This window comes from Vombatus ursinus, unplaced genomic scaffold (genome assembly GCF_900497805.2).
Source record: "Vombatus ursinus unplaced genomic scaffold, bare-nosed wombat genome assembly UNPS02009205.1, whole genome shotgun sequence".
NCBI classification, from domain to species: Eukaryota; Metazoa; Chordata; class Mammalia; order Diprotodontia; family Vombatidae; genus Vombatus; species Vombatus ursinus.
In genome coordinates this window covers 33,672,053-33,960,410 of record NW_020948983.1, presented here as the reverse complement: position 1 = coordinate 33,960,410, position 288,358 = coordinate 33,672,053, and the positions used below count along the sequence as shown (strand labels likewise).

Here is a 288,358-nt window from a genome sequence, read left to right as displayed (position 1 = left end):
GAACTTCACTGTGGCATCAAAGAAAGAACCCTGGGTTTGGCATCTGGACACCAGGTTAAAATTCGGCCTCAGACCCTTAGTCACTGTGAGAACATTAGAAAAATTATTTAACATCTCAGAACCTCAGTTTGCTCATTTGTAAAATAGGGGTTGTAGTACTTGAATTACCAACTTTACAGGTTTGTTGTAAGGGAAAGCACTTCAATAATCTTCAAGTTAACAAATCTAGCTTCTTATTACTAGGCTGTGAGTTATTCAGTAAGACAAATGTTTAAAAACATTTTTTAGGGAGCATGCATTTAGGTAATATCTTAGAAGTCAGCTAGTGATCCTGGGTATTTACTGAGGACAATAATCCTAGTCTATGCAGTATTTACTTTTATCAGCTTTGAATTTTTCAGCATTAAAGCTATTACTTCCTACATCCTGCTTTTTTTCTTTTTGTTGAAGACCCATGGGTATTAGAGGTTTTGTGCCTGTGAATTTATTTCGTACCTATTAGGTACCCAGTAGTAGGGTAAGCTGTATAAAGGAAACACTTAAGTTATGTGATGGGGCTTCTGCTCTCAAGGCATTTATTCCTGTATAGAGATGTAATATATGTATGTATATATATGTATGTATGCATATGCTATTTATATTTTAAGTTTGCAAAGTGCTCTAAAATATTAGCTTATTTTATCCTGCCACACTTAGTACAAGGCCTGACATATAGTAGGTTCCTAAGTATCAATAATTGACTGACTTACTCATAATCACTCTTGAGGTAGGTGCTGTTAATCCCCCCATTTAAGAGATGAGGAGACTCAGGCAGGGAGAGGTTAAGTAACTTGCCAAGGATTGAGTAAGTGTGTGTGAAGCATGATTTGGGTGAGTATGACCTGGTAGGTGTCAGACAATCAGAGAGCTGTATGTTTATCTAGTTTCAGAGATCAGAGTCATGTTCTTTAGCATTGCATATTATGACTTTGGTTGTATCATTTCACACATGTATCCCTGGTCTCAATTTCTCCATTTGTTAGCTATATGCATATGAATTGTTATTAATATGTTGATGTTTATCACATTATGTATATGAATTATTTCATCTTAATACTTTGTTGAAATTGGTTAATAGGGATCTCCCAGAGGCTTATCAGAGCATGAATACAGTGATGAGAAGTGATGAACTCCTTGAAGAGTGTGGGTGTTTCCTCTTTTTCTAGGTCCCGTTAGACTTTGGGGTGGCGTTTGTCTAATCTCAACAAACACTATAACTGGAACCATCCTCTGCCGTTACTTTCATATGAAAGGCAGGGGGTAAATACAGGCAGGTGCTGTTTGGTAATTTTTCATTTATTTATTTTGACTAGAGCCCTAATTATTAGTTTAAAAAAAAAAACTTTTGAAGAAGCTTTTACAATGGTAGTAGACACATGAGTGAGAACCTAAATGAACACAATGAAAGTGGTCACTCCCTTAAATTCCATTTCATTTTAGATTAGGTTAGGCATTTTTTTAAAAATTATTTTTATTTTCACTTCCAAATTCTCTCACTCCCACCACTACCCATTGAGAAGGCAAGAAGTGTAATACCCATTATACATATGAAGTCATACAAAATGTATTTCCACAGTAGCTGTATTGCAGGGGGGGGAAATAAAAACAAAATATGCTTTAAGTTATGTTCAGAGTTCATCAGCTTGCTCTCTTTCTCTCAATCTGGAGGTGGATGGCATTTGTCATCATGAGTCCTTTGAAATTGTCGTGAATCATTGTATTGATCAGAGTGGCTAAGTCTTTCATAGTTGATTTTTGTTATAATATTGCTGTTGTGTCCCATGTTCTGCTTACTTTGCACCAGTTCATATAAGTCTGACCAGGTTTTTCTGAAACCATCCCCTTCATTTCTTGTAGCACAAGAGTATTCTGCCACATTCGTATATCAGAGCTTATTCAGCCATTCCCTAGTTAATGGGCATCCCCTTAGTTTCCAGTTCTCTGCCACCACAAAAGAAGCTGCAATAAACATTTTTGTACATAGAGGTTCTTTTCCTTTTTCTTTGATCTCTTTGAGTTACAGATCTAGTAGCCATATTGCTTGGTCAAAGTTTTATAGCCCTTTGGGGGCATAGTTCTGAATCATTCTCCAAAATGTTTGAATCAGTTCACAACTCCACCAACAGTGCATTTGTGTCCCTGTTTTTCTATATCTCCTACAGCATTTGTCATTTTCCTTTTCTGTCATATTAGCCAACCTGAAAGGTGTGAGATAATACCTCCTCAGAGTTTTTTTTAATTTGTACTTCTCTAATTATTAGTGATTAAGAGCATTTTTCATATGTCTTGATAGCTTTGATTTCTTCTGAAAACTGCCTGTTTAGGTTACGCATTTATTAGATGCCTCCTATCTACCAGGCACTTTGCAACATGCTTTATGATTATTATTTCATTTCATTTGATCCGATCAACAACTCTGAGAGATAGGTACTGTTGTTGTCCCTATTCTACAGTTGAGGAAACTGAGACTATCAGAGGTTCAGTAAATTACTCAGGGTTACATAGCTAGAAACTATCTGAGACCAGATTTAAATTTAGGTCTTCCTGACTATAGGCCCAGTGCTCTATCTGGTATTCCATCTAGCCACCAATTTCAAAGAAAATTGTTTCTGGATGAACATGGTGGCACATATTTGTCATCTCTGCTACTAGGGAGTTTGGGGCTTGTGGATTGCTTGAACTTGTAATTTCTGAACTGTAAGGAGGGCTGAAGCAGATCAGGTGTTTGTATTCAGTCCAGCACCAATACAGTAAGGCCATGGGAGTGGAGGAGGAGGACTAGAGGAGGGAGGAGAGAACAACGATGCCTGAGGAAGGGCAAACTTGTCCAGGTTGGAAACACAACAGTGTCTTTCAGTAGTAGGATTGGGTTTGTAAGTAGCTACTAGAAGGAAAGGAAAAAACAAAGGGAAAGAGGAAAAATGTTTCAGGAAGAGACAAAAGACAGAAATGTCAGTGGTAATTTTTATTGTCTCCAAATTATTCTTTAGAAAAATTACCTTCAATTCAGTAAAACTCAAAACATTATTGCTTTTTAAATCTATATGGATTTTGGTTGCTTATAGTATTAATAAAAACCAAGTCATTATCATCAGAGGTAGAAAGAATTTATTTCCTTTTAAATTAGTGGGTTTTTTCCTCCAAGTTACAAAGTGCTTCAAATTACAAAAGATCTTATGGGATATTTTATTTAAGCAAATTATTCCACTACAGTTCTGAAATTCTGTGATTCTTCTCATTGTAGCTTATCTTAGATAAATCATTTCAAAACTGAATACATAGATACTCAGTTTTCTGTCAGGGTGTAATGCTAGAACTTTGTAGAAGAATTAGATCAGCCAGACCGTGCTGAAAGCGGTAGACCTTTTTGTACAAGATATTTATGATTAACTCCAAAAGAGAATGCATGTGGTGTGACTGGAGAAACTCAAAGAAATGGGAGACAGGGACAGGAAGGGAAGCACCCTACCCATCCTCTCACTGGGGAACTATCACCTCTAAAGCAGGAGTGGGAAAGGGAAGGGAAGGGGTATAACCGAGGATGTAGCGAGTGAGCCTCGGGCGCAGTGTTTTTCGGGTCATGACAAGAAAAGCAACTCCTTGATGGTCTTGCGAGAGGCTCCTCATGGGACTTGGTATATGATTACACAGTGTGCACACTGGAACTCCTGGGTTCCTGCTTCAAAGTAGCTCCAGGATTTCCAGAGTCAGAGCATTTCCAAGACTGGGGCTATTCAGGGGTTTTATGGAGATAGGGCAGGGCAAGTTCTGCTTAAGCAAGCCTCATTTTGATAATTGTATTTCAATATAATTGGTTTTCTTTGTAATCCTGTGCATTTTATTTTATGCATTTAAAAACATGATTCTGAGAAGGGACTTACAGTCTTCATTTGATTGCCAGTGGGGATTCATCACACGCTCATGCACGCGCACACGCACACGCACACACACACACACACACACACACACAATGCTTAAAAGCCTCTGAGCCTCTGATCTAAGTCAGGCATTATTTTCCTTATAGTAACCCATAATTTTGAATGTTTCTGTCAGAGACCAAGTAGCAATGTCTTAAACATAAGAAAATAACTCATTTAACACTGCCAGAAAGAATCTTACCTGTTAGTTGAATCTACAAAACAGATGAAAAGAAGATATTCCATAAAGGCAGAGGCACTTGGGAAGCCCATAATGATGAAACAAGCAAATTTTTCCTTCCTTTGTTCAATTCTAAGTTTGTTGTGCCTTAAAGTTAGCCTCTGTTGTTATGCCCAGAGAAGCATTTCTTTCTTTTATTAAATACAAAAGCTGGCAGTGCCAGCAATTTGATTCACGCTTAATGTGGGAAGAAGATACCTGTTTGTACTTTAACAAGTAGAACCTGTTTTTAATATATAACTTGCCAGCTCCTGACTGGGTGTTCTTTTTAAGTGTAATTACACCCTCAAGAATACACCTCTCTGAGCCTTAAATACTTTTCCCTCTTGGCTTCTCGTTTTGTTGGGCTGCAGCCACACTATTTAGTAATTGAGCCTTTTAGTAGGATTGGGGGGTAGGTGGCAGCAGGTGAGAGTCACCCCTAAAGATGCGGAGACCTGTTGCACCAAATGATTAAACAATTGGGAGTTAGGTTAGTGAACTGAAGTGATAGCCTTCTTGATGGACAGCTGTGAATATTTCAGGAGAATTTTTCCCTCACTTTATGACTTCAGTACTTAACTTTGCAAAGTTCTGTGTGGGAGCCCATTTCATGTCAACCATAGTAAAACTGTATGTGAGGAGCTTAAGCCGAATACCTGAGATTTTGTTCATGAATTTGAGAGGTGATATTTATTTAACCCACTGCTGCCATAGATAATTCATTCGTTGCTCTCTTTCATTTCTTTGTAGATGGTGGCCCACGGGAAACATTAATGCATTTTGCAGTGAGACTGGGACTGCTGAGGTTAACTTGGTTTCTGTTACAGAAGCCAGGTGGAAGAGGAGCTCTCAGCATACACAACAATGAGGGAGAGACTCCCGCAAGCCTGGCTTTAGAACGGGGCTATCAGAAGCTTCATCGACTTTTGACAGAGTAAGCTTTTTTCTCCTTGTTCTCTTCATCTCAGCCATCACCTCATATCTTCACACTATCATTCATATTAACACACTGGTTGGTATTCTTCCTGTCCTTTATAATTTGCCACTAATTGAGATCAAAACCTGTGTATTCTGCTGGATCATCGCAAACTTGTCCTTTCTGTCTTATATGTAAGAATATTAAGGCTTGTGGGAAATCTAGGGTTTTTTTTCCACTCTAATTCTCTTCCTTTCTCCCTGTTTTCTTTACTCTGCACTCCTGTTTTATTAGTTGGGGGTGGGGCATGCCTGTTGCCTAGCTTTTTGTTCTCTCATTCGTTACTGAAAATGTATAGTGAGTTAGGGATTTTTGGTAACATTAGGCAATTTGTAGAGATTCTAAGATTTGAAACTTGCGTTTGTTTCTTCAAGATGTTGTTTCTTTAAATTAGAAGCCAATCAATACTTTAATACTATAATTATGTATGGAAAATGTATATTAACCACAAGGGATTGCTTTGAATTGTAACTTACATGGTTAAAATAGAGAGCAGAGGTCTCTCCTATGAATACAGTAAAAGTCAACAGAGTTGTCCTGGAAACTTGCGGTAAGTAATGCCTTCTGTGTCCATGTTTGTCTTCTGTTTTTCTCCAGTCTTCTTTTTTTAAGAGTGCTTTTTTGGTTATTTTAATAGTTAATAGATTTAGGAAAAAATTTAACAAATTGAACTTGTTGAACAAGAATAAACTCGTATTTCAATGGAGTACTAGTAAAGGCAGAAATTACAGGCACAATTTCCTAAATAATAATATATTTGTTTGGTCCTGCCGCAGTAATCTGGTGGTGATTTTTTCTTTACAGAGAGCCAACTAAAACCAAGTATACTCATTCTTCAATAGGTGTTCCTTGACAAAACAGTTCCTTATTCTTTAGGTTAGTGTGTCCCAGTTCTTAGGCCTTGTCCTCCCCTTGAGTATGACTTTGTTGGTGTTTTATTTGGGAGTGGGAGGAGGGAACAGAAGAGGAAAGGTACAGAGAGTTTTCATACTCTCTGTGCTCGTGCCAATAACTTGTAACTACTTCGTAAGTTTTCTAGTTGAACCACCAAGAGTAGTTGATATAGAAAAATGTCAGTGATTGGTGTTGCATGGATGGTGGGAGGTTGCTATGTTAGTCTTGTGAATGTATGTGTGTATGGATACCTGGGCTCTGTTGACACATCGTTCTAGTTCAGTGATATGCCAATGGCCATACAATTCCCATCTGGCTAATACTGAGAGTACTTATTTAGGGTAATTGAAATTGGCTTGCTGTCTATGCTAGGGGAAAAAAAGCAGAGTGCTAGAAGTTTAAACAATTAGCATTGTGGGAGAAAGGGGTATGCATTTCAAATGGAATTCCTTTGGATTTGGTTGTGTAGTTCAGGACATGTACTAGATAATACCAATACCACCAAAGACTGGCTGGCAGAGTTAGTATTGTGCTCTAATCCAAATAAGGAAATAAAGTTATTACAACAGCTCCTTTTTGTGCTTGAAAGATATGTCACAAGACTGATATTGCAACACTGCTTTAAGGAAATGAGAGGTTGTATGATAGCTTTTCTTTAAAAGTGTCATTGCATTGGATTCTCTACTCCTATATTTATGTATTTGGCAGGGGATGGGAATGGGTGCCAGAGGGTATAAAAGATCTAGTGTTATTCCCTGCCAAACACAGAGACTTCTCAGGAACTCTGCTCCTTCTCAAGCCTGCTCCCACGAGTCCTGCCCTTGGCTTTAGAGCTTTCATTCTTAACTTCATCGGATTGTAAACTCCGGCTCAAATCACTGATCAGCCGTGGGTTCGGAGTATGCTATGCCTGATCCTCCTTCTTCACTTCCACCACCATTTGCTCCTTTTTTTCTGGCACCTCGTTCTTTTCCCTGCTTAGCCCATATGTTTACTAGGTTGTTCTTCACAAGGGAAAAAAATAGTATTCAGAAATGTCAAAAATAAGGTTGGAATTAATGGAAAATGCATTACCACCCCCACTCCCCCAGCCCCCCAAAAAAACAGAAAGAAGGAGGGAACACTGCTCAGTGCAGATTGGTCATACTATAACTTTTTAAGCTATTTGTAACTGAGGTTTGTTATGTTTAACTTCAATCCTGTGATAGTAATAGGCCTCCACATCGCCCCTTCCCCTCGCCTTTATGCTTTGTTATACTGCTTTTCTTTTGTTCTCTGATGAGAGTGACATCTTTACAATCAGAGCACCCCCATGCCAATTTGAGATTCATCCCCCTAAAAGCTGTAAAGAGAGCTAATTTGCCTATTTTATCATTTTAGACTCCCTCTTAACCAATTAGGATACTTCATGATTACTAGTAAGTGTCTGAGGTCACATTTGAACTCAGGCCGTCCTGAATCCAGTTGAATGGTGTAATGAATAGAGTGCTGAACCTGGAGTCAACTGTGTGATGCTGAGCAAGTCGCTTAACCCTGTTTGCCTCAGTTTCTTCATCTGTAAAATGAGCTGAAGAAGGAAATGGCAGACCACTCCAGTATCTTTGCCAAGAAAACCCAAAATGGGGTCACGAAGAGTCAGATGCAACTCAACAACAACAACAACTTCCTGACTCCAGGCCCAGAATTCTATCCACCTGCCTACCTGTCCCTCAGATTATTAAGAACTCTCTCATTTTAATTGGGGTGGATAATATTGAGTCTTTGCTTTAAATTTCTTTTTATCTTTTTAAATTTTTATTTATACCTTTTGTTTTACATTATCATTTCTAAATATATACTTCCTTTCTACCCCCACTTTCTACCTCCCACTCCTGGCATATTGGGTAGATCATCTACTTTAACTCTCTAGCAGTACCTACTGACTTCGATTTCATCTGCTGCTTTGAAGGGTGATTTTATTTTAGCTTCCTCTATAGCAGGAAACGTAAAAAGCAGGGTCTGTTTGTTCTTTAACCTTTTTGTGTCCTAGATCCCTTTGGCAACCCATTGAAATATATGGATTCCTTCTTGTAATAATATTTTACATGAATAAAATAAAATACATTAGGATTGCAAGGGAAACCAATTATATTGAAATATACTTATCAGAAGTTTTTTTAAGTTCACAGAGCCCAGGGTAAGAATCTTTGATATCAAAATTTAAAGATAAAGAGAAGTTGGAAGAACTAGAGTTGGCCTCAGGATCACACAAGATTTACAACTAGAAGAATCTTAGAAATTGTCTGTCCAACACTCTCATTTTACAAATGAGGAAACTGAGATTCAGATGAAGTCACCTTGAGTAATTATTCTGATTTCTGCAAGGCAAAGAGACTGGAATGGTTTATCATTTCCTTTTCTAGTTTATTTTACAGATGAGGAAACTGAGGCAAACAGGGTCAAGTCTAGTGCCTTTTCCTGATGATTAGTATTTCAAAGGGAAAGAATAAAGTGATATTTTCATTTTCTCTTCCAAAGTATAACTAAGGTAGAATCATAGGATATTAAAACTGGAAAGGCTCTTTGAAATCATCAGATCTAATCTCCTAATTTTATAGATAGTTAAGTAACTCACCCAAAGCACAAAGCTAATCAGTGGCAGAATCTTCTGATTCCCAGTCTAGACTTCTTTTCGAAGAGCTGCAGAGTTTACCAAAGATTCTGAATTTAACACAGTGTCTTACACGTAGTAAGTAGACTGTTGATAAATATTTGTTTAATTTAACTGAGCTTAGAAAGCTTTCTTCCTTCAAGTCTATCTGATTCCTTTTCCCTTCCCTTCCTTATCAATTTCTTTGTAGTTGGTTTGCCTCTGTCTCCCCACTGCTTTCTGTTGGACTCCTCCTTTCCCTCACCTCTTTTTTTAATTTACCGTAATATAAAATTGAAGTATTTTTAAATAATCATTACTGTAACTAAAGTTTTATGTTGTCCTGAGTTTTAAATAAAATGTCAGCTTTTCTTATGTTTTCATCAGCCATACCCTACACCCTTAAAAAAACATACTAAATTAAGTTTAAATTCATTTTTATGTAAATTTTCTTTTTTAATATGAACTTAAAAAGATCAACAAACTAGAATATTTAGAATGCAAAGAATAAAAAAGTAGAATGAATACATATGGAAACTCAACTCTCTCAATTTCCAGTGTTTGTTTTCTTTAGCTTCTCTTAGCCTTAGTTCATTCAGAGCTTTACCACTCTAGTTTTACGGGCTTGTGTCACATGCATATATTTATGCCTTGTTACTCCCCTTCTTTTTTTTTCCTCTGTATCTTTTAAAAGGCTTAGTTGGTGAGTTTACTTTACATCTGTATGGGCTTCTTCAGAAAAATCTTGAAGCTTTTAAAAAATTGTTTCTTTTTCTGCCTTCAGAATTCTTACAAGCTTTTCATCTGTCCTGAGCAGACTTCCCCTATTGATATTTAGTCCATCCAATACTAATGTAATCTTCCTTGAAACCTTTTGAAATCTGCTCTGCCAAAATTTAAGGTACGTGTCAGACTGTCTTATTTCACAAGAACTTTTGCCATGTATGGTCTCTTCCTGATGTTTCTTCTCCAGCAACCAGTTCCTCTCTGATAGTGAGAAATATCCAAAATAGAATTTGCCTTTGTTGACCCCTCCATTTTTGAAGAATAAAATCATCATTAAGGTAGGTCAGAAAGTTATTAACTGTTCTACCTTGGGCAAAGAGAAAGAGAGAGATTGCCTGCAGACATTTGAATAATTGATATTCCCCATCACTACCATATCATGCCTTTGTATGGATTGGTTGCGATCTTCAAACTTCATATCTGTTTCTTCTTTCTGTCAAGGTTTCTCATCTATCAAACAGGGATAAGAATACTGGAATTACATACCTGATAGGTTTACTATAGGGCATATGTTATAAACTTGAATGCTCCTTATAAATGAGTTGCTATAGTTATCATTATTGCTATAAGGGATCTTGAGATGTTATGTGGTCCATTAATTTGTCTTCAGCTGGTTGTCTAATGTGACAAGAACACAGTTGCAGAATTATATAATTTAGAGTGGAAGGGTTCAGGTGAAACCCAGGGGGCTTAAGTGACTCTCCAAGGTGTAAGAGAGAGAAAGTGGAGTTAGTGCCTAGGTCTTTTGTTTCCTGGGGCAATGAATGTTCTTCTCAGTCCCCATCCCTTCCTCCCACCCCTCATATTTTCAGCTCTTCTCTATACTTCATTCCATGCTGGGAATATTCTCTTAGATGGCAAGTGACTTTATCCTCTTCCCTGGAATACAGGATGTGATTAAGTGTTTAGATTTCAAAGGGATTCTCTGCAGGCAAAGTAAATAGATGGAGTTCAGATGTGAAGCAAAGTCAAGTAGGTATTAACTATGTCAATAAACTGAAAAAGCAAGCCTTCCTTTATATTAGCTGTTATATAAGCACATTCAATAGGAGCTGTCTTTTATGTATGTGTATTGAATATTTTAAAGGAGTGCTAGTTGATGATATATGATTTTTGGATAACTTCCTTGGCCTTGGAGGAGATCCCCATGATAAAGGAAGGGTAGAAAACTTGTAGCCAACAGAAATCTTGAGTTCCTTGGCCATTTGAGTAGAAGTCTATGAGAGCTTTATTGTACTTGCTCTTGCCAAAAGTTCATTTTATGATTCTTGGATTGCCTTCCCATTAATATTAAAGTAGTATTTCAGAGGCACTGGTTTCTCTTCCTTATCCCTTTTGTATTTCTTCTTTTGGAAACACTATCAGGTTATGATAGAGGAATTTTTCCTTTTTCAAGTACATTGTTTCTAGTGAGAATGGACAACATATAAATTAACCTTTAAAATTTTTCTTTTCATGGGATCTTGTGCATAAGTATGCATTTAAATTTGGCTGACACCTATTAAGCACTTGATGAAAATCATTGTTTAGATACTAGGAGTAGATGAAAAATATAATAGTTCCTGCCTGTAAGTGTTCTACAGCCCAGTAGACAAGGGGTACTGACATGTATAAAACGACTGATTGAAGGTAGAATGTGATGTAGACAAAGGGGAAGATGCTCAAAAAGAATTCTTAAGAAATTAAGTGAGGGGGCAGCTAGGTGGCGCAGTGGATAGATATCCAGCCTTGGAGTCAGGAGGACATGGGTTCAAATGTGGCCTCAGACACTTGACACTTACTGGCTGTGTGACCCTGGGCAAGTCATTTAACTCCTATTGCCTCACCTCCCCCCCCCCCAAAGAAAAGAAAAAGAAAAAAAAGAAAACTCGGTGAAGAAAAATTCACTTTTAGGTAGCACTTGAACTGTTCTTCTAGGCCATTAAAAGGATTTTAACAAGTGAGAAATGGAAGGACTACTTTTGCAAGTGCCCTCTTTTTTCTCTCTTCCTCCCTCTTCTCTCCTCTTCTCTTCCCCCCTCTTCTCTCCTCTTCTCTTCCCCTACCCTCAGTGTTTGAAAAGTTAGTCTAAAAGGAACTTATTCCAGTTTCTCTAAGGCCTTGATATCTAGGACAACACATTTTCATTGGATTTTTTTTCCAGTGTCATTACACCTTCCTACTCTTTACATCTCTGGTTTTGTAAAGCTCTAGATAATTAAAAATAAATTTTAGGATGCATTTTGGCATCCTCTTTTGGTGAAGGCAACTGCCTTGGGAAGTGAAGTACAATTTTCTGACATATAGCATTGTTTATGTATCAGTGATACAGGCTGTGTGTATTATGGTGTTTATAATTTGTGACCATAAAGTGTTACTCACTCTGCACTTGCCATCATACATCAGAAGTTATTATTTTAAGAGCTTTAACTCTTTAGTGTTGCCACAGCAGTTATTCAGTATTTCTCTACTCTATGGCACACATAGCACATCTGACCTCCTCACAAATCACATTTTATAAGCAAAGGGATAGAGAGATGCCTAGGGCATAATAGGTTGAGCGGAAAAGAAAGAGGCTTTAGGGTATGGTGTTGTAGAAGACTATATTTTGGTTATGTTTTAAACTTATATAATTAGGTTAAAACTTCCTTTTATCTGCAGCCCCATCCCAGGAAAATTTATCCTTTCTATGGAAATACCCTCCTAGAGTTCCTGTGGAATTTGATGTAAGAGAGACCTTCCTTATAATGAAGTCTTCAGTATTAACGCTGTTAACCCCTTGACAATTCTGAGGAATTTGTATGACTATTGTATTCATAGCCTGTGGTCTTTACCTCCAAGCCATGTGTAGATCAGTTCATTTATTGCACAAGTGAAACAAAAGGAGAGTAAATATTCTTTCACTAAATGTTCTGGCTAGAATGACCTTGTTCCTTGCCTGTGCCTCCTAAACCCTCTGGATTTCTTCTAGAGTCAGATTAAGATCAATGCTTTTAATGATATTAAAAAAGACTTAGTTTAGCACCACCACTCCACAAAACATATGCATGTATACATAGATATGTATGTGAAGTGTTGATTTCTGACATTGTGATATTGTGTATTGCAGTGTCTGACAATAATTGGGATATCTGTGTAATGAAATATATACACATGTGTGTCTATCTAGAGGTACACATATATGTTTATGTATGTATATGTGTATATGTGTATGCATTTCTGCCCCTGCTATACCCCCATCCTTCCTATTTCAAATAGAATATCTTTGAGGGTAGGGACAGGGCTGTTTCACTTTTTGTCTTTGTATCTCCCTAGCATTTAGTGTAACACGTGGCACATTGTCACTACTTAATAGATGCTTGGTTGATTGATTTATTGGGCTATTATTGGGGTCATTATAGTACTTCCATCAAATGAGTGGAAATCTTTCAAGCCCATGAACATTCTAGCTATCACTTAGATATCAGGTTTGCTTCAAAGAGTTGTGACATGACATGTCACAACTGTTATGTTGTTTTCTATGGCAACAGTATGTGATATTGGAAATACAGGATTTTCCTTCAGTGCAGATTCAGGACAAAGTGAATGTGAGATCAAAGCCTAGGAATGGATAGGTGTACATGATAGAATAAGGCAATGACAACAAAGAACCTTCTTTCTCTTTTAAATGTGTTGTTGTTGTTGTTGGGTTGTTTCAGTCGTGTCTGACTGTGACTCCATTTAGGGGTTTTCTTGGTAAAGATACTGGACTGGTTTGCCATCTCCTTCTGCAGCACAGTTTTTTCAAACGAGGATCTGAGAGGCAAACAGGATTAAGTGACTTGCCTAGGATCACACAGCTACTAAGTGTTTGAGGCTGGATTTGAACTCATGAAAGTGAATCTTCCGGATTCCAAGCCCAGTGCTCTATCCACTGTGTCACCAACTGCCTCTCCCTCTTCAATACATAAGTAACTCATGTATTTAATTTAAATTTATAACTAATTAGCAGTAAAAAGTACCCTTTGTTACTGTAGCTAGGTTTGGTAGTCCATGTAGTGTTGTACTTAGAGTCAAAAGGACCTGAATTTGAACCTTGCCCTTAGACACTAGCTGGAAGTCATTTAACCTGTGCCTTTTCTCATTCATAAAATGGGAATGATAATAGGACCCACGTCTCTGGGTTGCTGGGAAGATAATGAGATAATATGTTTAAAGCATTTTGCAAACCTTAAAGCACTATAGACATGTTGTAGAAATCATTATTATCATTAACCTTTTCTATTACTTTAGTGGGAGAATCTTTTTAAAGGAATATATGGTGTAGTTCAGAGGTGTCCAGCACATGGCTGGCAGGCTGCATGTGGCCCACAATACTCTCAAGTGCAGTCTGAACCAGAATGAAATGTAATTGAGAAATACTTAACATAAATAAAAATACACTAAAACATAGATAATGTCACATTTTAAAACTAAGTCAATATGTGAACCACAGTGTACCTTTTGCATGGTGTAGTAACCCCTGTGTTTCTATTTGATTTTGACCACTGGTGTAGCCCATATTGTTGCCGAGACCAGGTTCAAGGCTCTTCTCTGATGCATACTGGCTGTGTTACCCTGATAAAGTCACTTAATCTCTTTATTACCTACAGGCAACTCTTTAGGACACTAGATTGTAGAGAACATACCAGCCTACATTGGTAGAGGAAGTTTACTTACTAGGGGCTTCTCAGTATTTATAAAATTACAATTCTAGCTGGTTTCTGCCTTCATTGGCATCACTACCAATATAAGAAACAAAAATGTTTTAATCAAAATTATTAGGATAGAAATTACAATTCAAAATCAAGGAGAAATGAGAAATGATAGTGTGAAATTAAGGAGAGGTTAGGCTTACTATTTCAAAGAGTTAATACTTTAGAGGTTATTTGTTTAACTGAGTCTACTGTATAAAAATATTGAATTTGTGTTACTATGGTGAAGTTTATCTTAAACAAATCATTTATTCCATAGTGTCACTTGCTGGAAATTAGAAAGAATTGGAAGGGGGAAGCTTTGCGGAATGTGTTGGTGATGTATCTCTTACGTATGCCTTATAATCTCAATTTTATTTCAGGCAAGAGGAAGACTAAAGAAATAATGCAGTAGAATTTAGCATTATTTAATGATTTCCTTTCTCACTTTACCACCCAGCTACCAAATTTACATTTCCAGATTAATTTCATCCCCAGAGTTATGATATTGAATCTAGTGAGAAGACTCTACCCAGTAGAGGGGCTAAACTCAATCAGACCTTCCTTTTTATCTCAGAACTCTTTCTGCCCTTGGGCACATGACTGTTCCGCTCTTAAGGCCCTCATTGAGTACATGGCTCTGACATTCAAGTCTTGGTGCTTCCTAAAAGTCAGAATCACCAGCATCCTGCCACCAAGCAGTGTACTTTTTGCTTATATTTTTTTGGGGATGTATTTTTACTTACTTGTAAAAAAAAACCCCAAATCAGAAAACCCTAAACTTTTTTTGTCAATATTTTAACTTAATTTTCATTTCTTTTTACTTATAACTACTTGCCCTTCCCACCCCCCCAGTCTAATGCCCTGTTGCTAAGTAAAGAGTAGCTCTTCCAGAAGAAATGTCACATTGAGGAGAGCAGAAAACAGTGCATATATCAATGCCGAAAAGCCTAATGAATTGAAGTTTATGCAAATGTGTCTGTGATTACTTGGAACTGGCAATATATTACCTACAAATAGCCAGGTAACTGAAGGGTAAATGTGTAGTTGCTGGATTGTTTCCTTTATTTAGAGATTAGACAATCCTCTCTACCTGGTGGCACTCTTTCCCCTTCATCTTCAACAGATTTATGTCTCTCTCTCTCTTTTTTTTTTAAGCCTTCATTGAAGTATGGCCTGTTGGTGCAGTTGTAGTTTCTTTGAAAATGTTGCAAAATTCATGAAATAAGGAACTGGTTACAGTAGATCCTTGTTAGAAATAGAATTGGGGCAAGGTGTTTACTCCTGAGGACCATGCTCCTTTTCTCTCGCTTTAATGCAGCAGCCTGATGCAGGATGGGTGTACGGTATTCTTGGTGCTTTGGAAGCCATATGTGAGTATTTTGTCCTTCATATATTCATTAACTCTCCATCATTGTTCTCTAGCTATTAATTTTACTCTTTCCTTCATCTGTGTAAGAAAGAGATTGAACTTCCTCTCTGTCATCTAGTGTTGGGAAGGGTAGAAAAAGGTTGTTTGGTTCGTTTTTTTCCTCTCTACTGTTGGTTTGACAGGCACCCCCACTGATGTGGGAACTTCAAAAAATACTGAAAATTTAGGATTAGAAGTAAGGCCTTCTGCATATAGTAAGAAAATCCATTTGGTTGTTCTGAATCTTCAGTGTTGTTGCTTTAAAAGTAGGATATATTTCTGGCTTTAGACATTTGACAATTACTAGCTGTGTGACCCTGGACAAGTCACTTCGCCCTGATTGCCTCACTAAAAAGCAAAAAAAAAAAGTAGGATGTATTTTGGCAATTAATTTGAATTTATTTCCTATGACTTAATAACAGTATCATAGAGATAATGTGTGACTGAAAATTTCTGTGCTACATTGTACATCAGTATTCATACAGAAGAGAGAGAATGATAATTGAATGGCCAAAATCTATGTAGTGCTGTAAGGTGTCCAAAACTCTTGCTTCTTAGCAACCCTGTGAAGAAAGTAGTACAAGTGATGTTATTTCCTATTTTAAAGCAGGCTTACAAAGTTTAATTACAAAAGTTAAGTGACTTGACAGTGGTTCCACATTTAAGAAGAACCTGAACTAGGATGTGAATCCAGGACTCATGACTCCCAAGTTTAGCACTTGTGTAGTGTATAGCACACTGAGCTCTGGACCTGAGAGCCAAGAGACCTGGATTCATATCCTAGCTCTGGTAGTTACTAGCTGTGTGACCAGTGACAGGGCACTAAACCTTTCTGAGCCTCAGTTTTCTTATCTTTAGCATGAGGATAATAGCATTTGCCTTACCTTTCTTATTAAATTAGTGAGAAGAAAAGGTTTTTGTAGGCCTCAAAAAGATTATATAAATGTGACTTGCCATTTCATATGCTGAGAAATACTTATTTTTGTACTTTGCACAGTTGTCATAGAATCTTACTCTTTGTAAGCATCAAGCTTATGATTTTGACCTTTATACAAGGTATATTCTTTACACTGAATTTTAGCTAATGACACAGTTCACTAACTCATCCAGATGCCTTCGAGGTTCTTTGTGAATTACTAGATTTCATAACTAAATTATTGTTATTATTATTTTTGTTTGGAAGGACTAAGAAGCTCTTGTTTCTAGTCCCAGTATTTACTTTGTGACCTTAGGTAAATCACTCAATTTTCCTGAGTCTTACTTTCCTTATCCACAAAATGAAGAATAATAATTCCTGCTTTACCTACCACCCTTGTTGTTGTGAGGATTAAATAAGAAAGTGTGGGGGAAAGTGCTTTGTATATTACAACATGCTTAACAAAATGTAAAATGGTTTTTTACTGTATGTTGTTATTTGTCCCAAGGATTTCATTTTGTGTACTTGGGTCTCAGACTGTCTTTCCTAATATTTTTTTTTTACATAAAGATAGATTAAAGGCATATGTTATAAACCAGTCTCCTGTGAATCCGATTTCATAATTGTTTCTGAGTGTAGCTCAAGTTACTTATTTCATTTAAAAATGTTGCAGAGTCAAAATCTTCAACAAAGATCCTCACTGAGCAGATAGATTCAGAGGCAGCTAGGTGGCACTCTGCATAAAGTGCTGGGCTTGGAGTCAGGAACACATGAGTTTAGATTTGGATTCAGATACTTAATTAGCTACGTGACCCTGAGCAAATTACTTAACCCTTCTCAGCCTCAGTTTCCTTAGCTGTAAAATGGGAATAATAATAACTACTTTTCAGGGTTATTGTGAGGATCAAATGAAGTGTTATTTATAAAGCTCTTAGCACATTGCCTGATACATTGTAGATGCTGTATAAATGCGTATTCCCTTCCCCATTTCCTTACCTGATCTAATTTGAGCTTCTCAGATTATGGAACCGTGGAGCTAGAATGTATCTTAGAATTCAACTCTCAATTTTTAACACAAAAAACTACTGAGTATCAACATGTTAAGTTACTTGCCCTGAGTTATACAGCTAACTAATATCAACATAAGGACTAGAACTCAGGTCTCACTGTCCAGTGCTGCTTCAACCATACCACGCTGGCTGCTTATGTAACCTTTGGCAAGCTATTTTGCCTTTGTGACTCTGTTTTCCTGTTTCTAAAGTGGGAGAATTAGACCAGTTGCTTTTTAAAATCCCTTCCAGCTGCCAAATCCTAAAAATCCTGTGATTTCAAAGCCATACCTTATATATCTTTGAGCCAGTTACTGTTGTCAACACCATTCCTTCTAACCCCTGGTTTGCCTGATTTCTTAGAAAGAAGAATAGATGAGAACTTCATCCTCCATAGCAGCACACACACACATCCCTAGCTTAATTTAGGTCCTTGAGTACAAGTAGCTCCCTATGTACCTTCCCCAAGTGTGCTTATCACCTCTGTGTTAGGAAATGAATACTTTATTTCATCACAGATCCTCCAGAAATGTGGTTGGTCATGGTATTGATTCTGAAGTCTTTCAGAGTTGTTCTTTACATGTTGCAGTTCTTGTAACAATTGTTCTCCTGGTTTTGCTTACTTAAAACTTCATTAGTTAGTACTACTCAGGATTCCCTGAAATTGCCTCTCTCATTTCATGTTGTGTCATTTTAGATGGTAGTAATATTCCATTTCTTTCCTATATTACAATTTGTCTAGCTATTCCCCAGTTACTAAGAGGTGATCTAAAACACCTCTTTAGATTCTGGTATTTTTCTTTGTTCTTCTTTCCCCTTTAATCCTTCCTTCAGAATCATAAAGTCTGTGTAGCTTGTATTAACCTTGCTCTTTAACTCTGTCTCATTCCCTATCCCCACTTATTTTCTTGTTGAATTTGATGTGTTTCTATACCAAACTCTGTGTGTGTTTGTATTTGATCCTTCTTAGTCTGTGATACATCACTGATGCAGCTCCCTGCCCCAGAGTTTTCACCATGTTTGTATGCTCTTTTCAGGCACCCCTGTTATGAAAAATAGCGAGTTCCATCCTCTTCTTCCTCTTCCCTACATCAGTGTCTTCCTCCTTTTACACTTTCTTCTTTTTCCCCTCTTTAGAGCCTCAGAGCAAAACCAGTCCACCTCTGGGACCTCTGGTTTTCTTATTTAATTACCTCAGTACCCTATGAAGACAAAAAGATTTTGAAAGAATACTAATTTCTTCACCCTCTTTGAGACTATTAGCACTAAATCATTACATAGCTCCTTCTGGTTACTCAGATAAATTTGCTTTTCTAGGTTCTTTTGGCTCCTGAGCCTGTATTTCAAAATTCCTATTCATCTCTGGTCTTTTCATCAGAAATGTTTGAAAGTCTGCCATTCCATTAAAGGACTATTTCTTCTGTTCCTCATTCCTCCTCCCTCCTCCCTGTCCCCTTAGGATTATATTCAGTTTTGCAAGGTAGTTTATTATTTTGTCTTTTGAAATTCAAAGGTGTTCTCTCACTGAAAGTTGCAACTGTGCTGCTGACTTTAGTTCCTTGGAATTAGAATTGCTTTTATCTGTGTGCTTGAAGGTGTTTTTTCCTCTTAGGAACTGATTAGTGGAGTCTTTCTATTTTTACTTTATCCTTTGCTTCTCATAATCCTTGGCAGAGTTCATTTATTATTTCTTGAATCTTATGATTTCTAGGCTTTTATACCATGGATGTCAGGGAGTCCAAGTTATCTTAAACTACTTCTCTTTGACCTGTTTTCTAATTCAGTTATTTTTGGTATCACATGTTTTACCTTTTCTTCTATGTTTTCAGTCTTTTGATTTTATTATATTTCTTGCTATCTCATGGAGTCATTGATTTCTGTTTGGTCTATTCATGTTTTTAGGGAGGCCATTTTTTAGGTAAAGTTTATCACTTTGTCTTCTGAGCTACTTATTCTCCTTCCTTTTCTTTTCTCCAGAGATTACATTTTATTTTTTATCTACTGCTTCATTTCTTCCATTTATTCATGTAGTCCTTGTGGAAAATCTGTTTTTGTTTGTTTGTTTTTTCCCTTTGAGTCTGCTTTCAGCTGTTTTGAAGCTGCTTGTTTCTACTTTTGTGAGAAATCTCTAGATATATTAAAAAAATTTTTTTCCATACTGAATGATATTTTTTCTTTGCTCTGTTTTTTTTAATTTGATTTTCTGCCTTTAGTACCCAGACTTGGGTTTTGTGCCAAGGCTCCAGCTCTGCTGCACTTTGGGATGTGGTGGCTGGCCTTGTCTTGGGACACTTGGGTTCCTGAGCTGACCTCTTCCTTCTCAGACCCTCCTCCCCAACCTTGACCTTTGAGATTCTGAGTGTTGTATCTTCAAGGCTCTTCCTGGTATCTCAAGAGAGAGTGTTTGGGACTCCCAAACTCTTGGGCCTGGGAGATGCTGGTCTGAGGTCTCCTACACTGTGCTGGTCAGCACTGCAGCTTTCTTAGGGGAGCCCTCTGCTCTTTTTGCATATGTTCAAGGAGCCTTAAAGGCTAATTGAGTCCTGTTTCTGTGACAGTGTTTGCTTTGTTGAAGGTTACACTTTTCCCATTGCCTTGAAGATTCTGCCTGGCTTCCCCCCCTCCCCCGCCCCAATTCTAAGGGGATGTAAGTCACTGTATTTTTTTCATTAGATTTTTTGAGCATAGTTTGGTGTAAACTTCTTTTTTTGAGGGGGGCGAAGGGGAGTAGGTATGTGGGAGCTGTCCAGTCTTTCTAATTCAGATAGACATCTTGGCAAGATTCTCCCTCTTCTCCCCATCTCAAAATCTCAAAGTTTTGGGAAATGGAAAGCAGCTCCTTCCTTCCCCTCTCCCATCTCTCTCATTTACATGTGTATTTGTATGTATGAAACTCCTGATTTACATGCTTAAAGTGAAAGATATTTTCATTGAACAGTATTGCATCGGAAAAATTGCTAAATGTTGCTTATTTATACTGGGATAGCAACTTGGTACTACAAAGAAGTATCAGGAAAGCATCTGTCATTTTTCCATATGGCATTTAATATTTTTTCAATTACAATATAACCTTGTCTCACCATAACTTAACCAATTTAAGATCATTTCTTAAATTGAACAATGTGATGCTTGAAGAGTAGGCAACTGTAGTTTCTTTTCTCGTCATTCAAATTCATTCCATGAATTACAGTAATTACTTTCCAAAATGATATCTTTATTGTGATTTGATTTTCCCCATTATGATAGCCAGTGAGTAAAACCGTTATGACCTTGCTATCTATAAATAGAACAACTTATCTTATTCATATTTTCCCTTTTAGCCAACTGATTTTAACTCAAGAAATTGAACTGTAGTTTATGATTTGTGTTGGTCTCCACAATTCTGGTTAGTAGTGAGAGTATCATGAAATTGTTCCAGTACTTTCCCTTTATTATCATGTCTAAATGTAGTTGTGGGGTGGAGTTTTGGGGGGGCAGGGGAAATATAAATTTATTTTCAGGCATTTAGGGCCAAATTGTTGGGATTTTTAGTTCAATGAAAAAGTCAAAGAAAATGGCTAGAGGAAATTTTATGTCTGTTTCCCTTTGAATCAGTATCCCATTATTATCCTTAGGACACTTCTTACCTTTGTGTTGCATTATTCTAAACTATTTAAAAAAATTTTTTTTTAATCAGGTTCAACAAACTGAGATTTTAGTCAAGTATGGGTCAAGTTTTACTTTTAACAGAGCTTCACTGTCCGCTTTATGAGCTCTAACTCTATAAGACATCATCATAGGGAGTTACTAAACCAATAAAATATAGTCCCTGCTTTGACCTTGGAGTCATAGGGTTTAGAACTAGAAGAGGGGACCTTAGAGACCATCTAATCCAGTATCCTCATTTTTTTTATTAAATAGTATTTTATTTTTTTCAATTACATATAAAGATAGTTTTCAGCATTCATTTTTGTGAGATTTTGAGTTCCAAATTTTTTCTCCCTGTTTCCCATCTCCTCTCCCCAAGATGGCACCAATCTGATATAGGTTATACATGTGCAATCATGTTAAACATATTTCTACATTAGTCATGTTGTGAAAGAAAAAAAAACCAAAAGGGTAAAACAAAAAAAAAGTGAAAATAGTATGCTTTGATCTGCATTCAGACTCCATAGTTCTTTCTCTGGATGTGGATAGCATTTTCCATCATAAGTCTTTTGGAATTGTCTTAGATCATTGTATTGCTGAGAAGAGCTAAGTCTGTCATGGTTGTAGTATCCTCATTTTCTAGATGAAGAAATTGTGACTCACCAAGATTGTGGTATGTCCTAAGTCATAGAGTTAGTAAGCTTCAGGCCTGGGACTTGAAATCCCAGGCCTTCTTTCAAATACACTCTTCTCCACTCCATCCCACTGAGATTAAACGTTCTGTAATCATAAACATATAGCCAAGGAACAGTCACTTATAAATTTATACCTGTGCAACTGTAGCTATCAGCTATGCAGATTTTCATTTATAAATATAAGTTATAAGTCATCAAGTATTTAAGATAAATAAAACAGCATGCAATGGTGATTAATGCCAGGTTGAAAGGTTGGTGGTCTAGAAATGAACAAAGCATACCTCTCTTGGAATCCTTGTGATCTGCATAGTGGTTTACTTTGCTAGTGTTCATTATAGGTGGATACAATACAGACTTCAACTGGGCCACCAGTGTTGCACAGCAAAATTTTTATTCTTCTTTGACTATCTTCCTTGATGAATTCTTTTATCCTACTTGTTTCAGACCTCTGTTGTCCTCGAGCCCCAGATAATTGTTTCACATCCCTTGCCTAGGCCTGTGCCCTTGATTCTATCCCTTCTCATTTCCTTTGCCAGCTTGCCTAATTTGTTATTACTTGTCTTTCTTTCATCTTCTCTACTTCCCTATCTACTGAGCTCTACCCTGCTGTCTACAAACATGCTTAGGTCTACCCCATCCTTAACACACACACACACACACACACACACACACACACACACACACTTTCACTTGATATGACTATCTGCTTCTGTCATCCTTTTTCTTCCCTTTCACTGCTAAATTCCCAGGGGAAAAAAAGTTGTTTATACTTTATTCACTACATCACCACTGTTGACCTTATCACTTGAGGGAAGCTGCTTGCTTTAATATACTTTTTCTAAAGAGTGCTTTCTTTCCTGCTGAGTCTGTAGAGGAATGTTGACAAGTCCAGTGGCATTTTCTGGGTTCTCATCCCTCTGGCCACTCTGTAGCTTTTAATATAATTGACCACTTCCTGGACAAGCTCTTTTCGTAGCTTCTGTCACACTCCTCTTTGCTCTTTCTTTTTTTTCCCATTTTTTTGGATAATTAATTTATTTATTTTTAGTTTTCAGCAGTCTTTTCCAAAAGGTTTTGAATTTTAAATCCTTCTTCGATGGCAGTGTGCAATCTGATATAGGCTGTACTTATACATTCATATTAAGCATATCTTTCTATAAGTCATGATGTAAAGAACAATTAGAACTAATAGGAGGAACCACAAGAATGAAGCAATAAAAAAAAAACAACAAAGGAAAAGGAGAGCAAATAGTGTGCTTCCATCTACATTCAGACTCCATATTTCTTTCTCTGGATGTGGGTAACATTTTCCATCATGAGTCTTTTGGAGATAGATTAGATTTTTGCATTGCTGTGAAGAGCCAAGTGTATCAAAGTCAGTCATCACACAAGGTGGCTGTTACTGTGTACAATGTTCTCTTGGTTCAGCTCATTTCACTTTGTATCAGTTCATGTAAGGCTTTCCAGGTTTTTTGAAGTCTGCCTAGGACAGACTTATAGCACAATAGTATTCCATTACATTCATATACCAACAACTTGTGGAACCATTCCCCAATTGATGGACAGCCCCTCAATTTCCAACTCTTTGACACCACAAATATTTTTGTACATGTGGGTCCTTTTCCCATTTTTATGATCTCTTTGGGATACAGACCTAGAAGTGGTATTGCTGGGTCAAAGGGTATGCACAGTTTTATAGCCCTTTGGGCATAGTTCCAAATTGCTCCCCAAAATGGTTGGATCATTTCACAACTCCACCAGCAGTGCATTAGTGTTCCAATTTTCCCACATCTTCTCCAACATTTGTCATTGTCATGTTTTGCCACGTTAGCCAATCTGATAGGTGTGATGTGGTATCTCAGAGTCGTTTTTGATTTGCATTTCTCTAAACAATAATGATATGGAACATTTTTTCATATGACTATAGATAGCTTTAGTTTCTTCCTCTGAAAACTGCCTGTTCATATCCTTTGACCATTTTGGGGGATGCTCTTTCTTTTGCTACCTATATAACTGCTCTTTCTCCTCTGTATTGGATTTGATTTGATTTTTTACATGTATATTCTTGGAATTCTCATGTTTGCATATATTTAAGTATCATCTCCATGAGATTGTTCCCATACATATCTAACCCCTGTCTCCCAAAATCAAGTTAATCATCATCAGCTGGCTGCTGAATGTTATCTCAGCAGTTTACTGTATAAGTTGTTCAGTTTTTACTTTGTGACCTTTAGTGAAGGGGGTAGAGGCTAAGCAGAGAGATGGGGGAACTCTCTCTCATACTCAAATTATTGCCACTTAAAATAGTTTTTCTACCTCTAGTATTTCTAGTCTGCTTCATTATATTAATCAATATTCAGTTGTATTTTGGTGAGTTGGGGTAACTTATAATCATGTGCCCTAAGGAAGAAATATATCCTCAGGCCTGGACTAGTATGAATTTTGTATGCTGATAAAACAAGAACTTGGTATAAAAAGAAATACAAAGGTACAAGACCAAAAAACCCAATAATTGTGGATTGTGTGCTAAATAAATATTTCTTAAAATTAGAGTATTTCAGAAATCTTAATGCAGTTTTAAGTTGTTAAGACTTTTTATTAAGTTTAAGGTTTAATAGCTATAAAACCACACTAAGACTTTTGGGGCACCCTGTGGGGAAGTGAGATAAGGAAATAAGCATGTATATAGCACCTAGTATTTTCCAGGCACTGTACTAAGCATTTTAATAAGTATTATCTAATTTGATCTTCACCGCAACCCAGGGACGTAGGTGCTGTTATTGTCCCCATTTTACAGTTGAGGAAACTGAGGCAGAGGTTAAGTGACTTGCTCAGGGTCACACAACTAGTATGTGTCTGAGGCCGAATTTGAACTCTGTTCTGTCTGACTCTTGGCCTACTGCTCTATGCACTGTGGTGCCCCCTTAGCTGCCTTTAATATACAGGCATGTCTGGACATGTGAATGCCTTATTTCTTTTATATAGTCTTCACTACTGTCTTCAGTTGGTAGCTTGAGTTCTGATATCCTTGTTCTGTAAAATCAGTAGGCGGCAGGGAGGTGGGCAGAGAAACGGTTTTGTCCTTCATGGCCTGTGAGGTCATCTGATAATTGCTAGGTGCTTCTCTGGACATTATTCTGTTGACTAATTCAGGCTGGGAGTAGACTTTGGAACTTTTCATCAAAGGATGTTTGTTTTAGATTATTTCTCTTGGAGCATTACATTCCTTCGATTTGTAGAGGAATGTTGGGCAGCCCTCTTCCCCTTCCCCTAAGCCTTCCTGTTCTATACTGTCATTAAGTGACAGTAACCCCTTAATGCTTTGGGCTGCCTATATCAAAGCTTGTGCCTCGCTGAAACTTTCTTTAAGTTATAAGCCAAGAAGGATCAGTTCTTTGTTCTTTTGTTGCATGAAACCTGTGCTTAAACTATCAAAAGTGTCTGGGAGCTTATTTCATGGGATCCTAAGAATGCTTTAAACAAACAAACAATGGGACCTTATAGAAGAGATGTTTAATAGCTCTAAAGGGCCAGAATAGGATGTCAGGCTTTTACAACTCAGGAAAATTCTTTAAATTATAGTCTAGTTATAACTATCTAAAATGCCCCTGAGGGCCTCAGTAAGACTAAGAAAACTGCTGAAATATATATGTGTATACAAATTATTTATTCAATATATGTAAAAATATATATGTGTGTGAAATTGTCTATGTTGACTAAATAATCATTGCAGTTAGTAATGACTTTTTCTTAGTGCCTATTTGATTGGCCCCCTTTTGGAGCCAAGGCTGAAAAATGAAAAAGGCCACTGAAATCCATCCTGCCCTTGTTCCTAATACCCTTTTGCTTAAACATTATTTAATTAAGTGAAATTACACCCAGATTCATTGTTGGCTCCATAAACCCTTGGTTAAGGGTGTGATTATAAGTATTAGCCTCCTGTTTTGCCATGGTGTGTAATTTGTGTCTTTCTTGTAAGTAGTCTTAATTCAGCTGCAGTTCAGTTTACATGCATGTTAGGAAAGGGCTAGGGACTGGGCCTGTGATTTCATTTGTGTAGGGAACTACCAGGTGAAAAAACTGCCAGTGTAGCTCAGCTTCTTCTCTGTAATTTAGAGACTTGAAGAGTTACCTTGGACACTGAAGGGTTAAGAGGCCTGTCTGGTTTCAAAAAGCCAATATGTGATAGTCAGAGACAGGATTTGAACCCAGGTGTTTTAGCTTCAAGGTTAATTCTTTATCCAAGACATTGAGCTCTCTGTGTGCATATTTAAAGAACTCACATTTGCGTAGTGATTTAAATGCTGTTATGACTTAACAGAACTATAAGGCCAAGGACTGATTATCTTTAAACACATGAAGATTTTTTTTTAAATAAGAGTCCTGCTGAGTAGTTGTTTCTGTATTTGTAAATGGGTTTAAAGTAAAACAGGAGTGAATCTGAATAGATATAGAAACAACTCCTTTCTTCTTGGAATGATAGAACATAATAAGTAACATTTTGTTTTGAGAGGCAGTATAGTGCACTGACTTAGGGCACCAGACTTAAAGCCAGGAAGATCTGGGTATGAATTCCCCCCCTCAGACACTTAATTACCTTTGCCTTGCTTACTGGACATTTCACCCTTCTGCCCTTAGTATTCTCCTCTGTAAAATCAGGGAGGCTGACTCTGACCTCTAAGGATCCTTCAGGTTTAAAATCTAGGATTCTGTGATCCATTACAGTGCTTTCCTCATACCTCTCAGTCATTCCACAGGTACTGATTAAGCTTTGACTATCCCTGCTGTCAAGCAGTTTACATTCTTTTGGGAAAGACAATGCATACAGGTAGAGGCACATGCAGAATGAATACAAAATCAGCGTAAGGTACAAAAATGGATCAGTGAGGGAGGGCATCAACAGTTGGAAGATCAAGAAGGCATCATGTAGAAAGTGGTATTTAAATTTCTCTGTGAACTACTACTACCCTGAGAAGCAAGGAGAGCAGGTGTATTCTGATTATTATCTTCTTTTGCTATATAAGGAAATTGAGGCTTAGAGGTGGTTACTTCCTGTAAGTGTCAGAGTCAGGATTTCATAGGCTCACTGACTTAGAGCTGCAAGGGCCCCAAGAGGCATGCTTGTCCAAACCCTTAATTTTGAATATGAGGAAATAGAAACCCCCCCCCCAGAAAAAAAGGTTAAATGATTTTTCCAAGGTCCTTAAATAAGTGACAGAGCTAGGATTTGAACTCAGGCCCTTAGAGTTCAAATCTAGTATATATTCCATCACACTACTCTGCCTTTCAAATGTGGCTTAGCTGCCAAGAAATATTTTAGAGTTAATTGTTTCTGGAGATGTTCAGAAAAAGAATGAGCAGTGCTCCCTGTCCTAGATGTTCTTAGGTAATTGTTCAGTTGTTCCAGGCATGTCTGACGCTTCGTGACCACCCCATTTGGGGTTTTCTTGGCAGATATACTGGAGTGGTTTGCCATTTCCTTCTCCAGCTTATTTGACGGATGAGGAAACTGAAACAAACAGGGTTAAGTGATTTGCGCAGGGTCACACAGCTAGTGTCTGAGGCAGAATTTTAACTCGGGTCTTCCTGACTTTAGGCCTAGCTCTTTATCCCCAGTACCACCTAGCTGCCTTTCTAAGGCAGTTTCCAGCCTTGTCTCCTCTCTTCTCCCCCTGCTTCTTTCCTAAGACTAGCCTTTCTTATGTGCTCAGGGAATGCAAAGAATTGTTAATATTTGTTTAAGCAAAGAACAGTATAATTATTTTTGGTTTATCTATACTGCTGTCCCCATTCGTAGGTTCAGATAACAAGAGAATTTAACGTTCTAGGCAAAAGCCTTCATCAGCTTAGTCTGTTTTCCTTTAAGTTAACTCCCTTGTGTGTCTTCGTGATTGAGAGCAGGGACATCAGTGAGCCAAAGCAACAGAAATCTAAAAATTATTTATATTTGACTTGTGATTTTTTGGTAAACTTACATATAAATATTGGAATTTAAGATATTGTGAGAACATCATAGTTTAAAGCCAGACCACAAAACCTTCAATCATGAGGAACTGGAAAATTGTCCACATTCCCCATCTTGCCCCTCTGCTCAATACCCACCTCTTCCACAGTCCATATAGTCATTTATTTATTTCAGAAATATGTATGTGTCCACTACAGGCCAGTTTCTGTAAGATACCATATGGTAGGGAGTGGGAGGTCCTGGTACTTCTCTAAAAGAGGAATACAATAAGTATTCAAGTAACTAGATTAGTACCTGGCAGTATACAGTATGAATGTCCTCAGGAAGGTATGGTCAAAATACCAAGAGAGGTCAGAGAAAGGTGAGAGCGCTGCAGTTTGTTGTAGGGTGAGGAATGATCATAGATGCCTTTGTGCCATGTGAGCTGGGTCTTGAAAGAGGAGTCGAATTTTTGTAGAGGTGTTCTGTTTGGGGAGGGGGAAAGTGATGGGCATTCCAAACAAAGAGAATGCTATAAATAAAAGCAGAAAATACAAGGCATATTTGAGGAATGACCAGTGTGGAAAAGTTATAGTTAATCAAGCTGGAAAGGTAGTTTGGGGTCAGAACATATATTTCCTTAAATCCCATCTTAAAGAGTTGGACTTTATTCTGTAGAGAGTGGTTTTCATTCATTCGTTCATTTCATTCACTCCAGGCTAGGGAGTGCCAGCATCTCAAGTTGTGATTGTGGAAAGGTTCATACTATACCAGACCCATTTTAGAATCAATTAGAAGGGGAAAAGACTGGAGCTGGGAGATCATTTAGGAAGTTTTTACAATAGCGCAGACCAATTAGCAACTGAATGGAGTTGATACCAGTGGTAATGAAAAGGAGGAAATGGATGCAAGAATGTTTGTAGATATGAAATTACAAGACTCTATTGGTTGTAGAGGGCAGCTAAGTAGTATAGTGGATAGAGTGCTAGGCCTGCAGTCAGAAAGTGTCATCTTCCTGAGTTCAAATCTGGTCTCAGACACTTATTAGCTGTGTGACCCTGGACAAGTCACTTCACCCTGTTTGCCTCAGTTCCTCATCTGTAAAATGAGTTGGAGGAGGAAATGGCACACCACTCCAGTATCTTAGCCAAGAAAACCCCAAATGAGATCACAAAGAATTGGACATGACTGAAACAACTGGACAACAATTGGATGTAGAGGGGAAAGGGGAATCACAGATGTTTTCAAAGCTTCAAGCTTGGGCAACAGAGAAAATGTAGTGACATAAATAAAGAGAAACCAGACTGAGGAGCTGCCTTGGATTGGAGGAGATAGGAAGGCGAGAGAAGATGACTGCATTGTTAGTTTTTTAAAATTTTCATGCTCTATTTGGGCACTTAGATTTTTAAATAATCAGCAGACAGCTACAAACAGGTTACAAAACCTTGGGGGAGTGTTAGGGATGAAGCTAATCATCATCTGCATAAAACGTGGGGTGCATATATCATCAGTGTTTTTCAGTATATTGATCAGTTTTGCTGATCCCTGTACCATCCCCCTTTTTTTTTCTTTAAAAAATATCTTTGCTTTGTGAGATGGCTCTCTGGGAGAAGGATGCAGGGGGATATGTAGATGATATAGGGATAAAAGATCAATAAATTTATTTTTAAAACATTAAAAATAATCTTCACAGTAATAATAATTGTAGCAGTGGGGTAGATTAAATCATCAATTGAGAGTATGTAGAGGGCTGAGGTCGTAAGATTAGGATCTATAGTGAAAGGACCCTGTCCCCCTAGGGATCTGGGTAAGTGAGAAACAGAAATCATTCTGGTTTGAGGGCTGAATTAGTATGAACAAGCAGTGATCTCAAAGGTTGGAGTGAAGTGAGGAACCAGTACTAGAAAACTAATCAAAACAAAAAGCCTAAAATGCAGGTTAACACTTTAAACCTAACAAACTAATTGAGTAATTTATAACGATTAGTATGCCTATAACTTTCCTTATTTTTTTCATAGTTTTGTACCTCAAGTTTTTCTCACTCTACTGCATGTTCCAGGCACTGTGCTAAGTACTGGGGTTACAGAATAAAGCAAAAAACAGTCGTTTCTCTCAAGGAGCTCCTGGTCTAATGCAGGAGACAACATGCAAACAACTGGTACATACAAGAGATATACAGGATAAATTGGATATAATCTCAGAGGGAAGACACTGAGATTAAAGAGGAACTAGAAAGGTATCTTGCAGAAGGTTGGACTTTGGCTGAGGCTTAAAGGAAGAAAAGAGAGCCAGGAGGTGCAGATAAGGAGGGAGAGAGTTCCAGACATAAGGAACAGCCATTGAAAATGCTCCAAGTTGGGAGGTGTATCTTATGTAAGGAACAGCAAGGAGACCAGTGTCACTGGGTTTTAAAGTGTGTGAATGGGGTTAGGGTATAGGAAGGGGCTAGGTTATGAAGGGCTTTGAAAGCCAGATGATTTTTAAAATTTGATCCTGGAGGTAATGGGGAGCCATTTTAGTAGAGAAGTGACATGGTCCAACCTGTGCTTTAGGGTGATTAATTTAAAATCAGGAGGATATTCTGGAATATGGAGGAACTTGAAGCAGGGGAGTCAACCAACAGGCTATCAACCAATAGTCTAGGCATAAAGTTGGGAGGGCCTGTACCAAGGTGGTCAAGTTGTCAGAGAAGAGAAGTTAGAAAAGAAAAAGCCACAGGACTCAGCAACTTATTGCATATGGTAGGGGGAAGGAGTAGTGATAGAAGAGTGGGGAGTTGGAAGATGACACATAGGTTGAGAACCTGGATGACTGAAGGGGTGGTTTCCCCTCATTGGAATGTACTGTGAGCTTCTTGTTTTCAGAGACTGTTGTATTTTCATCTGTAAATTCCTAGTACCTAACTCGGTGAGTGGCACTCAATAAATGTTTGTTCATTGATTACGTGATTCTTAACTTTTGGAAAAGCAGAGTATTAACCCCAGAGAGAACTAGGAAGGAAGGATCTTTCTCTTTTGATGTCTTGTTATATACCGCCATATCTTTGCTATGTCACAAAGATGATTCTGTGTTGTATTCATTAATAACTACATTATCTTGGAATATTTTAAAATATCATTGAAAGCACTTTGAGTTGCTTGGAAATGGTTTCTATGTTGGGTGGTCATGTTGACAAGAACAGAATAGTCAATAGTATTTCTCTGTTTGGTTGACATTGAGAATTTCTGCAGGGGGAGGGAAGAAGGGGAGGAGGAGGAATTGGAGGGTGCTTCCTACTCCTCAAATATCCCCTACATGCACTGGGGCCCCTGCCTCTGCTGTCATTTGAAATCAGCCTAAGGTATCAAATAATACACAGAAGAGTCGTTCTTATAAGCCATGTTTCTATGGGTAACCAAACTAAAAGTCACCTCCTTGTACTTCCTCATTACTCATTAGTTAGCAGAATATTAATCATTTTGAGAACTCAGAGCTGCTTCTGATCTTCCCTGGCAATGGTTCTTGATCTCCTCTCTCCCTCTGCCCCCCAGTTAACCTGTTTGTGGCTCTTACTACAGTGGGTGATGGGTGGGGATGGATGTATATGTTTGCATGTAAGTAAAGCTTGTTAAATCAAGTCCCTACGGAACTGCTTCTGCAAAAGGTAATCAGTTAGATCAGTAATTTAAGCCGAGATCCAGAGATATAGCTCTAAGTCTACTGCTTGTCAGCTATTATTTATGTATTAACCTGAGATTGTTTGCTTTCAGGGAGAATGCTGGAGAACCTGACTCGTGGAGCAGTTTGTCCTATGAAATACCTTATGGGGATTGCTCTGTGAGACATCACCGAGAGTTGGACATTTATACATTGACATCTGAATCAGATGAGGAATCCCTACACCCCAGAGACAGTCGGACAGGACATATTTTTAAACTCAGGAACATCCAGCAGCAGCTTATGGTGAGGACAAACAATTCATACCTCAAGCCTTTGATTCCTTGGTAAAATTAACTTTGATTAGATTTAGGGCATTCAGTCAACAAGCATTTATTAAGCACTTACTATGTGCTAGTCACTGTATTAAGTAATAGCAATACAAAAAAAAAAAAGGCAAAAACATTCGCTACTCTCAAGGAATTTTTATTCTACCTGGGAGATAGTGTGTAAATAACAAGGTTTATACAAGAGATATGATAATAGCTAGCATTTGTAGAATGCTTTAAGGTTTGCACAGCACTTTACATATGTTCTTTCATTACAGTCTTCTGAGATTGGTACTATTATTATCCGCCTATCTTATAGATGAGGAATTGAGACTGAGAGAGATTTAGTGATTTGCCCAGGGTCATAGAACTAGTAAACTGTGTGAGGCAGGATTTGTACCTAGTAGATGGAAAGCTGTCTGAGAAAGAAAGGAACTAGGAGGGGGAATTTGAGCTGAGTCTTGAAGGAAGCCAGGAAAACTAAGAGATGGAAGTGAGGGGGGCAAAGTATCCCAGGTATTCAGAACAGCCAGTGCAAAGGCAAGTGCAGTAACAGAGATAGAGTGATAAAGACAGTAGGAAGGGGCCAAGTTGAATAGAGTTTTAAATGCCAAATATAGGAACTTTAAATTGGATCCTGAAGTTTTTTGAAACTAGAAACATTGGCAAGTAATCAGTGCTTGCAAATGACTCTTATGTTTATTTATGTATGATAAGTTTCTGGACCTTGTTGTTATATTCCAGATATAATAATGTTTTGGTTCTGATTGGCCTTTGCCAAGCAACTCAAGCAGTGACTAGATATATAGCATTTAGTCATAGCAGAGCTCAGAGCTATATAAAGGAAATATATTGGTATATTGGTTTGACTTTGAAAGACAAAATATACAATTTATTTTCTGAGATAGTTGGTAATTTTTTTAAAAAAGTTACACTAGAACATTTTGAATTTTTTTATGTTATGGCTATATTAAGTTGTGTTTGTAAATCTGATAAATAACTTAAAAGCAACTGCTTTTTATCATAAATGTGTCTTCTCAATGAAAATTGCTGTTAGGAAGCCAAGTAATACATACTCACTAGTTATAGTTTTCATAAATGATCTGAAAAGCTAAGTTTAGGTTCTTTTTTCCATCCAGGTTTTATTCATCATTAATTAGATTTGATTTTGGAAAGCAGCTTTGCGATTATTTAATTTAGGTTCATTCAGGGCCATTGAAATACCAGAGGCTTCCTCTGGAACAGGCATCATTGTTCAGTCCATTAGGCCTGGTGACTTCATTCCATGAACGTGTGGTGTCTCCGCCTCTTCCCTTTCGGAGACAGGCTTATCCCAGAACAAGATTCACTTTTGTTTTTGCCTGTATGTGCTCCCTGGAAATCAGACACCTTTTTTTTAGGTCTCTTTCCGTAAGGCAATTGACAATCCAGTTGAAGCTGTGCTCTTGAAAGTGGCAAGGGGGTCTCTACTGTGGATAAGGCAGGCAAAGTGAGGGGTGAGTCAGGACAGCCACCATCCGTATGCTTTTTGGTTAACGTAGAAAAGCTCAGCACTCTTGAGTCAGTTCAATCACCTGCTTTTTTTCCAGACATTTGATAGATTTTTGTTGCCCTAAAGCCAACTGAACCATTATGTACTTTTGGTTTTTTGACCTAATGAGCAATGAACTGCTACCACTTGTGGGACTTTGACTCTCATGGTAGAACCTAAGACTGATTCATGTCCTATCCTTTTGAAGGGAAGGGAAGCTGGAAGGTCACAATGCTCAGGTTCCCAAAGAAGACCACTTTATCATTAAGACTCTAATATTCAGAACAAGTTTTATGATTATGTATTGGCTAACTTTTATTAAAAGCCCTGAAACCCCAATTTTACCAGTAGGGAAGCTGAAGCAGTTAGATGCGTATGAGCTTGTAGAGTAGACCAGATATTGAGCCATGAGCAGAAGTATCTGATTTCTAGTTCAATCCACTGTGATACATTCATACTACTTTCATTTGAGAATGGGTGAGGCTCAAGAGTTAAAGAGAAAAAATACAAGTTTCTATACCTGAAATTTACCATATTAGCTAACAGAAAGATACTTTCCCCCCACCAAAAAGGTGAAAGAGATTTGGCAACTACTGCCAAGGCTAAAATTATTAGCCTATAGTTAAAGCTGTTTGATGAGCAGGACTTTTTTTTTAAAGACTTCATAGCCTTTAAGAAAGACTCAGGTCAACCCACTCCTGCTAGAAGATGGATAGGGTGGAGTTTATTTGTAGGATTAAAGGGTGGTATAATACTTCTGTAAATATTTGGGGCATCTGGAAATTTGGCTGCACCTTAGAACTAGGGGAAATTTGGCAAACTGTCATGAATTTGTTTATGTTTGGAATGGATAAAGGAAGTTGGAAGTGTTGTGTATCCCTTGGAGAGGAGGCCTAAAGAGCATTTTGCCCGAGTCGTTCATCTAAACCAGCATTCAGATACACATTTGTCCAACACTTTGGAGTTAAAATTTAATCCTACTCTTTAGAATAAGCTCATATTTGATTCCTGGAAACAGTAGTCTTGAGTATCATGAGCAACTTTCAAGCTCCTGGTGACTATGCAGTATGAGAGAGAAAAGTAAGAGTAAGTATAAATTAAAACAGTTTTAGATGGACTTCAGTCACCTTACAAAGTAGGTGGTTCTGTTAGATGTGACTGTTGCTTGCATTCCCTTATAACACATGTAGTTATGAAGTTTATGTTACTGACATTTTCTTTTGCCTTTGCAGAAAATGAACCTCAGACAGACAAAGGACCGTATCCCCTTAATGATAACATCACAGGACCCTCCACCTGCTCAGAGTGACCTGGATGTGGATGGCCAGCAGCATTCTTCTCCACTTGGACTTGGAGGCATGGACAACCCTGACCACAAAGGGGACTCAGTTAGTTTGGATGAAAAATCAGATGATCTATCAAACCTGATGAGCAAAGGGAAGACAGATTGTTCCTGTAAGAGAAAAGATAAAGCCCTGGAGAGAAAAGAGGAAGAGGTGGAGCCAGCACCATTTGTAGTCTCTGAGATTGTATCAGAGAAGGACAGATGCTTACAGAGTACACCTGCTAGAGTGAATAACACAGAAGACCTTCCATCCTGTGGAAATACAAATGAGGAAACTGGAATGACATCTCCTGGAACTGTTTTGGACCATGAACATATGAACAGTGGAGATGGTGCCACAGGGGAAGTACATATCAGTGAGCAGAGCCAAGACCAAAATGTCCCTGGGGCTGACGGAGTCACCAATTCAGAAACAGAGTGTGCAACTCCAGAAGCAACAGAAGAAGTGAAATGTGATCTCAAAAGCCCCGAGGCCACTCTCCAGAAGAGTGTGTGTGAAATGCAGGAAAGTAAAACTGATAAACTTAATGAGAACTCCAGTGTCAGCAGAGCTGGAACCCTGGATGTAGAAAGAAACAGTGACCTTGTGAAGGAGCCCAGTGTTCCAAATGGCATTGACTCTCCAAGTTCCTTAGACAGCAATGAACATCTTCAGCCTTCATCTACAGTTGGTAAAGGAGAAATCATTACTAAAGAAACTGTGCCAGGAACTGAAACTTCAAGCAGAAGTAGCAAAGAGAACTCAGATCTTGTAGCAGAGAACCAGGGGGTTGGGGATCAACACTCCCTGATCATTTCATCTTCAGTAAGAGATGCCACTGGTCAAGAAGAGGTGTTGGAAGAGTTAGAAATGGATTCTTCTTTAACCAGCATGTGTAAGACAGGCTCACCTTCTGATTCAACTTTGATCAGTCCAGAAAAAGAGCCAGTTTTGAACCAGACATCAAAAGGCAGCTCAGCTCAAGACCAAGATCAGGAAATTGAATCAACCATCTGCTGCACAACGGAAGAGGACAAATTTAGTTTTGATTTTGTACGTAAACAGAATTCAGTGACTCCTTGTGGAGACACGGAAGCAGAGAGCAAGGATGGCAAACCTATCCATTCTAAGGATGTGAAGGGGAATTCACCAAATACACCTGCTGAGGTTCAGATGAAAGAGTCATGTTTGAGTGAGGGAGTCCCTGATCCTGAAGGAGATAACCAGGGACCTGAAGTTCTCCATTCTATAGCAATTTTAAATAAAGATAACCTAGCACAGGATTTAAAACTGGATACTTCTTCACCACCCAGGCATAAATCAGTTTCACCTCCTCATCCAGCCTTGATCAAAGCAAAAGAAAGTTTTATCCTGGATCAGGCAATGGCATCTGAAAATAATTTCGCTCAGCCAGACAGGCCCTCAGTTGAATCAGTAACCGAAGATGATGCGATTTCTTTTGTTCCCTCCCAGCAAGAAAAGGGAACAGCAACTCCTGAAAAAAAGGCAGAAGAATATTGCTGTGGCCCAGCACTAGAGCTCTTTGTGCCCAACAAACTGCCGACAGAAGACAGCTCGGTGAGCCTGCCATCTTTTCTTCCTGCTCCTGATTCTCAGCTAAGTATGGGAAATTCCAGTTCTGCAGAAGGGGACAGTGGGGTTGAAGGTCTTAATGACAAGACAGTGGATATGTTAGAATCAGATTCTTCTGCACCCAGTGAAAGGACAACTGCTTTGCCTGCCAATTCAGTTTTGTCGAGGACAGACAAAGAGCCAGTGGGGCCAGAAAGTACTGTAGTTCAGGAACAAGATGAAGAAAATGAAGCAGCTGCTTGTTCTATAACTAAAGACGATCCACTTTGTTCAATTTCCTTGCCTGAAGAGGAGACGCCACCTCCTGGAGAAGAAACATCAGAGCTTGGTGATCAACCTGTCTTAGCCTCATGTGCTGAGGGCAGAATACTGAAACACAATAATAATTCAGTGGGCACACCCTTTGCCATTCTCAATGCAGAACCTGAACAAAACAAGGAAGTGGCTGCAAAAGTTTCACTGCGAGCTGAGCAAAGCACAGCTGTACAGTGCCAGGTGCCATTAGAAGCTGGTTTGTCTGCAGACAGGCAGTGGACATTTGGCTCTGGAGAGTGTGGCTTGCCATTGCTGGCAGCGACAAACAAAACCAAAGCTTACCCCGAACAAGATGGATCAGAGGCTTGTGACAGGGAAAAGTCAGTGGCTGCAAAACCTGAAGTAAAAGAGACTCAGTCTAAAAGGGACTCCTCCTCTTGTGAAGAGAGTGGAAATGTAACTGTGGATTCCAGAGAGGAGGCTACCCAGGATCCTTCTGTGTTGGGGACAAAGGAGATACCTAGTGGCCACCAGGATGTTCTGGTGCAGAAAAACATGGCAGACCAAGAGAATGATATAATCTTGGGCCTACCAGGAGCCCCACCAGAAGGTGAGATCCTGGAGAAGGAAACTGTAATCACAGAAGTGCTGCCTGCTAGTAAGGAGAAAGGGGAGGCAGATGAAACTGTCCCCATACTAAGACATCTGAAGGAAGCAGAGGTAGACAGTGTAGTACCACGGGTGTTACTGCAGCCCATTGCTGAAGAGCTGCTGCCCTGTGAGAACGACGTCACTGGGGACATGGTGCCCTTGGCAGGTGAGGGCGACAACACCCCTTGTGTGGACAAAACCAAGGAAACCTTGCCTGATGGGGATGGGACTGAACAAAAGACAAGCTCCCGAGATGTTCCCTCTCAAAGTCTGCCTATTCAGGCCAATACTTCAAATTTGCTGGAGAGAGAAAACCTGATAGAGGAAACTGCCAACCATTTGGTGGATACTATTCTTGAAAAAGTGAGAGCTACAGGTGGGGTGACCAGGGGAGAAAGCAGTAGCCCTCCACAGTGTGATGCTCCTAAGCCAAACCCTGTTACTGAGGAGCTAGAGAAAAGTGCTGCTGTAGAAGGACCCTGGATGACTCCAGAAGATGGACCTGCTAAAGGAGAATCAGTTGTAAACTCAGAAGTGTGGACAACCAAAGGAGAAGAACGGGAAAAGGCACCTGGACACTCCCAAGAATCTGAACCTGTGGCAGGTAAGCAAGCTGAAATGAGCAATCTTTTCCAAATGTGTCTCAGGTGTGGCAGTGAAGTGTCATTTTTTTTTTTTGGCTCTTTATGTAAAATTAATTCTTTAGGATTTCATAACATCCATGCAGTCATATTTGTTATGTAAGAGATTTTGTTTTAGCCTAATTCTTAGCTGAATTGCTTTAAACTTTGAATGGTTTAGCTGCCATCACCTGTCAGTTCTTATGCCTGGTACGCACATAAGCTCTGCAGTTTTCTAAACCTGGAGAAAAGTATCTGGGTGACAGATCAATTAAGCCCAAATTGGGGCTTCTACAGAAGTTTATTCACATGATTTAACTACCCTTGCCAAAGTAAATATTAGGCTGGACTTGTGTTTGGAGTATTTCATGTGAGGCTGAAAGGAGAGTGTTGGGAACAGTGTCCTTAGATATCTGAAGCTGACTTGTTCCTTTCCCTCATTCTTTGTCAGTTCAGGTTCAGAGAAAATAGCCAGGGTCATGGAGAAGCTTTCTTTATAGTAGTAAACCACAGCTGTTAAGTGTCCTTCCAGACTAGCAGTCCAGCTTCCTCAATGGTGGTATTAGGTCATTGTAAGAGAGCAAAGAGTGAAAAACAGCAACAAAACTCCCTCCTCTTCCTGCCTGTGAAGAAAACCTTCAGTCACATTGTCTATTGACTTAATGCAAGAGCCCTGGAATTCAGAGCCTTATACAGTGTACAGGGCTGGGGGCTGGGCAGAGGGGGTTCCCCACACAGGATTTCCGCTAAGCCTCCTCCTCTAAGTATGCTGTCATAGGGCAAACCTTGTGTCCACTTATCTCGGTGAAGCAGCTGCAGTAAGGAGATTGCTCACACGGCGACCTCTTCAATCAATGGGTAACCATGTCCAGAAACAGTAAATAGAAACCACCGTTCAGTGGAAGGGGGCCATTCCAGCGTAACCTCATGTTTTTGCGAGTTGGGACGAAAGTGGAAGCAGAGGACAGTTTTACCTCTTGAAATCGTAAGGCCAGTTTAATCCAGACTTTGCCTGATCACCTGTTGCTGGGGCACAGAAGGGAAGAGCTACCTTTGTGCTGGTTAGACGTTATTTATTTTTGTTCATAAGGATTAGGTAAGAAGTGTTTTGCTATTCCCCTAGGGATATTGAAAATGGCACATACAAAAATGGGGTGGGTAGAGGTAGACCAGTAGAAGAAAGAACCAATGTCATGTCAGGCATTAGCTATGTTCACTACCGTAGTAATACTTTACAGTTACTTTCCCTCAAGGGAAGGTTTTCTCCTTTCTGGTTTTCAGTTTTGTAACTGAATATGTATGTTCTAGACATTTTGGAGGTTTCAGGTTTTGAAAGTTTTGGGGAGGGTTTCAGATATTTAGAGATGAAAAGTTGTTGGCTGTTACTTCAGGACTTCTAATATGAATCAGAAGCTGTCTTTTAAAAAAAATAGAGGAGTCTATTTTGGGGGCTTTGGCCGGTTGACATTTCACCACAACAGGAGGGGCTGTAAGCTGGTGCCTGAGTGTTCATTTCTTTCGAATGCTGCTTCTTGGGACACATGGGTTGAAATTACTGCTTTTTCCACCTCAGTGGCTGAGATTTAAAATGAAGAGTGGGTGAGCTACATTGGTTTTTCACATGTTGCATTATATGTAGAAAACAGAGAGAGAAAATCTGGGAGGTTTAGGCAAGAATTAAGGATGAGCAGGAAATTCAAAGTTATGTTATTAACAACCCAGAATTAGAGGGAATAGCCCAAGCAGCTGTTTTAAAAGAAAGCTTTAAGTAGCAAAAGTAGATAAATAAGTATGTGAGGGTAGAGACTTGCTCTGCCAATAGGAAAGGTATATCCTTAGTTCTGTTCCAGCCTTAGCTGTACAAAGAAATACCCAGTAATGAGGGAATTGCCACTTCCTTCTTGAAATAGGGAACTGTTAACCGACCACATGTTAATTCTGAAGTCAGGCAGCGAAATGTGATCTAACAGTGAAGGGGGTTGTTAGACATTCATTAAAAGGTCATAGTTAGTTGTCCTGAGCAGATTAAAGTATGGCAAAGTTAAAAGGTTCATGTTCCCTTTAACTGTTGTGTGTATTATTTGTGTTGTCATGCTGTTCTTTAGGAGACCAAATAGAAACTTACTCAAATGGGGAAAAACAAGAAGGAAAAAACCCACAAAATTTCCAGCTTTAGAAAAGAGGTGTAAACATTTGCCTAGGTTTTGCTTTGGGAAATTGGGTGGTTTATTGCTGACCCAGATCTGTCTTACAGTATACTGTCTCAGTATACACTCAGTATACACTCACTATCAGTTTATAGTCACGATTGGTGGCTACTTGCCAAGATACATATATGTTTTTAGTTGACAGGTGTAGCCAAGTGAAATTGTACTGAATTAAACCAAAAAGGTCCCTCCCCCCTTAAAAAAAAAAAGAAAGAAAAAACACACACAAAATCCTATATACAACAAACCACCCATGATTTCATAAGGCAGTATCAGGGTTGAACATTTTCAAAGGTTACTTTTGATCGAGATACCTGTCCAAGGACTGTATATGTTTTCATTTTATTTGATCTGTGACATTTAAACTCCAAGAGACTTAGCTTCTCTAGATGAAGGGTAAAGTATATGTTCATTATCTAATACTTACTAAGCTGTATGAAATTTTCATCATACACATATGTATTTATGAGCATATAATGTGTCTATTATATGCTTATCTGTATATACACTAACATCATTTGCCTTCATTTCAGTGTAGCACTTTTATAAATTGCTACAGTGGATTGACAGAATGAAATCTTAAAAATTTTCAGCTAAAAATAATCTCCATATCCTTTGTATAAAGAGTCCTGTCTCCCTCCAGGATAATGAGTTCAGTAAGGCTTTTATGCTAAATTAACAAACAAGAGTTTTCCCGTATAAAATCATAGGCCTCTAACATGTCGTCTCTTCTAATAGTCATCTGTTCATGTTTGGAATATCAAGTTCAGTTCTGTCCATTTACAGTTCCCTGTTAGAAAGTAACAGAATCTTAAATTTTTCTAGGGTATCATTTGATCACTTCCTTCCTGTATTTTTCTGACCTAAATTGTGATAAGTGGTAATAGTAACCACCACTATTTGTGAACTACAACAGTGTGCACTGTTGAACATGGTCTCTGGTCTCAAATGATACTGCTGGGCTTTTCTTCCCTTCAGTAAATACAGTATTCCTGTAACTTTGTGACTGTTACCTTGAAGACAGCTAAGCAGTTCTTCAGAGGTCAATAGAAAATAGTTAAATGGGTATATCTTAAGAAGAAGCCAGGCTATATGTGCCTCTCAGACCTCCTTTACTAAGTAGTGAAATTATAATTGTGTCTGTTTTGTACAATCTTTTGGCTTTGCGAAATTAGGATGTGAAACAGTCATTTGCTAAGGCGTGTCTTATATATTTCATATATGTAAATAGACAGCAGCAATGAATTAATCTGTGTATATGGTAAGTTACAAAGCCATCACAGAGTAGTAAAGACTCAACCTATCCCAGATAGTTCATCCAGAGAGCACTATGGTGAGCCTTTGCTCTCTCTTGTGTAAATGTCTGTTGCCTTTCCAAATGGTGGTAGGCATGGTTACCTCACTTAAGGAATTTATCTATTTGTATCCCTAGCACCTAGCATAGTGCTTGGCAGATAGCATGGGGCTTAGTAAATACTTATTGATTGAATGATTGATTGATCTGTTTTCTCAAACCAAATGAGAGGGGCCTTATTTTTCATGAAAAGTCAACAGTAAAAGATGGAAGTTTGACAATTATTCAGCGAATATTTTAGTGCTTGCTATATGCCCAACGCTTTATTGGACACTGCCCATATGTCTATACCTTCAGCTAGTGCTGTCTCCGTACCTTTATTAACTTTTCTCCATGAGCAGGCTGCATTCTCATGGTTTGTTTTGGTCAGGAACAGCTCCACTACTGTTTGGAAAATGAGCAGCCTAGTAGTGTCAGAAACAAAACCAGCTGCTGAAAGAATGCTTTTCTATTTAAATAAAAGTAAAAACAAATCGAACAAAAGCAGCAGCCTGTTGTGTGAACAGAAAGGAAAGGAATCACAATTTCAAATGCACTTTATAAACCCCTTATGTCTCTTCAGAAATGCCAGACATGAAAGCAGAAGACGAAGTGGATTTTCTGGATAATTCCAGGGAGGACTCAGTTTCTGAAGAAATGGATGTAGCTAAGCACAAGACAAAGCACAGGATAAAGACTCAGATGGTAAGTGGCATTGATAAAGCTCAATGGGAACAGAATATTAGTTTGACTGATTATTAGCCTGGTCTGCTGATTCTGATTCATATCCTTGTTAGCTCTGTTTTTCCTGTGGACAGTATTTTCTTTTTTGGACTTCTCTTATTCCATTATTAATATGGACACAGTGATAGAGTTAAGCTTTTATGACCCATATTCTCCACAATAAGACATCTTCAGAGATTTTGTAGGGAAGAACTTTTTCTCTGTGCTACTTAAATTTTTTTTATTTATTTTTTATTTTTTTAGTGAGGCAATCGGGATTAAGTGACTTGCCCAAGGTCACACAGCTCGAACGTGTCAAGTGTTCGGTCTGAGGCCGAATTTGAACTCAGGACCTCCTGACTTCAGGGCCGGTGCTCTTTCCACGGCACCACCTAGCTGCCTCTGCTATTTACATTTCTCCAAATATGTCATAGTTCTAGGTTTGATGAAATGAGAGGTATTAGAAATTAGCCTGGTCAGGAAGGCACAAAATCTTATTGGATTAACTCAGTTTAAGTTCTTACTTCCCTGTGCCTATGTAGAAACCTTTTACAACAGCAAAAATGATATTTAAAGTTTGAAAAATAATGGTAAGCCTGAAATAAAGAAGGGACCATTTTTAGTGATAACAATTTAGGCTTTGTAGATGGTGGTGATATGTTTGCTTTTCAATTCATTGATGCTTTTCTTACTCTAAAGCCGTGGGATTTGGGGAAAAACTTTTGTAAAGCTAAGGAAATTTTGAGCTGGGAGAATAAGTTGTGTGCTTGAAGGCTGAGGCACTTCTGTTCAGACAGAAATCATTAGGAAGGTTGAAATCTTGAAACTAAGATAAATAGTGCTGCCCTAAAAGCATCATCATTTTTAGCTAGAGGTGCCACTCAATTAAGTGTTTCTCTTGTAGGAGTCTGAGTGTATTTTATTCCTCGAGTTACCACAATAAGCTAACAGGGGAACTATACTTTCCTAGTCTATCTCAGGTATATATACCCTGGCAGACAAGCTTCATTATAGTATTGTGGCGTAAAGGTGCTGACTCTCCTAACCTACCCCTTATTGTAAATAATACTCATGACTAATCCATGGGTGTCTACTTGTACAGAGGGAATTATTCCAGACAAAAGAGGCTTTTGGCCTAGAAAAGAAAGGATACACCCTGTGCATATGTTCATGTGTGCCTATATACACACATCTATGTGTGTTTGTGTGTGTGTTTTTGGCAGCATCTCAGTGTAGGAGTTGGGGGAAAACTCTAACATTCTTGAATTCTGTGCCTCTCTTATACATCCTACCCAAACTCTTTAGGAGGTGAATGAAGGGGGCTAAATTCAGCCTGACATTTTGCCCTGGGCTCCTTGATTTCTGACAAAAACAACCATCTAATTGTTTCTTGGCTCACTTTAAAGAAACAAAAAGTAAAAAGAAAGAAAATCACCCCAGTTTTTTGCTTCAAGTTTTCTGTGTTGATAGAGGCAACTTTCTCTTAGTGGTGGAACATTATGTATCATTTTTACAGAAGAAAGAATGGGATGTGGGAGGTCACATGACTCTCTCAGGGTCAAGCACAGATGAGATGAGAACTTAGGAGGTTGACTGGCTGCCCAGTGATCACACAAGCTGATCACTCTCTCTTTGAATTTTCATCCAGGCCCCTAAGGCTGTTGTCTAGATGCTGAGCTTTGTACCATACATTAGGATATACTCATGGCATCTGCTTTGTGTCTGTCTGCATATTATGTTGATTGAGACAGCAAATGTTAGTGAGACTTGAAGAAGGAAGATTCTAAATAGTTGAGGCTTTCTGCATTCACCAGCCTGCTGCAGTAAGATAAAATCTGACAGTCTTCTTTTCTTCCCTATTGCTCTGCCAAACCACAACCAACTTATCCTGGTTGCTGTGCACTGAAAGGATACTGTGCTGTTTATGTGCATGTAGCCTTAACATATTTTTTCCCCCAAAGCAGATTTTTTTAAACTCTTCATACTGCCATATTTTCAGGAAATTAGCAGAGTAAAATATATAGGTGCCTATTTTGGATATAGGCTATAGGAGAATGAAACTGCATGTATAGAGAATGTGAGTGGGGAGTGGTCATAGATGTGTATATTTTTAAGTATGTGTAGAAGTTTGGAAGAGAAAAGTAACAGTTATGCTGTTAACTAGCTATGTGACTTTGTTCTGGTTAACTTCTCTAGAGTCAACTTATCCATAAAATGAAGGAACTGATTAGATTTCCTAAAAGTAGAAGTGATCTTTTAGTTATTCTTCTGCTCTTACAGTGTAAAGAGAGTCAGCTGAACTTGTGGGTGGAGTGGCATTGGTTTAATATAACATAATCCACTCTTTTTGACACATGCCTTCTCCATGTGTCGGCCTTAGGAATAAGAGGCCACTCACTACTTCACTGAATCACCGTGTCCAAATGTGATGCACAGAAAGAAGCTGAAATTTTTGGACTTTCCTACTGACTTGAGAAGCCATGATGGTGGCTAATGTACACCAGCTAGCTGAGGAATGAAAAGGAAGGGCTTCCCACTTCATTTGGTTTCTTCAAGGCAGTCTCCCTGTTGTGTGTCCTTTGGGGAGACAAGTGTAGGTATCAAAGAAATCTACTTGTTTATTGTTGAAATGGACTTTCTAGGATTTAAAATGAGCTAAATTTATAGTAGATGTTGAAAGTAATTTTTATCTGTTTTCTTAAATTGTTTAGTGCTTAAAACTGGAGATTAGCCCTTTTGAGGCCATTAATGCTATAAATTAAGGTTCAAGAAAAAATTACAAAGGTAATGCCAAAGTTAATGTTTGCATATGTCCTTAGGGAGACCGTGTGGAATTGTTAAATCATCTAGGTTTCCAACTAGAGGATCTTGAGCTAAATTTCTTTGCTTGAGGTAAATTTTACAAATTTTGAGAGAAAAATATATATTAAAATAATAACAAATAAATAAACTGTCACATTATTGTTGAAACTTCGGTCAGTTTTGCCATGATGCTACTATTATTTGCTGTTACTCGGTGATTGATAATGTTGTTGGTAGTAAATGTACTTAAATCATCATTTCTTCCTCTTACCTCAGTCAGGTTTTGATTTGGAGGTTATTTATCTTTCTTGCTGCTTGTTCTGTATTTTCTTCAACCAGTAACGTACAACTAGTTCTGTCACCTCAGTTAAGATCCTACCTCATCATTTTTTTTTGTTTTTACTGCATATTATTGTTGGATCTACTGTGTGTATTATATACGTGCCTAAAACCTAACAACGACACAGTTGCTACTCTTGGAGCTAGTGTTCTAGGAAAAAAAAAGACATATAACCAACCACACATGGTCCTTTTGGAGACAAATGTAGGTGGTTTTATTTGAACAGTGCTTCAGTATTATTAGAATCATACTATTTAGGGCTGGGAGAGACTTTTGAGATTACCTTGTCCCTTCGTTTTACAGATATGAAAACTTGAATACAGAAAGGCAGTGATTTGCCCAAGGTCACACAGCTAATTAAATGGCAGCTAAGATAAAAATCCAAGTTTCAGGATTCATAGCCCACTGCTCTTTCTACTACCAGGGGTCATAACCTGAGATCTGTGAATTTAAAAGATACACACACACACACACACACACACACACACACACACATTTGCTAATTGTATTTCAGTATAATTGTTTTCCTTAGTAATCTATTGAAACTTACTTTATATGTAAAAGAAATTATTCTGAGAAGGGGCACCATAGGTTTCATCAGGGTGCCTAAAAAGTCTTTGTCGGGGGGCAGCTAGGTGGCGTAGTGGATAGAGCACTGGCCCTGGAGTCAGGAGGACCTGAGTTCAAATCTGGCCTCAGACCAAACACTTGACACTTATTAACTGTGTGACCCTGGGCAAGTCATTTAACCCCAGTTGCCTGAAATAAAAAAAAAGAGTCTTTGTCACAAAAAAACATGAAGAACCTCAGTATTAGACTGGATACCATGTTTACCTAATTTCAAGGATAACAGAGGAAAGAAATATAATTCTTTGTAATTATTTAGGCCAAATGAAAGTTTACTTTAAAGTAATGTTCTTAAAGTCTTTAGAGTATGCTAAGCTATAATTCAGTTTTGCTAAGTTGACATCTTTTCAGAGGACCTAGTTTTCCAAAGCTGCCCTTTGTTTCCTAAGGAATGATAATAGGGAGCAATTAGAAGACAGATGTTGAGTTTAAAATTGGGAGATGCCATCAAAGATATTAATCCAGAAAATAAAATCTTTTGGAATTTATTCTTACTTTGATCCATTTTACTTGTTGAAATAGCAAAGAGCCCTTTTGTTATATACTTTATTAGAAATAGTGCTCTAGAATCATCTAATGCAAGCCAACATTGCTTTGCTTCGTTTATGGAGATTAAAGGTTTTTTTAAAATTGATTTTTAAAAATTAAAGGTCAGCTTGATAGAGTTTCATTTGCTTGAGTCATCACTAGTAACATTTTGCACATGCTCTGTAAATAAGCTTATTGGTTACATAGAACAGATATTTGGATGAACTTTGTCACATTAACCACAGTACTAACAACCAATCACAAAGGAACAAATATGTTAAAGCAAAACTATAAAAATCTATATGTTGAGTATTAGGTTACTGGGAAAGTCTTCTTTATTTTTCAAAAACCCATTAGGAAACCATCTTTAATCAGATACATGCCTGATTTTGAAATTCCATAGCTAAACAGCAAAGTAACTGGGTTACCTTAATTCACTTTATAATCTTATTAATATATGGTTCTTAAGGGCTATCGTAAGTGTAATGTAGGCCTTGGAATATTTCTTATTAATACCCTCATCCATATGTCTTTCCCTTCAGGCTTGTAAGTTAAACTGACTTCCAAGATCTTGTTTATGTTCTTTTTATGAGGGTGAGACTATATGAAGTGGATAGTGGAGTTTATTGCATATCTACTCCTGACTCCCTGAAAGATTTCGTGTCACAGATATCCATTTAGAAAAGGAAATGTTGGGTTTTTATTGTATTTTTAATATGTCCCTCCCAACATTCGTTTGGCCGTCCAGAGAAGGAGGCCTCTAACCAAGCCAGTCTTTAGGTTTCAACTTTGTACTAGGGGCAATCACAAAGAAACTTATTTTTTGTTTGTTTGTTTGTTTGTTTTTAATTAACGCTTACTTTCCTGCACCTCAAGTCCTCCAGGAAGTAAGAGAGCTCCCAGGGAATTATGTAATGGCTTCTGCTGTTATTTTTGTTGTTGTCAGTTTCTTTTGGACCTTGCCTAGAATGTCACTGATAAAGGAAATTCCTCCTACCAATGCAGATTGGCACTTGCTCTTCACTTAAAGCCTGAGGGAGCCTTCTGGAGAGCTGAGACACCCAGTTTATACCAGATACCGGGCTTAAAACTTGTGTCTTCCTGACTCCAGCTCCAGCTCTTTCTCACCATACCACACTGCTGCTGTTCTTAAATTCCTAGAATATAAGGATCCAGGAAAGAAGTTTCTCCAAGAACACCAGATAAATAGAACTACCATTTGGAAAACCACAACACCAGTATGAGGAAATCAGATTACAGAATATGTCCATGCGTATTTTTAGTTTTTATTATTTGAAGCCTACATTTCTAAGTGTGATGGAAAGAAATTGAGGAGTGTTAGCATGTTTAACACTAGCTAGAAAAGTTAGAAGAATTGTTAAGAATAACACTTTCTTTTAAAGGATGATACTTTCATTTTTTCTCAAGTATTTGCCAACAAGTTATTTTGCTATATGTTCTTGATCTTTGCACTTATTTTTCGTTTTTTTTTATAGATAAGTACTTTCTTCTTTTATAGGACTACAGAAATATACTTAGAATCATAAACCTCCAGGTGCATATCCATCCAAAGTTTCTTTTTCCTGGGGCTAAGAACCAAATCCTATGTTTGTGTGATATCCATCTTTTTGTACATTTTCTTCCATTCTTTTCCTCTTTTTTTTCATTGTTATCTCAGTATACATAGTGAAATTCTTGCTTGTGGAATTCTAAACTAGAAAAGATCAAAATTTAATGCTGTAGATTAGCCTAATGGCTAATGAATAGATGAATAGATGGTTCATGGTTAAAATTTGAAGAAAACTGATAAATTAATATACTGAGCCAGGTTTCTCTCTCAAATACCCCACCCCACCCCCCTATCCACCTCCCTCTTGCTCTCTCCTCTCTCATTTCTTGCTCTCACTGTTGCTGTGTACTGTACTAAAATGGGATGCATTAAGTGGATATTAAGACATCTGGATTGTTTATTAAAAAAAAGGGAAAGATCTGCAGTTGGGAATATTGATGCTGAGAATACTGGTCCTCCTTATCTCTTCATTTTCCATGAACTCCTCTGTCCCCTTACCCCTGGAAAAAAAAGAAAGCAAACCAGTTAAGATTTGTTCATTGTTTTTCTTCGTTTTTCTTAGACCATTGAACTCAAGTGGTCTTAAAGATAAATGTTACATTTTTTGGTTGTGTATAGAAATACCTACATTCCAAAACAAATGTGTATTCCATAGCCTGGGATTCCATTGCTCCTGAGATGCCAGTACCAGATAGTACTATAGAAAAATAACACCTACCAAGTATGAGATTGTTCAGAGATGTTGTAGTTACTTCTCTGTAGCCTACCCACATGCTTCTCGAATGCATGACTATTGTTTTTTGCTTTTGGAAAGAGGAAGCTTCTTCATGGAAGAGAAGCTAAAGAAAAATACTCCTTCCATTTCCAGGAAAGGTCTAGGCCCTCGGGCCTATAGGCCTTTGATTGTCAGTGACACATTTCTTGCAAGGCCTTTTGATAAGTCTCCCAGGAAGATCCTCCTTGATGTCTTGCTGGTAGACTACGACATCAGAGACCATGGGCCACACTTTATTTGGAGAACTATGCACAGTTTTGCCCATTTTTTTATAGTGTTAAAACTGACCAGATTTCAGGAAGCAGAGAAGGAAAAGGCAGTGAGTAGAAAACATGGGTTCCTAGAATAATAAATTTAGAATTGGAAGTCATCTCAGAAGCCCAACTCTAACCCCTTACTTTATTGATGGGAAAAAACAGAACAGACATAGAAGTTACGTGACTTGCCCAGGATCACATAGCTTGTAAGCATTTGAAGCTAGGTTTTCCTGTCTCTAAGTATGGTGCTTTTTCTACTTTGTCTAGATGTTCCTTACTTCTTCTGTCTGCTGATCCTTTCCATAACTGGTAATTTTCACTTGACCATTCATGAATTTATTGATTCATTCTTTCGCTTACTCAGCATTTATTAAGTGCCTACTATGTGCCCAATACTTTGCTAGATACTGTGAATACAAATACAGAAATGAAATTGCTCCTGCCCTCTCTGCTTACATTTAATAAATTAATATAGTGTTTTCACTGATAGTTATATCATTCTCATAGAGGCATCATCATCAAGCAAATGCAAGATGTATTTGAAATAATTATACAGTGATTGAGGGGAGCATTAAAAACTTAAGGTATCACAAAAAGACTCTTGAAAAGAGATTGCACCTGAGCTGATCCTTAAGAAAGGAGATACTGGTTCTAGAGATAAAGGGGATTATATGAAGAAGGAAGGGAACAAGCATTTATTAAGCACCTACAATGACCCAGGCACTGTGCTAAGTGCTTTACAAATATTATTTCATCTAATACTCACAACAATTCTGTGATGTAGGTGCTATTGTTAAGGAAACTGAGGCAGACAAAGGTTATGACTTTCCCAGGGTCACACAGCTTATATAAGTTGTAAGGCTGGACTTGAACTCAGGTTTTCCTAACTCTTAAGCCCCAAACTCTTGTTTTGTGCCACCTAGATGAAGGTGAGAGGGATCCCATTCCAGACAAGAGGCAGAGAGGTGAAACATCATGTATGGCCTATTTATTGACTTTTCAGCAGGTATTATTGAATTTTAGTTATATGACCCCAAACGTAATCTTTCCCCAGAACCTCATATAATGTATAGTTTTACATCTCTCCATTGCAATACAATATCATCTATCATGCTTAGTAATTTGTGGTGTTTCATCACCTGCCAGACCCTACTCTGCCAAGTACAGAGACCGTATCTTATCTAAGTTTGACACTTTCCTCACCCCACGGTGCACAGTTGTTGTTTAAAAAATGTTTTCGGATAATTTAGTATGTCCTTTTCATGTGGGTGTGGGAAGTAGTAGGAAAGTAGGAAGGGATAAAAATATTTGTAAGACACAGTTCCCTTCACTCGAGTAACTTACTGTAATACTTGTACATGAATAACTAGAAGATAAAGCAACACATGAGGGAATTCACAAGATTATAAAGTGAGTTGGTGGAAGGAGCCCGCTTTCTCATAGTTCTTTCAAATATGGCACTTCGAAGAATCCACATATATTGAATATGTATCCCCTGGGGAGCCATGTGACTGGTAGATTCAGTGACCTTCCTGGGTACCTTTAAACCCTGTATATAAGATTACCAAGTCAGTAACTAGTTCAGAGAGCTTAACATTCAGAATGGCTCAGGTGCCGAGACATTTTGGTGACGTCTGAGATCAGAAAAGTAGAGTGCGTCTTAAAGCTGGCTTTGAAGCCTAAGTAGCCCCAGTAAAGGTGTGGTATTTAGGATTATAGATTCAGAGCTGAAAGGGAACCTTAGCGCTATCTAGGCCTACTCATTTGAGGACACTGAGGTTCAGAGAAACTGAGGCACTTGCCTAGGATCACACAGGTCCTCGGTACAGATTTGAACGTCGGGCCCTTAAGAAGGTAAATCCAATACTTTTCCACTGCACCATTGCTGCTCCTAAATCTTCCTATGTTACTGAGCAGAAGGGAAAGGTAATATTATCAAGAGAAATGATGATGGAAGCATTTGAGAGTGAATGAAATATGCTGCTTTATTGAAATCTGGAATTAAGGATAAAAAAGAGCAGTACCTCCATTTCAATATTTCCATTCCTGTGGTATGAATTGGTCCAAAATATGTTTGGCTTTTTATCCAGCATCATTCAAACTCTCTTCATGGAAGTATGGAGTTCAAAACAAAATAAAGCTTGCATGCCAGATTCCCCCACAGAAATGTCTTTTTTTCCATCCTTTGTTTCTCTATCCTTCTAAAACAGTACTTCTTTTCCTTCTTAGCCTCTTTTTATTCAGAGATATGTAAACACTTTGTCTCTATTCCAGGAGCTAAGTTCCAAAGTTCTTTGAGTGCTTATACATAAAAAGAATCCATATGACTGTCTAAGTATTTTGCAGAGTGCTGCATAAGGAATGCTTGCAATGGTAATTTTTAGTGATGATGGTGTCTTGATTTAAGTCAGAACATTTCCTTAGGAGCGTGTACTTCATAAATTCCTACAATTTTCCAGATATGAAATTTTCAGGAAAAAAAAAAGCAGGTTAGGAAGGGCTTCTCCAGAATAATCATGGCATTGAACCAGTATGCATATATCTGGAGTGATCTTCTGGAATGGTCACCAGGATTGGTCTTTTTGGAAGTTTAATCCCTCTCAGAGCCTGTTGACCAGAGATTGGGGGAGGGGAGAATCATCATGCCTGCAGGTTGAGTTGGTTCAAAAGCATACAAGATTTGACTACAAAATAATGATTCAGGTTTTCTTTCTCAATTCTATTTAACAAGCATTTACCAAGTGTTCTCTATGTGTAAGATTCTGTTTTGAGCAATGATGACAGCATTACAGTCAGTATGTAGTCTCCAGAGGTGCTGTTAGATATGATAATACTCGTTTGGTTGGAAAACCATAAAATTTAATAGATCACAGTGCCCTTAGAGACAATTTAATCTAATAAGCTTTTCTTCATATCATAAAAGTAAGAATGATAATACTTAGCAGCACCTTTCAGGTTTGCAAAGTATTTTAAATGTTCTCTCTTGATTCTAACAACCTTAGAGGAAGTAGGTGCATTTTATCATCCCCATTTTACAAATGAGGAAACTGAGGTTAAAGTTAAGTGATTTACCCAGGGCACACAAGGTAGTAAGTGACCTAGGCAGGATTTGAACTCAGATGTTCTTGCATCCCAAGTCCCATATTGACACAGTGCCTCCTAGCTGCCTGAGTGAGGTTCACAGAGGTGGCAAATCAGGAACTAGAGTTTTGGTCTGGATTCTGGACTATTGGTCCAGTATTCTTTCCATTACACAATAGTTCCTTTATTAATTGCTTTTCTGTGCTTGTATTTTGGCATTGAAAAGATGGGATATAGTAGAGAAAGAGAACAATACAGTGGAAAGAGCACTGATTCTGGGGCTCACATTGCTGTCCTCATATCCCAAGTCTTACACTCCTGTGTGACTGAGAATCTTCCTGAGCCTTGGCTTCTTCATATTTTACGCAGAAGTTTCTTGACTTCTGAAGTTCTTTCTCTCTCTAGATCAGTGAGTCTGTGAATTTTATTTAAAGTTTAAAAACAACACTAGTTTAGCAGGGTGCTTCCCCTTAGCAGTTTGCCATATGGTTACAACTGTTTTTGCTGAAAGCAATTACTCTTTTAGTTAAATTTGCATAGGTTGGAGAAGCTAAGGTTCTCTCAGCAGGCCAAAAACTCTTTCATGACTTCTTTTCTTCCTCGTATGGGCTTGCTCCATATTTCCCTGCATGCAATTTCATAAAAATTGTCACCTCCTGAGGTCTTTGGTTGTAACTGGGCATGGAGTGGAGTGTGCATGAGTCATTCAGGATCCTTAGACTCCTCTGAGGCTGTTTTTCTGGCAGCATTACAATGGAAGACTGATTCTTAAAGAGGAATAGTCACCAGCTGCTACACCCAGCTAGGATCTGGCTCCCCATTTGACACCTCTGCTTCAAAAGCAGAAAACCATATGAGCCTCTTAAAAATAAACATGTCACCAAAAAAGAAAAAAAAAGGCAAATAAATAAATAATAAACACGTAATTTATTATTTCTGTTATCTGTGGAACTAACAGTTTTGACATTTCACAGAAAACATTTTTCATTGGTTATCTTTCTGACAAGTCTTAATTTTTAATAAACAATCATCAGAAATAATAAGTCAAATGATCCCTTATTGTTCTTAGAGATATGAATTAATCACAGCCGTTTTCTACCTCAGGCCCTGTTGACTCCTTCTGTTTTCCACCTTGTGTACACCTAGGGACCATAACTAATTATGTTATCTTTTGTGCATGCAAGGAATAAAATAAATATTATTGTTAACATAAGTAAAAATGCATTTATACCCCTTACAAGGAGTTCTCTTCACCAAGGAAATCACAGGTCCAACTCCTGCCCAGACCACTTAATAGCCTCATCTCTACCCACGCCATCCTGTACAACCAACAAACAAAACAAAAAAATAAACAAAAACAAACCAAAAAAAAAACCCAAAACAAAACAAAACTGTATACAGCTGCATCTTAATTAACAAATCCAGGAAAGAAGCTCCTTTTTACCAGGTTGATATGGTTAGAAGCAAAGGGGTGGGGAAAATTAGATTCTCTTCAGTTCTGGGACTATTTAATTTAGTTTAACAAAAATGTATTCATTGGGGACATTAGAGGAAGAGGTCTTAGTGCTATACCAGATTTGGGTCTCCCAAGGGTGGCCAGGATTCTGGGCCCATTGAAGAAAGGGCTGAACCCCCAGGGCTTACCCAAACCAGTAAACTTAAGAGTAGAGAAGACATCTGTGCTGTCTGCTACCAAACAGAACATAATAGCTAACATTGATACAGTGCTTTAAGGTTTACAAAGCGCTTTACATGTGTCACCTCATTTGATCATCACAGTAACACTGTGAAATAGGTGCTGCTATTACCTGCATTTTACAAATGAGAAAACTGAGACAGATACGTTAACTGACTTGCCCAGGGTCACATAATAAGTGTCTGAGGCAGGATAGTATTGAACTCAGAATATCTTAAAAGAAATAAATCTGCTTGTTAGCTGAGTGGGCTGGGGAGTTGTAGTCCATCTGTCCTTGTAGGAAACCATGGAGAACTCTGAGTACCTGTACCATATATGAGGTAAAGGTACTACACGGAGTGTGAGGGAAGAAGGAAATCACGTACTGGAATGAATTCTTCTGCTTCCTGTAGTATTTCTTGCTGTGTTAAGAAAGTTTGGAAATAAAGAGCACCATTGGAATACTTTTCATTAATAAAGATGCCACTGTGGTGTGTTTTAGCACCAAGTTATCAGTGACTTTTTAATTATCCATAGCATGACTTCTCTCTAATTGACTTGGCTTAGATAGTCGAGCATCGCCTATATTTACTTGTCGATGTCAAAATGGAGCTTTCTGTTTTGTTGTATGATTTGTTTTTGCTACATTGGATAGTCAGGTCCTCAATTCTTCATTCCTGCCCCAGAAAAGAAATATCATTACTTCATTTTGAAGCACTTCTTGGACCAGCCAGTATCATATGTAGCATGATGGGTCATGGTTCCTTTCTGGGAGGGGTTTGATATTCTTAATAGGAAGATTTAAAGGAAGAAAATAGAAATTGTGCCCCTCCTGTCCCATTAGTACTGAAACTTGGTGCAAGGTCTGCTTCTCGTCAAGCTCAGTGAATTGTTTTTCTTCTGTCTGGACTGTTCTTGCCTCCTTAAGTCAGGATACAAATACTGGTGTATTTGACGCTGAACTGTAATGCAGTTGGTGTCACAGACAAAGCAATTAGAATATCTGAAAGCTGTTAGAAGAAATACTATTTTTCAGATAGGCATATATTATCATATAGTCAATATCAAAATCAGGTTTTTTTTTTTTAACTTTTCAAGTCAAAGCTCTGGCCCAGTAGACTCTTAGAAATCCCTGCCCCCATCCTACTTTTGGAGGACTCTGAGGCTCTTATAAAGCATTAGAGATGCTTATCACAGTTAATGCAGATGGCTGACATCTGTTGCTTCAAGTCATGGTTACTGTATGTTGTTGTCTCTTTTCCTGCTACCCACTTTTTTGATTTGGCTTCAGATTATGAGTAGCTGTGCTTTTAGCTGTCCCTAGAGATGGGAGGAGAGGGGGAAGGGACCAACCCAAACCATTATTCTTGAGACTTTAATGACCAGCAATTTGGATCTTTGGGTTTTTTTTCAAACAATTGTTTTGTATTAGATTAAGATTTTCCTATTGTCTGTTCCCTAGTATGTCACCCTGAGGTATTTTTTATAAAACGAAGTAATTCTGTACTTTTAAGTCAATAGTTTTATCTTAGCTAGTCCTTCCTTCCGTTTTACTATGTGGGCTGTCCCCACTGGGTTTCCAGTTACTAGTCATATTATACCTAGAAGGGCAGAACCTAAAGGTGGCCAGCTTGAAGCACTGTTGTGTAAGCTGCCTGGATGCTGGCTCTTTCATGCTGGCAGAAGGAAGCCTGGAGGAGGAAGAAGGAAGGAACAGCAAAAGAAGGGCCTAGGAACAATGGCTTTAATGTTGGAGAGGGGTATAAGAGGATCGCCAAGCCTTAAATGTGGTATATTTTTTTTCTACTGCCTATAACTGACAGGACAGCAAAGGCATGAAATGACAACAGCTGTGAAACTACCCAAGTTGATGGACTTGCCCAGCAGTTGTTCCCATAAGACATGGATATTTATTTATATTCTCAGCTTAGATCTGAAAAGGAAGATAAAGCAAAAGATGGGGGAAGGGTGTTGAGACATAAAAAGGAGGGAATGCTAATCCATTTTTTTTTCTTTTTTGAAAAGGAAATATGAAGCATTCTTCATATTACCCACCAGTTTGGTCTAAGTAAGGGTAAGACCAGTCCAAATAAATAGATGATATGAATGCACAGTATTTTAAAAGACTTGTCAAGATCAGAGATTTCAAGCTGGAAGAGGCCTTGTATTCCAATTAGTTCAGCCCCAGTGCTTAGCACAGCTCCTGGCATAGTATATGCTTAATAAATGCTTTTTTGACTTCACTTATCACAGATAAAAAAACCAAGGCACGGAGAGTTTAAGTGACTTGCCTAAGGTGTTTTATTCTATTCATATATAATCAGGAGGGAAGTTGTGCTCACAGCTCTTTCCAAGCAGGAGCATTGCATTAATGAATACATAGTTTGTATGATATAGAGGAAGAGTGCTTGATTTGGAAGGTCAGCGGCAGACCTGGATTCAAATTCCAGATCTGTTGCTTACTTGGGTGACTGTAGGTAAGTTCATTAACAGCTTTGGGACTTACTTTCTTCTTCTCTAAAATGAGGGGGTTGTTTGGACAAGATGACCTCTAAGAAGCGTTTTAGCTCTAATCATATGCTATCATTATAATCTGTTTACTTGTCCTGCAAACCATATATCCTCTTTAGTCAAACTGTTTCTTATTAGATGGTATCTCATTTTGAATTATCACCGTTGTTGAATTATTGAAATAAGAATTAAGTTTTACTACATACATACATAGACAGAGATATATCCATATGTACACAGGGATATATGTAAGGAAATACCATTACAACATGATTTTTCTCATTATTTTTTTTTTTTACTAAATATGCAGCCATAACTTTCAGGGATGAAGGCATAACTGAAGTTAAGCCTGCATATTTAGCAGCAGGTAAGTATAATAGATACAGAGTAGGTGGAAGGTATTCTCAGAAGGGAAGGCATGAGCAGGTAGAGGGATGGGGAAGGGAATCCCTGAGAAGATGGGTTTTGAACTGAGTCTTAAAGTGAAGCCAGTAGGTGGAAGTGAGGAAGGGGAGCATTCCAAGCATGGGAGACAGCCAGGGCAAAGTCATGGAATCAAAAGATGGAGTGTCCAACCAACCCCCTTGTTTTAGAGAAGAAAATAAGTCCCAAATCTGTTAATGGACTTGCCTAAGGTCACTCAAGTAAACTCTCTGTGCCTTGGTTTCCTTATCTGTGAAATTTTTTATATCTCTTTTGCTGCTTATCACTGTGCATGGCACATACTTAGTATGTATTTACTGACTGCTCTCTTGCCTTTCCAACTGGGCACCAGCCCCAGCAGTAGCCCTGGAACTTGTTTTCATAACAAAGTCTCTGAAAGTTCAAGTATGGTCTTTCAACATGAAGTTAAAAAAATAACTTTTTTGGGTAGATTAATATAGCTTTATTCCTATAAAAATAATTAGCAGATCAGAGGCCAAAGTACCTTTCTTCCATATGGTTTTCTCACCTTGCAGAAAATCTTCACTTTTTATATTAATCTCCTTTAACTTATCAACAGCATTCAAAATCTTAGCTGTGAATTGAGATCAATAATACTACAGATTATGACTATTATTTTATCAGCTAATATCTATTATAGCACTACATGAATTTGTTATTTGGGGGTTAGGTTACTCAGAAGCCTAAATTTTTCTTTTGTAGACATAGTACCAGGCCATAATTTTTCAGGCAAAAAAAAAATAGCATTGCAAATTGCATCATTAATCATATGAGATTGAAAGTAGTATGTAGTATCTTAGGAAATATCAGTTTCTTCATTCATAAGTTCTTAAGTTACTGATGTTTCATGTGTTGAATAATATCCTGGTTGATGTTTGATAAGGAGGAAAAGATGATAAAAATATATGCAGATTCTAATTATACTTCCTTTAAGGGAGCCATACAATTATCTAACACTAGGATAATTTTCCAAATTTCATGTCAGTCTGTAGTTTTGAAATCATCTTTCTTTGAATATATAAAAAAATGAAAAAACGTATAAGAAAAACTTTTTTTGTCCTTACATTAGTTTGTTCTCTGTAAGCAAAAACACGTATGCTTCCTTTGAAAGCAGGAGGACAATGATACTTTTCAGACGTTGTTATATTTAATGGGAATTTGCCACCTTTATATGTAAAAATAGTCAGCCTATCCTTATTCTGTTTAAATCTCAGGAGACTTCATTTACTGGCACCTAAGTTAGAAATTGGCAAGTGTCCCCCAAAATGAACTAGTTTCATGACAGTTGTGAAACTCTTCAGAGGATGTCATGTCTAAGAAATTACTCAGAAAAAATAAAAATAAATTCATCACTCTCATGATTTTCTATTTTTTAACATACTGCAATCTCTTAATATATTCTCTCATTTGAAACTCCAAAAGTACACATGGCTATGATAATTGTACTTTCTTCACTTAAAAAAAAATTCTTTCCAGTAAACATTGTTTCACAGATAGGATTACCCTCAGATCTTTTCATTGAGAGTCACTCAATCAGAATGTGATAGAGGAATTCTTAATTTAAGCAGGTATGTTACAGAGTGTTTTGTTCACAGCTTGAAATGACAGTTTTCCTTTCAGAGTCCTCATACCACACTGTATATGTGAATCTATATCATCCTGAACTATTCCAAACATTTTCCTGTGTTTATCTTTTCAGCTTGTATGTAGATAACCTTTTGTCTCTTAAACTGAATATTATTTTTTTCTTATTCTTTTCCTTTGAGAATTGTAATCTGCATCATTAGATCGCTATGATGCACCTGGACCTTTTGCCCTGTTGCCATTTTTGTAAGGCTGCATGATGTTGTACTGTGTTATTTATCTTCTGGTTTATCTCAGTAGGGTATATAGTGAATGCCCTCCAGACTGCTGAACTCTACTGGTTGAGACACTTTTTGAGTGGTGGGTGTATTAGCAGGGTTTTATACTATTTATTAAGGTTCACTTCTGGCTGTTCTGTCACACACACACACACACACACGCACACACACGCACACACACGCATGCACTCACACCCAAAGCACAAAATGACCATTGCTGTCCAGGTCTACAACTTTGCATGTATGGCTGTTTCCTTCCCTTCACCTCCTATAACCCCATCATGATAGCAATACACAGTAATTTCAAGAACCTGTATTGACACACAAGTGATTGACTATACCCCCAACAACAGAGCCGTTTGTTTCTTCTCCTTCTTTGTTGATTGATTATTCTTTTGTTCTATCAGAATGCCAGCTATTTGTTACTCTGTCATTGCTGCCAGTCTGTTTTTTATTCTATTTTCTCATCTCCACATTTCTTATTTCTCATCTCTTGTTTGCTGTTACTTCTTCCTCCCTTAAAAAAACAAACAAAAAACTAGTCTTTTCCTAGAAATCACCTTGGTTTTTTTTTTCTTTCTCTTCCTAGATCCAAATAATCATATTACCATACATCAGTGGGTCATTGATTTAGAGTTTTAAGGGTCCTCAGAGGTCATCTAGTCCAGGCTATCTCCTTTACAGGTGAGGAGACTGAGGCTTAGAGAAGTTAAATGGCAATAGCAGAATCAGTATCTGAACCTTTGTTCCCTGAATCCAAGTAGAGTACATTACTGTACTGTACTGTACTGTACTGCTGCCATGAGGCAAAGGGAATGTTGGTTTCTTTGGTTTTTCTTGGTTAGGTTCCTTTGTGAAAGAATCTTCAGGAGCTACTGCTTTGCCACTGAACACTTTGGGTTGTTTTGGTTTTCTTTTGTTTTCTGGCTATTTCTGTACCTCTGCCTGTTCTGGTATAAAATGAGGAGATTGGGTACAGTAAATGGAATGTCTGGTCTGGAGTCAGGAAGTTTGATCTTCCTGAGTTAAAATCTGGCCTCAGACACTTAGTAGCTATGTGACCCAGGGCACTTAACCCTGTTTTCCTCAGTTTCCCCATCTGTAAAATGAACTGGAGAAGGAAATAGCAAACCACTTCATATCTTTGGTGAGAAAAACCCAAATGGGGTTGCAAAGAGTTAGACATGATTGAAATGACTGAACAACAACAAAGTCTCTTTCAGAGACTTTATATTACTCTATGACCTTTCTTAGAATATAGAAAAATTGCTTAGTATTGGGATAGAAAATGGGTTAGAACTGAGATTATTTTTTGAAAAATAGGAGTCTGAAATTGTAAGTTTATAGGCATAGTACAAAATTACTTACATGCAAGGGGAAAAAAAGAGATTCCATGAAATGTGGTTGTTTCTTCCTTCTAGAAAGCTCTCTAGCACCCGATAGTGTTTCATTTGTTAGTGCAACATTCTTCTAAGGGAGGCTGAAGATAGGGATTCTGATGTTTTAAAGATAGGGAAGTTAAAGTGCAGAAATAATGATTTATTCCTGATAACACATATAGTCTGGATCAGAACCCACATCTCAAGGCTCCCCTCCCAGCATTCTCTACTCATGATTGTGCTACTTAAAAGTTCCCATGGGCTATCTGATAATGCTAGAAGTGATGTCCTTCACATACCATACTGAGAGATAGTACCATGTGTGGTTTTTTAAATAAATAAATTTATCTTTGGTGAAATTGTTAAAATTCTCCCATGCAGAGTATTCTTTAATAATTAACCATTCTTGTGTTATCAAGTGGCACTCAGAATGTTTTTTCATAGTTTTTAGCTTTGCAGTGAGAAGAATGATTTCTTTGGCAAAAAATATACAGTCTGCATACTCACAAAGCCCTTTAGGACAACAACTTGTCGGTAAATATAAGCAAAGAGAATAGTCATTTAAAATAAGCATGTTGTCATGTCTCTGCAAATACATAATCTGTGTAAGTTCAAATTTCTGTTAAGCCAAAAATAAGATTTATAGTGGGAACAGGATTTCCTACCCTAGCTCAAACAACTGATGAAAATTGGTGCCTGTTAAATGGTAAGACTTTGTATTGCCTATCATACATTGAACAGACCCCCTGTATTTGAAACTTTGTAAGGTAGGAAGCATAACTATTATTAACCCCACCCCAATTTATAAATAAGTAAACTGAGATTCGGACAAGTTGGCTTATCCAAGGCCACCTAGATATCAACAAAACTGAGACTTGAACCCAGATCTTTTGTTTCTAAATTCAGTGCCCTTTCTAACATACCATCTTGCCTCTCTTATTATTATACTAACCCCTCCTTTGGCATTTCATCATGTACTGCTTTGTGCTTTTTTCTAAGGCTTAACATTTTGCTATCCTGAATCATTCTTGGTGTTGGCTCTTGGAGCCATCTTGATGTTCTGTCTTTGAGCTTTGCTCTATGACAATTTGCCCTTTGGGCTTGCTGCAACCCTTTCAACATTGCCCAAGAAATAGCTCTACATTTAAAATTAAATACAAAAGAATTCTGTAATTAGTTAATTATAGTTCTCCATCTTCTGAGGATAACTATCCGCTTTGAGGAAACAGAAATTATCTTTTGCCAATCTTTAACCATAAAGTTCAACCTCATATAACGTGGTGGCTTGTTGCTTAGCATAAAACCCCTATCTATTTTACCCAAATTAAAATCAAAGATATCCCTAGTTAAACTGGATGTGTGACCATTTATTCTGGTTATAACTCATTTCAGTACTTCAAGAATCTGTAATTTAATATGTGTATACTCATTTCACAGGAGCAGATCTTTTCCTCTTTAGAATTTACATAATTTAGCATTCTAGGTCCAAGCTGGTAAAAAGATCAGTCTTTGAAATTATTGAAGGTGGTCCTCAGACAATAAATATATTCTCTCACTTGGGACATGCTGAAAGTCTTTCCATCTTGTGTAGGGCCTGCTGTAGCTTTTCATACAGAACCTTTAAGATCCTAGGGCCATCTCTATACTCAGATGAGAACACTTTAATAGAGATCTGGTTGTAATACTAAAGGTGATCAGTTAAATGGTATGTAGCTCCTTCAGTTTTTAGTATTTTACAATTTGATATTTTTTGACAGACATCATGTACTTTGAAGATTATTTTTACAGGGGCCAAACCCTTTACCTATTGAACTTTTTAAATAAAATTTTTAACATAACAGAACAATTCCTTCATGTTTCAATTTAAGGTAAATTGAAGAGAACTATATATACAGCCTCCTAGAAGGAATTGAGAATTTTCTTACCTATTTTAGCTGATTCCAGTTACCAAAAGACATAGGTGCATAAAGTATTTTTTGGATGAGTAGAATAAACTAGGCAATATCTTCAGTTACAGTACAATATAATAAACAATAAATGCTTACTATGTGCCAGGCTATGCTAAGTGCTGGGGATACAAATAAGAAAAAGAAAAATCAGTTCCCTTCCTTAGTGAACAATGAATCATAAATTTGACCTGGCAGTGAGGCCTGAGGGTTGGTATCTTTCTGCAGAGGCTGTTTTGCAATTGTGTTGTCTTTTGAGATGCGAGTTTTATTTGGGCAAAACATGTTTTAACATTATTTAGTAGACATGCCTAGCCAGGGTGGGTGTAGGGATATGGGTGTGTGTGTTGGGAGGGTGTGGGGAAAGGGGGAATATGAATTGTATTTTCATAGGGTGGATAAAGAGAACCTTCCATAGGAAGCTGAATCATATTTTGGCTTGCCCTCTCTGAATGACTCTTTTTTTAGTGCTATTCTTTTCACTTGGGTAGTTGGTGAAGAATAAAAAAAGGGTAAGTTGAGTAATTTCCTAATTGAATAAATTGTGTCATTCCATATGGGATTCAGAGTTCACCAAAGGTTATTTTCGCAAAAGCATTTTTCTCATTTAGTTAGGATCTCTATCCTTCTGGCTTTGACGTTTTCTTTAGTGACTCAAGCTTTCCATAGGGTTGAATTAAGCCCCACTTGGTGATTATTTTTCTTATTTTAATAGATTAGTGAGACATTAGAGAAGCATCTAGGCAGCACAGTGGATACAGTGCTGGGCCTGGAGTCAGGAAGACCTAAATTCAAACCCAGCCTCAGAGCTAGCATGTTTGGAGAAAGTTTTATGGAGGAGGTAGGGCTTGATGTGAGCATTAATGGGTGTGTAGGTTTTTGGATGTGTGGAATGGAGAGAGGGTAATATCAAAACATGAAGGTAGGAAGAAAGAAATCATACCATTTTAGCTCTACAAGGATCCTTCAATGCCACTTGGCCAACAACTTTATTTTATAAATGAAGAAACTGAGGCCTAGGGTAAAGAGTGACTTGCAAGATGTCAGAGAGCTAGATAAGAGGCAGGATAGAAATGAGAATCCAAAATGAGCATCTGAGCATCACTTTTTGTTGAGATAATGAAGAGATCAGCTTGATTAGCAGAGCAGGAGTATACCAGGGGCTAATATTGAATAAGGAAGGTGATTCTAGATTATGGAGGACTTTTTACTTATGTGATTACTCATTTGTATCCCCCAGAAGGATATATGATTCTTTAGGGAGGAGACTGTTTTAAATTTCTCTCTGAGCACCTCCAGCACTTGGCACAGAACTTTGCATGTGCTTAACAAACCCTCCATCTGGAGTCCTGTCCTTCTGTACCTTTGTTGTTGGGTCATTTTTCATCATGTCCAACTCTTTTGTGACCCCATTTGGGGTTTTCTGGGCAAAGATACCGGAGTTATTTGTCATTTACTTCTCCAGTTCATTTTACACAGGAGAAAACTGAAGCAGATAAGGTTAAATGACTTGCCTAAGGCCACACAGCTAGTAATTTTCTGAGGCCAGATTTGAACTCACAAAGATGAGTCTTACTGACTGTAGGCCAGACACGCCATCCACTGTGCCACCTAGCTACCCTTTCTGTACCTTCATGTATCAAAATCTTAATTTATACGAGATTTAGTTCAAGTGTTACTTTTTCCATGGAGCTTTTTTCCATAATACTCAGTCAGAAATGTTCTCTTCTTACTCTAAATTTCCACGTCACTATTTTTGTATCACTTGAATGCCACTCATTACATACTATCAATTTTATAAGATAGTTATTTGAATACATATCACATGTTCCTCACCAAATTATATAATCTCCTTGAGGCAGACATCTCATACATCTTTTGCATTCATATATTGTCCAGTCCGTTGTCAAGTACATAACAGATGTTCCATATAAATATTTGTGAATTGATTTGGCTAATATTCTCCTAGCTGATACAAACTTGTCCTGACCACCCTGCCACTTGAGGCAACAAACTGCACTAGTAAAATATGTACATAGAAATGTATTTTCTTTTGTTCTGTACTTATTGTTTTTATTTTATTAAATAAGACTTGTTTTCACTTTTATAGAGATGGTATGGAAAAGGGAGCGCCTTACTTCCTTGGTTACTATTCCTCTTTATCCATTTCCTTGTCAAAACATTGTTTGTCCACCCCATTTACTTTAGTTATTTATTAAATCTTTGTCCATGGTGCCAACCACTTCATATAAACTCCTTGTTGCTTCAGTCCAGTTGAGACCCATCTCAGGAGGTATTAAGGAAAAATAATTCTAAAAATAAAAAACACAATTCCTGTATACTACTTGCTCTAAATTTATATTGTTTTCTGATTAGTAAAGTCATAACAAGACCTAGCTTTTAAAACTATTTTTTGCATTCTGTAATACTCTTTTGTGATTTTCTCCATCTGTTATTACCTCAGCTGTGGATGTAAACTTTCACAAAATCACAGAATCTCAGAGTTGGAAGAGTCCTCAAAGGTGATTTAGCCTTTGTTTGAAGACCTCTAATGTAAAGAATTACCTCCTGAGAAAGGCCATTTCTCCCTTGGATAACCATAATAAGCCTTCTGCTTGGTTTTCCAGCCTCAGGTCTCTCCCACTTCAGCTGTCAGATTGAGCTTCCCAAAGCACAGGTCTGCCCATGTCATTCCTCAGTTCAGTAAACTTCAGTGGCTCCTTCTTACTTCCCGGGAGCTCCTTGCCTCATATTTTACAGGAAAAAAAAAAATGAAGCCCATTTGTCCGGAGCTCCCTTTTCTTCCTTCCCCCTCATCTTATATAGCTCAGATGACTTCTGCTACTACTCCTCTTTCACCCTTGTCTCACTTGAAAAGTTGGCTCTACTCCTTGCCACGGCAAACGCCTCTTGGAATGGCTGTTGAAGCCATTCCATTCCATCCCAGCTCCTCTAGCAGAATGTCCCCTCTCTTTCCCTACTCTATAACTTGTTTTCATTCTCTCCCTACTGCCCACAAACATGCCTGTGTCTTCCTCATCCTCAAAAAGTCCTCACTTAATCCTGTTGTTGTCTCGATCTCTTTTGCTCGTTATGGCTAAACTCCTTGAGAAAACAATCTACAAAAGATGCCTCCTTTTACTATCTTCTTAATTCTCTCCAGTCTGGCTTCTGACATCATCATTCCATCAAAACTGCTGTCTCCAAAGCTCCCAGTGATCTCTTAATTGCCAAATCCAATGGCCTTTTCTCAGTCCTCGTTCTTCTTGACCTCTCTGCAGATTTGGACCCTGTATATCACCCTCTTCTCCTTGATACTTTCTTCTCTTTGTTTTCAGGATAGCACTCTCTTGCTTCTCAAAGTTCTCTTTCTCAGTCTCCTTTGCTGGATCTTCATGTCTTGTCTGCTAACTATGGTGTCCTTTTCTTCTTCCTTTGTACTACTTGGTGATCTAATCAATTCTCATGGATTTAATTATCGTCTCTATGCTAATGTTTCTCAAATCTACTTATCCATCTGCATCCTCTCTGCTAGCTCTACTCTCATATCTCCAACTGCCTATCAGACATCTTGACCTGGATGTTTTAATAGAAATGTGTATAGAATGATTTTACATACATACATACATACATACATACATACATATTTGTTTCTAATGGTAGCCATCTCTAGGGCAGGGAGGAGGAGGGGAAAGAAAAAAAGGAAAAAAATTTACATGATAACTGGTATGTTTTAAAAGAGCAGCAAGTTGTACATAATAGATTTGTAGTTTCATGTGCATTCATCTTTTTAAAGTTATATTTTCTTATGGAAATGTTTGTTTTATTTCATAAATTAAATAGAAAATAGAGAATTTTTAAATTCCACATATCCAAAACCAAACTCATTATCTTTCCCCAGAAACTCCCTCCTGCCTTCCAAACTTCCCTGTCACTGTTAAGAGAACCAGCATCCTTTCAGTCACCATCCTTTCAGTTGGCAACATAGGTGTCATCTTCAACTCCCTAGTATCTCATTCCCTATATCCAAAATGTTGTCAGGGCCTATGGCTTTCACCTTTGTAATACATTTAGAATACAACCTTTATCTTCTGATACTGCCCCCACCGTCTTGCAGACTTTCACATCTTTATGATTCTATTAGACTCCCCCCTTTCTATTCCATGCACAAGACACTCCCATCTCCTCACTGAAGGCACACTCTCCCTCCTCATTTGCCTCCTCACTTCCCTGGCTTTCTTTAGTTCCTAGCTAAAATCCACTTCCCAATCTTCCTCAGTTCTAGTGCCTCCCTCTGTGGATTATTTCCAGTTTAGTCTGGATATATATTGTTTGTACATAACTGATTGCATATTTCCTTTCCCACTAGCCTTTGAGTTCCTTAAGAGCAGTGACTTCTTTTTGCCTTAGTTTTGTTTGTTTGTTTTGTTTGGTATCCTCAGGACTTAAACAGTGTCTGGCACTTATACTGTGTTCCTTAATGAATACTTGTTGACTGACTGTTGACTAATTATTTAAAAGTCACTGTGTGAGAATTTTCCAAATCTTATGCTTGCCTAATGACATTGATGTTTTTGTACAGTGTTAAAACAAACAAAAGAAAGAGAATAGAAAGCAAGAGAGAGAATATCTATGTGTATGTATGTGTATGCATGTATGTATATAAAGAGGGCATCAGAAAGCTATCATAGCTGCTTTCAAGTACTCAAAGGCTACTTGAAGGCCTGTTATGTGGAAAAGAGATTACTTTTTTGTTTGGCTACAGAGAACAGAACCAGGAATAATGAGTGAAAGTTGTGAAGGGAAAAACTTAGAAACAATTTGATCTGTCCCCAAAGTGTAATGGGGTGGCTCTAAGGGGTTGTAGTTTCCCCTTTATAAGAGGTCCTCACGAATAAGCCGGATAACTCCTTGTAAGGTATATCATAAGTGGGTGTTCCTTAAGGGTATGATTTGGAGTAGTTGGTTGCTGAGGTCCCTTTTAATGCTAAAAAAAAAAAAGACGGTACTGTGATTCTCTAAATGTTATATCCTAAAATTAAGTTCAAAAATTTAATTGCATAAAGGCATAATTGGGGAAATGTGGCTTTTTAGGCAAAATAAGATCTGGGAGACATGGGTTGATTTTTTTATTTGTTTCTGTTGTTGAAACATAAGCTCAATACAAATCCATGATATTTCCCGAATACCCCACTCAAGGACAACCCCCCCCCAAATAAAAAACAACCACCTCTGAAATCACTTGCTCTTAGCTTTATTTTTGAGTGTGGATCCATTCTCAGGATGATGTTTTTAAATGGATAAAATATATCGGATTGTAAGTAAATTATTTGTATTGAAATGGTTATAATCTTTTTTTATTTTAAAAAGACCTCACTAAGAACTACTACTTCAGAATCTGGTTTATTTTATTCCCAAAAGTTATATAACTATAGATGAGTCATAGAATCATAGAAACTCAGATTTGGAAAAGACCTTAGAGTCCAACCCAAACTCAAACAAGAGTTCACTCTATAACATCCCTGACAAGTTGTCAGTCCTACTAATTGAAAATCTTCCAATGGAAAGGGAACTCACCATCCACCAACCTCTGTAATTCTGTGAATCAGAATAAATTTTCATCAAGTCTATCAGATGCTGGGACAGCTAGGTGGAGCAGTAGATAGAGTCAGCCCTGGAATCAGGAGGACCTGAACTCAAATCTCGCCTCAGATACTTAATAGGTTTGTGACCCTGGGCACGTCCTTTAACCTCAATTGCCTCTCCTAAAAAGCAAAAGAAAACAAAATAAAAACGTTTATCAGATTTTTCTCTCATAGCTTGGTGCATTGAATCACAAACTCATTGCTAGAATCTAAGTCAGAAAGAACTGAGTTTGGATCCTCTTTCCAGCACTTAATAGTGTGATCATGGGCAAGTAATTTACCCATCCTGAGCCCCAGTTTCCTCATTTATAAAGTGAAGATAAAAATATCTACAGGTACTTACTTGACAGGATTGAGAATCACTGTTTTTCTATTAATAAAGGTTACTGAGGGGGGGATGATAGACTACATAAATCCCTATCCCTTCCATTTTCAAAGGAACTTTGTAGTGATTATGTTCTTGGGTAGATAGAGATAGTTGCATATGAAAATACTGAACATTTCTCAGAGTTGGAGTTTTCAAGACATGTCTTAATCTTTCCCCCACCTTTATTTGTGTATAGGAGGTTCTAAGATTGAAGGTCTCCTTCCCCTTGAAACTTTTTTTTTTTGGTAAGATAAGATTGTCATGGAGTTCTAAAATATTCTAAATGAAAGGGCTTAGAAATCATTCAGACCAGCCCCCTCTTTTTGCGGAGGAGTACTCTCAGACCCAGAGGAGTTAAGTAGACTTGTCCAAGGTCACATCTAACAGTGGACCTGCTGTTAGAATAGAGGTCTCATTTCCCAACCCCCTGCTTTTGTTCTACTCTATATTCTATAAGTTCACTTTCAGCAGTTAAAGAATAAAGTGATTATTTTTATTTTGTAAGCCCTCCAAGCAGCTTTCATCACATGCTCTCTGTTTTTGTATTTACTTTTTGCAACCCAGGAATAAAATGCAACAGCAGTGGATTGTCTCTAGACACTTACTTCTTGTGGGTTTCCATTTCACTCTTTGGCATAAACACTAGGTGGCGACCTATTTCAGGTTCTGTGATTGTGACCAAGGTACCTTGGATACAGATTTCATGTATGAGCCCAAATGGGCTAGGCCCATCAGAGGTGACCTAGATGAGATTCAAAACAAGTTAAACAAGGCATTGTATCTTTTAAATGAGCAATTAGATGAAAATTTGTTTTTGTAAGGTTTTACCCAAGCCACTTGAAGCTGGTACTGTATTTTCTGTATCTTAATCTGTAGCAAACCAGATGTGCTTAAGCATTTTCACAACTAATTTTCCATCATTCTTTAACTATATTTGGTGATGCCAGTTGAAACTGAGAACAAGGTTAACTATTTCCAGCCAGTAATCATACCCAGGAATGGAGATGAGTAGAAAGGGATGGGAGGAGGGAGAGAGAGATTGTATAAAATAAATGTAGTGTAGAGTCTGGATAATTAAGATTAAATGAGGACAGTCTCCCCCTCCCACCCCCTCCAAAAAAACTCTGAAATCTCTTACTCTTACTTTGGTTTTAGATGTGAAATGATTGGTTGGGATTTTCAAAATCTTAACCAAATAACTACTTAGCAGTTCCAGATGTTTTCAGTAAAGTTCTGGAATTGTCACATCAGCAGCAAATGGATAGAACTGCTAAATTCTATCCTCTGGGATCATATACAGAGAAGAAATCAAATCAGACTTTCCTACTAGCTTGGCAGTGGGATACAATCAAAAGAGATCTGGACCTATATAATCTGCCTGTGTTTGAATCATGGCTGGCATCTCTGATTCCTTAGCTAGTAGCATGCTGCGTGGCTCTGCCACTTAACTATAGCTAGGTGATCTTTAGCAAATCACTTAACTTCTCTGAGACTCTTCATCTCTAAAATAGAAATAGTATTTGTATTACTTACATTATATGGATGTTGTGGTACTCATAAGAATGAATATACACAAAGTACTTTACATAAATGAAGATATATAAAACACATAAATGTGAGCTGTAGGTATATTATAACCAAGGAGGACAGTGTATACAGCATGATCCTCCCTTCCCTGATCCTCCATGTCATGCACACATGCGTATTTAAAGAATATAGAAAAGCAGATTTCTTAGCCTATAGTACAGCTCGTAGACCATCAGGTATGTCAAGCTGACAGTTTTTGAGCATTTTAACTGCCTACTTTAAAAAAATACTCAAAACTGCTAACTCCCAATTAATATGTGAGTTTCTTGAGGGCAGGGATCATATGATTTTTAAAAATTATGTATCCCTATGATCTGTAGTGCAGTGCAGTAAATGTTGAATAAGTACTTGTTGAATTGAATTACACCTTTGGTTAAATTTTGGGCAGCAAAGTCAGTGGTCAGAGAATTGGGAGTGGGAAGAAATTTTTGGTGATTATAGCATCTCCTGATCCCAGGACACATGCCTGGTAACATAGAAAGACAGAAACATTTGATTCTAATTAAAGACAAGGGGAGGGGCATTAAAGAAGAGGGTGGAGTCAGCTTTGCATGATTTGTACAAGGGGAATGGGAGAGCTTGAAATAATAGTCTAATTATAATTCTATTCAAGACAATGATTTCTTCAAATTCTCTTTAAGGGAAACTTTATCTACTGATAGACCTCCCTGCTTCCCCCCGCCCCCCCCCCCCCAAAATCCCTTCCCTATGTACTGAGGTCCAAGTGACAGATCTTAAAGTTAGGAGTGGAAGGGACTTTAAACTTATCCAACCCCCTCATTTTACAGATGAGGAAACTGCGGTTCCAATATGGAAAGTGGCTTGCCCAAGCTCACACAGGTAGTGAGTGGCAGAGGTGGAATTTGAACCCAGCTCATCTGACTCCAAGTCCAGTTCTCTATCCACCATACCACATTGCTTTGTCCTGGCCTCTTCCTAAACTTACTGTCCCTGTTCCCACTATTTGGTTATAAAAATCTAATTTTCATTTCCATTTCATTTTCTCACAGCTTCTACCTGCTGCCACCCATATTTCTGTCATTTTGAGAAGCCGTCTATTTAATTGGGCTTTGGGTGGTGACTGTTTATTTTGATAGTAGAGAATGAAGATAAAGACAGTCATATGTTTTCAGCATCAGAAATTTAGACATGAGAATTGTTTCTTGTTTTCTTTTGTAAGTCTAAAATCAGCCTTATTTCTGAAATCTTGAATTTATGTTATGTCTTGGTCACAGAGAAAAGACACTTGCAGCCCTTCTAACTAAAAGGGAAAAAAAAAAGTTGTTTTTTCCCCTTTTTTCTGAGCTTTGTTCTCCTCAATCATCCTCCCCCACACTCTGATTCCATTCCCAGATCCATTTTAAGTTGTGAGCGAAGGGGATTCTGGAATCATTTTATCCCTAAGAAGGTTGGATTGGGTGGGGGCTAGTGGAGTCTGGAACAGTGTGGAAACAGGAAAACCATGTGGCAGAGAGCATCAGGGCTGAGCTCATGTGAATGAAAGCATTGATTGGAGTGAAAGGCTTGTCCAGCTGCAAGACCCCTCTTATTCATCATACACAATCAGTATATACATCCCAACTTCACTGCTTCTCAGTTTCTGTTCTTTAAAGACATTTTGTTCCTCACAAAACCTATCCGTGTTGCTTTGAAAACTTAATCAGGTAGCAGTATGTCATGTTATGCATTTAGTAGACCCCCCGCACCGAAACACCTGGCTGACATTTTTCTCATATTAAATCATACATTTTCATTCCTGGAGTGGGTGACTCTTGCACTACTTGCAGTTATATTTTTCTTTGCTTAGTGTGTTGGACGAGTGCTGCATAATAGCTTATAAGTATATGAAATACGGATCCCCCTCATCATCCTATTTCAAAAGAGTCAAAGCAGGCACATCCCATCTTCTGACTTCAGACAGAGCTGTATGCAAAGGATATTGCCTGAGGAGGAGGAAGCCGCTTGGAGAAGGAAACCTTGTTTTTCTTCTCTGTCTAAAGATGAATCATGTTCCCACAACTGCAATTAAGTTCTCAAACCTCCAACATTGCCAGTGCAGAGCTGAAAAGGGCAAGTAGTGACGTCCTCTGGAGAAGGGAGTGGGAGGAGAGCAAGAGGAGAAGGAGTGGTCTTCTTTTTTTCTTTTTCCTTTTAGACTGTGCTGTCATTAGAAATTTTAAACTTAAATCAAAACCAATCCCTACAGCCTGGTGAGCAAGCAAGAGACAGACTTGAAAAGCATTACTAGAAGAAGAGTCTCCTGGTTTCTTTCTTATTTTAGTTCAAAAGTGAATGATCTTCGTTTTAAAAGACCACAACTGGATTTAATGAAAAAAATCATTTCAAAACTTTTTTTTTCATTTTGTATTGGACATTTTAGGATTTTTTTAAACATTATTGGCAGCTGTGTTACATTTTTATTGCTTGCATTGGGCTTTTTCTCTCTTCCTTTTTTAGTGTTAGACATTATGTGTCGCTTTTTTAGCTTTTATTTTTTAAGTAGATTGATTACTTGTAATGGAAACTGTGGGCACTTTTTTCTCAAGCAAGATTTTTCTCAACTTGTATCCTTACAAGGTGTTTATATGTTTACTAAGAAGTAAAAACAGACCTACCTTGTTATTTGTTTCAGGTAGAAAGTTAACAGCCAGCTAGTGCTGTTTGATTTTTTTTTCTCTATTTATTTTGTTTGTTGTGTAAGGAAGGCTTTTTTATTTTTTGTTTGTTTTGGGGCTTGGAGTTTTGATTTATTCTTTTTCCTGCTGAGCTGGAGTTTTTTTGGGGGCAAATATTCCCCCCATCATTTTTGTGAGAAATCTGAAGCTTACCCCCATAGAGGTGGTGCCTGTACTCCTGGAATTAATGGTGGAGTATATTGCTTGCATTTTGCCTTGTCTTTCCTCCATTTGGAAAAAATGTATGAACGACATAAGAGGCGCTACAGCTTATGTGACATCTCCAAGGTGGACAGGACAGTGGATGTGGTTCTATTGAAGGTAAGGCATATGTTATGCTCAAAGCATTTGAGCATTTGCTCATAGCAAATGATCCCTCTATAATTTATTTCCCTTCCTTTTTACCTTCTTTCTGTGGAATATCTAAGATACTCAGTAGAGGTGATGGATTTCCAAGGCCATGTGTAGAGGTGTGATTAGGATGAGCTATCTGATCAGAAATAATGGTGAACTACTTTTTTTTAATTGATTTAAAGTCAATTTTTCCATATAGGCTATTCATTTACTTCGAGTTTCCTACCCCAATAGGAAGATTTCCATTTTCAACATGATGTAGTATTTAAAGTGTGTTTCTTCCCCCTCCCCCAACTTTATTTTTTTCCTAAAGCAGTTCTCTGCTAGGTGAAAAAAAAAAGGATATTCTCTTTTTCAGACTGTCTTCAGGCTTTCCTATTTGGAGGGGTGTTAGTAAAAACAGCCTTTCTGCTTAGTTTGGTAGGCTTTCAGGTCAAGCTTCAGACTCATCAATAGCTTTGTTTGTTTGCTCTGTGTGTGTTGTGCTTGGTGTTTCAGAGTTTGGGTAGGGATGAGCTTCAGGATGGCTAATTGTTCAGGGAGGCATCCATGAATCTAAAATTAGTAAGGACTCCACTAATCGGTAAGATGGCAGCCTGGGAATGCTGCTCTGCCAAAAGAACTGTGTTTGAAAGTTAAACAGTTTCTTGGCAAAACAGCAGGAAGACCTTGGAAACCATCCAAGTGACTTCACAAAATCCAGAAGCTACTTTGATACCTTAACATAGACATTGATTGAATTATCTGGACAGGAAGGTAGTAAGACTTTTAGTTCAATTTGTTGCTCAGTGTAATTGCCCTGCTTTGGATGTTTGTTTGCTTATTTATTGAAGAAAACAAAGATGAAGGGAGACTTGAAATAAAGGCCTAAGCATGGAGAGTCAAGAGTTAGTGAAACATCCAATTCATTAGAGAGGAGGGATAGAATTATATGTGGATAGGAGAATGGTTGTGATGCAGGGTACAGTAATATAATTTATTTTCCCATACTTAGCCAAATTATTTTTTTTTACTTACCAAACCTCTGCTGAGATCAGCCTGTGTCTTGCCAGTTGTACTCATTCCCAGAGCCTTATTCACTTTAGTTTCTGCGAAATGTGATTTCCTCTCTGAAACCTCGGCTAATACTTTTGCATCTGCCTGAGTAATGCTTTTGATGGAACCTCATTTTTAGTACTTTACTTACTTTGCTCAATTATTTTCTTTTTAGATGTGAAGCCAAAGTGCCTCAGTCTAGACATACACCAAGGAACACTGCATGTGAAATAATGTTTAAAAAAAAAAAAAACAGTGCCAGCTCATTCTGGCCAAGCACAAAAGAGTCTTAAGAGAAGAATTTATGATCTATGTCCTGGCTTAAAATTAGTCACATAAAAACTAAAATTTATTCAGTAAAGGGCACTTCCCTTCTCTGGAAGCAATGTTACTAATTGTAATTGAGCAGAATTGTAACTGTGATGAAGTGTATACTTCCCCAGTTACGTAGAGTTTTCAAATGTCCTTGGAATAGATTGGTTATAAATATGTTGCTTTCAGAGACAGAGCTCTTGATTGTCCCTTTCCTTCTATCATTTGCTTTTGGGTATCATTTGCAGTAATTTTGGTGGCAAAACTTCCAGCATAATTTCTTTAATATTCTTATAAATTCTTTTGTTTCTGGTAGTAATCTAATGAAGTCGAATTTAGATCTTCATCCATTTAACTCTTTTCCTCACCTCTGTCCCCCAATTATCCTTCACATCCTCCATAGTTTCAGTATCCTGTATTTAAAAAAAAAAAAGCAAAACTTATACAGGCATATATGCAGACTGCCTAAATCCTTAAGGAAAAATCCCTGCTCCCACTTCTAGTTGACACTTTATTCTGTTAAATGTCACCCTTGTAATAATAGTTTTGTGTTACAGCATCATTCTAAAATATTTTTAACACAATACATGCAGATTCACAAGCATCAGGTGACAAACAGAAGGTTTCATCTAGCTTGTGACTGGTATGTATGTTAGTGAGTGATGTATAAGAAACGAGAAGTTGAATGGGGATTTAGCCATAATATTTAGTTTGTTTTCAGACTGTCACTTTTGTCACATCATACCCCTACTACTTTCCTAATAATACCATAAAGGAATCAGGATCGAAATCTTCCTAAACCTGTACTTCAAAACCTTAACTGGGATACTTTAAACCATGCCATTTCTTGTCTTATACTTCCTTTGCTTGTCACACCTACTTGTTTACAGGTGATTTGGTCAAATTCTTTTTGTCCAGTGATTCCACTCATAGAGTTCGGCCTTCTCCAAAGTGATGAAATCTGGAATCATAGTCCTCTTTCTCTTGTCAAGATGTTTCCTTTCTGTTCTTTATGAAGATTTTCCAAATTGGTCAGAGCAAAGTTGACGATTTTACTTGAACATCCAACCTTCTTCTTCTGATCCTAAAATATGTACTTCTGTCATTCTTCTTTGGCCTTACTTTTGCCAAAATGAAACTTTTGCTGCATGAAACAGATTAAATTCTATTTGGGGAGAGGAATCATAACACATATAAAAAAAATGGAGAAAAGGCAAATTTAGGAGGAAGAACAGAGGCAGGGAGGAGATCATTAAATGCTTTGATGGAGGAGGTGGCACCTGAGCAGAGCCTTTTGAAGGAAAATGACAATTCTAAGAAATGGAGATGAGAACTGAGATTCATTCAGATCATGGGAAATGGTGCTAATGAATGGAGGGGAGGGAAATAGAGTATTGAGTTAGAAGAATGGTTGCTAGTAGTTAAATTTCTTTTGAAAAGGCGAATATTATGAAATAAGAGGAAAAAGAAAGGTAGAGACCAGATTGTGGAGGCCCTTGGATATGAGGCTGAAGAGTTTTTATGTTTTCCTATAGGCAGTGGGGAACAAGTGGAAGTGTTTGTGAGATCTGTGTTTTAGAAATATCAGTTTGTAGGTATTTAAGGATCGATTGAGAAGAGGGAAACTTGAAATCACGAGGATCATTGAGAGGTTGTTACAGTAGCCAAGGCAAGAAGTGATGTGTGGATGGAGAAAAAAAAAGTTAGATATATTGTGAAAATAGATTCAACCAGACTTAGCAACTGATTAGATAACAGGAAATAGGGAAAAGGCACAGATGACTTGAAAGTTATGAACTACAGTGACTGGGAAAATAGTGATTGATGCAACAGAAATAAGGATATTTGTTGAGTGACAAGTGTAGGAGGGACTAAAATGAACCCCATTTTGACCATTTTGAATTTGACATGCCTGCTGAACATCTAAGAGGAGGAATCCATCAGGCAGTTGATAATATAGTTCAGCAGGGAGATTGGGTTAGATATGTAGATTTGGGAGCATCTTTATAGGTATGTGTGAACTTTTGGAATCTCATGAGGTTTCCACGAAAGTACAGGTAGAGAGAAAAGAGATGAAAGCTCAATGTAGAGACTGAGAGAACATCCACACTAAGGAGGTAAGAGAGAGATGATGATCTTGCAAAGAAGACGTAAGAAGATACAGCCTCTGTTTTTTATCCCCAGTGAGTAGGAAGTGAGGACTTCTGCTAAGAGAAAAGCAAATGGAAGGGGCATTAAGGTCTTGAGGGAAAAAGATGCAACTTTGATAGCCATCAAAGGGAATTGAATAGAGTCAATCAAGGACTAAAGGTATTGCTGTGCAGTAGGAGGAGCCCATTTGAGCCTAGCTAATATGAATTTGTAGTGAACTGAGTTGGCATAGTGGCATGGCTTCAGCAATTTATAATGTGGGCAAAGAAGGTGGAAAGTGGAAACAATTCAGAGTAGGTTGAGGATTGGCCGCAAAGGCATAGTTCAGAGATTAGCAACCTGAAGCATCTGCACCAGGGATAGGATATCAGCTGATTTTAGTGGACAGATGAGCTAGTTTTACTACCATTCTCCTTTCCCTCCCTTCTCTCAAACCATTGAAGAACTAACTTTGAAAGCAGACTTTCAGTGGTTATTCCCTTTTACCCTTGTCTTGGGTAAGCAAAGGTCGGCTCCTGATAGAGACATCCTTGGTTTAAAAGTTTGTGGCCAGAAGACAATCACTCCCTCCCCCCATTCCTCCCTTTCAAAAAATTCAAAAGAAAAATGTTAGGCTCTTTGAACCACTTTAGTTTAATGTTGTAAACATCTTTACTTCCAGGACCTTGCCTGTATGAATAATTATGCAAAATATTTAGGAAAGGACCACATATATATGGTCACTTAGTTGAAAAGCCTTTTCTTGATATTAATGATGATCTATTTATCTGTTATATGTATTGTAGATAGTAATTTGGATTACTTGTCAGGATTGAAGCTGTTTGGTTTAGGTTGGATGAAAACTTTACAAAAGAGAAGAATCTATCCATCCATTGTGTCAGTTTGGGTGGACCACACTTCCTTTATTGATAATTCTAATGATGTTTTCCTAAGAAAGGGCATGTTTCTTTATAGCTACTATTATATACCCTTTTAAGGTTTTCAAAATATTGTACATATGACATCTCATTTGACACAGTGACCCTGTGTGGTAGATTATATTTTTACCCCTATTTTGCAGATGAGAAAACTGAGACTCAAAGAGGTTAAGTGACCTGTCATATAACTAGTGTCTGAGGTGGTATTAAGACTCAGGTCTTCCTGGCTTTTATGTCCAACAGTTTATTCCTGTGCAAAGCTGCCATGCCCTGCTTAAAAAGAAAGCATACTTTCCCTCCAAGGTATATTTTGTCACTGCTTGAAAGCTGTTCAAGTAAGTACATAAGGCACCCAAGCATATTGCCACTTATTGGCTCTGTTAAGATCAGATTCACCTAAAAGCCTTTGACTCAAGTATTGGCACTCTTGTCTGAATGAAAAGCTCTTTTGCCCTTCCTTTATTCAGCACTGTGACTCTTGTCTGGATCACCTGAGGCAATCACAGAGGAAATAAAGATGGCATACAGTTGGAAAGACTGGGTGTAACCATGAACATTATTATTAGGATGTTCAGATATAAACAGTAGCTAAAGCTGTCTAAGTGCCAGAAGTGAAATGCAACTCCCTGCCCATATGCATGCAAACAATTCTGTTTTTTAAAATGATAGGAACATGATATTGGTGAGGAATAGATAGTTGTTAGGTTCCCTGAAGTTTGATAGCTGGGCTTAAAGTATATACATATAATTCTGACATAATCATGGGGATTTGGAACCTGAAAGAGCCCTGGTTCCGTATTTTATATACTAACTTTCCATTAGTCTTTTATAATAACAACAAGAACAATGCGCGTTTACATTGGCCCTATAAGATTTGCAAAACATTCAGTTCACATTAGGACTGTGAAGAAGGGAGTACAAGTCTTATTACTCCCATTTTAGAGATAAAATCAGATCCTCTGGAGTTGGAAGGAACTCAGAGGTTATCTAGTCCAACCCACATGTGAACAAGAATCCCTTTTATAACATACCTGACATGCAGTCATCCAGTCTTTGCTTGAAGACCTCCAGGCAGCAGGAACCCAGTACTTTAACCTCATTTCTCCTATTTCTACCTGGGGAAAGGGAAAAAAAATTAATTCTGCTTCCGCTTGATAACCCTTCACATAGTTGAAGACTTTCTCATCAACTTGTCTTATCTCTGCAGAAACATCCTCAGTTCCTTCAATTGATACACACTTAGAATGTTCCAAAGGCACCTCATCATGAGACAGTGGAGAGAGCGCCAGGCCTGGAGTCAGGAAGACTCATCTTCCTGAGTTCAAATTTGGCCTCAGACACTTACTAGCTGTGTGACCTTGGGCAAGTCGCTTCACCCTATTTGCCTCAGTTTTCTCAGTTGTAAAATGGGGGTTATAACAGCACCAATCTTAAGAGATGCTAAGGCATGGTGCCTGGTATATAGTAGGCACTATATACGTAATGCTTATTCCTTTCTCTTCCTCTTTTTGTTGCCATCCTCTAGATGTTATCTAGTTTATCAATGTGTTTCTTAAAATGTGGTGACTAACTAGAACACAGTGCTCTCGATGTGATCTGACCCAGACAGAGTACAGTAGGACTCTGAGCTCTTTAGTTTACATATTATTCTTCTTGTAATGCAGCCTGACTCCACATTAGCTTTTTTAGCTGCTGTATTAATTACGTAATCGACTCTTATTGGGCTTCTATCAAAATCTTAAAAAAGATGAATTGTCATCTAGCCAAACTTATTCTGTCTTGTATTTGTGCAATTTGAACCCAGTGTAAGGCTTTACATTTACTTCACCATCTTCAGTTTGGCACAGTGTTGGATACTGACTTTGTCATCCACTAATCAGATTTGGCCAGAATCTACAAATCTGGAAAGGGATGTGAGAGCTAGAAAGTGGAAAGTCTTAAATGCCAGACTGAGATGTTTGTATCTTATTCCAAAGCAGGAATTCTTAACCAAGAACTAATGAATCTTTTTTTGATGCTATTTTGGTAACTGAATTACATCATGGTTATTTTCCTTTGTAATTCTATGTATTTTATTATGCATTTAAAAATTATTCTGGAAATGAATACATAGGCTTTGTCAGACTACTAAAGGAGTCCATAAAACAAAGAAAGATTAAGCATACTTGCCCTTTAGAATTAAGGTTTTAGACAAATACTAATTGCACATGCTTGGGCCGTGCCAATATAATGAAAACTGGAAATCTTGCCTCAATTAATTTTCAGATGGAGTATCCTGCCAATCTGGCTACCAAGGGACTTTGTTTTAGATCTGGACAAAATAACAAAATTCACCTATAAGAACAATATCAAACATCTCAAGGGGAATAATGAAAACAAAGAGGAATGAGGGCTGTCTAGTAGTATCAGACCTCAGAACTATAATATAAAGCAATACTAATCAAAAAATATGGTACTAGTTAAAAAAATAGAAAAGTTAATCAATTGAACACATTAGGTGAACTAGACCCAGAATCCATGGGACATAGTAGAATAGTGTTCTAAAACCTAAGGACACTTATTATTCAGATAAGGACTACCTATGTGACAAAAACTTCTGGGAAAACTGAATTAGCAATCTGGCAGAAATCAGGTTTAAACCTGTAACACCTCTTTTCATGTACTACAGTAAACTCCAAAAGAATAATTGACCTAAATATAAAAAGTCATTAAAAAATTTTGAAGACAAAGGAGAGATAACTTTCACAGGTAGAGATAAGGGAAAATTTAGGGAATGATATAGTGAGACCTGTGCTTTAGGTATATTATCAGCCAAACTAATGGCACTTGTGATTAGAATCTTTATTCTTAAAGTTTTAGTTGTTAACAATAATAGGGCCAGCACAATTTCTTAATCCATTCACAGATCTGTAGAATCCTTCATTAAAACTACAACCAATCTGGGTAACTAGGTAGTGAAGTACATACAGTACCGGCCCTGGATTCAGGAGGACCTGAGTTCAAATACGGCCTCAGACACATAACACTTACTAGCTGTGTGACCCTGGGCAAGTCACTTAATCCCATTGCCTAACCGAAAAAGCTAACAAACAAACAAACAAAAAAAAAAACCCAAAACCAAAAAACCCTACCAACAATCTCCTGGTAGGATAAGTTAGAAGAAGAGGAAGTGTAAAATTGTCATTTTGCAACCTGTGTTGATCCATTATAGGAGTAGATCACCATTTGGATCATAGGATTATAGATTTAGAGCTGGAAGGGACCTTCTAGAGCATCTAATCCAGCACCGTCCAGGAAAAAGAGAAGTTGAGTACTTACCCAGCAACATGCAGCTACTAATTGTGCAAGTTAGGATTCGAACTTAGATCCTCCTGACTCCAGGTCTATTCACTATGCTGTGTTGATTCTCTAGATGAAAGGGGACATATTAATACTGGGACAGGCCATAGTTGGAGTCTGTTAGTGTGCTTCCTGGACTTTAAAACTGTTTTGGTGGCTGAAATAAAATAATGCAGAATATGTGAAGTAGCTCTGGTAAAAGTTAAATGTACAACTTAAATGCACAAACAGCACTGAGTGAGTGAGGAGAATCTGAGATATATCAAGTAAACACCAGAGATAGGATGTTCTTGAGAAAACCTGAGGTTGGGGCAAATTTATCTACCACATCAGCAGTTCTGAAATAGGGCAGAGCAGGATCAGAGTGTTCACTGTGCGCGAGTTGCATCTCTTAAACAGCTTAGTTTACTTATCAGCATGAACAATGTCTGGTTATTCTTCACATTTAAATATGATGCCCTTGATTTTGCCATCCATACATGCAGGATGTGGCTGAAAATGCTGATGCATGCCTCGACATTCTTTCCATCCAGAGTACACACAGACTCTGTCCTCTGGTCAGGGAGGCTTGGCTACCATTTTCACTCTGATTCTTGGCAGTCTTTAGTCATATACCAAAGAGTCTCCTGCTTTCCTTCTTAACACCTGAGAGTTACTGACTAGAATGAGAAATTATGTTTTAGTCAACTGAAATTTTATGATCTACTTAGATTCTTTAAAGAAAATCCATGCTTAATATAAGAGAAACTATTAGTAACAGTACTGGCCCTGTGTGTCATCATCTGCTCTTTTATACTTTACCATGTAGTTGGTGAGATTAAGCAGGGGAGCATTCATTAAACCAGTTCTGTGGATCAGTCACTGTGTAAAATACAAGGTGTATGAGACAGCTCTTGTCCTCAAGGAGCTTTTACTCTACTGAGTAGATGTAACATGTTCATAGATAAGGAGGTAAATGTACCCACCATGATTTTGTGGGGTAGGTCTCTAATAGCTAACGTTCTGTATGTGCCAGGCACTGTGCTAAGCCCTTTACGATTTTTATCTTATTGGATCCTCACGACCACCCTGGGAGGTAGGATGCTATTATTATCCCCATTTTACAGATGAAGAAACTGAGGCAAACAGAGGTTAAGTGACTTTCCCACAGCCATACAGTATGCTAGTAAGTATTTGAGGCAAGATTTGAGCTCATGTCTTCCTGATTCCAAGTCCAGTATTGTAACCATTGATCCCCACCTAGTTGCCTTTAATTACTGGGAGAATCAGAAAAAGCCTCTCACAGAAGATGGCACTTGAACTGAGGAAGATAAGAGTCCTGAGAGAATGAGGAAGGAAAGCATTGAGACTTGGGGGATGGCCTGTTCAACACCATGGCAGCAAGAAATGGAATATTGTCTACAAGAAACTGCAAATACACCTCTTTGACTAGAGCATTTAGTGTTTGAGGGGGAGTAGTGTGTAATCAGTCTACAACAGACCTGCACAACTTGGCAGTAGTTTCCCCCATTCTAGGGGGGTAAAATAGGTAGAATGGGAAGTCTGGTGTGTGTGTTAGTCAATTATCTTGCAGCGAAGTAGCCTCAGTTTCTACTCTGCTAAGACAGTGTTAAAGTTTGGCCCATCAGGGACACAGGTCCAGCTCAATTACACAGGCATCTATGAAGTGTCTACTGTGTGTTAGAAGTGGTGTCGCACATGCTGGCAGTCTGTCCCTAGGCTAGTCACTTCACTTTTCAGTTCTCTACTCAGATCTTAAAGATTGTAAGTTGCAGATAAAGTGCTGGTCTTCATTGGTGAAGAAGTTTGCCTGTCTCACAGTTCCCCCTATCAGTGAAATCACAGGTCAGGTCCCCTTCACTGCCACTATGTTCCAGGTACCAGGGATACAAAGTCAAAACCATTCTCCACCCTTAAGAAGCTCGTATTCTTCTCAGAGTGTGTAGCATGTATATACACAATAATGTGATAAGGGAGAGATCATGAATAACTAAGTATGTAAAGAATTGTTTCCCGTAGTCAGTGGCATGCTAACCAAGCCTTGATTGAAGCTAAGCATCCTTACCAGCAAAGGTTAGGAAACAGTGCCTTCTCCAGCCTACACAAAGGTCTGGAAGTAAAAGATTGAATGCCTAGTTCAAGAAATACTAAGGGTGGAATGTGGAGTGCCTGAAGTAAGTGAAATAAACCAGTAAAGTTAGGCCTTAGCCAGATTGTACAAGGGATTTTATGCCAAGTTCAGGAGCTTTTTATTTTATCCCAAACCTAATAAGCAATTGAAGGTGTTTGAGCAGGAGTGTGATATGGTCACAATAATGCTTCAGAAGGTTGACTTTGGCAGTTGAGGGGAGAATGAAATAGAGAGGGGAAAGACTGGAAACCAGGAGTCTAATTAGGTTATTGCAATATTCTAGGCAGGAGATGTTGAAGGCCTGAACCAAGATGGTGGTCATGAGTGCAGGGATCAATGGGTTGTGTTGTGGAAGTAGAATCAACCAGACTTGGTGATTGATTAGACACAGGAAATGAATGGGAGAGGAAAAGTGAAGAATTACTTAGAGGTTATGAGCCTAGGTGACCAGAATGATACTGCTAAATTTCAACAGAAGAAGAAATATAGAGAAGGGACAAGTTAGAAGGGACAGTGAGATCTTTTTAAGAGATACTGAATTTGAGATACCCATGCAATGTCTAACTGAAGATGTCCAAATAGGCAGCTTGTGATGTGAGATTGAAACTCAGGAGAGAGATTAGGTCTAAACAGATAGATTTGAAAGTCATCTGTATAAAGATAATAATCTTGACCCTTGGGGACTGGTGAGATCACCAACAGGAAGAGAGAAAAGTAGGTGAGGATGGAGCCTTGTGCGACACTCATGCTTAGGGGTTCTGGCCATGGGTGCCGATGATTGAGCCAGGTCCTGAGGAACGGGTCAGACAGAAAGGAGGAGCAGCGGCAAGAAGTATCCCTTTCTTAGGCACGCAGGAAGGCTGGAATGATGACACTTAGTATCTAGAGCATCTTGTTTCCACAAGTTCCATATTTCCAGGAGGCCTAAAGGAGAAATTGGAAAAAAAACAAAGCAGTGGTGTACATGCTTGTGATGGGGATTGGGAGAAAGCTGAGGAGCTATTAGCTTGGTGAGTGGAAAGGGCAGCGTGGGGTAGTGAAGACAATTCTAGATTTGGAGTAAGAGGATCTGAGCTTGAGTCCTCTTTACTGCCTATGTGATCTTAGGTCTTTTACTGATGGAGTAGATTAGCCCTAAGGTCCATTCTAGTTCTAATTTGGTATTTCTTATGGGTGTTATCTGGGACTGGTACATATTAATTTCTTCCTTACGTATTTGCCCCAAGCTATCCATGTCCATGCATAGAGGACCTGTTTATGATATTGGAGGCCTTCCTTGGATTCCTTTAATATTTCAGGGATACCCGTGTCAGCGCAGAGGCTGTCCATCTGTTATTATTATTTCTTCATGACTAACACACCTCCTTTTTCAGTCATGTATATCCTTTCATAAGAGTTCAAGCTACTCACATAATAGACTTTCTTCAGGAAACTAAATCAACGGTTAACTAGATTCATCTTGCATCTGCTGTATCCCTGCTTCTCCCACCTAAATCTTTCTAGCTATTTTTTTTTTGGTTGGGGGGAGTAACATGAAGAGCCATCTTTGTGTGTGAATAACTAAAGGACTTTACAAGACTCTTAAGGGAAGGGACACTTGTGGGAGTGAGAGACTAGCCTCCACAGTTGCTTAGAAGTATGAACATAAAGCTTTTCTTCATGTGAAACTACCATGGGGGACACAGCTGTGTATCCTCTTGTGCCGGATACTATCAGAATTTACAACAGATAAATAAACAATGCAACCATTCAACAAATAAACACAAGTGTTTATTTTTAACAAGTATAAAGAAAAATGATCACAATTAAATTAACTTGCTGAACTAAGTTGTTCTTGGCTACATGTTTTTTTGTTTTTGCTATTTTTTTTTTCCCTGCCACTACCTTGGATTGCCTCAGAACTGTACTATAATTAATAAAGTGCCAACAACAAAAATCCAGGCAATGGTTTTTGTGTCAGAGGGCCTGGGACAGATGTGGGGAACTTGTGGCTTTGAGGCCACATGTGGCCCTTTAGGTCTTCAAGTGTAGTCCTTTGACTTCACAGGTTGGATAAAGTTAAAGGGCCACATTTGAAGACCTAGAGGGCCACATGTGACCTCGAAGCCACAAATTCCCCATCCCTGCCCAGGGACCTTATCCAAATATAATGTGTCTTGAAGTGTTGAGGGGGATTTAAAAGAACCAAACTATAAGGAACATTACTTAAAGTGATATCTTTAACCTGGCACCTATAATAGAATGGTCTAGCCACCTGTCAGTTACCAGTTGTATGACTTTGAGCAAGTTAGTGAACTTTTTGATTCTGTATATAAAACAGGTTAGAGTCAATGATCAGCAAGATTCTTTCTAGCTTGTGCATTTTAGGATTATAATTTTCAGGGGGAAGGGGTTAGGGAGAAGAATAGAGACTATGCCATTTTTTTAAACCTTTGTATTAGTAGTATACACAGTGCCTTTCCCTTAGTGGGAAATAAAGTTTTGTTGAATTGAAGTGAATTGTCTATGAAGTACAGCTATTTGAAAAGGTTGTGATCTGCCCTGGTGAGGGGAATCCCTAAATCAATTCAGTCCCAGCTCCATTGAAGTCTTTGATATACAAACAATTCCTAGGAAATAAAAAAGGCAATTATTGATCAGAACTTTGATTTTACTCATAAGGCAAGTAAAGGAAATGGTTACAAACCTCTTAAATAGTGGATCCTTCTCAGGATCTACAAAAGATGTCATTGCCCTTTTGCTTTTCTTTTCACTTTTTGCATAAGGAGCTGAAAGTAAGTCCTTTTAGGTAGATTATTTAGGATTTCTGTTTCCCTTTTAGGAAAAAATAATTGGAGAACCTAGGAATGAGGCTTATTAGGAAGCTACATTATGTTTCAGATATATTGATGCCCAGCCTTAAAGGAAAGTCCCCAAAGAAAATGTCTGGAACGATTGAAGCTGATGCTCTCTAGGCCCAATCGTGAAGCCATCTTCCTGCTGCTTAAGAACAGTAGAAGCTCCTATTTCCTACAGCCCCTTCTGAATCTGTAGATTCAAAGGTTTATTTTCTTAGGATTTAGGGTAACTCCCTTTTCCATTAAATCCAGTCCACAAGGTGGACCATATGCAACTCACTGTGCTAGCTGCTAGGGATAAAGGGAGGGGGGGAGGCAGTTCCAGCACTCAAGTTTGTAAAATTCTACTTGGGGGGTACAGCATATAAACAGACAGGGGTATACATGAGTATGGGGGGGGGGGAGTAGAGAGCATTTTACAATGAGAGGTATCACCACCATGTACTCTCTGAGGCAGAAGGGAAAAGGGAAGAAAGTAAGGTTAAAGACCTGGGAGTATAAATAGTGATGCTTAGCCATTCCCAAAAAGAGAAGGCTATTTTAAATGTGGAAGTCAGTGACCCCTAAGTTTCTTCTGGTTCTCCTCACAGATCCCTCTGAGTCATGGGAAAGAGTGGAAGGATGAGTTCTTTGCATTTGACAGAGGGAAATGAAAGCTGCTCACCACTAATGGTTCCCATGTGACCTAGAATGCTACTAAGCAGCCCTCCTCGTGTGTCATGGACTGCCTTGCACATTTTTTTCCTTTGTTTTGCCGTGCCATATTAAATTACCCTGGTGTTTTATAGTTAAAGTCCTTGGGATATAGAAAATGTCCCCTAGAAACATGGTTCATCACTGCTTTCTAGAACACTGCTACTTTTTGTGAGAATTCTCTCTCAACAATGTTTATCCAGTACCTCCTGTCACCACAGTACTGTTCTAGAAGCTGCTAGGGTTGATAGGACAACAAAAAACTATTGGTGGTCAGTGGAGGAGAGAGTGGTTGCCATTCTTTCCATGTGTATGCTGTAGATGGTGGTGCTACAGATGTAGCCTTAAGAGAAGTGTATTTTGACTTTCATGCCAGAAACTCTGGTACTTCAAATACAGATTTCTCCCCTACCTGATGTTTTAGTGCATGAGCTCATGCTTCCAAATTGCCTTATGCCTCATCAGAATTTTGAAAAGAAAAAAAAGGTCAAAACACAATGAATTATGTTTATCTGTGTTTACATAAAATATACACTATATAGTGCTTTTATGAAGAAAAGCAAGGTGAAATCAAATAATAAAATGTTGAGTATTTTTCCTCTAATGGTAGTACCATCTGTTATGAAGAGCTTTATAGTTGACATAGTTCTTTCCTCACCAGTGTTCTATGACATAGGTAGACTTGATTCTGAAAACCTGGAGTCATGCCTCAAAAAGAATTGGTGCTCAGGTCTCTCCATTTTGCATCCTCACACTGGGTAGAGTATGGGTCTTGGAATCAGGAAGACCTGAGTTCAAATTCTACCTCAGATACTTACTAGCTCTCTGACCCTAGAAAGTCGCTTACACTCTTTCAGCCTCAGTTTCCTCAACAGTAAAATGGGGATACTTATACCACCTTCTTATCTCCACAGGGTTATTATGAGGTTCAAATGGGAAAACATGTAAAGTGCTTTACAAACCTTAAAATGCTTTATCAATACCAGCTATTATTAGCTATTGTTCAAGTTGAAACCTACTGGGTTAGCAAGGAAGCCTCTTTAATATTTCAGTTCAGGGTGGGGAAGTCCTTTGTCCATCTTCCACCATCTCCACTCCCAGATATAGATTGGTTTCATCTGACCTTCATATCAGCAGTTTTGAGGTGCTCCCATCTTATTCAGAGTGCAGCCTCTGAAGATTCAAGGCAGCATAACTGCAGCTGTGTTCCATAAAACGATGGGAGCTGGAGTTTTGGGAGTAGATTTCAGTTCTTCTCCCTGAAATACTAAATGTGAAATTTTTATTTTGGCCTAGGCCTGTGATTTCATTGGTATAGGAAACTCCTGGTGAGAAAAAAACCTCTGTATCAATGTGGATCTGTAGCTCTTCGGCAGTTAACAGGCTTTTTTCTTTGTTTGTTTCACCCAAGGGTCAATTAGCCAGTATGTGTCAGAGGTGGCCCAATTTAATGTAAATATGAAATTATTTATCAACAGTACTTTCATGGTACATGTTTTTATTATGAAAATAGGCTTAATTTCCATGATTTTTTTTTATCCCAGGAGGTATTCCATATCCCTGAATGCTCTACTAGGGATGGGGAACCTGTAGCCTTGAGGCCACATGTGGCCCTCTATGTCCTCAAGTATGGCCTTATGACTGAATCCAAACTTCATAGAACAAATCCCCGAGAGCCACATGGGGCCGCAAGGCTGCGGGTTCCCCACCTCTACGTCTCAACCAACATGTGTGGCTTACATTTATGAATTTCAAGACTAACCCCAAAACATTCCATGATCAAGAGAATTTAGAAAATATTAGCCTAAAAATTAGAATAGTCTTATCTAAGAACCATTCTTAGCCACTAATTTTAAAAGACATTAGATACTAATGACATTTTGAAATCCTTTGTACTAGTAAATAGCAAAATGTAAAGTTTCATGTCAAAAAACAAAAAAAAGCTGCTTGTTCCTACTGTGATTGAGCCAGATGAAATTACATGAAGTATATATGTGCATGATGCTACTGACCTAACTAGATAAATTAGGAGAAATTTGAAACACTGGGTTTCCCCACAACCGCAGTCTTAAAACCCCCTTCTTCTTCTTCTTCTTCTTCTTCTTCTTCTTCTTCTTCTTCAAATTTGAGTCATTCTGAAAAAAAAAAAAAGATATGACTCGAGTCTTGATATAGACCAGATTTCCAAATCTGAACACTTGATTACTTTGTATGGATACCAGAGATCCAGAGTGACACCTCTAAGTAATTGGGGGCTTTTTCTCCCCTCAGAACGGGACACGATCTCTTCTTCTTTTCTAGTGTGTGGTATAGATGATTGAAGACTCTACTTTAGAACTCCCACCAAAAATCATGTATTGTTTAAAATCCTGTTGAGTAATTTGCATTCCAGCAGATGTTCCCAAATATTCTCCTGTGATTTCCTTCCCATTTCCTACCAAATTATATGCTTCGTTAGAACAATGGTTATGTGTTTCTTACCCTTGTATTTCCTCTACCTCCTTTGGTAAATGTACTTAACATAGTAGTAGGCTTTCAATAAATGTTTGGATGGATGGATAAATGGATGGTGAATGAATTTTAAGTACTGGTTGTATGCTGGCATAATTCCAATTCCTAGACTACATCTTGGGAAGAAAAGTATTAGCTTTCTTAAAAGTAGCCTTCTTTTGTAGATGACACATTCAGTGACTTAAAAAAAAAAACCAACCCAAAATTGTGTTGAAGTTTCACTCCTGGTTATTGTAAGTCTTTTAAAAAATTAATGTTGCTGGGAATAAATATTATTTATTTTCTTCTTATTACACTTGCACCATTAATATTGCTAAGTTTACTGGTATACAAGTGTACGTTTAAGAAAATTTGATACTCAAGAACTTTAAATTATAATTAAAGAATGACTATTAAAAGGATTATCCGCTTTACAAAATTGTTTGTATAAAAGCTGTTACAGCATGTGCAGAGAAGTTCCTCAGTGCACCTAAAACATGAACTAATTTTCTAAAAATTAATTTGCTATTAATTCATCCATCAGATATCTTGAGTCCTCTACTTCATCAAAGACATTGTGCTAGCTGCTATTTTCAGGAATGCATTATTACATTGAAATAAGGTAATTCAGTATCATCTAGGCAGTTTATTAAGCAGTGCATGCCAGTTGCGTACCAAACCAGGCCCAAGGCTTTTAGAAGCCAAGGATCCAGAACTTTGTTTTTTTTTTTTTTACCCAGTTAATATACAGTATTGAGGTAATGAAAAACAGGATGAAAGGGTTAAGACACATGGTTTCTTATTGGAGGATGAAATTGGGAGACAATAAGGTGAAGATGAGGGTTGGCTGGAGGGGATTGAGAGACAGTTAGGAAGCACTGAGGAGACAAGGAAAAGGGGGTTGTTTCGTAATATTCTTTAAATTGAGTGACTCTTGGTGGGGGTGGGGGGTGGGAGCAGTAATCTTGTGACTTCTCCAAACTCAAGTGACTTTGAGATTTAACTTCATAATATATGAGAGATAATTGCTGGGCCTAAAGTCAAGAAAATCTGAGTTCAAATTTGACCTCAAACATTTACTAGCTGTGTGACCCTAGGCAAATCACTTAACCTCTGTTTGCCTCAGTTTCCTCAACTGCAAAATGGAGATGATAATAGTAGCACCTACCTCTCAGGGTTATTGTGAGAATCAAATGAGATAATATTTATCTTAAGTCTCCATTTAAAGTATGTTATCTCTTCTGAGAAAGAAGTTTACTCTCTAATATGGGCATATTTCATAATAAATATATGTATAAATATATATTCCAATATAATTGGTTTCCTTTGGAATTTTAGATATTTTTTATGCTTTTAAAGACATTATTTTGAAAGAGGGTCCACAGATCTTACCAGACTTTCAGCAAGGTCTGTGACACAAAGAAGATTAATAACTCCTATAATAAAAAATGGTGATGATAGCTAGCATTTATATAGCACCTACTATGTGCCAGGCACTGTATTAAACACTTTTCAAATAATATCTCACTTGAGCCTCACAATAACCCTGAGAGGTAAGTGCTGTTATCTTAATTTTGCAGTTGAGGAAACTCTGCACAACCAAAAGTGATTTGCCCGGGGTCACACAGCTACTGTTTGAGGCCAGACTTGAACTCAGGTCTTCTTGATTCCAGGCACCATACTCTATCTGCTTTGCCAACTAGATGAAGTCATAAATTTTTTTGAAAAACTTATTAAAGGCAGGATGGTGGAGAAGAGTGTTAGTTTTGTAGATTCCTTGTTGCACTTCATCAGCAAGTTCTATTTAGGGACAAACCAGTTGTAGGCTCATGATGTGGTGGAAGGAGTACTAGCTTTGACATTAGTCCTTGGGTTGGAATCCCATCTTGGTCCAGCGCTCAGTGTGTCTCTCAGATTGCATGCAGGTGTACATCCATGTTGTCCTTGTGTAATCTTTGTTGGCAGATGAACTCATCCCACAAGAACCAGCACAAGTTTTGGCTCCCAACTTGACCATTTCTGCTTTGGGTTAAGAAAGAAATTCTCCTGTGATAAATAGTACTCTATGGTATACAAAAAACCAAATTTTATAGCGCTGTTTGATTATCTAAAAGCTGAAGAAAAGAATGTTTGGGGTAACTTCCACATACATGTGTTTTATGTGTGTCTGTGTGCCCTCAATTTTGCTGAGGCCTATTTTCTTGTCTACATCCCCAGGACTAGTTTATTATTTTGAAGCAATTACATTTACAGCATGCAGTAAGTAAAAGGAACATTGGTGAACTCTGTACCAATGCCTTCATTTTGTTACTGATGGGATGACTATAGTGTGCAAACCTTTTTCTGGTGGTATTATGTGCACTTGAGATTTTGGCAGACTATTGTGAACAGTCTAATTATATGCTTTGAATCAGCATTTTCCCATTGTTATTCAGCCCTGGGTTGGCAACAGTGCCATCCCCAAGGCCTCTGAATATCTTGTTCTCTCTTAGCATGTGCAGTTCAGTTCCACAGACAGGTATAACACGGGTAGTACAAAATTATTCTTTCCATTAATTAGCACAGTAGTTACTTAGGAATAGCCCAGAAGCGTTTTGAGTTCCCTTCCAACTCATAAGCTCTCTAATTATAAAAAATAAATATGTTAAGTGAGTTTATTCCTTCTGAAAATCTTATTTAGAGCTTATAACTTTTAATACAGATTAGAAGTATTGATTTTTTTCTGTCGTTCAGTAACCATGCTTTTGTCTTTTAGGAGCAAGGGTTTGAGCTACAGCAAAGATAGCGCAGTATGATAACAAAATGTTGGGGATTTTGTTTGGGAGCAGATGAGTAAGTGGGTTGCTGGGAGGTTTTTGTTTTATTTTGTTTTATGTTTTAGCAATGATCTTTGAGTTAGGACATTAAATTGGGGTTTAACTGTTGTAGTCTGTGGTTTGGTTCATTCCTGCATTGACCCTCTTTCTATGTCAGTTTCATCCTGTTGCTCGTGCACACTTGGTTTTTACTGAGGCTCAGTATTCATATTTGCCTTCCTTGAATACAGGCTCATCGGTTTTATACATTACATCATTTTAATGAAGTTCTTTTTCTTGAGATCATTTCACTCAGGGTTGTAGCAAAAGGAAAGTTGTTATAGGTCAAGAGTCAAATTTTAAGCAGCAACTTAGTTATCTCCTTCACTCTCTGGGACTTAATTTCTCTCCTTCTCTTCCTTCAGATAAACCGGGAAAGCTGGTGTACAATAGAGCCATGCCCAGATCCATCACTGTTGGCTTCCAAACAGAACCCAGGTAAGCAGTACCTATACATTTGATGAATTTTATTTGAATAGCTGGTCAAAGAAATAGATAACTTGATAACCAAATCTCTCTCTAAATGCAAAATATTTTATTTTGAATCTTAGTCTCCTTCTACATATCCCTACCACAAAAACGAGTGGACCTATGTAATTTGGGGGTGTTGTGTTTGCACTCATCTTTACCACTTGAGGAATTGAGGATGAGCACACATAATTACTCAGCTTGACTTGTACAGTAATATACTTCACGCATGTCTTTTATGAGTCATTAAGAGGCTATTGAAGCCCACTGTGTAATACAAATCCATAGTGTGCATAGTTTTAGTGAGGTAGGAAGGAAGGGGTTATGCAGAAAGAAAGGTAAATCCATGTAATCATTAAAAACCATGCTGACTCTATCCAACCTTGAGCTTTTTCCTGATAATTTGAAATACTGGCAACTGACCAGTGACTTAAAACAGTATATTTTAATATAAGATACAAGATGTTAGTGTACTAAGCATATGACTTATGGTTAGGAAAGCCAGCTTCTAATCTCGACTCAACCACTGACTCATTCTTTGACGTAGATCGTATCCCTCAAACTCAGTGCCCTCTATCTATGAGATGTTACTATCCTACCTCATTAGGGCGGTGTGAGGATGAAATCATGAAGGGTCACAAAATAGTGTTCTCATTATAAATGCCACATGAACTGTGATAGATTATGTTCTGGACTGAACTTAGCCCTTCTTCAGGACTCTTAAATTATTATAAGCTTCATTCATTTCTCCTGTTATGCATGATGTGTTTTAAAAATGACTGACTTCATCCTTGCCATATTCTAGGACTCTTTCTTTATTAGTGGTTTAGCCAGAGAAACTCTATTAGCAGGGCCATACTTAAGGACAAGCAAGTCAAATGATTACTTGAAATACTGCACCTCTAGAGACTTTGTAAATGTCTTCAACTTGGCAATGTTGCTATCCCAAAGGTACTTAAAAAACAAGATATGGGCAGCTAGGTGATGCTGTGGATAGAGTTCTGGTCCTAGAGTCAGGAAGACCTGAGTTCAAATCCAGCCTCAGATACATACTAGCTATGCAACCCTGATCAAATCACTTAATTTCTGTTTGCTTCAGTTTCCTCAACTATACAGTTAATGTAATAACAGCCACTACCTTGTGGGGTTGTTGTGAGGATCAAATGAGATAATATTGTAAAACACTTAGCACAAGTGCCTGGCGCATAGTAGATGCTATATAAATGCTCTTTACCTTCCCTTCCCTTCTGGGTCCCCAACCTTGAAGTTGTCTCCTCTAATCTCAAAACAGCAAGATCTGCCCTAGTACAAAGGATAAAGCACATTCCTCTCATATATTCATTTCTTAAGCAAATATTGATTAATCAGTTACTATATAAAAGACATAATTCTAGTTCTTGAGAGAGCATGCAAAAATAAATAAGACATAACACTAAAACTAGGTTTCGTGAATTATCTTAACATATGTTTAATTCGTGTATTTAAGGAAGCTGATCATCCTTCATAGGACCAAATCTTGATTATTTCATAGATTTGTCTTCCAGTTTAGCAAAATTTTAAGTGTGAATTTTTTTTTCTGGATTTCATTGTCCAGCCTTAGGCACTCTCCATTATAAATCACCATTATTTGCTTGAGTTCTATAGGTTAAAGTTTGCATCCTTCTTCAAGGACAAACACTCAGGTAGAGAATGGGTTGTTGTGACTTTTAGCTATCTGTCATCTATTATTTATACCTTCCCTTCCCTAAAACTCAAATAGAAGTGATTCCTGCTGACTGCATATTGACTTAGCACACATAATGTATTTTTATTTATTTGGCTAAACATTTCCCAATTAAATTTTAATCAAGTTCAGGCCTCATTTGGGAGTTTTGTGGGCAAAAAGTTTAACACATTTGCTCTACCGAATCTGAAAAAGACACACTTTATCATTGGTATCAAATAACTAAATGCACAGTAAATGTAAGATGTCATTATAGTTACACAGTGGTCATGCAATGGGAATTACCATTTCTGTTGTCACTATCAAGATACTATCTATGTGATCATGAAATCAATCAAAATTTCAGAGTTGAAAGGTATCTCAGTGGTGATCTTGTCAAACCAGCCCACTCCTGAGAAACAGTCATTTCTATATTTCCTTGACAAGTGGTCTTACAGAATTTGCTTAAGAATCTTTATTCCACCTTTGGACCTTTCTGATTATTAGGAAATTTTTCCCTATGTCAAACCTAAATTTGTTCTCTGACAACTTCCACCCATTGTCATTAGTTCTGCGCTTTGTGGCCACGCAGAGTAAATCTCATCTCTTTTTGCCTTTTCTCTTGATAACTCTTAGCTACTTGCAGATAGCTGTCATGACTGATCAAGAAGCAAACTTCTCTTGAGACTAAATACCCCTCATTCTCCAGTAAATCCTTATGGATGAAATAAAGGACCTTTCCTATCCTGGCTGTCTTCTTTTGGACACTATCTTTGTCAGTGTCCTTCCTAAAATGAGCCACCCAGAACTGAATACCATATATTCCAGGAGGGGCCTAACCTGCCCACAGTAAAGCAGGACAACTGCCTCCCTACCTGAAGATAGCACCACATTCCTTTTTAAATACAGCTTTCTCTGCTGCCGTGTCTCAGTGGTGACACTAGATGTGTATTGGACCACAATAACTGGAAAATTTCCAGGTTCTATGTATCAAACATGAAAGAGTGCTCATTTAAAAGAAGGGAAGATTAGTTAACTTTTCATTTTTGGAAACTTTTATCATGTGATTTTAGGGTGTGGGTGGATTTTCCTTTTGCCTTTTTCCCACCCTTTTGGTTTAGTTTGTTGCTATTGTGCTATCCCACTCATTGTGCCCCTTTTGACCCATACTTGGCTTCATGGTCCATTTCAGTGCCTACTTGGATGTATTTTCTGGGGGAGGAACTTCTGCCAGCCTTGAATCTGGAGCTTCCTTGTGAATTTTCCATTGGAACGTCACTAAGCTGGTTTCTGTTTCAGTCTGGAATTTGAACGTGGTTTGTTAGGCAGCCAACGGGATTGCAAATAGCAAGGCAGAGTTGCTGTTACAGCTTTTTCTTTTTCTTGGCCTTTCTAACCCCTCCCTACTCCTCATTTTTCCTCCACTTAAGACTGGAGGTTCAGATTTTCCAAGTGGGGAAAAAGAATGGAAAGACCACACCCACTATAATACACCCAGTACACAGTCTGGATTCTGTGAGGCATGAATGATCTGTTGAATATAATGTTTCCAGTCAGTCTTCTGCCAACAGAAGGCAAAGCTGCTCCTTTTGGGGTATCTGTCACATGCAGAAATAGCTTGCAGTCAGATGGGAACTTGGGGTTCAATTTTTTACTGAGATTTTAGCTTGAATTTGGAATATTCTCTTTTAAAATTCATTCTTCTCTTCCAATTTGCCTCTGTTCATACTTCCTTTAGCTCTTCGCAAACTCTCAGGATTTTCCAGACATCAACAGGCTTATAGCAAGCAGGTGGTTTGGGGAGGGGGAAGAGGAAGGGTAGGGCAGGGCACAGATTCTAGGCCCAAGACAGTATGCTAAAGCCCAGGGTTGATATGTAACCACTTAACTAAATTAATTTTCTGTTCCCCTCCCTGTGACATGTCATAGAAGGGGGAAAGAAAATTAATATCCCTTCTAAGGCCTTCCTCTTTAGCTGTATAGTTTTGTGTGTATCACACCCCTCTTCTAGACTGTAAGGTCCATGAAAGCAGAGACCATATCATTTTAATTCAGAAGACATTTGTTAAGCACTTCCTTTGTGCAAAGCACTGTGCTAGGTGCTTGGGATACAAGACAAAAACAGAAGTCTTTGCCTTCATGGAAACCTACATTCTGCTGGAAGGAGTACAACACATACACACAATAAAATAAATTCAAGTTATAAAAAGAGTGAGATCTTTATGGAGGAAACCATATTTTACTTAAATCTGTACCTTACCTAGCTCAGTACACTACACACAGCGAGGCTTAGTAAAAGTTTGTTGAATTGAAGTGCAAGAGGAGCTTATTTCATTATCTGGTCCTAATTCCAACACCATGTCAGCATCCCTTCAGTAACACTCTTGACAGATCAAGTTTTTGCTTGAACATCAGAAATTGTTGATCAATAAGCATTTGTAAACTACCAGTATGTGCCAGGCACTTATGTCCCCGTACTGGGTATACAAATACAAAATGAGAAAACTCTTACGTTCTGGGACCTTCCAGGAAGTGAGAGATGTAAAAGCATGAACCTACAGAGGAAGATCATGAAATGTTTTATACAAGGAATAGTTATCAGGAGCATAGATTTCATAGAGAATAATATGTAATAAGCATGAGGAAGCAGGCTAGAGCCAGATTGTGAAGGGCTTTAAAATGGCAAAGAGGACAGGTAATACATTATCCCAAGGCAGTTGGGAGCCACTGAATCTTCTTGAGCAAAGAATTGATGGCTCTGCAAGGGGTGTATTGCAATGAAGAAAGATTAAATGTGTTGTGGAGAGACCAATTAAGAGACTAATGTAGTAGTCTAGGTGAAGCAACTCATTCTATTGTTGAACAGCTCTTTCTGTTTTGGATGATAGTTCTGTCATCTGGAGCACCTCAAAATAAGATTACTCCCTCTTCTGCAATCTAGTATATGACATATTCCCAGACCCCTTGCTAACCTGGTCACTCACTTCTAGATAGTGACTCTATATTTTGCCATTTCCCCTATTTTAAAAATTGACTACTAGATCTCAGTATAATATTACAGATCTGGTCTGACTAGTGTGCAGAACACCACAGATCTATTACCTCTCTTTATTCAGTTACCATATGCCTATTAATTTAGCATTGTTGGTGTAACACCAACATTCAAACCAATCAGTATCATTCTAAATATTTTTTAACCAGCTGTCATATTAGCTTACTCTATATTTTGTCACCCAGATTGGATAGAAATGTTTCATGTAATTTTTTCTAGGCTACTGATTTAAAAACAAAGAAACAAACAATAACATGTTTAATAGTACAGAGACTACAACAGGAATCTGTGACCAGCTCCATACTTCAAGTTGACAACAATCCATTAACTCTCTTTTTGTACAATTATGCAGCCAACTCTGAAAACATTTAACCTTACTATCATTCAACCCACATTTCTCTGTCTTGTCCATAGAGTGTGAAATAGGTTGCTAAAATTCAGTTACATGTCTGTGACATTCCTTTTTCTGCCAGTCTAATAATTACCCAAAATCAAAAGCCAATAGACCATTTATCAAAATCCTTTGACCAGTCATAATGCTTGACAACCATTTTCAAGGGACAAGTAGATTTTTCCATATTTGCTTATTATTCCTTTGGCATAAGTATTATTTCTGTGTACCATAGGAAAAAATGAAATATTTGCTATGTTTTTGTTAGCTAACAAAGACTAGTAATCACATTTTAAAATTAAAATTTACTTTTAAGATTCTTCTTTATTCTTCCTTTTTAATATTTCATTTATTCAGAAAATCCTAACAAGGGACCGGTTTATAATTGTCTTTGTAAATCTTAAAGTGCTATATAAGTGTGAATTACCATTACAAATTAGTTCATAACTAATTGCTAAATTCTGTAATAATGCCGTTTTTATCCTTGGTTGCAAGGAGATTACTCTGTTCCAGAGGAGGAAGGCACTGATGTGTAGGCAGTTTTTCAAAAGTTGAACAGGTATTCTAAGTCATATCTGTCCGTTTTGCATATAAACAAAAAGTTTTCTGCAGCCTCTTAAATGTCCTAGAGTGACTCTAGTGGTGTAAACAGGTGTAAATTAACACCAACAGCTGTAATTCCTGTCCAGATGGCTAGAATTGAGATTATAAAATGGAAAGCTTCAACTCTGCCTCATATTTCCTTTATAGCCTTCTGAATGTCTTAACATGTGCAGGCAGACTACTGGAATGCAGTCTTATTTTTACCATTCAAAAAAAAAACCGTGTTGAATAAATTATCCATAATATTTATTTATTTTGCAGAATGTGAGAACTTCTTGGAAGTTGGAATGGGTGGCAAGTGTGCCTCATCCCAGGGTGTACTTAAAAGACAATCTGGCAGTGATTCTGACCTCTTCCCCTCACCCAGTGATGAAATGGATGACAGCATTATCTTTACAAAGGTATATTTGGGTTCCTTCCCTTCGTGACGATTGCTCACGTTTTGGTAACTATGGCTCAGTGCTGCCGGCTGTAACTAGTCTTCTTTTGCCTCTTTCTCCAAACTTGAATGTAAGAACTCCCCTTAAAAGGAAAAAAACTAAAGCTCAAATAGCTTACCAAATGGCATTGCTCCCTTCTGTTGTGCATAAAATCATGGCTACTCACTTTCAGGTTTTGAAACATGCATTGAACCTTAAGCAGATGGAAGTTCCTTTTGCTTAAATCATGTCAGATGACAATGAGTTCTTTCCAGTGGGTAAGAAGAGACCACAGCCTAGACTAAATGATGTCATGTACTATAAATTGGTCCTAGTGTCATTTCTGATGAATGTGGTTGGACCCAGAGCTCCCTCCTGGCCTTAGTGATATCATCCCTCTTCACCCAGCTTGCTTAATGGGAACCTTCAGAATCACTGCTGGGGAACTTTGCCTGTCTGCTATCGCAGAGGCAGAAGATAGTGCTATCCCTGCAGAGGCCATGTGCAGTATTAACAGGAATCATGAAACCAGTGTTTACATGTAATTTGAGGCTTCAGCTAATGAAAGGGGTGGTTTGCTTGCGTTGCCTGAATCTAGCTGAAAAGAGTTCTATGTTGTTTCATTGGGAGAGAACTTATGCGAAGGCTTTCCCACACTGAGCATAGCAACCCTAGCCATGGGAAGAAAAAGGCAATAGTTTTTGGTTTTGTGCCAAGATTGTGTGTCTCTGTGTCTGCGTCTGTGTGTGTGTGTGTGTGTGTGTGTGTGTGTGTGTGTGTGTCTGTGTGTGTAAAAGAAGAAAATAAAATTGACTCCTCTGTGTATAATATATATGAAATAATGCCTCCCTCTTTTATGATGCCTAATGTAACTGCTTGGTAAGGGCTATTAAGTTAATCCTTATTCTAGGCAATGTGTCAAGATGACTGTGGAGTAAGGAAGGCTTTAACAAGTTCCGTAGGTCCTGCTCCAGAATTTATTTGGACCTTTGGGGAATTTACTCTCCCTTTCAATCTATTCTGCTCCTGGTTTTGTTCAGCTTCCACATTTACAGCCTCTTTCCTCTATCCCACTCCCCACTTTGTTCCTTTGATTCAGCCCAATATTTCCAAAGAGTTCTGGAGAAGATTTAAAGTGGAAACTTCAGGATTACTATTAATATTTTCTGGAATGACTTGTCCCAAGGATAGACTTTCGTCTTATGAAACAAAAATCTTTATGTCAGAAAATTTTTCCTCCCTTGATTTTGAGGAGAGGAAAACTAACAAAATCCAAATGCTTGGTGTTTTTCTAATATACCTTTAAGTTTCTAAATACTGGGACTTTGAAAGGTCTGTAATAATTCCCATAAGAGGTCTCATTCCTAAGGGGAATGCCTTTCTGAGTGATATATACATCTTTGAAATGATACTGATTTAAAAAAAAGAAGGAAAGAAATGATACTGATTTTGATTGTTTTTTATTGTTTTTTTATGAATTTGTAGCTACCCTCATCCTGTATCCAATTCATGGCACCAAAATCTCATAACTCATTTAATAGTGCTTTCTTTATAGCAACCTGGTGAAATAGGTAAAACAAGTGTTACTTTATACTCAGAAACTGAAGCTTAAAGTGACTTGCTTATGGTCATGTAGCGAACAAGTGATGTAGTTGAGACTTGTACTGTAGTCCTCTGACTTTAACATCAGTACCCTTTCCACTACAGAAGTCTGCTTTTTAAAATTGTCTCTTTGTTCCTGCATAGTCCCAAATCTCTGCAGATTGACAGTAAAGTCTGGTTGTTGGGTTGTATATTTGGTCTGGATGAAGATACATGTGAGATTTTCATTAACCTTTGTGTCAGCTGCCAAAGTTATATGATGTTTGCTGGTATTGGCAAGCTTATTGAGATCAATGGTGCAGTTTTAAAAATGTGAAAATAAGTGAACTTTCTACATAGGTTGAATCAAATGATACAGGAAAAATTTAAAACTTTGTGGAACTTCTTCGCCTTTTTGGCATTATATTCCAAATGATCTGAAGAAATACAAAATGAGCCATCCCTTTGTATTTTTCCACAAGTCATCCCAAAATTGGATAGGCTGAGAATCATAAAGGAAGCATTCTCATGATAGGTCTTTATCTAGCATTCAGATTTTAAGTTTACATAGGAATGGAAGTGTCCTCTGCTTCTGGCTTCTGGTTTGTCTTTAGTCTTCATAACTCTTGTTTTAACCTGAATGATTTGTAAAAGCACTGTACTAGTACACACATTACCAGCTACTTTTTTCAGAGGCCTCTTCAGAGATGAAATCATTTTAAATTTGTTTAAACAAGGAGCACTAAGATTCTGGCAGGACTTATTCCCATGATCCAGTCATCTTCCTTCTTGCCTGAAGAACAGTCTCTAGACTAGGCATTGCAACATCCTCTTCTGTGACTATGAAAGGCACATTAGGTCACTTCCTACAGACATTTGTATGAGTCTGACCCTAAAGGTTGGGGTGAGGGTGTTATTTGTTTAGTTTTTTGTTTTTGTTTTACAATAATCTCTAATGTATGCCAGGTTTTTTCACTTTAGCCATTTATTCTCATTCAGCCTGACTGGCAAACACAAATCTTTAGCATTAAAGTCTTTTTCTTTTTTACTTAGGTTAGCAAGATAGTTAACTTTTCACAGAATTATTCCATCATATATTTAAAGCTTGAAAAGGGTATTCAGAAATCATCTAGTCCAAAATCCTTCATTTTATGGATGAGGTTTTGAGAGTTAAGTGATGTGCCCAAAATCATGCAGATTATAGCAGAGCTAGGACCCAGGTCCACTCTCTCCAAATCCAGTATTCTTCATTGTGGTGTTGGAAGTTCTTTAGAGAATACCTAGTCTAAACCATATTGGAAAAAAGACTTAATAGAATCTGCTCTGTGGTCACACCGAAAGCAGAGGCTGGATAACAAGTAGAAACATGTCTTTTGCTTGAAGACCCATAGAGAGAACAAGGGTATTATATTCTGAAACAGCTCATTCTGCTTTTTGATAGCTCTAATTAAATGTTTTTCCTTGCTTCAAGCTTCTTTTTGTTTCTTTGCATCTTCTACTCCTACCCTTTAGGGCCAAAGAGAATAACTCTAATCCCTAAGGCCCTTTACTGTTCTAGATTGACTTCCTTTTGATGCTTGCCAGTTTATCAGTGCCCTTAATAAAATGTCATGCCTTGAAGTTATTCTCCCAGTAGTCTGGGTATGCTATGTTAGGGGCAGTTAGGTGGGGCACAGTGGATAGAATACCAGGCCCGAAGTCAGGAAGACCTGAAGGTTCAGATCTACATTCAGATACTTATTAACTGTGTGATCCTGGGCAAGTCACTTACTCTGTTTGCCTCAGTTTTCTCATCTTTAAAACAAGGGTAACAATAGTACTTCTCAGGGTGATTGTGAGGATCAAATGAGATAATAATTATAAAATTCTTAGCACAGTGCCTGGCACATAGCAAATGCTATATAAATGTTTATTATTATTATTATCATCATTATCTTTATCTTTATTGTCATTATTATTATTATTACCACAAGGCTAATATATGACAGGACTGTCATATCCTTATTTTGTGACCCAGAGCTTCTCTTAATGTAGCCTGAAATGACATCGACTTTTTCGATAGCCATATTATTATTTAACTCACAGCCCACTAAAATCCCTAGGTATTTTTTCAAATGAACTGCTGTATAGGCTTGACTCTCTCTACTTATGAAGCTGACTGTTTGGAACCCAAGTATAAAACTCTACATTTATCACTACTAAGTTTAAATCTTCTAGATTTTGCACAACATTCTAACTTGTCAGGATTTTTTTATATGCTAATGCTATATCCAGTGTGGCTAATCATTCTTCCTAGCTTTATGCATCTGCAAGTTCATTAAACATATTATGGATGAATTTTTCCAAAGCATTGATTAAAACTGATTAAAACAAAGTTAGACACACTATTAAAAATTCCTACAAAGTTGATATGTAACTATTAATGACTACCCTTGGATCTAACCATTTTCTAGTTCTAAATCTGCCTAACTGTATGTCATCGATTCATATCTAGCTATCTTGTCCACATTAATAGCTTGGAGATCTTTGTCAGAGTCTAAAACTTAAGTATATTAGGGTCAACATGTCTTTGTTTATGGTAGAAAGAACATTGGATTTCAGGTCTGAAAGTTCAAGTCAAATTCCAGATCCATCCCTTACAACTTGGGAGCCTTGGCAAGTCTTTTAACCTCTTAGGTCTTCATCTATTAGATGAAAGTATTGGGCTCTAGATGACTTTACAAGGTCCCTTCCAATTCTGAATCTCTGTTCCTATATCAATAGCATTTCCATGATCTAATGTTTGCTTAGATTTATGGAAGAATTCTAGAATTTATCATGATTACCAGGCTCCCAGGCCTACAATTTACACATTCCACAGTCTTTCCCTTTTTTGAAAGTCAGGATATTTGTCTTTCTCTATTCCTCTGACAACTCTTCATTCTACCTGACCTTTTGAAGCTCACTGATAGTAATTCAGCAATTATATCCACCAGTTCTTTCTAGATATCTGGGTTTGATTACGTGAACTCTTAAAGGAAGTGAAGGTCTTTCTTACTATCACTCTAATTATCTTTCATATTTACTCCATATTAACCATTTTTATATATCCTATGCAGTCCAAAGGTCATGGTTCTTGACAGAGAAAACAAGAGTTGAATAGTTGTACACTCCTATTACATTTTCATTATTCCTTCTACCCTTAGCAGTAGTTCTTTTCTTTCTTGAATCTCTCTCTTCCTCTCCCTCTTCCTTCTCTCTTTTCCTCACAGGATCATCTTGTTCTTAGTTTTAGTACTTTTAACACTGTTCTCTTAGGACGAGGCCTACATTTGTATTCATTCTTTTACTTGTCTTTTTTTCCCATTTTCTATATAGCCACACCATTAGACAATACTACTTTTCCTCTTCTTTGAACTTGTTTCTCTTTGCTTCTTTTAAATATCATGCTTGAGCTTAAATATCATGCTTGACCAATGCCTTCATGTCTGATGACATCTGCCGAATTTCAGGCCATGGAATCCTACTGATCTTTTTGAAAGTCAGTTTTCTGGGGGGCAGCTAGATGTTGCAGTGGATAGAGGCCCTGGAGTCAGGAGGACCTGAGTTCAAATCCGGCCTCAGACACGTAACACACACTAGCTGTGTAACCATGGGCAAGTCACTTAAACCCATTGCCTAGCTAAAAAAAAAAATCATTTTTCTAAAAATCTCACATCGAGGTATCCCTGCCTTTTCTTTCCATCACAATTTACAACATTGAATGGACATCTCACCCCAAGGATCTCATTCTTTTTACCCCACCAACTAGTTCTTCCTTATTGATGAAAATTGAATAGCAGATCCTTTTATTGGTTCTGCCATCTTTTGATGGGTGATATTATCAAAAAATGAACAGGCAGTTTTAGATTTTGAAAATCTTACTGGAATTTCACTAATTTGTACTTTGTGATATTTTTACTTTTTTTAAGGATTAATGATATCCCAAAGTCTAACATTTTAATTTTATTGGTAATGGTTTGTAAGTAACATACCTAATTTTTATAAATGGATAAAAATTAAAAATGAGACCTCATAGCAGAAGCTATTGATAGAATTTCCATTCCCTTCCATGTAGGCCTTTACCAAGTCATTCTTTTTTAAAATTTTTTATTAATTTAATTTGATTTATCAGCAATCACTTCCATAAGCTTTTGAGTTTTTAATTTTTCTCCCCCTCCCTCCCAAAGATGGCACACATTCTGATGTAGGCTATACATATACATTCCTATTAAACATATTTTCACATTAGTCATGTTGTAAGGGAAGAATGAGAATCAATAGGAAGAACCACAAGAAAGAGGAAACAAAACAAAACAGAAGAAAAAAATAGCAAATAATATGCTTCAATCTGCGTTCAAATTCCATAGTTCTTTCTTTGGATGTGGGTAGCATTTTCCATCATGAGACTTTTGGAAATGTATTAGATCTTTGCATTTCTGAGAAGGGCATAAGTCTGTCTGAGTTAGTTATCGCACAACGTGGCTGTTACTGTGTACAACATTCTCCTGGTTTTTCCTCACTTCACTCTGCATCAGTCCATACAGTCTTTCCAGGTTTTTCTGAAGTCCACCTGCTCATCATTTCTTATAGCACAATAGTATTTCATTACATTCATATACCACAACTTGTTCAGCCATTCCCCAATTGATGGGCATCCCCTCAGTTTCTAATTCTTTGCCACCACAAAAAAGAGTTGCTATAAATATTTTTGTACATGTGGTCCTTTTCCCATTTTTATGATCTCTTTGGGATAAAGACCTAGAAGTGGTATTACTGGGTCAAAGGGTATGCATATTTTTATAGCCCTTTCAGCATAGTTATGAATTACTCTCCAAAATGGTTGGATCATTTCACAATTCCACCATCAGTGCATTAGTGTTCCAATTTTCACACATATTCTTCTACATTTATCATTTACCTGTTTTGTCATGTGGGCCAATCTGATAGGTGTGATGTGGTACCTCAGAGTTGTTTTGATTTGCATTTCTCTTAATCAATATTGAGTCAGTACAGTTTTTCATATGACTATAGATGGCTTTAATTTTTTCATCTGAGAACTACCTGTTCGTATCCTTTGACCATTTATCGGTTGGGGAATGACTTACCAAGTCATTCTTAAAGGAAAAGAGGGACTCTATGAGTCAGTGGTTAAGGAAGCAATGTATTCTCGTCTTGGAGGACCAGCCACTGTGAATGAACTGAAATGGGAAATGGAGTATTGTGAGGAAAGAAGAGAAAGAAGGCCAGTTTGGCTAGATCTTGGAGTGTGGGAGGGGGAATACTGTCCAGTGAAACTGGAAAGAGAAGTTGGGGCTAGGTTTCTCCTAGAGCCAATCGGAAACTACTGGAGTTGGTTGAATAGTGGAGACCTATGGTCAGATTCGTGCTTAAGGAAAATCATTTCCATAGCAGTGTATAAGATCTCCTGAAGCAGGGAGACCCATTAAGAGGCTGCTGCAATAGTCCAGTTGAGAAGGTGTCTGAGTGGAGAGAAGGAGTCAGATGAAAGAGATGTTAATGAAGGTAGAGACAGCAAGGTTTGGCAGCTGATTAGATATGTGGGGTGAGGGAAAGTGTGAAATTAACCATAAAAAAATTATCTGGTTATTATTTTTATTTCTGGCTAACTTTGTGACGTTGTTGTAGGATTATTGGAGGATTAAAGCTCTTTTAGTTTCTTAACAACAACAACAATAATAACAATATTCTATACTCACAGAGCAGTTTAAGGTTAGTGAAACATCATTCACATATTTCATTTGTATGACACCCATATCAGGTTGATGTTATATTTGTATGTACATAGAATTTTAGATTCATGTATGTATAAATATGTACATACATTTACAGGTATTATACATGTATGTTACACATGTGTATCTACCCATATATGTGTATGCATATGTACACACCTGTATGTCCCCATTTATAGTTACGGAAACTGAGGCTCAGAGAGGTTAAGTGATTGAAGAAGAAAGTTATTGCGTAAATACAAGGCATTGTCATTATGTTGGATTAATTTTGATACTGCTAGGGAGATGGTAGGGAGCAGAAGAACAGCACCTCTAAGGTCAGCTGTTGAGAGATTTTGAATTTGAAGGTGAATTTGATGATGTTTGGTATCAGGAACCAGAGTAAACTAGTAAGAGATATTTTTGGATACCTTGTTATTAAAACTGGTAATGGAAGAATATCCACCCAATCCATCTTAAAATATGAACTCGAGCCCAAGTATGGGAAGAAGATTGTGTGTGTGTTTGTATTTCACATCATAACTAGAATCAGACTGAAAGTGACCCTTAGTAACTGTCAGCTATTTATTGCCACCTACTCAATTATCATTCCATCTTATCTTCTTCCCTTTCCTTGTTTAAGAGTTGTCAGTTACTATTTTCATGAAACTGATTGAGAGGTTCAGTTTGAAGAAATCTGGGAAATGTACTTTTTTTAGTTTGTCACACTTGCTGAGAGGGAGAAACTTTCATCTGAGTTAGTGAAACTGCCTTTTTCTAGAAGGTTTTTATTTTTATTTTATTTTTATCATATTACTTTTTTATATTATTTTATATTATATATTTTTATTATGTATATTTATATATTTTATATATTATATATATTTACTATATTTATTTTATTTTTTAGAATATCAATTTTCAAAAGAGAATCTACCTAGCATTACATTTGTTCACAATCTGAATCATAGATTTAGTGCTGAAGGGAGGGAACTCAGAGGTTATCTAGTACTATTGACTAAAGTGAGATTAGATTGTCATTTATATCAAATTGTTCTGAAGATGGACAGAAGTGCCAGCTGGCATTCTCCCTGTTTACTTAATTTGCAAGAAGAAACTAGTATACTCTGGGCAGTGTCCATATTTATAATTGCCTTTGTGGTCACAATATTAGCATTTATCTTCATTATCTTCTTGAATTCACCCACCCATCAAATTACGGGTTCTGGTATCTTTCAGCTGGCTCAGCATGTCAGATCATAGCCCTCAAAATGTGTAATTCCTATTTGTCACTAGGTGGCCTGCCAGTGGAAGTTCAGTGCTACTTTCTCAAAAGATCCATTAACTTGCCTAGTGGCTCTGGGTAATGGTTTTACTTAATAAAGCACCTTAGGGAAGAGAGGAAAAGGAGTAGTTATTCCTATTTCCCTTTAGGACAAGGACCATTTCTTTCTTTAACATAAACTGCAGGTGCTATCGTAAACGGTTTTGCATTTTTTTATAATAACCATTGGGAACATAACCACAAAATGAATCTCTTTGGGGTTATTAACATTGGTGCATTTTCTATAGACAAGGACCTTCTTAATTTCTAGTTAAAGCTTATGAAGAAAATTAGAACTAAATTATAGCATACATCAAGAGTATATGTACAGTGTAGACTCCATAGGGTTTTATTTGATTTTAGTTGGCTTTAAGATGCTGAAAGATGTTTAACTAAAGTTTTATTGATGGTTGGAGGGGATTTTTCCCCTTGTGTAGGATCGGGAGAAGCAAAAACAATTGTAATCTCTTGTTTTTAGCATTTATTATCACCTATGAAAACTGCTGTGTTTCAGGGGTTCATAAACAGTGTGGAAGATCACTTATAATCTAGTAAGAGAGATTAAAAAAATGAATAGGAAATTGGATTGAGGGTGTGGAATCTGATTCTTATTAAACCAAAGATTGTTAACTGTTTGGAAGACTGTAATGAAGTGCTGATGCCTCCAGCCCATTTTTGAATGAAGCCCTTCTCAAAAATATTCAGTGATTCTCTGTTCTTTACAGAATCAATTCTAAATTTATTAAGAAAGCATTCAAGGGCCTCCATGCTTTGGCTTCAGTTCACCCTTCCAGCCTTACTGGCTATCACTCTCCTTCATGCATTCATCATTTCAAACAAACTGGATTTCCACCCCAAATATATGTTTTTATTTTTCCAGTCTTCAGACCTTTGACGGCATCCTTGCAGTGCACCCCCTGACCAATCTCTATCAAAACTCTCAGTGTTCTTCTTAACCCAGCTCAAATGCTGCTTCTTTTATGAAGTCTTTTCTGATCTTTTGTAGTCAAAAGTAACCTCTACCTCCACAATGTTCCCATGGCATAATGCATGTATACTGCTCCTGTTCTGCTTTATGTGTATGCTTGACTCCTCTCTCCAACTAGATTTTAAGCTCCTTAAGGAAACTGTAGCATCCTATTGGTCTTTTTGGCATTCTATAGTTTTATTGAATGAGTCAAAGAATTTGTGATGTAGAGTTGAGTTATCTAGGTCACTCGAAGACCATGAATGCCTTTGGAAAAACTGCTGGAGTTTTATATTGAGCTTTTTTTTTTTTTTTTTTTGGAGAGCCATCCAGTGGGTGGTCTAAGTGTTTTTGCCCCAAGTTGTTTGCTAGATTCTGCTGTGCTTTTAATTGTTAACACTTTCTGTTCCACTACAGCCTGAAGAGGAGCAATCAGTCTGTGATATCACTGGGTCCAGCTCTTCCACAGATGACACAGCCTCCCTGGACCGGCACTCTTCCCATGGCAGTGACATCTCCCTTCCCCAAATTCGGAACCTGAACAGGACCAAGGATCGGCAGAGCCTCGATGGGTTCTATAGCCACACGGTAGGAGTTGAAGGACAGGAAAGTGAGAGTGAACCTGCTGGCTCAGGTGAAATGGAAGAAGAAGAGATGGATAGCATCACCGAAGTGCCCCCAAACTGCTCTGTCCTGAGAAACTCTATGCGTTCTCTGTCCCCTTTCCGGAGACACAGCTGGGGACCAGGGAAAAATGCCGCCAGTGATGCCGAGATGAATCACCGAAGGTGAGATAACGGCGTTTCTCTCTTTCTTCACATTGTCTACTGGTTTAGAACATTTTTGACTTGGGCATCTGGTTGATAATATGTTTTAACCTTCTCGACGTGTTTCTTCCAAGAACTTTAAATAGGTGTTAAAATATATTACAAGAAAAAAAATTGCATAGACTTGGAATTTTCAAAAAACACACACAAAAACCCATACTTCCAGCTTCAACACAGACTTTTCAGAGTGTCTGATGGAAATTATGACCATCTGTTTGTTATATAAAATTTTTGTAAAGGCTAATTTGTCAGTGTTCATGCCAGTCATGCCCCAAGTAAGTGCATTTGGTTTTAGCTGATTAGTATTTATCAGTAAGATATAAGATAACCAGAGAGACTTCCATAAATTGGGTCCTACCTACTGCTTTCAGGTATGGAGTAGATTATGAGAAGTCAGATTTGACTCATACCATCTTGCCAAATGATTTTTGATAGTTTTTTTTTTATTTTAATAGTTCTGGTGGACTGTGATACATGTTGAATTTCCATGTCCTCTATATCCCCACTTACTAGTGGGAGTGGATGTCACAACTCACAGTGTTTATAGTAGTTAAAGTAAATCATGCCCCTGATGCTTTGCCTGTGTGATAAAAAGCAATTCGCCTCTCTTGAGGCTCAGTTTCTTCTTTTATAAAATTTGCAGGTTTGACTAGATGGTCTTTCAGATCCATTCCCACTCCTCAGTGTGTGATCCTTTGCTTCTTTGATACCTTGGAATTGCCTGGTCATATATATACTGGTGTGTACCAGCTGTAAAGGAGTTTTCATTTCCTGAATCACTGAATTGTTTAAACTCAAGATTCTTGTTACCGTATCTCCAAGAACTTTTGGGTTAACATGTCTAATCTATTCATATAACATCAGTGGCTTACATTTATTATGGTACTTGGTTGTTTTCAGGTTCTTCCCATGTAACATTTTCATTTGATCCCTTTCCACATTCATATGAGAGAGGTACAAGAGGGCTTTCACACAGAATTTTAGAGTTGGAATGGACTTCTAATGTCCATCTAGTCCAACCCGTTATTATCCCCATCCTATAAATAAAGATACTGACACCCCAACAAGTGAAGTGACTGTCCAAACCACACAACTGTAGTCAGTAGAGAAAGCAGGACCCTTGGGTTAGGACCCTCTTTTCTTCTCTGCCATGTGAAACTGCCATTTTTAATATTTTACATTTGGCAGGCCTTGAAAGTTTCATGTGATAAGTAATGTTTATGTTCATTTGAGATCAATCCTAAATTTTGCACAAAAAAATTCCCAAATGTTATCTACTGAAAATTGTTTATGCTAGAATTGTGTGTTATCATACACACATACATATAAATACTGATAAAGAACCTCTTTTTCAAGTCTCAAGTTCTTTGATTTTATGCTTCTAACATAAGAAATTACCTATCAATGTCAGTGTTTTTTCTCTTCTCAAAGGTCGTTCTATGGGAGGACAGTTTTCTTTTATGATAGTAACTTAAGCAGACTAGGGATTTCACCTCCCACATTAGTTGCTTGTCCTGGTATTTTAATAAGAATGAATTATCTATGAACTTAGAAAAACTTTTCTGAACTTACTATTCAGATACATATCTGAATCCTTCTTGAAGTATTTGTTATTTTAGCCAGCATCAGCTCTTGGAGATTGTGTGTTTTGTGAATTGTATGAAGTGCTATCTCCTTTAATTTTTCCTCAAAATGCCCTAGTCTCTCTTAAGCTTTGGAGAACTCCATTGTTGCATTATTCTAGGACTTGAAGAATGCCATGCTCATCCTAGTCAGAACTTTTATCATAATCATTCCCTCTCCTTCCTCCTCCACGTCCCTCCTTTGAAGACTGAAAATTTTGTCTTATTGAGGACAGGGGGCAGGTGTTTCACACATGGAAGCCCTTCAGTTCTCTTGACCATTTTATTTGCGCTTATCTAAAGTTTTTATGTCACCCTTACATTTCAGCAGCATGAAATAATTTTAGTGTTATAGTTCTAGGTTATTTTATTATATAAATTATTTTTCCATGTTTAGACATGATTAATGGTCATTTTTATATTTTACTCTGTTCAGTTCTGATGAGAGCTAAATATTTACAGAAAATAATTCATTTAGTCTTTCTTTAAATGCACTGTATCAACACTATGTTCCTCAACAACCAAATGAGTCTCAGATTCCTGAATATTAATGCCCTTAACTAGCTTTTGGTAATGCATAGTTCTGTAGGAATTTCTTATAACTACATTGTGTATGTGTGTTTACACACACATACATACATATATAAATATATATTTGTACTCATACGTGTGTATATATAATCACATCTATTTGATAAACAACAAATAAAAGTAGATTTACAAGTAACTGAGGATGAGTCCATAACTCATTTATTGAGAGAGGTTTTTTAAAGGTACTGAATCTGTTAAAGGATTTCTAAGAACAATATATTCTCAAAACAAGGGAGCTATGGCTAATCCTAAACAAAGGAGATTTTTTAAGACTTCTGCATCACTTGATCTGGTAGAAGCTGAATGCCTGAATTTGTGACAAGAAGAATACTTCTAAATGATTGAATAATGTGTTCATTTTTAAAAACAGCCTCCAACAGAGGAATTAGGTCCTAACTATCAGTAGATGAGCTTGGTTGCCTGATTGGTACAAATTTATATGCGCATGCTATAGTCTGAATTTTTAAGCCTTTTTCAAAATTGGAAAGTTCAGTTGAGCGCTTTTTTTTTTCATTCTTACCATTCACCCTTAGATTTTAACATGCCTCATTGATTATTATCTATTTAATATTTTGGAGTTTTGGAGTGTATTTGTCTTTCACAGGCACATCCTGAGGAGAGAGTGAAATAGTTCTCAAAAAAAAGAAGTTAGGCCTTTTGGGTTTGGATGTCTTTCCCAATCCTCATTCTTTTCCTTTGAGATTTCATACACTATTTCTCTGTTGGAATTGTTCCCCTTCCTAGTTTGTGTTTTGTATGTGTATGTTTCATGCATTTGTATTCATTTTGTCTCACTTTATTCTCTGACTTCTGTACGTGATTCATTTTCAGTTCAATGCGAGTTCTTGGGGATGTTGTCAGGAGGCCTCCCATTCATAGGAGAAGGTACAGAGTCCACTAACTTAACTAACTAACCATTTTGCATTTGACTTTGTACTAACAACAGCATCTCATTCTGCTTGATCCAGGTTTAGAGGAAATCCATTTAAAAGTCAAATTGTCTCTTACAAGAACGGAGAACCTTTCCTTTATTGCTACCGATGGTCATTCAATGTGAAAGAGCTTTTTAAATATAAAAAGAAAGTCTTTTTCATTCTAATTTTGTCTCCCCTCAATGAAAAGCTTATCTCTTACTATGAGTTATTAGTATAGAAAATAACTTTATTAGGGTCCTTGCTTCCCTTATAGAACCCAAAGACCATACGAAGCTTGAAGATTGTAGTTAAATTAGTACCTACCTAGTGAGAATAGGCAACCTTGTATTCCTGTAGCTAATTTTACATATAATTCCCTCCCGGAAATCACCAGGCCTAACACTGATCAGTTTTTATTTCACTGTGGTTTTTCATGTCCATTTTTCTTCCCTTGTTCTTTCCTTTTCACCTGCCTTCTTCACCGAACCCCAAAGCCCAGCAAAAAGAAAACAAAATAAAAAGACTATCAGGGTTTTAGGGTGTTTTTTTTCAGCCTTCTCACATTTCCAGCTTTAGGAATAGAGGAGTAGGTTTTGGTTTGCTTTGCTTTGGGTTTTGTTGTTGGGCTTTGCAGAATTAAAAGGGAGATATAACAACATTTCCTCTACAATTTTTAATTCATGGAATCTTCCACTAGTGTTTGGTAAACATTAAGCTCCTTAAAAGGGGTGGTTATATTGATCTTAGTGTATAAGCTTGTTTGCCAACATTTTTAAGGAGATGTTCTGAAACTCAGCTGAAGTCATCTTTAGAGACTGACACTCATGTTTTCCCATGCTTTTCAAATGAAAGTTTCTTTTAATTCCAGGTTTTATATATGAAGTTTGTTTCCAAATGTACAGCTTAAGTTTTCCTAGTAGTCTATCCTTGGGTTATAATAATTTCTCTTGTAGTTTTATCTTAGCTAGTCAATACACACCTTCTTCTTTGACCTTTTTTTCCCATGGGACATTTGTTTTTTGTTTATTTTTTGAGAGACCTACTGCTATTTCAAATACTTTTGGTCCTATCTGACTCATAAGTCAGGGAACCTCTCTATAAAGAGTCATTCATTAAGAGTGAATTAAGAACTTGGCTATAGCATAGGAGACTGGTCCCTGAATATAGTCTGTTTGCAAATATGGCAACTCCAGCTATCATATGTAGACATGAAAGGGAGGAAGAATTTGATATATAGCAAAAAGACAGATGAAATATTTGTATGTAAGTTCAGCTTGTAACATGTGACATGTCAGCACATTAATTATATACTTTTTGAGGTTTAAAATAGCCAAAGTTTCCTAAAGGTTTTCCATATATCTCAAGCTTTTGAAGTCATTGAGTATTGTTATCGTTAAATGAGGTATACCTGAAAAGAATACGCCAATTCCAGCAATAACATGTTTTGATGATGAAAATTCACTTTGTGATGTCAGAGATTGAGTTATTATGTACATAGAGGAAATATTAGATCCTCCTCATTCTTAAAACTTAGCCTACATCTAGGTTTTTTTTTAATTCTTTTTTAATAGAATTGAGGCCTTTGTAGTCCCAAGCTTTTAATCTGATTTAAAATATATTTTATTTCAGTTTAGTTATTTCACAGAGTTGTGAGGGAAATGATTACTCTCTTCTTCCTCTCAATATTGTCTTCTTCTGCCTCTACCCCTTTCCTGTCTTCAATATTACTCCCCAAGACAAATTCACTATCATTCATTTTTCGTCAGAAGCTTTGGTCAGTAGCTCCTAGCATATTCCAACTTTCTCACCTACCTTTGTAAAATTCAGGTGAGAAATCTGGGCTGAATATGTTGTATTCATGTCCCTTCTCTCTTTAAATGAATTTTAAGATCAATTACTTGGGAGCTATCCATATCCATCTACCTTCCAAAACAGGAATGTCACTCAAAGGACCTTTGAAACCTCAGGCACCAACAGTTTTTGTTTTTTTGAAAATAACAGCTTCCTGAATTATTCCTAGAAACTTCAAGGTTAAAAAAATTGTTGAGATTTGTTCTTTAAAAAAAAAAAAAACTTGACAGGTAGACTGAATTAACTTGCCTTCTCACTGAATACTTATTTGTTGAGTTGACCATTGATTCTTGTTACTATGTTTGCTTTGAATTCTGATCACCATGTTTCTGTCCCTGCTCTTTGGGTTAGGATGGGAACTTACTAATTTATCAAATTCTCTTTTACGTTTGTGAAAGAAAGAATATTTTTAGCGGAAGGTTGCATGGAGGATGTAGAAGCACACTTGAGCTTTAGCAGACATATTTGAAACACAGGGTTCCTTTTTTTTTCCTTTTTATGAAAAGGTCATAATATAATTTTTAAAAGTCTTGTAAATATTATATGAAATTTTTATGTCAAGTTAGTCTGATGAGAATGAGTGGTGGCGTGGTCAGTTATTACTCAGCAATAAAAATTCTATCCTAACTTTATTAAACCCTATAAAACAGGATGACTGCCTCGTGAGATGCAGCATACCAAGTGCTAATCTTATTTTGTGTCATTGGGCTGCTTCTTAGCCTTAAGTGATGGCCATAGAATTGAAATCTCTCCCCCATAGTTCAGGTTCATATACTTCTTTGTAGGAGCTTACACAATTGTTGCCAACGCTTTTCTCTTTGGGCGATCAGTAAAGAAATTAAGTCCCAAAGTCTGTCAGTCTATCTAATTTCTAAATCTTTAAAATAATGTAACTTTCCCAGACTTTTTTGAGAATTAATTGTTAGGCTGTCTCTAATTATCCTCCCTTCTTTTGCAATATAATAATGTCTGTACACCGTTGGTCTTTCCCCACTTCTCTTTTTCTGCCTTTGATGTCCCTAGTATGAGCTGGTGTCCCTCTGGCGTACAATACTCTGCTACCCTGAGTGCTGACTTTAATTGTAGAAGGTATGGTATCATTACATGTCCAGCAGCCAAATGGAGGCACTGTAAAATGTGGCAAAGTCTTGGCTTTTGGCTTGGAGTTCTGCAATGGCTGGAATGTGTATAAGTAAGCCTGCTTTTTCTATGAACACTTGCATTCCTTTGGGGGTATGTTCCTCTCTTCCTGGCATTGCTGACCTCATTGTAGGTATGAGGCTCTGGAGTTGAAAATTAGTCAAATGCAATCTGTGTGTCCTTAGTGGCTTTAGAATTGGTGTTACCTAAGAAAAATGTATCGGTGTGGCCGTGGTAGAATGCTTTTTTTTTTCTTTGTTCTAACACCAAGATCCTTAGGAGTTTGAAAGATTAACAGTGAGAAGGAGCCAAGAAGGGAAATGAAATGTGGTTCTGTTTTGTTCCCAAATTCATTTATTTTTTATGGGCGTTTAATTTCATATAGTCTTACCTCTAGTCCACTGACCTATTTTTCTCCTTCATAAGTAGCCAACTGTTTGTCAAAATAACATCAGAATTAAGCTTTCTGGTGACCACAGATTCCTAAGCTTTTAAAATTTCCATCCAGTGAAGAATCAGTATCTCCACTTTTATCCTCAGCCTATTTACATTTCTCAGAATATTAGTAAGAATGCCATTGGTGATGATTACATTGGTATTTAGGAAAATTAATTGGTTCATGTTCTAGATAGTGTAGACTACGTAACAAGATAAATGATTTGTTTTAAAACACTTTTCAGCTAGTAAACTTTTACTTACATGCGTATACATACACATATGGTTTAAGTATAGTGATTCCTGATTAGTAGTATTCCTGGGCAAAATCAAACCTAGATCCAGTGAGTTCTAATCTAGAACTTTTTGGTCAGTTACCTGTCTACAAAATCAGACACAGTGATTTATCTTAATGAGGTTTCCATTGTATTTTTTTGTGAATTTCTTTTATTGTTCTGACTTAGTCCACAGGAAAAAAAAAATTACTTTTCTCCCCATTCTCAAGAAGTTTGAAATAAGCTAATTATGAGATGTTTTCTAGATACAAAAAATATCCTGGACTCCCCAAAATAAAATATTTGGCTCCTGACTCCTATTCAGAATATCAAAACTCCTAAGTATATCTTTCTTCTCCTTTGCCAATGGTAAAATGTAAAAGTAAAGCCCCAATGTGATAACTTTCTACCAAAGGTGATTAGCAGCTTTTGCTTTCAAGGTGGTATGTGTCTGTCTGCAACTAACAGTTCCCAGGAAGCCTACAGCATTGTTATTGGCTGGCCAGATCTGTGTGGTTTTTTTTTTTTAATTCCTCAGCGATACTATCTTTGTTTGGGAAGGAAATACAAAAATGTATTTATTATGTTCAAGTGCTTGTCAACTAAACTGTAAATCATCTATATGATTTCTGGCATATCTCTGATTTTTTAAATTTGTTTTTTGGTGTGTATGCCCTTTATTGATACAGATTGTAACCCCTCAATAATGAATTGTGTCTGAAAAATTAGTAGGTTATTTCTAGATTATGAGTAATACACTTAGAACACAAAGCCACATTGCCATGTTTGGCTACTGAGGGTTACAGACACCAGGTGTCCACATTTTTGGTAACTTACCTATGAACAGGGCAGTAGATCCAAACAAAGCGTATGCATTGAACCATATAAAACTTCTTTTACAATGACTACTTTATGAACCAAAAGATAAATTCTATTGGCCGAACAAAAAATTAGTGAATTGGGCTTCCTTCATTCAACCATACCTTTTTAAGTGCTTTATTTATGGCTTTGGATGGATTAGACAAGGAATAAAACAAATTAGGAGACTTGAGTGCAGAGAGGTATCCTGCACCCTATCCAATGCTTTGGAGGGGTACCCTCTGGAGTCTAGTTTTGTGCTTAACATACCAACAAACATCAAAAGAATGATAAGGTAATTGGTAGTGTCCACCAATGGCACATGCATTTTGGGTGTCTTCTTTTTTAAGGTTCAGAGATTAACTTTTGTGACCTCATTTAGTTTCAGTTTAGAAGGCCTATCTGGAGGAGCTGGGGATAGCAGTAAGCCATCCTCAGCTTTGGATGCAAACTCTGCAAGCTCAAAAGAGCTGAGGCGAAGCCCCTTCAGTGGCGAGGAACGTGGTGGCTCTTTGGTGTCACTCACAGAAGAGGACTTGGAGTCAGACCAGAGAGAGCACAGCATGTTTGACCATAAGGTAAGACTGTTTCTAGCTCTGCGAAGATAATTTAGGAATATGTGTTTTATTACTCCAAAGCTAACTCGATAGTGGGGACCAAAATGGGAAGGAGACTTGCTACCTAAGGATAAGAGTTTTTTCTGTTCTACTTGATAGAACCCAGTACATTAAAACTTGCTGATTATGGTGACTCTAGGCTGTAATTTACATATAGTTGAGTAGCCTGTCAGGGTCTCCTTTAATTAGGAAAGTGGCTATGATTTTAAGGCTATCTCTCCTTGCTCTGGGAGGCCTTCCCTCACCACCAGATATGGTAGTAATTCTTCACACCTCAGAGGCTCATTTCTTTTGCCTTAAAGTGCTTTAGAAACCGTTATTAGTTTTTCATCATCCTGTAATTACTTTCCCTCCAAGTAGGAGGTAAAAAATACAGGTACTATAACATTAAGTTATTTGTTCAAGGCCTCTCTTTATATTTCCCTCTCCTGACTTTACTTTTTCACTGGCTGACCTCTGGGCCAAAAATCTCTCCATCCTCCTCTCCATCTCCTGGCTTCCCTGGCCTCCTTCAAGTCTAGGCTATAATCTCACCCTCTGCAAGAAGCCTTTCCTTTTTCCCCTGAATGCTGGTGCCTTCCCTTTGAGATTACCTCTAATTCATCTTCTGTGTGTCTTATTTGTACATAGCTTCTTGCATACCCGTTATATAGTAAATGCTTAATAAATGTTTGTTGACTTGTTTCTGACTTGGGAGCTTTAAGTTCATGTTCTTTTTTTAAATAACGTTTTATTTTTTTCCTCAATTACACGCAAAGACAGTTTTTGACATTGATTTTTTTTTAAAAGTCTACACTCTTGATCTTCTTGGCTTGTGGTTACGTCACTATACTCTCCACAGCTTAAAAAGCTACAGTTTTTGTTTTAGTGTAAGAATTATGGGGACTGTCTGTGCCACTCACCCTACCAATAAAACATTATTAATTTAAATAAGAGACTCGGTTACAAGCATTTATTTGTACCTACTAGCTGCCAGGTGGCAAAGATACAGAGACAAAAAGGACATAGTCCTTTCTCTCAAGGAATTTATATCAGATGAAGCAGCATAAAAAGTACAAAAGTATATACAAAAGTATACACACAGTACAGAAGTATATACAAATAAATAGGAAAGGCACTAGCGGGGATTGAGAAAGACTTTTTCTAATCTTGAAGGAAGTGAAGGATTTTACAAGGTGGAGATGAGGAGAAAGTTTATCCCACTCACAGGGAATAGCAAGTATAAAGGGACGGAGATAGAGGTTGTAGTGTCATCTATAAGGAACAAGAAGGAGGGTAGTTTGGCTTGAATATAGAGTGTAAGATTAAGTGACTTGAGGAGGGTCACATAGCTATTGAGTATCTGAGGTCAGATTTGAACTTAGGGAAATAAGTCTTCTGGTCTCCAGGCCTGGCACTCTATCTGCTGTACCACCTAGCTGCCTCTAAATAAAATTTTGACTAGTGAGAAGAGGACAGATGCAGGAGATACTCTGGAGGTTGATGTGGCAAGATTTGGCAGGTGACTACATATATGGAGGTGGGGTAAGGGAGAGTGAAGAATCAAGGAAAATGGTAAGGTTGCCTTGGCAATAGGAAGGAAATTGAAAATAGTGTCATCAACAGAAATAAGGAAATTTGGAAGAGGTCTGGGTTGGAGGTGGGGAGCAGGATGGGGTGTAATGATTTCTGTTTTAGTAATGCTGAATTTATGATTTGGCAACTGATTGGATATGTGGGATGAGGGAAAGTGAGGCATCCAGAATAATGCCAAGATTATGAAGTTGAGAAACTTGAAGGATATTGGTGCCTTCAGCAGAAATAGGGGAAACTGAAAGAGGGTAAAGATAATGAGTTCAATTTTAGACATGTTGAGTTTGAAATATTCAATAGGTTGTAGGTAATATGAGACTGGAGCTCAGGAGAATTATCTGCATAGAGATGATAATTAAACCCATGGGAACTGATAAGGTCACCAAGAGAGTATAGGGGGAGAAAAGTAGATTCAGGACAGAGCTTTTGTTAAGAAGTGATTAGTTATGTAGGAGAAGAACTGGAGAGAGTAGTGTCATGAAACACCAGAGAAGAGAGAAGAGAAGGGGCTAACACTGCCAAATGCTATAGAGAAGTCAAGATGATTGAGGACTGAGGAAATACAATCAGATTCAGTATTATAGATTATTAGAAAATTTGCAGAGAAAAGTTTTAGTTGAGTAGTAAAATCAGAAACAAGAGAGGCTATTATAATTACCTATTCTTTCTCTTCGTGCCTGAATTTTTGTGCACGGCACTTTTGATTCATTTTATTTTTTTTAAGCGTTTTAAAGGCCCAGGATCAAAGGTTTCATATAATTCTTTGGTCCTGCATTTACATTTTGTAAATGTAGCCTTCAGAATAAGAACATGCAGTTATGTGCAGAGCCTTAGAGAAATTAGTGTATCTACTGAAAATCAATCTGTAGATTTAAAATAATTTTAAGATTCTGCCTATTCTTTTACATTCCATAGTCTTAATTTTTTTTGAAAGCTGTATTTGTAAAGCTAGGTTCTGAGTATATTCAGTTGAAACAGTTTATTGTATTTACTTGACCTAGTGATAATAAGAAACAGAAAAATGAAGGGAAAAAATAATTGGGTTAGGAAATTAGAAAATTTTAATTTCCTAACTATTACTTACAATCCCTTTTCTAAAATGGATATTTCTATGAAGTTGATGAGTGACTATCTCTTTTCAATAAGGACTGTATTAGCCCTGGATATCTATTATACTTAAAGTATAATCCTTTTTAACATGGGCTCCTAGTTTTAAAAAAATTGAAGTTACATTGAATTATTGATCTTGGCTTGCATGGCCCTCTCTACTATCTATTGGCAAATGGGGCAGCCTTTTCTTATCTAACTATCAAAGGATGCTTATGCCACTTACACCCTCTCCTTGTGCATTTGATTGAGTCACTTCTAAGAAAAGTTCAGTATTGATTACACCTTTGTTTCACTTTCATTAAAATCACCTCTCAGATAAACTATAGTTTAAATTTGTCCTAGATTTCATAACATAAATAGGGTGAGTTATATTCTGTGAGAAATGAAAGGAATGGATTTCTGTTATTTCTGTCGAGTGGAGTAGATTGCTAATGGGAGGAAGTTGCACGGAGACAGATTTCGGCCCAGTATGACTAAGAACTTTACCTTAATTAGAAACATCCAACAATAGAATGGACTATCTTAAAAAGCAGTGAGTTCTGCATTACCAGAATATAAGCAGGGGCTGAATGACTGTTTGTTAGTGGTGTCATACTACAGAATCTTACATTATGTCTGAGAATTTGGACTGGACAACTTCAGAGGTACTTTCCAATACTAACGTTCATTGATTCTGCCAAAGAGTTAGAAACTCATCAAAATCAGTTAACTTTATTTCATGATAGCACAGACTAATTTTCAGATAGAATTAAGAGGTTCAGATTTTATTTTCCGATTCAGCTTTCTTTATGAAAATAGCAAAGCCATTCTAAACTTCCATGTGCCTCACTTTTAATTTCTATGAAATGAAGATGTTCTTTGCTTTTAACCTATTCCAAATAAATGCTGTTTCAAGAACATGACTGTAAGGTTTTTCTAAGTCTCAGATAAAATCCTTCTTTATACAAGAAGTCTTTCCTCCTTAATTTTAATACCTTCCTTCTGAGATTATCTCCAGTTTATCTGTTATATATCTTACTTGTACATAGGTGTCTGTTTGTTATCTCCCCCCACCACCTCTACCACCCATCCCATTTGATTTATTAGTTCCTTGAGGACAAGGACTGTGCTTGCCCCTTTTTTTGTGCCCCCAGCACCTAGCATCGTCCCTGACACATACTAAGTGCTTAATAAATGCTTGTTTAATTTTACTTTTTTAGCCTAGCAGAGTATATAAATAAATATATTTTTAATATGTCATAGTTATTACATCTGAGTTAAAATGGGTACAGTGTTTTCCTTGGCCATTCATTATTCATTGACTCCTACTCTACGGTTTACTGCTTCAAGCCCCTGTGTTAGGTATTGGAAAGGAAGAGAGTAAAGGAGAAATAAGATTTTTCCTAAGGGAACCTCTCTCTAAGAAATGATAAATAACTCTTCATGCAATTTATAGGCTAGTAGAGGGTAAAGCAAATAAAGGAGAGAGAAAAGAAAGTTGACATTTCTAAATATGCCATTTTTATTTTTACATTTGCATAAATAAAAATTTACTATTAAGAATTATTTCCTTCCAAACATTTTCATTTTCCATTTGTAGTATATTCTGACTGTATTAATTTTGAGTAGCCCTGTTTGAACCCTAAATTGTCATGGGAAGTAACAGCATTGGTACTCAGAACATACTCTTGTGCTCTGCTTCACAGCCACGCCAGAGATCCAAGCAACAGGGATTTAATTATTGTACATCGGCCATTTCTTCTCCGTTGACAAAGTCCATCTCATTAATGACAATTAGCCATCCTGGACTGGACAGTAAGTATACAGTTTTTCAACCACTTTTTTTTCTTTAAAAGTATAATGGCGTCACCTTCTGAAACCTTGTTGTTTTTCTCTTTTCTCTGCCTGATACTCCATCTTTAATAGAACTGACCTTTGTAAGTGTCACTGCTGTATAGATATACGCCTACCTCGTTCCTACCCAAACCTGAGAATTTCCCTTGCCTCTAGTTCTAATGTAGCCAGTGCTGGTGATAAAGCTTAAGTTAGTGTTTTCTCAGTTAAGATATCTCCATACTGTTGTATTTGATGGTGGTTATTATAAAAATAATTCCGTGTGTAGATCTATAAAGTTTCAGGATTTAAGTAGCAATGAAATTCTATTAAGATCACCTGCAAGACAACCTGAGCTTTGAGGAGCTCCTCTGAGTTTTTATCCCACTTTCTTGAAGAGAGGAGGCATGGAATGGCAGATTGAGAACTGTCAAGCTCCACCTATGACAAATACTGGTTCTGTGACTTGAGGCACGTCATTTAAGTTCTTGGTGCTCTGGGCGTCTCTTCCAGATTCTAAGTAGCAGAAAAGTTCTGGCCTGCATTGGTAGCAGGTACTTGTTCATCCAAGAGTTCTTCATACCAGTGAAATTAAAGTTCCAATCCCTATGCCCTGTCCCATTTCAAGACCATTTACAATGAAAAATCTTTTTGTGCATATATAATACTTGGAGTAAAACTAGTATACTCCAGCATTCCTTCAGTGAGGGCAAAGCAGTCATGGCCCCTACATTTTAGTAATTCACAGATAGAGGATCCAAAGGGGGAATTTTAAAAATGTAGAATGCAAAATGGTGTACACTTATTCCATGGTAGGTAGAGAGAGTGCCAGGTAAATGAAATTTTCAGGTTTCTGAGGGGATTTGTCAAGTGGAGCCAAAAGGAGTAGTGCCAAGTAGTAGTAAGTAGTACCAAGACTGGTGAGGGATTAAAAGGTCTTCACTTTTCTGTGACAGAACTAGTCTCCTTGTGTTAGCTGAGCTGCTTTGTGCTTATTTCAGTTCTTGTCTTACCCCCTTCGTAGACAGTAAATTCTTTGAGAGCAAGACCTATGTCATATCTGTCCCCTGAAACATTTTTAGCACAGTGCCTTTCCTGTGACAGGCACTCAGTAAGTACCTGAAAATTGATTTGGAAAAGAATGAGTCAGTTGCAGAGCTATTGCCTCTTTCCACAGTACATTTCATAGCGAGCTTGCGTTTTGTTCATTTTCAAACAGATAACAGCTCAGACATTAATCTTGCCCTTTTGATCTACTGTTTCTGTTGGCAAATCCAAGAAACCAAAAAAATGTCCACTCAAAAATATAGACATAATGTCACAAGTTATATTAGAAGGACTATTTCTTGGGGGGTCTTTATTTTGGCATTTACCATAGCTAATGTTACAAATGAATAATTTTATAGCCACTTTGGTGGATTTGAATAGCTAGAGCTTAACAAGGAGAGAGAACCTTATTGTCAGAACTCTATAAGTTAGATTTTTTTAGCACTTTGCTGTCACTATGACTAACAAGCATGTGTTCTTAATGGATAGGGCCTCTTAGCAACAGAAACAGCACTGGGACATATCCAGTAAGGAGAAGATCTTTTATCCTATATTATGTGACACTCTCTTCCTTCATAGCTGAAACGCTTCATTATTTTTCTTCCAAAAAAAGCAAAACAATTTTTTGGCCAGGTCTTCAGTTGCTAACCAAACACTATAAATAACACAGTTAACTCCCAGAAAACGTACTCACTCAGTGCCACAATTCCTGGCAACATATAGCTTTTCTTCCTGTTGCTGGGAAATTTTTTGCTCAGCCTCACTGGGGGAATTGAAAGAGTAGCAGACTGCCATTGATAGCTGAGCTTCGAGTAAGATTTTAATCGTTTTATCAAAAGTTGTTTCCCACCATGTGGCCCACGCTACTCACTTTTACCCAGGCTTGAATGATTAGTTCATAAATGTCTTGACTAGCCTTTTTCTTATCACTACTCCTATACTGGCTACTATAATTAAACAATAGGTCATCCCTTCCTGTATTCTTCCTCTGTCCCTCAACTCCTAACCTCTCCAGCTCCCATCCCCTCCCCACCTTTAGCACACATACATATGCACATTTAGTTACTTGTTAGCTTGTTTTCCTGACTGATCACAATGTTTTGTGCTTTGATCTGAAAAAATGATAAGCCCTCGTGGAGACAGTTAGAATTCTGACTTTAAGTAGAACAACAAAACTCAAGTTAAAGGGTAATGTGCCTTAGGCATCAGAATAGAAGACCAAACAGTTTTTTGTTTGTTTTTTAATTTCACACTGGGTCATGAAGTTCACATTTCCAAAACACTTAAACACTCTGTACCTCCATGTCTTGGCATATGATAATATTGTTGGTGGGTGTTGGTGACATAATTTTGTTGTTCAGTTGTGTCCGATTCTTAGTGACTCCATTTGGAGGTTTTCTTGGCAAAGATACTGGAGTGGTTTGCTATTTCCTCCTTCAGCTCATTTTACAGAGGAGGAAATTGAGACAAACAGGGGTAAGTAATTTACCTAGGGTCACACAGCTAGTAAGCGTCTGAGGCTGTATTTGAACTTTGATCTTCCTGATTCCAGGCCTGGCACTCTATTCACTGTGCCACCTAACTGCCTGTGACATAATTAAAATATGTAAATTGCCTTTGAAGCCTAAGGGCAAATTGTGTTCTTGAGAAGATTAAGTATTAATGATACTTCAGATGTTATGATGGATGGGTTATTGCAAGTAAATTCAATATGAAGGATTTGGGCTTGTGATTCCCAGTGAAAAATAATTTTCTTAATTGCTGCACTGCTTATATGATTCATTTTTCTCTGACCACACGTTAAACAATTATAAAGAAATGAGAATGTTGGCCAGAGGCTTTTTACCAATGACTGTGTCTCATTATGAGCACTATTGTTTAGGAACAGAATTCTTTCTAAAATTACTCTTATAACGGTGACTTCGGATTTGTTGTCCTTACCATGTCTGCTTCCTTCTGAAGAAAATGGCGGACACACACCCTCCTCTTTGAGAACTGTTAACACTTGAGCCCTTCTGAAAATTAGTGTGTCTCAGCTGAGCTATTGTCTGGAACATCTAGTTAGGGAGTCAGCCAAATTGGAAAGCACAGACTCGTAGCATTATTTCAAGCCCGGGATCTCTTTCAAAAAGCTCTTGATGTAGAGGAAAATACTGTGCAAATGGGGTGACTAAAATATTTCTATACAATTTGCCTTGAAAAAAAATCAGGCTGATCTCAGGGGAACCATAAAAGGTGGATAAAGAGTGATGGTCCATAATCAGATCTTTAATCGGCTGTTCTGTGCAGAGCAGGATGATTACATTTTGTTTATCTAAAGACAAATTTCCTAGGAAATCATACTAGAAGGAAAGCTGCCTAAATTGTGTGGGATAATGTCCTGGAGAACTTCCACCTAGAAACTGCCTCAGGAAATGTGTTCAGCGGTTCTTTTTCTTTCATCAGACAGTGCTTTTGTCTCTCAACATTCAAAGAAATTCCTGAATAGGAAGATGCCAAATGAGATAGTATATGTAAAAATGCTTTGCAATCCTTAATACACTATATAAATGTTAGCTATTATCATTATTAGGTTTCACCTTGGGCATGTGAAGGGTAATAAAATAACAGCTCACACTTATATAGTACTTTAAGATTTGGAAAGGTGCAAGTACTATTATCCCCATTTTTCAGATAAAGAAACTGAGACTGAGAAGTTAGTCAGCAAGGATTTATTAAGCACTTACGATGTGCCAGACATTGTACCAAGCCCTGGGAATGCAAATACAAACAAAAAGACAGTCTGGAACTTAGAAATGGGAGGTGGTAGTGGAGGGGATAGGTGTAAGAAGAAAGCTGGAAGGCTGGCAGGAGTGGAGGGGACGGAGAATACTGGGACATGGGGTCTTCCAGCATGTTTCTAGAGCATGATAAAGGAGTCCATAGTGAGGGTAGCCTAGTGAGAAACAATGAGATGAGTGGCCTGGGCACCATCTTTATATTGGATTTCCAAGGGAACCATTCAGTCAGAGGGAGGGGCCACAGAGGTCTGAGTTCTAGGGCTGAAGTGATCTCCTAAGATGAAGAGGTTTCTGGGGCACTATGGAGATGTCCATAGTGAGTACAGCTTAGTGAAAAATGAAGTTCAATGACTTGGTTGACCAAGATAGCAGACTCATAGCTGTCAGAGTTAAGAATTTAACTGTGTTCTCTTCTGACTCCAAGTCTAGCAGTCCTGTTTATCACTGCTTCACGCCCTCCATCTGGGTTCTTTCAGGTGATGCCAGTGACAGACAGTAAAACTCCCATTGTTTGTCCTTGAGCACAGCTATGCCTTCCTAAGCAATAGATATGCTGGTAATTTTTTGTATGGTCCTGGCAGTGTTGTGAGCCCTTGCTTTGAGTCAAATCAGCCTGGGTTTAAATCCTGTTTCTGATCCTTACAACCTGTGTGACCTTGGGAAAGTTATGTAAGCTCCCTGGGTCTCAGTTTTCTTATCTGTAAAAGGGTGAATTCTGAATTCTCTTCCAGCTCTCGATCTATGATCTTATACAGACTCATGATTAGCATTAAAAAGAGAACATTGTTGACCATAGGGACAGCAAAATAAATTTTAAAAATTTAAAATAAAATAATTTTTTTTTCATTTTTAAAAATGAAAAAAAAAAGAAGAGGCAGCAAAGCAGTGGATTAAGTGCTGACCTCAGGTTCAAATCTTGCCTCAGACTACCCTGAATCAGTTACTTCACCTCTTACCCTCAGTTTCTTTATCCATCAAATGGAAAAAAAATAACAGCAGCTATATCATAGGGTTGTTGTGAGGATCTAATGAGAGAACAAAGAACTTGTCAAACCTTAAAGCATCCCACAGGTTGTCCTAAAAGTCTCAAGAATTTGGGTACACCAGTGTGAAGGTTAGCTGTCATTATAAGCATCATCAAGTGAGATAATATGTAAGGCACTTGAGAGGTCTCTGTAAGTGCTAGTGATTATTAATACTACTACTACAACTACTACTACTACTACTACTACTACTACTGTTACTACAGATCTTTCCAATTTGTTTCCTAACCAGATTTATTTTCTCTCTCTCATAATTTTGCTTTTCTGATAATCTTTGGTTTATCCTTGTATGAGGCACAGTTTTCAAACAGGGCTTGCGTTGAGGGGTTGTTTACATATAGTTGATTGTAGGTGGGAGCTTGTAAAGTTCCTCATGTGTGTTTTGATGGATGGGTACATTAGTTGGTAACTATAGTGTGTACCACAGATATCAAGCTGTGAAAACTAGCTGATTCAGTTAAATCTGTCTCAAAAATGGAACCATCTTCTTTACATAGAATATATGCCAGCCACTTATATACACAAACACAATAAAAATAAGAGCCTTTAGGTCAAGAAATCAGAGTGAGCCCTTTTAAAAAGACACCAAACCTTATGAGAAATTTAATGTCATTTTTTTTCTGTTTTTATATTAATAAATGCATATATATTCAATGATCAGATTATTTCATTTTAGCCTAGTTACATGAAGAATTGGAAGATGTAAGCATTGATAACTGGGTAGAAGCAATGAAAACCAGAAGTGTTCACTCTTGAAAACTTTTTAAGGCGAGATTTTATATATATGTGTGTATATGTACATATGTGTACATGCACATATAAGCATACCTGCATATAGACAATACATGCATATGTTTTATGTGTGTGTGCACGTGTTTATGTATATACACACATGTGTGTATGTATGCATATGTAAATTATATATTTATGCATAACTACATACATTTGTGTTATACGTTTGGAATGGAATGGAAAACATGCAAAATGCATATAGACTTTATAAACAGTTTCTGAAGGAAAGAGGTAAGTCCAATTTAGAGAGTGCCATGTAGCAAACCTCTTTCAAATTAACACTATTTAAAATACTTTTTAACTTCTCCATGTGCCTACAAATGAACACACTAGTCTTAACTGCTTAGTGTTCCATGAAATGAGATTTTCCTTTTTAATTCTAATATAACCTATGTGTGATTTGCATTTTCAGCCACATTTTCTAGCTTTGCTTGGCCCCAAAGAACCTTAAAATCTTTCTGCCTTGAGACTTTACTTCTTCCTCACTCTCCTACAAATGCTTAGTAGATAACAGAGCACCCTGCTGGGCAGAATTTTAAGTGAAAGAATGGAGAAATGTCCCCATGTGTAATGAAACCTGGAATTCAGAGTTTCTTAACCTTTTAATGTCATGAGCTAACAATTGATTTGTTTTGACAGTCTAGTGAAACCTATAGCCTCCATCTCAGAATAATATTTTAACTGCATAGAAGACATAGGATTACAAAGGAAACCAATTATTTTTAAATATAACTATTAAAATATTAAAAAAAAAACCAAGTTCATAGACCCCCTCCCCAGGTTATGAACCACTGTGTAACTATTTAAAAAAACTCAGACAATATGAGTCCATCCCTTCATAATGTTGCCTAGGAGAGGGTTGACCTTGGATTTCAGGAAAAAAAGAACATCCATACACATGCGCACACACACTTTGTCCTCCATTGCCATTTTTTAAATTACCTGGATTTCAGACTTCATACACTTTTATTTTTGGATGTGCATTTTAGTTTTCTTTGCATGTTTTTACGCATGCTCTAATATCTTCTGTTAACCCACTCCTCAGAGGCCCAGGAGCAGATACAGCCAGCAAGGAGGATTTCCTTCTCCGTCAGCATCTCTCCACTTCTCCTTAAGTCTAAAACTGTCTTTTCTCTTGGCTCTTCTTCCAGTGATGAAGAGGAGAAGTTGCATAGTAAGTAAGCAACTTGAATGTGCAGCAGGGACTGGCCGTCTTTGTCAATGCTGTAGATGTTGTATTACTTAGCAAATAGTAGGAGCTGTCTTAGCCCTTACCCTGTCCTTTGCATGTAGTCTGGGAAGTTTACCTAAGCCACCTGTTTTCATGCTTTATTTTGTAAATTAGATGAAACAGTTAGAGTCCTGGTGCTCATCCCATAGCTCATTGATTTCATGGAATTTCATGGCATTTCCAGGTTCTGGGAAATAAGATCCTCCCTAAACCCCAGATACTTCCAGAGATATTGAGGAATAAGTAAATTTTAAATGTCCTTTGGTTTTTATTTCTAATCCTAAGTACTAACCCACAAAAGTGTTCTTTTTTTTATTCAGCCATATAAAATGATAAAATGTTCACCTTCCCTTATCATGTTTTTTTTTTCCATAGTGAGAATATAGGCTTTTTTCCCTTCCCATCATGAGACTATTTCAAGAAAAGTACCTTAGCTCTGGGATCGAACCATTGAATTGTTAGGTGTACATTTTTATTTTTCTCCTGCTGCTTTTTCCCTTTTCTCTCTCAAAACTTTGGTTTGGTTTTGTTTTTCTTTGTAGTCCTGTGGGTAAGCTGTAGCTTACAGATAGGTAAATAGGTACCTGATAGTCCCTAGTTGATAGATTTTACAGGGCCTCAGATTGTTAGCAAACTTTGTGAATTGGGAGGAATTCACTTTACCCGTATGAGTCTCATTATAAATTGTTAAAGAGAGGTGTAAATGGAAAAATTCTGTTTGTAATATACCAAGATTACTTTTCTTTGGGAGAACCCATTAATAACTTGAAGTAATTTAATAAAAGACTTTCAGTTTGAGTCAAGTGATTTGTTTGCTCTTCACCCTAAATTTCAACATTATTTAAATATCATCCAGACTTATCCAAATTTCTCTATCGACAGAACTTTCTTGTAAGATAATTTGTTTCTCTTTCTCTGGTAATCACTGACTTAGTCTTTCTCCTAGTTAGGGAGTTTAGTCGTTGAGAGTTCAGAATTTGAAAAAAGTGGTAGTGGAGGTGTATATGTGGAAGAGGCTGGTAACAGTGGTTATTCCATAAGTCTTCTCTACTAAACATTGCAGCTTATTATAGTAGAAACAACACTAGACTTTGGGCCATTAGAGACCCTATTTGGAATCCTAGCTTTCACACTTAATAATAATTGTGTAATTTTGGGCAAATCAGTTACATTCCCTGTAAGTCTCAGTTTCCTAATCTGTAAAATTGTGATAATAACATTGATAGTGCTTTCCTCACAAAGTTGTTGTGAGGCTTAATGAGAAAATATATGTAAAGCCCTTTGTAAAACTAGAAGTGATATATACCTGCTATTACTATTTTGTTCTACCTCTCTTTAGATCCTGTTTGGAATCCTAGCTTTCACACTTAATAACTATACAACTTTAGGCAAATCCTTTCCCACTACCACCAAAAAAAGTCTCATGAACAGGCAGTTGTGACAATCTAGTTAACATTTATTTTCAAGATCTTTTGAAACCAAGATTTCCCCAGAGTAGTTACATTTTTGTGGCACACAGCTATGTTATTATCAAAAATAGAAAAAAGATCCACCAGCATATTAAGTGCTACTTAATGCCTCCAAAATAAAATTATTAACCAATCCACAGTGCTGCTTACTTAGCTTATCTGGTAACATGATGGTAGAACTGGAAAGGATCTTAGATGTAATGTAGTCTGCCCTTCCTCAACTCCCCCCCCCTCATTTTATAGGTGAGAAAACTGAGGCCCAGAGAGGTGACAGTGAAGCCAGGGGTGGGGCAGAGTGAGGAGTCCGGGAGTAGGATTTAGGTCTTCCTTCAACCATTGTACTTCCAGCAATAGCACATTGCTACTCATAACATTTTGTATCATTAAAATAGGAAGGTCCTCAATGGAGGAAGGCAGAGTGTGTGCACAAAAACCTCTTGGGTGTCTAGAAATGGTTTAAAAGTTCTTTGTACAGGGTCTTCCCATTCCTACATTTTGGTTTTTTTTTTATATCCGGTTCCTAGAGCACGTTAGACACTAGAATTAGGACTAGCAAAATTCTAGTGGTGTTTTTCCCTAAGTAATCTTTGAAAAGTAGTTGCATTCACAATGAGGTAAGATTCAGTTGGCACAATGTTACTCGACATCTAATTGAGAGGTGTATCCCCCTGTTATTGCAGCAAGTAGGCTGAGCATATTATCTCCACTAAAAGTGTGTTATATACCAAAAATATCGATACAACCCTACATTAAAACACTGAAATGATACTTTGCACGGTGTGATTATGTTCCTTTATGCCATATCATCCCTAAAAATGTAATAAAAGGAATAATGCTTGTATGTATTTTAATTGCTCTGATTTCTGTGTGTTTCTATTTGACTTAGTTTAGGAGGTTCCATTGCTGTGCTTTGATTTCTAGCCTGATTCATTTATAGAGAAGGGAAAAATAATTTGTTCACTCATCATAAGGTGGAAGGAATACTGTTTTATAGATGAGAAAACTGAGGCTCAGTGGTTGTGATTTCCCCATGGTCATGTGTCTTAATTGATGGCAGAGCAAGGCTAAAAACCACCAGGTCATCTGGCTTATATAGTCCAATCTTTTTTCCAGTCCATATTTTCTAAAATTCTAGGTACTTGACAGGCTCAGGAGATAAATTATTTCCAACATAAGGGAGGCAAAATTAACAGAGCAGAAGCAAATGAATATTACTAGAAAATGTTTTTTAACTACTGCTTTGATTAAGTTGCAGTATTGGCAAGTGGCCCTCTAAGAAACTCAATATCAATAAAAACAGAGAAGTAAGTCCTTCCTGTTACAGAAAATAAAAGGTACAGTTTTCATGTCTTCTGAAGATATTTTAACATCTATATTATAAAGTTATCACAACATTTCTTGATAAAGTATTTTTTCCGATGCCATTCATTTGTCGTAGGTGACAGTGCACAGCAATCACTCTTCATCATTGCCATCAGCTTGAATTCTTTTGGTTAATTTGGTTAATTCCTTCCCCTTACACATTTAGAACAGATATGGAGTTTCAACATACTAATTCCTAGTACCACCTTGGCTCTGTCTTTGTCATATTAACTGTAAGAAATCTTGTATTCTAACTTCTTCCCTGTGTCTTTTTCAGATTCACGACCCTTCCACAATACCAGCACTAATTTGACCGAAAGGTATTATATATTTCTTTTTGTTACCCCCTTTCCTGAAATGAGTTTGCAGAAACTTTGATGTTATTAGGTTAGTTTGGGGCACACAGTGAAGAATTGGCAGCTCAGAGCAGTTGTCTGTCTAATCAGGCCACATGTATTATTAGATGATAATTCACAGTAGTAGAAGTTAGTTAATTTCATCAACATTTCCCCCTTAAATCTTTTTTTATTTAAAAAAAATTTATTCTGAGGCATTTAAACCTATGAGTGTCTTCAAAATTTGATTTTTTTGTTTTTATGAGGTTCTGTGGAAATATTCATGCAGAGAATTTTCTGACAGGTTTTTGTTCTATAATTATTGTAGGTAAATACATTGGTCCTACCACTTTGTAATGTTTATATTTCTCAGTTCCAATAGCTGTGCTTCCATACACTGGAAAATATGACACATCACTGCATACTATTAAGTAGACAGAAAATGTTCTTTCTGCTTGCTTTTTAATCCTTATTTTCAGATTACTGAGATTAATAGTTTTGACTGCAACAAAATTAAGAATATTTTCATAACTTCAACTGTTTTACCAAAATCTCCTTTTCACAGAGGATTCATAATGGCTCACTGCTAATACACAAAAATCTTTGTGCTCCTATTTGATCTTCTTTGAAATCTTTGTTTTTCTTCTGAGTCTTGGGACATCTTGGGGCAAGGTCTTATACTTTTTTCCCCTTCAAAATAGAATAGTTGCTACTTTGGATTGTTTTTTTCCATATTCTCTACTGGGGGATAACCAAGGTGAATTTCTCTGGGATGTAAAAAAGTCCATTTATTGGTAGACATGGATCTGATGTGATGATATCGAAGATAAAGAACTGCCTTTTAATTCCTTATTTCCCTTTTCAAACCTGTATCATAATGTTGTCTCACTCTGACGGAAAAAAATCTTACATGATCACATATAATTTCAGTCAGCAGCTCCACCCATTGTAAAGAAAGCAATGGTACAAATTTCAATCCCTGCCCTCAGGAAGCTTACTATATATAATCTGTCATTGGTTCAACCTTTATCATCAAGGCTTAATACATTCCTATAGATTTTGGATTTAGTCCTGGCTGATAGTTAACTGAAATTAACTCCTTGTCGCACAGCCAGTAGAGGAAGCTAGGATTGTCAGTATTTTATATATAACCATACTTGTGGATAAACTATAAAAATCCAATAAAAACTGTCATTTACTTGTCTGAGAGATAATATTTAGAATTAGTACCTAATTAGTATTAGCTCAAAGAAGAATCCAGGATACTTAATATAGACTCATTATATTTTTATATAACAAATTATATGTATTTTATATAAAGTTATATATAATATTTTATATAACAAGATATACAAGTTATATATAATAATATATATTTTTATATAAGTTATAATAGACTTTTTTTTTTGACTCTGGACCTATGATTGCTACATTGAAAAGAAAACAAAATCAAACCAAAAAAACCCGTACCACATAAATGCAATAGTTATTACATTATACTATAGTAGTACTAAAATATTAATTGCTCATAAGAGAATAGGAATTCATTCCTCGGGAGGGCACTGTAGCCTGTATTCTATCCTAATTTTTAAACATTTTGTGCAAATATCCCTAACTCCTGTCTCCTATCTGATTGTTTCTTTTTCTTTTTTAATATAAGATTATGAATCATTTGACCTGTGGTTAAAATAATAAGTGACAAAATAGGATCATGTAGAAAAAAAATTGGGATGCTTAGATCACATATTATTTCCCTTTTTAAAATGGACTTTTTTTTTCTTTTAGTGTAACTGAACAGGCCTTTAGCTTTGTTCCACAAAGCCCTTCCAAGAAAGATTTTGAAGAGAAAAGTGGAACAAAAGTCAGTCGCACTTTCAGCTACATCAAGAATAAAATGTCCAGCAGTAAGAAGAGCAAAGTAAGTGCATATGGTACTCACTTGTCCTTGGGATGTTCTGCATAGTCCTCCTTAGGCATGTGACCTGGTCACTTAAATCAGACATCAGAACATTACAGTTATAATATACAAATTAAATCAGATTATGTAATATAAGGATATGGATAGGAAAAAATTCAAAGATATTATCTGAAAGTTCTTTTTCTAAAATGGATAACAGGATAGGCTTGTATATGAGTTGAATCAGAAGGATTGTGATGAGATCAGTGACACCAGTTTAAAATAATGCTTGATGTTCTCTTGCTGTTTTTAAGCATTGTAGTGTATTTAATGTTTCAGTTGTGCATTTGCATCTATGAAATGTGATCTCTCAGGAATTCACAAGGACTTTGAAAACTGGCTTGTTCAATGTGGTTTATTTTACTTTTACTCTTGGCTCCCAATGAAACAGTGCCAATGCCAGTAATTTAGTGTTTTAAAAATATTGAAAGCCAAAAATAAAGAGTAATTTAATTTACTTGAAATTTTCCCTGCTATTCAACAGATAAAAGCCAGTGCTTACTATTGAAATTTCTGCTTCATTTCTTTCACTTTGCTTTATTCCAAATTCTCCAAAAAATCCATTTTGGAAATTTATTTGCAAAAGTCCTTAAATCAGCTCAATTATTGATCTGAGATTGCCTAGGGAGAGAAGTGACCTCCAAAACAAATGGGCCTCCCATTCACCTGAAAATCTAGCCAAAAGGCAAGGACTAACTTAAGGACCCATGCGTTAAATCTGTGCTGAATGGTTCATGCTCTTGAACAGGTAGATTTGTGGAGATGTAGCAACCAAATCTGCCCTATTTTTAGTATTTATTAAGAAAAGTTGGGGCAGCTAGGTGGCACAGTGGATAGAGCACCAGCCCTGAAGTCAGGAGGACCTGAGTTCAAATCCACCTCAGACCAAACACTTGACACTTACTAGCTGTGTGACCCTGGGCAAGTCACTTAACCCCAATTGCCTAAGCAAAGAAAGAAAAAGAAAAGAAAAGATACAATACTCCAAGAATAGCATATCTTTTGCTCATAAGCAAAAGAAAATGATTGAAATTTCATCCTCATTCCTCTTCTCTGACCACATGAGTGATAACAATAATGGTGGTGATGGTGATGATAGCTAACATTTATATAGTGCTTACCATGTGCCTGGCACTGTGCTAAGCACTTTATAATTATTATCTCAATTGATCCTCACAGACATCCTGGGAGGTAAGTGCTGTGACGCTCATTTTTTCAGATGAGGAAACTGAGGCAAACAGGTTAAGTAAATTGCCCAGGGTCATACAGCTAGAAGTGACTAAGTCTTCCAGACTCCAGGCCCAGCACTTTATCTGTTACACCACCTAGAAAAGCAGAAAACCAGTGAAACAGTGTGTGTGTGTGTGTGTGTGTGTGTGTGTGTGTGTGTGCGCGCGCGCGCGCGCAAAGGACCTCAATAATCAGAATTATCAGATATTATCTACATACTTAGCTATAATTTGCAGTTACCTAAAGAAGGGAATAGATCTTCATGGTAGTAGAGCTGAGAACAAGGCCTGTTGTTCAGCCCAATAGCCAAATGACCTGAATATATAACTGGAAAGTGCCCTTCAAAGGCGTCTGGATCTGAAGAGAGATTGGTCACTTTCCAGTCAGTTAATAATCACCTATTGAGTGCCTTCTCATCACTGTGCCCTTCTCCGTGAAGTTGGTAAAAAAAAAGTCATAAAATGTGTGAAACAGTAGCAAATAGTACAAGGCAGATTCCGGAGCTAAGGAAGACTTGATAAATTCCCTCACTCTAATGACTCCCTTGTTTTATAAGTGAGCAAACAGTTCTAGAGAGCTGAAGGGACTAGCCTGGCCCTCTACAGCTAAGTCAGTAGCAGAACTGAGGCTAGAACCCAGTTCTCTTTGTACTTTAGCCTAGTTTCCGTTTAAGATAAAATCTCATTGCTGCTAAGCATTGTTTTATCTCCATAAAAGCATTGTTAGGTGATTGAAAATAGGGGGTGGAGTGGTGGGGAGGACGAAGAATTACGCTAGAACAAAGTCTGTATCGTCTTTGTCAGAAACCATTTGAGTAAATAAGACATTGGTTGACCTGTTGCCTTGCTGGAAGTTACAACACTATTGTGCAATTGACTTAAGTTCCTCTTAGAGATGTGTACGTCTTCACTGTGTGGTCATCAGAGAGGCCAGGCTGCCTCAAGCAGTGGAAAGTCTTAAACACAATCATAAAGGAAATACCTAGCTCAGGGTTACCTGCCCTTTCAGAATATTATCAGGCTTCTATATAGTCTCCTGTACACCAAGTAAATTTAGGAATTTGCAAGACAGTGTTTCGTAATTACTTATTGACCAGCTCAGAGGTTGCACGAGGTATGCTGCCTGCCAAGGGAACTCACTGTTGCCTCTCTCCCCCTCCAAACAAGTTGATAGTGGGAAGAATATGATGAGTAGATATAGGGCTTTCTAAGTACTGTACTTTTATAAGTGTCTGGGTGCTATGCATCTTGGTCAGAGGTCACCCATTCAGGAGTTATTTCTCTAAATGAAAATAGGTTTCTCCAGCAGCAGTGACTTTATTTCCAGCATTATAAAAAAAGCAGCATGCCTTTTTCCCAGTCCAAGCAAGGGAATAGAAAATCATTATCTGAATATCCCACTTCTGAGCCTGCCACTAATATTCTGAAATGTAAGGAAGGTCACTTCATTCAAATCACTTTTTAAATGGGCTTATGTAGTCATCCTTTTCTTTAGTCTGTTTGACATTTCTTTCATCATCTGTAAAATAAGTTCAAAAAAATAACATGTATTAACAGCCTTTTGTGATGAGTGATAATATTAAAAGTCATCTTAAAATGCTTTATCAACATAAATAGTATTCATTAAGATTGCTTTAAAAGATCTTTAGAGGTTGTTTGGGGATTTCTACTTAGAAGAGTCTTATTTGGTTTTCTTTTGTTAAAAAATGTTAATATGTAAACACGTATTAATTACTCTAACTTGATTTGCTGAATCAGTGAATCCTTAATATTTCCTTGGTAATGAAAATTGACAAAGTCATTAGAAAAAGCACAAGATTTCAAAGAGGCAGATAATACTTTAAACAGGAAGTATAGCAGGAAGAAGACCCGATTACAGCTTCTGTCTTTGGTGATCTTTGAGAAAGAATTCTACATACAATTTCCTCCAGACTACTTTTACTTGACTCAAAGTACTGAAAAGCCTATAACATTTGTTGTTGGTTTTTAATATCTGTAGAAATCTCAGTTTTCCCCTTCCACTGATGATAAAGAGATGAAAATTATAAGAAGACATTTTTAGTTGAGGTTAAACAAGATACCTGGAGTAGAGAACTCTCAGTGAAACACTTGGTAATTTTAAGACAAGTCATTCATTTCTTCTAACACATGCTTTCCTAAAGAGGCATGAATGCAATTAAGGCTGGTGTCTACCAGGTTGTCACTCTGATGGATGAGTATTTGAAAAATGATGCAGTAAAATCAGACTGTCAACATAGAAACAGCCTTAGACATCATTCAGTCCTACCTCTTTATCTTACAGGGGAAGAAATTGAGTCTGAGAGATCTAAAATGACTTTCACAAGATCACCCAGTGAATTACTGTAGGATCTAGGGCTAGAATCAGATCTGGCTGCTAGTCCAGTGCTGTACCCAGTATAATACACTGCCTCTTGCTAAACTAGTGTTTAAATGTAGTAACAAATTCACTCATTCATTCTCTCATTTATAATATTCACCATATGACAGAATTGCTCATCACAACCAAATGGAAGAGGTTTTAAGTTTTCCTGATTCATAATCATGATCATTTTTGTTTTTTAAAAAGAAAAAAAAAATACCTTCCTCCACTGTCATCTTAGTGGGGTTATGTTCATATCTTTTCAAATACTGTTAACAGTTTCCTAGGGAAGAGATTTTTTTTAATTTCAAAATATAGAAGTTTGGCAGATGAAAAAGTTAAGTAACCATATGAAAAGTCAGATTTAGAAAAAAAAATAGATTACTCCTTTCCCAAAGCCAGATGATTCACTAAGAGTGTTCCTAAGGGAATCACTGGTTTTATAAAATGAAGCATTTGGTTCAAAGAGATTCTTTAAAGTGATCATCAGTTTTAAAACCCAGACCCAGTTGTCTTTCCAAACTTGAGAGATGTTGGGGAGAATTAGTTTTGTTTCAGTTCCCATATCATTTTTAAACGTTGTTACTAGCAGCATCCAAATAGTTAAGATTGTCTTCAAGGAAACAGGCTGTTATCAACCCTCCCTCTGTCTCTTTCTCAACCAGTCTCTGGCTTCCTCTTACACTTTCTCTAATGGCAGCCTGAAGCCGATCTGCTCCGTCCTGTAGGCATGAGCTCCTCCTTCTCAGGGAGCAGATTTCCTGTTCTTAGGGGAGAATTATGTCGGTAAAGTGGGGTCGGTTTCATGAAGTCCCTCTCATAACAGTGAGATTTATAGGACCAAAACATGGGGAGGTAAGAGCCTGACTTTTTTTTAACACAAAAATCTAATAAGCACATAAAGGGAAGACATGGAGCTTGGATTTTCTGATTCTTGGAAGAAAACTTACCTTTTGGGGGAGTATTGGGAAGAGTAGAGGCTGAAGAAACTAGTTTTTAAAGTTTGAACGGTACTGCGTCATTGCAAGAATATGAACAGCTAGTTGCCATGGCAAATGTTTTATAACTTTTAATTGTATATATCCTGTAGCTCTTGAGAACAGTGTATGTGGGGATGCTTTTTTTGTTTCAACATTTGCATGTGGAGAAACACTAAAACATACAATTGTGGGAAAAGAGGAAAATTCTATAAAGTGACACCATTTTTAAAGTTGTCTATTTTTATTACATTTATATGTATGGTGGAAATTACTTTTTTTTTCCTCCTCAGAGCAGTTTCCTGTTTTGTAACTGAGGCAATTTATCTTTTTTTTTAATTCACATTGCATTTTTATTTGTAGTTTTGTTCCATGGTGTCACTGTGCTCTCTGAATTTCCATTAAATGTACCCTAATAATCAACAAAAAAAAATTATCTAAACTATGTATTTCAGTCTTTCTCCAGTTTACTATTGTTTAAATGTATTGTTTTTAACATCCACTTTTAGCAAATACCCACTGCAACACCTAGGCTTACATATACAAAAATCCCCATACTAAAGAAAAGAGTCTCCCAACAATTCCAGTAGTTAAAAGAAAGTTTGGAGTTAAGAGAAAGACTATATATGTCTTTGGAGTTCTATTGTGGCATATGGCACCATATAGATGATCTTTAAGTTCATATTAATTCCCATATAACTGCCAATATAGCTTATCTAAGTCTCTCAAATTTATTTGTGAAATGTGATGTATTGGTAAACCATTGGTTCATCTAGATGAGTGTTCTGTCTCTGACAATAACATCAAGGAAAATTTAGTCTCGAGAGTACAGATGACCTTCGTGGTGTCAACCTCAAAAGGTTATGGTTCTATACCATAAATTACTGTTGTCCTATAATAACCTGTTAAAAGTTTATCTTCTATTAATTTCTCTTTTTTAATACCCATCAGATATTTCCTCCTAATTTTGGTGGTGTGTATTATCATGAAAACTTCTTTAGTCACATAGTGCCCCCAGTATTTAGAGGCACCATTCTCTCTTATGAGTCATTTAATTGCCTTTCTCCTGACCTTTCCCAGGAAAATTCTTAAGGTGGAAAGAACAGAACACCATTCAAAATACGCTAGGTGTAGATTTGTTTTGTGGTTTTTTTGTTTGTTTGTTTTGCTAGGCAATGGGGTTAAATGACTTCCCCAGGGTCACACAGATAGTTAAGTGTCAAGTGTCTGAGGTCAGATTTGAACTCAGGTCCTCCTGATCCCAGGGCCAGTGCTCTATCCACTGCGCCATCTAGCTGCCCTGTTTTGTGTTTTAAGCAAAGGGAGAGAATATTGTTTTGTTATTAATAACTTTCCTGATGATGTGTCTGGCATTTTGTTCTATCTGTTATCAGTAAAGTCAGATCTGAGGAGAAAAAAAAGGAGGAGGGAAGGACTTAGGGGGTTCCAAGTGAAAATTTTTTAAAGGGCAGTCATATGCCACAATTAAATCTAAAAGACTGCAATGTAGACCTTAGTAGTATTCACATAAACATAGTGATAGTTTTTCTTACAATGAAAATGTCCTTACTAGTATAACTTTAATAAAAGCCATTTCTCAATGAGAATTTGGGCCTAGCATCTAGTGAATTTCTTCGAAGTATATTGCATTAGTGCCAAAACAGGCATATGCATAAAACAGATCCTTGTTATGTTGTTATTGTAGATTTATATTGAAAGGAATTGTCTTTATTTTGAACCTTAGTGGAACTCAAAGAATTTTGCAAGTCTTAACTTTTCCAAGTCTCATCCACATAGCACCTTATGAAGGTTCAGATGCAACAACTCCATACACATCTCCTATTTACTAGATGCAACCTGGGCCAAGCATTGCCTGCTTTGCCAAAGAATTCATTGACTTTGGCCACTAAGGGATCAAGAATGGGGACCATCTCAAGTACAGTCAGGCAGCAAATTTGTGGAATGGCCTAAAATCTCCTAAGACTCAAGAAGTAAATTTAGTCTCCTTGTCCTCCATTTCTTCCTACCATTACAGTTGAATGCTAAGGACAAGAAAGTCTCCCTTCCCTACTGGGACCTATTTTCCAAAAGAAGGGACCAACTCCCAGGTGAAAGGAAAATTAAAAAGGAAAATTTGGCCTATGTAAAATCACTAGGTAGGTAATATCACCTTTGGATGTCCTCTTTGTTGTTGCTCAATCGCATCAGACTCTTTGTGACCCCATGAGGGATTTTCTTGGCAAAGATACTAGAGTGGTTTACTTTTTTCCTCCTCCAGGTCATTTAACAGATGAGGAAGCTGAGACAAATAGGGTTAAATTAAATGATTTGACCAGGGTCATACAGCTAGTAAGTATCTGAGGCCAGATTTGAAAAACCTGCCACCTAGCTACCCTTGTTAAGGCATCCTCTTAACCCTTTTGAGTGACATTTCATATTATTTTCTTCTCTTATTCCTCAGATACACAGGGCTTTTCTGCTGCCTCTAACTGCCTAAAACTCCTATTCTCACACTCGACTTGGGCATGCCCCCCTTCAATTCTGCCTCATGCTCCAAGCTTACCTCTTCATATCCTCCCAAAATGAAGGCTCCTGTTTCTGTACTATAGGCTGCTCCCAACAATAGATAAGTCCAATTACATTCACTCATTTTAACATGTGACAGCTTCCTCTAAGCTGTCCTTGAGATATTTATACTTTATTTAAAAACTAGTCTTACTCCCATTGACTCTTGCTGGTTGGTAGGGAGTGACTGGGATAGCAGAGAGGCAGAGGATGCAGGTCATACCAGGCTGATACTTGATATGTTCTTGGTATTGCCTTTCCTATCCTTCCCTCTTTTCACTAGATACTGCCCTAGTATCAGTCTCCGTTCTGCATTTTTATTCATATGAAGGTTAGGTTATGATTTGTAAGGCAGCCCTAACCCCAGGTCTTTTCTGGCCTAAGGGCCCTAAGGAGGGGGAGGAATCAGCTATGACATTTCCCTGGGTGAGCAGCAACTGACTAGAACTTTTGCCCCTTGAGAACTGCAACTAAGAGTTCTTGTGCCCAGGACCAGTAAGGAGGAAATGGACGAATCTTCTGGTGTAGGCATGCTGATATAGGAGGTGCCTTATTCTTCAGAATGTCTGACTGATGGCACAGCTAGGGGTCCTTGAGCCTGTGAGGAGACATAGGATGGAGGGAGTCAGCAGACATTGATAGGGGTGGGTTGGAAGGAAGGAAAGGGAAGAACCTTATGGTAGCCATCTGTTCTGTACAAGAGACATGGGGGAAAAAAAAGAGAGATGGGATGTTTGTGCTGGCCTGCTGTGTTGTTTCCTTCCAGGGAAAGCCCTTCCCTAGTTACAGCTCTGCTTGGTAGAATCAGTTAATCAACAAATGTTTATTAAGCACCTACTATATGCCAGGCATGTGGGAAACTGAGGCAAACAGGGTTAAGTGACTTGCCTAGAGTTATACAGCTAATAAATGTCTGAGGCCACATTTGAACTCTCAGAGACGAGTCTTCTGACTCCAGGTGTGACAGTATCCACCGCGCCACCTAGCTACCCTTTACCTCTCCACAAAACACCTTCCAGACTTCTAAGGCGTAAGTTAGTGAGAATGCCACCTAATGTACAACTAACGGCTCTTTCCTTTGACAGGAGAAGGAGAAGGACAAAGACAAGATTAAGGAGAAAGATAAAGATTCCAAAGAGAAGGAGAAGGACAAGAAGACGTTGAACGGACATACGTTTGCTTCCATCCCTATTGTGGGGCCAATCAGTTGCAGCCAGTGTATGAAAGCTTTCACCAACAAAGATGCTTACACATGTGCAAGTAAGCAGTTTTCTTCTCTTTCTGAAATGACCTTGCATGAGGGAGATCCCCTGGGGAGGAAGGCTTCTTGGAGGTGTCCTGTTTTGGTTTCTTATCTATTCAGAAATTATGTAAGTGAAGATTTAGCCCTTTATACTTTATTTTCTTAGATGCAGCTATGTATTCTAATTGTTCCTTTGATAACTTTAAAAGAAAGACTACACATTTCTACTAATTTATCGTCAGCAAATGGTAACAGCCAGCTAGTTTGTTAATTCTAATAATACCTTAAGCATGTGTGCACCATATTGTCTTCCTGTTGTGTATTAAAACCTGCCTTTAAGCTAAGATTGACTGCTGAGTGATTCCAGGTATTTAGATGATACACTAAGATATTAAGTCTTCCTTACTTCTCCTGAAAAAAAAATTTTATCAGAGGAAAGAAGAGACTTTGCTGGCTAACTGGGGCAAAGACAACATAGATTTCATTTTAGAGCTCATATTCCAGTAGGACTTACAACTAAAAAATGTCTGTTATTTACTTTTTGCTATCTTTGATATCACCAGCTAATACCAGACTTGAAAACCAAGCTGGTTGTCTGAGGTAAGCAATGGATGTAGATATTCATTCTTCGGTAAAGAGATGCTACAATATGAGATTGATAATATAACTACAGCATCTATGCAGAGCTGAAGGTTTCTGGAACATATGATCTTTGGAAACTTAGGTTTAGTTATTTCTCTTTATGTGCCTTTTTTTGGCCTTATAGGAAAACAGATAAGTTGGTCTCAAGTTTTGTTATTTTTACTAAGGGCTAAAATTGTAGCTGTCTATGAGAGTGGGATTTGGGTGGCTGCAAACAGATTAAATTTACCTTAAAATTTAGCCACAGTGGGGGCTCAAGCAGTTGAAGTGAAAGTCCATTAAAAGATGCATATTGAAGTGCCATCTACTGGTGCTGGGAACTGTAAGAGATACAAAGAAGCATTATCCAGGCACAGTTGGTCCCTGTGGACTTTACCCAGTGGCCTGAAACTGGTTTTCAGTTTGTGGTCCATTGGCGATTTTGGTGGATGGGATCTTAATTCATTGGCACAAGCGTAAGATACCGTGATAGCTAAATTAAAAGTTCCAGTTAGGATTGGAATAAAATAGAAAGCAAGAGGTCATTTTTTTCTAAACGATATTAGCACTAGAAGCTCAACAGTCAACTTGAAAGTAGCATTGAGAAGAGTTAATACACTGATGCTGCTCTTGATGTGACTACTGTTAGCATGTTTAGAAGAAGGAATGGGGGTGAATTCTACCAAGTTTCATTTTTGCATTATGATGTGAGCTCTCTATAGATCCAGGGAGGGAGGTTGTAGCAAGCCTCTTTCAAGATACATTAGGCTTGATTTCTCCTTATCTCCCTCCTCTTTGCACTTATTCTTCTCAGCTCCCTTTATGCTATAACACATAGTTTAAGAGAGAGTTAAATGTTATAACAAATTAGGACCGTGGAAGGAGGCCATCTTTGACTCAGGATAAAAAGCAGTCCACATTCAGAAGAACCATTTTATTTATTGATAGAGGTAACTGATTTGCTTTATTATGATTTCAAAGTTCTTGGTTCAGAGCTCTTAAAAAGTTGATATGGTATCATGGAAAGACGTTTACATTTGAAATGAGAAAGCCTTAGTTAAAATTCTGGTCTGAACACTTACTCAGACTTGTAGAGGGTTATAGCTGAAAGAGACCTTGAGGATCATCTAGTGACCTTGGGGAAGTCACTTCTCTTGCCTTATTTTATTGGATAATAATACTTGTAATACCCACCTCACTGGATTGTTGTTATCATCAAATGAAGTCATGTATGTAAAGCTCTTGTTTTCAGGCAGAATTCCTAGTTATTAATTTAAAGATGACAGGCATTACTTTGGATGTATGTCATTTCTTAGTAAAAATATATGGATTTTGCTTTACCCCCTGAATACCAGACATTGATCTAGATTAGATTACCTCAAAATATTTATATGGTACCTCAGTATGACATACTAAGTAAATTTCTGCTAAATGATCAATGATATATGATAAATGGTGAACTTCTTGGATAGCCATTATTTAGCCCTTTCATTTTTCTACCTTCTTTCCCAGGCTTCAGGATATTTCACTGTTTCTAAAAAAAGTTAGACTTCTGTGGGGCTTTTCCAGCCCATCTCCTGGATAAATACAGTGTAATTAAATAGTAACAATGAATGGTTAGGGTCTAGGGGATGTACTGTAATGTCTTTCTCTGGTTTCCATGTTTGTTTTTCATTGGCATATTGTCTTGTTAAAAAAAAAAAACCCAACATAAATAAAAAGTCCATGCTGTTCAGTCCCAAAAGGGAGTACAACTTGAGCTCTGTGCCCAAAGAGGCTTCAGTTTTCTCATCTGCAAAATGAGTAGATTAGACCTAAATGACTGTTGAGGTCCATTCCAGCTCTTAGAACTATGATCTTTTGGCTGGGTTGATCACTTGCTGTTTGTAGCAAGGAATAGCAGAGTTCCCAGAAGAGAATCCATAGTAACCCATGCAGATTTTCATGGTACCCAAGGATGCCAGAGCACCTTCTTGGGAACCAAGGGTGCAGGTTGTATAATGCTTATCATAATAAGAATTAATAGTACACATTTGTATAATACTAATTAGTTTTCAGTTTATTTTACTTACGGAAACCCTATCAGGTAGTGTCATGATTATAATACCTTGAGTTCATGCCATGTAAAGATTATTTAAGGAACTGGGGATATTCATCCTGTAGAAGACCAGACCTCGGAGGGACATGATAACCTTCTTCAAATATATGGAAAGCTGTCACCTGGAAGATGTGTTAGATTTCTTCTACTTGATACCAAAGGACAGACTTTAGAGCTGGATGAAAGTCATAAAGAGACAGATTTAGGTCTTATGTGAGTTAAAACTTCCTGCTGACCATATGAGCTGTCCCAGAATATCTGCCTCAGGCACTAGTCTCTTCCCTTTCTTTAGAGGTATTCAGGCAAAAGTGGATGAGTACTGGTTGGGCATGTAGTAGAAGAAATTCTTTTTCAGGAATAAGTAAGATTATATGGTTCTTGAGGGCCTTCCAACTCTGAAATCCATCCTCATTTTATAGACTCAAGCTCAGAGGTTTAGTGACAGAGCAAGGATAAATGGCTAGTAAGTAGCAGAACCAGAACTTAAAACAAGGTCTTCTGACGCCAATACTCTTTCCTCTATGTTTGACTTCCTCTCCTCGGTTTCTTAAGGATTACTTCTAGCTTTGAGTCCTACAATCCTATGGCAGGGAAAAACTAGGCAAATTGTGTTTTAAGGCTTTAGGGGTTTTTTTTGTTTGTTTGTTTTGGGGGGAGGTTTTGGAGGCAGAGTTAAGTGACTTGCCCAGGATCACACAGCTAGTCTATGGCTGAATTTGAACTTTGGTCCTCCTGACTCCAGGACCAGTGCTCCATCCACTGCACCTCCTACCTGCCCCTAAGACTTTAGTCTTAAGAACGTGATTTTCCAATGCCCTGTTTCTTTTGTGACAACTTTAATGACATAAGGCTATTGATTAACTGTGGTTATGCAGCTTTCATAATAAGTGATCTAAGTACCAGCCCTGGAGTCTGGAGGACCAGAGTTCAAATCCAGTCATAGACTAGCTGTGTGATCCTGGGCAAGTCACTTAACCCCGATTGCCTCAAAAAAAAAAAAAGTGACCCAAGAGAATTCTAAGATTCAATAAATCAAAAATAATGCTTTATTACCAGCCTTATCTGTTTATTTTAGGTTAGTATATGCATCCTCTCCCAGTTGTTCTCTGGCTTATAGTTATAGTAACAGTTTAATAAAGATTTAAAAACATAGTTCATCTCATTTACCCTGGTTAACCAGAGAAAGGAAATAAAGTACAGGATGTTGAAATTGAAACTAAAAGGCATCAGACAAGTTAAAAGGTGACAGTTTAATAGGCCCTGTGAATCTCTATGTTAATTTACCTGTAGTTTAGAAAATAAAATTTAGTTATCCATTGGAGTGCAGTCCTTCCCGTATCACTCAAAGTCACAAGACTCCCTAGAGACAGTGGTGAGAGTAGCTGAAGGGTCTTTGAATGACCATGTGATGTGCTTCTTGTAAAAATGAAAGGAGAAAAGAAGGGGGGTAGGGGATCAAAACATGAGAAGAAAGGAAGAATAAACAGTAGTCTTCCCAAAGGGACAGAAGTAATTGGCCTGATTCTCCTAGCTTTCTGAAGAACTGAGCCAGCAGTAAGTTTGTTTGTATGGAGCACTGTCTGTGTTATCCTGGCAGGAAGTGGAAAATGTGAGTAATTGTGGATCACTCACTCTGTCGTACCTCCCCTCATTCCCTTCACTGTGCTCAAAATCTTCCTGAGATTCTCAAGAAACTGACTCTTCTTTCAATTGCCCATTTACCTCCTGGGGAAATGATTTGTTGTGGGTTAAAAAAAAAATAGTTTCTCTTTTGAATTAGCATAGCCCCATTTTGTGAATTTCTAGGGCCTAATGCTAAATTCATGCATTCAACTCATTTGCCTGATCCTGATGACAGTAATATAATGCTGCATATAGCATCTCTCTTCCCAAAGAATTCAGCTACTTTAATTGAGTATAAATTCTTAGAAGAGCAATAGATGTTTGTTTGTTTGTTTTTAATGAAAAATAATTTCTTGTTCCCTTTTGATCTTCATAGGGCCAAAGCGAGACCACAATCTTAGCTTGTGTGGGAATGGTTGTAATCACAGAAACTAGAAATAAATAGGAACCAAGTACAACCAGAATACATTATTAAAAGGATGGCTAATGAATATCTTTAAAGGAAAGCGTTTATCAAAGAAAGTAGACGTGGCTTTTCAAGAACAGCTTAAAAAAGACTTTACTTTGAGAATGGGGTTGCTTTACCAGTAGATCAAGTATTGCTTTAAGTATAGTTTACCTAAATTTTAGCTACACATTAGACAATTGTGTGACATAGTGGAAAGAATCCAGGGCTTAGGGTCAACTAACCTGGATTTGAATCCCAGGTCTGCCACTGTGTAACCTTGGGCAAGTCACTTAACCTCTTAGCCTCAGTTTATTCATCTGTAAAATGAAGGTGTTGGAATAGAAACCATTCAGTGTCAACTTGAAAGGAAGTTGAAATGCCCCAAGGATCTGTGCTTAGCTCTGTGCAGTGTCACATTTTATCATTGATTTGGAGGGAGACAAAGAGGGTATGCTTATCAGTTTTATGGCTAACACTGGATGACAGAATCAGAATCATGCCAATAGAATGGCGGATTAACTCGAAAAAGAAAATTTGTAGGTATCAATATGGTCTTATACATAAGTCTAAAAAAATATTCTCATAAGTAAAAGATGAGAGAAACATAGTTAAAAAAAACAACAACAGTTTATCTGAAAAAGATTTTGGAGTTTTGGTTTACTGCAAGTCAGTATGAGTCAATAGTATAATAAATGGCAGCCAGGAAAACTAATGCTTCCTGAGATTGCGGTGGGCGACTCATAGCTTATAGGAAGAAAAGGGTGAAAGTTCTACTGTGCTCTTCCCTGGTCAAGCCACATTTGGGGTATTGTATTCTATTATGTGCATCATATTTTAGGAATGGCATTAATAAGCTGAGATTTCCAGAGGAAGACAACCAGAAGGCCATGTCATATAAGGATTAGTTGAAGGGACTAGGGGTATTAAGCCCAAACAGGAGAAGATTTAGGAAGGCACATGATAGCCATCTTTAGCTATTTCAAGAACCTTGAACTATGAAGAGAAATTAGACTTACTTTGTTTGGTCTCAGGGCAAAGAATTAGACTTGATACAGGAGAGAACTTCCTAACACTTAGTGCTATCCAGACATGGAATGGGCAGCTGTGGAAGAGGCTCGATCCTTCCCCTCTCTTTGAAGTTATTAAATAAAGGCTAAAGAATCACCTTCCAGATATATCACTAAGGAGGGTCTTGTTTGGGTGTGGATTTGACTAAGTGGTCAACAAGGACCTTCCACCACTGAAACTGTGATTATGTGAATCAGCAGGAGAGACTGATGTTATTTTTGGCATCATTAAGAGAAGGAACATCATCCAGGACTTGGGGCTTTCTGTTATCTTATCTAATCAGGTCACACCTGGAATGTCGTGTTCAGTTTTGGGTGCCACATTTTAAGAAAAATGTTGATGAACTGGAGAGTATCCAGAGGAGGACAACCAGAAAAGTGAAAGACCTCAAGTCATTACCAGGGAAGAGCTGGTTGAAGGAAATAAGGGTGTTGACCTGGAAAAGAGGAAAGGCATGAAATGTCAGGGTAACTGTACTCAAATGTCTGAAGGGCAGTCATGTTTTTAAAAACCTAAGGTTAGGTCTAGGAACAGTGGAACAAAATTGCAAAGAGGTAAATTTTGTCTTGTCTTAAGGAAATCAGGACCATCCTAAAGTAGAATGGGTTGCCTTAAGAGGTAGCAGAATTCCTCCTTGCTGAAAGTCTCCAAGTAAATTCCGGATAACCAAATGTTACATATATTGTATAGTATTCTTTTTAAGCTGTGAGTTAAATGTAGATGGCCTCTAACTTTAATACTTTAATTCAGTAAGTATTTATTAATACCTACTATTTGTACCATGCTGTGTGCTAAGGACAGACATAAATGAAACAGTCCTGACTCATAAGGAGCATGTGTATGTATACATATGCATACATAAATTTACACCCATACATGCACATATATATGTGTGTGTGTGTATATATACATTATATATATATATATATATATATATATATATGTCTATCTGTCCATACACATACATACATATACAGGTGTGTGTGGGGGGGATACAGGGAGAGAGGGAGGAAGGAAGAGGGAAGTACAAAATATATGTGAAGTAAATAAAAAGCAGTTTGGTCAGGGAAAGAAAAAGCACTCACAACTAGGGACACCAATATAGAATTCATGTGAAAAGTGGCAATCAAACTGTGTCTTGAAAGAAAGTAATGATTCTTAAATGTGAGACAGAGTATTCATGTTGGAGGAGGAGAGGTTATGGGGAAGAAAGAAGGATAGCTTATATAAAAGCTTTGAGAAGAGACATAGAATATTTTTTTCCAGGGAACAGCATAGAAGTTGGTTGGCTTGAATATAAAATGCATGGGGGCGGGGGGGTTCATCTTGTGAAATCAGTCTAGAAAGATAGAAAGCCAGATTATGAAGAGCCTTAAATGCCAAACCAAAGAGTTTGTTTCTTATCCTAGTGGCCACAGGGCATCACTGAAGAGTCTTAAGGAAAGGGTTTACATTTTCACACCTGTGCTTTAGAAATGTCAAGTTAGCATGTTCCATGCAGGAGAGCCAATTAAGATGCTATCACAATAGCACAGACGAAAACTGATGAAGAACTGAACTGGTGTAGTGACTATGTTAATGGAGAGAAGAGGGCAGAGGTGAAGGGATGGTGTGGATGTAAAATTGAACAGACTTGACAGTTATGGTCAGATGGTGAGGTTCTTGGGTGAGAGAGAGAAGTCACGGATGTCCAGAAGGATGGTGGTGTCCTCCAGAGAAATAGGGAAACCAGGAAGAGGAGTGGGTTCTTTGAACATAGTTGAGTTTGAGATGCCTGTAGGACATCAAGGTGGTTATGTCCAGCACATATTCAGTGTTGCAAGACTAGACCTTAGGAAAGAATTGAGGGCTAGATAAGTAGAACTGTGAGTCATCTTTATAAAAATAATTAAACCCATGAAAGCTGATAGAGTACTGTGAAAGAGAGGGTATATAGTGAAAGAAGAGAAGAGCCCTGGGCTACACAACCATACAAAGGGGAACACGATTCTTTAAACTAAGGAATTAGAATCCACTGCTTGTGAAGTTATCTATGAAGAACAAAGGAAGCAAAAATATAATGCATGTCAGAAAAGCTGATCCATAACATTTTAATTTGGCAAAAGACCTAGAGAACAGACTTGAAGGAAGAAGCTTTGCTTGAGTCAAGACTAATCTTGCTTTAAAATTTGGTGACCAAGGAAAAATTGTCCATTTCTTTAATTCTACACTGCTTAAAACTTACCTTGAGTCACATTGGCTGTTCTTTCTCACTGCCCTGAAGTATTCTACATTTGGAAAACATGTTGTGGGCTACAGACCAGTGGATCAGCTGCATTCTTTCCCGGTAGTTCCTGTGTTGTTTGCTTTAGCAGAAATAAAATGATCCTCTGGTTACACCTGATTTATTATATGTTGTGTGAACAGCTTCTGAATTCTTTTGTGATCCATTGGTTCTCTAGATTAAAAATTAACTTGCTAAAATCCAGAAAATAGAGGGGCTTGTATTTGGTTGGGTTTTGCTTTTTTTTTTTCTGGTAAAGGAAAGCAGCTCCCTGGATAGAGAATTCCTGGAATTGAGAATGTATTACTTATGCATCAGAACAAGATACATTTAACTGATTCCAAAGAGAGGAAGCTTGTTATTTAGGTAATTGGAACCTAGGAGAAGAGCTCTTCAAATTTCTGACCAAAGCAGTAAAGTAAATTTTATTAAATGAGATCTGCTTGAATTCTCTTTTAATATTTATTTCCATGTGCATCTCAGAAAAATGCTTAGGCACTTCAGCTGAAATGATTTGCACTCACTACCAGGAACTTCTTTCATATCTCTGCATCTGCACTATATCAAACCAAACTTGGGCAATCTTGCTCACTTCCCATAATATTAAAACAATGAATTGCAGGAAGCCTTTTAGAAAATATATTTCTGTTGGCTTTATACTATTTATCCTGGATTGGATTCATTTTGTTTATTTGTGTTTCCTTGGGCATGACAGGAAAGAGAGGGGAAGTTGTATATTTCCATCCTTGCATTGTCCTCCAGAAGCAGCGGAAACAAAAAACTGTATTAAAAGTAGACTCTAATGCCCAAATTGGTTAACAGCACTAACAGTGGCAAGACTTCACCATACCCATTGTAGAGGACTGTGATCTAAACTGACTCAGTCAGATATTGACCCCTGAAGGATGGGAAAACACTTCTCACCTCAGGGTTCTGACTGAATGTGTGACTCATGAGAACCCCCTTAGTTCTGATTTCACTGTATAATTTCTGTGCATCTTAACCTAAGTCTTGTATTATCTCTACAGAGTTGATTATTTCCTAATAAGATCTAAGTTGGTTTTAGCTGTTTTTTTTTTCTGGAGAACAATAGCAACACTTGATCTGTAATATTCACTAAAGCTTTTTATGACAGGAAGATTAAAAATATGTTGTCAAAAATACTGTATGTTCTCCCTTATATTTCTTCATGGAGGAATGGAAGGAAGAGGAATGGATTGCTGGGCGGTGGGGGGGGCGGTTCTATTTCCATAAACCACTGTTTTGAGACACTACTTGAGAAGGCCTTTGGAAGACAAACGCATGTTGCTTACTTCTATTAGGAAATCTGAAATAGTTGGCCAGTCAACTTTCCTTTGATCTTTTTTGAAAACTCAACTATGGTTGTGGCAAGGGACATGAAAATGGTTTAGACTTGTCTGTAATTATTTTGTTCTTGCCTGTTGTCTTTTTTTTCCCCCACAATAGAGTATGGGATTTCAACCACATGACCCCGATGTCAATGAAGTTGATATTTTTACATCACCCACATAGAGCACTAAAACTGCCCATCAGAGTTGGGCACAGGACAACTTGGGAACAAGTTGAGTGCTTTTCAAGTGGGTGCTTGAGTGTCTTTGAGCAGACTCCATTTCCACTATTTATTTAAATGAGACTTGTGATCACAGTATAGCAACAGGCCAGTGAATTTCTTTAAATGGGAGCTCCATGAGAGAGTCTTAGTTTAGTTAGAAAAGCAATTTAATGGGAATATTTCAGTTTGTTTAAAATATCTTCTTAACATCCTTGCTTTTTGTGCTCAATCAGTTGGTGTCACAGTTCAGATTCATCAGGCTACTTTATACCCCTAACTGAGGATTTTGAATGTTGCTGAAACTGTCTGTTAAAGTGATAATTTTCCACCTCACAAAGCAGCTTTGCCAGATGGATTGCAGCGGAGCATTGGAAATAGCCCTGAAAGAAAGTACATGCAGTTCCCAGCCTAGAAACTGGTTGTATTCTAAATATCCATTTGTAAATTGGTTGTTTGAAACTTGGAACCTATTTTCCCACAGAAACAATGCTAAATAGTGATTAAATTCCCAGGCTAGCCCATAAAAGTCTACAAAGTTCATAGTGTAGTTGAAATATTATACACTTGTGGTGTGAAATAATAGAGAATGATACAAATTGCAAACATCAGTAATTAAAGAAAATAATAAGACAAAATTTATTGCTTGTTTACTTATATATTAGAATTTGAAGAAGAGATTTACTTAAAAGTTCTAAGATGCTTTTAAAAGGGGAGACTTCTACTGTAGATCATTTGAAGAATTTTAGAAGTTGATGGCACTCATTCTTTATGTCATATTTCCCTTCAAGCTCATAATTTTTCCCTAAATTATTGTAAGTGTAATTTTCCCGGAGTTATTAATACTAATCTTACAGTTGCCAGCTGCGATTAAGATTATTCTGTGAAATTAACAGTAATTAATATATCTGAGATAACTGAGAGAGGGTTGGAAAGAGAAGTGGAAAAGGCATTAATGGGATATGTCCTAGAGAGGGCTTATCTGAGGTGAAAAGAACTGAGCTATAGAAGACAGAAAAGGGGATAAGGAGCATCACTGCATAAGGCCCATTGGAAGAAAGAAATTGTTATAGAACAAAAATATTGCATCATACAATTCCCCACATCAGCCCTCTGGGTGGTATTGATCCCTGTGTGTTACAGGGCTAAGAAGACCCAAAGAGTAGGGAGAAAAGGGAGGCTGAGAGAATTTTGGAGAGTGGAAGAGGTAGTGTGCAACCAACCATCAAATGAGAAATCAACTTTTAAAGCACTTAGCAAAGTTCCTCACATGGAGTAGGCACCGTATAAATGCTTTTTCCTTTCCCTTCCCAGGCATTTGTGCAAACAAGATATTCACATGATGGTTGTTCATAACTTAGGAAATGAGTGTATCTATTCCATCTTTTACCTAGAAAGTGGTCAGAGAATTGTATTGGAGTACAGTATGTTAATAAACAGAGTCCACTGTGGAGCTCCTGGGTGCCAATCAGCATATTAGGTCTCTGAAGGAGAATACAGCAAAAACAAAGTTATCCATACCCATCTGAGGTTTTGCTTTTGACCCACTAAAGAAGACCACAGACTAAAAGGTTTGGGGTCTTTTGGCTTAGGTTTGCCTGCAGAGGTGGAAGTTCAAACCACCACGATGCATGTCTTGTTCCTGTCTCTGGGTTGTTCCCCACCCCGCCTTGATGTAGAAATCATTACTTTGTCTCTTCAGTATACTCACAAAATAAATAAATAAAGGAAGAAACATTTCCTATGGAAATCCTCGTTAATATGTGTATCCCCTTCGACTGAGAGGTAGTCAGAAAACTCTTAAGTTCAGCCTACTTTCCGTTAACTGTGGTTATTAACTATTTTCAGTGCTCTTTAAATTATTAAACTATATATACAAGTTACCTCACTGATTAGTCAATGCTTTATATCCTAACATCTTGAATCTACTGAGGAAGGACTTCTGAAAGATTTCTTACTGAAGTCCCAGAATTAGTATTTAGTTGGTCAAACGGGCTTAATTTGAGTTTGGGTCACCAGGTAACAGCTTCAATCCTTTACCTTGATGGATTTTTTTTTTTTTTGGTTTGATGTGGCCACTTTACTATGACCCTTTGTAACCCTTTAGCAACAGCAAACTTCAAGTAAGATACTTGTGATAATACATTAGTTGCTTCTGGGGGAGGGGGAGGTGGAGAAGCTGTTTGGAGAGGTTTTAGTAGCCTGCAGGCTTGATAGAACAATGTGATATGTTAACCAAGAGGCCTAATGGGATCTTAGGCTGCATTAAGATAGTATTCCAGTAATAGTTCACTGTACTTTGCTCTGGTGAGACCATATCTGGAGTGTCTTGTTCAGTTCTGCCTTTTAGGAAGGATGTCAGTAAGCTGGAGAGTGTTCAGAGAAGGTAACCAGAATGTTGAAGGCCCTCAAGGTCAAGTCATCTTAGGATCAGTTAAAAGAACTGGAGATGTGTAACCTAGAGAAGATAAAACTGGAGAGGGACACGATAAGCATTTTCAAGGGTTGTTTCATGGAAGAGGAATTAGATGAGTTCCACATGACTCCAAAGGGCAAAACTAAAAGCAATGTGTAGCAATTGCCAAGATAACAAATTTGAATTACATCTAAGGAGAAATTTCCAAACAACATTATTCAAAAGTGAAACTTGGGGAGAAAGGTGAGCTCCCTCCCAATTTAGGTCTTCAAAGACCAGATAACTGTGCCCCATCTATAAAATGAAGTTTGACTAGATGACCTCTTACGTACCTTCTAGTTCTATTATGATCCTCTATTTTGAAAAGGATTCTTGCTCAGATTCTGGGTGGTCTATGAGGTAGTGATTCTGCGTCTGAGGAGACCCTGACAGACTTAGAAGAAGCAAGATGCCCTCCAAAAAGCATCTTCTCCCCCCAGCCTATCTGATATGACCCTACCTAATAAAGAATAGTATTGAAAAGTATGGGGATTTATGATGGGTTTTGTCTGACTACTGATAGATTGGTATTCTCAGCCCAAAGTTCCCTAAGTCATTGTGCTTAATGGCTACTGAGTCTACCACATTCCTTGAAGAACACAACCCAAAAAGAAACAGGGGACACTAATCCATACAGCAGTATCCCTGTGGGCTGCATATTGATTTAGTTTTAAAATGTAATATCTGTGTTTGATTGTATTTTTTTATGTTGTTAACTATATCCCAATTACATTTTAATCTAGTTTGGGCTGCACTTGAGAGTGGTATAGGCCACATGCTTGACGGCTCTGCTTTAGAGTACCAGTTTATTGTAGTGTTTATCCAGATAACATAAAAGGAAGTTAAAAACTCATTTTAAATACTCATTGTTTATCTCAGTTCAGTGAAATTGCTTGAGAATTTTACTCTCTGACATAATAGATTGTCTTAGTGTAAACCCAGCAAAAAAAAGACTTGTAAGTAGAGTCATAGAATTGTAAAGTTGAAAGGGACCTCTGAGAAAATCTAATCAAATCTCTTATTTTATAGATGAGAAAACTGAAGTCTAGAGAGGGTGATTTGCCTACCATCACATAATGACTGGAAGAACCAAGTCTAAAGTTCAGTTTGCCACACCTGTAATCCCATATCTGTATACTACATTAAGCTGGTTTTACAAATATATTTGCAAAAGTAACATCAGGGACAGGAAGAGGTCAGATTCTGGGGCTGAAATCTGGCAAGCATACTTTTTCTTTCTCCATCTCATGTGTCCCCACCCCCAAGAAGAAAATAGCTTGCTGAGGTCATTTAACATCTTGAGCATAATTGGTGAATAAACTTGCTCCTCTGAGATCAGTTGGAAACCATTGCTTAATGATCAGTGTCTGTTATTGATTTCCTGAATATGTTTCTCTTTTGTGAGAGATACTTAGGAAGTGTGTCCCCAGGGATGAAGCTTTATCTGTGTCTGCTGTGTCTGCCTGTTCTTCTGCCCTTTTTTTCATAATGCTGTTGATGACATCACAGCAAGAGCAACAGCTGATGATTCCTCCAAGGAACAGAAATGAAATCTTCATGTGTAAACAGAGACTAAGAAATAAAACGAAAAATCAAAATTGTTCCCTTGTAAATGGCAGTCTACTCTTTGCTAACTAAGAAGCTCTCACTTTTCTGAGTTACTTTCTTAAAGTGTGTGATGAATTGAGGGCTCCTCTTTGGGTGTTTGCCTGGAAGCCAAGTCATAAGGATACCTGAAGATAGATTGTAAGGCCTTTGCCACAGTAATGCAAATTATAGGTATTTTATTTTGTTTCCTTCTTTGTCTGCATCTTCTTTGTTTGGGACTCTCCATTTGATTCTCTAGACATCTGAGTTGAGCACAGAATCTTTGGCCTTTAGAATTGGGCACTTCTTCAACTTCTTGTCTGTAATGCTGCAGACTTGTAATCTTTGTTGATTGGGAGTTCCTTCTGCTCTGGTTTCTCACAGTTTTGTGACATGATATGACTAATCCCTGGAAGAGACAGTGTATCCAAAGGATACAATCTGCAACTACAGTTTGAGGATTGCTGAAAGCATAGGACTCTAAAGTGTGGGAGATTTCATTTAGGAATATATATGTGAGCAGCTTTGTGATAGAAAGCATTGATCTGTGAACCTGTGAGCTTTTTATTATTATTATTATTCTTTGTGACCTTGGATCCTGTTTTCCTTTCAGATTGCGGTGCTTTTGTCCACAAAGGCTGTAGAGAAAGTCTGGCTTCTTGTGCAAAGGTCAAAATGAAGGTAAGACATTTTTGACTCAAAGATAGGACTCAATTCAGTCATATCACAAAAACAGTTACGAAAGAAGGCTATTTGTTTTTTCTTTGGGGAGAGGAGGCAGGATGTGAGAAGGCATCACTTGTTTTTAAATTACTGCCCAAAAAGGTAAATCAGTTCTTTAACTTGATTGTCTGATTTAAACAGAATTGTTTTAGCTTTTGAAAAAGAAAAGAAAAAAAACATGCTCTAAAAATCTTTAAATTTTAGACATATGTATCTTTGTGTTTAATATTCTTCCTGAGAGGGTCAAATAGATTTGTTTTGTTTTTCGTTTATATACTCAGCTTCTCTGCTGTTGGTACTCTTCATATGCTGTCCACTGTCAGGAAAGATCCAGTAGAAATCAGGTGCTTTGGACTTCTGAGAGTGGCTTAGGATCCCTCTAATTTGTAATGGGATCTCCTCCTTAGAGAACAAATTGCTTAGGTCATGTTAAGAAGAGAAAGAAAATACTGTATATCTGGTGGTGCCTCAAACTACTACTAGCACTGTGCATGGCCTATAAATAAATGCATGAACAAGGCCAACAGAGGAGCTGAGGCATAGGGACTGGACCTGGAGTTTCATTGACATAGGGAACTCCAAGATGAGAAAACTCCCTCTACCAATGCAGGTCATTACCTTCTCTGCAATTTATAGTCTTAGAGACTTGCCTAGATCATTAGGAGGTTAAAGATATTCCTGGTTCCATCACCAGCTCTTGGTCCACTGTGTTATACTGCTTCTCACAAGGTAACATATGCTTATTTTATTTGGTGCAGGGTGGTATATTTTGGTGGTGTTTGTGAGTTAATGTTTCTTGTAGTTCTGTTCATATTATATTTACTTATATAATTATCTCCTTGTAAGAAAGCACTGTATAGTTACCTATACCCTTCTTTTCCCCATCCCCCAGAAGCAGCAGCAACACTATGTGGTGATTCATACCTAAGGCATTTAATCAGTGCTTGACCTGTCTATGTTACAGTTACTGTTAAATTTTCCTAGGAAATGATCACATAGATAGAAGACACCTAAAAAAGGCTCATAGAATCATAAATGTAGAGTCAGAAGGAACCTTAGAGGTCATCTACTTCAATCCTCTCATTTTACAGATAAGGAAACTGAGTCCTAGAGAGGTTAAGTAACTTACCCAATTCCATTTCCTTCTCTGCCTCGTTTTACAGATGAGGAAACTGAGGCAAACAGAGTTAAATGGCTTGTCCAGGGGCACACAGCTAGTAAGTGTCTGAGGCTGGATTTGAACTCCCGTCTTCCTGACTCCAGGCCTGGTGTTCTATCCACTGAACCCCCTACCTACCATACTGATACTCAGGGATAAAAAGGCATGCTCTCTTTAGTTGTGAGCACACTTTTGCCCAGGGATGGTGACAGTTGTGTTGTTTTCATCAGTGTCTGCTTATGTTCTTTTTGTTGTATTGGACTGCTGAAAATGTTCATTGTGAATTCCAAAAAAATAGGATTCCTGAGGATTAATCTACTTGGTTGATAGTCATCGTGAAATTTGCCACTCCACAAAGCCCAGACAGATAGTTTTCTCTCCTTTCTCTTTTAATCAAACTGAATTCTGTTATTTCTTCTTCTAGCAACACAAAGGAAGCCTTCAGGCCCATGACACTTCCTCGCTTCCTACAGTCATTATGAGGAATAAACGTAAGTAACTAGCCTGCCCCTCCCCTACTTCATGTTTCTTTGTCTTTTTCGTGAACTATTCCTGGGTTATTACTTTGTATTTATAACATTCATTTATTATAGTGATCAAGTTTTGGGGTTTTTGTTTTTGCATTCCTACTATGTGTGCCACATCTTACACTTAAAACCCTTCGATCCTTGTTGCTACCCCTGTGCTGGGGATTTCCAGAACGATGTCATCATTAGCTAGGCTGCCTTTGTGTATCCTGTGAGAGTTGTTTCTCCCCCCCACCTCCACTGGATGGATACCCCTTGCCATGAATTTTTACCTCTGACCTAGTTTTAATAGCGCAGGAACCCACAGAGCATGCCTAGTTATTGAAGCTATTTCAGGAATTATTACAAGGCATAAAGCAATTCATTAGACATTTTATGCATTTCTCAGAATACCTTTAAACTTTTGAATGTTAGCGAGACTTCGAAAATTTTCAGTTATGTTCATCAGAATCCAGGACAAACTTTAACCTCCAGCAATAACCCGTGCAGTTTGATTGAACTATTAGAGAAATACACTGCCTAGTACTTGATATCTTATAGCAAAGGATATTTTCCTATTTTGAGAGAGAATTTTCTTCTGGTTGGTCTGTTGTTATTCAGTCATGTCTGACTCTTCATGCCCCCATTTTGGGTTTTCTTGGTAGAAATGCTGAGTAGTTTGCCATTTCCTTCTCCAGCTCATTTTACAGATGAGAAAACTGAGGTAAACAGGGTTAAATGACTTGCCGTGACACACAGCTAGTAAATGTCTGAGGCCAGATTGGAACTCACAAAGATGAGTCTTTCTGACCCCAGGCAGGGTAACTCTATCCACTACGCCACCTAGCTGCCCTTGCATATACCAGATAGTATATGAATGTTTATTTCCTTTCATTTCTCCAGTCTTTTCATTACATTTACTCAATATCATTTTCTTCCCTTTGTCTTTAAATGTTATCACTAGAAATTAAGAAAATAATTACATTCTGGAATCTCACATAGATAGTAAATATGTGATAGTTCACTTAAACCCCTGGGGGGAAAAAACCCCAAATTTACATATATGGACATATATTATCATATGTGTTATATATTAACATAACCAGGCTTGAAAACTATACCCCCATTTTGTGCAAGGATTCCCATTTGATCAGTTGGAATTCCTACAGTATTAATTTTTTAAAATTCTTATGTAAATGCTTGATTAAAACAACTCCAGGTAACTTAGTTAACAACCTTATAATTTTCATAAGTGATAGCCAAGTAATTTTAGGTGAAACTTCCTCTTAAATATATACAAAATGTGGAAGTTTATAATTTTCTTAAATTATAGTGCTTTAGAACAGTATATGGTCAGCAGGGCTGATTGAATGACCTAACAGCTTCCTAACCCATTAATTTTTTTTTTTGAACAGTACAGTTCTTAATCTAACAACATCTAGATTATAAGAGGAATTGCTTTTCTAACAACATGGCTAATGTATTATGTAATAGAAAATTTAGAAATATAACAATATCCTGAAGTTTAGGGCTTAAACGGTATTATGTATTTAAAACTTGAAACAAATCAATTCAGGTGAATGTGCTTCCAAATTACCTTGCATAGAAAATTATTCATCTCATCACCATTGCCATTGAATGTTGATCACATCTAAAAACCCATATAAAGTTATGAAGTGTGAGGCAATTACATCTAACTAAAGAGATAATAAAAACAGTTAACATTCATGTAACATTTGCCCTGTGTCAAGTACTTTACAATCATGTGATACAACAAACCTGGAAGGTGAGTTCTGTTATTATCCCCTTACCAAACAGTAAACTGAGGTAAACACAGCTTTCTTGGGGCCATAGCAAATAAATTCCTTAATGTCAAATAACAAATATCTTTTCATGTTAGGTTATAATTTACCATAATGTTGATAAGGAGAGAACTCTCAGACCCTGTTCTTATTTCCTTCAGGACAGATTTTGACTTAAATCAAATCAAATCTGGATTTATAATCGTGAATGGTAACATTTTAATTTTTCAGGCCCAATACTCAGAGCACTTCAGAAGAAAAAGAAGATTATTATCCACAAATTAATATATTTCCCTTTTTTTAAAGACATGTGGAGATAATTTCCAGCTCCAAATAACCTTTTCCTTTTCTTCATTAAAAGACTAGGATCCCTGCCCCTACTTTTGAGACTTATCAGATAAAGAGCACTCTAGCTCCCCATTCCTATCCTCCTGGTAATTTCAAGCTGACTAGGAAATACATGTAAAGTTTAACAAACAATTTAAATTCTCACCTGTTATTATCAGGTTAGCTTAAAATATGCTGGGCTAAAATATCTTAAGACTATAAATTGTACTGCTGCTTTATGGCCCAGGTAAAGAGACCTGAGGAATTTGATTTAATCCTAGCAGGGTGTGACCCGTTTCCCTAGGCAGAAATCTTAAGAGCTTTCACAGAGTTACATAAATAATAATTAAATAATTGAATAGTACAAGGAAACATGTAATATTTTGTTTAACAATTACAAATCACAATAACCAATACCTTTACCATATCCATATTTAAGTAGTGTTAGATTTAATAAGGCCTTCCTATAGATTTATCCAGAAAGGTGATTGGACATGATTAACCAGATGATTATCTAACCTTACTCTTAGACTATAATGGTTACAGACTGATTTCTAAAAACCTTTTTCTTTTCAATTTGTAATTCTTAATTGAAGTCAAATCATTGCACTTTAACCATTTAAGCATGAGGTTAGATCCTAAAATCTTAAAATACTGACCTCCTAACTCAGTTACTAAGCTGCTACTTGTTTCTTATTTGTTTTTTACATCAGTCTTTTAACAATTAAATCCATAACCCAAAAGAACTAAAGAAGAATTCACATTTCTAACAATCTTTCTAATACAGTAAATTACCAAATAAGTGTTAGGCATTATCTTTATGTACACATTACAGATTACATAACTGGAGTAACTTGGCTTCAGACCACACAGCTAACAAGTTTCCTGATGTATGTAATGATAAATTAGAAATTTCACTTAAAATGAGACCAGAATAAATTCAATTAATTACACGTGGATCCATTTTCCAAATGTTATCATACAGAATCTCAATTTGTAATTTCAATTAGTATTATATTTTACATGAGGGTTATTTATTCCAAGCATTCTATGTTGTGGGATTCACTTATTTCCAGCTAATCTACTACCAAAGATTTTAAAGTGACAATATGTAACTAGAGGGGCTTGAAACATGTGGTATCCTCCATTTTGATTCCTCCTAACCCTCTATAACTTTGTCCATAGACTTTCAAATCAAGCTACAAAGTTTTTATTCTCAATCTTTCTACTTAAAACAAAGTCAAAGTTCCTCACACCCTCTAAACATGCTTAAGCCATATAAAGCTGGCACAAAGGCACCCAGAGCAACTATCCAGGGACAGGAGAGGTTTGCTGCTGCCCACCAGCTGTGAGCATAGTATGTCCCCCATTGGTCCCCAAACCTTACCTATATTTCCATTTTTTTTTCTCAAGCGTTTATTTCTTTCTAAATCTTTGAAACCCATAACTCAGACTACCCCCACTTTCCTTTACATTTTAACCATAAACCAGACTACACATACTATTATTAAACCAAGGTCTTACTAAAGCGCTACTTTCCCAAGCTATAGACTTGATTGCAACCCAGGGGATTCTCTTCATTAATCTGCATATCACAAAATTCAGGTGTTCACTAGGAAATCAAAGAGCTTCAAATCTCTCATTCTCCCAGAAGAAGATAGAAAGATGCATTGTTCGTAGTCCCACTATGGGAAGAAGTTTGTGGGACAAATCCTTTTTTAAAAAAATCCATTAAGATGTTTATAGTGATTACAAAAATTTTTTAGGAGACATGCAGTGGCTTATGTTCCTGTTGAAACACAAGAGTAGGGTTCTGGCTACTCTGAAACTCCATTAACAGATTACAAAAGGCTTGACTGCTTTTAACACAGTTTTCCAAATTAACAATCATACTCACCCTCCTTTTTGTCCTGCTTCTCTTCACCTTTTAGAATCTGGAGAGTTAACACTTAATAATTTACAAATCGAGAGAGCTCTATTTCTCTCACACCCATCACCAGTATTACTTATAAAAAACAGCTTTTACAATGTTAATATGCATTTTGGGGGGGGGGCTAGGCAATGGGGTTAAGTGACTTGCCCAAGGTCACATAGCTAGTAAGTTTTATGTGTCTGAGGCCGGATTTGAACTCAGGTCCTTCTGAATCCAGGGCCGGTGCTCTATCCACTGTGCCATCTAGCTGTCCCTAATATGCATTTTAAACAAACCACTGAAATCCCATTTACAGACTTCAGCTTTGGGATCTAATTAAACCCGAATTCATGTTTAACTTTTGAGTAGCAAAATACTTTCTTAGCTTTTCCTCATCAGGCCTTGCTATCTTCAGGCAGCTTGGTGGATCTTTATCACTATAAAGCTACTGCTGGAGCTTCATACAAAGAAAAAAACTTGATGTTTTTACTCGGAGAAATCCCTTCTCTGATTCCACCCCCTAAACTAACTCCTGGGAGAGTCTTGCCCTGCATTTTCAGTTCCTTTACTTAACAAGCTAATCTTAGAAAACCTTACACAAACAGAACAGAGCCTTAGTGACTGAGAAAGAGAAGTTGAGATTAAAACTACCTTCTTTCCTTGCTTTAATATCTCACTTAAGTTTGCTCACTTTACCTGACAGCAAGAATCCTTTTGACACACCTCTCCCTGAAAACTAAGAATAGGACTTCTCTCAAAGTCCTCTTGGGCAATCTTAATAAAAATACCTAGTTTCTTCCTTTACTTAAAGAGTTCCTTTCACACACACAGAGTTCAATTTATATGTAACCCCAAAAACTTGAAAGCAATGATTGCAGCCTCAGAAATGCTCTGAGTATTGGCCTGCTGGATCTCCGTTTTTGAAACCCTAGTCCTGCAAGAAATTTGGAATAGATTGCTGATACTTTGGGGGCTTACCAAGCAATTGGTTTTGTAAGCTGAATATTCATAATACCCCGAATTTCCCAGGTGGCCCTTTACTGTATACATAGGTTTTCTCTCTCTCTCGTCCCCATATAGCTTACTTCAGAGGATCTCTTTCAAGTAGACACATCTACGTGACAATTGCCTCCCTGTGAAAGTGAAAATTAGAAAAAACTGCAGCACACACACTAAAAACAGACAGAGATGCATATATGCTTACCCAGATAAAATTTTACTTAGTGGTAAGGAGGAGTCAGTAATGCTAAATCTTCCTTGTATCTTTTGAGTCCTTTTCCATCCTTGCTGCCACCACCCTAAACCAGGCCCTCATTTAATGCCTGGATTACTGATCCACCATCCTAACCATCCTCCATTACTCCATCTACTTCTCTAATCCATACAGACTCAATTTGATGCATCTATGATCTCATTGATGTGGGCTCAGTCCTTAGTAGCATAAAAAGCAGCCCATCTGTGCTTTCTCATTCTGTGTGGTTTTTGTCCATGTCCTTCCATAAATCCTCTATAAAGAATCTATCTTGCTGGAGGCCAAAGTAATCCTCTTTATCATGTTACTCCTTTGCTTAAATATCTTCAGTGACCTTATGTACTAATATACCAAGTATAGATTCTTCCCTCTGGCTTTTAAGGTCTTCTATAATCAAAATCCTCATAAGAAATATTAACAAAGTGTGTACTGAGTCTCCAAGTTCTGTGCTAGGCTATGGGGAAACAAAGATGAAATATGATATAGACACAACACTCAAGGAATGTACAGTCTAATGGTGGGATGAGGCATATGTACAAATAACTATGCTACACAGCAGAATGTGTTAAGTGAAGAAGAGAGGCTATAGAAACATTTCTAGCTGAAGGAGGAAGAGGAAACATGGAAGGATTCATAAATAAGTTGGAATCTGAACTGGGCCTTGAAGGAAAAGAGAACTGTCAACAAATGGAAGTGAGGGGGAAGAATAGAGTATTGGAGAATGGGAAATGATTTGTGATACGGTTTGTCAGTAGTGTAAAGTCTGTGAAGGGTGTAGCATAGGTAGGCTTGAGACTAATTGTTGTCTTGTACACCATATTGAGGAGGCTGTATTATGTTTTATTTCTTAAATGCTAGAGTGCCACTGAAGATTTTTGATGAGGGTAATCCTTTATTAGGAAGATTACTCAGGCAGCATTATAAAGGATAGATTGGAAAGGGAAAAAAACCGGGAGGCAAGATACCAGTTAGGGGGCTATTACAATAGCCCAGCTGAGAGGTGGTGTTGGGGTGGTTACAGTGGGAGTGGAAAGGAGAAAAGGTAGATATAAGAGACAAGGTGGAGACAGAATCAACAGTATTTTGCAGCTAATTGTATGTGACAGGTAAGGAAGAAATATAGTCAGATGACTCCCACATTTCAAGACTAGATGGCTTGGGAAAATATGTGCCTGGCATATAATAATTGTTTAATAAATGCTTATTGATTAATCTGTAAAGTGATGGGGTTGAACTTGGTAGCACTCAGGTTCATTCCAGCTTCAAGAATACATGAATTTATGGAATATTTGAAAAATGTTTAATACTTATTACTGTTGACTTGGGAACAATTTAATGATCTCTATACAGCTAGGCAGGCTTCAATGTTTGGTATGGGACATGATCATTCATTCAACAAATGTTTTAAAATACCTTTACTGTGCGCAAGACATTGGTAGACATTGAATTGTTCTGGTCAACAACTGAAAGACTTAGCTACTCTGATCCGTACAGTGATCCGTGACAATTCCAAAGGACTCATGATGAAAAAATACTATCCACCTTAAGAGAACTGATTAACTCTAAGAGCAAACTGAAGTATATTTCTTTCCGTTCTTTATTTTTTCTTGCTTTTTTTGCAACATGGCTAATATGGAAATGTTTTGCATGACTTCATCTGTATAATTGGTATCATATTGCTTGCCTTCTCAGTGGGGAGGGGAGGAGCTGGATGTAGGGAGAGAATTTGGAACTTAAAATTTAAAAATTAATGTTTAGAAAAGAAATTTCTGGTCGGTTTAGTACAGAGGTTATATGATGCTTCTAAGACAGTGTTCCATTCTCCTTTCAGCTTCACAACCCAAAGAACGCCCACGTTCTGCAATTCTTGTGCCTGATGAGACCTCTGTGGCCCCATTGTTCTCTAGCAGGCGGTCGCAGCAGTGTGCCTCACTTTCCAAAAGTGTCTCTATACAGAATATTGCTGGGTAAGTTCAGAATCCTGGATGGAACATTTGGCACTGGAACATATAATCACTAATAGCCTAGTGGATACATTCTGTTTTTACCATGAATTTTGTGATCAAAATTGTGTGTGTTTGCTATGCTTACTGAGTGGTGGTAGTGGGGAAAATGAAAAAATATGCCAGGTTATTGATGCTATTTAATTGCTCAGGGGTTGGTTTTGTTTATAGTTTGTGTTTTTTTTTTCAAGTATACTAGAATAGAGCCACTTCCTTTGATGAACTTGAGTTATAAAAAGATAGAGTGGGTAAAATATGGGCAACTGGGCCCAATAAAAAACTGAGAGCTTTTTATTCTGTGGTCTGATAATATTTTGAAATGTCATATTTATATTTGATCTAAAAATAATTTACTTTTATAACTAGCAGTTTTTTTCAGAGCAGTGTCCATACAAAGATCAGTTTCATTTTGTAAATGAATATTGGGGAGGGGGGAGAAGAGGCATGATTCCAAGTTAGTAACAACCAAATCTTTAAAACTTATCTGTAGCCAAATTTCCCACTTTGCTTGGCTCTTTACAAAGTGTTACACTCACTCCTCTACAGAGGTAGCTTTGCCTCCACTGACATTTCAGGCCTTGGCTGCATAGTAATTAGCAAATGGTTGATTATGATGGTGGTTGTTGTGATGTGTAGGGCTTGCCTGTCTGCACACCAAGAAAATAAGCCATTTCACATTCAGGGCTCAAACATCCATCGCAGGGTAATGACTTTGGCTAACTTAGGCTTGAATCATCTCCTTGACTTAAACATTAAAAGTCTCTTTTTAAGTCTCCACTTTCCTTATCATCCATGTACCCATGCTTTGTAGTCTTCTCAGCTTTTTCTAAGAGAGAGGGAGAAGCAACCAGCTGGTCTTTATGATCTCAGCTTTGGAGTAGCATCATAAGGCCTTCTTTTCAAAGTTCTAATCTTAAAGTTTTATTTGTTTTGTTGGGCAATTATTTTTAAATGTCTTCAGATACAGTCTTTCCAAATGACCATTCTTGGTTTGAGTTAGAAATAATACAAAGCAATTACAGCAAATGTTTCAGAATATCTAATTGTCAGGAAGTAGGAAGTGAAGATGAAATAGGTTCACAGTGATTTCCAGGCAGAGAGATTATTTCTGATATGGTTTAGGGAAAGATATTATTTCATATTACTGTGGGGAAAATACTCTTGAGCTTCTTAAAAGCTGTGGGTGGAGCATCATTGAAAGACTCATTTCTGTCTTGCCACTTTTTTTCATTTTGGTTTGTAGCTGGTGTTGCAGGTTGCTGTGAATTTCACTTGTGAATTGTTATCTTCAGTAATACATAGTGGGGTTTTTTGACCAGTTGAAATGGCTTTAGGTTAATTTTTCAAGTACTCACTTTTGAAAGCAAGTTATCGTTTTTTCCAGGAGTATTTGACATTATGTGCTTCCTTTTATCCTCAGAGTTGGCAATGATGAGAGCATGGCAAACACCTGGAAATTCCTGTCCCATTCAACAGACTCTTTAAATAAAATCAGCAAGGTCAATGAGTCCACAGAGTCACTCACTGATGAGGGTAAGAAGATATGGTTTACATTCCTTCATCTGCAGAGACATAGTAGTGTGTTCCATTAGCTACTCTGCAAAAGCAGGGAGTTAAGGAAAGTGTCTGTGAGGAGGAAACCTGCCTTCTCATCATTCTGAGGAGTCCTGTGAAGCCATGTCCATAAAATGTTAAGCTGTTTCTATTACATTGGTGATCAGAAGCTTCATAGTTATTGGATAGTTTTCCATCATACCTAAGTTATTAATTAAGCCTTTGGATACTACAAAATACAAATTTTTTCTTCCCTTGGATACTTGTAGCTATTTGGGAACAACTACCAGGGACATATGAAGTACCTGGGACTCTTTCTTTTATTCTTTGTAATTTTATAAAGTTAAAAATAAGTGGAGTGAAATTATGGATTAATAACTGTTCACTTATATGATGCTGCCTCCCTTGAATCAAGTTCTGATTACACCATGACTATAATTATACCAAGAAATGCATTAATACTTGTTTTAGTCCTAGGAAATTTATTACAAAATTCTCCCTTTCCTAATTAATCCTATCCCTGTATTATATCATGCTGACAATGAAGAAAACCCAAAGTGTTAGGGGCTTGAGAAAAGAAGTCCTAACGTTGAGGGGTAATAGGCGTAGACTTCTTAAGCATTCCTAGCCTATGAATTCTGGTCATTGAATTCTCCTGTTTTGGGGTTAGGAACTGATATGAATGAAGGACAACTCATGGGAGATTTTGAAATGGATTCCAAACAGCTGGAGGCAGAATCCTGGAGCCGGATAGTAGATAGCAAGTTTTTGAAACAACAAAAGAAGGATATAGTCAAGCGGCAAGAGGTGATTTATGGTGAGACCCTTCATTATGCTATGCAACTGTTATTTTATTTGAGAGACCTTTGTGATGTTTCTGCAATTTCACTGCACATTGTTGTTCTCTTGCAAGAGAGTGAGGGAAAGAACTGCTTTGAGAGTAGAATTTCTATTCTTCAACTGCTTTAGGTAACACCGAACCTAGAGAAACACAGTAGTCCGCAATGAGAGATGCAAGAACAGCCAAGATGACTAGGGTTGCTTAACACTAAGAACCAGCAATAGAGAGAACATCCAGTGACTTCTAGTTCAGTACAGGCTTGTAATCCAATGCCACTGTCAGGCATTAAAAAAGCCTCAAAAAAAAGGGGAGACTAGAGCACACAGGTGAGGAAGATAGGGGGTCCGTATGGCTGAAGTTGAAAAGATTGAATTGGAATTCAAAATGTAGTCAGAAAAACTGTTCTCTTCCTTTTACCTCTACCTTACCAAAAAAAAAAAAAGACATTACCAGCACTTAGCATAGTATGCCTGGCACATAGCAGGCAATGTGTTTGTTGATTGACTAATAGATTGATTTCCCCTACCTAGAGTTGATGCAGACAGAATTGCATCACATCCGCACTTTGAAGATCATGAGTGATGTGTATAGCCGAGGAATGATGACAGACCTACTCTTTGAGCAGCAGATGGTGGAAAAGCTGTTCCCGTGTTTGGATGAACTCCTCAGTATCCATAGCCAGTTCTTTCAGAAAATTCTGGAAAGAAAGAAGGAATCCCTGGTGGAAAAAAGTGAAAAGAATTTTCTCATCAAAAGGATAGGAGATGTCCTTGTGAATCAGGTGAGTAGTGGGAAATATATAAGGTTCCTCTTCAGGGCCCATACCTTCGGTAGACTAGTCATGTGGACTAGTAAAGAAAAGTAGAAATTGGGGGAAAATTAAGTGGTGTTCTGACTCCCCATTTTGCCTCACCACAAAAAATTTTATTTGCTTATAACCTTACTCATATGACTATAAGGCTAAATGAGAAAATGTCTACAAAAGTGCCTCACAAGGCATATGGTATTGCTGGTTACATTTTTAAAATGTAATGTGGATTGAGCACCATTCTTCCTCATATGTAATATGCATGAAAAACATTTGATGCTTTCAAGTTATTTGCCACCAGGATGTATTCAGTGGCTTGCTTCAGATGTGTACTTCTCCACAAGCAAATATTTGTACAGCTTAAGTAAGAACATGCTCATAGCCTAACACAGAAGCCTAGAACTTAGCGAGCTGTATTCCTTGTTCTTCATGTTATATGCTCATGACTTTTTATCATGGAAAAAGGCTAATTTAGTAGATGTCTGACCAGGAATCAAGGGTTCTTACTTTTACTCCTGTGCCTGTGCTTTCAATCCTATTATCACCTCCCTCTTCCAGGATCTTTTTCCTCCTTAGCTGTCATCTCTCTTTCTTGTATCATATAGTAGACACTTCTTGAGTACCAATTGTATACAGAGAGTTGTGCTCTCCTCTCTTCAGTTTCTGCCTCTTTACTGGTTCCTTCCTGTCTGCCTAGTCACAGGTTTCTTCGTATTGCGAAAAAACTTGAATTTGACCCGCCCCACGCCCTCGGTTTCTTCCTCTCTTTTGCAGTCATATCCCTTCAAGAAAGAGTTTATACCTAACTGCCTTTTTTCTTGCTTACACCGTCATTCTCTGACTTCCAACCCAGCAAATCCACTGGAGCCTCACTTTGTGTGTGTGTGTGTGTGTGTGTGTGTGTGTACATGTATATATATATATATGGGGGGGGTAAGGCTATAGAGTTAAGTGACGTGGCCAGAGTCACCCGGCTAGTACATGTGAAGTGTCTGAGGCTGGATTTGAACTCAGGTCCTCCTGAATACAGGGCCAGTGCTCAATCCACTGCACCATCTAGCTGCCCCTGGAGCCTCACTTTTAAAGGTCATTAACAGACTACTGATCACCAAACCCAGTGATAGCTTCTCATTCATTGCTCTCTGTTGGCCCCTCCATCTTGAAACTGTTAACCCTCTTTGCTTCACTTTTCTCGTCTATAAAATGAGTAGAAGGAAATGCAAACCACTCCAGTATATTTGCCAAGAGCACCCCAAATTGGGGTCACGAAGAGATGGTCATGACTGAACCACCATTATATAGTCACATGCCTGCGTCAGATTGAAATTGCACTCATCCTTCCAAGCATCCTTTGTTTTTCTTCACAGCGCTGTTGCGGTTTCCTTCTTGCCTCTGTTCTTCCTCTGTCACTGCTGACTGACTCTTCATCCTTCCCTCTTAACTGTCAGGATGTTCCCCATGATTCAGTCTTTCACTCTTCTTCTTAACGTGCCCTCTCTCTATGAGTTTTCACTTACCCTGATAACTTTGGCTCTTACACCTCTGTAAGGAAGCCCACATTTACACCTTTAGCACCCTAATCTTTCTCCTTAACCTTCAGTTCTGCTTTTCTCATTGTCAAACATTTCCAATTGATAGAAAGTAATTGTTTCAAAGGCAACATAACTGAAAAAGCTGAGCTCATTTCCATGTAAGAAACTGATTGTCTTTGGCTCTTCTGTTTTCCTAAGCCTCCCATAGCCACGTAGTCCCTCTTCTCCAGCTACTTGTCTGCCCAATCTGTCCTGCACGCATACCTTATGCTTTCCAATTTGTGCTTTTACTTATTTTATCGCCCTGGAGTACTCTTAATTCCTTTCCTTAGGTGACTTTGAGTAAAATGATTAAATTCTTTTTGCCTCTGTTTACCCATATATAAAATGGAGATTGTAAAATATAAGTTTGTTATAAGAATCCGTTATATAACATCTCTACAGTGTTCTGAACACTGTGGAGACATGACTGATATAAGTGACATAATAACTTATGTTAACTTTTGTTATTAATAGTTCATGTTCACAGCAATTTACAAATTTAAAGATTTATCAGTTGCTTTCCTTATGACAGCCTTTGTGAAGTGGGTAGACAGTGCAATACATTATCCTCATTTTACAGATAAGAAAACTAAAGTTCAGAGAAGGGAGATAATTTGCCTATGGTTTCACATCCATTAAGTGTTAGATCCAAATCCGTATCTCCTGCCTCCAAGATGCTAGCCCAGCAAATGCTTCTGTCTTCAAATGGAGCATCTGATTCTGTCCAAATTCAGAACAACATTTGGGACAGTCATTGAAAGTGTTGGCTTCAACGTTTGAGAGTCCCTTGGACAACAAGGAGATCAGATTAGTTAATCTTTAAAGAAATTAATTCAGACTATTCACTGGAAGATCAAATCCTGAAGCTGAAGCTTAATATTTTGGCCACATAATGAGAAAATGGGACTCCTTGAAAAAGACTGTGATATTTGGAAAGACTGAAGGAAAAAGCAAAAGGGGAAAGCAGAGGATGAGATGGATAGTGTCTTGAAAACAATAAACATGAACTTGGACAGACTTTAAGAGAGAGCAGAGGATAGAAGGACCTGGCATGCTATGGTCCCTAGGCTCATGAAGAGTTGGACATAGCTGAATGACTGAACAACAACAAAATCTCCACCACTTAATAAAAAGCTAGAAATTTTAAAAATAAAAAAGTGTTAGCTTCAGATAGGCAGGATAAACAAACCTTTTGTCAGTGGGAATTACTTCTTTTGGCTTTTTGCCTACACTTCTGTCTATCCTTTTGCCTTTTGTGTCTACACTTGATGGTTAAATGCTTAATCTGAGTGCCTCCAGAATTCCACCTAGTGAATGTCATAGTTTTCCAAATCACTTAAGTGTTTACTGCTAATATATGTTGACTTTTCATGGCTGTTGATAATTTATCATATTTGAGCAGAAATAACTAGCTTTTTCTCAGATAGCCATATCTAGAAGCAAGGGGAAGGTTTTTACCTAAAAACTACAGTTTCTATTTATGGGTTGGAGGCATTGTCTCTGTTCTGGTATCTGTTATTGATACATCTCTTGTGTACTACGATGCCTCACTCATGTTCCTTCTCTCCTCTTTGTAGTTTTCAGGTGAGAATGCAGAGCGCCTAAAGAAAACATATGGCAAATTTTGTGGTCAGCACAACCAGTCTGTGAACTATTTCAAAGACCTTCACACTAAGGATAAGCGCTTTCAGGCCTTTGTAAAGGTGTGTACTTTCCCTCCTTTCACATGGGTATGAATGCATAAAATCCAGTGGATCAAAAATATGCAAGAGGATCCGGATCATCTTTGATCTTTGTCTTAACTGTAGCTTTTTTTCCTTTTTCAGAAGAAGATGAGCAGTGCAGTTGTTAGGAGGTTGGGTATCCCAGAATGCATTTTACTTGTAACCCAGCGCATTACCAAATATCCAGTTTTGTTACAAAGAATATTACAGTGTACCAAAGGTAACTTTCTCCTTTGTCTTTTATTCTTGTGGATTATATTCATTGTGTATAGCATGCCCAGTAAGAGCCGTGAGCCACTGAAATAGTGACTTAACTCTCTGGTTGATTAGAAGTGAAGCTGATGTCTTATCTTTTACTTGAGTCCATATTCTCTAGATAATTTAATGCTAGGTATGCTTGAAGAGTTTTCCTAGAATGTAAAGGTGGGTGGTAGAAAGAAAAAGGACCAGATGTTTATACACTTCTATCTGATTCAGAGTTTCTTTGGTAGCTGAAGAACTTCTGTCTATCTACATGATTGACTTGTGGAGTCTGTTCTATCATTGATCTCCATTAGTTTTTCCAACAGAGTTAAAGGGTTCATATCCTAAGCTTAAAGGTGCTGTCGTGTTCTTTATCACTGATTACATGCTTACAGTTATTTACTCTCAGTTACAAAAATAAAGGCCCTGTTCTACCTTCAAGGAGGTTATAATTCTAAGATTTGGTAAAAGATAAGTTTAAGATATGGACATGAAACCTGGCCTTTTTCACCACCTAAAGTTATTTGTTGTGTGTTGTCCGTTTTAGAATTCGCTATATTTTCAGTGTAATATAAAGTTTTTAATTATTTTGTGACTCACTGAGGCATAAGAACAGAGCCTTGGATTGTCTCAGGTGAAATAATTATCATTATCACTCTATGTTAACACAAATGTGAAAAGAGAAAATAGTATCAGAGTGTGGATAGTGGATTAAGAAGGTAGGATTCTCTCCCTTTTTAACTTATTCTAAAGGAAAGAAATAAAATCAGTCTCCTCCTTTTTTCTCTTTCTAAGAAAATGACTTAGAACAGGAAGATCTGGCCCAGTCTCTGAGCCTGGTGAAAGATGTGATTGGAGCAGTGGACAGCAAAGTTGCAAATTATGAAAAGAAAGTCCGTCTCAATGAGATTTACACCAAGACAGACAGCAAGTCGATTATGAGGATGAAGAGTGGACAGATGTTTGCCAAGGAAGATTTGAAACGAAAAAAGCTTGTTCGAGATGGGAGTCTCTTCCTGAGGAGTGCAGCAGGGAGACTGAAAGGTAAGACATCCAAAAGGCTTATATGTTGGACTAATCTCTGCTGTGTTCAGAGGAGAGGGGAGTCCCAAAGAGACCTGTGTGGTCTTTTCTTCTTTTCTTTGATATAACTTATATCTAGAATATTGATGCATTCAGAGAAAAACGAAACAGATTTAGTTCACTTGTAGTAACCTTATGCTGTTTTGCTCCTCCAAAAGTCTTTGGCTTTCTTAGCTATAGGAAGTCATGATGTTATGAGAAGACTACTTTTTTCCTTAGTGTTGTGTGTGTGTGTGTGTGTGTATGACTATATTAGTAGACTAAATAATATATGTGTATATGTCATAATTTTATATGTGTAATTTTAATATAGTCTTTGAAATATATGCCTCTTGCCTCAGAGAGCCCTCATAGGTAACAGTCAGTATATCCCATTTTTTAGCCAAAGTGGCAGGTGTAGTGGGAGAATAGTTAAGGCAAATTAAACACAATTTTTACATATTTTTTAAAAAATAAAACAAATATAAAATGGTTGACTGAAGCTCTGAATCCATTGGCCTCAAGTATAAGTAAGGATTTTTGAAACTCCTTACCTGCATTTCTCCAGTGGACATAGCGGTGAGAAATAACTAAATAATAATATTAACTCACATTTGAAGAGCACTTTTAAGTTCCAAAGTGTTTTACTCACATCATATTTTTGACTGGAAGTTGCAGTTTCTAGAGTCAGAGTCAAGAAGACTTGGGTTCAATTCCTGCCTCTTACATTTATTAGTCATGTGTGATCCCTGGGCAGTGACTTACTATCTCTGAGCCTTCAGTTTTCTCACCTATAAAATGGGGATGATAACCACTGTAGTACCTACCTTGAATCACTGTTGTGAGATAACGTCTGTAAAGTGTTTTGCATTTTAAAGTGCTTTGTAAATGTCAAATGTTGCCATTGCTGTTGTTATTAGCAGTTTTAAAGGAAATGTATTTCTTTGTGGGGAAGTGTGCACACAGAGTGTGTCATCAAGCTAGTAATAGATTCTGCGACAGTATTTTGATTCATTAGGACACTCTGCTGACAGCATCTTAGAAAAAAAACCCCAGTCTGACAAGTCTAGAATTAGGAAATAATTGTGTTTTAGAGCTGGAAGGGACTGTCTCCTCTAACTCTTCATTTTAATTGTCCCACTGAAGCTTAGAGAGGTTAAGAGATTTGCGAAGGTCACCCAGTCAGTTGTTCATAGAGTCAAAACTAGAACCAGGGTTTCCCAAATCCTGGTTCTCTGTCCTTTCTAGTACATTACAGAGTAGCTTTGTGTACTTCAGGACAATCTAGGAGGCATTTGCTATCCTATAAATACCCACCCTATTATTAAAATCCCAGAGTTTCCTAGAGTTGCCATTTGAAGCTAAGACTTTATTCTCCTTCATTTAAAACAAAGTATTTTTTCTTTGCTAAAGAGGAAAAAAAAAAGTGACAATGGAGTCCAGCTGCTGGAGTTCCAGTTATGTCCAGGCCAATAGCAAGATGACGACAGGTTTTCAGGTCTGAAAACTTCCAGTGGAGAGGGCCATGTGTAGTCATTCTCCTCCCCAAGCCAACTTAATGCCAAGAACAGCCAGTACTATGTACTCTAGAATAAAGGGTGGGTTTGTTTTTCTCTAGTCCGTTGACACTAATGATACAAACCTCAGGACACAGTGGAGTTGAGGCCTGTATTTCAGATTTTTTGGCATCTAGGTTTTTTAAAACAAAACCAGAAAAAGACCAATATGTCATAACTAATGTTATACGTGGAAAATTACTGTGGTCTGGGCTGAAAAATTAGATCTCTCTAGGAGTTTAAGAACCAGAGGTCCTAACTCCTCTTTTTTCACTACTTTCATTTGAATTTCGGAAAGTAAAAAGAGATTTCAGACATTTAGGAGGATAGTGACATGGGATCCCATGGGACCCTTGGGAAAGGGTCATTATATGTCTTGAGAGGTTGTGGTATATATTGACCTAAGTTCCATTCCAAAAGAAGCAGTTCTGTACTTTTACCAGCAGTAGTGGTCTGTAGTGAGCCAACCCACTAGGCCACATTAGATAGCAAATCTCTAAAAGTTTTGGCCCTGCCACTAAATGAACTTTTGAAAATGGTTTTGTGGAATGACTCTGGAAACCTACTGCACTCAAAAAGTACAGTCCCAGTTAGAGAGATTGAAATGTGCCTTTTTTTTTTTTAAGTAAGGAGAAGTGAATTCTCTGCTCACAACGTGCGGAGGTTTAAGTTACTTGATGTTGGAGTGGAGGCAAGAGACATAGTGGATGGTAATTCTTGTTGCAATCTTGTTAAATTTGAGGGAATCTTGGAAGGAGCTTTGTTCATTCTTGTTAACTGCACATTGAGGGGTGAAAGAGCTGGACTTGGGTATTCACATGCCTCACCATTGGGCAGCATTCCCTTTCTCTGCCCCATGCCTTTCCCCAGCTGCCAAAGTCTAGACCTTGGTAAGAAAATATCTTTGACCAGCATTATAAACAACATAGATACTTAGTAGATTATCACTGATATTTCAAATTCGTTGAATGCCATCATAATCCTTTTTAGAATTCTCTTGCCAGTGTCTTTTTCTAGAGTTGCTCTAGTACTGGAGCCTTTCCAACCAAGGAAATCTTTTAAATATGTCCCAAGGAAGCAAGTATGGAACCTACATCCTAAAGAAATTTAGATCTAGAATGCTCAGTCATATTAGTGATCTCAGGTGATCATTAATAGCCCTGGAATATGTTGCTAAATGAACCTTCCTAGACATATATGAACTACCATGCTCAGCTCTTAAATGGCTATTTTCTTTTTCTCTTCTCTTCACCTGCACTTTAGAGGTTCAGGCAGTTCTACTCACTGACATTCTGGTTTTCCTTCAAGAAAAAGACCAGAAGTATGTCTTTGCATCACTGGTAAGCTACAAATACTTTCTTGAACCTATGTGCTTTTTCTAATGTGCTGTTTCAACCTCATTAGGTATTGACTGTTCACACTATATTGCTTTCCACCCTTTCAAATTGATTTGTCCCGGACATATTTTTTGTATCTTTTCATTTAGCTTTTTAAACACTCACCAAATTTTCTAGTGAAAAATGTATCTAAAACTATTCTTTTACAAGTCCTTGACTTTAGTGTTATGCCTTGGGCACTTGGGAATTTCATCTTGGGAGATGGAGGGGGCCCTATCATTGAAATATTTGTTCCATGCCTGTCCACACAAACCATTTATGAAATTGCTGACCAAAGTCAACAGAATGTTCGTTGTGTCTTCCTGGGAGGATTTTTCGTATAAAAAATTACTAAAAATTTTCTAATCTGATATTATTTCATCATTGATAATATTTTCTTCTGCTTGATCAAATTATAATATATGTGTGGGTAAGAGACTTTTCCCTTGAAGATGCTAATTTTTTTGTGAAACCAAATAAATATACTAAGGATAGCAATAAGGTCTCACTTTAGATCATAGCTATACCTGAAAGTCATACTTTGAATGCCTTTTCTTACCCCTTTTTTTGCTCCCCTTTTCAAGGACCAGAAATCAACGGTGATCTCATTAAAGAAGTTGATTGTACGAGAAGTAGCCCATGAAGAGAAGGGCTTATTCCTAATCAGTATGGGAATGAAGGATCCAGAGATGGTTGAAGTCCATGCCAACTCTAAGGAGGAACGAAACAGTTGGATTCAAATCATTCAAGATACTATCAATGCCCTGTAAGTTAGAGATCAGATAGTATCATTCCTGTCCCTCATAATGCTTCTTTGTGATCTTTTATGATGAGCTCGGCAGTAACCAGGGTAACTGATACCATATGCTTATGATCATGTTGTTGTTTTAAAAGGAACAGAGATGAAGATGAAGGAATCCCCAGTGAAAATGAGGAAGAAAAGAAATTGTTGGATGCGAAAGCCCGAGAATTAAAAGGTAAAGCTATTTAGAGAGGTCAAGACCACCATTTGTCCTGTGTGGCTTCTGAAGGCATGAGATGCCTGAAGTTATCAATTGTTCAGTCACTGGCCTGTAATGTCCCAGCCAGCAGTTAAATGTGAGGAGATGTGTATTTAGTTAGTAAACAGGGAGATCAGGATGGAGACCACATGATATTTAAACATTAAGAAAGGCTTTTGAAGAACTATGCCAGCAATGGGCTGGTATTCTCTGTCTGACAGGGTCACTACATTGCTTGTTGTTGATAGAGAGGTGATGGAAAAGGGAACTGGATTAGAGATACCCAAATAGGATCTAAGAAAGGGAAGCAAAAAATTCAGAAAACACCACCGTCCACGTAGTGCCAGTAGTAGGATTTGGTGCCATGGTCAGTGTCTTGGTTTTTAGGTCATGGAGAGCTTAGCCAAGATTGGTGGCTCACAGGAGACCCAGAATGAGCCAGCTTTTGGGGGAGTAAGAGTCCTGTTAAAATCACTTGTATTTTACTGCCAGTTCTAGGGTTATTCATTGGTACTCAGTGTCCTGAGTAACTTTGAAAGATGCTTAAGATGGAAATTGGGTACAGAGTCAAAAGATCCAAGCACTATTTATGACAATCCCCACGTAGACATGTTTTAGACAAAACCATCCTATTTTAATCAGAAAATAAGAGATGTAAAAAACCAATAAATATATAAATAGTAAAGTCCTATGCAATGTATCTGTTTTTGTCTAAGGCCATATCAAAGACTTATGCTTATGTAAGAAAAATTGGGAGGTCTTACGTTACCTGCCTGGATGGACTTCCCACCTTGACAAGTTCATGTAACTGAAGATGACCTGGTTGCTCAAGAATAGGTTAAGGTTCCTGACTAGTCCAGTCCTTTTTCATAAAGTACCACCAGGTGGCACTCACACCTCAAATAAACTTCAGTTTTCAAAATATGGGTTTTACTCAGAATTGGTCTCTTTGTCCATTCTTCAGAGCAACTCCAACAGAAAGATCAGCAGATCTTAACTCTGTTGGAGGAAAAGGAGATGATTTTCCGAGATATGACAGACTGCAGTACGCCTTTATCAGAAGACAGTTCACCAACTCATGGCTCCAGGGTACTGTTCAGGTCCAACACTGAAGAGGTTCCCAAAGGAGGGCCCATCATGAAAAGTGCAATAAATGAGGGTAGGTAACTGACACTCTTTCTCTCTCCCTCCCTTCTTTCTCTCTGGCATTGACTTACATGGCTTATGTTATGTTCTGTACTCCATCACAAATTCCTTAGGTTATATATAAATTAAGCCAGAGATCAGTCTCTAAGTATTTTTTAGGTACGTACTCTGCGCCAGATACCATATGTATCAACAGATAGATATGTATACAAATACATAAATATGTGTATGTATACATATATGTATATATGCATGTATATATGTATTTGCAAAATAGAAAGTGATTTTGGTAGGGAGAATGCTAGCAGACTTTATATAGAGCAAGAGCTCTTAACTTTGTGTCATGGAACCCCTTGTTAGTCTGGTAAAGTCTAATACTTATCTGGTTTATTACTTAAATTCATAATTGAAGGAAATGCTAAGTTTCAGTTAGAAGTTATTAAAAATGAAGATGTTATTCTTTCTCATCCAAGTTCATCTACCCCTGAAATCTCTCCACCAATCTATCTGTAGACCCCAGGTTTAGAATCATGATGCAGAGGTAGCATTTGAACTGAGTCTGAAAGGAAACAAGCAATTCTAAGAGGTAGAATTGCAAAGGGAGTGCATTTAGTTGTGGAGGATGGAAAAGGTGTGGAGATAGGAATAACATGTTCATCAGATTGTCCAAGTGTGAGCCGAAGAATAGTCTGCTTATCCCCCTCTTTTAGACCCTTCTTTATGCCCCTTGTCTCCAATAGTTACCATGGTTTTACTTTCTTCTCTACTAGTGATGAAATTTATCATGTCCTTTTTCATTTTTTAGTGGAGATGCTACAAGGCCTGGTGAGTGGCAGCCTTGGGGGCACACTTGGACAGTCCGTCAGCAGCACCTTGGAGCAAGAAGGAGGAATAGTTGGCCCAGTTTCTTTACCTCGGAGAGCAGAAACCTTTGGAGGGTTTGACAGCCACCAGATGAATGCCTCAAAAGGTAGGTGTGTTTGAATTTGTGTTCCTATACAGGCAGTCCCCCACCTGGTACACACCTAATTCATACCAGTTGGAATGGGCCCTATTCTGCATCCATAGCTCCCTTCCCATGACTGGACCCCCTATTATTAGTGACAGGGGAACAAAAGTCTTGATGCTTGTAAAGAATATCCTACACTACCCAGAACACAGAAGTAGAAAAAGGTGAAAAGCAGTTACTGATGTAGTACTGTCTTCTAGGCAGAATGGGTGACCTTTCCACCACAAAGTGCCTTGTATAGTCTTTCATTTTTCTTTACTACAAGAAGTGGAAATTCTGTCAATTAAAGATATTTATTTGGGTGAACAAATTTCTGAGTAGGAGGGATGGGGTGGTCATTTACTCGCATATTAGCATAAATTAGTTTGATCTAGCTGTTTTCTTTCTAGTTCCTACTTAGTTAACACTGAAGGAGTAGAAGTTACGATTAGGGGAAGAAGGAAGGTAGAAAGTTTTGAGCAATAGACTGCTTTGTGGGGCAGACCTGGGGAGGTGGGGAAATTCCCCAGTGGGAGCCTTAAGGCAGCATTTGAACATTGGGAGCCTGAGGAGAGAGGGACATTTAAGAGATGGGAGAGGGTATATAGAAAGGGAGATGGAAGGGTGCCAAAAACAAACTTCGCCTATTTCAAAATTTTGCCTAGGGCCAGTCCTGTACCCAAGAAAGGGGGAGGAAACACTTCTCCTCCTAACGCACTGTCATGGCCCTCTGCTCCCAGGACCCAGAATTCAGGCTAGTACTATATTAGCACTATAGTTTAGCTACATTATGGGTTAAGTAGGATTTTGTGTGCAAGCCTGGGAAACCGACCACAATCTTCAACATTGTTTCTGTTGGAAAATGTGTTCTGAGTTCTAAACAGCTGAATTACATATGAAAATTTTGGAACACGACCTGCTCATAAGTTGGGGACTGCCCGTGTGTATGTACATGTGTATGCTGGAGAGAGCCATAGAGTATACATGTGTGTCTGTGCATATGGACTTATCCCCATATGTGTCCTTTGGAGTAAGTGGGTTTTCATTTCTGTGTGGTGTCTTCCCCTCACACTTTTTGTCTTGGTCTTAAGGATAAATTAAAATCTGCAGCATCTGAATTTTATGCAGATTAGATGACAGAGATTAGTATATGAAACCTGTTCCCTTACTTTGTCCTGACCCATTTCTCTCTTTCTCTCTCTCTCTCTCCTCTCTCTCCTTTCTCTTTTTCTCTCTCCCTTCTTCTCTCTCCCTCTCTCTCCCCTGCCTTCTACCTCTTCCACCTCCCTGCTTCTCTTCAACTTGCAGCAATCACATTACTGTCTTGACCTCAAAAAGATACATGCTTTCCAATTCACCTCATCCCTATCATCTATGGCTTTGGGAGAAAGATGTGTTTACTCAGAGTAGATAATGACAGAGCCATTGATTGGGTTTTAGGAATACTGCAAAGATGCATGTGGTGGAAGTGTTTGCCAACTCCTGGATATTGTTGGGACTCCTCTCTCCTGAGAGGCTTCCTTTTTTTTTGTTCCTATGAGCAAAAATATATAGGCAACATCATTGATTTGATTCAAGCCATAAACCTATCAAAGAGGAAGTAGTCTGCCTACCTACATCAGTACTTCACATCTCGTCATTTGCAAAGTATGCTAAAGCCAACATGATTTTTGATACCTTGAGGGGTATGTACCTTTGGGGGAATTGTACCTTCTCATATTTCTAAATAAAATGGCACGCTTATTAGTGAAGGAGATGCCTCATTTTAAAATATTAAGTTAAAGAATAACAGAGGGGACAGTAAGGCTCAGACTCCAGCCTGATGAGAGAACCATGAATATTTGGGAATTATATTTACATCTAAGAAGGTTTCTTAAGTTTAAAAAAACTATTTTCTTTCCCTTGCCCTCTCTCCACCCCTAACTGTAATTAGTACCTCTTGTCAGGGTCCTACCTGACAGGATAAAAGGATTTACCAGGATAAAAGGGATTTTCCTGGAAGTCTCCTGCCTAGAAGAGGCTAGAGGGGAAGAGCTAATATTTTTATATATTTCCCAATTTCATTCTTTCTTCCAGTTTATTGGCTTCAGGAAGAATAAGGTTAAAACTGACCACCTTTCATTAAACGATTTACCTTATGTGTTACCAATAAAGTTCTATTATGATATGTTCTGCATCCTATCGTGGATTGGCAAGTTCATTTCCCTTGTCAGTAATTTTACTTTATTTATTAAGGTGGTGGTGAAAAGGAAGATGGAGATGATGGCCAAGATCTTCGGAGGACAGAATCAGACAGTGGTCTAAAAAAGGTATTCCGCTGTAATGAAACTATATTTCTTCCTTGACTTTTGCCCCTTGAAATGATGGGTTTTGAAAAGGTTATTTTACCATAATAGTAATCCTTTTTTAAGAGTAAAATGCATTTAGAATATAAGCATTTTGACTACTCCCAACTTTTAAATAATTTTATTGGTCACCTCATTTTTCTGTTTTGGCACAAATGATAGCCATGCCAAGCCCTATGTTTTTTCTCGGGAACCTGTGTATCAAGAAGAGGCACATTTAAAATCTTCTGTGGCAGCCCTCACTTCTCAGTATTGCAGATCAGTTTCAGTTCGACCTCAATGTGATACCAGATTTTCTTCTAAATAGAAAGTATTTTCCACATACAGAGACAACAGTAATTTTCTCTTTGCCAAAAGTAAAATAGAAAGTTGTCGTCTGATTAGCCTTAAAATGTGGTGATTATGATTTTTTTAACTTTTCTCTTCATTGAAAAAGTACATTTTGTTCTGTTTCCTTATATTTTTATAGGGTGGAAATGCTAATGTGGTATTTGTGTTGAAAAGAAACAGTGAGGTAAGGATGTTCTGATTTTTTTTTTTAGGATACATTTTTTTTGTTTGTTACGTAAAAAAAAATCATTTGTTTTCTTTACCATGTATAAATACACATTATCGGCTATAATTCTTAAATTTGTAGCATGTAAGTTGTCTTTCTATAAATTAATTTTACTTTACCTTTTTTGTACCAACCCCTTCTCTGTCTTCAGCCTAGAATCCCAGCAATACCCCATTGGCATCTAGCGTGAAGCCAAACTGAAAAACAGTAGCTCTGTTCTAGAGAGGCCAGTTATTTATTATTAGATCTTTTTAAGTAACAGTGATATCAAGTTTACTTAATGTTTTTTTCCTCAGACCAAAGGCTAGATCACAAACCTGCTATTTATGAAAATCTGAGATGCTGAGAGTTTGAATCAAATTAAACTTTTTATCCTACCAAAAAAAAAAAAACAAGTTTAGGTTTTGTGTGTATGTTGAAAGGGGGGAAGGGGAAAGTAAGGAAGAGTTATTTTAGTGCTCCTTTTTCATTAATCATATATTTTAAAATATGAAGCAGCCCCATTTTCTCTCAGGTAAGATTTCTCATTTGGATACTATTCCTTTTCATCGTGGTTAATCACAGTCTCTTAAGATCCAAGCTCTCTCCATCCTTCAGGGCAATGGAAGTCCTTGCAGGTGTTTTTACTCTACAGACTTGATTTTTCCATATAAATATTTGACTCTTCGAGAGAAGCAGAATAATATTAAGAGATGTATTTTATAGGATTTAGAGCTGGGGAGGGGTGCAGAGGAGAACTTTGGAGAGCACCCAGTTCAGCTTCTTCATTTGTACAGATGAAGGAACTAAAGCGTAGAGATTATTTGACTTACCCAAAGTCACAACAAATTAAATGGCAGAGCTGGAATTCCAATTCAGATCTGCTCTCTATAAATCCAGTGCTCTTCTCAGTACATCTCATGAATATGCTTGTTTTTAAGGAGTATCCTGTGTGTTTCAAGTTCGTATGTCATACTTGAATACTTGATGAGTTTTTTTATTTTGTGAACCCCATTTTTTAAAAATGGACTTTTCCTCAGTAAGTAATGCTGTAGGTGATTGCTTAACTCTACAAAGATATAAAAACTATGGTGGCCTGAAGGAGGAACCCTCATAAATATTTTAGTTCAAAATGAAATGAACCTTGGAGTTACATAGGTCACTTATACTCACTACCTGAGGGACTGACCGCTAGAGACAGAACTTCTCTTCAGCCTGCCTTCTTACCCTCGTTTGATACAACTGAGATAAGACACAGAAATACAGGATATGTTTACTGGGCAATTAAGGAGCAAGCTATATACAGGAAGTTCTACTGTAACAGGGCATTCCCAGGAAGTATCTCTCTATGCAAAATGGTGCAGTAAAAACCATAGAGTTTATAGGGAACAATTCTCAAAAACTTTGTGAGTGCCACATTTAAAAAAAAAAGATAAGAATCTAATAAAAACAGCACAGTTTGATACATGTTAACCAGTAAAAAAAAATAATACATAAATACTACAATAAATAATGACCAAGCTGCTGCCTGGCCCACCCTTTGAGCTACACAAGCAAATTTGGCAGGCAGCAACAACTTGGGACCATGGAAGGGTGAGGGGATGTCAGCCAGTCTGTCTTCACTCACAGGTCTTACTACACAAGAAGATATACAATAAATATAGTCCTTTACCTTGAAAAGGACCTGAAATTTGCTTTTAGAAGTGGTGTCAGAAAAGATGTAACTTGTGACTTATTGTGATGGTTCTGAAGGAAGAAGTTGAGCAGTGCAACCTCAGAATCATGTTATGCTCAAAATGTGCCCTAATATATCAATTGTGTTAAAATAAATTCACATTTTTTGAAATACACATGATAGTAGAACTGACTATTATAAAATGATTTGAACTAGGAGAAATTAGTCACCCACAAGTAACTGTTGTAAAGTCAAATAAAAGATGGAAAGTATGTTCCAGAACTGAGGAGATTTCACGAATACAGAGGCACTGTACGGTGTTTTAAAGACATGGTTTTCTCATTAAATAACCACAGTATTACAGTGAATTCTGAGATCTGGGAAACTCTTAAAGTCAGTGTTTCTGATTTTTGTTTGTCTTCCCTGCAGCAAGTTATCCAGAGTATTGTTCATCTACATGAACTTCTTAGTGCTCTGCAGGTAGGTACCTTACTTACAGTTCATCCCATCTATTATTAATTGCTTTGCAGTTTTGTTTTAGGGTTGAGTTTTTTGCTTGCTTACAACTTACTCAGTTTAGGAGCTTTTTGAGACAGGTGAAGTAGTGTTAATTACCTGGAAAATGGTGCTGAAGACCAAGCATCATCAAATGGCAAAAAAGAGTGGAAGAAAATAAATCAACTATAATGAAAAATATACCCTCACTGGGAAGCTATGGACACTCTGGGGTGACATTCGTAAAAGTCTATGTGATAGAAACCTACGTTTAATGATGGAAATTAGATATTAATTTCAGCCTGGAAATTACCTGATGTTATCTTTAAATTGATATATGCTATATGTATGCCTTGTGTCTATTTTTACACATTAACATTGTGGGGGGGGGGTTCCTCTAAAATAGGCACTATTAAATGCTGCCTCTAAGAGTGTAAACACAGATGGAAAAAAACAAAAAACAAAAAACTAGGGTTTCCATTCACTCTGGTCTTCTGTTACTACTAATTCCTACCCCCAAATAATGTCTGTGACCTGAACCAGTTCATGACAGATTTAACAAGATAACAGAATAATTTCATTCTTCTTCATTTTCGTGAAGGTGCTAGTGAATCATCTTCATTAGGGCACAAGTTTGTTCTTTAGCATGGTTTGGTGCTCCCTATGAATTCCCTGTCCCAGCAAGGCATACATACACCCATACAATTATTGCCAAAGGTGATGGCATGGAAAGAAAATTCACAGTGCCAACTTAATACCAATTTGGGAATTTATAATATATAGTCTTAACAGGCAGCCACTGAAAGGGATGGATGTAATGGGTAGGTGGGCAACAAAAAACTGAAGACCAGATAAACCATGACATCGAATCAGGATAATTTCATTTTTCTCCCTCTCCCTTCAGGGTGTGGTGTTACAGCAGGATAGCTACATTGAGGACCAAAAGTTGATGCTCAGTGAGAGGGCAATAACCCGGGGCTCCTCCAGACCGAGCTCTCTGATTGAGCAAGAAAAGCAGAGGAGCCTAGAAAAGCAGCGACAGGATTTGGCCAATCTGCAGAAGCAACAGGCTCAGCACCTGGAGGAGAAACGCAGGCGGGAGAAAGAATGGGAGGCCCGAGAGAAAGAACTGATGGAACGGGAAATGCGGCTGACCCAGTGGGAGGAGAAAGTCCAGAGGGGGCAGCTGGATCTGGACAAGGATCGAGAAGAGCTCCAACAGAAGAAAGCAGCATATCAGTCTGACCTGGAGCGACTCCGAGCTGCCCAGAAGCAGCTCGAGAGGGAACAAGAGCGAGTGAAGAGAGAGACGGAGAGATTAACCCAAAGGCAGGCAGAGCATGATGCTGATCAGGTGATCCAGAATTCCCCTTAGCTGCTGAAAGCACCAGAACTAACTAAGTCTTCCTTTTCTCTTCTTGGATAGGCGCTATATGAAATCTACAGTCTTGATTTTGAAAAGCATTTGCAATTCACAGAAAGAAATCAATTAAAATGAAGAGTTTCTTTCCTTTTTTTTTTAAAATCATGACATCATAGACCATTTTTGTTGTTGTAAGGAATGATTGGGAATCTAATAAGTTTTACTTCTGCATAAAGAAGGGTTTCCATTTTGTTTTATGCCTCCTTACCAGACATCAGCTCAGTCTAAAGTAGCAGCAACATTTCTGCCAAAACTGAGGTTATAGCAAACTTGTTTCCAGAGACCAGTTGATAAAACACCCTTCCTTCTTCTCACTGGAGAGGGGCAGGATTATGGATGGCAAATGTCACATAAACTGTTGCGTGGTCACTCTATTAGTTGGTTTTTATTAGAAGAGGGGAGTTGGGGGAGAGGATTTATTGGAAAGGGACCATAAAAATAAAAACCATCAACAAAACTTTCATTTAAGTATGGCAAGTTTTTTTAAAAAATTAGTTCATATTATTTCTGGATCTCATCATGTTCCAGGAACTCTACTAAGTAAAAGAACTACAGAGGAAATAAGACATGCTCCTTATCCTTTGTGTAGCATATCACCCAGTGGGGAAGAGAAGATACACAGAAACACATAAATTACAGTTGTATCATGAGTATGAATGATATAAAATTGTTAAAGTGACTGGGTGACCCAGAAATAGGCTAAGGTTTGTTTTAGGAAGGAGGAGTGAGCAGGAATATGCATATTGATGTGGGAAGGTAGAATAGGAAAAAAACTACATTTCCTTGATTCTCACCCATGCTTTGCTACTAACTGGCCATTAACAAACCAGTTCGATCCTCTTTTCTGTCTTTGTTGTGTTGGTAGAAAGGTTTCTAATTATTTAAAAACTTTGGTCTCCACCAAAGGTTTGTTCTTCTGAAATTGTCCCTAAATTGTCCTAGAACCTTCTCTTTGTGGTCCATGTAGGGACTGAGGAGAGCACATTCATTTGCAGGTTTTACAGGTATGTTAGATCCAATTTCATGTGGCCATTTGGTTTGACTAATGGTTCTGGCCTCCAAATACATTAGAAAACACAAACCAGTAAATGGCTCTTTAAAAAAAAAGCCATTGTGGCTAAGTATAGGGGTTTCCCAAATGTTTTGGGGTCATGGAACCTTTCCACATTGTTTTCTTTGTTATGTTTTGCAACTCTACCTTAACCCTAATTCCATGATTAATATTATATCAAGGAGAATTCTAGTGGCAACAGAGAAGGTACAAATTAAATGTATTTTATGTATTTGCATTCTTTTTGCCACCATCAGTTAAAACAAACCCAAAAAACCCCTAGCGTTACCCTTAATACTAAGAAAACTATAGGCAGGAGATTAAATTCTAGACCATACCCTGGGCACTCTTGACTGATGCTACTACCCAGGCAATGAGCCTTCCTGTTCTTTTTATTTATCTACAGCCTTGTCTGTAAATTGGTTTTCAGATTGACAACCTACCACCTTTCACCATGAAATTAAATTGTTTTACTTGCCTGGGCACAAGTTAGTGCCTTGCCTAAACAAGTAAGCCAGACTGTTTGTTCAACTAGCCTTAAATGTACATCATTGTTATGGATAATAACAATGGACTTCTAACCTTTTCACAAAGATTAATGGAGGAGCGGATAGATGGGAGTGGATAAATGTGGCTTATATTAGCTCTGTTTTGTGATTTTCTTTTAATCATGTGGCTAACAAGCACTTCATAGGTAGTGATGCAGGTGACTTAGATCAGCCCCTTCCCCCAAAGGAGGATCACACAGTTTAAGCCACATTCACTGATGAAGGTCCCTCAACTCCAAAGGAATTCTATACCAACCCCTATGTTTGGGTTTATCTGACCTTGTAATGGGAAAAATCAAAGGCAGTGATGATGTCTTCACCCTAGCGTGGGACATCCAACTCCCTTTACCAGTTTCAGTGTAAAACTCTACCAGCTCCCTTACATTTGTGGTCCACCTGGAACCAGGCAGTAACCTGAGCCAAGCTGTTTGACTAGGCATTAGCAATGCATATGTCTGGCCTTATTTCCCAAAAGCAGTCCAGAGTGGGGATTTGGGGATTATGCTTATCCTTTTTGTATGAGAAAGTATTTCACTAAAAAGCAGTGTGGCATATAATGGATGGAAAACTGACCTTGTAGTCAGGAAGCCCTGGGTTCAAGTCCTGACTATGAAATGTACTATCTCTGTGTTCCTGAGTAAATCACATAACCTCCAAGTGCTCCACAAAACTCTTTAAGTTGCAAAACTGTGTAAATAAAAATAATTGCTAACGTTATATAGTACTTATTAATATGTGCCAAGCAGTTGGATCCTCATGACAACCCTAGGAGGTAGAGGCTATTATTATCCCCATTTTACAGATGAGTTATCTGAGGCCAGATTTGAACTCAGGTTTTCCTGACTCTGGGCCTGGTGTCTTATCCATTGTGCCACCAGCTGCTTCATTGGTAGATGGAGTTGTGTTACTGGGAGTTTCTTTTATGCATGAACCCACTATTAATATACTATCAATAAAACTCCGTTTTTAGGTCAACTTAATGTGAGGCTTTGTCAATTTTTCTTGAAGTCCCTGTACCAAGATTATCTTAGACAGATGTTAGTTTAAAAATATTATTATTTCACTAATGTGAAAATATGTTTAATAGGAATGTATATGTATAGCCTATATAAGATTGCACCCATCTTGGGGAGGGAGGGGGAGAAAAATTTAAAACTCAAAAGTTTATGGAAATGATTGTTGATAAATCAAATAAATTAATAAAAATAATTATTATTTTGCCGTGTGCAGGTTTCACATCAACACAGTAAATTGATGCGGATCCCAGCCTTCTTCCACAACCCTGAAGAGCCTTCCCAGCTAACAGCATCTTCCATATCACAGTCAGGGTCTTTGGACTCAGAACTTTCTATATCCCCCAAGAGAAACAGCATCTCCCGGACACACAAAGACAAAGGTCCGTTCCACTTACTCAGTTCCACCAGCCAGGCAAGTAAAGTATCAGAGGGGCAGAGCCAAGTCCCGGTCTCCACCTCTGCCTCCACACGCCTCTTCGGTTTAGCAAAGCCAAAGGAAAAGAAGGAGAAGAAGAAGAAGAGCAAGGGAGGCCATTCTCAGCCAGGTGGTAAGTCCAAAAAAACCCAAAACTCCCTGAGTCTTTTTGATAGTAGAAATCTCTCCTTGACTTTTCTTTTTTGATTGGTTGAATCAGAGGAAGGGAGCAGAGGAGACACAGTTTGCTTTCTATTGTTATACTGTCCTCCAAGTCCATAACCTGGTCTCCTAAACTCAGAGGTCATTGGAGATCTCAGCTGGGTGTTTAAATTCTGCAAGAGTTTCTGAGCATCTGCTGTGTGTGCCCCAAAGTGTAGGAGATCCAAAAGCAGAGTGCACTGTATTTACCCTCAGGGGCCTTAGAGTCTAGTTGGAGAGATAAGAATTACATATATACATACATACGTACGTACAGCAATTCAACGGACAATATAATAAAGTTCCAAAATGTATGGTACATATAGTAAATACTGGTGGGGGAGAGGGGTCAAAAAGAAGGACAGTTCTGCTCCAGAGGTCCTAAAAAGAGGAATTCTCTTCTCCTTTGTTGGGGGAAGACAGCTGAGGAGAGAAGGGAATGCCTGGATAATTTTTATTCTTCATACTTTGTGTGTTGCTAATGTCTTTTGGTTTTCATATATGTATATGTATACACACACACACACACACACACATACACATACACACACACATATGCATCCACCACACACACACCCTAGTTTTCAAAAAAATTAAGAAGTAGTAAGTGGTAAAGGATATTTGTGAGAAACTGCATTAGACCAGAGAAAAGTCCCCAGTAAGACTTTTTCCAGGAACTATATTTATTAAGTAGGAAAGGGGTGATAGGTAATACAAGTGTGTACTTCTTATTTTTTTAAAAAATACAAAATTAACTATATGTTCAGATACTTGTATTAATAAGACATTTTAGTGTAGTGATGAATAGAAACAAATTTTCATATTGTTTTCTCCTTTTCCCTTTCAATTAATTTTCCTTTTCTTCTGGGTGCCCTTTTTCCAGATGGCCATTCACCTGAAGCACCAGCAGAAGGTGAAGAGATCTTCTGCTGATGGTTGAATTTTTTGTTCTACCAAGATAGAAACTATTGGAATCTGACCCCATCATCACCAGCTCTGCCTTCTCCACTGCTGGCACGTGGGCTTTACACCATGGGAACTTTCCTTCTCTTTGTTGTTAAGAAACACATGACAGTGCTCTCCTGGATCCTGGATTTGATGGAAATAATTAAATTGAGTATTGGGGCAGGGAGGGGATCCAGTCTGCTTTGGCCGTGACTTGTGAATACCAAGGACTTAAGGATGGAGGGGATGGGTGGTACTCCCGCTCAGGATGTAAACACCTGTCACCAGCGGGAGTGTGTGTAGGAGGGTTTTACCAGGTGACAAAACCCTTCCTTGGATGTTAAAAGTATGAAAACATACATGCCTCTAAATTTGTTTTATCTGGGGATGACAGCTGAAAAACAGCATGCCATTCAGTCCTTGCAGTGTGACCTGTATGTATGTACACATGTATGGATTTCATGTGTATGTACATATATCTGTAAGTTGTGCATAGCATGTAGAGAGAAGTTGGGTTAGCTTAGCTCAGCCCAAAAGGAAGATACCTGATGATTATCAGGTAGCATGTAGATATTAAATATCTCACCCTTTGGTTGCCCTTTCTCCCCATTTCTTGCACCCTTCCTTCCTGTTTTGCCTTTATTTCTTCATTTTAGGAGGGAAGTCTGACTATGGTATGAAAAGAGAGGGAAAGAAAGCCTTATATTTGTAATTGGGTGTATTGTGCAGCATCTGGATATTGATGGTTTGTTGGGATCCCCAAAGGATGTTATTCACCTCTATCCTTATATTCCAGAGAGGCTTAGAAAAATGAAAACTCATCAGTTGGCTTTCCAAAATGTTTGTCTGCACAGATGGCATGTAGAGTTATCACCTACCAAGGGAACACATCCCGTGTCAGCTTTAATTTTCTGAGCAAGAAGACATTTGTTTGTTTGTCACTGATTATTCAAATCTGGTTGACATCTCCTGGAACTATTCCTGCGAACCTTCCATGTGAAGTAATTAATGTTTCCGATCCTAATAAGTATAACTGGACTGGATGACAGTCCTTTGCTCTAAAAGAGTATAATGAGTGTCTTGGCAGCATTCAAAATCAGCAGCCACTCCCTTGCTCTCTAAGCCTGACTTTTCCAGTGAAGTGTATTAGCATCAAAGATAGGCACCACCTGTACTTTGGTCCAGCTGTGTATATTCATCTCCCAGCCCCATGCCACGAGTATCAGCTGGCTACCAGAGGGCTCCGGCTCAGGGAGTGAGGACAGGCACATTGGCGTTTGTGAGCCCATGTATTGGCATTTCATGAATAAAGATAAGAAAGGGGCTGACAGAAAAAGAAGAAAAAAAACAGTTTCCGAATTCGGTGTTTCACAGAATTCTTCAGGAGACCTTAGCAGATTTTGAATTCTTGAGAATAAAAAAGAAAGAAGGAAAAGAAAGTAGAGGACAACTGAATGGCTATTGTCTCCTTACTGTTTTGGAGCAAGTAATCATATCTGCTGCTTTTTTTTATTCCCCCCACTATGTTTTGATTTGTGATTGCTTGAAGCTTTCCCGCTAACTGTTCTGTGGAGAACAGTTCATTGGCTGTTTTTTTTTCTTTTTTTTTTCCCCTTCAAATCAACCACAACAGTAGCCTTTGAAGGCTCCACATACAGTATGTGGTCCCCCCAGTATAGGCGGACTGCAAAATATTCTGTTCTTCAAGTGAGGTCCTTGACACCCATTTCCCCTCAGGAGCATGGGGGCTTTGAAAATACTTTTTTTTTCTTTTTCTTTTTTAAACAAAACTATTACTTGGTGCTTGTTAATGAATTGCAAGCTGGCCTTGCAGATTGGAGATATTTATCTTTCTGTTTTTTTGAAAGAAGTCTGGTTTAAAAAAATTTTAGTTTAGTTTTATTTATTTTATTTTTTTTAAGGATATACATATTATCCCAATGGTTAGAACTCTGTCTCACTAATGCAAAAAGTGAGATGATACCACTTCTCACTCCTCAGTGTGCTACTTAAAATGAGTAAATCTTTCACCTGGGGCTGCCTTTAAGGCCGAGTAACTCTGAAGATGAAAATGAAGAGGGAAAAGGAAAGAATCATACTCCTTTCTTTCTCCCTTCCCATCTCTCCCTTCTTCATTTCTTGACAGAGAAAAGGGACTATCTTGTTTCTTGGGTTAACAGTTCAAGAAACTTGCCACCTCTTAGCTCTATTTATTCCCTTTGACTTCTTGTGCTTTCCTACCTTTCTGACACAGGGATGTAAAATCAAATCTGTTCTGTGAATCTTCAGCAAGAATTCGCCAAAACAAAAATACAGAAAGCAGAGTACTTCATTCCCCATGCACCCTTAGATTAAAGAGTATTTGTTGAGGAGAGACTTTGAGCCCCTACAAAGTGGAAACAAAGTAACCCTTATCAAATCCACTATTACAGAACTTTTTTTTTTCATGCTAGCTAAATGGGTCCAGCCGCTTACTTAGCATCCCATGCCTTACAGTGTCTTGATCTCCCATAAATAGGATAGCATGGTCTTAGAAGGACAGAAGAGTGGAAAAAACTCAGTTCTCAGCTGGGCGGCTTCAGCCCCAATGTAAATACAACTACAATATGTGCAATATTGAAATGAAATTGACATTTCTATAGCTCCTCTGTATCAAAGTGTGTATAGTAGTAAGCTGTCCGTACGCCTCTTCCCCCCCCCCCACCATACTCCTCAAGGCAGATCTGGGTTTAAAACAGAAAAAGTGTTAGTACTGATCAAATTTCTCTTCTCAAATGGGCTGTTCTAAACAGAAACACATTTAAATAATTATACATTGCTGCACAATTGGATTTAGTTTGATTTGAAAGTCCCCATCAAGTTGTAATATTTTGTTTATTTCTTTCATTTAGGAAATGGGGACTTTTTTTTTTTTCCTTAAAACCACTGATTTGGTTCTTATTAGATAGGTTCAGAACCAGGACACAGGTAGGCAGTCTCCCTGCACTTTACCCAGAGCTACCCAGCTTCACGCATGATTACAATTGCTGTGTTAAGGGAAGTCCACTTTTCCAGAGGGTCCACTTCTGTGTGCCTTGGTCAGCTCTTAGCCCCTTTGAAATGGAACTCTCAGTGGTTTCACTCTAAGCTTAGGGAATTAACTTGCTGCTTATGCTCTTTACTTGGTGTGAAATTCACCTTGAGATCTGATCCTGGTTCTAAAAAATGGAGAGAAGTTGGACTGACCCCATCTGGCTTTCTGTACTGTGACAAGGTTTAGTTTTTATGGTGACTGGGTTTTTGGGTTCTACAGTTTTCCTTGCCCCTGGTATAGGATGATATACTTCCCTGCCAGGACAAAGCAAAGATGCCGAAGGGGGATTGGTTAGCAGATTATCAGAGTATTTGGGGTAGAGACCTTACAGATAATAGTGCCTAGTTTTCCAGAATCAAGTGGATTTCATGGAATCAGGTTTCACCTTCAGTTAAACATTAAATTATCATCTCGGTAATTTTTATCACAGTTTATACTGCCATATGCACTTTAAAATCTCTTGTCAGTAGCTTGATTATGAGACAATCAAATTTGTATAAATCCTTTTTCTTTGAAATTGAGGTTAGAAACTGCCAAAGCCAGAAATGCTGCAGACAATTCAACATTTGCCAACACTTTTACCCCTCTCTGCCCCCTAGGTGAGCTTGTGGGGACAGAATCATTCTCAAAAAACCATTCACTGTTTGAGTCCAAAGGAAAGAAGAGGTAAACTATATACCTTTTGTCTTCCATGTCTCGGGGTAATACCACTGACAAGTTATCCCTTTGATAACTGTCCTTCCTCCACCCACCCACCCCCCGGCCCCCAATCCATGATCCTTTTCAGGAGTTCAGTGTAGTATTAAAGAGAGGTATAAAGGCCTGGTATTTCTTATTTGTTATTGAAATTAAATCAGTGCCCCATCAAACGAGTTAAGACTAATGATCTGGGAACACTTTCTTTGCTCCTGGTATTATTGCCTATGTACAAGTACTTTGTATCTGTCTCCTTTTAGATTATAGCCCCTCTGATTCTTACTCTTGCCTCCCAAGGATATGTAGTGTGTGTTAGAGCAGAAACTATCAAACAAGTGAATAAAGAGAAAGGCAGTCAGATTGAGAACAGGGCACTTAGGCCCCCAAAAAACTGTCTTGAATCCCCCAAACACTTTGCTTTTCTTAGTAGAGGAAGGCGGTAAGTCCAGACCTAGCCATAATACTGCAGAGCACATGGTGGAAAGATGACAGGAGGGGACCAAATGGTTGGAGAAAGGAGAAACTCTAAGAATTGTTTTATTCTCTAGTGAGCTTCAGTAATGTTTCTGTATTCCTATGTAGCAAGAAGCCACCTTCTCAAAAAGAGATTTTCACCAAGGCAAAATTCCATACACTGTGCCAGTGTGAAACAGTTTGCAGTCTGTATGGTCCTGACCTCCTAAATCTTAGGAGTCCTTGAAATCTGGAAACACAGAAATAATCATTCAAATTAGACTATTTTGACATAAAGGAAGATGTTGGGTGATAGTAAGTGAGGGAGGTATGAGGTTTCCTTAATTAGCAGGGCCATTTTGGTATCTGTTGTAGAATTTGATAAAATACACCATTTCTCAATGAGTTATTTCAAAGGCTGCACATTTGCTCTGATTCCTGTTTGTACATGGAAAGGATAATAAGGTGTTTGTTTCAGGGTTTTTGTTTTTGTTTTTGTTTTGTAATGTGGCATAACATTCCTAGTTAACCAGAGCTCTGGAATCTGCCACCTGCTGACCAGATTTATAAAATTTAAAAAAAAAATAACTTAATATGCTGCCTTTAAATTTAAAAAAACAAAACAAAACAAAACACTTTTCCAAGTGCTGATCTTATTTCACTTGCTAGAACAGGCCATGATTCTTTTTTTTCCCATCAAAGTAGCTAAGTTTAAGGACAGGCAAACTGAACTGGCTGATAACCTCTCTAGCTGTAGAAAAATTAGAAGCCTTCTATAGAAAAGTGAATACTGAAAACCATCCCATAAAATGCATTTTCCATTATCTTCCACTTGTGGCTGTCTAGAGAGAGGCCCAACACCTACATCGATTTATACCTTAAACATGCGTAAAATTCTTCCATTCCTAGCTCTTGGGCCCAATTTTAATCTTCTTTTTGTTATAGGTAGGCGCTATGTGGTAATAGGTGGGTGCACCATACCAAGATGCTATGTGGTAATGACTTCCACTATTCTCTGCCTTTTTTTAAACTATGTAATGGTGGTTATAAAGCACTGACAAAGGGATATGTCCAGTTCAGTTTGTCTGTGGTTAAAGTTTAGCCTTGTGGTTTCCTGTTTTCTCTTACTGATATGGAGTGCACTAGCATACACCACAGAATGTTCAAGAGAGTAGCTGTAATACACCTCATACCTCTGCTTTCAGTTTATTTTTTGTAATGCTTGTATAAGCATTTACCTTGCTAGATTCTATTAAAAAAAGGGGGGGGGTTAAAGCCCACTCGCTGTATGTTAATTTGTAATTATTGTAAAGTAAAAGTGGTAAAAAATGTAAAGTTTTTGGGTTTTTTTTTCCAGTGTGTCTTCTGGGAGTTTGCCTCAGCACACTGACTTTGTAACAAGCTTTTATTTATCTTCCTTTCTAGTTATCAGCTTAAAAACTCTTGTAAAGTTCCCTCTCCCCCACCTCAAAAATAAATAAATAAAAATTTTCTTTTGAGTCTACTTGTTGCTGGTGAATCTTGCTTATTGGGGAGAGGGGAATAGGTGTGGGAAGGGAAAGGAGGAGGTCTCTTGCAGTTCAAAAACCTAGAATTTCCTAAGGGATGGCAAGTCCCCACAAACCCTGCTCCATACTCCCCTCTCCCCCAACAGGGCTTCTTAACAACCTATTTTGTGTCATTGGACTCCTCTTACTGTATAGTGAAACCTTCTTGAAATGGTATTTTTAAATGCCTAAAATGAAATACTTAGGATTACAAAGGAAATCAGTGATATTACCATTTGTTTTGAAGTTCACAGATCTTAGGTTAAGAACCCCTGTGCTAGGATGAGAGAGAGGCAGTCCAGATCTGATCTCATGGCCTCTCTCCTCAGCCTGTCATGATGGAGGACCTTCACTAGTATGCCTCCATTCAGTAAAATGTGGACCACCTCTAGAACTGAAAAAAAGAGAGCCACAAGTAGGGTTCTGGCCACTGAGCACAGGCTTACAAAGGGGATTGTCTCCAGATCTCTGAAGCCAGAAATGCACATCCTGGCTGCAGGGTCCACAGTACTACAGTTAGGCTCACACTTCACAGACGCTCCGAAGAGTTTTTTGGTTATCTTTTTTAAACCTTTGGCCAATTTTTTTTATCAGACCTAAAGTTTTTATTTTTGAGAAGATGGGCTTTTGTCACATTTCAAGAATGAGAACTGACAGGTAGATAGTCAGAGTGCTCCACCAGTAACTGAGTAATCTCCAGCAAACTCCCTGTGACAAACTTAGGGGAATTCAAGGATGGACAAGAGGTCCAAAGAAGGAACAAGGGTGGATGGTATATGGCCTTTGGTATTGTTAGAGGGAGCTCCTGAATCAAGATCACAAATATGTTTTAATGTCTGAATAAAATACTATGCATTTGAATACAAAGTAATAACACAATTTTAAAAGTCTTGAAGTCAGTCCTTTTTAAAAACTCCTAGCCTCGGTAAGATTTTGTTTTCCTATCAGCATTATTCAAAATTATTTTTTTAGGGGGAAAGAAAATCTTGTTTTCTTGTGGCTCCACAGAGTCCTGAATATCTGCTGAAAAGCCTGCTGAGGTAGAAAACATAGCATCGTTTCTCTTGCCCACATGACACCGGGTTCTCATTCTAATCTGCTAGTTTTCTCGTTCCCAGTGTTTAGATATAGCATTCACGTGCAGATACCTAGAATCATATTTCAGAGCTAGAAGAGACCTTAAAAATAATCTCCAACCCCATCATTGAGCAGACAGACTCCAAGCCCCAGAAAGGTTAATGAGTGAAATGACTTGCCTATGGTCACATGATTAAATGGCAGCACTGGGAACATAGCTCTACTCTCCAGACTCCTGATTCAGCTCCTTTTCAAAATAATGTCTTTAAATAATTGAAGGAAATTCTAAATTTCAGTTAGAAGTTGATGAAATAAAGTTGTAATTTTGTTTTCCTATCCAAGTTCACAGATACTCCCTGAAATCTATCTCCAAGGGGTCTGTGGATCCCATGTTAAGAACCCCTGCTTTAGAGGAAAAGGCTCTAACATCTGGGGAGACCAGGCTTCCTGGAAACCAGTGATTTAACTACTGTAGCCACCTGCAAAAGCATGTCTGTATAATCCCTCACATTTAGGAACAAGAGGATTCTACTGGGGCAATTGTCATATACATTAGGGAATAAGAAAATGGCCTTGGGAAGAAGGAGCATGGCACCATTCACAGGCAACCTGGCTAATCCCTTTTGCTCCTATACCCTCTGCCCTAGTTTGGTCTCGCACTGCCTGGCTCCATTCTCCAATCTTCAGCTGCTGCTGCTGCTGCTGCTGCTTTGTGTCTAAGTTACAGGCTTTGGCCTCTTTCTCTGAGGCCCAAGTTCTGGCCTCTCTGCCCCTTTCATATATTAATTCCTTGCTCAACAGAGCTATAAATAGAAACTGGCTAGAATTTGGGCTGTTGCTCCTCCTCCTGGCGCCTGGTGAGGCATCTTTCCAAGGAAACATCTGAATTTGTCCTAGGTTAGGGACCTGAGAGAGCCCCTTGGGAGAATCAGCTGAAGGTCTATGTGTCTCATCATCCTAAGATTGTTCTTCCTGATGTATTAGTTTGATTCCAGGTCTGCCTTTTAACTTCTTTTGCATTTCCTCTCCCCTCTCCCCAACTTTTCCTAGGGCAGTTGCTTATCTCCCCAGCTAAGCTTTTTAAAATATTTCTGTAGACTTGGGATGCCTGGATAATATTAGTTCTTTGGTATCCTGTGTTGCTCTATTAATTGAGATTGGCGCCTAGGCTCCAAGTCTGGAGACAGGGTCCGCTATACTTCTTTCTAAATGATAATCTCCACTAGGCCTGAAATAGTGTCAGATACCTTAGGCAGCATGGGGCCTCACAAAAAAATCCTGTAATGGTTCCCATTTTGCACAGAAGGTCTTGGGAAGAGTGAAATAAGAGTCAGTAACTTTTCCATAAAAGACAACAGAGGCTACAGATGCCATGGGATTGGGCTTCCCCAGAGGGAACCAAGGTATGCAAAATGGAACTCATTCTCTTTCTGCTGAAACCCGCCCCTTTTCCTAACTTGCCTGTTTCTGTCCGGCACCATCACCCTTCCAATCATCCAGGTTGGCCGACCTTAGAGCTAACATCTACTCTTCACTCTCTCTCGTGCCGTACTTCCAGTCAGTTGGCAAGCCTTGTCTATTCTACCTTCACAACATCTCCTAGCCACCACCCTAGTACACAGTGCACTTGTATCCATCACCTTTCACCTCAACTATTACTGCAATAACCTCCTAACTGAACTCCTTATCTGTACCGTCTTCCTCTCCTCTCCAATTCATTCTCCATAGAGCTGCCAAATTGAGATTCCTACAATACTGGTAGGATTCCCGTTGCATAGGTAGGTTAATCCCATTCTCAGGAAGCTTCTGTCACTCTCTGTTGCCCCTGAGATGAAATACAGGCTCCTAGGTTTGTCATTTAAAAGGATCTCACAATCTGGCTCTAGCCTACCTTTCTGGCCTAATGTCACCTTATCCTTTGTTCCAGCTAAACTGGACTACTTATTCTTGCTCACACATGGCATTCAGTCTCCTCCCTCCACACCTTTGCATAGGCTGACCCCCATGTTCTTTTTCCTCACTGTTGGCCTTTTGGACTCCCTGGCTCCCTTCACGGCTCAAAGTTTAAGTTTCACCTTCTACATTAGGCCTTTTTAGATGCCTCTAATCTTTAGTGTTCCAACTCCCCCAAACAAAAACTATCTTGTGTATATTTTGCCTTGATGCCTGTATACAAGCTTCTTCCCAGTAGAATACAAACTCCTGGAAAGCAAGGATTGTTTCACTTTTATTACCCACAGTCCCTAGTATTTAATAAGTGCTCGTTTACTTTTCATCTTCTCCATTCAAATGTAAGCTGGGATTGTTCTGTTTTGAGCTGTGTCAGCATCTAGCACCTTGCCTGAAACATCAATGCCTAATAAATGCTTACCAATTAATAGCTTCTTGAATTGAATGGAAAAGATAACCAAGCATAACCAATGGGACCCACTCCAGCCAGGTGAAATGACTTTGTCACTTCAAACTTCGAATCTCTTGTGTACATCTTTTTTTCATTAAATTTTTTTTAATGAACCAAAATCTACTTTCTCTCCCACCTCCCCTACCCCTACCATTGAAAAAAAACAGCAAGCAACAATAACAGTCCTTGTAATACATATACATAGTCAAAACAAATTCCTGCATTGGCCATGTCCAAAAAAATGTGTTCCAATATGTACTGTCATTCCATCTCTCAATCAAAGTGGCTAGCATGATTCATCATGGGTCCTTTAGAATAGTGATTGGTCATTGCATTAATTAGAGTTCTAAAGTCTTTCAGACTTGTTTGTCTTGAGTTAATGTCTAAACCATTCTAGTTCTGCTCACTTCACTCTGCATCAATTCACAGGAATCTCCTCAGTATTTTCTGAAACCATCCCCTATACATCTCCAGAAGATGGCCGCCTGCCTAGTTCAAGTCTTCATCACCTTTCCTGAACTATTGCAAACAGCCTTCCAGTTGATTTCCCTGCCTCAAGTCTTTCCATTTTAATCCAGCCTTCACACAGCTGCCAAAGGTACTAACCTAAAACAAGTCAGATCATGTCATCCACTATTAGATAAACTCCCTGTTGCCTCTAGAATCAAATAAAAAGTCTTTTGGTATTTAAAGATCTTCACAACTGGTCCTTTACTACCTTTACAATCTTCTTACACTTCAGTATAATAAGCAGTAAGTAAAGTTTTTTGTCTTTTTTTACACTTCCTACACTTTGGTACAGTGATGCTGGTAAAATTCCAGGCGTGCTTGCTATTGCTGGAACAGGACACTTCATCTCCTGTCTCTTTGCCTGGCACTAGTTGTCCGCTATTCTTAGAATACTTTTCCTCCTAACCTCTGCTCCCTGAAATCTCTGATTTCTTACATGACTGAAATGATGCCTTCCATTTTAAGGTTATCTTCCCTTCCACTCTGTATGTATTGTGAATGTACCTTTTCATTCACTTTTGTCTCCCCATTTAGTATGTAAGCTCCTTGGGGGAGGGTACTGTTGTTTTATTTCTGAGTTTCTTTGAATCCCCAGAGCTTTACATGGTACCTGGCACTTAGTAAGCCCTTAGTAAATGATTACTGATTGACTTTTACATCTGGTTATGCCTAAATCTCACTTAGGAATTCTTAGGGTGCTAGGATAACCTCCCTAAGCCTCCCCCTTCTGGATGCTGACATACCTTTCCCCCCATCACTAGTGGGACAGAAAGTCCTGAGCATTAAGGATGGTCCCTCCCATCAATGATACTTTCCATCCCAGCTGTGTACCTGGAAGCCGCTACTTCTCAGGGCCAGGCCTCAGAAATAAGTATCTTCCCTGCTGAAATGACCAGAACCCCCTTGGGGGAAACTGGTGCCAATTGGGAGAGGAGTGAGATTAGCAGAAAGAGTGAAGTGCTCCTAAGCATTTCCTTCTCCGATTGACTATCCCTGTATTGACTCTAGCAAGAGTGACTCATTGTCCCATTTGGCCCCTCTGGATAGTTGTCTGTCTTTTACTATTTCTTACTATCCTTGCTCTTTTTAATTTCTCTTTCTTTATGGCTTCCCTTGAAACTCTCCCAGCCTGATGTATAAGATATAAAGGAATGCAAAACATTTATCTGTAGCCAAAATAGATTTGATTTTGAAAGGCTGCTTTTCACCCAACCCTTCTTGAGTCAGATTCCCTATCTTTTAGTTCCAGATGTCAGAACCCAAGCCTGTAGCAGATATCTCCTTTTATACTCTGCCTTCCAACCCCGTAAGTTTTCAGGTTTGCACTGAGCTTACAACTGACTCCCTTACCCATGAACTCCAGCTGCTTCTCTTGTCAATGGATCTCAAGGATTCAGGCCTGTCCTTGCTGACAGAATGATAAGGTCCCTTCTCTATTCTGGTTTTCTGGACATCAGGCTTTCTTGCATGTATTACTATTTTTGACATTCAGTTGTGTCCAATTCTTCGTGACTTCATTTGGGATTTTCTTGGCAAAGATATTGGAGTGGTTGGTCATTTCCTTCTCCAACTTACTTTACAGATGAGGAAACTGGTAAACAGGGTTAAGTGACTTACCCAGGATCACACAGCTAGTAAGTGTCTGATGCCAGATTTGAACTCAGGAATTGAGTCTTCCCAACTCCAGGGCCAGCACTCTATCCACTCCGACACCTAGCTGCCATGTATTACTGTGTCATCTACAAATTAGGGGTGTTCCCTTCGATGCATTTCCGCAATTATTCTGCCCATAGGAGCAGAAATGAGACTGTATTTGGATTGTTTGTCAACATTGAAAAAAACAACGAAAGTTGCCAAAGTCTATAATTTGAGAAAAACAGAAATTTTTAAGGGACAGATAGCAATAACAACGTCCCATTGCCTTGGGAAAGTTTGCCTAGAGTGGCCTGATAGTGTGGGAATTTTCAAACTGGTCTCCAAAGGCAGTAGTCAATTGCAGTGACTTCAAGCAAAGGCGTACAGGATAGAGCCAGGGTGGCTTTCCCCCAAGATACTCAATTGAGAGGACTATGATTTTAGACCGTGTTGACAGCCCTTGTAACCCTTCTGGACAGTAAAAACAACAGAGCAGAGTACGTTTTTAACAAGAGTAAATAGCTAAAACAGAAAGCTAAGAGTTCTTGGCCCAAGCGTGAGTCTTCCTTCCTTGTTCCATTTCCTCCTTCCAACTGAGGGCCTTCTTCTTACCATTTGCCCCAGTCACAACAATTCCTAGTGATGGCTCTGATCACAGGGCTGATTGATCATTTCCTAGATTATTTAGAGCCTTTGGCTTGCTTTTTTCCCATTTGATTTACTAACTTTTTTGCTTTCCTACTCTATAGTCACACTTTCACCAGAGAGAGGAATAAAGAAAAAGAATTGGAAAATATATTCAATTCAGTGGATAGAGCAACTTGTTAAGTAACTAAGAAAAATTTGATGAGGGATTTAGTTTCTAGACTTTGCCTTTATTAGGAGGAGAAATTGTATTACTCCATTATGTTTTTCTAATAAACCTATATTGGAAGGTAGTTCTAGTAAACTTATTCCTTAGGGAGGTAATTGGAGACGAGTATTATCTCATCTACCTGAGTAAAGAGGAGGAGAATGGAATAAACTCCTAACTAGAGAAATCTATGACGTGTTTATTGGTACTCAATGTGGTTCAGTCATCTAAAGTCGGCCAATGATCTGAGAGGGAACCAAGGGAGTTCCAGGAAGAGGGATTTGTTGAAAAGTCCACCAGGGGCCTCTCATTTTGATGCCCCAAAGAGGTTATTCTGGTGTGAACTGCAAATGAGCATGGTGTAAAGATAGGCTAAGGAAGAGGTGCAGCAGTGGAGAAGAAAGACAGGAGGCCCATGTGTGGGAAGCATTACGTATACAATATTTTTCACTTTTTTTAATGTATTGATTGGTTTTGCTGATTTCTTTTCTTATTCCTCCTTTTCTTTAAAAAAATGATCTTTGTTGTATGGGATGGCAGAGGGAAAGGGCTGAAGAGGAAAATTAGGCTGTGTTAAAAGGCATCAATTTTTTTTTTCAAGAAAATGGGCCTAAGTTACTACTTTAGAGGAGTAGGTGGGGAAGTCAACTTCCCCGCCAAGGGTAGAACCAGACATGCAACAGTTGACTAGCATCACTTCAAACAAACCCATGCATCAAGAGCTACAAGATGTCAAAATAAGACAGTTTACAGGGAACAGAGTCATCACTCTAGGAAGATAGAAGGAAACTATCATTTATTGTATATCTATTTTTAACATTCATTTAATTTTTTTTTTCAGTTCTAAATTCCCTCCCTCCCTCCTACCTGACCCTCCCCCATCCATTGAGAAAGCAAGCAATATGACATCAATTATACACGTAAAATCATGCGAAACATTAGAAGGAAACTATGCCAAAATTCGTGCAAGAAGGCCCAAAGCCCTGGAGTACAGATTAGGAAGGATCTTTGTAGTTCAAGACAAGTACAGGGCTTTGAGGAGACCATAATCAGTGAGACTCGTTGGTTAAAAGAGGCAGCTCTAAATGTTTTGTAAGCCTGAAACCCAGAGGAAAACTTGGGTTGGAAGGGGAAGCCCTTGTTGGGGAGCACAGGATTGGGGACTGTTGCCAGCTCCCATGTCTGGAACCAAAGGCTAGATCAGGGGTGGGGAACCTACGGCCTCAAGGCCACATGTAGCTTTGAGGCCACAGGTTCCCCACTCCTGATCTAGATTATTGGGGCATTTTCCTACCATGATTTAGGAGTTAGCTAAAAGGCCAATAGGATTGTTTTCATTTCCCAGCTAGCAGCCTTGTCAGACCAGGCAGAGGGGACAAGGCCCAGCAAATTAGAAGGCAAGATGCAGAAGGAACTAAATCAACTGAAAGAAGGTAAATTGAAAAGGATTAAAGCCCTAGTTTCTTGTATGGTTGTCGGTAGGTCCAGAAATAATAATAATAGTAATAATAATAATAACTAATACTAGTTGTCACCTTTCCTTTTGTTATTTTAATACTGTGTGTTTCCCTGGAGGATTAGAAGTAAATCCTTTAAAAATAATTTTAAAAAAACCTCAGGAAGGTTTATACCCTCTTAGATTATAGATTAAAAACTTGAAAGGGACCTTGGAGATAATGTAGTTGAGCACCCTCCCCCCATTTTATAGATGAGAAAACTGAGACACACACAAAAATAATATGACTTGCCCAAAGTCACATAGGTAGTAAATAGCAATCAAACTTCAAACCCAGCTCTTCTGACTTCAAATACAACGCATCACAAAGTTTTTAGCGAACAAGGTAGAATAGAAGTAAAAAATCTACATCCTCCACAGTTGTCCAAAGTAAACAAAGAGGAATATAAGACAAGAGGAAAAGTGACAAAAGATACAGTAGAGGAAGAAGCTATTGAACCCTGATAATAAGTAATACTTATGGCTACCATTTATATATATTATTTTAAGATTTGTAAAGCATTTTACAAATATTATCTCCCCAAGAGTCAAAACAACCCTGAGAGGTAGGTACTATTATTACCCCCATTTTACAGATGAAAGAACTGAGGCACACACAGAGATTAAGTGATTTTTCAGGGGGATCACACAGCTAGTGAGTGTCTGAGGGTGGATTTGAACTCATGTGTTCCTAATTATAGGTCTAGCTCTCTATCCATTGTGCTTCCTAGATGCTTCTTGAGAACTGGGATTTCTTGATTAATTCAAATAGAGATCACAAGATACAGCAAGCCCTATGGTACCACAGGGAATAAGGTCAAAACGACCTAAAGGCACATTCCTGGTCATTTAAGTATTTCCCTACTAGATGTCTGGGCCTGGAGTCAGGAAGACCAGAGTTCAAATCTAGCCTCAGACACTTACTAGCTGCATGACCCTGGGCAAGTCACTTAACCCTGTTTGCCTCAGTTTTCTGTAAAACGAGTTGGAGAAGGAAATGACAAACCACCCCAAACGGGGTCACAGAGAGTCAGACACAACTGACCAACAACTAACATGATTTAGGAATTAGCTAGAGTACCAGTAGGATTTTTTCATTTCCTTTAAGCCTATCCAACTAAAAGAACATGTGATTTATTCTTCTCATCCTCAAGTTTGGCTTAGGGGCCTGAGGAATCAAACACCCCATTTTATAGATAAGGAAACTGAGGCCTTAGGCCATGCCCAACATAACATGGGAAGCAAACAACATAGTCAAGATTCAAATCCCCATCCTCTGACTCCAAATCCAGTGCCTTTTCCAATAAACTTCCAGTGCCATTTTCAAGAGCTGGACCCAGTCTGTTCAGTGCTGCTGCCTTGAAAGCCACCTCTACACTCCTATCTGGATAGGATAACAGCGCTAAATCCCTCCTGTCCTCTACCTAACCTCTCTGCCAAGCCTAGGATGACGATTCTATTCTGAGCTGAAATCACCCAGAAGCCCTGGTGAAGGAAGGCCTGAGAGCTATCACAATCAACATAAGGAAAATAACCTGTTCCCACCGCATGGTAAGTTTAGTAGATTAGCATTGTCAACCAATCAATCATTCATTGAGTGCTTGCTCTGTGCCCACACTGGCTAGAGGGCCTTAAACAGCCTGAATTGCTTCCCTTTCTCCACCCCCTACCCAAAAGGCTAGACAGGGCCAGGCAAAGGGGTTGCTAAATGTGGGCTCCACCCCATGCTTGGGCTCCTGAGGGACTAGGTGATACCAGTTTAAGTAGAGTTGCAGAAAGCCAGATTTGCATATCAATCCCTGGACCAAATTATACAGACTCCCCTTTGGGGTGAACTGGGAAGGCTGAAAGAAAAATGGGAGAAAGGCCGTTTTCTCACCACTCCCTCTGCCCAAATGCTCAGCCATCCCTCAATTATTCTTCCTCCTACAGCTTGAAGTTCACTGCTAGGGGTAGCAGAATTCCCTGGAAACCAGAGCTGCTGGCAGCTATCCCCCAGAGGGGTAATGGATAATGTATAGGCTGCCTGCCTGGGCTTCACTGTTAGTGAGGCTAAGACTTAAATTACTGTTGTCTCCAATGAGGGCCCAGCCCTGGAATTAGTGGAACTCCTGGGTTGCTTTGGTGTCTCCAATTTGGCTGTTGCTGCTCTATCCTCAAGGCCCTGAGGAAACTATTCTCCTTTCTAAAGGTTGGTTGAAGATTTTTATTTTTTTTAACTAAGCCATTGAGTTGGAGTCACACTTCTGACGTTCTTACCAAAATGTGGATTGAGCCAGCTTGGCCTAGAGACAAGCGGGAAACCAAATGGAGATGTCTGCAAGGCCGACAGGCACACAAGAGGCTATCCTTTCCCCATTTCCTAAAGACCAAGTAGACAAGAAGGTGAATTCAGAGCCTGAGACCCCTCACATTTCTCTTTCCTTCCTCCCTCTAAAATTCCATTTCCAGGAGCAGAAAAGGGGCTAAATTTAAATTGTTGTTAACATTTGAAAAAAATAAACGGTAAAAGCCGCCAAAAGCTGTATTTTGAGGGTTGCATTGCCTCCAGAACCTGCTCTGATCTCTCTTTCAGGTAGGCACCTTTTGTTGATTTACAAAACTTTCTATTTGATAATTAATTATACGTTTAAAATGTTTGTATGTTTTACCTCTACTATTGAATGTAAAATTCTTGAAAGTTGGGACCAGTTCAATATAGAGTTGTGTATAAAAATTTACCCTAATGCAATACTAGGCATAAATCCAATAGATGAGAGGCAACCTGGCAAAGCAGATGGAGGGCTAGCCTTGGCATCAAGGAGACCTGGGTTTGAATCCGGCCTCTGAGGCCTACTGGCTGGGAGACCCAGAGCAAATAACTTAATGGCTCAGTGCCCTCAAAGCCACTCTTAGGTTATAATTAAGGACAAATATATCTGGAGGCAGTTCTCATAAGAACATGGAGTTAAAATTGGAAGAGGTCTCTCAGGCTCTCCTGTCCAACCCCCTCATTTGGCAGAAAGGAAATTGAGAACTAAGACATTTAAGTAGCTTGCTTAAGGTTGGATGATAAGTGGAATTTGAACCCAGGTGCTCTGACACTGGAAGTAGTACCCTTTCCCCTGTACCACACTGCCTCCCGGTTTTCACAACCCTCCCCTCCCCCCAAGTTTCCTAAACCCATAAAATCAAAGATTGAGGACCAAAGAAAACTCTAATAAATCAGTAAATTGGAAAAGACAGCTCTGTTATTTAGAGTCCAACTCTTTGTGATCCCATTTGGGGTTTTCTTGGCAAAGATACTGGAGTGGTTTGCCATTTCCTTCTCCAGCTCATTTTACAGGTGAGGAAACTGAAGCAAAAAGGGTTAAGTGACTTGCCCAGTGATTTATTATCATACAGCTAATAAGTATCTGAGGCCAGATTTGAACTCAGGGATATGAGTCTTCCTGACTTTAGGTCCAGCACTCTATCCACTTTGCCCCCTAGATGCTCCTATCTAAAATATACCATTTCTCTGTCAAGGTGGTAATTCTTGTCCCTAGAGAGGAGATTTCCTTTACAGGATCTTTTTATTCAGTCTAGATTTTAAAATAGCTATGCTAGCTACTTCCTAACACTGGACAGCTATAAGAGAAATCTAGCTAATCCTCCTTAGAATATCTCCTCCACAGATTGCTTCACTGTCTTATCTTCTCTCCTATTCCTCATCCAGATTGAAACTGAAAAGTTCTCCTGGCTGGTTCTATCTCTGATGAAAGTTAAGAGCTGAGAAAGTAGGTCTCCAGGGTCCAAAGAATGATATCACACTCTGTTCTGGGCTCTAAGTCCCAACTGGAGGCCTACAAATCTCAAAGGCAAACAGCAGAGCCTCACCTCATTAACGAGACTGATGCAGAACCAAAGTTGAACAAATTACCTTACATAGACTAGGGGCCAAAAATCTTGCCAGCCAGTCAGTCAGACCCTAGTGTGCTTCTACTACTTTGGCCTGGGGTGCAGGAGAAGTTGCCTTTTTTCATCTGCAAAGGAGAGATGGGCCAAAGGATTATGGGATTTCTACAGTTCAGGGACACCAGACCTGGACCTAAAGATCTAGAAGCCACTGATACTTCTTCCAATATCCCCTACTTCTTGATGCTATAGCTTTTTTCTTTTTTTGGCCCCATTTAACCCAGAACCAGACCTGCTAGCACCATCTATTGGGTTTACCTGCCACCATCTTTCCTCTATTAACTAGGTCTCCTCATTCCCAGATGATCAGTGTAAGGATATGAAAAGCAGCATGGAGAGTATGTGTCAGGGGTGTAGTTGAACCCAGGTCTTCCTGGCTTCCAAGGCTGGCTCTCTGTCTAGCTGTCTTTGTGCCTTGCTCACTGCAGGCACCTAATACACATTTCTTGTTTGGTATGGCATTGTCTATGCTCTGGCACCCTAAAAGGTTGTTTTCTTCTTATTTTTTATATGTGAAGACATTTTTTAATATTCATTTTTAGAAACTTTTGAGTTCCAGATTTTTCTCCCTCCCTCTTCCTAAAATGGCAAGCAATTTGATATAGATTATATATGTACAATCATGTAAAACATATTTCCATATTAATCATGTTGTGAAAGAAGAAATAGGCCAAAAGGAAAAAAAAACAACAAAAAAAAAGGTGAAAATAGTATCCTTTGATCTGCATTCAGAGTCCATTAGTTCTTTCTCTGGATGTGGATAGCTTTTTCCATCATGAGTCCTTTGTAATTGTCTTAGATCATTGTATTGCTGAGAAGAGCTAAGACTTTCATAGCTGATCATCACACAATAGTGCTATTGCTGTGTACAATACTCTCCTGGTTCTGCTCATTTCACTTTGCATCAGTTCATGTAAGTCTTTCCAGGTTTTTCTGAAATCCACCTACTCATCATTTCTTATTGCACAGTAGTATTCCATTACATTCATATACCACAGCTTGTTCAGTCATTCCCCAATAGATGGGCATCACCAAAATTTCCAATTTTTTGCCACCAAAAGGTTTTCTTTCTCTCTTTATCTTTTCTCCTTCCTTCCTTCAACTGTCATCTCTATTCTTGACTAGACTGCCTGAAGAAAATTCTGCTAGTTATATTTTTCTTGACTACTTTGACATTTGATGGTAAAATTTCTTCTTCCATCTCTTTTACCCAAGTTGAACATTGGATCCACCAGGCTTCCTCAAGCCTTGACTCCTTCACATTGCTCTCAGCATGGTTTTTCTTCACAAGCAGAACTTCTCTCTCTAATTGAACTTGAGATCCCTGGCAGGCTCATCACTAGCTTCCCACTCATTGCCTATCTAAGGCAAGGGTCCTTCACCTGGAATCTGTTGAACCTGGGTTTTTAAAATATATATGGTGATAACTCTTTCAATATAATTGATTTTCTTTGTAATCCTATGTGTTTTTATTTTGTGCAATTAGTAAGTGTTATTCTGAAAAGGGTTCCATAGCCTTCACCAGACGTGCCCAAGGGGTCCATGACACAAAAAAGGTTTAAGAACCTCTAGCCCAAGTTGAGACTGATTCACACTCTATGCTTGGGCCCTTCTTTTCTGGGGAAGATCCTATACACATTTGAAAAAATAATTACAGATAAAATGCATGGACATGCATACATTCAGCAAATATTCGTCGTCTTATGTTTACGTCTCTCCTCTTCCGCCTCCATACTCAATGATAGGGGTCATTTCACCATGCGTATTATCTTCCATTTATGGCTGCCCAAGAACACAATATATGAAGAAGAGTTACACTAGGGAAAATCGTACTTCTAATTTAATAACCTCAACACCTCCTTCTGTTGTTGGTCTCCACCCTTGTATTCCCTGGCCTGATTAGGGATTAGCCAACCCAATCCCAGACATTCCCAGCCCATTCCTCATACCTGCCACCCAATTCCAGATGGCTCCCAAGGAAGTAATCCCTGATCACTCCTAAAATCAAGACTAAATGAAGAGAGGACACTTCAGTCTTCCATGTCTGAATTTATTCTAATCTAATCTAATAAGCCCTCATAAGCTCCTCTAATTAGCTACGTATTCTGTGGGCAGTGTGCCCACTCAGTGCCTATTCACAAGCCAGACTACCCACCCAGCCCTCTCTATGTTACTCAAACTTCCATTACGTTGGTTAGGCACCTCTTTCCCTACTTTTGACCCTGCCCTTGCTTGACAGTCTGTGCTATTGCTTAACCACCTCACTATCACTCCCTTAGCAGTGAGAGGGAGCCTTTGGAAATGTCAGGCCACCAGCTAGTGGAAGAAGCTAGTCAAAGCACAGTGCCCTGGGGGCCAACTAACTCATTCTTAACATATTTGTCCTCTTACCTCCCTGGATTAACTTGCAGCACAAGTGTCTGTCTGTCACCTCCTGCAAGAGGCCTTTCCCAAGAGACCTGATCCCCGGAGCCCACAGGGCAATGTAAGCTGCTGGAAGTCAGACGCTTTCCTTTTTGACTTTGTATCCCCGAGACTAGTATAATACTTGGCTCCTACTAGGACATTAATAAATACTTTTTTTAAAAATTGAATTGAGTATCATATTCTACTTCCACAAAATCGAAACACTGACTTTTGAAATGCAGTTCTACAGGGATTACTTCAGTAATAGCAGGCAGAAAGAGCACTTACTTTGGGGACAGAGGATCAAACCCACCTCTGATGCTTACTACCTGAGTGGCTTTGGGGACATCACTTAACTTCCTTGGGCCTCAGTTTCCTCATCTGTGAAATAAAGGGATTTGACTAGCTGAACTCTGAGGTCCCTTATAGCTTTAGATCTATGATCCTATAAATTTAATGGATCCATGATTTTACCTCCCAGCTGTGCACATTGTGACCTGCTCATAGCTCCCAACCTATGCCACTCTCCTCCATGTCCTCCCACAAATTTTCCAAATGGGGTTCACCCACTGGCCTTTAGATTGTTTAACATTAAGTGGGTGCCGATGAAGCATGTGGGCTGGCCATCGTTTTCCATTTTCGCTATGTGGCCAGTCACTTCGTTTTCTTATCATTAATCTCTCCTTGATGTCTTCTACAATGCAAGTCATTGGTGGTGATATATTGCAGCATATTTACACCATCCTTCGCTGTTCTTTGAATGATCCGCACTTTTGATTCTTAGGAGAGCAATCATGATAAATCATAATTCATGATTCACAACCATATAGCCTCATTAGAAGAATATTGGTGTCAAAAAGATGAGTTTTCTTTCCAGGGAAAATGTTGGAATTGATAGATGAACAGATAGAGGAAACATTTATTAAGTACTTACTATTTGCCAAGTACTATATTAAGCACTCGAGGTATTTTGTTGTTGTTTAGATGTTTCAGTTGTGTCCAACTCTTCATGACTTCTTTTAGGTTTTTCTTGATAAAGATACTGGAGTGGTTTGCCACTTTCTTCTCCAGCTCCTTTTACGGATGAGGAAACTGAGGCAAACAAGGTTGTCACTTGCCCAGGGTCACACAACTAGTAAAGTCTCTGAGGTCAGAATAGAACTCAGGTCATGATTCCCGGCCCAATACTGTATCCACTGTGCCACCTAGCAGCCTCCCAAATGTTTGGTACCAGAATACCTTTATGCCTAAAGTAAGGCATAGTCTTTATGCCCAAACAACTTGTTAAAGGTGGTGAACAACCCCAGTGGGATAAGTACAAGCAGAGATATAACTAGGAAGTTTTACCCTGGGGCAAGAAGCCTAGGAGAAGATGCCTTCAGCCTCAGAGAGAAGGAAGACACAGATAGAAAACCAGTGCTTGGTGGGAAAGATCAACCGTTATGGATCATCTAACAGCTTCCAATCCAATTAAAAAAACATTCATTAATAGAATGGAATGGAAAAGTATGCATTAAGTACTTATTATATGACAAGTGCTGTGTTAAACACTGGTGAAAAAATTAAAAAAAAAAAGCAAGATAGTCCCTGCTCTCTAGGAGCAGTGACTGGGTAGATGAGTACTTAGGCCCAAGAGTACTTAGGATGCAATGGCAGGTCATATGGCAATGTCCATGGGTCCAGAGGACATAGCAAGAGGTCAGATGTAAAACCCAGTCATCCACCATCTTTCTAGGATTGTAATTGGTGACTCCCTGTTCATCCAAATTTTATAAGGAACAATGTTCTTGACCAAGGATCACTAGAAAAGGGTCAGAGTGTAACAGGTCTCCGGGATATCTCTGGTGGGAGTTGGGGAGGGGTCAACATCCAGTGGGGTGGGAGCATCCAGTTCCTGGAAAACGAAGGGCAATGGTGGCTGGGCCAGAAAAGGGGAAAGCCCCAGGAATTGGAGGCACCTATTCTGACTGGGCTCTCAAGTTACATATTTTATTAAGTGCTTACTTGGCACTAGGGATACAAAGACAAAATGAAAAGCCTCCCTTGTCCTCAAGGAACTTACATTCTAGGTCTGAGGCAAAGAATAATGAGTTTTGCTTTGGACGCCTTAAGTTTGATACATCTGAGAGGCCTTAGCAGGTAACAGAAATTCTAGAGAGGAATGAGGACTGAATGTATAGATCTGGGAATCATCTGAGAAATCGTAATTGAACCCATGGGACCTGATGAGATTGCCAAGAAAGAAAGTACAGAGAGAGAAGAAAAGAAGGGCCCAGGACAGAATCTCAGGGAATACCCAATTGTAGTGTGGGACATGGATGATAAAGCAACAAAAAAGACTGAGTGATCAAGTAGGAGGAGGACCAAGAGAGAACGTTGCCCCAGAAGCTGAGGGTGAGAGAATAATGTGGAGGAAGGGATGGTCAAATGTCCAGAGTTGCAGAGAGGCTAAGCAAAATAAAGATTGAAAAAGGGCTGATGAATTTCACAGTTATTAGACCCTTGGCAAATTGATAATTTATGGAACTGTGAAATATGGATAAGCTCACATGGTTCTTTGGGTACTTGCTAGGAAAGACCACAATGGCAGTGGGAAGTGAGGCTTCAATCACACTTTAATAAGGCATGCGGGATGCAGGGGTAAACAGGCACAAAAAGCACACAGTCAGTGGGGATAGGGTGGTGTAGGAAGGTAAGCCCATTGGGAAGGGAATGGGGAGGGGTAAAGTCACAGAGGGAAGCACAAAGCCGTGTGTGGTCATGAACCATGTAGGGTTCTTCCTGTGTTGGCATTTTGATTCAGCTTTAGGGGGAGAGGAGGCTGGAAGTGGTGGGAGCTTATGGCTTTAGGTTCCTCTGTCCATAGTACCTGTCCCCTCCCACTCCATCCCTGCTCAGCTTGTGAGGTATTTCAGATGCTAGTACTGCTGAGCTGGGAATCCTCCAGGTTCTGCCCATTTGGGGACTGGAGGGGATAGGCTGGTGTCACTGAGGCCCTGCTTTGGAGACTGCCTTGAAGCCTACCCATACTCCCTCACTCTAATTTCCCTGTGCCCACACAGCTTCGTCAGAGGCAGAGCATTCAAGATTGGGGATTGCCCACCATTCCTCTTTCTATCAACATGCTTTCCTTCTGGTGTTGGCTTGGACAGGTGGCTCCCAGGTTGTTGGAGCCGATGGGGCCTCAGGCAAGAGGAGATACCTGTCTCCAGCTTTTATGGGCCCTAGTAGAGGGACAGTGAAATGGTGATGTTTGCCTGAGGAACCCATAGTGTTTCAGTCTTCTTCATTCTGAGGACTCGATTTCTTTGTTTGGAGTCTCCATGGGATAGAAAGACCCAATACACTGCTGTGAGAGCTCAGGAAGTCCTGGAAGGTGGGCTGCCTTAAATTTTTTGAGAATATATGGGAGTCCAGTAAGATGGGTAGAGAAGGAAGAAAGGCAAAGTTGGGTCAATATTTGGGGGTATGGGGAAGGTTTCCTTCAATAGATTAAGCAGCAGAACTTCTGCCTTCCAATTTTGATCCAGTCACCTGAACATGTAACTCAAAGCAGATTGATGAACCTCTCTCTCTACCTTAGTTTCCTGATCATTAAGATGGAAATAAGGACTTTGTGGATGAAAACTGATAAAAATGGGATTATAAAAATCCATCACAATGCACACAGTTGAGGTATAAGCTACACAGCTGAGGAAGAAACGGCTATGCTCCTCCAAGGCATATTGCCACCCTCTTCTCCTTAGAAAAGGATAATATCTAAAGTGAAACCACGAAGTGACTATGGGTAGGAATCGCCTACCTGCTTGGACATGTCTCAGGCTACTGTCAGCGAAAACCAGTTTGACCCAGATGGGGGCGCATTCAGCCAATACATCTGAATGCAACTGGACTTGCCAGGTAAGTAGCACAGATAAGGTCGGAGGCCAGGACATACTCAGAAGAGCCCTCCCCTCCCTCCTGAGGGATATTCATTATCCAATTCCTCCTAATCACCCAGTCCTGCAGATTTGTAACATGACAGCTCTAGAACTGGAAGGGATGATTGAAGTCACCTAATCCAACCCCTCCTTTTATAGATGAGGGAACTGAGGCCCAGAGAAGAGAAGAGATGTGACATGCCCAACATCACATAGGTAGTGACAGAGCCTGGTTTTGAACCCAGGTCCTCCAAATCTAAAAACATACACACACACACATGCATACATTCACGTGCATATACATACATGCATATGTGTGTATATAGGAAAGATACATACACATAATACATATATAATGCAAATACATATACACATATATACATGCATGCACATATACACAACTACATAAACACAATTCATATGTGCACATACATACATACTTGCATACAATACATATAAACACATGCAATATATATGCATATACATATACACGTTGCATATATGCAGATATATATTTATTTATACACACATCTGCACCTCTGTAGTATAGGTGGAGCCCAGCACCTCAAGGGCAAAGAGTCCTACTTCACTTAACCTTGGGCAAATTCCATATAGCTTTTTTCCAAGCTTCTGTTTCCTTGCTTGTAAAAAGTGAATGATAATCTCCTATACCCCAAGGTTGTCATGAGGCATTAGATAAAACTAGGAATTAAGAACCATTATAAATTAAAAATCATCACATCCTCCGTTTCTTTTGGCAACGTGAGGCCTGGAGCTTTTTAACATATGCTGGAGAATTCAAGGAGGCACAGACACATTTTGGTTTTGCTGTCAGGGGAGAGCTTGCAGGGATCCTGAGAAAAGCTGCTCTGTCCAAAAGCTTTCCAAAAGAAGCCAGAAGGTCTGACTGGGAGAGAGCTGTCACTTGATGCCCTCCCGGGAAAACCAGCTGTACTCAAAAAACAAATCATTTTTCTTCTTAAAATTAATATTGGATAGGGCAGGACAACCTGGGAATTAAAATAACAACAACAATAATAGCACTTATTTAATAGTATAAGGTTTACAAATGTTATTTCATTTGAGCTTCACAATAACCCTAGGAGACAGGTCCTATTGTTATACCCATTTTATCAATTAGGCATAGTGAGGCTAAATGACTTACTCAGCATCACATAGTGTTTGAAGCTGGATTTGAACTCAAGTCATCTTGACTCAAGTCAGTGCTCTATTCACTGTGCCAGAGAGTGATCACCACCCCCACCCCCATTTAATCCCCAGCTACAACTTGAAATTGTCATTGCCAGTAAGATAACTTTTCAAACCACACTTTTTAAAGAAAATTACTTTTTAAAAAGACTCTTCTTTTTCACATTATATTTTATAGTTTTTATGTGTTGAGCAATTGCTCTTAAGGGAAAGATCAGCCCAGGCTTGTCATCTCAGTCTTTCCCACAGGTATAGGATCTAAGTCATTTGAACACTGGGAAACTCTACGGAGGAGTCTAGAAGTTGGCAGTTTCTCTACTTATATTGCTTCCCTTTCTCCCTTTCCCCCACCACCCTCAGGCTGGAAGGGCCTGCTGTTATGGTAAGTTCATTTCCATTCAACAAGCACTTACCTGGTGCTCACTAGATCATTATAGAACAAGGCACTATGCAAGGGACCAGGGAAACAAAAATGAAAAAAAAAATGACAGCCTCCACCCTCAACGACTTTATAGTCTAATGAAGAATGGGAGTTTATGAAAGATGTGTATGGAAAGACGTGCATGCAAATGAAGATGTTACAAGGTATAATGGGATAAGGATAAAGGAGAAATCCAGACAAAGAATATTTGACAACAGAAAAATCATTTTTAGCTGGGGATGGTGGAACCTGGGAAGGCTTCAAGGAAGAGGGAAGTACCCGAGCTCGACTCTGAAAGCTGAGAAGAATTTCAAAAGAAATATATGATTTTATGATTGGAACCCAGAAAGGAATGTCTTCTAGCCACAGGGAGCAGCCTGCTCAAATCAGAAATGGGAGAGGGTTAAATAAGATTGGGAAAAATCTAGTGGTTCAATCTGACTAAAACACAGAGTATATGATGAGAAATAGTGTGAAGTAAGGTTGGATGGTAGATGGCTACCAGATTATGGATGGACTTAAACGTTAGACTGAGGAGCTCACATTTTTTCCAACAGACAACAGAAAACTGCTGAAGTGTTTTGAGTAGTGGGGTGACATGGTCAGGCTTGTGCATTAGGAAATTCATTTTGGCAACTATTAGAATGGATTGCAGAGGAGAAAGACTGGAGGTGGGGAAACCAGTTAGGCAGCTATTACAGTAGTCCAAAAAGAGAGAGTATCAGGGCCTGAAACAAGCTGGAGACAGACAGCAAAGAGAAGGGATGGATACGTGAGATATTGTAGAGGAAGACTAGGCAGGACTTGACAATAAATAGAAGGCTAGTGAAGTAAAGGGAAAAGTCAAAGATGACTCCTAGGTTTTCTAATCCAGTTGGATACTGGTGCCATCTACAGAAACAAGTACATTGGGAAGAGGGGCATGTTTAGCAGACAGTAAGAAATGTAGGAGTGGTATTCAGGGGAGAGAGTGGGACTGGATTTAGGAGTCATCTGAATAGATAGAAACTGAAGACATGAGTATAGCATGTCAAGGGAGAGAATGTAAAGAAAGAAACAAATATGGCCGAGCACAGAACCTTAAGAGAAAGCAGCATCTAGGAGATAGGAGGAGGATAAACCAGCAAAAGAGACCAAGCAAGAGTAATCAAAGAGGTAGGAGAACCAGGAGAGGGCACAGAAGCCAAGGTAGGAGAGAATAATTAAAATTATTACTTAACAATAACTCACCATCTTATAGAGTTTTAAGGTTGGCAAGGCACTTTCCTACACTACCAAATGACATAGAGTAGATATTATTGTTCCCATTTTATAAACAAAGAAACATATTGCGTGGTTAAATGAATTGCCCAAGGAGGTATAGTGTGAATCAGGTTTTGAATCCAGGTCACCTGAATTTATTTCCAGTACTCTAAAAAGATCAAAGATGATGGTGGATAAGAGGTCATTGTTGACTTAGATGAGAATAATATCAGAATCATGGGTTATAGCAGCCTGATTGCAAGAGATTGAAGAGTGAGGCAGTGAGCACAGACTATTCTTTCTGGAAAACTAACAGTGAAGAGATGACACTATGTTTTGGAAATACTTGTTTTAGTCCATAAATTAAAAATCAAATAAAATTTAAAATAAATACATTTTTTAAAAAGAGATATGATTAGGTTAGAGAATGGTGTTTTTAGAATGGGGCCAATGGACATTTATGTGGGCAATGGGGAAGGAACTACTGAAGAGGAAAGGGTTGAAAATGAGAAAGGTAGATGGTGTAGTGGATAGAGCACCAACTCTGAAGTCAGGAGGACCCGAGTTCAAATTCGGCCTCAGACCAAAACACTTGACACTTACTAGCTGTGTGACCCTGGGCAATTCACTTAACCCCAATTGCCTTTAAAAAAAAATACAAACAGATGGGTTAGCCTGGGCCAGAAAGGCCACTTCATCCTTTTAACCTGGAGGGAAGTGAGGACATAGGGAAATTTTGTGTTATGAAGAAATGAGGGAGCTCACAGTCAAGAATTTCAATCTTCTCAGTAAAATAGGAGTCGTCATTTGCAGAATAGCATGGGGTGGATATGGAGCCTTGAGGAGAGAAGAGGCTTGGAACAGTCACCATGGGGCGTATGGTAGGAAATCAGGCAGAGATTAGCAAAAAGATCACCACATAGTAGCCACATTCCCATTTGATGTTAGCACAGATTTGGATGAACCCAGTCTTTAGGGATTGTGTGACTTTCTCCAGAAGTGCTTGGAAGCCAAGGAAGAGAAACAGAGAAGACTGGCAACCCATGGTTGCAGAGAGCAGGCTAGCAACAGTAGGGAGGCAAGGACACTATTCATAGGAAGAGTCATTGAAAATGAGTCATTGAAATGTCTAGCTATAGGGTTAAAGGAGAAGCCCTACTATGTGTCGTGTGGGAACAGCAAGTTCTCTTTCAGCACCATACTGACCCATTTGGACACTATGTAGAGTGCAATTCTCCCTGCTCTTGGCTTCTTATCCCCTTGTGAAACTTTCTCATCTAGAAAGGTAACAGAAGATGCCTTTGTTCCTACCCCAAAAAATAGATTTCTTCACCTATGGAGGATTACCTGTCCACAGTTTTGACAAGGGAGTTCTCACAGTCTGCTGCCAAACTCCAAGCCAAGTCTCTTCCTTTACCCTGAACAGCTAAGAAGGCAGAAACAGAGACTGGGTTTTTGCTCAGTAATGGAGTGATTTTTCAATTAAGGTTCTCCCCCAAAGTTGAGTAAAACGCAACTTTGACTTGATCAGCTTTCAGATCTCCGGGTTTTTCCACAACTAGGAGGACTCAGAGTTGTACCTAGACTGGTGCTATCTTTTAGGAAGATAAAATGATCAAACCAAAACAAATCCAGAGGTGGGCAACCAAAATAACAAGATAAATCGTCTAATCCATATAGTTGTCTGAAAAAAGAAATGGGCAGTCTTGGGAGAAGGCAAGTTTTCTGCCAGTAGATGACTTATAGCCATAGATGCGATGACTTGTTGGGGTTGTGCTGTAATTTCTGCTTTGGGTAGGAATTAGATGATATCCTGAGTGTTCCTTCCAACTCCCAAGTACTGGATTCTGTGAAGTTGTTGTAGTCACAACCCTGGGAGGAACTTTAGAAATTCAAGTTCTATTTCCCTTTATTTTTATTTGCCAAATCTTTATTGGGTAAGTGGGGAAGGTTGGCAGGGTCCAGCTTAGTCCTTCTTGGAAGCAGCCTTCCTCATGGCAGCTAGGATGTAGCTGAGCTCCTCTCTCTCCCTCTTGGCCAGGATGTGAGTTCCCACCCTTTTTTTGATGGGCTTGCTTATCCTTGGAGAACCTTAATAATTCCATGGCCCACCTCTCATAAGGTCAAATTCACACAACTCCGGTATCAGGGATCATATCTTTCACAAACTTGGTGTGTTTGGTCAAGTGCCCATGGCGGCGACAGTGTGGCAGCTTTGAAAGGTTTTTGGTAACTTTGTGGCCCTTGTTGAGGCCTACAGCCATGGGTTATCAGACAGCCATGGCCTATCTCCCTTTATTTTACAGGTAAAGAAAACTGATACTCAGAGAAATTAAATGATTTGTCTGGAATCATATAGTTGGTGATATCAGTAGATAAAGTGCTGGGCCTGGAATCAGGAATAGCTGAGTTCAGATGTGGACTTGGACATTTACTAGCTGTGTGACCCTGGACAAATCACAACTGCTTTTTGCCTCAGTTCCATCTGTAAAATGGAGATAATAATAGCAAATACCTCCTAGGGTTGTTGTGAAGATTAAATAAGATTTGTGAAGCATTTAACACAGTGTTGGGCACATAGTAGGCACTATATAAATGTTAGCTATTATTATTGTTATTATTACTAGTGATAGAGCTAGAATTAGCCTGTGTTGAAGGTCTAGAGATGGAATGGAACATTGTGTGGTAACAACAATAGTTCTCTTCCCAATCTCCAGCCCCATACTCTTTCCTCTACCATACTGACCCATTTGGACCCTATGTAGGGTCCAATTCTCCTTGCTCTTGACTTTTTATCCCCTTGTGAAACTCTTTCTTATCAAGAAAGGTAGAAGATGCCTTTGTTCATACCCTCTGGAGAACGGACAAATTGTCATAGAGGAACCACTGGAGGATGTAGAAACTGCAGGAGAGGAAACCCCAGGTTAAGTTGTTGTGGTTTACAAGAATTCCCCACTATACACAGGGAAGATAGAAGAGGTTCGGTCAGGCTTGCAGATTTGATTTCTGATTTACTTTTTTTGTTAGTACCAGAATTTGTTAGCAAACAAATGGGGGTCTGGTGCTTTGACTACTATTTGGACAGAATTGCTGCAGATGGTCCTGAAAGCAAGGGAGAATAATGCTCATAGTGGGACTGTCAGGGTGCTGCAATCCTTTGGAGCAGCTAGGCTTTCTCTTCCCATTGCCCCCTCATTCTCAATAGCACCCCCCCAATACACACACATTCCCAATACAGTAAGCAAAATCTATTTCCACATGCTCCCCCCTCACCCCCCAAAAAAGCAAAGCATTTCCTACAACCTTTTATTGTTAGAAAACTGGGTAAAAGCTACACAATTTTCAGTAAACCAACAGAAATGTCTTTTGTGCATATGAAGGCTGTGTGTGAAGGTCTATGTGCTCTTCTCAGCTAACCAGCAATAATGAAGTCAAAGGGAACCATGGATGCAGACTCAAACCAACCTATCCCTCTCAAGAGCCATGGGCAGTAAGTCATTAACATCTTGCAAGTGTTCTTCCAGGTGACCTTTCCACCTCAGGCCAGAATAGGGTCTGACCCCTACAGGATATTGTTTAAAGACCCTTCTCTATTACGTAACACACAGTGCAGGTTCCACCATTTCCTGTGGGATTGTGGAGTGGCCCACTGGATCTTTGGCAAGATAATTCCTCAGAATTTAAATTCATGGACTCATAGAGGTGCTAAGTGGGTGATGGAGAATGTCTTGGAACCCAGGAAAGCCCTATAGCATAAGAAACCAATGATTTACCTAACCTGCTGTTCACCCAGTAAGAGGCAGAAACTCAAACTCGATGGCTAGGCAATCCTGACTAGCATTCCTACTTTGCAAAGAGAGAAACTACCAGATGAGGCTGGCAGGAGGGCCAGGGGAATAAAGGCAGTGTTCTCGAAAGTTACTGCATTGTCATTTTGGGCCAGACTAATGGAGTCAGCATCACATTGGCAGATAGTTAACAAGCCAGGCATAGTTCCCTCAATGGTCCCACTACATGGCTGCAATTTGGGGATGCAATAGGATTCAGTGTGCTCCTGAGCCCCTCGCAAAAATGAACTATTCTTCTCCCTTAGATCAGTGCCACTGGGTCTGGACAAGCTTCAACATCATTAAAAACAGATTTGTTAAACAGTGACATGAGCTGGAACCAACATCTAAGGAAGTGTCAGATGGTGGTGCTTGCCAGAAGTGAGGGCCTGGAGTGAGGACATCAATGACTTAGGAGGCCTGGCAATTCCTTCTAGTATTCCCTTTATTTGCCTCTTTCCTGGGCATGTGGGAGGGAGTGGGAATCAGACAGCAAATAGGGCAGGGAGGCTCACCTTCACATGTTAGCACTAAGGCCCATCTCCGTCTCAGAGCCACTGTGGCAGAGCCCCACTGGGGGACTTTGGGGAGAGGGGACGAGGTGGCTTGAAGGGAGATTTGGGAGGTGTCTACTCTTGGGCTTGGGACAATACCATCCTAAGGCTGGCATTTTCAACAAGCTTAGCTGCCTCCTTGGTCACAGAATCAGCACTAAATGGTTCTCTTCACACAGCCTGTCTGCATTGGGCCCTTGTCTTCTTTCAGTCATGATGCCCCATCAGCTCTTGGGAGCCTGACAGAGCCAGAACTCCCTGAACACTGAGCATTCAGAAGCTCCCTCCCCATCACCGCCCCCTTCCTGGGTGACCCAATGTGTGTCGCATCTGAAACACATCATCCAAGTTATAAACTTTGAAATGAGGCTTTATAACATTCCTGATTTAGCAGCTTCGGGGGCTAATACTAGTCTGTGCTGTCAATTCAGGCTCAGAAGGAAACAGCAAACCTCAGTGCAAAGCACTGGAGGCCATAGACTCTCCACAGTTCCCCGTCCTCTTTTGGCTCACCTGACTCACTCCTGTCCCTCTACCAAGGATGTTGCTGCCTCTTTCCCCACCATCCTCAAAGGGTTAGTGGGGGCAGGCATGTTGTGTGAAACAGACAAGCAAGTATGTAGTTCTTTGCCATATATGAAATACCACCACCCCCTAACGCTCTCCCTTGGCCTTCATCTCCCCTCAACAATGCAGCTGAAAGGGTCTTTGGTCCCAACAGGTCTCTGTGAAAGCAGATTCTCCTTTCTTGTTCAAAACTCCAGAGGCATTAATTATCCTGTGGGCAGAAGAGCAGCATGCCACTATTTCCTCCCCATGCTGGGTACTGCTCTTGAGCATTCCAATTCAGTCTTCCGGGTGCTGGAGAATTCAGACGGGGAAAGCGTGAGGAGTTGTACTAAGGCTCCCTGAGAGACACAGGGCCCGGTAACCTCCATCATGGTGCAGGTCGCAGCCAAGAGATGGGGCTAAGCATGATGACAGCATCTGGAAAGGAAAAGTCAGAGAGACCTCATTAAATCCCACATCACCAAGATGCTTCCCATTCCACCCTCCAGGGATGTGAAGCCCAGCTTTAGCCAAATGATCTCTGCTAAAAGCTCTAGGGGTAGGGTGAGAGATAATAGAGATAATAATCAGGAGAGAATGGAAGAGTTCTGGTTTAGTTGCTTGGGTTTGCTGTTGTAATCCACGACTTCCCTCATATCTGACAGCTTCTTTCTACTTAAGAGACCTAGTTCAGGGACCTCATACATATCCCAGAACTACTGCAATAGCTAATTGGCCTCCCAGCTTCAAGTTTCTGCCTTCTCCAGTTTGTTCTCTACAAAAAAGTATCTTCTGAAAGTGAAAGTCAAACCATGTTATTCCCCTGCTCATATTGCTATGGCTCCCTATTGCCTCTAGAATAAAATGCAAACTTGTTTATTTGGCTTTTAAAGCCCTTCACATTATGGTCCCAATTTACCTTCCCAACCTCATAAGCCATTATTTCCATGTCTGCACTGTACAGTCCAGCCAAAATGGCCTCCTTGCTATTCCTCACACACATCACTCCATCTCCCATGCCTCTGTACTTGCAGATCCCCACCTCTAGAATGCACTCACTTCCTCCTCTCATAATCATGTTTCCTTCAAGATTCAGTTCAAAAGTCTTCTCCTACAGGAAGCTTTATATCTCATCTTTTGACATCTATCCCATCCTTCAAGGTCTAGATCCTATGCTCTCTCCTTCATGAGATTGGAATTAATTCCTCCCTCCCTCCTTGATCCCTCATGCTCTTTTAGGATTATAGATTTGGAAATGGGAGGAATTTTAGAGGCCATCAAATTTAACCACCTCATTTTACAGATGAGGCAACTGAGAACTAAGGAGCTTAGGTGATTTGCCCAAGGTCACATGGCTACTAAGTGCCTGAGACAGGATTTGAACCCAGGTCTTCCTGACTCTGTGCCCAGTGCTCTATCCATAGCTCCATGTAGCTGTCTACTTATTGTCTAACCTATTGGGGTTATCTGTGTGACCTTATCCTCCAATTATACTGTAAGTCTCTCAAAAGCAGGAATCATGTCCTTTTTTAGCTTTGTATTTTAGCTTTGTATTTTGATTATCTAACACCAAAGTGTGCTTAATGTTTAATCTGAAAGTTTCTTACCACACCAGGACCTTTGCATAGGCTCTTGGAAAGTTGCCCTTCCCTATGTGAAAGTCAGTAGAATACACTGCCCTAAGTATTCATTAAGTCTCTACTGCTCACCAACCCAACCCACATTGGTAAAGGGAGTTCCTCACGTGGATTAAACCATGAATTGAGGTCAGATAAGTAAAATTCCCTGAGGATACAAAGACAACACAACAGAAAAAGAAGGCCATCCTCAAAGAGGCCAATGGTTATCTTCTCTCAAGTCAGAGATTAGCAGGGGTGGGGAACCTGCAGGCTTGAGGTCATAGGTCCTTAAGTGCTGCCTTTTGACTGAATCCAAACTTCAGGCTGCAGGTTCCCCACCCCTGGAAGGGATACGCTTCACTTTGGTAGGCTCTTTGAAAGTGGGATAGAATTTGTTAGCCATCCATTAGAAAGCAGAAACCAAATGCCCTGTGGGAGAACCTAATAAACAACTAATTCCATCCATCTGAGGGTAAAGTTGAATTGGAGCCCAGCCCTCAGAGGCAGGACCCCAGTGATCATGTGGTGAAGAGTCTGGTCAGCAAAACCTCCCAAGCACCATCATTTGACCTTGCTCTCACAGGGTAAAAAAGCAGGTGAAGAAAACAGAGGAGCTGTGACTTCCTTTCAGGACATGGTAGCAAGGAAAAGAGAGTGGATGAAGGGAAGCAAAGAGAGAATGAGAAGGAATGTTTTGAGCTGTAATTCCTTTGTCAGTAACTCAGGAAGAAGAAACAATAGACCTGTAGAGCAGCCAATAGGGCCAGTCACCATTGCTTTATCACTTCTGGGGTAGGGGCTCCTTGTCAAGCACACTAGCCAGCCCTGAGAAGGCTGAGAGACAATGCATTTAAGTCTTAAGCAGCCAAAGCCTGGAAGTTCCTGCCCAACACACAGTGTACTGAATTTTCCTCCCTTAGGAAGACTAATTCTGTTCTGAAAAGGAATTGCTGCTTAGAAAGAAGGGAACTTGTGCATCAAGGTCAAGGGATATGAATTATTGGAAAGGCAACTAGAAACAACTAGCCAAAGTGTGTCTTGAGTTCTCATCAAGGTGTCTCAGAAGCATAATCTGCTCAGATTTTCTTCCATCACCTACCCCTCACCTCCTTGACACTTTCTCTCTTCTTCATAGAAAATTCCCGATCTGAATTCCTTTGAACTTTTCCAAATACTGCCTCATTTATTTTTGTTTCTGGAATTTTTGTTCCATCACTTATCTATCAAATTCCTTCCTATATGAAGGCCCTAGGCCTTGGCCTCAGGATTTCTTGGTTCCTCTCTCAGGAGGGTCCTTCCTACAGCTTTGTCATTGAATCACGGACTACCCAAATTGGGAATGACTTCAGAGGTCATCTAGTACAACACCTGTCTGAGAAGGAATCTCCTACATAACATTTGGTAGCAAAGAGTCATCCCTTAACCATCTCCAATGATAGAGAACTCACTACTCCTTTAGGCAGACTATTTCCCTTTTGGACAACTATAAGCATTAGGGAGTTTTTCTTTACAGAGAGTCCAAATCTTCCTCTCTGCAGCTTCAAATCCTCCTCTCTGTAGACAAACCAAACAAACCTAATCCCTCTTCCACATGACAGACCCTTAAATAGTTGAAAGCAATTATCTATCATGTCCGCCCACCCCCTAAATACTGTCTTCTAAAGGCTAAGTCAGGGGTGGAGAACCTGTGGCCTTGAGGCCACATGTAGCCCTCTAGGTCCTCAAGTGCAGCCCTTTGACCGAATCTAAATATTCCCAGGTCCTCCTGTTGATCCCAATAGTGCATGGTTTCCAATTCCCTTATCATTCTGCTCAGCATCCTCCAGACACTTTCCAATTTGTCAATATTCTTCCTAAAACATAACTCCCTAAATTCATTATTCCAGATCATTTTATTGCTGCCTTTTCTCTGGAAATAATATTTTTGCTCATCAGCCTCAGATAGGGTCTGTTTTTTGGTCTGCTGTGTAACAATATGACACATGTAGAAAGTCCTCTAAAACCCCTATGTCTCCCTCATCCTGCAACTGTGTGGTTGATTCCCTGGAATCAAGTTCAAGATTTAAATTCAGCCTTATGGAATCCCACCTAAGTAGAGTTGATCCATCATCTAACCCAGTGGGGTCAAACTCAAATAAAAGTGGATCTCCTTGGCCACATGTTAACTTAGAAAACCAAAAATTAACATTATTTATATTGTTGCTATTTTTATTTATTTTGTTAAACATTTCCCATTTACAATTTAATCTAGTCTGGCCTCAGGAAATGTGAAGGTCCCACAAGTTTCATACTTCTGGTATAGCCTGTAATAATCTTTTTGAACCCCAATTCTAATATCTAGCACATTGGATGGTCTTCTCAGCTTTGTGCTTAGAGAAGCATACCATCTATGTGTTATCAAAGTCATGTTTAACAGAATGGGGCCAAGGATGCATCCCCTTGTGGCAATCCGTTACAGACATTCCTCCAGCTTGATACTATTTAATCATTAATTAGCACTTTTGGGGGTCCAACTGTTCAACCAAATCAACCTATTACAATCCAGTCAATCTCTCTATTTCATTCACACGGCTATCACAAGAGATCTGGTCAAATGCCCTCCTGAACAATCCATGTATGCAGCATTCCTCTATCTACCAGCCTAATAACCACCTGTCAAAAAATGGAAAGAAAGTTAGCCTGGGGTGACTTGCTCCTGATGACCCCTTGCTGGCTTGTAGTAATTGTTGCTTCGTTTTCTAAATGCCTACAAACCATGTCCTTTAATAATACATTCTAGAATTTTGCTAGGTATCGAAGCCAAGCTTAGCAGCTGTTTTTGAAGAATTCATTTTCTATCCTCTTTCCAAAATCAAGACAAAAATTGCCCATCTACCATTCTGTGACACCTTTTCCATTCTCCATAACTGCTCAAAGATCAGTCTTACAAGCTTTTATGCCTGCAGTTTCAATATCCTACGGTGTAGTTTGCTCAGACTTGGTGGCTTGAACTCATTAAGTATTCTTGTCCCATACTTTCCAGTTTTTAATCCTTCCTTTATTAGGAAGAGATTAGAGTGGCTCATGGTTGGGAAATTGTACAATGATTCCAAACTATGGGATGCTGCAAAAAGTCTATAACAACATTCTTCTTGTGATGATACAGGGGCTTTCTGCTCAGGTACAGCTTGGACTAGATGATTTCTGAAATAATTTCTTATTCTGATATTCTGGGACTGACAGAACTATAGAAAGGAACTCCTGAGAGAGAAATTAGCATAGATAGAAATCATCAGAGACCACTCTCTTGGAAAAACCAGAATTTTAAGTACCTATATGGCAACCACTGGTGGAGCAAACGTAGGTTACAGCATATTACTAAAGATGATTCGGAACATAAGGGAACAGAAAAGAAAGCAGGCTAGTAATGTAAGGAGAAGGATGCGGAAAGGGGAAAAAAATGGGTAAGTCAAGTTTGAATCTCTGCGTTTTGAGAACAGAAAAATCGGAGAGGGTCAAAAGCAGAAGATGTGTGCTTGGGAATTAAACTAGGATTACCCTTCAACCATCTTACTCTGTGTGTGTGTGTGTGTGTGCGCGCCCAAGCACGCATGCCTGGGGGTAGGAGATTTGAGAAATGAAATCGAATGACCTTGTGAGGCACTTTCCCAACTCAAGGATCCTATGGATTGTTCGAGACCTGTGCTCTACTTCCCTTTTGTGCTTAGCAGAGCAGAGCAGAAGGAAACATCCTAAATAAGGCCACTCCCCTTCACCCCTCTTCTAGTTTCTTCAGCCTAAGGCCAGAGTAGGCTGAAAGATGAATAGTAAAGGCATGTTCTCCAGACCTTGCACCACCAGCCTTCACAGCTGTAGTCTCTCTGAGGAAGAGAGAGGAGAGGGGGAGAGGAGAAGAAGGAAAAGGGAGGGGAGAGGGAGAGAGGGAAAGAAAGAGGGAGAGAGGGAGAAATGGAGAGAGGGAGAGAGAAACAATAACAACAATACAAGAAACTGGTCAGAGCCACACTAGCCCAGCAGTCAAGGTGGCTCCTATGTACAGTCATGCTCAGACATGGCTTTGCCAACCACTTTTACTCAAGACAGCTTGGAGGCTTCATTTTGCTGCCAAAAAAAGCCTTCACTTACAACTGGCAACCAGTTCTTCCCCGACCCCACCTCCCTCCAAGGTTTCTAAGTAATCTTCAGAGTATTACCTTTGAAATAACATTAGAGAAGTCAGTATCTTTTCTTGTAGCTCATTCCCTAGGAAACCAAGAAACTAGGCTGGTCAGTTTTATCTCCAGGCTTTACCAAGGAGCAAAACAAAGGGAAGAAACTAAAAATAACCAGGGGAAAAAAGAAGAAAAAAGGAAAGGACAAAACTGTTTCCATTCTACTCAAGTTTTTATGAAACAAAATTGCCTGTATCTAACTGGCCAATCTCACATGTGGGGGCTCTGCCCATCTCTCCCCATACCATGTGTGTATCCCTTTAAGGGACTCAAAAGCTTTGTGGGGTTTGATTTAATAGCTGAAACATCAGCTTCCATTTAGAAGCAATCCCAGCATAAGTGAGATTGCTTTTGCTGGCACAGAGGATTCAGCATTCTGAGATGGCAGCAGTGACTAGCTCATTGAGAAAATTAATTTTTTAGCTCAGGATGGCTCCTGAGGCGTGGCCTTGTGACCCAAACTGAGAATGATGGAGTCTTCACACTGTAAGTTGCAATATTTAATAGCTGAGTGCCAGTTAATTAGATTAGTTGAGCAACTGTGACAGATGCTAGGCAACACGAGCTAAGGGATGGGTGGGGAGAATAAAGTGATGAGGAGGGGGAAGAAAGGAAAGCCATTAACATTCAGGGCATGGAGAACTAGAATGCAAATTCAGATTAACCCTCTCCAATTTAGAGATGCCCAGGAGCTAAGCCCTCAACACCCAAAGCTGGATTTTACTAGAAATTCTTGGCCCCTTGGCTGAAAGTAGTGACTTAATATAAAGAAAGAAAGAGGGGAAAGGGGAAACAGAAGACCAGTAGTGGGCAGGGTTGAGGAATGTTCCTCTATTCTGGGCCAACAGCATCTCATCTGCTGCCAGCTGGACATGAAGAAATAAATGGCATCTTAGGCTGTGAGAACACTGCTCTGAAATCACCCTGCAGGTCTTGGCCTAATCTGGGCCTTGCCACTGTCTGGGGTGAAGAAATCATAAGAGAGAAGTCTGGCTTCATGGAGGTGGGGGATTCAACTCAGGTTGGTAATACTGGGACTCAAAGTATACATGCACATAAATATAAACACAAGGAATTGTTCTATTAAGATGATCCTTCCATCTCATATCCTTGAGTGCTGGTGGGGGGTTACCTCTGTAGTCTCCCAGATAAGCACCTCATTCCCTTCCTGTCCACCACAAGCAAGGGTTTTTCGTATCATGCATCCCTTTGGAAGTCTGGTGAAATTTTTGGACTGCTTAGGAGAATAATGTTTTCAAACACATAAAATACGGAGGATTGCAAAGGAAACCAACCATATTAATACACAGCTATCAAAATATTTTTTAAACAAGCTCATAGACCCTAGGTTAAAAACTCCTATCCTACAGTCTCTTTACGCCAGAGCATACTTCTGAGAACCCCCTTTACCAAATCTTGCCTTCCCATCCCCACCCAGAACATGTGCTCCATTTATTTCTCACATATTCTCTTTGCATCTCTCTGTCCTGTATTAAGGACATCCTGCCTCTTATATGCAGGAATCTATGTAGGTTCATTCCCCTGATGAATGGAGAGAGATAAAGAATTAGATCGTGGACCCACACGTCTAATTTGGCCCCAATCCTGTTCACCAAGGTGATAAAGGTTGGACATCCTATGAACATAAGGGAAAACATCTGAAACGTAAAATAGGCTTCAGATCCTGGTAATCTATTTAACATCTTGGCACAAAGTCCTCAGCTCTATTCCCCAAGTCTAAGCATCAGATTTGGAGGGATTTTGTTTGTTTATTACCTTTTATTCTCCTGAATTTCCCAAAGCAATTCAGGAAATCAAAGGCACAAAATTTGATCATCCCCAGCCACAGAATTTAGAATCAGCTTTTTCTAAGTCCATCTTTCTAATGTCATCTCCATCTATTCCCCTACATGAACCAGGAACATCATCTCAATGGGTCCACGCTTGTCTCTCAAGCAAGGCTTCTGTATTCCCATCTATATACATTTGTTCACATCACAGCTGACCAAGAACTGTTCCCTCTCTTCTTTACATGACTACTAATCTGGTCCGGAGGGCTGGCTTGAGTCTCCCTTCCCCCATGATGACCTCCCTCACTGCCTCAACCCACAGCGTTCTTTCCCTTCTCTGTACTTCTAAAGCATCTACTGCCCATGCCACTCATTTAAACCTAATTATAGGATTGCCCTAGTTAAGTTTTTAGATAATAATATGTGTGACAATAGCAACAACAGAGAGGCATCACAGTATGTTGAAAGAAAGACTGCTAATCTTTGCTACTTACATCATCTCTTGATGACTCAGTTTTCTTCCTCTGTGAAATGGGGATAAGAATTTATGCATTGCTTACCACAAGGGATTCCTACTGAGACCAAAAAGACTCCTGGGGAGGGGGAGAATACATTTCATAGGAACTGGGAAGAAGCTATCAGTCTAGACTCTTGCTGATCTGACTAAAAGAATTAATAATTGAACTGGAGGGGAAAGGAAGAATGTCTTAGGTAAAACTGAAAATCCAGGGGCTATGGAGACAGAGAATGAGTAACAGTGGAAAAGGTGCCCAGCAATTCAAATGAGAACATCATTCAGAAGAGCATAGGGAATAATTTTTATGGTGTCACATGCTTATATACCAATGTAGATTATGAACAACAGGTGAATTTGAACTATCAATGTAATTTGATAAATATTACATTTATCTACACTCCCAAGTTCATTTCCACTAAATGAACACAAGCTCCATAAAGACATTTTGTTTTCATATTTCCATGGTCTAGCACATAGTAGGTTCTTAACAAGTACTTGTTTAATTGGATTGAGAAGCATCTAAAGAGATGATACGATCTTCTGTAAAATGAGGGGGTTGGGACTCACTGGTGCCTAAGGTTCCTTTCTAGGCCCAGGAGCCTACGAACTTGTTTTCTCAAGGAGCTCAAGAGAACTGAAGAGATTAAAAAACAAACAAACGAAACAACCCAGCTTGTCTGAATAAATTCAAGTCTTCTGATTCAGATGGATTATGGTCAAGATTACTGAAAGAACTTGCAAATGTTGAGTAGCAGACTTCCAGGACTAGTAGCTGAAGAATCGTAGAAAGTATGCTAGCAAAGTGTGAGGCAAATGGGCCAATATCCAGAAGGAGGAAGGTGTATTCTAGAAACTGTCTACCAGGAAGCATCAATCCCAACTCCAGAGGAATTCTAGAATGGGTTATCATAAAGCAGAGGTCCTTAACCCAGAGTTATAAACTCAGATTTCTTTCCCAAATAATCTGATAACTGTATTTTAATATAATTGGTTTCCTTTTGAATCCTATTTTGTTTTTATGTTTTTAAAAACATTCTGAGAAGGGGTCCATAGCCTCCACTAGACAGACCAAGTGGATCATAATACAAATAATGTTTAAGAACCCCTGTTATAACCAGATGATTTCAACTGCTCAGAAGGGAAGAATCAATTACTAGAGGCTAGCACAGATTCACTAGATTAATTGCATGAGAGATTAACTGTCTGACCAGATTTTTAATTTTCAAACAACATTGCTATATATGTATTTTTACCGTGCCTTAGGGCATTTAACAAAGTCTCAGTATCCTGACGTAGAGATGGGGGATTGTGGGCTAGGTGAAAATTCAGTGAAATGTATTCAGAATTGGCTGAACGGCAGTACCTATTGATAGATAGATGTCAGCCTGAAAGAAAATGATCTGGTGAAATGCCCCCAGGAATAGAAGGATCATAGATTAAAAGCTGGAAGGACCTTAAAAGGTCATCTAGTCCCACCCCTACCCCCTAGTTTTATAAATGAGGAAGAGCGAAGTCTGAAGAGTTTAAGTGGCCTGCCTATACATGAGGGTCAGGATTCCCAACCAGCTCTCCTGCCATCAAATCCAGTGCCCTTCCCACTACATGATGTGACCTCTTCTCTCCTCTGTCCTTCACCCTGATCTTTAAAGTTTTGGATAACAACAATAATAACCAGAATTTATATAGCACCGACTATGTACTCGGCACTGTTCTAGGATCTTTAGAAATAGTATGTCATTTGATCCTCCACAACAAGCCTGTGAGGTAGGTGCTATTATTATCCCCATTTTATAGTTAAGAAAACTGAGACCGACAGAGGTAAGTGACTTGCCCAAAGTACACAGCTAAGTAAAAGTCTGAGGCTGGATTTGAACTCTGATCTTCCTAGCTCCAAGCCCAGCACTCTATCCATTGCACTACCTAGCTGGATAAAGATAGATGACATGATTATCATATCTGCAGAAGACATGAAGTTAGGATGAATAGCTAATTTGTTGGATGATAGAGAGTCAGGATAGAAAAAGATTTCAAAAAGGATGATAATGACTGGACCAATTTAACTATTAAACTTAGCAGGGAATAAATGTAAATTCCTACATTTAGGTTTACTAAATCAGCACAAGTGTGGGATAAAGGTAAAACATCTAAAAAGCAGGTCATGTATCAAAGATGTGAGTATTTTAGTAGAAAGTAGGTTCACAAGTCAGAAGTACAGTACAACTGCAAAAAATAAAAATGAATGTGATCCTAGAAATGTAAGAGTCAAAAACGAGAAGTCCCAGTCCTCTCCCTATGCTGGTCGGGCTACACCTGGAAAATGCATGTTCACTTCAAAGGAAGACATTTTCAGAGGGTTGGCTTTGAGAACTGGAGAGCTTCTAGAAGAAGATGACTAAGCCATGCCACTGTGGGAGAACATGGAGATCAGTATTAGACAAAGCTGAGACTCTGTCATGTGTACACTAAGCAACATTTGAAAACAGTGAGTCCGTGTATTTGCAAGTCACATCTTTTCTGTGTCACCGTCCATCAGAGGCTCTGAAGCTTCACTGAAAGACATAGAACTTTGATTATTACAAAGCAAATATCTTTGTGATAAACAGAAAAATTTGGGGCACTAAAAATAAGGGGTAGTAAAAAAAAATAAGTGTGTCTTGCTGCCCCTCCTCTCCACTGTCTGTTTTGTTCACAGGCATAATACAGTCTAGCAAGGGGAATGCTGGACTTATCATAAGGGCAGGCATGCTCAGATATAAAATAAACTTTAGAGCATTCAGCTCAGCAGCTTGGTGTGAAGTCCTCGGTCCACTCCCCAAAGCCTAGGTTTACTTTGTTTGTCCCTAATGCTGACAGAGGGACAGCATAGTGCTCAGCTTGAAATCGGGAAGACCTGAATTCAAAGCATGCCTCTGCCAACTTGTCAGCTATGTGACCATGGGCAGGTAATGTGTCTAAATGGTAATTCAGGCTATACATAGAATAGGTATAAGAATATACCTCTCTAAGCCTCAATTTTCTCATCTATATAATAAGACAGTTGGTACTAAATATTTGCTTTCTTTTTTGGGGGGGGGGCAGGTGCTTATAAATACTTGTTTAATTGAATTTAGTTGGTTGATGTCCTCTGAGAGAATTGAGGAGATGGATTAGGACAGCAGAGAGTTAATTGTGGGAAATGAGTGAACCACACTGACTCCATTTTATGACTTAATTCTGGAGCTGGCTCAGTTCTCTTTCTATTCAATTATGGGTCTAATCCAATTTCTGCATTATGAGAAAACTTTATTCAGTTGTGGGAATTGGGAAAAAACCTTATTTCATTGTTTCTCTGCGTGGCTGGGAAGCTGGACTACCTGCTTAGAAACTCTTAACCAAGGACCTAGGTTATGCTGACCGGAAACCTGGTCAGAACCAAACATTGATGCGAGGAATTTTCTCACAACTGTACATCTCATGCAACCCATATGTTCTATCTGAAAACTGGCCCCATACTGATCAATTAGTTATTGTTTCCATGTTCCTTTATTGACCTTTGTGAGGAGTGGGATGCCTCCTTTTCTGATTTTAGGGAATGGTATCTGTTTACTCTCCCCCTCCCAACTTGGAAAGTCTCTATTCTTTCATCCAATTAGAAATTGGATTACCTAATGTTGCATTGTTTCCTTTTAATTAATTGGTCTTCTTCGGTTAATTGTTTTTAATGTATAAAATCTGTCTCCCCCTGTATCTGAGGTCCAGGCTTAAGCTGAGGAGGTCTGGTCCTGGTTTGTTGGGCAGCTGCCATGCACTGCTTAATAAATCAATATTTAGAAGCTTGAACCTTTATTTCCTCAGTCATTTCATCTTTCACCTGCCACACCTCTCTCCAAAGCCTTCTGGGGTCATTCATAGAACAGAGAGCTGGGAGAGATCTTAATCAGTGGTGGGGAACCTGAGGCCACATTCGGCCCTCTAGGTCCTCAAGTGTGGCCCTTTGACTGAGTCCAAATTTCACCGAACAAATCTTCTTAATTAAAAGGATTTGTTCTGTAAAACATGGACTTGGTCAAAAGGCCACTCCAGAAGATCTAGAAGGCCACATGTGCTGCAGGTTCCCCACCTTGTTAGATCATAGAATATCAGTGAGAAGGAACTTGTAGACTAAAGAATGTCTGAGCTGAGAGACAGATGTTTTTCTAAGGTCTTTCCAACATCTAAATCTATGATCCTGTGACCCCATGACTTTGCCAAGATTTACAGTAGAAAATAAGAGCCTAGCTTAAAGGATGGATCCCCTGATGGTGAAATGTTCATGAGCTTTTTGCCCCAGCATGGACAGCAGAGCACCACAAAGGGGCAAGGCCTTACCTGTCTGAGTTCCTGGGGGTGAAGTTGCTGTCCTAAGGGCTTCTCATGCAGGCAAGTGCTTCCACGTGCTGACAAAGGCTGTGGGGATGAGGGAGTAAGGTACTGTGGTGATGCAGGTCCATGTGTCTGAGGTAGGGTCATAGCAATCTAATGTCTTACACCGCTGGGTACCAAAGTACCCACCTACCACATAGAGCTTGTTCCCTGAAGCCAAGGCATGGCATGACATGCGTTTGGCTGTCATGTCCCCAATCCGCGTCCACTGGTTGGTCTCGCAGTCAAAGCGGTAGGCGGAAGCAGCCGTGAATTCTGTGTCACCCCCCATGATAAAGATCTGGCTGCCCAGGACAGCGGCTGCTGTATAGCGCCATGGCTGAGGACATTCTGCTTTGATGGTCCATCGGTTGTCTGCAGGGTCATAGCACTGGACTTTGGACACCATGTCCCGGTGAATACTCGTTCCGCCGAAGACAAAGAGCTTAAGCTTGGCGCTCACCACTGCAGCATTGCTGACTCCATCCCTTAAAGGAGCCACCATCTTCCACTTGTTGGCTCCAGGGTCATATTTCTCTACTTGCTTCAAGGAAACAGAGGGGGAGGCTGGGAAAACCCCAGCCACTGCAGTGTGTCCCCCTACCACATAGAGACAATTTTCCAGCTCAGCTGAGCCATGACCAAAGCGGGCAATCAGCATAGGAGCAGCCTTGGACCACTCTTCATGGACAGTATCATACACCCAGACATCCTTGGAGACACCATTCTCAGAGCCCCTCCCACCTGTCACATAGACCTTACAGCCAATGGCGCAGGCACTGAACTCCTTCCGTGGGCTGGGCAGGTCTGCCTTGGGGATGATTTCCTTTGCTTTGTGGTCCACCTGGTAGATCTTGTCACACATGAAGGTCTGTCCTCCGAGGATCAGAAGGGTATGGCCTGCCTTTCGGGGCCGGGCACAGGGGCTGGTAACCACGCCATCATTCTGTAGAATCTTCTTCTTGCAGTGGAGAGCCTCGTCCATGATAAGCTTGTTGCGCTCATCCGCCAAAATGAGGTCCTCACAGGCGATCGCCTCCTTCAGGATTTCAGAGGGCAGCAGGGCCAGCCGTACACTGCGTAGAAGCTCTGGAAGGTACACCTTTCTCTCATCCAAGTCATGTTTCACCCACTGAATAATGGCTTCAAAGACTACTCGTTCATCCTCTGTCTCAAGCTCATCGCTGGAGATCAGGTCCAACAGGGTGTCCTTGGAGAGGTTTTTGAAGTCTTCGCTCTGCTGCACTGTCTCAAAATGTACCAGGCACATGCGCCAGGAGAGCTCATAAAGGCGGCGGCACTGGTGGGCATCTGAGAGGAGCATCATGCCCAGGCAGTTGGAGGGGAAGAGGTTCTTTTCCAAGAACTCAGCTGCGGCATCTCGCACATCATGGAACTGGAGCATGTCCCCCGCCTCCAGTAGGGACTCAGCATTTTCCTCATTGATGATGATCCGGGAGGAATAGGCAAAGTCCAGCAGCAGCTCAAGCACTTCTGGATGGAGGCTATCATGAAAGTTGACTGCGTCATCCAGACTTTCCCGTAGACCATGGCTGAACATGGCCTCAAAATAGCAACTAGAGGCAGCCAACACGGCACGGTGGCAGGGGAACGAGCGCTCCCCAGCCCAGAGGGTGACGTCTGTGAACATACGGTGTTTACGCAGGGTGTTGAGGTGGGACAAGACACAATCTGGGTGGGAAGGTTTGTGGAAAAGGGTGATGTTCATTGAGTCTGTGCTCGTCCTGGACTTGCGGTTCTCGTGGACGCTGACAGACATTTTGATCAAGTCTGCTAAGGAAAGAAAAGCAAATGTTTCAGTAGAGCCACTACTTACCCTTCACAAAGTCAACGTCCTAGCTCTTCGCCTGTATTGCAGGCATTGGCTCTTCCTCTTGGCTCTCACCCTGACACCCAACTATCAGCCTCCATAGACCCCAAGAGATTGCCCCTGCTTGCTTCATTCATTCTTGCTGCTTGGTTCTGCCAAAGCCTCACACAGGATCACATGCAACAGAATTCAGTAAATTCAACAGTGCCTCAGCAGTTAATCTGGTTCTAGTCAGGGTTGGCTCAGTTCTGGAATCAAATTCAAATTTTGATCCATTCTCTGGATTGCAGCTGCCCCAGGGTTGGTGAAGCCCCAGACTCATAATAAGCCAAGATTTGGGGAAGCTATCTATGGTTATCAGATAAATAAGTATAAGAGATAGGGAGAATATAGTATTGACTTGTTTTGGTAAAAGGAACTTTTTTTTTTAAACAATGAAGAGAAACTAGTTTAATTTATTTTTTTTTTAATTTTAATTTGTTTTGGTGAGGCGATTGGGATTAAGTGATTTGCCCACGGTCACACAGCTAGGAAGTGTCAAGTGTCTGAGGCTGGATTTGAACTCAGGGCCGGTGCTCTATCCACTGCACCACCTAGCCACCCCTGAAACTAGCGTAATTTAGATTTTACTGTTTTCTTTTGAAAAAAGACTGATATGTCATAAAAATAGTTGCTTTTGCACCCATAAAAGAACTAACATTTATATAGTACTTTAGCATTTGCAAAACACTTTATATATATTATTTCATTTGATTCCTCAACAACCATAGGATGTAAGTGCTATTATCCCCATTTTATAGCAGAGGAAACCGAGGCAAGCAGAGGGCAAGTGACTTGCTCAGGGTCACATAGCCAGGAGGTGTCTGAGGATGGATTTGAACTCAGGTTTTCCGACTGGATAAAAGTCCAACACTCTAACACACCACGTAGTTCGCTCCAACTCAGGATCAAAAGATACAAAAGAAATTATTGAAGATGTTATACCATTTAGCATTTTAAATCTTGGCTGCTACCAGTCATGAGTAGTACTTTAAACATGTCGCTGTTCAGTCGTGTCTGTGATCCTGTGGACCACAGCACACTAACACTGTCCATGGGGTTTTCTTGGCAAAGATACTGGAGGGGTTTGCCATTTCCTTCTCTGGTGGATTAAGACAAACAGAGGTTAAGTGACTTGCCTAGGGTCACACAGCTAGTAAGTGCCTGGGGCCACATTTGAACTCAGGTCTTCCTGACTCCAGGCCTAGATCTCTATCCACTAAGCCATCTAGCTTTCCCCTTTAAATATGTACATATGTGTGTGTATAATTTTTTTGTTGTGCTTTACTTGACAAAAAGCATTTTCATGTACAGACAAACATGAACCAAACAGATTAGCAGGATTGTACAGGATAATATTATTATGTAGAACTTGCATTTTTTTAAAAGAACATAATAAATTCAACATGTTAGTTCCAAAGCTGTTATGCTTGTCTTCCTATCCTTCTGTTCTCTTCTGTACAATTAGTACCAACTTTTTTTTGTTTTTTTTTGTTAATAAATTTATTTATTTTTAGTTTTCAACATTTACTTCCACAAGACTTTGAGTTCCAAATTTTCACCCCATCTCTCCCTCCCCCCACCCCAAGATGGCATGCATTCTAAATACCCCTTCCCCTAGTCTGCCTTCCCTTCTATCTCTCCACCCTTTTTCTTATCCCCTTCCCCTTCTACTTTCCTGTAGGGTGGGATAGATTTCTGTACCTCATTTCCTATATTTCTTATTTCCCAGTTGCATGTGAAAACATTTTTTTTAAACATGTGTTTTTAAAACTTTGGGTTCCAAATTTTCTCCCTTCCTCCCTCCCCACCCACCTTCACTAAAAAGGCAAGCAACTCAATATAGGTTATACCTGTACGTTATGCAAAACACTTCCATAGTAGACATGCTGTGAAAAACTAACTCTATTTCCCTTAATCCTACCCTGCCTCCCCATTTATTCTATTCTTTCTTTTGACCCTGTCCCTCCTCAGAAGTATTTGCTTCTGATTACCCCCTTTCCCAATCTACCCTCCTCTCTATCATCCCCCTACTCTCTTATCCCCTTCCCCTCCTATTTTCCTGTAGAGTAAGACAGATTTCCATACCCAATTGAGTGTGTATGTTACTCCCTCCTTAAGTCAAATCCTATAAGAATAAGATTCACTCATTCCCTCTCACCTTCCCCATTTCCCTTCCACTGTAAGAGCTTTTTCTTTTCTGTTTTTTTTGTGAGATAATTTAACCTGTTCTACCTCTCCCTTTCTCCTTCTCCTAGTATAATCCTCTCTCACCCCTTAATTTTATTCTCCAGATATGATCCCTTCATCTTCAACTCACCCTGTGCCCTCTATCTATCTATCTATCTATCTATATACATACATATAATTTTTTCCCTTCAACTACCCTAATACTGACAAAGGTCTCATGAGTTACAAATATCATCTTTCCATGCAGGAATGTAAACAGTTCAACCTTAATAAGTCTCTTATGATTTCTCTTTCCTGTTTACCTCTTCATGTTCCACTTGAGTCTTGTATTGGAAAGTCAAATTTTCTATTTAGCTCTGGTCTTTTCATCAAGAATGCTTGAAAGTCCTCTATTTCACTGAATGACCATTTTTTCCCCTGAAGGATTATACTCAGTTTTGCTGGGTAGGTGATTCTTGGTTGTAATCCTATCTCCTTTGTCCTCTGGAATATTATATTCCATACCCTTAATGTAGAAGCTGCTAAATCTTGTGTTATCCTGATTGTGTTTCCACAATACTTGAATTGTTTCTTTCTGCTGCTTGTAATATTTTCTCCTTGACCTGGGAACTCTGGAATTTAGCTACAATATTTCTAGGAGTTTTCCTTTGGGGATCTCTTTCAGGAGGAGATCGGTGGATTCTTTCAGTTTCTATTTTGCCCTCTGGTTCTAAAATATCAGGGCAGTTTTCCTGGATAATTTCTTGAAAGATGATGTCTAGGCTCTTTTTTTGATCATGGCTTTCAGATAGTCCAATAATTTTTAAATTTTCTCTCCTGGATCTATTTTCCAGGTTAGTTGTTTTTCCAAAGAGATATTTCACATTGTTTTCTAATTTTTCATTCTTTTGGATTTGTTTTACAGTGTCTTGATTTCTCACAAAGTTACCAGCTTCCAATTGCTCTATTCTAATTTTTAAGGAAGTATTTTCTTCAGTAATCTTTTGGACTTCCTTTTCCATTTGGCCAATTTTGCTTTTTATAGCATTCTTCTCCTCATTGGCTTTTTGGACCTCTTTTGCCATTTGGGTTAGGCTATTTTTTAAGGTGTTATTTTCTTCAGTATTTTTTTTTGGGTCTCCTTTAGCAAGCTGTTGACTTGTTTTTCATGATTTTCTTGCATCATTCTCATTTCTCTTTCCAGTTTTTCCTCTACTTCTCTTACTTGCTTCTCAAAATCCCTTTTGAGCTCTTCCAAGGCCTGGGACTGATTCATATTTTTCTTGGAGGCTTTGGATGTAGGAGCTTTGACTTTGTTGTCTTCTTCTGGTTATATGTTTTGATCTTCTTTGTCACCAAAGTAAGATAATATAGTCTGTCTCTTTTTGCGCGCTTACTCATGATCCCGGCCAGTTACTTGAGTTTTAAACTCTTTGTTAAGGTAAGAGTCTGTTTCCAATGTGGAGAATGTACTGTCCCAAGCTTCGGGGGTTTGTACAGCAGTTTCCAGAGATACTTCTAGGGGCCTGAAAAGTGTCAGATCTTCCAAGGTGCTATAATAAGGGGCGAGGTGTTTTCTTTCCACTGCCACAAGCTCCACCACTCCTCCTCGCCCTACGACCACCCCTCAGAACTGTGAGCCAGATCCAAGCACAGGCAAAGCAAGAGATTCCTGCCTCAGCACTGGCAAAGAGATCCCTGCAATCCCCCTTTTATCAGCCACTCAATTCCCCCTCAGTCTGTGGACCGGAAGCTCAGGAGGCAGCCGCTGCCCCAGAGGCCGTGCTCGGAACTTGCGACTGAGACCTAGCTTCTCTTTCATTGCAGACACAGACTTTTCCCACTGACCTTCTAAGTTGTCTTTGGCGTTCATGGGTTGAGAAGTCTGGAAACCGCCACAGCTGCCCGCGATTCAGCCCTCTGAGGCCTGCTCCAGGGTTGCTGTGGCCTGTGCACCCATGACGAGTTGCGCTCCTTTCCCTGCCCAAGCAATTTACCTTTCCGATCAACCATCCAGGCTGTCTTGGGGTGGAAATTTGTTTCAGTCTGTCTTTTTGTGGGTTCTGCTGCTTTAGAATTTGTTTAGAGCCATTTTTTTACAGGTATTTGGAGGGGTTCAAGGGAGAGCTCAAGCGAGTCACTGCTTTCACTCAGCCATCTTGGCTCCTTAGTACCAACTTCTTGAGAACAACATGGGTTCAGAAAATTTAGAAAGGAAATGGTTCTTGGGGATAGTAGATGTATCCTTCTCTGCTTAAGGCCATTCAACATTCTGTTCAACTCAGAGGCATCTAGGTTTCCTGGACCTATGAACCACTGTGTTTGGTAAGAAACAACTGATTTTTAGCTTTGATCCAAGCTGTCAACTCTTTCAAGGGTAGGGAACCTGCAGCCTTGAGGCCACATGTGACCTCCCCACTCCTGCCTGGGATTAACCCAACAGAGGGGCAACTCTTGCCTCAGTGTGTCAAGAGGAGAATATGCCCAGGACCCTCAGCCTACAACAGACAGTACTACGTTCCAAAATCCAGACAGGAAGCAAAATTAAGGACTCTAAAATTGCCAGAGCTGAAGACGCCTAAACGTTACAGTCTGTGCTAATGGTCTTACACAATGGGTCCTTCTTCTCAAGGTACTTCCACTAACAACTAGACCACCTGTTTCCACCTGGTCTTTGTATCCCTAGACCACCTGTCTCTCCCTCAGTTCTCCTAGTCACTGCCACGAGGTGCCAAGAGGTCTAGGTCTGGGCTGTAATAAACATTCTGTAGTATTAATAACAATGATAATAATAATGATTATTGTTCCCATTTGGAAGGATTTCAAATGCATTTTAAAGACTAGTCAGTCCTGAGAGCCATTGCCCTCATTTTATAGCTATGGAAAACAAGAGAGGGACAAGCGGTCGGTGAAGATATAAGGCAGACAGGAAATAGGATAAATGGTAGCACAGGGAATCCAGCCTGGGATTTCAGACCCCACTCTGAATCTACTAGCCCACTTCCTGGTGCTGAACCCACTCAAAGAAAGAAAAGTAATGAAATGCCTTTAGTAAAAATTGTTTTAAAAGAGTAAATCATTTGACCAAAACATATATGTACATGCGCTCAATTCTGATTCCAGACCATTCACCAAAACCAAAGAGATAAATTTAAAAACCCGACAAAAACAGCTTTCCACAATCTTCTCGTTTTAACACGACCCCAACTCCACGGTAGGAGACGCTATGGTCCCAAGTTATATTTTAATTTAGCTCCTAATTTCTCTGTGTCTCTATGTCTCTGTCTGTGTCTGTCTCTGTTTCTGTGTCTGTGTGTTTCTTTGTCTCTCTTTGTCCTCTTCCCTTCCCCAGAAAACAAAAACAAACACAAAACACCCACAAATTAAATCCACTGTGGCTGCTTGGAAAATACAGACAAGTCATTGGACTGGTGCCAGGGAGGTTGCTGAGGCTGCCTTACCTTTGAGTCTGAGGTCTTCTTCCAGGACCTATTCCTGCTACACTTCCCACTGGCCTATCTCACGCTCAGTCTCCCAAGGAATTAATCCTGTTGAGTTATCTTGATAAAGGGAATCTAGATCTTAGCTGTTTTCCAGTACCTACTAAATTTGGGGCCACTGAAACTGAAAAGGAAAATAAGTTCACAATGACTAATAGGTAGGCAGAGCCCTATTGCAGAACTTGCCAATTTCCCAATTTTAGATGAGATCATATACAAGAAACAGCATGGAGTAGTTGGCCCCCAGAAGAGGAGTCAGGAGACCTAAGTTGTGAATCCCAGACAAGTCATTAGCAAGCTATAAAATCTTGGCCAAAAGCCATTTTATTCTTTGGGCCTCAATTTCCTCATCTGTAAAATGGAAGGATTGGACTAGATGACTTCTTAAATCCTTTTAGCCCTGATCCTATATTCAGATTGCAAAAGACACACAAGAGTGACAATTATTAGCTTTGTATCCCTAGTATCTTACTCACAGCAAGTGCTTACTATGCATCTGTAGAATTTAACTAAATTTGACACACATCTTGTCACAGTCACTGCTGATGTTAGGGATAAATTGGCATAGATGATCTAGGCATTCAGCCGTTGTCCAGTTCAGGGGGAAAAAAACGTGGGGCAAGAACTTAGACAGGAGGCTAAATATCCTGCATGATAAACAATAAGCTTCCTGAGGGCAGGGGCCCCACTTTGTTCATCTTTGGAGCTACCAATCAAATGTACTCTAAAGCAGGCAGAAATATAAGTCCCGCTTTTGTATTCCAGACCCAGAAGCCTGGTCCTTTTCTCTTTACTTTGTCTAATCTGTATTCCTACCTCTGTCCAGTTCCATCTCCTCCCCTTTCCAAAATGTCTTCACCCAGTGACTTGGGAAGGACGGGGAAAAAGAAGGTACTAGCTTGGGAGTTCTATCTGATAGTGCTTTCAGTGCACTAGGATGAAGTTTATACAGGACCTGTTTACCTTGAGGATCATCTGTTAATGGTGGGGGGATAAAAAAAGCAGTATGAGATAGAGACCTTGCTCTTGAGGAATGGAGATTTTCCTCCAGTTTCCTACCAGCAGGAACGGGAATGGGATGGAAATGGGATATAGGGATGTACATTCAAAGTCTAGCCAGCCACTGGGAGGCCTAATTTTTCCCTACTGTTAGCATTCATGGTTCACCTACCTTTCCATACCATAATTAATTAGTACGGCCTCAGAAGAGCCCTACTTCTCTCATTGCAGCTCATGGGTTTGATGGATTTAAGGGACATAACTGCAGGGCATTGCAACAAGATAGATTTAAAATTTACCATTCTGCTAAAAGCTATTGATCCAGCTTCAGAATATATCTACTTACTTCTGCCTGGCTCTCAAACCCCAGGATCCAGCTGATGTGTTAATTCTTCAAAGTCTTTGGAGGCTTTTGGGGGTTTATGCCAACATACAAACATACACCATAGTTCCTGAGAACTGCTTCAGGCAACAGCAGATGAGGCTTACTTGAGGTCTTTTGTGTGACCTCATGGAGCCAGAAGTCAGAATGGAACCACTTCTACCTCAGTAGTCCAGGTTCCATTTTTGGAGAATTGTCAGCTACAGTATTTCTTTTTCATGTACTCTTCTCTTGCAACTTTGCTGCCGTTTAAGAATTTTATAATATTTCTCTCCTTGTGATTATGATTAAGAATCATCCACTCTTGTGTTGGGCCAGTCCATCATTCCAACTAAGGAAGCTCTAATGTCAAAGCCTGTCAGAATCAATGGAAGCTATTCTCTTTTTGTGGTTCTTGATGGCAATTGGCTTTTATGCTGAGAAAAACAAAAACTTGATTCCAAGGCATGACAGTATGCCTCTCTGTTAAACATATCCATGGAAAACCTAGCTGTTCAGACCACTAGGTCTTAAGCAAGGTGTTAGAAATCTAGCTATGGCTGCAACCTGGAGATAGATGCCAGTGGTTTCTTCAAACCCAGGTCACAGGAAGAGAGGATTTAGGTGGAATCAACGTTAGAGGACAGCAATGGTGTCCAGATGTCAAAGCTGCCAACCTTTGGTGGTATGCATTACGGTGTGTAGGAAAGCAAGGGAGCAAATGACCAAGCTTTAAGGGTCAGAGGAGAAGTTCAAGGTCTCAGCTGCAGTGGTCTGATGCTCTTTCTTGTTTTCTTTTGTCTTGTGCATGGTGTCTGCCTGCTGACCCCTGGGAGAATTGATTAGGAGCCCACATAGCTAGGTTGTATAGTGATAGAGTGTTGGACTTAGAAGACCTGAGTTTGAACCTTGTTTCAGACACTTACTTAGTTGTGTGACCCTGAATAAGTCACTTACATCTCTCAGTGTCAGTTTCTTCACTGTAAAATGGGAATAACAACAGCACTAACCTAAAGAGCTGCTGGGAGGCTCAAACAAGATAGTATACTTTGAGTGCTGTGCAAACCTTAAAGCACTATGTAAATGCTAGCTACTATGGAGGTGTCTGTGTCCCCAGGGTGTCTGGGCGTGGAGTCTGTGCATGGGTTCTATACTATACTCAAGTCTATCTGAAGTTGCGAACAATAGAAAGTCACAGGTTCAGCCTAGAGATATCTATCTGAACTTCAGTGGTTGAACTTATCCCTCCAGAAGATGGGCACTGGGCAACGACATCAGGCACCACTGTCCCTCTTATGGTATTTTTTCCCAAATTCAGGTCAAATATCTAAGCATGTGGAGATAGTCTCACGAGTGCCATCCTGGCAAACATACACGTGGAAAGTAACGACAAGTGTCACCGTTCAACAAATTCCTACTAAATATCTACTTTGTGTAAAGTAGCTTAGTGGACACTGAAGGCGATACGTGGAAGTCTAAGGCATGGCCTGTGCCCTCAAGAAGCTTACATTCCAGTTCAACAACATAGTATGGTCTTTACAAGTATCAGTGATATGGACCAATGGGTGCTATAGGAGGTCAGAGAAGGAAGAGACAACTTTGATCTGGTAGGTATAACATACGCCTTGGAGCCAAATGTCTTTAGTCTAGCTAGCTAGGCTATCATGAAATCTTAGCTTTAGAGCTGGAAGGGGGTCATCTATTTCAACCCTTTCATTTTACAAGGGAGGAAGCTGAGACCCAAGAGATGGGGAGTGCCATGTCCAAGGTCATATAAATAATAAGAAGCACACCCAGGTCTTCTGAAGCCTAATCCAGATGATGTCCCGCCATACAACACAGCCTCAGTCCATCACCTATTCCACTCTTATTCCAATATCTAATCGGTAAGACTACAAATTCGCTGGCACAGGGACATGTTAAAATTTACAGCTTGGTTGGCATTTCCCACTGCTTCATTTCTCCACAGTCCTCTTTTCCTTTAAGCCAGGAAGATGTTCAAAGGGAGGCAGCATGGATTGGCCTTCTTTATATCCCTTGCCTGACTGGATGGTGCCTTTTTTCCCCTCGGTCACGTGTAACCTAACAGCCCACCTGGGGCCGAGCAGAGCTTCTCCATAACGATATTAGAGCTAGAGCACAGTTAGCAAATGAAAAAGCATGTTTAAAAGAACCCATGATTGTATTGACTTCCCATAACATGGCATCATCCCATCTTTTCTCACCTGATTCCCTGGTGGGACCCTGCTTTCTGATTACCCGTTTATTACTGGAAGGGGAAGAAAAGTCAAAATACTCAAATATACCAGGCAAGCTTTTCTGTCACCTATACTCTGCTGCCTCTCCCTATCTCCTGACTCTCCTTCTTCCTCCACCTTTTTTACTTAATGCACTGAAACATTAAATACATTTGAATCAACAGTATCCTCTTTGAGCCTACTGTGATCGATAAGACCCAGGCTGGTTAACGTTTCTCTTACCCAAGGTACAAGAGCTATTATTACAGTTGAAAGAAGCTATTGAGATTGATGCCCATCTTCACTGAAATGGAAACACCCTTACTGTTTAGAGCAACAGGCCAGAACCTAAGGATGTGGCCAACACAGGAAGCTGATGGCAGGCTCCCTCTGGAGAAATCTACCCTGCATTCCCAACAAAGAAAACAAAGGCAGAGATATACAATGATACATGAAACCCTTGTTAGATTATGAAGCAATACTCTGCAGACAGACGGTTAGGAATTTTACTTATATACTTCTTTAGCCCCTGTATCAGGGGGTCAGAGAAGCTTTTTCCCTGGGGATGTCTGGCCTGAAGAAAAGAAGACTGGGGAGACAGTAGATCTGTGTTCATATATTTGATGAACTGTCACAGGGACAAAGAATTAGACTTGACCTGGGGGGTGGGAGTGGGGATGGGGTGGAGTGCAGAATTAAGCACAATGAGCTGAAGTTGCCAACTTTAGTTCTGACATACAAAAAAAACAAAAACAAAAACAAAAACAAAAACAAACAAACAACTTTCTAGCAATTACAGCTACCTCCAAAGTAGAAAAGGCTTCCTTGAGAAGTCTTCCCCCAAAAGCTAGATGGACCACTTGTCTGGTATATTTTAGAAGAAATTCTTATTCAGGTATGGGTCAGACTAGGTGGTCTCTGATGTCTGGGTCAACTCTTGTGATTCTGTGAGGGGTCTTCCACCAGGTGCTCTACTCCACAATTCCATAACATGGCACTACGTGTTACAATGTAGAAAGAAATCAATGACATGCCTGAATACAATCAATCACACTGATCTAATGATCAGGGACAAAACTTTTAGGTTCCATTCTTGGGTTACTTTAATAGGAATATTCTTCCTTTGAGTGTACTCTGTGATGCCTTAATTTCCTCCCCTGTAAAACCAAGCATTTGTACTACATGATTTCTGAAGTACCTTTGAGAGTTAACCTTCTGTGGTTCTGCTGTGGCCTATTTTTCAGTGAAGACTGAGTAAATAAGAAATCATTATTTTTTTCACCTGGAAATGTTCAGAATTTTGAATCATTTAAGCTTGAGTATGTCTGCTCAAAGAGGACTTGTAGTTTTTCTTTATTTTTTAAATATTTTATTTTTTCACCAATTACATATTAAAACAATTTTTAACATTTTTAAAAAGTTTTGAGTTTGAAATTCTATCCTTCCCTCCCCTGAAAAACTTGTAGTTTTTCAAAGTCTACTACTGCTGTACTTCTTTTATACACCAGCCGATGAAGATAACTTGCTAGTGAGAATAGCAAAATAGCAGATTAGAAAGTAAGAAAATTGAATTGGGAGTTAAGAAAGATACAGGCTTGAATCTCACTTCCAACCCTTTCTAGCTGTAAGGATGATCAAGGGTGAATTACTTAATCAACTGGGCCATAGTTTTTTCATCTAAAAAAATTCCTATTACATAGCCTTCTTCTGAGGATCTGATGAGATAATGCATGTAAAGTATGTTGGAAACCGTTAAGTGCTGGACAACTGTCAGTAATGTCTTGTACTTTCTTTTTGTCCAGGTCTGTGATTTCATTGGCTTAGGGAAGTCATTCCCAGTAAGAAAACTCCCCCTCTATCAGTGTAGATTGGTGATTGGGACTTAGTGTCTTAGAACTCTGGAGTACTGAGAAGTTAAGTAACTTGCCCAGCATGTGTCAGAAATGGAACCCGGATCCAGATGTCATGATTCTGAGGCCAGCCCATAAACCACCACATCATACTGCCACCCAATGTCTTGTATTAGTCATTAAAAAAAATGAATTAAAGAATGATGAGACATTTATGAAGCACTTATTATGTGTCAAGCACTGTGCTAAGTGTTTGGGATACAAATCTAAAAATGAGGCAACCCCGACCTTCAAAGAGCTTACACATTAATGGGTTAGATATCACATATAGGGGAATGGTAGTCAGGAAGAAGGTGTTTTGGTTTGATAAACTGTAGGGATTGTGTGGAACCATGAGGGAGCTGGATTGACTTGCACTTTCCCTTGGCAATGGCAATACTGATTTGATTATGGTTCCCCAAATCAAAAAATGGAAGGTGGGCAATGCACATCAGATGGTAAGAAGCCTGAGGTGGAAGTCATGGCTGGAAACAATAGTTATAGTTGACATGTGAGTTAATGCTAGGGTACTTACCAATAAGCATGGGAGCACAGTCTCTGGAGGCCTGATAGTTAGGAGGGTGAAAAGGTAGGATGAATAGCAAGAAAATAGCTAGGGTGATGATTTGTCTTCTCAATTAGACTCTAAACTCCTTGAAGGCAGGGATTAGCTCATACACTCCTTTTATAGCATGCAAACTGCTTGTACAGTCAGTACTCAAAAAGTGTATATATGTATATATAAATATATCTCGATACATGTCCACATATATACATGCATATACAATACATACATGTATTGTACATGAGAACATATGTTTATGCTCTAAATAGAAATTTATGTATATTAACTATTTTGGACATAGTACATGATCTAAATATATGATATATGTAGATTATTTAATATCATATTGATCATTATGAGAAAAGCAGTTAATATACACACGTTTGTATTTAGGTGATATGCATATGTATATACCTATGTGTATGTATAAATTTATTGAGTACATTTCACTTCTTCCTTCTTAAAAAAAGGGATACCTATGATTGTAATGGAATATTATTGTGCTATAAGAAATGATAAGCAGGATGATTTCAGAAAAACCTGGAAAGACTTACATGAACTGATACAATGTAAAGTGAGCAGAACCAAGAGAACACTGTACATATTAACAGCAATATTGTATGATGAAGAACTGTGAATGACTTAGCTATTCTCAGCAATACAAAGATCCAAGACAATTCTGAAGGACCTATGATAAAAAATGCTGTCCACCTCCACAGAAAGAACTGATGTTGTCTGAATACAGACTGAAGCATACTCTTCGTTCTTTCGTTCTTTCTTGCTTTCTCAAGTCTTCTTGCACAAAATGACTAATATGGAAATGTTTCACATGACTGCACATGTAGAACCTGTATCAGATTGCTTACCATCTTAGGGAGGGTGGAGGAGAGGGAGGTAGGTATAGAATCTGGAACTCAAAACTAAACAACAACAAATGTTTAAAATTGTTTTTACATGTAATTGGGTAAAAACAAAATATTATTTTTTTAAAAGGGGAGAATACCTTCTCCCAGGTTGCATCTTCTCCAGCTCAATAGGCAAAAATAGAGACCAAAGCAGCCTTGGCAGCTGGAATATTTCCTCTTCCAGAGAACTCATATCTATTTCTCCTAAATTCAGCCTTTGGCCCTTCCTATCTTCCAACTAGAGTCAGACACATTTTTCATAAGCACAGCTGTTTGTTGAGGGCAGGGACAGCTCGTGAAATGGATCCCATTACTCTACTAGCAGAGTGGCTGGGTAACTCAAGGCTCAGATTCACCCATCTGTTGTAATCATTTGGTTCCCTCTTATTGAGAAAAGGGGGGAGAGCACAACACAATCAAACAAGCACTTCTTCCATCTTACTGCGTTCTCCCTGCAGGCAAATGGCGCTCTTCGAAAACAGGAGAATCTCTGAACAGTGGTGGGAGTGTGGAGCAGGATTTCAGAGGGAGCACTAATCCTATATCCCTTGCTGAATTTCCCATCAGATCCTCCAGGACACACATACTGGTCTTGCTAAAAGAAACTGTAGCCTTGAAGTTGCTTTCTTTAAATCATCTAGAGGGACAGAGAGGAGGAGGTGAAACACGCAGATTTCTCACGAGATAAAGGGCAAAGTAAGATAAAAATAAATTTTAGCATATTTATTGTTGTCTGTATCTCTGCTTCATTGTTCAATGGCTGTGGTTCAGATCCTTCTGTAATGCCCCCAGCATTTAGCACAGTGCCTGGACCACAGCAAGTGCTTAATAAATGCTTGCTGATTCAATTTAGCTTTTATCTATTCAGGGTTCTCGTCTAGGCTCCTTCTACTATTATTCTCCCAAAGGCTGGACAATTTGCGAATCAGTGCTTGGGATTGGGGATTGCTCCTCTCCTCTTAGTTTCTCCCAGAGTCCTTGTCTGCCTCTTTATATCTGCTCTGAGTTTTAGTTTGAAAATAGATAGAAGGCAACAGAAATACTTACCCTTTGCCACTGAATAAACTCCTGACAAAGCATTGGGATTGTGCAAGTCAGATACAAAAGAGATAAGAGCTAAAGGAGAAGGAAACCACCAAGTGTGAAGAGATATATGGAAAATAATCAGGAAACTTTTCCTCTTTCAGAACCTGTTTCAGTACTTCAAAAGATCAATAATTTCCTCAGTGTGAGCACTCCCTCCACAGCTTAGTAAACTGTTTGATGAGTGACAACAGTCAAAAAATATTCGTGACCCAATAGCTAACCTTCTATTAAAAGTGAGATGCGCTGAATCGTACTTTCCAAACACAATTGTTTTCAGAACCTGTTGTTCTTTTAGGCAACACACTGGTAGTCTGCTGCCAGGCTCATGCTTTGCTTGAAGCCCTTCAAGCTTGGTAGGACCCACTATAGTTTGTGTTCTGTTCTTCTGGCCTTCAAGACACCAGGATCATACATGGTAACAGCCACATTGTGTGATGACTGACTTTGATAGACTTGGCTCTTCACAGCAATGCAAGAATCTAAGACAATTCCAAAAGACTCATGATGGAAATTGCTATCCACGTTCAGAGAAAGAACTATGGAGTCTGAATGCAGATGGAAGCATACTATTTGCCTTCCTTTTCCTTCGTTGTTTTGTTTTATTGCTTCATTCTTGTGGTTCCTCCCATTAGTTCTAATTGTTCTTTACATCATGACTAATGGGAAAATATGCTTAACATGAATGTATAAGTAAAGCCTATATCAGATTGCACACCGTCTTGGGGGGGAGGAGAAGGAGAAGGAGAAAATGTAAAACTCAAAATCTTATGGAAGTGAATGTTGAAAACTAAAAATAAATAAATAAAATATTAAAAAATGACATCAGGATCACCTCTATATCACAAGGAGATTTGTGCTGTGGTACTTCCACCAAAGTCTAAATAACAGCAAGGACACATGTTACCTTTGACTAGGGCTGTTTAGTCATTCACAAAAAGGCTACTAGGAACCTATCATCACTCTAACACTGTTGTTGAGTTGTTTAGTCACGTCCAATTCTCCATGACCCCATTCCATTTTTGAGGGATTTTCTTGATAAAGATACTGGAATGGTTTGCCATTTCCTGCTCTACCTCATTTTACAGGTGAGGAACTGAGGCAAACAGAGTTAAGTGACTTGCTCAGGATCACACAGCTAGTAAGTGTCTGAGGCCAGATTTGAACTCAGGTCCTCTTGACTCCAGAGCTGGCACTCTATCCACTGAGCCACCTAGTTGACTTTTAACACTGCACCGTGACAACTGCCCACTGAGCAGGAAGAGAGTGGCAGAGACACTACAGCTGACAAATGAATCAGGAAAATCTGACCCCTAAGATGGTAGCTACCTGAAGCTTTCTTGGGCTAAAGTGTCAACCTTCAAAGGAGACAGTGTAGAACAAGCCCTCGTCTTAGGGCCAGAAGAGGCCTGGGTCCAATTTCCCTCCCTCTGACACAACATGTAAGCATGGACAAGTCAGCTAACCTCTCTGAGTCTCAGTTTCCTCACTGAGAAACTGATTATAACAATACCTATAATCTCTATTTTAAAAGGCAGCTGTGAGGATTACAAATTTGAAGCTGGAAAGGACCTTATGGGCCATCAAATCCAACCCCTTCATTTTATAAATGAGAACACTGAGGCCTAGAATATGAGCTTCTTGAGGGCAGGGATGCTGGTTTTGCTCTTTTTTTCTTTTCTTTTTTGTTTCAAATCCCCAGTGCTTGGCACTGAATGCTGGTTGACTAAATGATGGAGGTGCGATCAAGTGAGATAATATATGTAAAATTCTTTGTAAACTTCTCAGTACCATCTGAACATCAGGGATGATAATAATAGCTAGCTTTTTTACAGCACTTCCAAGGTTTGCAAAATCTTCGTAGGTTATGATAACAATGACAAATGGTATGAACAGGGTAGGATGAGTCCCAAAGTAGATGCTTTCTGAAGTCTTGGGACTTTGACAATGAACCCAGAAGCATCTTGTAGATGGGGGGGGGGTCTTTTTTCTCTATTCCTGTTAGAAAGAGTTGGAACTAAGTATTTGCAGATTCTAGGCAAGGCTTGCCTGCATGTATTTAATATTCATCAGATGTTCTGAACCTCCACCGTGGCACGTGTGACTTGACTTGTAATATCTCTACGCAGTACGGTAGAATTTTCTGACATTAAAAATGTGCAATTATAAAAATGAATAGAAGCAGCTCTTCACGGCACTCCATCCTGAGTGCTGTGCCCTAGAAAGATGCTTACCTAGCCCAGATTCCTTCTCTTGGCTCTTCTCCTAAGCCCTCCTCAGGGAGTTCTGTGAGTTTCTGTATACCATATTTGACGTAGCAAGCAAACACACATTAAATGCCTTTGATGAAGGTGGTGAGGAACAAATTTATCTTTCTAGTTAAACTATCACAAAAACTCTAATTCTGGGGTTCCTAGCCTGTGGTTTATGAAGTTTTAAAAAAAAATATTATGATAAATGTATTTCAGTATAATTGATTTTCTTTTTTTTTAAACACCATGTATTTTATTTTATGCATTTTAAAATATTATTCTGAGAAGAGATTCATAAAGGCACCAGACTGCCAAAGGGTCTATGATACAAAAAAGTTTTAGGACCGTGCTCTAATAGCACCCATCAGAAATAAGATGTATTTTCTAAGCACTTTTACATTTTCCCCAGGCCTAGATTTTCCTTTATATGTCTCATTAAAAGCTACATATAGCCCTCAGCCTGGAGTCAGAAAGACCTAAGTTCAAATCTTGTCTCAAATATTTACTAGCTGTGTCACTTTACCTATTTGTCTTAGTTTCCTCATTGGTAAAATGGATGTTAATAGAAGCACCAGGGTTGTTGTAAAGATAAAATGAGATATTTGTAAAGTACTATATAAATGCTAGATACAATTATATTCTAAACCCAGTAACATTGAAAAAATTCCCATGCAAATATAGTAAACTTTTTGTCTTTTTTTTTTCAAATACAGTAGACTTCCATTATGGCCCAGGTAATGGTGATTGCAGCTAGATAGGTGCAGTAGATAGAGTGCCAGGCTTGGAGTCTGGAAGACACATCTTCCTGAGTTCAAATCTGGTCTCAGACACTAACTGTGACCCTGAGCAAGTCACTTCACCCTGTTTGCATTAGTTCCTCATCTGTAAAATGAGCTGGAGAAGGAAATGGCAAACCACTTCAGTATCTTTGCCAAGAAAACAACAAATGAGGTCACAAAGAGTTGGATGCAGTTGAAAATGACTGAACAACAATAATGGTGATAAAGAGGCCCTGTCCTTTGGCTTCTATGTCATGGTAACAGAGCCTATAGTCCTTGTGTATATTCCATATGTAGGACAGGAGAAGGACTGGGCTGAGGTTAGATAACAGGAATTTATAGGGACCAAGGATGTTCATGACTTCCTCTAGGAGCACTGAAAACATCTGGAGTAAGGGTGAAGGGGGATGGAAGAGGACACCCAAGGTTGAGGGAGTGAAGAGCAAGAAGACTACATTAACAGGTAATTCAGTGATTGAAGGGGGTACTTCGTTGGACTGATTTTACCTAGAGAAAGGTTTTTGAACTTTACTTGTGTCCTCTTCTCAGGATATTGTTTTAAATGCATAAAGTAAAATACGCTAGATTACAAAGGAAACCAATTATATTAAAATGGTTATGGAAAATTTTAAAATCTCACAGATCTAGGTTAGAACCCATGATAGAGAGTCAAGGAATATGAAGCAAGGGCCAGAATAATGAATACAAGTGAAGAACACTTGACCTAGAGGTCACCTTGAGAAGGACATACAGGTTCAGAAGGAATAAGGCAATGGGAGAGCTAATAAGAGTCCTGGCTGATGATATAAAGCATTTGACATCCCTTTCAATCCTGAGATTCTGTATCCATAACAGAGAGATCCCTTATATGACTGTGGAAAAGAAAAGATGAATACAGATATGGATATCTAGATGTCTCTGTCTCTTGTTACCTCTCTGTCTCTCCGTGTCTGTCTCCCTCCCACTCTCTCCCCCTCCCTTTCCCCTGTCCTTCCTCCTTTCTCCAGCCTCTGTTAATTTCTTGTTTCCTTCCCTATTTCCTTCAAACATGCCCAAGTTTTCCCCTATCTTTGAAAAAGCTATTAAACTCTGCCATCTTCTCAAGCTATATATATTGTCTTCTATTGCTCATTCCTTTCTGAGCCAAACTCCTAGCAAAAAGCTATTTACCCTTGTTACTCCACGTTCTCTTCATTCAGTCTTCAACCTGGCTTCAGGTTGACCTTATTACTCAACTGAAACTGCTCTCTAGAAAGTTACCAATGAACTCTCAATTGTTCAACTGGAAGGTCTTTTTCAATCTCCATCCTTTTGTGACTATCTGCTGCATTTGACACTGTCGACTACCCTCTCCTCCAGGATACTCACTCCTTTCTGGGTTTTCAAGCTATTACTCATTCCTGATTTGCCTTTTACCTGTCTCCTTACCTGTTTTACCTGTTACTTTTACCTGTTACTCCTTCTCAGTCTTCTTTGCTGATTTTTCCTCTGTATCTTGTCCCATAATTCTGGGTGCTCCCCAAGTCCCCATCCCCCCTTCTATCTATCATCAGCTCCTATGGGTTTAATCATAATCTCTCTATTGGGGACTCAGATCTATACAGCCAACCCCAGTCTCTCCTCTAAGCTTTAATCCTGCATCACCAATTGCCTATTGGACATTTCAAACCAGAGGTCCAGAAACATCTCAAACTTAAAATAGAACTCACATTCCCCCCTGAACATGCCTATCTTCCAAACTTCCCTTCTGTCAAAGACAACACTATTCTTCTAGACTCCCAGGTTTATAACCTAGGCGCTATCTCCTAAGCTCTCACTCTCTCATCCCATATATGCAATCAGTCACCAAATGTTGTTGTTTTTACCTCCAACATCTCTTGAATCTGCCTGCTTCTTTTTTCTCCCATAGGCACAATCTTGGTTCAGGCCCTTAGCACTTCTTACCTGGACTGTGGCATCTCATTTGGTCTCTCTGCCTCAAGTCTCTCTCCACTTCATTAACAGCAGACTTGACCATATCAGTCCCCTACTCAATTAACTCCAATGGCTCCTTATTGGCTGTAGGGTCAAAAATAAATTCTTCCCTTAAGTTTTTAAAGCCCTTCACAACTTTTGCCCAATCTATCTTACCAGCCTTGTTGCAAGTATTACCATCCCTCCTACATGCTGCAGTCCCTTCAAACTGATGTCCTCTGTTCCTCATACACAACACTCCATTTCCCATCTCTGCACATTCGTACTAAGTATCTCCCATGCCTGGAATATACACCCTGCTCACCTTTGCCTCACAGAATCTTCCTCTCCCTTCAAGACTCAGGTCAAGCACCACCATGAAAGCTTTACTCATTCTCTAAATCAGTGCTTCTTAGACTGTGGGTCACAGGTTGTGACTAGGGCTTTGCCTCTCAAACTACCTTGCTTAACTTCTTTTCATTTATTCATATTTATTTTCTTTATGTTTATTCCATATGCATATATAATGCTTATAATTGTGCTTGCTGTCTTCTCTGAGAGAATATAAGCTCTTTGCAAATAAGGATTATTTAATTCATTATGTTTGTATCACCAGCATGGGGAATAATGCCTGGCACATAGTAGATTCTTAAAACTTGCTGATGATTATTTCTCTGCAATTTAGAGTCTTAGAAGGTCACCTGCAACACTAGGAAGTGCCTTGCCCAATGTCACACAACCTGGTTTATATTGTCAGGTGCAAGATTTGAATGGACTTACATACTAGGGCTTCCTGGAACAGGCAAAGTCTCTATATCTACTATTACACACACACACACACACACATACACACACACACACACACACACATACACACACACACACACCAATTACTGCCTTCAGACTTAAGAAGCAGCATCCTGTGATATAAAGAATTTTGTATTTAGAGTCAGGAAATCTGGGTTCAAATCCCATTTAAACCTCAATTACCTGAACCAGTCACTTCTCTCCGAAACTTAGTTTCCTTATCAGTAAAATAGGAACGACAATGGAAAGATGGTATGCAGTGGAAAGAATACTGTATTTGGAGTTATAGGATCTAGATTTGAATCCTGATTCTTCTACTTGTTGGCTATGTGACCTTGGGCAAGTGACTCAACCTATCTGGGCCTCAGTTTCCTCATGTTTGAAGGAGTTAGATTAGCTGATCTCTAAGGTTCCTTTTGGGTCTAAACCCTATAACCCTATTTTCACTACCTACCTCACAGGACTGTTCTGGGGTAAGTTTTTTGCAAACCTTAAGGTACTATATGAAAGCAAGGTATTATCACTACTGTTATTCAATCACAACTTGAGGAAATGCTGTCTTCATATCAATTTTTATCCTGTTGCTAATGATCCTTTTCTTTTTTTAATCTCTTTGGAATATAGACCTAGCAGTGGAATTGCTGGGTCAAATGGTATGGACAGTTTTATAGTTTCAAATTGCTCTCCAGAATGCTTGGATCAGTTCACAACTCCAACAAAGCATTAGTGTCCCAATTTCCCCACATCCCCTCCAATATTTGTCATTTTCCTTTTCTCTCATTTTAGCCAATTTGGTAGATGTGAAGTGATACCTAAGAGCTGTTTTAATATGCATTTCTCTAATCAATAGTGATTTAGAGCATTTTTTCACATGACTAGAGATAGCTTTGGTTTCTTCATCTGGAAACTGCCCTCCTCCAGGCCTTCAGCATAAGATGCCTGCAAGGATCTTTGCAATAACTCCTTAATTTATCTTCAAGCTTCCAGGCTCTCATGACCCTAATACTGCACACCACCATCAGATTAATTTTCCTCAAATGCTTCTGTTCTTTATGGCACTCCCATACAAAAACTGCACCTCCCCCCCCAAAAAAAACCCTCACAAAAAAGAAAACCCCTTTAATGTCTCCTCATTGCCTACAGATCAAACTCCTTATCTTGACTTTCAAGGGCCTCATACAATCTAATTTCACCCACTTCCCTCCAACTGTATCTCCTATTACATCCAGTATCCTTTCAGCTTAACAGGGCTTTCTTTTTGTCCTCTCAGACATATCATGTGTTTTCCTGCCCTCACATACTATTCCCATTACTTCCTCTAATTCCTCTAAGGAATATCCTCTCTACTTCTCTTTCTACTTAACCAAATTCTACCTGTCCTTCCCAGCTCCACCTACATCTTCTTCATGAAGCCTTCTCTGACCACTGCAATGTGTAAGTCATATTAGAACAGGAAGGGATGTTAGCATCTAAGGGGCAGTGTGATATAGTGGAAAGAACGCTATACTTGTAGTCAGGAGACCTAAATTTAAATCCCACTTCCAAAACCTATTAGTTGTACCTCTATGGGCAAGTCATTTAAGTTTTCTAAGCCTCAGTTTCCCCATCTGTAAAATAGGGATAATTCTAAATATAATGCATTTTTGACAGAGTTGTGAGAATGAAATTAGACAGTATATGGAAAGCACTTTGCATAACATTACACAATAGTCGTTATACTAATATTAAAATATTACATAATACTAGTTATTATCTAGTTCAATCTCTTCATCTCATGGGTGAAGAAAGTGAGGGTCAGAAAGCCAGATCACAAAGTATGTTAAGGGCCAGAGAGCTGGAATTCAAGCTTGCATCCTGTAATTACAAATCTAGGCCTCTTTTTGCAAAACCACATAGTTGTCTTCCTCCTCTGATCTTAATTTCTAAATCATCTTGTCACTTAATTGTATTAATTATCAAATTCATTCAATAATCACTTATTAAATATTTGCTACATGCAAAGCACCATGTTAAGTCTTGGTGGAGATATAAACACATGATCCTTGACTTCATAGATACAATTTATCAGAGACCACATGTATATAAATGCATAATGCTACACTGTAAGTATAATGCCAAATAGGATATAACATAAGAGCACAGGAAAGGTACAAAATGTTATATGTGAGTTTGAGATAGAAAAGTGAATTTCCACTGGGAGATGGGCGGGAGTGGTCTTGGAAAGTTAGACTTTATAGAAGTCACAGTATTTGAGGTTGGCCTTGAGAGATGGGTAGGATTTCAAAATTCAGGGATGGGGGTAGAATATACTCCAGATACAGGGAAGAGAATGAAAAAAGGCACATACAAAACACAGTAAATAGTCCAGATTACCTTCAACAACAGGACATGTGTAGGAGTGGAATGTGAGATAAGGTTAAAAGACAGAGAGGTCCCAGGGGCTAGATGACCTTCAGTGCCAGGCTGGGGAGCTTGGACTTTACCCAGTAGGTAACAGAGAACCCTTGAATGGTTTTTAGCTAAAGAATGACGTGATCACATCTGTCTATTAGCAAAATGAATGTGGTAGTGACAGGAAGAAGAGATTAAAGATTGGAGAGACTGAAGGTAGGTAGCTATGTTAGGTAGCTTTCACAGTTGTCCAGGTATATGGTAATAAGGGCCTGGATTAGGAATAGAAAGGAGGGGACAGATTTCAGTTCGAGTTGAGAGGCAGAGTTGACAGGACTTGGTAAGCACCTGGATGATAAGGTAAGGTAACGGAAAAGGAAAAAAAAATTATAATAACATTAAGGTTTCGAGCACAGGTAACTGAGTGAAAGATAATACCACAGAGAAATAGCAAAGAGAAGACTGAGTCTTTGGGGAAAAGATGTTAAATTTGGCTTTGGACACATGAATTTAAGGCACAGGTTCTTAACCTGGGGACTACAGAACACTGATTTTGGAGGATCTATGAATTTGGATGGGGAAAAATATATATCTTTATTTTCGCTAATATCTAACTGAAATTTAGCACTTCATTTATTTAAAAACATTATTCCAAGAAGAGGTCCATAACCTCTTCCAGACTTCCAGAGGACTTCATGACACAAAAATGGCTTAGAAGCCCTGATTTAAAGTGTTACTGGGACATCTGGATAGAGTAATCCAGGAGGCAACTGGAAATACATGAGAAATAGAGAGTGTTCCAAAAGTCTTAGTGCAGTTTTAAGCTTTAACAGTCTAAAACTGCACTAAGACTTTTGGAACACCCTATATATCCCTCCAAAACAATAGATCTTTGTGTCATATGATGCAATCTTCACACACACTAAATTCTCAATAAACACTTGTTGATTTGATGCTGTATTGAAGTTTGATACTGTATAAGAATATTACAGGTGTTAAAAAACCTATTAATTTTCATATTGATTAATTTTTGTTTTTAGGTATTGGCTCTTAAGCTCCTTTATAGGCAGAGTTAAAGTTCATAAGGTCACCATGGGTCTAGAGCTGGAAAGTACCTAACAGATCAGCTAGTCTAACCCCCTGGGTAGAATATTTCTTTATAGCTCCTACTCTACTACTTTACAGCCTAATACACAGAAAACAAAAATAGCAGCACATTTATACAGCATTTTAAAGTTTATGAATGAATCACAGACCTCACAATCACCTTGTGAAATAGCTAATACAAATATTATGTCCATTTTATAGATGAAGAAACAAATTTATAACTAGGATTTGAATTTAGGCTCCTGACTCCTAAGTCCACTGTTCAGTAAATATTTATTGAACAAAGGAACCCAAATCCCTAGCTAAGCTAAGAATAAAAACAAATGATAGGCAGTAAGACTATATTCTCAACCCTAGCTTTATGTCATTCACGTCAGTCAAACAGCTGGTGTTGAATTGCCAATTGTTCAAACACATGCTGGGTATTAGCCAATGAATGCAACTGATGGCGACACTAGTCTTGATTTGGACTGTAGCAATAACATGTACATGTGGGTAACTGGAACCTTCTGTACTTTTCTAGGGGCAGAAGGAATAGCAAAGGTTTGCTGCTTTTGGAAACTGCCTAAAAAACTCGGTAGCGTAGGAATGCCAGCCTGCTTTGCTTGGCCACAGGTCACCACACTCTCAGAATTGGAAAGGGCCTCAGAGGCCCATACCTGAACAAGAAGACCAACTACAGCTTACCAGGTCACCCAGCCTTCTCTGCTTGAAGAGGTAGAGGGTGAGAAGCTGCAAATAACAACAATAATTTGTGTGTATACAATATAGTGTTTTAAAGTTTGCAAGGTACTTTTTACAAATACCTCATTTTATCCTTAGAACAACCTTGGAAGATAGGAGCTGTTATTGCATTTTACAGATGAGGAAACTGAGGTAAAGAGGAGTTAAAGTGACTTGCTCAAGGTCATAAAGCTAGCAAATGGTAGTAGCATTCACCATAGTACCTCCTTGCTCAAATGTCTGAGGCTGGATTTGAATCCATGTCTTTCTAATTCCAGGTCTATCATTCTATCCAGTACAGCCTGTTCTACTTGGGGAAAGCACCAATTTCTTTACCACAAGCCTACATTTATCTCTTTGCAACTTCTAGTCGATTCTCCAAGTTCCTCCCTCAAGGACCAAGCATGTAAGTCCATGTGACAGCTATTACATTCTTCCTTAGACTCTTCTTTTCCAGGCTAAGCATCCTGTGTTCCTCCATCCTCCTCATATGGCATCAACTAAAAGGCCCTTTATCATCTTAACTTTAGATGTTCTCTGGCTTATTTTTTTTCTTGGTTTTTGCTTTTTGGTGAGGCAATCGGGGTTAAGTGACTTGCCATGGGTCACACAGCTAGTAAGTGTAAAGTGTCTGAGGTAGGATTTGAACTCAGGTCCTCCTGACTTCAAGGCTGGATCTTTATTCACTTCACCACCTAGCTGCCCCATGTTCTCTGGCTTATTAACATCCTTTATAAAATGTGGCACCTAGACCTGAACACAGTACTGTACTCTAGCTGTGTCCTGCCAACAGCAGAGTGTTGTTGTTGAGTTGTTTCTGACTTTCTGTGATCCCATTTTCTTGGAAAAACACTGGAGTGTCATTTCATTCTCCAGCTCATTTTACAGATATGGAAACTAAGGCAAACAGGATTAAGTGACTTGCCCAGGATCACATAGCTAGTAAGTGTCTGAGGCTAGATTTGAACTCGGGTCCTCCTGACTCCAGGCCCGGTGCTCTATCCACTGTACCACCTAGCTGCTCCACAAGGGCAGAGTACAATGGGACTAATATATCCCTGGTCCTAGCCACTCCCTTAAAGCAGTCGAAGAAGAAATCGGTCACCTGAGCTCACTTGGTGGCATTATCACACTTCTGTCTTGCATCAAGTTCAGATGTGAGTGTCTGAGCAAACTCCTTCAAAAGAAACCTCCATGAGCCAAACAGAAGAAACAGGAGCATGGTTCAGAGGAGACAATTTCAACATTGGGCACGTGCATGTATTTTGTTTTACATACCAACAAACCATAAATCTATAACAGCTCTGTGTTCTCTCCCCTGACAGAAGCTACATACATGGCTTAGTTGACCAGCCCAACACTAGACATTTTGTTTTTTACTAATTATACCTTTCCAGTAAACATTATTGGTTGGAATGATAAAAATAGCAACTGTAACATCCTGCAATACGGAGCCTGTAGATTCAGGAAATCCAGAAAGGCATTTGGGTATCAAAGGGGATGCAGTTCAAGGGGATGCCTGTAGGCAGGATGATCCCTAAGTCAACTTACTTAGAACAACTGTTTTACCCAAGATTTAGCAAAGCCTTCGAAGCAGGAGTCTGTCAATAGTAGAGTTCAGTGTCCAGAGTGATGGGCCAGATCAAAAATGGACCCACAGAGATTGGGGCAGATGATCACAGAGAGCCACAGAAGTAATAGAGAAAGGAAGAAATATAGGTGAATGGAGTAAAGGAGATTACAGAAACAGATAATAGATAGGGATCAAAGCAAGAAGCAGATAGGTAGACAAGTGGAGTTATCCCAGAACGTGGGGGAAATGGTAGGCAGGTAATACACTAGACAGAGATTCAATTAGGTAGAAAGGCGATGTTGGGGGAATCTAGCTGCAAGGTATAGGGCCTAGCTATAGGGATTGTGGTCTAGGGGCAAGACACTAGTCCCCAGAAACACTGGCAAGAACAAGGGAAAGATTCCATCCTAGAAGGTTTGAGGCACAGGGGAGGGTAAACTAAGGCAGAAACTTAGGAAGAGAGAAACATGACAGTGACTAATCACTGGGACTGGTGTAACTACGTGGTAGCAGGGTGGGAGGGAAAGGGGAGATGAGGGGGTGGGGAAGTTGAGAGAATGTTACAATGGATGAAGTATATTCAGTTAACAGAGTTGGGATACAAGATCAATGTGACACTTGGAGCAAAGTCTCCAGCACCTGGGGCAAAGCGAAACCTGCAGGCTGGGGGTTAAGTAAGCCCAGATGTGGGGACCAGGAAACTAGTGGGGTGAACGGGTGAAGGGAGAGCGAAACCAGCCATTATAGAATCCTCAAACACTCAGTGCATTCCAAAGCCTCCCAACCCTTTGAGATGGGAAACTTTTTCAAATGTCAAATGTTTGCTTTCTCTAAGGGGAGCTGCTTTCTATTTATTCCATCTGTTAGAGTTACACAAGCAATAGCTAGACCAGCAATGATTGTGAACCAAACTGACACACCTATATGTCTCTAGCCCTATGTTCCTTCGAAAGCTTTTGTTTTTCTATCTTTGTGGGTTCTGCCTTCCTGTGGAGGAAATGAAATAAGGGCTATTGAACTGAGTACTGTCCAGGCAAACCTGCTAAGGATAACTGAGAGCTTTTCATCCTTCAGAGGTGTAAATCATCTCAAGGCCAACTGGGGAATCACCATCCCAAGACAGCCAGGCCACCAAACCCTTCTCCAGTCATTTCCCAGAGGCTGCTACTCTTTTCGTACAATATGCCTGGGGCACAGAAAATATGTCTGGCTGCGGCTCCCTAAAGGGCCTGAATTTCACCTGTAATGAGCTACTCCAGAGGGAACTGATTGCCATGCCAAGTTTCTTGTTGATCCCTCCAGGAGCTGGCAGTTCAATGCCAATCTTCCATACTGAGAAGCAACTCTATACTGGCCCTTCTAGTACTGAGGCACGCACCACAAACCATACCTCGCGCATACCTCCACAATCTCTCTTGCATCTTTCTCCTCTTCATTCACATCACTGGAGTTCAGGCTCTCATCATCACCTCTTGCCTGGACTATAGCAGGAGCCTCCTAGTTTATCTCCTTTGCTTCTAATCTCTTTCCTCTCCAATCCATCTTCCACATAGCCTCCAAAGTGATATTAAAACACAGGTCCATGGGGGGCAGCTGGATGGCACAGTGGATAGAGTACCAGCCCTGAAGTCAAGAGGACCTGAGTTCAAATCTGCCCTCAGACCAAACACTTGACACTTACTAGCTGTGTGACTCTGGGCAAGTCACTTAACTCCAATTGCCTTAAATAAACAAACAAATAAATTAGTAAAACACAGGCCCCACCATAGTAACCTTCATGCTCAAGAAGGTCCAGTGGTTCCCTCTTGCCCTTTGAATAAAGTACAAAGTTTCCCATTTGCTTTTTAAAGCCTCTCACAGTTCAACTCCAGCTTTCCTATTCAGGCATATTGAACACTTCAGTCCAGCCAAACCTGACATACTGGTTATTAATTGTTCATGGTTTCCCAAACCTCACCTTTGTGACTTTGCACAGGATGTTTGCTACTCGCCTCATTCCTGAAACATATTCCTTCATACCATGTCAGATGATCCCCATTTTCCTTCAAAGCTCCCCTCAAATGGTCCCTCCCTCCTACAGGATGCCTGTCTTGATCCCTTTGATTACTAGAGTCATCGCCACACCCTGGAAATTATTTGTATCTACCTTGTATATATTTTGTATTTACTTTCTGTATGTAGGTTTTCTACTCTCACTGCCTTCTCCTCCCCCATTAGGGTGTAAGCTTCTTGAAGGCAAGGACAGTTTCTTTGCATCTCAAGTGCCTCGCATGTGGAAGATGTTTAATAAATGCTTGTTGAATGAGTACAATTAAGTTTTAAGGACAAATTCAGTTGGGGGTCAGGAAACCTGAAGCAGAGTACTCAGGCCTCAGGATGCAAGGCTTCACAAAGATAGATTCCAAGACATTCCCTGATATGTGGTAGCTAAGAAAGGCCCATGAGAGGGGATTGGGGTGGGGGAGTTCACCTAAGATACAACCACCAACTGGTAGCTTCCTATTTAACCAACTGATCTTCATAACTAAGTGATAGGCTCAATAGCATGACCCTGCTAAAGGAGAACATGTGCTGCTAGGACCCTCTAAGTTAGGGGTTCTTAACCTGGGGCCCATGAACTTGTTTTGAAAATATTTTGATAATTTGTCAAATCTATAAGAATATGAGTCACTCCCCAATTGGTAAATGGTCAAAGGATATCAACAGTTTTTTGATAAAAAAATCAAAACAATTTATAGTCATATGAAAAAATGCTCTAAATCATTGATTAGAAAGATGCAAATTAAAACAATCTTGAGATATCATTTTACACCTACCTGATTGGCTAAAATGATAGAAGGGGAGAGTGACAAATGTTGGAGGAGATGTGGAAAAATTGGGATGCTAATTCATTGTTGGTGTAATTGTGAACTGATCCAACCATTTTGGAGAGCAATGTGGAATTATACCCAAAGAGTCATTAAACTGCCTATAACCTTTGACCCAGCAATATCACTACTTTCTGAAGATAATTATTTCTGAAGATAACTAGGGAAAATGGGAAAGAACCTCTTTGTTCTAAAATATTTATAGAAGCTCTCTTTGTGGTGCCAAAGAACTGAAAATCACAGGGATGCCCATCAATTGGGGAATGGCTGAACAAGTTGTGGTATATGAGTGAATGTGAGGGAATACTACTGTGCTATAAGAAATGATGAGGTCAATTATCTTAGGAAAAACACAGAAAGACTTCCATGAATAATGAAAAGCGAAAGGAGCAGAATCAAGAGAACACTGTATACAGTAACAGCAATATTGTTTTAAAAGTGACTTTGAGTGAATAAGTTATTCTGACAATTATAAATATCCAAATTAGCCATAAAGGACATATGAAGAAAGATATTATTTGTATCCAAAGAAATGATAAATAGAAGTATGTATAAAATAGTTTTACATACACACACACACCTATTTGTGTCTAATGGTAGCCATCTCTAGGGAGGGAGGGGGAGGGAAGGAAAAAAAAGAAATTTACATGATAATTTTGTTGTATATTTAAAAGGAAAAGCAAGTTGTACATAGTAGATTTGTAGTTTCATGTGCAACCATCTTTTTTTTCATTGTACTATGTTAGGCAAATAAATGCTTTTTTATTTCATAAATTAAAAAGAAAATTAAAAGAAAATATTTTGATAATTATATTTCACTATAACTGGTTTCCTTGTAGTTTCATGTAGTTTATTTTAAGCATCTAGAAATATTATTCCGAGAAGGGAGTCTATTGGCTCCAGACTTCCAGAGGGATGGATCCATGTTGCAAAAAAAAAAAAAACAAAAAACAAAAAACAACAACCCTCAATAACCCCTGCTCTGAGGGCAATGCTACCACCCTTGCTAGTTCAGCTATGATGTAAAGAGCCTAATGATATGCTGGCTGTTCCAGTGACACAGGCTTCAGATTGGTTTTCACTGCTGAGAATAGAAGGGTTGCAACTCTTCTGTTTCCCTCGGAATCAGAATGATTTTGCAACAGCAACAAAACTAAGGAATCACTTCACAATTTTTAAAGCTAGTTTTAGTTTCCCAGAAACTTTCCTCACAACCTCTTAGTGGGCAGTGCTGTTTCCTAGAGGAAGAAACTGAGGCCCAGGAAGGTGGACTGACACTGTAGTGCCTGGCACACAGTAGGCACTTAATAAATGTTTACTGACTGACTGACATTGATTGATTGGTAGTGCAAAGGTGTATCTAGAAGCCAGTTCTCGACTCTCCCCACTGCCTTGTAAAATGAAATCACTCTGACTTTAGAGATCAGAGTTTTGTCACCTCCTTTTTCTCCTCTCACTATCTCCAACCCCAAAAGGTACAATTTGCCAATTGTCAACACACATGTAATAGTCTGGGCAAGGCAGCCTGGTGGACCTTTAAAGAGAAAGGTTTCTCTTATCCTAATTAGGTAATTGATTAACTTCCTGATTTATCACAGATTTCCCCGGTAGGCAGCGAGGGAGCAGGCAGAGCAGGAGCTATCTCATTCTCCTCTAGGAGAAAAGGGCTTTTTCTTTCCATCCCTACATTTTCTGATGTATTGGCAACACATCTCACAGTCTAATGCTTATTCTTGGCAGTGGTGGGTGGGGGAAGGCACAGCTTTAGTTCCTTAGACAGATTTCTGTAGAAGACGTGGCCCTTGAACAGCAGACAGTTCACCCAACACAGCGTCAGCAGGCTATAGTCAAAAGAGATGAATGGAAGCACAAGAGGTGTTCCAATCACTGCCTCTTTAAGCCTGTTTTCTCATCTGTAAAATGGGATAATACCTTCCTCGAAGTCTTGTGAGGATCAAATAAGTGAGATAATAAAGTAGGTTGAAAAGCTTAATGCACTATGTAAATGTGAGCTTTTTATCTACCCCTGCTCATTCTCTCCCTCCTAGGCAGATCAATCCATCTGGTTTTATTAATCTTATAGGAGTCCCTATGGGAAATTGGGGAAAAGGAGGGAAAGGAATTAAGATAAGATTACACTTACTTTGTATTCCTGGGTTTTTAGCTGAGCCATTCACCTCCAGGATGTTTTTCTAACTCTGATTTGGGCCAACACCCTACCCTGACATTCAATCACAGAAGCCAGTGGTTCCAGTTTGGGACAGAATTCTCTAGTCAGTTCGAGGTGGGTGACACATGACAGCTCCAAACATCTGCTTCCAAGTTCCCTTGCCCCTGGCAAATCAGCACCACCTCTACTGAAATGCATCCTTCACCTGTCTCTCTTTTGTGCCCACACCTGTTTCTCTATGTGCCCCACCTGGCTCCATTCTGCCATTATCCTTTGGCTCAGGGAGGTCTGGGCAGGTGAAAGGGCTCATTCATGGCTTGTGTATACTTCGTCTGCTCACTCATCCCATTGATCACACCCTGGACAGGCTATGCCAAAGGACTGGGGAGCCAAGGATATATAAGCTTGCAAGTCAGTCTAAGGGGCTGAGAGTTCACCAAAACAAGATTCAAAGTCTTTAAATCAATGGGAGTGGGGGGCGGGTGGAGTCATGGGAGGGAACAAGCAGCTATAGTTGGGAAAGACTTGTTTCAGTAAAGTTATTTAGAAAGCTTACATCTGTCTTAAAGAAACCCACAGTCTGGAGACCATGTATCCCTCCCCCACGGCTTATCCTATCTGGTCTGAATGAAGTAATTTGAGGGCTATTAGAAGAATATCATTATTCTCATCATAATGACAGCCCACATTTATATCTTACTTCACTCATATTTACAAAGCATTTGATATATGTAATCTAATTTGATCCCTAAAACAATACAGTGAAGTTAAGTAATACAAGCATTAACCTCATTTTACAGGTAAGGAAACTGAGGACCAGAGAAGGGAAGTACTTTGTCAAAAGGTTATAGTTAATTAAGCAGTAAGGAAAAAAAGAGTATCTAAACCTTGGTCCTGTGCCTCCAAATCCAGCTTGCTTCCGCAGGAAAAAAAAATGGAGGGCGAATGTAAAGGGGGTAAGGAAATACGAGGAATGTGCATAGCTAAGAACTAGAGTCGGGAAACAGACAAGTCAGAAGGCTGAGAGGCTCAGGAATCAGAAACTGCTCCAAAATCTCAAGAATACAGATGAAGATACACGATGTTAACCACTGCCCATCACTACAAACTAGTAACACAGCTCACCTTTCCAAGTTGCCTGTCTTTTCCTTGACTCCTGAGATGAAGAGTGAGCAGGGAATGATCTGCCCCTCAATTAAATGCCTACCAAGTCGCTAAACAGTCAGCTCTCTGCCCTTGATGTTGGGGTGGCACTGAATCCTTGGATCAAGAAAGGCAGCTGGTGCATTTTTGCTGAGGAAGAATTTTGATTGCTTGAGTAGGGCTAACTGCCACTGTGGGGATGTAAAGTTGATAAGCAAAGACCCATTGAAATGATACTGGTTAAAGGTCAAGTGGGGAGGGGTGGTGGATGTAGATTATAGTCGCTAAATGCTTCCTAGCCAGCATTCATTCCAACTGGGAGAGATTTAAGGAAAATTGACTGGGGCTGAGATAATTCAATTATCGAATTTACCAAATTAAATGAAAACCAGAATCTCAATTAACCAATTCATTTAAGCTTGCATTTTCTCAGGACAACTAAAGCCTTCCCATATTAGGCAGGGATGTCTTTGAATAGGGATTTTTGAACTGTTACGCTCACATACTGATAAGGAACCAGGACAGGATATCAATCAGCATTTGCCTCTTCCCCTTCCCAACATAAAGGGGGCCAATTAGGTTCCTATACAGCCCCAGGGAAGATGGACAATGATAATAATATAATGCCATTCAAATACTACTTTAAGATCAGCCAGTATTATTACTCTAATTTTACAGATAAAGAAACTGAGGCATAAATAATATGCCCAGTCACAGAGCTGCTAAGTATCCACTGAAAAATTTCTACCTAGGTCTCTGAATTCCAAATCCAGTTTATTCCACCATGCAGTTTATCTGTTTGGTCCAAGACTGTCAAAACCAACCCTGGCAAGAGCAAAAATCAATCCAGTTTCTGTTGGGGGTGGGGGTGAGAACATGTGACAGGGATGGTTAAGAGCCAAGCTATAATTTTCAACCTTTCTCTTCCTCCTCCCCTTCCCTCCTGATTCCTAACCTGGATTGGAATGTGGCTTTGGGAGTAGTGAGGGTAGGAGGGAGAGTATGGAAGCTAGAAGTCCAAGTATTCACAGGGGCTACTGTGGAACTTCTTTCTCCCAGCCAGATGACCAACTGTCCCTCTCGATCTTCCTTCCCAGATACCTTGCAGGGCTATCTGAAACAATTCAAGTACACATTCACTGAGCCCAAGAATCTCTAGGTAACTAGTTCCTCTTCCCTCTTACCTCTCTTAGAGGTAAGAGAACGCCTACAAGTAAGGATGATGAATGTATAGGTAGGTTTCACTGTGGATTACCCTGTCATCAGACTTGCTGGAGTGACCTCTGACTCTCCCACTTCTCTGCACCACAAATACAAAGGAACTGAAGGGTTCTTCTCTCCCTTTCCACTACTCCTTAAAGTCATTTGAACTCAATATGATAATAACTGCAGTAGCCTTGGAAAAGATAGATTCAATCATTCTTACAAGGTGTTCAGAACCTCTACTTGCAGCACTGGACTTCTATTTTAGAAACATACAAAGTAGCTTTCAGTCTGCCACTGAAATTTGCTCTTTAAATTGCAGATATGTATTTCTAAGTCGTTTTCTTCTCAGCACCTCAATATCCTCTCATGAATCCTAATCCCCCATTCCTGTGGTAGTGAACCCTAGCTAGCAAACATCATCCTCAGTTGACAGATTGGGAAACTGAGGCCCAAAGAAGCAAAAGAATATATCTGGGAATAACGGCAGATGACAGGCTAGGCCAGGATTAGAGAGCTTCCAATTCTGTGAACTTTACCCCCAAAAGAGGAAGTTCACACTCAGAAATAAAGACTGGCAGCTTCAGAAACCTGAAAATTTCCTCTTATTTACCAGACTGATAACAGATCTTTTTTCTATACCAATTATTCCCATAAACCCCACTTAGGTTTTGATACATTCTAAGTAAACTTTATAATGATTTGACCCACCTTTTTCCTTGCAGAGGAAGCAGTGTGATATTACAGCAGAGAGGATGCCAGATTCATTGGCAGAAGACCTGGGTTCAAATGCTTTCATTGATAATTCCCACCTGTGTGATCTTGGGCAAGTCCCTTAAATCTCTCTGGGCCTTGGTTTCCTCAACTGTAGAAGGAGTGGCTTGTACCAGACGATCTCTAAAATCCATTTGAGCTCTAAATCTACGATCCTGAACATCCCTTGCAGACTCCTTCAACACAACAGATGCATCCCTTTCATCAATTTATGCTTGTATCCTGCCTTATATTATTAAGATCACTTTCATATGCACCCATTACTTCATTTGATCGTCAAAACTATCCTACGAGGGGGAGAGGACAAATCATCTTCAAAGACTCACTCAATAAGTAATGGAGATAGGGCTAGAGTCAGGGGTGGGGAAACTGTGGCCTCAAGGCCACTTCATGAAGTCTAGATTCAGTCAAAGGGCCTCACTTGAGGACCTATAGGGACACCTGTAGCCTCAAGACCAAAGCTTCCCCCTCTTTGTAGACCCAAGTCCTCTTTGATTTACTTCAAATTCCCTGATCTTTCCACTACCCAACTGCTGTTCTCTAAAGTTACCCAGACAAGACATTCTCTTTTGCTGTAGTCCACCAATTGGGCTCCCTCTGAGGAGGCCTAAGGAGCCTTGGTCCTAGAGAACTGCCATTGCCTTAGGACTTCATTTCCACTAAATTGCATATTTATGTTCATGGGATCATGTGGGTAGACAATGTCATCAGAAATTACGGTTCCTTCCTCCAACCATCCATGGAACTTTGTAATTATCCTATATTCTGCACTAGTTATAGTATTTTTATATGGATGTGATGGCCCCCTCTCAGGCTCAGCTTTCTCTTATTTATCTTTGTATCTTCCTAGCTCCTGTTCCTTGCACACAGTAGGTGCTTAATAAATGATAGCTGAATAAATAAATGAATGTAAGAATGCATGTGTGGGGTTATCCTCTTACAGAAAACAAAAAGCTGTTTCCTTGAGTAAGTCAGTTAACAAGCACTTTACTAGAGTAACTAGTTTACTAGAGTAACATTTCAAAGCAGAATGGGACCCAAATCATCCAGTATCCCCACTGTATCCCCAAATGCTCCAATCATCCCGCTTCCTTTGGACTGTGGATGCCTAAACTGTTCACAACTGTAGCTCATAGCTGGGAAACAGATCAGAGCAGAATGCTGGACTTTCCCTTACTCCCACAACGAGCAATTCCTATGCTCTGTTCCTGGAAGGGAGTGATGTTGTATAGCTGTTGTATACAACATTTTCTCTTTTTTTTTTTTAAATGAAGAATCTGGGTCTAGGGAAAGAAGACCATCTGGCTTTCAGAGCAAAGCACCACAGGATTTTAGCTTGGGGTAAAAAAGCTGGGACAACAGCATTCTCAAAAGCAAACATATTCCTCTTTCCAGGATCAATAATAATAAAAAAAGATTGTAGACTTAATGAAGAAACAACTCCCAGGGGGAAGAGTTTAGGCTCCCAGAGCCAAACATCCATTTGCAAAACAATTCATTCCCTCACCCCGGGCTCAACAAATGTTCTCCCAGGATCCTAAAGGTGCAAAAAAAAAAAAAAAAAAGAAAAGAAAAGAAAAGAAAAGAAAAGAAAAAGAAAAAAAGGTGGGGTGTGCGTGTATGTGTGTGTGTGTAGGGGTTCGGATGCTAGCGTGGAGGGGGGATGTTAGTCCTCGTTAGACTCAAAGCCTAGAAATGCCCCTGTGGTGTCTCTTGCCTGGGGTGAGCCTGTCTCTGTGTTTCCTCTTTCCCAGGAACTGCTGGCTCCCGTACATGGAACTCACTTCCAGTGGATGTCCCGCAGTCAAGTCCAGACCGCAGGGCTGCCTGTCAAGGAGGGAGGATTGACAGCTCTCACACCCGGCTTCCTTAGCCGCCTTCCCCACCCTCTAGCAGAGCCAGACCCACATACAGGAGCCAGACTGGCGGATAGTGCCCACTACCCCGCTGCTGCCCCGGTGCCCAGCACTTTGCAAAGGGCCTGAGCGTGTGCGTGGGCAAATCTGCTTCAGAGGTGCGTCCCGCGGACAGGGCAGCGCTCCCTCTGGGCACCTTGAGCGCGGACACAGGTACTTACTGTAGGGGCACTCCCTGGCCCGCTGATCCCCAGTTCCAGGTCCCTGCCTCCGCTCTTTCCAGTCAGTGACCTCCGGTCGCCCGGACGATGCTCATGTTGCCTCCTCCTCCTCCTCCTCCTCCTCCTCCGCTTCTCTCGGCCTCTTCTGCCCCTCCCCCCCGCCCACCCCTAGGAGCACTCTGGATACAATGTAGCGAGGGCGCTGCAAACAAACTAGTTTCCCCGGCCCTCGCTCCCCCCTCCTCCGCCTGAAGGCAACAAACCAATCAGAAGAGCCTCCACTGTGACGGACGGGAAACTGAACCCATAGTTCGCCGTCTGGAATAGAAAGGGGTGGGAGCTTAGGCTAGGTTGCCTAATTGGAGTGGGGTGGGAGGGAAGGAGAATTGAGGGGGAAAAAAAGAGCTTCGGTCCTGATTCTTAAAGGGACAGGCGCTTTTGTTCGCCAAAGGACTGAAGTTGGGAAACAAAACGCACCAAAAAGGTTTCGTAAAGGAGGGAGTTGCGTGGTTTCGAAGGAGTCACTCACTTTTCTACCATCGCAGGTTCAGGCTTAGACTTCACTGAGCTCTGCCCGCGGCAAATGTTTTTTTTTTTTTTCTTCTTCTGATAGCTACACAAAGCCCTAGGAAACTGTAACTTGTTCATAACTGTGTGTATTTAAGCCACCATCAAACCCCCTCGATCCCTCACCCTCCGTTTATCGAGGGGCTGCAGTGCGCTTAGAAGAAATGTGAGGGACTGTAAGACAAGGTCCCTCCGAGCGCTTTTAGTCTAGTGTGGGGAGGTGAGACATTTACATAAAAGTAGCTAACTCTTAACTAGCGTTTACGATGTGCCGGGCACTGTGCTAAGTGCTATGCGATTGTTTTCTCCTTTAATAATGATGATGATGATAGCTAACATTTATATAGCGCTTACAGTGTGCCAGGCACTGTACAATCATTATCTCATTTGATCCAACAATGGGATGGGGGTAGGTGCTGCTATTGTTATCCCCATTTTATGAATGGGAAAACCGAGGCAAGCAGGTCAAGTGACTTGTCTAGGGTCACACAGCTAGGAAGTGTCTAAGGCCCGATTTGACTCCAGACCAGATGCTCTACCTACTCATACAAGGTGGTATGTTAAGTGTCCCGAAAAAAGTAAAAAGTGCTCTGTGAGTTCAGAGAAAGGAGACCTATAGCTTGCTTCCAGCTAGGGACAATAAAGGCTTCCTGAATGAGGTGGCATTTGAACTGAATCTTAAGATTTCAACAGGCCAGGAGCTTGGGAAGAAGGGCAGTTCAGGTGGTAAGCACAGTATTTGCAAAGGTACACAGTTGGGAAAGTGCAAGGCACTGTGACTATTTCACATATTGGCCTGAGCGAAGTATTTGTATAGAAAGGGATAGAAAGGTGGTGTTGAAATGTACAAGTGATTGCGTTGATTGTAATAACTAACATAATCCCAAGAAATTGATACATTGTTAAAATTGCTCATAAAAGTTTGCCTTTTTTTCTCCTAAAAGCTCAGTGTAGGATAAATCAGGGTTACAATCAGCTGAATTCCTGTTAGTTGTGGTTTTTCTGTATATATTCCAGTGTCTTTCATTAGATAATGTTGGGGACCACTTTTCTCCTTTTGCATATTACTGCTCATAGTACAATGCTTGTATATATGGTACTCAAGGAACACTGAAGATGGACAGAATATCATCTGTCTTTGGCTGTTCTCTGCACAGGGCAAATTAACTTTAAAATGCAGGATGAGCTATAAAAGTTGTCAGATGTTAGAACAGACCCTCAATGTAATCTGGAGACTTCAAAGAGTAAAAGACCACTCAAGATGGTTTGAGTACATTCCTCTCCAGAGGCAAAAATGTTCTCTTGAAGTCCTTTCAAGCCAGTGATTTTAAGTATGGGGTTGGCCTGGTGGTGGGGAACTGTCCTCAAAAATTCTCTCTCCATTTTGTCTGTTTGAAAAAACACATTTCCAGTTTCAACATTTTAACAGTTTATAAGGTTAGTTTACTTATGTAAGTGCTATTGTCTAAAATCCACAAGCAAAAGTTCATCAAATTCATATCAAACAGATTTCATTCATTTATTTTTCCATATAGGATTATGTGTTAAATTTTAAATATTAGCCACCCAAAATCTGGTTCCTGTCATACTTCACTCTCCCCTTCCCCCCCACTACATTAAATTTGTAGCTTGAATATATTAAAATATAGGAAATGAAATGAAAGCCAGTCAAAAAACATCTGCATAGAGTTGATGCACTCAAATGTAAAGGGGGAAAAATTAATTTTCTTTCCATTTCCCCCCTTGCTTCCCTAGCTCAGTCAGTGACAAATAATAAACATTTACTTAGCACCTACTATGCACCAGGCACTATGCCAAGTGCTGGTGATACAAAAAGCAAAAAATAGCTCCCGTGTTTAAAGAGCTTACAGTCTATTGGGGGAGAGAGAATGTGTGCAACTATGCACAAACAAGCCATATACAGAATAAATAGGAAAATAAATGACTGAGGAAAGGCATTGGAATTAAAGTGGATAGAGAAAGACTTTTTGTAGAAGGTGGAATTTCAGCTGGGACTTGAAGGAAACCAATGAATCCAGGAGGTAGAGATGAGGAGGGAGAACATTCCTGGCATGGAGGATAGCAGGAAAAAAGGCCAGGAGAGGAGAATTTCTTTTTCATCCAACAGCAAGGAGGCCAGTGTCACTAGATCCCAGAGTTGGTGGATTGAGGGAAGATGTAAGAAGACTGGAAAGGCGGCTGGGTTGGGCAGGTTGTAAAGGACTTTGAACACCAAATAGAGAATTTTATATTTGATCCTGGAGATGTTAGGGAGCTTTTAGAGTTTATTGAATAGGGCAAGTCACATGGTCAGACAGGTTTTAGGACATGGCAAACTTCACTGTGAAGTTTGGATTCAGTCAAAGGATCCCACTTGAGGACCTAGAGGGCCACATGTGACCTTGAGGCCTCAGGTTCCCCATCCCTGGCTAGGATGACACCTAGGTTTCAAGCTAGGGTTACTTGGAAGATGATTGTACCCTCAAAAGTAATGGGGAAGTTAGGCAGAAGAAAGAATTTTGGAGAAAAGATAATGAGTTCAAATTTGGCCATGTTGAGTTTAAGTTGTCTATGAAACATCCAGTTTGAGATTTCTAGTAGGTAGTTGGAGATATGGGACCAGAAGTCAGCAGAGAGGTGAAGAATGGATAAATAGATTTTTAGAATCATCAGCATAGAGATGACAATTCAATCCATGGGAGCTGATGTGAAAAGTATAGAGAGAGAAGAGGGCCCAGGACAGAGCCCTGTGAGATATTCAAGGTTAGCATTCATGACTTGTATGAAGACCCAGCCAAGGAGACTAAGAAAGAGTGGTCAGACAGGTAAGAGGAGAATCAGGATAGTATGGTGGGAAAGAATGACTGAGAAAAGGCCATTTGATTTGGCAATTGAGATCAATCAATCAAAATCCTACTATTAAGCACCTACTATGTACCAGGCATCATGTTGGGGATACAAAAAGAGGCAAGAGATAGTCCTCACCATCAAGAAGCTTACAATCTAATGAACTCTGAGATTGTTAGTAATTTTGGAGGGAGAAGTTTTGGTCAGAAACCAGATTGTAAACAGCTAAGAAGAAAATGACTGGAAAACAGGTGGAGGCGCCTAGTGTAGACAGCCTTCTCAGGGAGTGTAGCTACAAAAGGGAGGCAAGATTTTAGCATTACTACCTATCTAGTATTTGCCCTCTCAGGCATGAATCTGAGCTCTGATGATGGACTAGAGAACCTTAGTGAGGATGGATTGTGCCATGGTTTCTTTCACATAATAGTTGCTGAATAAATAGGTAGTAGTATTTTGTTTGAACATCATGGGCAAAGCAGTTTTAGTCACTGGAGTATCATATTGATAGGGAAGCTCCTCTGGTCCCACCCAAGCTCCCAAGAAGTAAAAGGCTTGCTTTGGAGGGGTCAACCAAGGAGGGCGGGGCTGAGCCTAGAGCCATCCTTCTCAAAGTTGGGTTTATTTTTCCACACAGGATAATGTGTTAAATTTTAAATATTAGCCACCCAAAATCTTGTTCCTGTCATACTTCACTCTCCCTTCCTTCTCAAAGGAGCTATCCTTCTCCTTTGCTGAAGGAAGGTCTATGTCACCCTGGATAATGACCTAGGGAAGAAGACTGGGTAAATGTTATTTGGCGAGGAAAAGCTCAGGTCTCAGGAAAACAAAGGAAGAAAGAGAATAGGTCTGGGAGTTGAGTACTGGCAGTGAGACTTAATGGGTGGAGTACATTTCTGGGATCCCTTGGTAGAGACAGTGGAAATACTAGGAACAAGCTAGTGGTTGCTCCAAAGACTCCTTTTCTGTAACCTACAGCAACCCAAATAGCCAAGAGTTTTTAGGCTTTCAGAGCCATTGCAATACTATTCTGTCCAAACATATTTGCCCTCTTTCCAGCTGAAATTCTCCCAATTAGAGGTTTATTTTAGTTGGGAAACATCATTTACATCTGGGAGATTTAAGTTGGGAAGCCATAAGTCTTAATGAGACACCTTAACGAGAATTAGTTCAGACTCTGTTTACCCTGATACTTAATTGAGATTAGTAACTGATGAGACAGGGCAAGGTGAAATGAGGAAAAGGACAATTTTGGAACATGGTGAATTTTAGGGGGAGTGAGAACCTCAGTCAAATACTATATTTGGGTTTTGGGATTGCATAAAGGCCCTGGAAAATAACCAGCAAGTGGGAGAGGATTGCTGAAAGTCAGGTAATAAACTTTCCCTTCTTAGAGATGTTGGCTGGTACCTGGTCCTTCCATCCCAGTTAAGAGGGGCCTCAAGAGACCCCTGGCCTTGCTTAGTTACTTCCTTCAGAAAATGCAGACCAAAAGGAAGTAGAATCCTCAAGGCTTTCTCTGATCCCGATGGTTCTCAGACTTGCTGGTTACAGGACCCCTTTAACTTCTTAGAAATTATTGAGGACCCCAAAGAGCTTTTGTTTATATGGGTTATATTTATCAATATTCATCATATTAGAAATGGAAAACAATGCATTTTAAAAATATGTATTAATTCATGTAAAAGGATAATAAACCAATTACATGTTAACATATATAAAATTCTTATGAAAAATATATTTTCCAAAACAAAGAAAACTTTGTAAGAAAAGAGGCATTGTTTTAAATAATTTTGCAGATCTCTTTATTGTTGGGTTTAATAGAGTCTCCTATCTGTTTCTGCATTTAATCTGTTGTGATATGTTGTTATGGTTGAAGTATATGAAGAAAATCTGGCCTCACAGACTTAGTTGGAAAAGGGAGAAGTATTTTAATAGTCAAATAATGTTTTAGCATTGTCATAAAAATAGTTTTGACCTTATCACCCCCCAAAAGGGTCTCAATGACCCCCAAGGGTCTGCGGACCAGACTTTGAGAATCACAGTCCTATCCCATAAGTCTTTCCTAATAAAACTTGAACACAGGGATAGAGCGATATGGAAAGCTTCTTTATTCCAAGGTAATGAACCTTTTACCATAATTTCCTGGGCAGTGAATGGCTTTTTTTTTTTTTTTCTGTCCAGGTAAATCTCAGGTTCCTGGTTCTGGAGCTACTGGGAGAGGTGGGGTTCTTGGAAGGCTTGCTAAGATAACCATACAGGAAATCTCAGAAAGGAACCTGTCGTGATTCTTCTGGAAGCCAATAAAGGACACCAGATACTGGCAGACCAGTCTACTATCACATTGAAACGAATGAGAGAGCAAACAGTTCTGAGAGGGCTTAGGGTCCTGTCTGATTTTCAGCACTAGGCGCCATTTTTTCACTCAGGTGATGAGGGTTTGAGCTCAGCCACAAAGGACACAGCTCTTAGGCTGATTTTGCAGGATGTATCTTTGTTTTTAGTATCACTTCTTTCCTGGGATCTGACTTATCATCATCATAGGAGCCTGAACACGGACGTACAGACAACACCTGGGGGAAACCCAGAGATGCCACACATAAATTCCTGATTGCCTTCCTCAGAGGATCAATAACCTGAATCACAGGCCACACAAAAGAAATACAAAAAGGAACTGGGAGAAAACTCAGACACCATAACTGAGCCTCTGTAACTCACTAGGGACTCTCATGAGCCTGAAACTTTGTACTTGTCTACAGACTACACCACAATCCTCCCAAAAACTGGGCTAATTTGACAATTGAAATCATAACCTAGAATAGGGAGAAACTAGCTGATCTGCTTCCTCTTCTCCAATCCAGGTGTGAGTGAAGCCTAGACAATAAATTACTCCAGATCAATTCCTTAGCTAAGCTTTACAACTCTTACAGCATAGAGTACTGTAGTAAGCAATTAATAAATAGTTGATGAATTTGTTGAAATGGAACTCATCTCTGGTATATGACTCTGGCTGTGTTCCTCTGGCCTCATACCCATTTTCCTAGAAGCATAGGGAACTAGAAGTTCCCTGACTAGGAGACAGATGGGCTCCGGAGCTGCTCTTCAGTCACCCAGATGGAGCTGGCTAAATCTCCAAATGACCTTTTACCTAGTATCAACCAGGGCTGGAGTCTGAGGTCCTCTGAGCTGTTAGATTATGGTTTTCAGGAAATGACAGCCCCTCCGTTGCTTGGGGCTCAGAAAAGAATTCTTAGGAAGGACACAGACTTACCTAGGAATTTTGTTCACTTCTGAACACCACATTTTAAGAAGGATATGGACAAATTGGAGCATGTTCAGAGAAGTACAACCAAGATGGAGAAAGAATAGGAAAATACGTTCTGTGAGATTCTAGAGAAGAGAACACTTGGGGGTGGGTGGGAACTTCCCTGGCCTCCTCCAAGTTCCACCTTTTACAGGGAGCCTTTCGTGAACTTTCTTAAATCTAGTGCTTTCCCTCTGTTGATTATTTCCAATTCATCTGACATATAACTTGTCTGTACATAGTTGTTTATATGTTTTCCCCCCATTAGACTGTGAACATCTTGAGAACAGGGACTGTCTTTTACTTTCCTTTATATCCCAGAAATAATGGCTGTGTTTAAGTATCTGAATGCTTGCCATTCAGAAATGAAATTGTATTTGTTCTACTTGTCTCCAAAGGGCAGATAGAGGTGTAATGGATGAAAGTTGCAGAAGTACCTTTAGGTTCAATATAAGGAAAAAGGTGTATTCATGGAAGGATGTGGACAGGAGTCATATGAGATATAGTAGGCATGGATGGATTTTTATCTGCATCATTGGAGGGAGTACCTGTGTCAGTACATTCATGGATCCATTAGAATTTGGAATAAAAAATATTTCTAGCAATTAGAGGCAACTAGGTGGCACAGTGGTTAGAGTGCTGGTCCTGGAGTCAAGAAGACTTGAGTTCAAATTCTTCTTCAGATAAATTCTTAGCTGTATGACCCTGGACAAGGCACTTAACCTCAATTTGCTTCAGTTTCCTCTACTATAAAATGGGGATGATAATAGCACCTACCTTGTAGGGTTGAGGGGATGAAATGAGATGATATTTGTAAAGTGCTTGACACAGTGCCTGACACATAGTAGGTGCTATGTAAATGCTTATTCCCTTCCCCTTACCCCTTTGCAGTTCAGGTATTCATTAGACTGAAAGATCTCCCTTCCAATTTGAGTTTCTGTGATGCTATGACTTCTCAGAACTACAAAGGGAACCTATTTCATGGAGAGGAAATTGGAACCACTGCCATGATCCCTAAGTCTGCTGCTCAACCAAGTTTGAGACAAGTCTTATGGTAGTGAACTGACTCTAAGGCAAGATGGACAGGAATCTGATTGAAGAAACTTTGTAGAGATGGATCTTGGGCTGATTTTTCATGGCAAATAGAAGATGTGTGTGGGTTGAAGGATTTAATATTGTGTATATCGTGTATGCAAATTAGTAGGAATATTGAATGGGTCAATTATTTAAAAGCCACTCACTTTATTTAAGAGCCAATGATAGATTGCAGCTCAGCCACATTTGCCCATGACTCTAGTCTATGTCTCCCCAGAACTTTGCCACAAGGGGTCCAATAAACACACTGGGGAAATGTCATTTCTAATTCACTTGCTCTAAAAAATACAGAAAAGGAAACTTAAAGAATGGTACTCCAGCCCTGAATTCATTGGTGAGGAAAATATCTGTTCTTCATCACTGTACATGAAAATTTTTTAAAATTCTAATTTTTTTTCTCTGTCATGAACTTGGGTACTTGAATAACATTCCCCTGGGGAGGAGAATTGATGGATAAATTGGCAGCCTGAAAAGAGAAGGAAGCTGTGGGAGTTGGTGCCTGGACCACAAAGGGGCATTGCTGCATAGCGGAAAAAGCAATGGCCATCAATATGGGAAGACATGGGTTTGAATTTGAGCTCTGCCTCTTGCAGTCCCTTGGGCTGTGGTTCTGGTGGCCTTGGTTAGTGACATTCATCAAAACCAGGAGGGTTCTATCTCCCTACACCCCTTTGTGGTTTCAACTTTCTAATAGCCATTTTTGTTCTATCCTTTCCGATACAAAGGTTATTCTTACTGGCACAAGAAACAGAAGCAAAATGATAATTGTATAATTTGGCCTTCTGTTAGTATTCTGTTATCATTGAATGGTAGTCCAGTAGTGAGTAGTGAGTAGTGAGTAGTGAGTAGTCCAGTCCCTTCAACCCTCCCCTATTTATCCAATTACTTCCTAGCCTTGTAATTGTGGACAAGTTATCCACCTCTCTGAGCCTTAGTTTTCTTATATAATCTGTAAAATGGAGATAGTAATACTTCTACTACCTCATATCAAAGGGGTGAAAATTCAACAAGATATGTATATAAAAGGGCTTTATAAACTTTAAAACCACTTTGTAAGTGTAAATTTAAAAAATGTTCATTGGTCTCTGAATATTTTTATTATCTCGGTTCTTCCAGTGTATAGCCTGGAAAAAGAAAAAGAAACATTTGTCATTGAGACAGCATGGAGGGTGAGGGAAAAGAAAGAGAAGGCTTAGTGAGCCCAAGTCTTCGGCTTTGCTTGTGGAAGAAAACTGGGGTATAATAGAGCATGGAATTTTTTCCTTTGGAAATATTGTCTGTTTGAGACATCCCATTGATCTTCCCTAGGCTAAAGTCCTTTAGTGAAAGTCTTTTGTTTACCAAGGTAAATAAAAGGAAAGTGTACCTTGCATGATCAAAGTCTTTGCTAATAAGGAGTTGTTATTCCAACTTCTTTGTGAAGGTGCAGATCAATAGTATTGACTGACATTATGGCTGCAGAAGTCTTAAGTGGCTATTAAACATGCTACTAGGCTTGTCAGAGGGAAAATCTTAGATGTGCAGATATTATCTCCACTCCTCTGTCTTTCATCTAGTCAGTTGCAATTGCCACTTTGCATAATCCAGAAACTTGAATAAAAGGGGTCCAAGTAGCCACCATTTTACTTTATGCTGAACTAAATTTGTGTTCTTTGTTTTTTTTTTTTTTTTTTTTTAACAAATATCAAGTGCTGGTCAAATATCAAACCTACTTCTCCTGTGGAGTAATGTCAAGGGCGTTTGGAGTTAAAGTGTGACCACCTGAATGAAATGTGCGTAGGGGTTGAGCACCTTTATACTAGTTATCTACAGAAAATAACTAAGTTGATCCTTAACTGATAATGGTAGTGGGGGAATGCATCAGCTATGGGGGGGGGGTCAAGCCAATGGCTTTAGAGAATCACCCCTTACCTTTCTTGACCGGGAAGGATGACCATTTCCTGAAGGAGAGATGTAGCCAGTTTTGGGGACTGGACTCATTAGTGGGAGTTGGGATTAGCATCCTCAGAGTTTATATGACCTACAGAATAGTCATAATACTCTAGTACATCTATCATCTCATTCAAGTGGATACTCCCTCCAGTGACACAGACTGGAACCCAACCATGTTTGCCCATCCTGTATAACTCTAATCTATGTTTCCCCAGAACTTTGCTGCAAGGGGTCCAATAAACACACTGGGGGACTGTCTTATAGCAATAAGTTGGAGCAGTAGATATAGTGCTTGGCCTAGAATCAGGAAGACCTGAGTTCAAATCCAGTTTAAGACACTTAACTAGCTGTGTGACCCTGGGCAAATCATTTCACTTCTATCTGCCTCAGTTCCCTTAACTTAAAAACTAGATAATAATAGAATTTACCTCTCAGGGTTGTTGTGACAATTAAATGAGATATTATTTGTAAGTTGCTTAGCACAGTGCCTAGCACATAGTAGTTGCTTAATACATGTTTATTGCTTTCCTTCTTTCCTCATGTTCTCTTGAAATGGGGGAGATACCAGTGGAGCATAAAGTCTCTCTATTGGTTTTCCCTCACTCTCTTCACATGGCTGATCCATCTTTTTTTTTTTAATTTTTAAATTTTTTTGGCTAGGCAATGGGGTTAAGTGACTTGCCCAGGGTCATACAGCTAGTATGTGTCAAGTGTCTGAGGCTGGATTTGAATTCAGGTCTACCTAGCTGCCACCTCCATCTGTTTTTTCAACCATACATTTCTTTGATGATATCCTTCATACTGTTACTTCTGCATAATTCCTTGTTTGTGGTGTGTTGTAGCTTTCTCAAGCCCATCAAATGCCTCACCATTACCCTTTGTGAGATGCTCAACCAAAATTCTTCAGAGTCTGTAGTATTCTGTGATGGGAAATGGAGTTAATCCAGAGTTCCCACCCCCCTCCAATGTAGGTTAGGCTAGTTCTTATCCTAAGAAACAGAGAAATTATCCAAGACTTGGTTGACCTAGAAGGCTAAGATTCTAGCCACCAGCTGTTGATAGCTTCCTGGTGACCTCAGGCCATGTCTCTTTCTAATCACCTAAACTCCTAAGGGCCTAAGAAGGCACATCCATATGGATTCATGGACCTTTCTGGTTTGGCTGATACCTTGAGATCTAGAAAGTTAGAGAAGAGAGGCCACTTCTAGCCAAGTCCTGCATAGTTATTGATTATTGTCTCCATTCTATAGCTAAGTAAATCTCCTTTTATTAACTATTGAATGACCTATAGCTGTTTCATTTCATTCCAATATTGGATTTAAACTGCCAAGGGACTGGCCTGAGTCAGACTTAGGCCACTACAGAAATCATATAATACCACTGGAAGCATATTAGTGTTAAAGAGATGAGCCTATGATTCTATATATCTCAAAATATTTTACCAACACTTTTTGTGGTAGCAAAGAATTGGAGACAAAGTGAATGTCCACATCCTGGGGGATAACTAAACAAAATTGTGGTACATGAATGTACACAATTTGTTCCTTGCTGTAAGAAGCAATATGATGACTATGGAGAACCATGGAAAACATGTTATTTGATGCAATGTGAAGTAAGCAGAACCAGGAAAACAGTATACTTAATGACTACAACAATGTAAATGGAAGGAACAATAGCAAACAAACAAAACAAAACAAAACTGAAAACAGCCAAATTTGGCCCCAGACTGCAGATGTGAGAAGGTATCTTTCAACTTCTTTTCAAACACGAGTGACTTTTGTGGGTTCGTTTTGTTCAACTGTTTCCCCTCCTTTTCACATTGTTATAAAAGTTGGCAGGAGAGAAAGGGAAAGGAATCATAGGAGGAAATGTAGGTTTTGTAAATACAAAAGATATCATAATTTTCTTAAAGAAGAAAAGTTCAAGGTCATTTAAAATACTTCACAATTTCTCAAAGGCAATCCAGCCCATTCTCTCTGTTTAAGCTAATCATAACAATAGTAAACATTATTTTAATTACTGCTAAGTGCTTTCAAGTTATAAATCATTTTCATACACATTGTTTCATTTAATCTTCACAATGATCCTATAAGGTGACCAGAGTAAATATTATCTCCCCTGTTTCACAGATAAGGAAGCAGGCTCAGACAAGCTGACTTACCCACAGTGACACAGTTAGTAAGTTCAAAGGTGGGACTCAAACTCAGCTTCTTTGAAGCTCAATCTATAGAGTTTTTTGTTTTCTTCCGCATTATCCTTCCTTCCTTCCTTCCTTCCTTTCTTCCTTTCCCCAGTACTTAGCACAGTGCCTGATAAGGATTCTCTCTGTCTCTCTTTCTCTCTCTCCTGCTTCCCTCCCTCTGTCCTTCCTCCTTCTTCCTTTCCTTTCCCCTTTCTCCTTTTTCCTTCCCTTCCCTTCCCTTCCCTTCCCTTCCCTTCCCTTCCCTTCCCTTCCCTTCCCTTCCCTTCCCTTCCCTTTTTCCTTCCCTTCCCTTCCCTTCCTTTCTCCCTCATCCTTTTTACAGGGTTGGTCATATATTTCCTGATATCCCACATGAGGTTGATCCTAAGAAATAAGTTGCAACTTACTTGTACCCGCCATGTGCTTTTTAAAAATTAACCTTTTAGTTTACCCACAACTTTGATTCTTTAGAGATTGCGGTGTTGAAAGATTCACAACAACATAGCATAGCCAGGAGAACATTTGTTCTAGAGAGATTTTTTTTTGTATTGAGAAATAGCTTGAAATCATCAAAACCACTGCACAATTCCCACGAGTCAATTTGGCCTGCTCTCTTCTTCCTGTTTAGTTTTGGACCTTCTTCATTGTCCATTTGCAGTGCCTGTTCCAGAAAGAGATGCACTGATGAACTAATTAATGGATCGACCATCCAACTCATAGTTTTGACAATAAGGCATTTTTCATCTATTATTTTTTTCCTGTATTGATTTTTAGGCTAATCTTTTTTTGTTTTTGTTTTTTTTTTAAGTAATAATGGATCTCGTCGAAAAGCATGGTAGCTTAGTAGATAGAGTGCTGGACTTAGAGACAGGAAGCCTTTGGTTTGGATATTGTTTCAGATAATTTCTAGGTATGATCCTAGGCAAGTTACTCCACTTCTCAACCTCAATTTCTTTGTCTGGAAGATGGGTATAATAAGACAACCAGCACTTGTCTCACAGGATTGTTGTAAAGATCAAATGAGATAATGCATATGTAAAGCACTTTGAAATCTTTAAACTACTACATAGGTCCTATAAATAGCTGTTGGTGCAGAGGATAGAGTGCTGGCCTTGGAGCCAAGAAGACCTGAGACTCTTACTAGCTGTGAGACCCTAGGCAAGTCACTTAACTGCTATTTGCCTCAGTTTCCTCATCTGTAAAAAATGGAGATAATAATACCACTTATCTCCCTTTGTTGTTGTGAAGATAAAGTGAGATAGTATTTGTAAAGCACTTTGCAAACCTTAAAGCACTATAGAAATACTAACTTCTATGATAATAATGATGATTCTTGTTATTATTATATAAATGTCAGTTAGTATTATTGAGCAGGCCTTGTAATATTTTGGGGCTTTATGCAATAAATGGAAGCCTCTGCAGGACTTCACCATCTACCCTACTAGACCTCACTTCTGCTTAATCATGGCAAGCTTCATGGAAGAGGCAGAATAACAGATGAACTCTGAAAAACACAGGGAAAAAAGGGTGGCAAGGAGGGCATTTTTTTATGTGTAGTTGCCTCTATGGTTTAATTTAAAGTGATGGGAAGATCTACCTGCCTAAAAGATCTACCCTATCATGGCAGAATGCCACACTAAGAACAGCAAGAATTGTGTTCAAGTCCTTGACACTAACTACCTGTGTGACCTTGGGCAAGTTACTTAACCAACCTCGCTGAACCAGTTTCCTTAATCTGTAGAGTGACAGCCTTAAGCTAGATCATCTCTCAGATTGCATCCAGCTTTGACATTCTATGATCCTTAATTCTGTCCCTAGAGCTTTATGTCTAGAGGTCTGGAAGGCTTCTAAATCTTTAAGAGTTCTCTAACATAATACAGATTCCCTTGAAGAAGTAGGGAGTTTAATGTCATCACCTCTTATCAGTTAACCACTTAGCTGGGAGCTGATCCAGCAGAGTAAGAATGAAGGCTATGCCAGAGGGAAAAAAATCCTTTGCTTTCCACTTTTGAGGAGGATAGGCCCTGATGGTAGACGTGGGTCAGGAGATATTTGGTTTACAGAGAAGGAAATGGGGGTTGAAGTTAGTGTCAGTAGTTAAATAGACTGGACTGGGCAATTCAGGAGACGTGGGTTCAACTCTTGAATGTGTCATGAACTTCTGAGCCTCAGTTTCCTAATTTGCAAAATTAAAAGCTTGACCTAGGTGATCTCTCAGGTCCCTTCCTGCTCTGATATTCCATATTCGTAATTCCATTTCCCCCCTCACAACTTTGTGTGATAGGTTAATTCAAAAAGCATATATTAAGCACTTACCTGCCAGGCACTGTGCTGAGTACTGGGAATACAAAGCAAAGCAAAAAGACTGTCTCTGTTCTCAAAGAGCACATATTCTCTTGGGGAAATGATATGTAAAGAACTAGGTACATGCAGATTATACAGAGAAATGGAAAGGAAAGGAGGTAGATATGAGTTTATCCATTTTACAGATTAGGGAAGTGAAAGGTTGAGTCACAGTTGCCCATGGGTAGCCTAGTTTTGAATCTGAAGAATACTGCAATGTAGCAGCAAAAATAATTTTAATTAAAGGTAATAGGGGAAAAAAAGATTAAATGGAAGTCCCTGGCAAAGAACCCTGAAAAACATATGACAATTGGGATAGAGGCAGAGGTATGCTAGGGTGTGTGTGTGTTTGTGTGTATGTGTAGAATGTATACACAACATACTTTTAAGTTGCATTATTAACATTTTCTCCTACTTTCTTAAATCAAACAATCAAATAAACAATAAACCAAGCCCTGACATGTAGCTTGCTGATTTCCAAGGTGTAAATGCTCACGCTGAAAATTTAACATTTGATTCTTCCAGTTGGCTCCAGCACATCCTTGGTTAGAGACTTGGATGAATCTATTAGGGCGGTTCTTTTTATTCAGACTATTTTTAGGCAAGCAACCTAGGGAGTGCTGTAGATCTCTCGCTAGTAGTTAGAAACAACAGACTTCTGCTGGACAGCCCAGTTCAAGCAGTGGTAACTTCTTGTCTAAGCATATGTTGCCTTCAAAGAATTCTGTTGGCCAGGTTCAAATAGCAATTATTACTACAGCTGAAATCAAGAGAGATCCTTTGTTCACTCTGCCTTTCCATATAAAGTCTTCCACAAATTCCCTGTCTCCTCTAGTAACAAGCTTAAAGGAGCACACTGTGTTAGTTGCCAGATAGAGCCAATGTTATTAGAATTCATTTCTGGACTTCCTAGTCCAGGGTTCTTTCCGATGGATCACACCATCTCCAGCTTCTTATATTGGAGAGTGAGAAGGGTTTGCCAAAGCATTATTCAAAAAGCTTGTTTTTAACTGCCACCATCTTTCCATTTAATTAGGGATAGAGGTGCAGAGAAAGGCTGTTACATTCATGAAATTGTGGCAATTCAATTCACCAATTCATCAATTGCCAATTGTGGCAATTCAATTCCTGGCACGGAGGATACAAAGTTGCCCCTTCTTCAAGGAACTTACGTTTTACCAGGAGGATACAGAGTGTATGTGGATGATTAAAAATAAAGTTATACAAAGTATTCATACGGTGTGAGAGCACCAGGAAGTGGGAAGATCAGGAAAGGCCTTATATGAGAGGTAGCCCCTGTGCTGGGCTTTGAAAGAAGCTAGGAATTCTAAAAGGTGGAGAAGAAGAAGAAGTGTATTCCAGGCATCAGAAACCAGCAAAGGTATAGAACAGGGGATCTTTTTTTTTTTTTTTTTAAAGCTAAAATAAATGTAATTGAAAGAGATAAACAGAGTAACTATGTTATGAGAAAAGGTACAATAGATAACAAAGTAATATCAATACTGGATCTATATTCACCAAACACTGCAGCATCTGAATTAAAAAAAAGGAGCATTTTATTTCTCCCCAATTGCATGTAAAAACAATTTTAACATGATTTTTTCCAAGTTTGGAGTTCCAAATTCCCTCCCTCCTTCCCTCCTTTCCCCATTGAAAAGGCAAACAACGTGACATAGGTCATACGTGTATAGTCATGCAAAACACACCATGGTAAGTCATGCTGCAAAAAAAAAAAAACAGAACAAAAAAACCCTAACAAAACTAAAGAAAGTAAAGAAAAAGTATGCCTCAATCTGCATTCAGTCTCCACCAAAGACAAAGGTTCTTAATCATATTTTGTGGATTCTTTTGGCAGTCTGGTGGAGACTATGAATCTCAGAATAATGTTTTTTAAATATGTAAAATATGTACATATGTAAAATATGTATGAATATACAATTACAAAGAAAACCAATTATATTGAAATAAAAATGTAATCCCCCCCCCCCATCCAAGTTCTCACACCTCCTGCAATCTATCCAGAAACCTCAGGAGAGCCCCTGGTGTACAGGGAAGACATGGCACATAATGTTCAGGGAGCAACCACAAGTCCAGATGGAGTGCTGCAGAGAGCTTGAGGGGGAGCAATATGAAATGACTGCAGTGGTGAGTGGGAGCCATATTGTGAGGGTTTCAAATGCCAGACGGAGGACTTTTGTTTTTATCCTTAAGGCAATTCTGAGCCACTGGAAGTTTTTGATCAGTGGCGTGAAGGGATTAGATTTATGATTGAGGAATTTTGATTTCATGACTGGGATGCTCTCTGAGGATAGCTCCAGAGAATCCAGGAAACTCCTGGAAATCATAGACTCTTCTGATAGGCTTAATTTTCTTCATAACAGCATCCCACACATAAAAGCACACTTCTGGGATGAATAATAGAGTATTAAGTTGAAAGTTGCCTTGAGGTCACCTAGTTCAATCATCTCATTTAAGAGATGAGTCACCTCTGGCTCAAAGTGAGTGGGCCTAGCACCCAGATCTCCTGACTTCTAAATCAGTGACCTTTCTGAGTTAGCATGGTAAAATCAGTCAAACAGGATCAATGAGAATGTATTAAGTGTCCATGGTATGAGTGTCACAATACCAGGTCCTGGAGATGCTATGACAAAAAAAATGAAATGATGCCTGCCTGTAAGGGACTAATAATTAAGTAGCTAATATATACCAAATAAATAGAAAATGATTTTGTGTGTAGGAGCTGTCAGGATCTAGAAGGGCTTTCCGTAGGATGCAACACACGGCCTGAAATTGGGAAGAAGACAGAGAGGAGGCAGAGTGGAATTAGAAGTATATTTTAAGCGTAGGAGATAGCCAATGCCAAAAGCAGGGAGATGGAAGATGGGAGAAGGGATGTCATGTACAGTGAACAGCAAATCGGCCAGTTTGACTGGAACATAGAACATATGAAGGTCA

The 288,358-nt window shown here is 39.0% G+C and overlaps 3 protein-coding genes across 7 annotated transcripts in view; 2 read left to right on the top strand and 1 right to left on the bottom strand.

Annotated features, from left to right (window-relative positions):
• LOC114035441 (A-kinase anchor protein 13-like) overlaps positions 1-44,649 on the top strand; it is a 175,618-nt gene extending 130,969 nt beyond the window's left edge. The window contains exons 5-9 of the mRNA XM_027851556.1: positions 4,930-5,113; positions 31,547-31,739; positions 34,526-37,721; positions 41,861-41,982; positions 44,381-44,649. Coding sequence (XP_027707357.1) covers positions 4,930-5,113; positions 31,547-31,739; positions 34,526-37,721; positions 41,861-41,982; positions 44,381-44,386 — 3,701 coding nt within the window. The 3' untranslated portion in view covers positions 44,387-44,649. The remainder of the gene's footprint in view (positions 1-4,929; positions 5,114-31,546; positions 31,740-34,525; positions 37,722-41,860; positions 41,983-44,380) is intronic.
• Positions 44,650-72,124: 27,475 nt separating this feature from the next.
• On the top strand, positions 72,125-195,144 carry AKAP13 (A-kinase anchoring protein 13). Of its 2 annotated transcripts, XM_027851554.1 has the most exons (31): positions 72,125-72,392; positions 91,551-91,623; positions 97,663-97,802; positions 107,863-108,233; positions 111,317-111,370; positions 114,274-114,339; positions 116,341-116,536; positions 120,943-121,051; positions 131,071-131,113; positions 132,914-133,046; positions 141,322-141,496; positions 155,826-155,893; positions 157,519-157,585; positions 164,725-164,860; positions 166,317-166,429; positions 167,121-167,267; positions 167,822-168,072; positions 171,251-171,376; positions 171,500-171,617; positions 172,436-172,684; positions 175,522-175,598; positions 176,219-176,400; positions 176,529-176,611; positions 177,600-177,794; positions 178,587-178,751; positions 181,005-181,078; positions 181,584-181,628; positions 183,754-183,804; positions 184,724-185,173; positions 188,072-188,405; positions 189,357-195,144. In XM_027851554.1, exons 1-31 carry the CDS (start codon positions 72,312-72,314, stop codon positions 189,404-189,406), a joined length of 4,422 nt encoding a protein of 1,473 aa, XP_027707355.1. In that variant the 5' UTR covers positions 72,125-72,311; the 3' UTR covers positions 189,407-195,144. The 2 variants fall into 2 exon arrangements, with proteins under 2 accessions (XP_027707355.1, XP_027707356.1); XM_027851555.1 differs by lacking the exons at positions 111,317-111,370; positions 114,274-114,339 and having other exon boundaries at positions 72,126-72,392.
• Positions 195,145-219,584: 24,440 nt separating this feature from the next.
• KLHL25 (kelch like family member 25) lies at positions 219,585-271,238 on the bottom strand. Of its 4 annotated transcripts, XM_027852208.1 has the most exons (4): positions 271,137-271,238; positions 270,844-270,886; positions 233,707-235,533; positions 219,585-221,660 (listed from the first exon to the last, which is right to left on the bottom strand). In XM_027852208.1, exon 3 carries the CDS (start codon positions 235,517-235,519, stop codon positions 233,750-233,752), a length of 1,770 nt encoding a protein of 589 aa, XP_027708009.1. In that variant the 5' UTR covers positions 235,520-235,533; positions 270,844-270,886; positions 271,137-271,238; the 3' UTR covers positions 219,585-221,660; positions 233,707-233,749. The 4 variants fall into 4 exon arrangements, with proteins under 4 accessions (XP_027708009.1, XP_027708007.1, XP_027708008.1 ...); XM_027852206.1 differs by lacking the exon at positions 270,844-270,886; XM_027852207.1 differs by lacking the exon at positions 270,844-270,886 and having other exon boundaries at positions 233,707-235,530.
• Positions 271,239-288,358: the final 17,120 nt, after the last annotated feature.

Coding starts and splice junctions, on each gene's coding strand:
- KLHL25 (XM_027852208.1), bottom strand. CDS start 235,519: ATGTCTGTCAGCGTCCACGAGAACCGCAAGTCCAGGACGAGCACAGAC.
- AKAP13 (XM_027851554.1), top strand. CDS start 72,312: ATGTATGAACGACATAAGAGGCGCTACAGCTTATGTGACATCTCCAAG. Junction 91,624..97,662: donor GGCTTCCAAACAGAACCCAG/GTAAGCAGTACC, acceptor TTTATTTTGCAG/AATGTGAGAACTTCTTGGAA. Junction 176,612..177,599: donor GAAAGCCCGAGAATTAAAAG/GTAAAGCTATTT, acceptor TCCATTCTTCAG/AGCAACTCCAACAGAAAGAT.